Here is a 288358-nt window from a genome sequence, read left to right as displayed (position 1 = left end):
TTCCACCCTGGGGTTAAAACTTTTTTTTTCTAAACAATGGACAGCACTATAAAACTGGCACTCCAACTGACTTTTTTTTTTTTTTTTTTTAAAGAAAGATATGGCTGTGGCTGAATTCTAGCCCTAATGTTTCCTAATCACTTTCTTTCCCCAAAGTTTCAGAGAAAGCAAGTGGAGTTATTTAGAAAGGATTTGTGCAACTGTGACAAGGTGCTTTTATTGTTTGTCATTGTTTTGGACTAAAATTTCAAGCTAAAAACATCACTTGTAACTAAACTTGTATCACTGATACAAGACAGCCAAAGTAATTTGTGCTATATGAACTCTAGGAAATAATCTCACATTTAGGAGAAACTTAGATTTTTTTTCAAAGCCAGATCTGGAAATGTATTGTTTTGGTTGGTTGGGGAAGGCACCAGAGACCCTGGGGGAGCTAATTGAATCTGTCTATGAAATCCACTCAGTCTGTGGTTTATTCACCTGTTTGTGGGTTTTGTCATTTTGTAATGCCTCTTCCCACATTAACCCATTTAGTTAATGATCTAAAAACTACTCTGCAAAAACTAATAAGTGTCTGAATGTTTGCAATTGTGTCAATATGTCTAGATAGGAGTAACCAGTAAGAATTTATTAAATTCAGTAAGTTATTATTGAGTGCCTACTGTATGCCAGCCACCCTTCCAGGCACTTTGGATATAGAAGTGATATAGTCTTTGCTATTGTGGCATAAGAAACAGAAACTAAACAGACTAAATAACAGGCAGTGGGAATGCCAGTTAGTGGGGATTGTTAAGAAGAAAACAACACAAGAGGGAGGAGATATGGGGATGTATATATATGTATAGCTTACTCACTTTGTTATACAGCAGAAACTAACACACCATTGTAAAGCAATTATACTCCGATAAAGATGTTAAAAAAAAAAAAGAAAACTTAAGGGAAGAAGGTGGGCAAAGAGCTACTTTGGTTACAAAGGACAGAGAAGATATCACTGATGAGATGACGTTTGAACAGAAACTCGAGGGAAGTAACACATCTTGAGAATGTCAGTGGTCCTGGCAGAGGGAACAGTGGGAGCCAAAGTCCCCTAGGTGTGGGAACGGCTTTGCATGTTCATGACCAGTGCAGCTGGAGAGCAGGGAACTAGGGTGCAAGAAGGCAGGAGATGAAGTCCCCAAGAGATGAGGATAAAGAGAAATGGCAAATGCTGTAGCATCATGGATATCTCCACTATTCAGTGTCACAGTGAGTCTAGATATCAGCAGACTGATCCCTGGTCTCTCAAGCTCTACTTGCAGACAACTGTAGAAAAAGGTGGGCTGGCTGATAGGATCTGGAGCTGATTATAGCTATTTCAATTTGAAAAAAATTAGATTTGAGCTGCTCACAATCATTAGTAATTGTTATGAACTGAATGTGTCCCCCATAAAATTCACATGTTGAAATCTTAATTTCCAGTGTGATGACATTAAGAGGTGAGGCCTTTTGAGAGGTAATTAGGTCATGAGGGTAGAACCCTCATGAATGGGATTAGTGCCCTTATAAAATCGACCTCAGAGAGCTTTCTGCTGTCTCCACCATAGGAGGACCCAATGAGAAAACAGTCATCTGCAACACAGAAGAGGGCCCTCACCAGAATCCCACCATGCTGGCATCCTGATCTCAGACTTCCAGCCCAGAACTGTGAGAAATAAATTTCTGTTGTTTACCAACCTATGGTATCCTGGTATAGCAACCCAAATAGGCTAAGACAATAGTTAAAAATTTCTTAAAGTTAGAGCAACGATGAGATATAACTTTTCTACCAGTGATCTGGCAAAAATTAGAAAGCTGAATAATGCCAAGTTTCAGTGGAGACAAGGGGACAGTGGAACTCTCCTGTACATCTCATGTGATGGTAGACAAGTACAGCCATTCTAAAGAACAATCTGGAATTACTTAGGCAAATTAAATATCTGAGATATCCTATGATGTAGCAGTGCTGTTCCTAGTATTCATACATTCCATAGAAATTCTACTGTGGAAAAAAGACGAGCCTAGGAATTTAAAAACAGGACTTTGTAAGAATTGCATTGCAGGGAGAAGGGAAGGAAGTGCTCACCAACCAGGACCTGGGGGGCACCACATCCTGGTTTCATATCACATCAACACTGTATACTTTCTTTTAACCATAAATACAGCTTGTGATCCCTCCAGGAATTGCCAGTGCAGATCTCATACATACTGGAGGGCTGGGCCACTCACCTTCCAGCAGCAAGGTTGACTACTACCCCTCCTCCCTGACTCCATCAGGGGTCAACCCACCTCCACAGCATGCGCAGGGCCAAGGCCAGGGTACAAATGGAGGCCTACATACTATGAATAAATCTTTAAAATTTATGAAGAAAACAGTCAAATATGTTCTATCCTCCTTCCTTGACAAATATTCCTTCATGACAACATAGAAGGTAACATTTGAATTTAGAATTCTTGGATTCCCTGGAACATAGAGGAGCCAGCTCCCAGCCTGCAGCCTGCTCCTCTGCTCTTTCCACTCTGGACTAGCCTGCACCAGGAGGAGAGTTGAGTGCATATGTGAGGACATCCAACCTGCACGTCCAAACTCCAACCATACTCCCACTTCCCACTGAACAGCTGCTGCAGGGCTGCCCCTCAGGCCTAGCAGCACTATTGTTTTTTTTTTTCAGAAAGACATTAAGGAAGAGGATTTCACAGGCCCCATAGGTGAACTTGGGATAGTCTGAGGTCCAGAGGGAGCATGTCTCCTTAACCCTGTGGACTCTTTGTCCCATGAGGTGTGATACAGCTAGAAAAGGGTCAGAGTGGAGCCCTGTAAAATGAGGGGACCAGGGCATAGGCCCCACTTTCCTGGGTATGAAGGTAATACTTTTAGAAAAGTAGGTGGGGCCAGGTTGTGATGATAGGGCCTTGAATGCCATGTTATGGAATGTAGACTTTATTTCTTGAGCAGTAGGGAACCATGATGGTTTTTTTTTTTTATTAATTTATTTTTGGCTGTGTTGGGTCTTCATTGCTGTGCGCGGGCTTTGTTTAGTTGCGACGAGCGGGGTCTACTCTTTGTTGCGGTGCACGGGCTTCTCATTGCGGTGGCTTCTCTTGTTGCAGAGCACGGGCTCTAGGCATTGTGGCTCGCAGGCTGTAGAGTGCAGGCCTAGAGTTGTGGTGCACAGGCTTAGTTGCTCCGTGGCATGTGAGATCTTCCTGAACCAGGGGTCAAACCTGTGTCCCCTCCCTTGGCAGGCGGATTCTTAACCACTGAGCCACCAGGGAGGCCCAACCATGATAGTAAAACTAGACATAATAGTAGAACCATTCTGAGACAATTAAAAGTCAAACTGCCCAAAATACTAAGATACCACTTACTAGCTATGGAGCCTTAGGTGATTCTCCTTAACTTCTCTGGGCTTCAGTTCCCCATCTGTAAAACAGGTGAATTGGACAAGATTAACAATGTCAAAAGTCCCTTCTGTCAGGACTTCAGTTTTTCTTATCTGTAAAACAAGTGGGTTGAAGCAGATCAGGGATTCTCAACATGGGCTCCACTGAGGGGTCATGCCCTTCCCCCACACCAGACTATGTAAATCAGGACCTCATTTTTTTTAATATGTATTTATTTGGTTGCACTGGGTCTTAGTTGCGGCAGGTGGGTTCCTTAGTTGCGGCTCGCTGGCTCCTTAGCTGCGGCACACAGGCTCCTTAGCTGTGGCATGTGAGCTCCTAGTTGTGGCATGTGGAATCTAGTTCCCTGACCAGGGATCGAACCCGGGCCCCCTGCATTGGGAGCGTGGAGTCTTAATCACTGCGCCACCAGGGAAGTCCCAGGATCTCATTTTTTAAAGTTCCTCCAGGTGACTGAGAACCCCTAGACCTGAAGATACTCTCCAAGGTCTCTCTTCCCTCTCCACCTGAATTTCTCCATGTGAAAAAGAGCACTTTGGGTAATATCATCAGTCTTCTCTTATATATAAAGCTTCTCTTATTTTAGGGACTCAAGACCTTCCTGAGGCTCAGTGATTCAAACAAGCCAGGGCTTTGTCAGAGGAGGAACCACGGCTCTGAGGGAGGCCCTTCTGATCATGGGGTCACCTGCATTAGTGTGAAGCAGCAAGTGGGAGCTGGGGTTTGAAGCCTAGGCAACAGGTGCTGCTCATGAGAACCCATGGATGGAGCTGCCAAGGTTGGGACTTGGCACAGGGGAGGCCACTTCTCAACCAGAGTGAATGGCCTGATGCTTCCTGGCAGCTCCTCGGTTCGGCCAGGCACCTGCAGGCCACCCCTTCTTGGCAGGTGAGGAGGAGCAAGGAGAATAGGGCTTTTCTCGGGCTGTTCCCCAGAACAATGTCTCTTGACATCTGGGGAGACAAGGGGTGGAAAAGATAAGCCTCTGCGTGTTCCTCTCAGCCTGCAAAATCCTTGCGGGTGGGGTTGGCAGGAAAGGGAGTTTGTGTTGAAGTGCCACTTTCCAGCTCTACATCCGGAGCTTAGCATGTTCCGGGCACCGTGAATGAGTCTGGCGGATGCTTTGTATCAAATGTAAAGTGGCCTCTTTTCACACAGTTGGCACTGGGGGCCAGTGACTACTCGGTAGAATCCAGAGCTCGCCGGGAACTTGACAGGGCCGAGCATGGGGCCTGAATTGTGTCTCTGTGGGGCCGCAGGGACAATGCCGTCACCATAGAACAGGATTCTCAAGCCTGGAAAGGATGAAGTCCTTCCGTTAGAGACCAGTGAGTTCCCTCTGTCACTGTCCACCCCTCCTGGAGCCCAGGCCTCAAGTACAAGGACCACAGATTCCACACAAGACTCTGGGACATGACATCTCAGTTCTGGAGATTGGATACCAAAATATCAGAATGTCCGGGATAATCTCACAGCTTACGTGAACAACAGGAAAGAATACTATTTTAATAAAGATTGTCCCTGGAAATCTGAGGTTCACATTAAAGTAATATTTACCACTTATTTTTCATGAATTAAGGAGAAATTTTATTTCCAAGATCTTCAAACATTATTACAAACATAAACTATCCTTTTAAAAGTGTGTCGAGTTAAATCAAAATGACATCATCAAAGTTAAACACTTGTGACATTAAGAATTCTTTTAGGTTGTAATATTTTCACATTACTTTGTTTTAACCATTTGCAGTGTTCTGCAGGTCACATTTTAAACATTTTTTAAAGACATGAAATAATGTAGTATTTTCTAAAAGTACAACCACAACCATAAAGTAGAGGAACTTGAGAAGACCAAGATCAAATCTATTTCATATACCACATGGGATAATCTAATACACAACACAGCATTAATTTTTCCAAACATGTTTTCTAAGAAATAGTTCCCATGTTTAGTGTTAAAAATAAAATAATCTTCTCATTTACAAAAACAAAAACATCATTTGATTAGTAAAGCCTATTCTTCCCCCAGTTTTGTTTTTGCTTGTCTTCGTTTAGAAATTGTAAATTCATGAGAAAAGAACAAATTTTTGTTATAGTATAAAAAGCTTAGGAATAATTACAGATATTTAATTTTTAAAAAAATAAAAATGTTTTCCTTAAAATGTAACCATTCAGTAAATAAAACATATATAATATTCCAGGTATAGAAACACTAGTAATTCACTTGTGAAAGAGATGTACTTTAATATATTTCATTATAATGGTTTGGTTTGCCTTAAGTATAAAGCACTTCACCAAAAGAGCCAGGTCATTATTATTTAAAAGTTTACTCCTTCACCCAGTTTCCTTATTTGAATTGATTCATCAATTTCTATAGAATTTTGGCCACAGATAAGGTCTGAAACATCTAAAAGTCATTTGGCTAGAGAAGAGTGTTAATTTTGATTTGTGGAGGCAGTTATTCACTACTTTGTGCTTGAAAGTATTCCTCAGCGAACTTCTTCCCCACAGTCTTCAGAGCAAAGCCCAAGATCTGGGCTCCCAGAAGGGGTTGACTCCACCTGGAATTTGGACCAGCAGGGCAACCTTGCAGGCCTTCTGCAAGCAGTACTGCCTGAGGCCTTGATCTTCTCCACCCTGGCCTCCCATGTGAGCTGCTCCACCAGGGGAGTGCCAGGCTTCCAGGGTGGATAAGTGGGGCTGGGCTGAGCCTTGAGGTCTTCACCCTTATTTATACCTTCTCTGTGCTGGTTCATCTTCTAAGATCCTTAAAAAACAACCTACAATGGTGTTATGGTCTGAATTATGTTCCCCCCACCCGGCCAAAGTTTTATGTTCAAGTCCTAACCTTCAATATCACAGGATGGGACTGTATTTGGAGATAAGGGTCTTCAAGAAGTAATTGAGTTAAAATGAGGTCATTAGAATAGGCCCTAGTCCAATATGACTTGTCTCCTTATAAGAAGAGGAGATTAGGACATAGACAACACAGACAGAGGGACAACCATGTGAAGACACAGCCATCTACAAGCCAAAGAGAGAGTCTCAGGAGAAACCAACCCTGCTAACACCTCGATCTTGGACTTCTATCCCCCAGAACTGTGAGAAAATAAATTTCTGTGGCTTAAGCCACCCACTCTGTGGTGTTTGTTATGACAGCCCTAACAAATTATTACGGATGGAGATACTATTATTCTCATTTTACAGCTGGGGAAACACTGAGGTTCAAGGACGTGAAGCTGCTTGCTCACGTCTGTGCATCCCTGATTCAAACACCGCTCTCATACTGAAACCTAAGCCTCTCCCACTAGGCTGTGCTTCCTGTAAATCCAGGAAGCAGGTGGGAGAGAGTGTGTATACAGCAGAGCTTGTTACTAAAAGAAGACAAGGGTGGAAGAACTTGTTTGTGCTCCTCAGTTTGACCAGCTATAGAGACATTTTTGGTGTCTGAGACTTCATAAATATCATCATTAAGGCTTCCAGGGAGGGTTTAGAAAAGTAAGAGATTAAAGAACTGGATCAGTTTGTTTCTATCTTAATCAGGTTCATGTGATTGCTAGAAAAAAAAAACCTATTCTCCCTGCTTAATCAAAAAAGGGGTGGGGGCTTGCCTGATGGCGCAGTGGTTGAGAGTCCGCCTGCCGATGCAGGGGACACGGGTTCGTGCTCCGGTCTGGGCAGATCCCACATGCTGCGGAGCGGCTGGGCCCGTGAGCCATGGCCGCTGAGCCTGCGCGTCCGGAGCCTGTGCTCTGCAACGGGAGAGGCCACAGCAGTGAGAGGCCCGCATACCGCAAAAAAAAAAAAAAAAAAAAAAAAGGGGTGGGAAGGATATGGGGGCATCTCATGGCCTCCAATGACAGGAGATGCAGTCAAGCCTCAGAAAGTACCAGAACTAGAAACTGTGTTAGCCCCTCTCCCACCTTGCATTTAATAGATGCTCAGAGCTTTTATGGGGAGATTCTCCAATTCACTATTGACTGAGGGACTTTGTGAAATTTCCCATTTGTAGAGACTCCTGGTCTGGCAGTATGGAATCAAGAAAGTGTAGTTCTAAAACAGAACTAGAGTGAAAGGCCTCTGGCTTCTGGAGCCAAGACAGACTGAGGTGTGCAAGCAGACCCTGCAGCGTACTTACTAGCTAAGTTATCTTGGGAAAGCTTTGTTGCTCAGAGACTCAGTTTCCCCCATTGGAAAGTAAGGATAATAAAGCCTGTTTCAAGAGGCACACTGCCTGCCACATAGTGTCAAATGTACGTACCTTCCTGGCCCCATCACTTCCTGAGATAGAGGTGGCATCTGCTAGAAAACCCCTGTGGGGTTACGATCAGCCAGGAGTTCTCAATGTCTGACACTAAAGGGGCACCCCACAGCTGGAACTAGGGGATTGCAACTTTCACTTAGGAATGGTGATGTGGACTTCTTCTCTTTACATATTAACACTTGCCTAGGGTAGGAATCTATACCACCTTCTCTTCACCAGAAAGGCTTTCTTCCCTTGCTTGAAGCCCCAGAGGCTCTCGCTGGGCTTCAGGGAGAACTAAGAAGTAAAATATCCATTATACAGTTTTTATAGATAGGAGGAAAAAAAGGGAAGAAGTGGTTTTGTATATTACTCTAATTGGCAAAATCAGGAAGTAATGCAAACCACAATGTGACCTGCATTTTAAAATTCTTTTCTGGTACCCTATTTTATTTTATTTTATTTCATTTCATTTCATTTTATATTTTAACATCTTCATTGGAGTATAATTGCTTTACAATGGTGTGTTAGTTTCTGCTTTATAACAGTGAATCAGCTATACATATTCATATATCCCCATATCTCTTCCCTCTTGCGTCTCCCTCCCTCCCACCCTCCCTATCCCACCCCTCTAGGTGGTCACAAAGCACTGAGCTGATCTCCCTGTGCTATATGGCTGCTTCCCACTATCTATTTTACATTTGGTAGTATATATAAGTCCATGCCACTCTCTCACTTTGTCCCAGCTTACCTTTCCCACTCCCCGTGTCCTCAAGTCCATTCTCTATGTCTGCGTCTTTATTCCTGTCCTGCCCCTAGGTTCTTCATAAGCTTTTTTTTTTTTTTAGATTCCATATATATGTGTTAGCATACGGTATTTGTTTTTCTCTTTCTGACTTACTTCACTCTGTATGACAGACTCTAGGTCCATCCACCTCACTACAGATAACTCAATTTCGTTTCTTTTTATGGCTGAGTAATATTCCATTGTATACATGTGCCACGTCTTCTTTATCCATTCATCAGTCGATGGACACTTAGGTTGTTTCCATGTCCTGGCTATTGTAAATAGAGCTGCAATGAACATTGTGATACATGACTCTTTTTTTTTTTTAATCTTTATTTGAGTATAATTGCTTTACAGTGTTGTGTTAGTTTCTGCTGTATAACAAAGTGAATCAGCTATATGTAAACATATATCCCCATATTCCCTCCCTATCCCACCCCTCTAGGTGGTCACAAAGCACCCAGCTGATCTCCCTGTGCTATGCACCTGCTTCTTACTAGCTATCTATATTACATTTGGTAGTGTATATATGTCCATGACACTCTCTCAATTCATCCCAGCTTCCCCTTCCCCATGTCCTCAAGTCCATTCTCTACGTCTTTATTCCTGTCCTGCCCCTAGGTTCATGAGAACCATTTTTTTTAGATTCCATACATATGTGTTAGCATACGGTAGTTGTTTTTCTGACTTACTTCACTCTGTATGACAGACTCCAGGTCCATCCACCTCACTACAAATAATTCAATTACCTTTCTTTTTATGGCCAAGTAATATTCCATTGTATATATGTGCCACATCTTCTTTATCCATTCATCAGTTGATGGACACATAGGTTGCTTCCATGTCCTGGTTATTGTAAATAGAGCTGCAGTGAACATTTTGGTACATGACTCTTTTTGAATTATGGTCTTCTCAGGGTATATGCCCAGTAGTGGGATTGCTGGGTCGTATGGTAGTTCTATTTTTAGTTTTTTAAGGAACCTCCATACTCTTCTCCATAGTGGCCGTATCAGTTTACATTCCCACCAACAGTGCAAGAGGGTTGCCTTTTCTCCACACCCTCTCCAGCATTTGTTTTTTGTAGATTTTCTGATGATGCCCATTCTAACTGGTGTGAGGTGATACCTCATTGTAGTTTTGATTTCCATTTCTCTAATGATTAGTGATGTTGAGCATTCTTTCATGTGTTTGTTGGCAATCTGTATATCTTCTTTGGAGAAGTGTCTATTTAGGTCTTCTGCCCATTTTTGGATTGGGTTGTTAGTTTTTTTGATATTAAACTGCATGAGCTGCTTGTAAATTTTGGAGATTAATCCTTTGTCTGTTGATTCATTTGCAAATATTTTCTCCCATTCTGAGGGTTGTCTTTTCATCTTGTTTATGGTTTCCTTTGCTGTGCAAAAGCTTTTAAGATTCATTAGGTCCCATTTGTTTATTTTTGTTTTTATTTCCATTACTCTAGGAGGTGAATCAAGAAGATCTTGCTGTGATTTATGTCAGAGAGTGTTCTTCCTATGTTTTCCTCAAGAGTTTTATAGTGTCCAGTCTTACATTTAGGTCCCTAATCTGTTTTGAGTTTATTTTTGTGTATGGTGTTAGGGAGGGTTCTAATTTCATTCTTTTACATGTAGCTGTCCAGTTTTCCCAGCATCACTTATTGAAGAGACTGTCTTTTCTCCATTGTATATCCTTGCCTCCTTTTTCATACATTAGTTGACCACAGGTGCGTGGGTTTATCTCTGGGCTTTCTATCCTGTTCCATTGATCTATATTTCTGGTTTTGTGCCAGTACCATATTGTCTTGATGGCGGTACCTTTGTAGTATAGTCTGAAGTCAGGGAGTTTGATTCCTCCAGCTCTGCTTTTTCCCCTCAAGACTGCTTTGTCTATTCAGGGTCTTTTGTGTCTCCATACAAATTTTAAAAATTTTTGTTCTAGTTCTGTAAAAAATGCCATTGGTAGTGTGATAGGGATTGCATTGAATCTGTAGGTTGCTTTGGGTAGTATAGTCATTTTCACAGTATTGACTCTTCCAATCCAAGAACTTGGTATATCTCTCCATCTGTTGGTATCATCTTTAATTTCTTTCATCAGTGTCTTATAGTTTTCTGCATACAGGTCTTTTGTCTCCCTAGGTAGGTTTATTCCTAGGTATTTTATTCTTTTTGCTGCAATGGTAAATGGGCGTGTTTCCTTAATTTCTCATTCAGATTTTTAATCATTAGTATGTAGGAATGCAAGAGATTTCTGTGCATTACTTTTGTATTCTGCTACTTTACCAAATTCATTGATTAGCTCTAGTAGTTTTCTGGTAGCATATTTAGGATTCTCTATGAATAGTATCATGTCATCTGCAAACAGTGACGGTTTTACTTCTTCTTTTCCAATTTGTATTCCTTTTATTTCTTTTTTTCCTCTGATTGCCATGGCTAGGACTTCCAAGACTACGTTTGAATAATAGTGGCAAGAGTGGACATCCTTGTCTTGTTCCTGATCTTAGAGGAAATGCTTTCAGTTTTTCACCATTGAGAATGATGTTTGCTGTGGGGTTTTTGTATATGGCCTTTATTATGTTGTGGTAGGTTCCCTCTATGCCCACTTTCTGGAGAGTTTTTATCATAAATTGGTGTTGAATTTTGTCAAAAGCTTTTTCTGCATCTATTGAGATGATCATATGGTTTTTATTCTTCAATTTGTTAATATGGTGTATCACATTGATTGATTTGTGTATATTGTAGAATCCTTGCACCCCTGGGATAAATCCTACTTGATCATGGTGTATGATCCTTTTAATATGTTGTTGAATTCTGTTTGCTAGTATTTTCTTGAGGATTTTTGCATCTACGTTCATCAGTGATACTGGTCTGTAATTTTCTTTTCTTGCAGTATCTTTTTCTGGTTTTGGATCAGGGTGGTGGTGGCCTCATAGAATGAGTTTTGGAGTGTTCCTTCCTCTGCAAGCTTTTGGAAGAGTTTGAGAAGGATGGGTGTTAGCTCTTCTCTAAATGTTTGATAGAATTGACCTGTGAAGCCATCTGGTCCTGGACTTTTGTTTGTTGGAAGATTTTTAATCACAGTTTCAATTTCATTACATGTGATTGGTCTGTTCATATTTTCTATTTCTGCCTGGTTCAGTCTTGGAAGGTTATACCTTTCTAAGAATTTGTCCATTTCTTCCAGGTTGTCCATTTTATTGGCATAGAGTTGCTTATAGTAGTCTTTTAGGATGTTTTGTATTTCTGTGGTGTCCTTTGTAACTTCTCCTTTTTCATTTCTAATTATATTGATTTGAGTCCTCTTCCTCTTTTTCTTGATGAGTCTGGCTAATGGTTTATCAATATTGTTTATCTTATGAAAGAACTAGCTTTTACTTCTATTGATCTTTGCTATTGTTTTCTTTGTTTCTGTTTCATTTATTTCTGCTCTGATCTTTATGATTTCTTTCCTTCTGCTAACTTTGGGTTTTGTTTGTTCTTTCTCTAATTCCTTTAGGTGTAACGTTAGATTGTTTATTTGAGGTTTTTCTTGTTTCTTGAGGTAGGCTTGTATAGCTATAAACTTCCTCTGAGAACTGCTTTTGCTGCATCCCATAGGTTTTGGATCATTGTGTTTTCATAGGCATTTGTCTCTAGGTATTTTCTGATTTCCTCTTTGATTTCTTCAGTGATCTCTTGGTTATTTAGTAATGTATTGTTTAGCCTGCATGTGTTTGTGTTCTTTATGTTCTTCTCCCTGTAATTGATTTCTAATCTCATAGTGTTGTGGTCAGAAAAGATGCTTGATATGATTTCAATTTTCTTAAATTTACTGAGGCTTGATTTGTGACTCAAGATGTGATCTATCCTGGAGAATGTCCCGTGCACACTTGAGAAGAAAGTGTAACCTGCTGTTTTTGGATGGAATGTCCTATAAATATCAAATCTATCTCGTCTATTGTGTCATTTAAAGCTTGTGTTTCCTTATTAATATTTTGTTTGGATGATCTGTCCATTGGTGTAAGTGAGGTGTTAAAGTCCCCCACTATTATTGTGTTGCTGTTGATTTCCTCTTTATAGCTGTTAGCAGTTGCCTTATGTATTGAGGTGCTCCTACGTTGGGTGCATATATATTTATAATTGTTATATCTTCTTCTTGGATTGATCCCTTGACCATTATGTAGCGTCCTTCCTTGTCTCTTGTAACATTCTTTATTTTAAAGTCTATTTTATCTGATGTGAGTATTGCTACTCCAGCTTTCTTTTGATTTCCATATGCATGGAATGTCTTTTTCCATCCCCTCACTTTCAGTCTGTATGTGTCCCTAGGTCTGAAGTGGGTCTCTTGTAGACAGCATATATATGGGTCTCGGTTTTGTATCCATTCAGCAAGCCTATATCTTTTGGTTGAAGCATTTAATTCATTCACGTTTAAGGTAATTATCATTATGTATGTTCCTATTACCATTTTCTTAATTGTTTTGGGGTTGTTTTTGTAGGTCCTTTTCTTCTCTCGTGTTTCCCACTTAGAGAAGTTCCTTTAGCATTTGTTGTAGAGCTGGTTTGATGGTGCTGAATTCTCTTAGCTTTTTTTGTGTGTGGTACGTGGGCCTCTCACTGTTGTGGCCTCTCTCATTGCAGAGCACAGGCTCCGGACGTGCAGGCTCGGCAGCCATGGCTCACGGGCCCAGCCACTCCGTGGCATAGTGGGATCTTCCCAGACTGGGGCACGAACCCGCGTCCCCTGCATCGGCTGGTGGACTCTCAACCACTGCGCCACCAGGGAAGCCTGTCTGTAAAGCTTTTGATTTCTCCATCGAATCTGAATGGGATCCTTGCCGGGTAGAGTAATCTTGGCATGCACTCCCTTCTGGCTTGTAGAATTTCTGCTGAGAAATCAGCTCTTAAACTTATGGGAGTTCCCTTGTATGTTGTTGTTTTTCCCTTGCTGCTTTCAGTATTTTTTCTTTGTCTTTAATTTTTGCCAATTCGATTACTATGTGTCTCGGCGTGTTTCTCCTTGGGTTTATCCTGTATGGTACTTTCTGCACTTCCTGGACTTGGGTGGCTATTTCCTTTCCCATGTTAGGGAAGTTTTCTACTATAATCTGTTCAAATATTTTCTCTGGTCCTTTCTCTCTCTGTTCTCCTTCTGGGACCCTTATAATGCGAATGTTGTTGTGTTTAATGTTGTCCCAGAGGTCTCTTAGGCTGTCTTCATTTCTTTTTATTCTTTTTTCTTTATTCTGTTCCATGGCTGTGAATTCCACCATTCTGTCTTCCAGGTCACTTATCCGTTCTTCTGCCTCAGTTATTCTGCTATTGATTCCTTCTAGTGTATTTTTCATTTCAGTTATTGTATTGTTCATCTCTGTTTGTTTGTTCTTTAATTCTAAACATTTCTTCCATCTTCTTGATCTTTGCCTCCATTTTTTTTCCGAGGTCCTGGATCATCTTCACTCTCATTATTCTGAATTCTTTTTCTGGAAGGTTGCCTATCTCCACTTCATTTAGTTGTTTTTCTCGGGTTTTCTCTTGTTCTTTCATCTGGTACATAGCCCTCTGCCTTTTCACCTTGTCTATCTTTCTGTGAATGTGGTTTTTGTTCCACAGGCTGCAGGATTGTAGTTCTTCTTGCTTCTTGTATTTAATTTTTGATAGTTTGATTAATATGTGTCTTGGCATGTTTCTTCTTGGATTTATCCTGTATGGGACTCTCTGTGCTTCCTGTACTTGATTAACTATTTCCTTTCCCATATTAGGGAAGTTTTCAACTGTAATCTCTTCAAATATTTTCTCAGTTCCTTTCCTTTTCTCTTCTTCTTCTGGGACCCATATAATTCGAATGTTGGTAAATTTAGTGTTGTCTCAGAGGTCTCTGAGATTGTCCTCAATTCTTTTCATTCTTTTTTCTTTATTCTGCTCTGCAATAGTTATTTCCAGTATTTTATCTTCCAGGTCACTTATCCGTTCTTCTGCCTCAGTTATTCTGCTATTGATTCCTTCTGGAGAATTTTAAATTTCATTTATTGTGGGGTTCATCATTGTTTGTTTGCTCTTTGGTTCTTCTAGGTCCTTGTTAAACGTTTCTTTTATTTTCTCCATTCTATTTACAAGATTTTGGATCATCTTTACTATCATTATTCTGAATTCTTTTTCAGGTAGACTGCCTATTTCCTCTTCATTTCTTTGGTCTGATGGGTATTTACAATGTTCCTTCATATGCTGAGTTTCTCTGTCTTCTCATTTTACCTAACTTACTGTGTTTCGGGTCTCCTATTCACAGGCTGCAGGTTTGTAGTTCCCGTTGTTTTTGGTGTCTGCCTCAGTTGGTAAGGTTGGTTCAGTGGGTTATGTAGGCTTCCTGGTGGAGAGGACTGGTGCCTGTGTTCTGGTGGATGAGGCTGGATCTTGTCTTTCTGGTGGGCAGGACCACGTCCGGTGGTGTGTTTTGAGGTGTCTGTGACCTTATTATGATTTTAGGCAGCCTCTCTGCTAATGGGTGGGGTTGTGTTCCTGTCTTGCTAGTTGTTTGGCATGGGGTGTCCAGCACTGTAACTTGGTCATTGAGTGGAGCTGGGTCTTAGCGTTGAGATGGAGATCTCTGGGAGAGCTCTCTCTGTTTGATATTACGTGGAGCCAGGAGGTCTCTGGTGGACCAATGCCCTGAACTCGGCTCTCCCACCTCAGAGGCACAGGCCTGACACCCAGTCGGAGCACCAAGACCCTGTCAGCCACATGGCTCAGAAGAAAAGGGAGAAAAAAATAAAAATAAATAAATAAATAAAATTAAGTTATTAAAATAAAAAGAATTATTAAAAATTAAAAAGTAATAATAAAAAAGAAAGAAGAGAGCAACCAAACCAAAAAACAAATCCACCAATGATAACAAGCGCTAAAAACTGTACTAAAAACAAAAAAAACCCCAAAAAACCAAAAAATGGAGAGACCAAACCCTAGGACAAAATGGTAAAAGCAAAGCTATACAGACAAGATCACACACAGAAGCATACACATACACACTGACAAAAAGAAAAGAAGAAAGAAAATATATATTGTTGCTCCCAAAGTCCACCGCCCTAATTTTGGGATGATTCATTGTCTATTCAGGTATTCCACAGATGCAGGGTACATCAAGTGGATTGTGGAGATTTAATCCTGAGGCTGCTGGGAGAGATTTCCCTTTCTCTTCTTTGTTCGCACAGCTCTCGGGGTTCAGCTTTGGATTTGGCCCCGCCTCTGCTTGTAGGTCGCCTGAGGGCGTCTGTTCCCCGCCCAGACAGGACGGGGTTAAAGGAGCAGCTGCTTAGGGGGCTCTGGCTCACTCAGGCCGTGGGGCGGGAGAGGTACGGTTGCGGGGCGAGCCTGTGGCCACAGAGGCCAGCGTGACGTTGCACCAGCCTGAGGCGCGCTGTGTGTTCTCCCAGGCAAGTTGTCCCTGGATCATGGGACCCTGGCAGTGCCGGACTGCACAGGCTCCCGGGATGGGAGGTGTGGATGGTGAGCTGTGCTCGCACACAGGCTTCTTGGTGGCTGCAGCAGCAGCCTTAGCGTCTCATGCCCGTCTCTGGTGTCCGTGCTGAGAGCCCCAGCTCATGCCTGTCTCTGGAGCTCATTTAGGTGGTGCTCTGGATCCCCTGTCCTTGCGCACCCTTAAACAATGGTCTCTTGCCTCTTAGGCAGCGCCAGACTTTTTCCTGGACTCCCTGCCGGCTAGCTGTGGCGCACTATCCCCCTTCAGGCTGTGTTCACGCAAGCAACCCCAGTCCTCTCCCTGGGATCTGACCTCCGAAGCCCGAGCCTCAGCTCCCAGACCCCACCCGCCCCGGCGGGTGAGCAGACAAGCCTCTTGGGCTGGTGAGTGCTGGTCGGCACCGATCCTCTGTGCAGGAATCTCTCCGCTTTACCCTCCATACCCCTGTTGCTGCACTCTCCTCCGCGGCTCCGAAGCTTCCCCACTACCACCCTCTGTCTCCGCCCACAAAGGGCCTTCCTAGTGTGTGGAAACTTTTCCTCCTTCACAGCTCCCTCCCAGAGGTGCAGGTCCTGTCCCTATTCTTTTGTCTCTGTTGTTTCTTTTTTCTTTTGCCCTACCCAGGTACGTGGGGAGTTTCTTGCCTTTTGGGAAGTCTGAGGTCTGCCAGCGTTCAGTAGGTGTTCTGTAGGAGTTGTGCCACATGTAGATGTATTTCTGATGTATTTGTCAGGAGGAAGGTGATCTCCACGTCTTACTCTCCTGCCATCTTGAAGGTCTCGATCTCTGGTCTTATCTATCATTTTGTGATGCCCAGACGTGCCCCCACCTAGGAGGTAGGCAGGTGTTAGTTGTTCTCCCGTCCTGAATCTGCCAATTCTGCCTTCTCCTGCCCTTGCTCCCTCCACAACTGGGTTCGCCTGGACTGTCCAGGCAGCTTTCTTTCACTGTCAGTCCTCAGGAAGGGCCTAATGCTAGTTAGGAAGTGGAGTTCCAGAGCTTGCTGCCCTCTGGGCACTACAAGCAACATCAGGAGCACAAGAGTTTGGCCCAATAGCTGCCACCAAGGACTGCCCTCTGCTTCACCTGGGATGGGGTCCAAGTACCTCAATGAACAAAACTGGAAGCCTTTGGAAAACACGTTAGGGAGAAAGAGAGGTTGAGAACAACAAGAACTTATGAACTGCTGTAGAGAGTGTAGATTGATACATCCACTTTGGAAAACCACTTGCCATTATCTGCTCTTTTGGAAATATCCATATCCTATGGTTTAGCGTTTACACTCACACGTGTATAGCCTATAAAGTGAGCCTCAAACCAACAGGAGACATGTACAAGAATGTTCTTGGAGCATTATTTGTAATAGCCCTAATCCAGAAACAGTTCAAATGTCTATGAACTATGGAAGGGCTAATTGAATTGTGGTAGTCATGGAATGGAACACTACACAGTAATGGAAATGAACACATCACAGATACATGCAATGACATGGATCAATCTCACAAACACAATTGAAAGAAGGAAAGAAGCCAGACCCCAAAGAATTCCTACTGTAGGCTTCCATTTATACAAAGTTCAAAAATAAGCAAAAGTATAAATCACTGTTTAGGAATGCACACCGTGATGGCAAAATTATAAAGAAAAGCATGGAAGTGATTACAGTAAAAGTCAGTGGTAATCTTCCATAGGGGATGGAAAGGGGATGGTTTACAACTGGAAAGAAGTATGAGGGAGGTCTCTGGAGTGCTGGCAATGTTCTAATCTTTTGCTTTAGAGTTTCACAGGCATGCACTTGATGATAATTCGTTAAGCTATACGTTTGTGTTTTATGACTCTCCGTATGTGTGTTATCCCTGTCCCTCCCAGCACATAGATTCTCATAGGTGGCAATTACCCAAACTAGAATTTGAATCTGGGTCTCCCTGATCCTTCCACAACACAGACTCTCAGCCATGGTCTTGGGACCCTCTGTCCAGCCTTCTTCACCTAAATTTTCTTATCTTCTAAGCTAGGGGTTCTTAACCTGGGGTCCCAAATCCATTTCAGGAGTCTGTAACTACCCTGTTGATCTTTGTCAACTTGTGTGCACGTGTGCCTTTTTCTGGGGCATGGTTCCTATGTCCTCTTAGGATTCCTAGAGTGGTCTGTGGCCCAGGAATTGTTAAGAACCATTGCTAGAACCCATACAGCTGGCTTAAACAAACAAATGGATAGAAGTACACCAGGCCTTAAGATCCTGCAAAGTCCTGGCTGTGGTGACTCTCTGGCACTCCAGAGCCACGCAGTCTTTGTTTTCCTTCCCATTCTGTGTCTGCACTTCATCCTTGTCTGTGCCACCTCAGCTGGGCCAGGGCTGGCGGGCACAGGTGTTATCAAGAAAGCTCTGCATGTGGGTGGAGTGGGAGCAGCTCATAGGGAAGCAAGAGGAGGCCAAGTGGGCACGGAAAAAGTGTCTGCTACAGCTACAAGTGGGAGGACTGTTAAATGAAGAGTCCAGAAAGCCTGAGATTTGAGGAGATTGTCCTTTGAGCTGGGGTTTTCCCAGTTGATTCCCAGGCCTCTTTCTCAGCCCATTCCAGTTTTGTTCAGATTCAAATGAGGGTTCCAGGGCTCACACCCACAAACTTACATGCTTGCTCCCATGTGCCCCTCCCACCCCAGAGCTCATTTGCCTATGTCAGCTTCTTTCCCACTTTGTTCCACCTCTCCAGGGCTGCAGGGCTGGCTTCTAACACAGAGCCCACATTTTTACCACACTTGTCCACTCTCCTTTTTTCAACTTAAAATGGCTTTCTGGTTTTGTTCACATTCTCTCTCCTGAGACCCTCATAATAGGAGACCTTGAACTAGGACTTCAGAAAAGGAGTCTTTATTAGCTAACTTCTCAGCATGAGCTTCTCAGGCAGAGTCAGAGTTGTGGCGTGGGCCCCTGGAAGTCAGGATATCTGGGTGCCTCTCATTTGGGTTCTTTTAGTAATTTTCTAAAGTTGCTCTGGGCAGATCACTGCTCTCTGAGGATGGGATCTTTAAGGTTTATCCCAGTTCTGATTCTCTGTGCTTTTAGGGCTCTTCTGGCACTCAGTATATGGTGGTTTGTGTAAGTTTTATAGCATTCCCTGAGAAGCAGCCCAGGATTTTATAGGTTCATGCAACTGTGGGAAACAGGGGAACAGTTGAGCCTCAGGGACACCCAGAACCTAGATTATCACCACCCTCTCTCCATCCCTGCCTCTCTCTATTGGTCTCATTTTCTTAGATCAGCTTTCTCCACTGGGCTGGAAGCATGGCTATTAGCAGTCTATATGTTTCATATCTTTTCTGCTGGAGAAAGATTAGGTCTCTCTCCTCACTTCCACTCAAGAAATGTTAGGGGTGTATTATTCAGGATAAGCTAGAATATACTGCAGAAACAAACATCCTCCACGATCCCAGTGCCTTAAAACAATGGGGTTTACTTCTCAACACCTGTTCCATGTCTCTCATGACACTTAGGGTCAAGGGGCAGAGATGGACCAGTGAGCCTGCTCTCAAAACCAGCCTGACTGGGGCTACTCAGATGGAGATGAAGTTGAGATGCTATGGGAGAAAACAGCACCTATCTTAGCCTTGGAAAGTGAGAAGAGAGTGACATGGATGCTTCCTTAAAGGAGCTGATGCTTGAATTGAGCTTTAGGATATAGCAGAAATGAGCAAGGTGGAGGTGGGGAGGGAGGGTTCTGGTTCAGGTAAAGGAAAAAGCATCTGTAAAGGTTTGCATGCAGGACAGACATGGAACATCCTAGGGATTGTAAACAATTCACTGAAGCTTCCCCAGGTCCTCTGCTGATGAGATGTGTGATCTTGGACAAGCCTCAGCTTCCTCTTCTGTAAATTTGGGACACTTAATAGTATCTATCTCCCCAGGTGGTTATGAGGATTCAGTGATAATGCCTATATATCTCTAGCGCTGTTAGTTGTAAGCTCCTGATAAATGTTATAGATATGACCAGCGTTGAGAGGCAAGCAAGTGTCGTGGTTAAGAGCGTGGATGCTGGAACCTGATTCCCTGGGTTCAAATCCCTGCTCTGCCATTAATCCCTCGGTGTAGGAATAAAGTTAGTAGGTAGCTCACTGGGTTTGTGTGAAGATTAGGTGCAGTAACACACGTGCAGTGCTGGTGCTTGGAACACTCTGGGTGTGTCTGTGTGGCTGTGGATCGGTGGGTGGCAGATGAAAGAGGTCAGCAGGGGCTAAGGCCTGTCTTTCAGTTACAGAGATTGAGACAGATCCACGTTTGTGCATCCTGATGCTTAGACAATTCTTGTTGCTCTCTAAGAAAAGCATGCAAAATGATGAATACAAAGTTAAGCATGAAAGTGAATGTTTGGTCAGAAGGATGAAAGGAATCATAACAAATACAAAAATTTTCAAGGTGTCCAGTACTGCAAACAGCATAAAATTCAGAAAAATACACAATATTTTTTATTAGTTATCTGATATCCTCTATTATTATTATTTTCCTACCTTGTTTGGCTGCGTACTCTTCAATCACCTCTTCATCTTGACAGGAATTTTATATTTTCTGTAGAGAGAATAGAAAGATAATTCAGTGTGGTTGATCAAAATTTGTTATATAGATAGTTTGGAAATATTTATTTTAACCCCACAGCAAGTGTCATAAACCAGTGATGTCATAAAAATTTTTTTAGGACTGTTTTCATGAATGAACTGTAAGATTTCAGAGCATTTAAAGTTTTCTTGCACAGTGACTGCTATTAAATGCTCATTGAATTGATGGTTCCCATTCGCCGGCATGTCCTTACTGTTCTCATGATAGTGTCTATCAGACGTTTTATATTATCTTCATAGTTGTCAGTATTTGACAAATCAGTAAATAATTCTATTCTCAATATGTTCCTGTGATTCACTCTTCTTCCTTAATTAGATTATTAATCCAAAGCCCTAATTATTATTTCTATTTGAAATGTGTCTCTCCTTCTCACGTCATTTTATCTTTATTTCTTTTTGAAGAAATATCTATTATCTATTTCTTTATTTTTTTATTTCTTTTTGTTTCACGTCATTTTTTTATGATATGAATTTCCTCTAGAGGATTTCATAAATATATTTAAAGATGCAAAAGAAGGTGTTCTTCTTATATATCCATATCAGGAGTCTGGCAATTTCTCACTTCTTTTATTTAAAAGTTCTCAAAGCATCTTTCCAAGTTGTGATTAAAACAGAATATTCCCAAACTCAGCATTCTCTTAGCAAGACCCCAAAATGCCCTCAGCCAGGACAATGCCACCTAATGGAAGGAAAATGTGATAAAGGAAAGATGGAGTGAAAAGAAATAGTGATTTTAATAGATAGCCATTACAATATCTTAAATTTTCAAATTTTACAAAAACATATAATCACGTGACCCTTTGCTAGAGTCTGTCCCAGGGCCTTAAAGGGGCCCAGAAGCTTAATCTTCATTGCCTTCAAGGTAAGCCTGCCTCTGTCAGTCTACATCTTTGCCTCCTCCAGGAAGCCCCCTCTGATTGCTCTCAGTGAACCCATCCTTTCCCTCGCTCATTGCACTGATCACATGGACTGTATTTGTGGGTTTACTCCTCTGTGTGCTCTTGCCAGCTCCTTGAAGGCAAGGTCCTTGCCTTCCCAGAGCCTAACACTGGTAAGTGTATTTATTAATTTAGGTGCTGTACTGTGGCCTGGGAATTAATTGAAATTCATTTGTACTATGTACAAAGCCCTGGCTTAATCACTACCTACTATTACAAAAATTAATCAGACTCGATTTTTGCCCTCAAGCACCTTCAGTGGGCACAAGGTATACATAAAAATAAATTTTTTAAATAGCTTATTAGAAACGATTTTCTGTTACATATCCAACCTGAGTTGCTTTTCAAAAAAATTTTTTTGAGGTAATCGTAGATTCATATGTGTAAGAAATAAAACATCTTGCATAACTATAGTATAATATTACAATCAGGAAATTGATATTAATACAGTCTTTTGAATTGATAGATTTCACTAGTTTTACATACATTAATATGTGTATTTAGTTCTATGCAATTTCCTCACATATATAGGAGTTGCTTTTTTTTAATTAATTAATTTTGTTTACTTATTTTTGTCTGTGTTGGTTCTTCATTGCTGCGCATGGGCTTTCTCTAGTTGCAACGAGCGGGGACCACTCTTAGTTGCAGTGCGCGGGCTTCTCATTGTGGTGGCTTCTCTTGTTGTGGAGCACAGGCTCTAGACACGCGGGCTTCAGTAGTTGTGGCACTCAGGCTCAGTAGTTGTGGCTTGTGGGCTCTAGAGCACAGGCTCAGTAGTTGTGGCGCATGGGCTTAGCTGCTCTGCAGCATGTGGGATATTCCAGAACGAGGGATAGAACCCATGTCCCCTGCATTGGCAGGTGGATTCTCAACCGCTGCGCCACCAGGGAAGCCCCTAGGTGTTGCTTTTTAAGGTATCTTAATGCTTAAATATTTTTAGAAAATACTACAAGGTAATAATAAGAGTTGATTTGAAATAGTAATGAATAAAGGTACTTATAATCTTGAATTTAAGATTCAGATTTTACTCTGAAGGAGAGGAAGCCACTCCAGCAGTTAGAATGTTTTTTTTTTTTTTTTGGCCTTGTGGCATGTGGGATCTTAGTTCCCAGACCAGGGTTGGAACCCACGTCTCCTGCATTGTAAGCATGGAGTCTTAACCACTGGACCACCAGGGAAGTCCCAGAATGTACATTTTTGAAAGCTCAGTGTCTATATAGTGGAGGTGGACTGGTTGGAGGGGGCTACCGGTTAGACATGGGCTGTTGACCCTGCAATGTCTTAGACCCTCTTAGAATCTCTGCGTGGAGTACTAGGAGGAGATGCCTGCTGAAGCTGGTACCTCTCTAGGTGCTGCCCCCTTGACCAGGACCCCACCCACCTATCATCAGGCCCCTTTCCCTTCTTATCCAGAGCCTATCCTCTCGCCCAGGGCCCCGCCCTCCCACTCTGGCCCCGCCCATGGTCCCTCCCACCCCCAGCCAGGCCTAGGCCTCCCCAGTAGGCCCTGGGCCCAACAAACTTGGCAGATTTGCGGAAAGCACTGAGACCCCACTAGTTAAGAGAGCCCATAAGCTCAGTCATTGGCGCTCCCCTTCCCTCACTTAGCAACTCCTGAGGCTTCCCTCCTGCTCCTGCTGGCCTGATGGGCCCTTTTATGTGTGAGCCGCTTGGGCGGCTGTTGCCTTTCATTGCTCAGGATTGGGTTTCTCCTTCAGCCCTACAGGTTGAACCCAGGGGAGCTGCCTGGGGTTAGAGGTTTCAAGGCATGATGAAAATCCCCGGGGTCCTGGACCTCCAGCTGTTCCCAGACTGCAGGCACCAGACCTGGGCCTTCCGTGGTGGGCATGTGGCAGAGGGGGTGGGGACAACAGGAGAGGCTACCCTCAGAGGAGGGCCTGGGGTAGCTAGGCTGAGTCACGCTGTGGTGGCATCGCACTGTGTGCTGCAGGCACGTCGGGAGGGGCTGGGCCCAGCTAGGGAGGGCAGGGTCGTGTGTAGGGACGGGACTTGGGTATGGGGCGTGCAGGCCCCAGGAAACCCAACGGCAACATTTGCTGAACCATTCCTGAGAGCCTGACCCTGAGAATACAGTGGTGAGCAAAATGCTGACAGCCCAGTTGGGGAGACAGATGGTAAACACATACTCACAAGAGTATAAATATGTAATTACAAATTGTGAGAAGAGCTGTGAAAGGAAAATACAGGGGACTACGTGAGTCTCCTGGGAGCTGGCATAGACTTCCCCCTGGAACCTTCCTGGTCAAATCTAAACCTGAATCTTGGCACTGCCACTTATGAACTGGTTGTCCTGGATAAGGTGGGTGGTCAAGCTGAGCCATGGACTGTTGGGTCAGAAAGGAAGTGTGACCCTAAAGCCTTGTGTAAGGTGGCTTTAGAAAGTCAGGGAAGTTTAGAAAGGTGGGAGCTTGGCAGTTACTTGGAATATGTATTTATATTTATTTATACAGCTCCAGTCTGTGTCCCCTCTGCTATGCTCTGAATATTTGTTTCCCCTCAGAATTCATATATTGAAATCCTAATGCCCAATTTGATAGCATTAGGAGGTGGGACCTTTGGAAGGGGATAGGGTCATAAGGGTGGAGCTCTCACAAATGAGATTAGTGCTCTTATAGAAAAGGCCTGAGAGAGCTCCCTTGCCCCTTCATAAGGAGAAGTCTGCAACCCAAAAGAGGGTCCTCACCCGCCCATGCTGGCACCCTGATCTTGACTTCCAGTCTCCAGAACTGTGAGAGGTAAATTTCTGTTGTTTATAAGCCACCCGGTTGGTGGTATTTTGTTATAGCAGCCCAAACAGACTAAGACACCCTCCTTGGAGGTATTTTCTGACCTCTTCCAGGACCTAAACTGGATTAGAATACTGCCTCAGTGATCCCACAGTGCCCTATGCTTTATTACAAAGTACTGCTGCACTGTCCTGCGATTTCTTGTGGGCCTTCCTCAGCAGCTCCAGACTTCTTTTTTTTTTTTACTTATTTATTTTTGGCTGCCTTGGGTCTTTGTTGCTGCACGTGGGCTTTCTCTACTTGCAGCGAGCAGGGGCTACTCTTTGTTGCGGTGTGTGGGCTTCCCATTGTGGTGGCTTCTCTTGTTGTGGAGCACAGCCTGTAGGCATGCGGGCTTCAGTAGTTGTGGCACGCGGGCTCAGTAGTTGTGGCTTGCGGGCTCTAGAGTGCAGGCTCCGTAGTTGTGGCGCACAGGCTTAGTTGCTCCACAGCATGTGAGATCTTCCCAGACGAGGGATCAAACCCATGTCCCCTGCATGGGCAGGCGGATTCTTAACCACTGCACCACCAGGGAAGTCCTAGCTCCAGACTTCTTGAATCATGCATGGTGATTATTCATCTCTCTTTCTGACATCCAGCAGCAGCATCTTTATCCCCATTGGCATCATCATCGTAGCTAACACTTAGGCAGTGCTTTCAGTGTGCTCTGCACTGTTCTAACCTCTTTACATATATTCTTTCACTCCAACCTTCATCATGGCTCACTGTAGCCACTTTAATAAAAAAGTATTGAGTAAATAAATAAACACAATGGAAGGAGAAAATCACTGATTTTTTTTTTTCTCAGAGCTCTTGGAAATCTTCACAGTGGAGGTGACTTAAAGGTGGGTTTTGAAAGCCAAGTTCACCAAGCAGAAAAGTGGGGAATTCATCATTCCAGAGTAGTTCAGGCAGGTGTGAAGGAGCACATCAGGTGTTCAGGGAATTCAGGCAGTTAGGTAAGTGTGGCTTGATGTTGGGTATAGGGGGTGAGAATGGGGGTGTAAGGATTGGAACAACATTTACTTGAATATGTAACTTTAAGAATACTTCTTAAGAAGGCAGTTTTGTTTTTCTGGGTTTTTAAAATTTATTTATTTTTGGCTGTGTTGGGTCTTCGTTGCTGCGTGCAGGCTTTCTCTAGTTGTGACGAGCGGGGGCTCCTCTTCGTCGTGGTGGGTGGGCTTCTCATTGTGGTGGCTTCTCTTGTTGTGGAGCACGGGCTATAAGCGCACAGGCTTCAGTAGTTGTGGCATGCGGGCTCAGTAGTTGTGGCTCGCGGACTCTAGAGCTCAGGCTCAGTAGTTATGGTGCACGGGCTTAGTTGCGCCGCGGCATGTGGGATCTTCCTGGACCAGGGTTCGAACCTGTATCTCCTGCGTTGACAGGCAGATTCTTAATCACTGCACCACCAGGGAAGCCCAAGAAGGCAGTTCTTTTTGTTTTTGTTTTTTAATTCACTATATGTATCAGATATCTAAAGCAATGATCTCTAAAAAAGGGGGTGGGTTGCATGCCTCCTGGGGATGTGCTAAATGATCTTTACGAGATGTAGGAAGAAAACATTGGGAATTTCTATGTTAATTTTTTCTTACTCTTTAAACATTTCTATTTTGGTATAAAGTTTAGAACAGTACTGTCCAACAGAATTTTTTGTGATGATGGAAATATTTTATATCAGCACTTGAAATGTAGCCATTATAGCTGAGGAACTGAACTAAAAAAATTTTTTGTATGTAAATTAATTTAAATTTGAATAGCCACATGTGACTAGTGACTACTATATTGGATAGCACAGGTTTAGACTGTCCATTGATACCGTAGTTTATGTGTATAAATTAATAAATAAGTGAAAAACCATATGTGCAGCTCAGGTTGCTTATGACATATGCAATCAAAAATGTTTACAGACCACTGGTCCAGAGACCAAGACTAAAATAAAGAGCTGGAACAAAAGTAGTAAAAAATTACAGAGATAGGGTAGCCCTGGGGGATTAATCAGAGATGGGATCTTATAGGTCCTTGGTTTTCTTGAAGAAAGTAAGCCTTGGACCAAGAGGGGAGGGCCTGAAACTCACAGCTTCAGTCTTACTTCTGCATGTGACAGGCTGTCTATCGCATACCAGCCTTTCCCTGTCCATCTCCTACCCCCTGACCCTATTGTTCTCTCTCAAGCTCTTTTGCAGTTTGTGATGACACAGTTGTTTACTTGCTTATTGTCTGCCTTTCCCAACAACTGGACTGTAAGCTCTGTGGAGACAGCACCATGCCTTTTTGTTTACTACTGTATGCCCAGGGCCTGGCATACAGAAAGTGCTCAGAATGTATTTGCCCAATAATGGCTATTGAGGAGGAGAGTAGGGCTCACACTGGGAATAATGAGAGATCAGACTAAACGGATATTGGGAGATGAGGAGAGAGACTGATAATGGGCCTTGAAGGCCTCTCTGAGCAGTTAGTGTCACAGGCACAGCCCAGCAGCCCACACTTGTGGTCAGTAACTGTCAGCTAATGGTTGAAAATCCGTGTGCTTTGAGTCAGATGGACCTGGCTTTGAATTCCAGTTCTACCACTTACTGTGGTATGACCTTAGAGAATTTACTCAAGTTCTCTAAGTATTTAGTTTCCTCAGCTGTAAAATGACGAAAATAACAATACCATTTCTTAGAGTTGTTAGTTGGATCAAAGGATATAATGTATGCAAATATATGTGTATTAAGCATTAGTACATAGCATATATGTACATAGACTATATACTATACAGTAAAGATACTATATAGAGATATAGAGAGCTTTTATTCAATGTTCTTTGAATTAATGAATAAGCTGAATGATACACCCTCTATAGACAAAGGATGGGAAAATGACCATGGACTAAAAGGACTGGTATTCTTTGATGAAACAAATTGTTAGAGCCTCAAATGTAACTAGTCACAAAGAATTTGATGCACTAAATTGTCCCTTAGAAAATATAGGTTTACTTGCCTCAAAGCAGTTTGGCTGGTTGTAACAAAAGCCTTAAGAACGTTTATTCCTTGTTATCCAATAATTCCACTTCTAGGAATCTCCACTAAGCAAGTAATAAGAGATTAAAAGGCTTACTTACAGAACTATTCGCTGATGCCTTTATAGTACGGCCCAAAATAATAAAAACCTTAAATAGTAAGCAACGTAATCATCCAGTAGTAGGGAGATTGCTTAAGCTAAGGACAGTATGGCCATGTGAAGCAATACTATTCAAGTTACTAAAAAACCAAGTGTTTCCGTGGTGGTCCAGTGGTTAGGACTCCGCGCTTTCACTGCTGAGGTCGAAGAACTAAGATCCTGTAAGCCACATGGCCAAAAAAACCCAAAAAAACCCCAAAAACAAAGACCAAGTGTTTCAGTGTATAATTTCATAGGGAAAAATGTTTGTGTTACAACAATAAATGAAAAGAGTTTATAAAATTCTATACGATATGATCACAATTGCAAATATGTTTTTTTTTTAAAAAGACTATAAAGACAACACTAAACTGTTTGCTGTGATTATCTTTGGTCGGTGGGTGAGTGGCGCACGGGTCTGCCCACTGATGTTCCATTCCCATCACTGGTCTTAGCTCCTGGGTGAAGTTCAGCCACCACAGCCATTCTGCTCCCTGTGCTCCACGAGGACACCCAGAGTGTTAGCACTTAGATGCACTCTTGAGACGGGAAGGGTCTTCTGCCAACCCTCAGTGTGACTCTTCCACCCATGAGTGGACTCAAAGCAGGCTCTTTCTGAGGATGGCAGCATGGAGGAGACGGCACAGGACTTGAGAGCTAGAGAATCTAGTTTTAAATCCTGCCTTGGCCGCAAAAGAGTGGTGAGACTTCGGGCAAGTTCCTGTGCCTCTCTGCACCTCGAGTTCCTCATCTGTAAATTAAGGAGAGTGGACTGAGATGACCTCTAAGGTGCCTTTGGGCTTCAACATTCTCTAGTCTCCTTTCATTTGACCAGTACTGTTGAACACCTTCTCTGTTCCAGACACTATTCCAGACATTGGGAATAAATAGGAAACAAGGCAAAGGTCTGCCCTCTTTCTATAAACTGTAAGAGAGTTTTAGCAGTATTTTTTTGACTCATCATTTCCTAAAATGAGTTTTTAAGTGCCCTTGCTTTCCCTTCAGCTCTTTTCTCCTTACTTCCACTTTTCAAACTTTTATTTTTGTGTTGTCAAGATTGATACTTTTAAATTCTGTTAGGTAATGACACTTAACCCTTCCATACTTTCTCTATTCATTGATTCTAAAAATTTTAAATCAGTAACTATTCATCACAGAGTCAAGTTATTGCCTTTTATTACATTTCCTTTTGGGCAGAGCTTTTTGTTTCCTGGAGTTTCTAATTGCCTTTCTTTTTCTTTCTTTCTTTTTCTTATACAATTTGCCTGTCTCACATTTTCAATTTAAAAAGAGAACTCTTCCTCATGGCAGGTATAGCAGTCAAGGTTGAATCAGGGAACAGAACCACTGTGCATGTTATGGGAGACGGAATTCATTATAGGAGCTACACACATTATATCCCTAGATCTGTCCCCACCATGAGTGGGAAAATTACCCTCCCTCACTCCAAATTTCTCTCAAACTCCTCTGACTCATGCGTTCTCCAAGGCCTAGAGCCCTGCTATTCAAAGTGTAGTGCCTGCTATTCAAAGCATCATCGGCTCCACCTAGGTCTTTGTTAGAAAGGCAGAATCTGAATCTGGCCAGGGTCCCAGGACGTTTGTATGTCCAGTAAATTTTGAGAAGCACTGGTCTGGGTTACCTTGTGGAGCCTGCCATTTTCCTCCTGGCCTTCTTTAGCTCATTGCAGTGAGGCCTCCTGTCACCAATGACCCTAAATTTGCTAACTTTATTCCTGAGGTCCTTCAGAACCAGTACGCTCAATGCCTGAGAAGGCACTGTCATTGTTGTTATAAGTAGTAATAATAAAAATAATAGATACTATTTATTGATTACTTACTATGTGCTTGATATTGTGCTAACCACTTTATATTCATTGTCTCATTTCTTGTTCACAATCCTCTATTGCATGAGCATTATAATTATCCTCATGTAATAGATGAAAAAATGAGGTTCAGAGAGGTGAAGTCACTTGCCCAAAGTCATACTGCAAGTAACTGGTGCATCAAGGATTCACATCCAAGCTCGTATGACTCCAGAGTCTGTGTTTTAACATATTGAGATAGGAACTTGACTGGCAGTCCAGTGGTTAAGACTTCGCCTTCTAATGCAGGGAGTGCGGGTTTGATCCCTGGTCAGGGAGCTAAGATCCTACATGCCTCACGGCCAAAAAGCCAAAACATAAAACAGAAGCAATATTGTAACAAATTCAATAAAGACTTTAAAAATGGTCCACATAAAAAAAAATTTTTAATAATAATAATAAGAAAATATCGAGATATACATACAGGCACATCTCAATGTATGAATGCCCATCAAGCCCTCTTCCTGCTCCCTTCCAGGCACTAACATTCCAAGGGTAATTTCTACCCTGACTTCTACCTGTATAGATTGGTTGCCTGTTTTGAACTTTGTATAAGTGGCCTAACATAGGATATTCTCTTTTGTTATCATAGAGCTACCTATCAACCACCTTGGGCTTCCAGTTTTTGTGAGGTAACATATTCCTTGGCTTCTTTTGTTCAACAGTATGTTTGTGACATTCATACACATTGTCGCATGTGGTATAGATTGTTTATTCTCATTGCTGTGTGAATCTGCCTCAATGTATTTACCTTATCAACTGTTGATGGGCATTTGGGTGGCTTCCCAATTTTAGGCTCTTATGAATATATGAACATTCTATACATGTCTTATGGTGAACATAAGGGATGGATTTCTCTGGGTTCAATCCTAGGAGTAGAATTGCTGGGTCATGGAGTACACATATATTCAGCTCTTCAGTGCTGAAGCTCTTCATACTACCATCAGCTATGTCTGCGAGATCTGGTTGCCAACTTTAATCTTTTGGGACATTTCATCTTTTTCATTTTAGCCATTCGGGTGGGTATGTAGTCAAAGCCTGTGTATTTCTTACACCTCTTTAGAGGATACTATTTGTTTAGTGGCCACTAATGGTTGCCTACCCATTCAGTGTCAGCCTTTCTTTTCTTTTGTCTCCATCCCTTGCCATGGGCTTTGGGGAAGCTGACCTTGGCCTTGTTTCCATGTATGGGCTTTATTTAACTGCAGGTAATCCTACTCTTCTTAATAGTAATTGGTTCAGGAATGGGCGGGTGACTCAACCCTGTCCAGAGATTCTTCAGGAGGTCTATTGGGAGGACTTGGGAAAAGTTTCCTTAGTCTTAAGAGGCAACCACAGGGAAAGGTGATCTTAGATATTGTTATATCTGGATGTGATGTCATGTTTGGGATTTCTGTCATCTTGCTACTAGCTTTGGGGTGAAGCAGTGTTCTCTTTAACATTATGAGCTGTCGAATAAACTACCTTGGACTTCTGGTCTTGTGAGATAATTTATGCCCTCTATTTAAGTCAGATTGAGTAGAGGTTTCTGTTTCTTGCATCCTAATGGATACAACTTACTTTAAAGCTGGTGCCCATCAACATCTGTAGGAAGAAAACTCAGCTGCTTCTTCCTGGAGGTCTTCCCTATGGGCTTCCTGTGAAGGAAAGCCTCTCTCTGCATTCACTGAGGCCAGTGGGATAGAAAAGGAAGAGCATGAGCTCCAGAGGCAGGTGCTCCTGGAGACAAGTCCTGCCTCTTGCACTTGTTACAGTGCATAGAGTGTGACCCTAGGCAAGTGCTTCACCTCCTCAAACCTTAGTTTTCTCATCTGTAGACTGGGGGTCAAGGATCCCAACTGGCCTTACAGGGTATTATGAGATTTAAATGAGATGATGGAAGGGAAAGTTTTCATAAACTATCAAGGGCTGCAGAGATGCCAGGGCCAGCACCCCCTCATAGACACACTGCCCTTTCAAAGCCAGTTGGTGCAGAGCTGGGGCTTGATCTGGTCTGACCCCCGATGCAATGCGTTCACTATCATAACACGACCCAGCCTCTCCCCTGAGGGGTCATCTTATGCTTTTCTGCCTTTTCCCCAAATGCAAGGCCTGACTGAGCCCTGAAGCAGGACTGTGTCAGTGTCCTGGGGCATTTCTGTGAACCAGACCATCCCCACCCCCAGCCTGGAGGTGCTCCCTTGAGCTCAGCTTTGCCAGGCCTGGTGTCATAATGTGTCAGCTGGACGGGTTTTTATTGTCTCTCTGGGCTGCACGCCACCCTTGCCTATGGCTACTCTTGCTCATTTTTCTTGGGAGCTGCCTAGCTGCAGAGAAAGGCCTTTGGCCTTCTCTTTTCAGGCAGCCTTTATTGAATTTCACCTCCATTTTTTTTTCCTTTCCAAATAGGAACATCATTTATCTTGGACTTTAAGTTGCAGAGCTCTTTAAGAGCTTTCTACTTTCCCAGCTGCATTTGTTGACACACAATCTGTTTCTTGCCTCCACTCCCCTCCTCCCTGCTCCACCGGGCAAGCAGGCTATAAAGTGTCTACAGCTGTGCCTTTATTACCCATCCCTTTCTATGCCCACAAGGGGCACTAGCTGAAATATAGCACAGCCATTACCACTGACAAAAGGGGACAATTTAAAAACATTTTTGCTTTTCTTTGGGAAGCTGATGGCACAAAAGAAAGTGCATCATTTTATTGTAAATGATTTTTAAATATGGGTCACCTGGCCATAATCAGCCCCAAAAGATGGAAAAGTTCAAAGCGTGAAAGCAGGCACACAGATATCCAGTTTTTCCCCCTTGTCTTTTAAATTATGTTAATTGACACCAAGAAAAACAAGGATGGGTACCTCCAACCTACCCAGGCACTGCTTCGTCTCCAATTCCCTCCTTTCCTTATGGTGAAGAGTGCATATAATAAGTTTGCCAGACCAGGAATGGCGGCCTCCAGACCAGCAACTTTTTACTTTTTGCTTCTGTTTCAGCAAGTGTTAAGACCAGGAGGCTTGCGGCCTGGTCTTTTAAGATGAGGTAGTTTTCTCAACTCTGGTGCACAGGAAGCTCTTACTGTGTTTGCTGAGGAGTTTCAAAGGTGGAGGGCTGCCCAAAGGCTACCTGTGTATGTGTGTGACCAGGTGAAGGGAGAGAGTGCAGAGGGCAGGAGGGCAGTGTGCAGGGCAGGGTAGTAGTTGCTCTTCTGAGAGCTGCACCCCTCCACAATCGTAAAGGTGTTATATTAACAGAGGCTTGTTAGGATTATGATGAGAGAGTAGAGGTAGAGAATGAAACAGACAGGCTTCAGGGAAGATGGCCAAGTGGTGTCCCCTTGACGTCCACCCCTAGGCAGCTCCCTCCTCTTATGATCTGAGTTTGGGATTGACTATTGGGCCTTAGGAAATAGGACCAAGTTTTGTAATGCAACTGGAATGAGGGCTGTTAGAAAACAAAATTCAACTGAGTGAAGTTTAAAGATCAAATTGGCTCATCCAACAAATCGGGCATCCCATCTAGCAAGTAGAAAGGAGTTCTGAGAAGCTGTACAAAATGGAAGGCTCTTACAGGCAGAGCGGGGAAAGAGTGAATTGTTTCAGGCTTAGGTAACCTACCTGTGGGGATGTAAGAGGGCTATGTGGCTGATCACCTCATTGGTGCTGACCAGAAAAGTCCAGACTGACCGGTTAAAACTACCTTCCCCGGTACAGGTCTTTTACCTCCTTAGGTAAGTTTATTCCTAGGTATTTTATTCTTTTTGATGTGATGGTAAATGGGATTGTTTCCTTTATTTCTCTTCCTGCTAGTTTGTTGTTAGTGTATAGAAATGAAACAGATTTCTGTATATTAATTTGGTCTCCTGTAACTTTACCGAATTCATTGATGAGCTCTAGTAGTTTTCTGGTGGTATCTTTAGGATTTTCTGTGTATAGCATCATGTCATCTGCAAACAGTGACGATTTTACTTCTTTTCCAATTTGAACTCCTTTGGTTTCGTCTTCTTCTCTGATCGCTGTAGCTTGGACTTCCAATACTATGTTGAATGAAAGTGGTGAGAGTGGGCATCCTTGTCTTTTTCCTGATCTTAGAGGAAATGCTTTCAGCTTTTCACCATTGAATATGTTACCTGTGGGTTTGTCATATATGGCCTTTATTATGTTGAGATATGTTCCCCCGTGCCCACTTTCTGCAGAGTTTTTATCATAAATGGATGTTGAATTTTGTCAAAAGCTTTTTCTGCATCTATTGAGATGATCATACAGTTTTTATTCTTCAGTTTGTTAGGATGATGTATCACAGTGATTGATTTGCAGATGTTGAGAAATCCTTGCATCCCGGATAAATCCCACTTGCTCATGGTGTATGATTCTTTTAATGTATTGTTGGATTCAATTTGCTAATATTTTTTTGAGGATTTTTGCATCTGTGTTCATCAGTGATACTGGCCTGTAATTTTCTTTTTTTGTGTGATATCTTTGTCTCGTTTCAGTATCAGAGTGACGTTGGCCTCATAGAATGAGTTCAAAAGTATTCCTTCCTCTGCAATTTTTGGGAATAGTTTTAGAAGTATAGGAGTTAACTCTTCTTTAAATGTTTGGTAGAATTCACCTGTGAAGTCATCTGGTCCTGGACTTTTGTTTGTGGGGAGTTTGAAAATTACTGATTCAATTTTGTTACTGGTAATTGGTCTGTTTATATTTTACATTTCCTCTTGGTTCAGTCTTGGGAGATTGTACCTTTCTAAGAATTTGTCCATTTTTTCTGTGTTGTCCATTTTATTGGTATATAGTTGTTCATAGTAGTCTCTTATGATCCTTTGTATTTCTGTAGTGTCAGTTGTTTTTCATTTCTGATTTTTTTGATTTCTGATTTTACTGATTTGGGCCCTTTCCTTTTTTTCTTGATGAGTCTGGCTAAAGATTTATCAATGTCATTTATCTTTTCAAAAACCATCTTTGGTTTCATTGATCTTTTCTTTCATTTTTTTAAGTCTCCATTTCATTATTTCTGCTCTGATTTTTATGATTTCTTTCCTTCTACTAACTTTTAGTTTTGTTTGTTCTTCTTTCTCTAGTTCCTTTAGGTGTAAGGTTACATTGTTTATTTCATATTTTTCTTGTATTGCTACAAACATCCCTCTTAGAACTGCTGTTGCTGTGTCCACAGTTTGGTGTTTTTTTTAATAGATCTTCATTGGAGTAAAATTGCTTCACAACACCATGCTAGTTTCTGTTGCACAACAAAGTGAATCAGCCATATGCATACACATGTCCCCAGATCCCCTCACTCTTGAGCCTCCCTCCCATCCTCCCTATCCCACCCCTCTAGGTCATCATCGAAAAGCACCGAGCCGATCTCCCTGTGCTATGCTGCTGCTTCCCACCAGCCAACTATTTTACATTCAGTAGTGTATATATGTCAATGCTACTCTCACTTCACCTCAGCTTCGCCCTCCCACCCATGTCCTCAGTTCCATTCTCTATGTCTACCTCTTTATTCCTGCCCTGCAAGTAGGTACATGAGTACCTTTTTTTTTCAGATTCCATATATATGTATTAGCATACGGTATTTGTTTTTATCTTTCTGACTTGCTTCACTCTGTATGACAGATTCTAGGTCCATCCACCTCACTACAAATAACTAACTTAAGTTTCTTTTTATGGCTGAGTAATATTCCATTGTATATATGTGCCACATCTTCTTTATCCATTCATCAGTTGATGGACACATAGGTTGCTTCCATGTCCTGGCTATTGTAAATAGAGCTGCAGTGAACATTGTGGTACATGACTCTTTTTGAATTATGGTCTTCTCAGGGTATATGCCCAATAGTGGGATTGCTGGGTCATATGGTAGTTCTATTATTAGTTTTTTAAGGAAACTCCATACTGTTCTCCATAGTGGCTGTATCAATTTACATTCCCACCAACAGTGCAAGAGGGTTCCCTTTTTTCCACACCCTCTCCAGCATTTATTGTTTGTAGATTTTTTGATGATGGCTATTCTGACTAGTGTGAGGTGATACCTCATTGTAGTTTTGATTTCCATTTCTCTACTTATTAGTGATCTTAAGCATCCTTTCATGTGTTTGTTGGCAATCTGTATATCTTCTTTGGAGAAATGTCTATTTAGGTCTTCCCATTTTTGGATTGGGGTGTTTGTTTTTTTGATATTAAGTTGCATGAGCTGCTTGTAAATTTTGGAGATTAATCCTTTGTCAGTAGCTTCATTTGCAAATATTTTCTCCCATTCAGAGGGTTGTCTTTTTCTCTTGTTTAAGGTTTCCTTTGCTGTGCAAAAGCTTTTAAGTTTCATTAGGTCCCATTTGTTTATTTTTGTTTTTATTTCCGTTTCTCTAGGAGGTGGGTCAAAAAGGATCTTGCTGTGATTTATGTCACAGAGTGTTCTACCTGTGTTTTCCTCTAAGGGTTTTATAGTGTCTGGCCTTAATTTAGGTCCCTAATCCGTTTTGAGTTTATTTTTGTGTATGGTGTTAGGGAGTGTTCTAATTTCATTCTTTTACATGTAGCTCTCCAGTTTTCCCAGTAGCACTTATTGAAGAGGCTGTCTCTTCTCCATTGTATATTGCCTCCTTTATCAAAAATAAGGTGACCATATGTGTGTGGGTTTATCTCTGGGCATTCTATCTTGTACCATCGATCTATATTTCTGTTTTTTTTTTCAGTACCATACTGTTTTGATTACTGTAGCTTTGTAGTATAGTCTGAAGTCAGGAAGCCTGATTCCTTCAGTTCCATTTTTCTTTCTCAAGATTGCTTTGGCTATTCGGGGTCTTTTGTGTTTCCATACAAATTGTGAAGGTGTTTTTCTAGTTCTGTGAAAAATGCCATTGATAGTTTGGCAGGGATTGCATTGAATCTGTAGATTGCTTTGGGTAGTATAGTCACTTTCACAATGTTGATTCTTCCAATCCAAGAACATGGTATATCTCTCCATCGGTTTGTATCATCTTTAATTTCTTTCATCAGTGTCTTATAGTTTTCTGCATATAGGTGTTTTGTCTCCTTTGGTAGGTTTATTCCTAGGTGTTTTATTCTTTTTGTTGCAATGGTAAATGAGAGTGTTTCCTTAATTTCTCTTTCAGATTTTTCGTCATTAGTGTATAGGAATGCAAGAGATTTCTGTGCATTAATTTTGTATCCTGCAACTTTACCAAATTCATTGATTAGCTCTAGTAGTTTTCTGGTGGCATCTTTAGGATTCTCTATGTATAGTGTCATGTCATCTGAAAACAGTGACAGCTTTACTTCTTCATTACGATTTGGATTCCTTTTATTTCTTTTTCTTCTCTAATTGCTGTGGCTAAAACTTCCAAAACTATGTTGAATAATAGTGGTGAGAGTGGAAAACCTTGTCTTTTTCCTGATCTTAGTGGAAATGGTTTCAGTTTTTCACCATTGAAAACAATGTTGGCTGTGGGTTTGTTATATATGGCCTTTATTATGTAGAGGTAAGTTCCCTCTATGCCTACTTTCCGGAGGGTTTTTATCATAAATGGGTGTTGAATTTTGTTGAAAGCTTTTTCTGCATCTATTGAGATGATCATATGGTTTTTCTTCTTCAATTTGTTAATATGGTGTATCACGTTGATTGGTTTGCGTATATTGAAGAATCCTTACGTTCCTGGGATAAACCTCACTTGATCACGGTGTGTGATCCTTTTAATGTGCTGTTGGATCCTGTTTGCTAGTATTTTGTTGAGGATTTTTACATCTATGTTCACCATTGATATTCGCTTGTAGTTTTCTTTCTTTGTGATATCTTTGTCTGGTTTTCGTATCAGGGTGATGGTGGCCTCGTAGAATGAGTTTGGGAGTGTTCCTCCCTCTGCTATATTTTGGAAGAGTTTGAGAAGGATAGGTGTTAGCTCTTCTCTAAATGTTTGATAGAATTCGCCTGTGAAGCCATCTAGTCCTCGGCTTTTGTTTGTTGGAAGACTTTTTTTTTAATTAATTAATTTATTTTTGGCTGTGTTGGGTCCTTGTTGCTGCGCGCAGGCTTTCTCCAGTTGCAGCGAGTGGGGGCTACTCTTCGTTGTGAGGGCTTCTCATTGTGGTGGCTTCTCCTGCTGCAGAGCATGGGCTCTAGGCATGTGGGCCTCAGTAGTTGTGGCACGTGGGCTCAGCAGTCGTGGCTCACGGGCTCTAGAGTGCAGGCTCAGTAGTTGTGGCACCAGGGCTTAGCTGTTCTGCGGCATGTGGGATCTTCCTGGACCAGGGATTGAATGCATGTCACCTGCATTGGCAGGCGGATTCTTAACCACTGCGCCACCAGGGAAGCCCCTGTTGGAATATTTTTAATCACAGTCTCAATTTCAGTGCTTGTGATTGGTCTGTTTATATTTTCTACTTCTTCCTGGTTCAGTCTTGGAAGGTTGTGGTTTTCTAAGAATGTGTCCATTTCTTTCAGGTTGTCCATTTTATTGGCATATAGTTGCTTGTAGTAATCTCTCATGATCCTTTGTATTCCTTCAGTGCCAGTTGTTACTTCTGCTTTTTCATTTCTAATTATATTGATTTGAGTCTTCTCCCTTTTTTTCTTGATGAGTCTGGCTCATGGCTTATCAATTTTGTTTTTCTCAGAGAACCACCTTTTGGTTTTATTGATCTTTGGTATGGTTTCCTTCATTTCTTTTTCATTTATTTCTGCTCTGATCTTTGATTTCTTTCCTTCTGCTAACATTGGGGCTTTTTTGTTCTTCTTTCTCTAACTGCTTTAGGTTTAAGGTTAGATTGTTTATTTGAGACGTTTTTTGTTGGATGATTTGTCCATTGGTGAAAATGGGGTTTTAAAGTCCCCTACTACGATTGTGTTACTGTGGATTTCCCCTTTTATGGCTGTTAGCATTTGCCTTATGTATTGAGGTGCTCCTATGTTGGGTGCATAAATATTTACAATTGTTATATCTTCTTCTTGGATTGATCCCTTGATCCTTATGTAGTGTCCTTCTTTGTCTCTTGTAATAGTCTTTATTTTAAAGTCTATTTTGTCTGATATGAGAATTGCTACTCCAGCTTTCTTCTGATTTCCATTTGCATGGAGTACCTTTTTCCATCCCCTCACTTTCAGTCTGTATGAGTCCCTAGGTCTGAAGTCGGTCTCTTTTAGACAGCATGTATATGGATATTGTTTTTGTATCCATTCAGCCAGTCTGTGTCTTTTGGTTGGAGCATTTAATCCATTTACATTTAAGGTAATTATCGATATGTATGTTCCTATTACCATTTTCTTAATTGTTTTGGGTTTGTTATTGTAGGTCTTTCCTTCTCTTGTGTTTTCTGCCTAGGGAAGTTCCTTTAGTATTTGTTGTAGAGCTGGTTTGGTGGTGCTGAATGCTCTTAGCTTTTGCTCATCTGTAAAGGTTTTAATTTCTCCATCGAATCTGAATGAGATCCTTGCTGGGCAGAGTAATCTTAGTTGTAGGTTCTTGCCTTTCATCACTTTAAATATGTCATGCTACTCCCATCTGGCTTGCAGAGTTTCTGCTGAAAGATCAGCTGTTAACCTTATGGGGATTCCCTTGTATGTTATTTGTTGTTTTTCTCTAGCTGCTTTTAATATTTTTTCTTTGTATTTAATTTTTGATAGTTTGATTAATATGTGTCTTGGCATGTTTCTCCTTGGATTTATCCTGTGTGGGACTCTCTGTGCTTCCTGGACTTGATTAACTATTTCCTTTCCCTTATTAGGGAAATTTTCAACTATAATCTCTTCAGATATTTTCTCAGTCCTGTTTTTTTTCTCTTCTTCTTCTGACACCCCTATAATTCAAATGTTGGTGAGTTTAATGTTGTTCCAGAGGTCTCTGAGACTGTTCGCAGTTCTTCTCATTCTTTTTTCTTTATTCACTCTGCAGTAGTTATTTCCACTGTTTTATCTTCCAGGTCATTTATCTGTTCTTCTGCCTCAGTTATTCTGCTATTGATTTCCTCTAGAGAATTTTTAATTTCATTTATTGTGTTGTTCATCATTGTTTGTTTGCTGTTTAGTTCTTCTAGGTCCTTGTTAAACGTTTCATGTATTTTCTGCATTTTATTTCCAAGATTTTGGATCATCTTTACTATCATTGCTCTGAATTCTTTTTCAGAGGTAAACTGCCTATTTCCTCATCATTTGTTTGGTCTGGTGGGTTTTTACCTTGCTCCATCTGCTGTGTGTTTGTCTTCTCGTTGTGCTTAACTTACTATGTTTGGGGTCTCCTTTTTGCAGGCTGCAGGTTCGTAGTTCCCGTTGTGTTTGGTGTCTGCCCCAGTGGCTAAGGTTGGTTCAGTGGGTTGTGTAGGTTTCCTGGTGGCGGGGACTGGTGCCTGTGTTCTGGTGGATGAGTCCGGATCTTGTCTTTCTGGTGGGCAAGACCGTGTCCGGTGGTGTGTTTTGGGGTGTGTGTGACCTTATTATGTTTTTAGGCATCCACTCTGATAATGGGTGGGGTTGTGTTCCTGTCTTGCTAGTTGTTTGGCATAGGGTGTCCAGCATTGTAGCTTGCTGGTCATTGAGTGGAGCTGGGACATAGCATTGAGATGGAGATCTCTGGGAGCGCTTTCGCCGTTAGATATTACGTGGAGCCAGGAGGTCTCTGGTGGACCAATGTCCTGAACTCGGCTCTCCCACCTCAGAGGCACAGGCCTGACAGCCGGCCAGAGCACCAGGAGCCTGTCAGCCACATGGCTCAGAAGAAAAGGGAGATAAAAATAGATACATAAATAAATTAATTAATTAAATTAAGTTATTAAAATAAAAAATAATTATTAAAAATTAAAACAAAGTGTAATAAAAAGAAATAAAGAAGAGAGCAACCAAACCAAGAAAGAAATTCTCCAATGATAACAAGCGCTAAAGACATACTAAAAAAAAAGGGGGGGAACAGACAGAACCCTAGGGCAAATGGTAAAAGCAAAGCTATACAGACAAAATCACACAAAGAAGCATCCACATACACACTCACAAAAAGAGAAAAAGGAAAAATATATCTATATATAAAAAAAGAAAGAGGAAGAGAGCAACCATATCAATAAACAAATCTACCAATGATAAACTCTAAATACTAAACTAAGATAAACATAAAACCAGGAACAAATTAGATGCAGAAAGCAAACCCCAAGTCTACAGTTGCTCCCAAAGTCCACCGCCTCAGTTTTGGGATGATTCGTTGTCTATTCAGGTATTCCACAGATGCAGGTACATCAAGTGGATTGTGGAGATTTAATCCGATGCTCCTGAGGCAGCTGGGAGAAATTTCCCTTTCTCTTCTTTTTTCGCACAGCTCCTGGGGTTCAGCTTTGGATTTGGCTCGGGCTCTGCGTGTAGGTCACCTGAGGGCGTCTGTTCCCACCCAGACAGGACGGGGTTAAAGGAGCAGCTGCTTAGGGGGCTCTGGCTCACTCAGGCCGGGGGGAGGGAGGAGTGCGGATGTGGGGTGAGCCTGCGGCGGCAGAGGCCAGCATGATGTGGCAACAGCCTGAGGCGTGCCATGTGTTCTCCCAGGGACGTTGTCCCTGGATCACGGGATCCTGGCAGTGGCGGGCTGCATAGGCTCCCAGGAGGGGAGGTGTGGATAGTGACCTGTGCTTGCACACAGGCTTCTTGGTGACTGCAGCAGCAGCCTCAGCATTTCATGCCCGTCTCTGGTGTCCACGCTTATAGCCATGGCTCACACCTGTCTCTAGAGCTCGTTTAGGCGGTGCTCTGCATCCCCTCTCCTTGCGCACCCCGAAACAATGGTCTCTTGCCTCTTAGGCAGGTGCAGACTTTTTCCCGGACTCCCTGCCGGCTAGCTGTGGCACACTACCCCCCTTCAGGCTGTGTTCACGCAGCTGACCCCAGTCCTCTCCCTGGGATCTGACCTCCGAAGCCCGAGCCTCAGCTCCCAGCCCCAACCCGTCCTGGCGGGTGAGTGGAGAAGCTTCTCAGGCAGGTGCGGGCTGGTCAGCACTGATCCTCTGTGCGGGAATCTCTCTGCTTTTCCCTCTGCACCCCTGTTGCTGCACTCTCCTCCATGGCTCTGAAGCTTCCCCCCTGCCACCCCCCGTCTCCACCAGTGAAGGGGCTTCCTAGTGTGTGGAAACTTTTCCTCCTTCACAGCTTCCTCCCAGAGGTGCAGGTCCGTACCTATTCTTTTGTCTCTGTTTTTCCTTTTTTCTTTTGCCCTATCTAGGTACGTGGGGAATTTCTTGCCTTTTGGGAAGTCTGAGGTCTTCTGCCAGCGTTCAGTAGGTGTTCTGTAGGAGCTGTTCCACATGTAGATGTATTTCTGATGTATTTGTGGGTAGGAAGTTGATCTCCATGTCTTACTCCTCCGCCATCTTGAAGGTCTCTCTCCCAAACCGCCATCTTGACTCCTCCCCTCATTCCACAGTTTTTTGATCATTGTATTTTTTTCATTTGTCTGTAGGTATTTTTTGATTTCCTTTTTTATTTCTTCAGTGATCCATTGGCTGTTTAGTAGCATACTGTTTTGCTTCCATATGTTGGTGTTTTTTACAGCTTTTTTCTTGTAGTTGATTTCTAGTTTCCTAGTGTTGTGGTCAGAAAAGATGCCTGATATGATTTCAATTTTCTTAAATTTACCGAGGCTTGTTTTGTTGCCTAGCATGTGATCTGTCCTGGAGAATATTCCCTGTGCACTTGGAAAGAATGTGTATTCTGCTGCTTTCAGATGGAATGCTCTCTATATATCAATTAAGTTCTTCTGGTCTAATTTCTCATTTAAGGCAAGTGTTTTCTTATTGATTTTCTGTCTGGATGATCTATCCATTGATGTACTTGGGGTGTTAAAGTCCCCTACTATTATTGTGTTACTGTCGATTTCTCCCTTAATGTCCGTTAATATTTGCCTTATGTATTTAGGTGCTTCTATGTTGGGTACATATATATTTACAGTTGCTATATCTTTTTCTTGAATTGATCGCTTGATCATTATGTAGTGTCTTCGTCTCTTGTAACAGCCTTTATTTTAAAGTCTATTTTGTCTGATATAAGTATTGCTACTCTGGTTTTCCATTGATTTCCATTTACATGGAATACCTTCTTCCATCCCCTCACTTTCCGTCTGTGTATGTCTTTAGATCTGAAGCGGGTCTCTTGTAGGCAGCATATATATGGGTCTGATGAAAGAAATTGAAGATGACACCAATAGATGGAAAGATATACCGTGTTCTTGGATTGGAAGGATTAATATTGTTAAAATGACCACACTAACCAAGGCAATCTACAGATTCAATGCAGTCCCTATCAAAATACCAATGGCATTTTTCAGAGAACTAGAACAAATAATTTTTAAATTTGTATGGAAACACAAAAGACCCCTAATAGCCAAAACAATCTTGAGAAAGAAGAACAGAGCTGGAGGAATCATGCTCCCTCACCTCAGACTATACTACAAAGGTACAGTAATCAAAACAGTATGGTACTGGCACAAAAAGAGACACATAGATCAATGGAATAGAACAGAGAGCCCAGAAATAAACCCAAACATTTATGGTCAATTAATCTGTGACAAAGGAGGCATATTCAATGGAGAAAAGACAGTCTCTCCAATATGTGGTGCTGGGAAACCTGGACAAGTGAAAAAATGAGATTAGAACATTCTCTAACACCATATAAAAAATAAACTCAGAGTGGATTCAAGACCAAAATGTAAGACCAGAAACCATAAAACTCTTAGAGGAAAACATAGACAGAACACTCTTTGACATACATCACAGCAAGATTTTTTTGGATCTGTCTCCTAAAGCAAAATAAATAAAGGCAAAAATAAACCAATGGGACCTAATTAAAGTTAGAACTTTTGCACAGCAAAGGAAACCATCAACACAAGGAAAAGGCAACCTATTGAATGAGAGAAAATATTTGCAATGATGACTGATAAGGGGTTAATATCCAGCATATATGAACAGCTCATACAACTCAACATCAAAAAACAGCCCAATTGGAAAATGGGCAGGAAACCTGAATAGACATTTTTTCATAGAGGACATGCAGGTGGTCAATAGACATATAAGAAGATGCTCGATGTCACTAATCATCAGAGAACTGTAAATCAAAATCACAATTAGATATCACCTCACATCTGTCAGAATGGCTATCATCAAAAAGAAACTAAATAACAAATGTTGGCAAGAATGTGGAGAAAAGGGAACCCTCGTATATTCTTGGTGGGAATGTAAATTTGTGCAGCCACTGTGGAAAACAGTATGGACGTTTCTCAAAAAGCTGAAAATAGAACTACCATATGACCCAGCAATTCCACTCATGGGTATATATCTGAAAGAAAAAAACACAAATTTGAAAAGATACATGTACCCCCATGTTCATAGCAGCATTATTAACAATTTCCAAGTTATGTAAGCAACCTATGTGTCCATCAACAGATGAATGGGTAAAGGAAATGTTCTGTATATACACAATGGAATACTACTTAGCCATAAAAAAGAATGAAAGTTTTCCATTTACATCAATATGAATGGACTTGGAGGGCATTATGTTAGTGAAATAAGTCAGACAGAGAAAGGCAAACACAAATATTTGATATCACTTATATGTGGAATCTACAAAATAGAACAAACTAGTGAGTGTATCAAAAAAGAAGCAGACTCACAGATACAGAAAACAAACCAGTGGTTACCAGTGGGGAGAGGGAAGTGAGGAGGGGCAAGATAAGGGTAGAGAATTAAAATAAGTTAAAAGGTTAAATTGTACAGCAAGTACTATGTATAAAATAAGCTACAATGTATCAAATAATCTACAAGGATATATTGTACAGCACAGGAAATATTTTATAGTAACTATAAATGGAGTATAGCCTTTAAAAATTGTGAATCACTATATTGTACACCTGTAACTTATATAATATTGTACATCAACTATACTTCAATTAAAAAAAAAAGACTACATTCCTTGGGGAGGTTGTAACTGCAGTTAGGTTCAGTATTAGGTCTTGGTTTGCTGACATGGGGCTTAGCACAAGTGACTCCATTTTGGGCCTCTTGTCTCCTTTTTAAGAAGGCTGGATTATCCACTTCTGAGACCCAGCTGTCTATGTGGTACAAATAACTAGACATGGAATCCAAAGACCTGAGCTCATGTCCTGGTTTTACCCCATACCATCTCTGTTAACATACCTCTCTGAGCCACAGAGCCCCTGTCTGTGAACCAAGGGTGGTAGTGGAAACACCACACAGTGTTGCTGAGAGCAGCAAATGAGATCATGTGTAGGATGTGACTCTGGCAGACAATAGATGGCCCATGACAATGTTTGATGAAACCAATTCTGAACCAGGAAGTGGAGTCCCAGGATATAATATCTGGGCTGCAAGGATAGCTAGACAGTTTTCTAAGACATTCAGACTCAAAGCTAGAAATGAATTGGTATCAAGGGATGCTGAGAAAGCCTCCCTAGATGAGATACACAAAGAAGAGGCATATGGGTTCATGGAGCTGAGTACACTGCGCTCCCCTTGATGGGTAGATGGTATCACTTAGGGTCTGCCTATCTTGAGCCCAGCTTGACTGCTAACTAGTTAAGTGACCTAATCTTTTGGCCTCCATTTCCCATCTGTAAGTTAGGAATAATAACACTGGCTATGCCTTCAGGTTGTTGTGAGGACTTGAATGAGGTTAACTGTATTGATACAAAGCCCTTAGTGTCATAGAGTAAGTACTTATTTCATCTAGTTCTTATTATTCCTGAAACCTCAGAGGTGAGAAAAAGAGGCTGGTTGATGAGGCCTCCCTTCCCTCCCTTTCTTTCATCCTGTCTGGCTGGCAAATACATGGAAGAGAGCAATTATTTAGCACTGGTTTCTTCAGAATTGACTGTAAATCATTTTTTTAGCGTGGTATAGTAACATAAAACATAATTTGGGGGTCATAGAGGCATGAAATTCTTGCTCTGCTAATTCCAGCTTTGTGATTTTGGACAAGTTACTTGTCTTTCTGAGCCTCAATTTTTAAAAGGCATAGGAATCCTTGTTGATGTGAGTATTGAATGAGATAATGTATGTAATGTTTACATCTGTTCTCTCCTGAGAATCCGTCTACCTTGTGTTTTGCACTGGAGAAAGCAAGAGTGTACAATATAATAGGATATCAGTATAGGAGGATGACGAAAAAGAAGTTTGGACTCCTTTCAGAAAATATAAAAGAGGATCTCTAGGATTTAACTCTGGAAAATTTTCCAGGGGAGAGAAGCTACTGCTAAGTACTTACAACACTGTCCTGAGTTTTACCTTCACCGTTCTCACAATTTGGGTCCTACTGTTACCACTTTGCTTGATCATGATGATGACGATGAAAGCAAGCTGAGATATCCCAATTTATAACAAGAAATACGTATTTGGTCTTCATCCAGTTCCTGGCCCAGGGCTCCTAAAACCCTTGGAATTGCCTAAGTGATGAGAGCCAAAATGGTGTCTTTTTTTACGTTAATGAGGTGACTTTTGGAAAACACCTAAGGATGGGGGCTGGTTGCTGGAGGAGTCAACCAGGTGATTAGAGGGTTGGAATTTAGTCTCACTCCCTGACCTCTGGGTAGGGAGTCAGGTTGAATCAATCACGGATAGCCAATGATGTAATCAATCACGCCTGTGTCATGAGGCCTCCATAAAAACCCGAAACGACAGGGTTTAGAGAGCTTCTAGGTTGGTGAACATATGGAGGTTCGGGGAGAGTGCTGTGTTCCGAGAGCATAAGTTCAGGGCCCTTTCTCCATATCCGGCCCTGTGCATCTCTTCCATCTGGCTGTTTCTGAGTTATATATCCTTTTCTAAGAAACTGGTGATCTGGTAAGTAAAATATTTCTCTGAGCTGTATGAGCCTCTCTAGCAAATTAATCTAAACCCAAGGAGGGGGTCGTGGGAACCTCCAATCTATAGCCGGTTGGTCAGAAGCACAGGTGACAACCTGGACTTGCAATTGGTCTCTGAAGGTGGAGGAAGACAGTCTTGTAGGACTGAGCCCTTAACCTATAGGGTCTCCTGGTAGATGGTGTCAGACTTGAGTTGAATTGTAGGGCACTTAGCTGGTGTCAGAGAATTGCTTATTTTGGGGGAACCCCCCCCACAATCTGGTGTCAAAAGTTGTTGAGTGTAGTGGTGGTATGAGAGGAAACGGGGAACCCAGGAGGAGGGCTGGGGTTTTCCTACTCACTAGCATTTTTGGTGCAAGCTGGGAAAAAACTCCCTTCCCTTGGTTCCCCCCAAATACAGCCAAGACTGGCGAGAATGTAAGGTTTTAGGTTTTTTTTAATTAAAAATAAGGGTAAACAAAGTGGAAACACACACAGGAAGTGCAAGAAGCCTGATGCTCTATGATTTCAGTTTTCTGACCCTTCCATTGTTGGCTTGCTCCCTGATATATTTCACACAATATTTGTAATATTTATACTCTGGGTTCCATACCAATATGTCATCAATTTTTCTAAGTAACCTAAGTATACTTTAAAACAAAGTGTCCAGCTACCAAGCCTACTGCTATCAGTTAATTTCTATTTTACTTAGCTGTATTGTTCAGCTCTAGACTTACTTATTTGGGGTTATTGTTTACTTAATCTGCTTTATCCTAATAATGGAGTTGATGTCTACAATTATAATTAATTATAGTTTTGTAGAAGTTTTCCTTGGCTCTCTGCTTTTCTGTTTGCTTTGGTCTCTGTTTTTCTTTTTAAATTGAAGTATAATTGATGTAAAATACTGTGTTAGTTTCAGGTGTACAGCAGAGTGATTCAGTACTTTTGCAGATTATATTGTTATAGGTTGTTATAAAATAATGTGTATAATTTCCTATGCTATACAGTATGTCCTTACTGCTTATCTATTTTATATGTAGTAGTTTGTATGTGTTAATCCCATACCCCTAATTTGTCCCTCCCCACTTTTCTGTTTCCTTTGGTAACCACAAGCTTGTTTTCTCTGAGTCTGATTCTGTTTTGCATATACATTCATTTGTATTATTTTTTTTGATTCCATGTGTAAGTGATATCATGTAGTGTTTGTCTTTCTCTGTCTGACTTATTCACTAAGCATAATATTCTTTAGGTCTATCCATGTTGCTGCAAATGGCAGTATTACATCCTTTCTTATGGCTGAGTAATATTCCATTGTGTGTGTGTGTATGTATACCACATTTTGATTAATCCAGTTGTCTGTTGATGGGCAGTTTCCATGTCTTGGTTATTGTAATTAGTGCTGCTAGGAACATTGGGGTATATGTATCTTTTCAAATTAATGTTTTCTTTTTTTCCAATAAATATCCAGGAGTGGAGTTGCTGGCTTATGTAGTAGTTCTATTTTTATTTTTTTAAGGAACCTGCCTACTGTTTTCCATAGTGACTGAACCAATTTACATTTCTACCAACAGTGTAGGAGGGTTCCCTTTTCTCCACATCCTCACCAACATTTGTTATTTGTAGACTTTTTGATGATAGCCATTCTGACAGGTGTGAGGTGATAACTCATTGTGGTTTTGATTTACATTTCTCTAATAATTAGTGATGTTTGATCATTTTTTCATGTACCTGTTGGCCATTTGTATGTCTTCTTTGGAAAAATGTATATGCAAGTCTTCTGTGCATTTTTAATTGGATTGTTCCTTTGTTTTTGATATTGAGTTGTATGAGCTGTTTGTATATTTTAGATATTAACCTCTTGTTGGTTGCATCATTTGCAAATATTTTCTCCCATTCTCTAGATTGTCTTTTCATTTTGTTGAAGATTTCCTTTGCTATGCAAAAGCTTTTAAATTTAATTAGGCCCCATTTGTTTATTTTTGCTTTTATTTCTTTTGCCTTAGGGGACTGATCCAAGAAAACATTGCTATGGTTTATTTCAAAGAGTTTTCCACCTATATTCTCTTCCAGGAGTTTTATGATTTCAGGTCTTACATTTAGGTCTTTAAACCATTTTGATTTTATTTCTGTATATGTGTGAGGGAATATTCTAATCTCATTGTTCTATATGTCCAGTTTTCCCAGCACCACTTGTTGGAGAGACTGTCTTTTCTCCATTGTAATTCTTGCCTCCTTTGTCGTAGATTAATTGACTGTATGTATGTGGGTTTATTTCTGATAAAAACTCTCATCAAAATGAGTATAGAGGAAACATATCTCAACACAATAAAAGCCATTTTATTAAACAGCCACGTAATACAAACCCACAGCCAACATAATACTCAACAGTGAAAAGCTGAAAGCCTTCCCACTAAATTCAGGAACAAGACAGTGATGTCCACTCTCATCACTTCTATTCAACCTAGTATTGGAAGGTTACAGCAATCAGACAAGAAAAAGAAATAAAAGTATCCAAATTGGAAGCAAAGAGGGAAAACTGTCACTATTTGCAAATGACGATGATACTCTATATAATGAGCCCTAAAGTCACCTCCCCAAAACTGTTGAACTAATAACAAATTCAGCAAGGTTTCAGGATTCAAGATTAATATACAGAAATGTGTTGGCTTTATATATGCTAATAATGAATGATCAAAAAGAGAAAGTAAAAAAAAATCCCATTTAAAATTGCATCAAAAAAATAACTAGGAATAAACTGAACCAAGGAGATTAAAGACATAGATGCTGAAAACTATAAAACATTGATGAAGGAAATTGAAGATGATTCAAAGAAATGGAAAGATATCCATGCTCTTGGATTGGAAGAATTAATATTACTAAAATGGTCATATTACCCCAAACAATCTACAGATTTAATGCAATCCCTGTCTGTCAAAATAACCACATCATTTTTCACAGAACTAGAACAAATAATCCTAAAATTTATATGGAATCACAGAAGACCTCAAACTGCCAAAGCAATCCTGAGGAAAAAAGAACAAAACTGGAGGTATACCCTTCCCAGACTTCAGGCTATACTACAAAGCTGCCATAATCAAAACTGTGATATTGGTACAAAAACAGACACATAGATTAATGGAACAGAATAGAGAACCCAGGTCTCTTTTTTTCATATGAGAGGGTTTCCTCAAACATCTATTGACCACTGACTGTGCCTTCATATTTAAGAATGAGACACTGAAAACCTCATTGCAGACTCTGTGTGGGCTTACTGTGTTTACCCTCCAAGGCCTTTGTGATCTGGCCTCACCGTATCTCTCTGACCTCATCTCCTACTGCTCTCCACATTTCTTCCTCCAGCTAAACTACACATTGTAGTTCCCAAGGTGAACTAATATCAAGATTGTTATCACTTTGGGTCCTTTGTACTTACTTGCTATTCCCTCTCTCTAGAAAGAATAACTCCTAGATGTTCACTCAGCTTATTTCTTCACTTCTTTCAGGTCTCTGCTCAAATAACACTTTGTCAGAGAGGCCTTCCCCAATGACCTTCTATAAAACTTCTACCTGGGCCTAACTCTGCTTTAGTTTCCATTGGTATTATTGCTACCTGACATGGCATCGGGGTCATATGCTTTGTTAGGTTCACCAGTATACTGTATTTATTTATTGTCTATCTTTATCCAGAAGAATTAAAGCTCCATAAGGTCAGGATCTTTATTTTGTTCACTAATTTGTCTGTTGTACCTGAAGCAGGGCTGGGACACTAGCATGTATTCAGTGCATATCTCTTGAATGAATGAATGAATGGACGGTGGCCTCATTGAGCATGAAAAAGCTGGTATCTGGCCATTGTGTTGGAAGATACCTAACTTTCATTCTCTTCAGATCCTTCTTCTGGGCCATTTTCCCTGCCAGAAGGGTCCTAGCTGCTAGTGTTCTTGGGATTGACTGGGGGAAGCAGATCTTTCACCTCATCCTTCTGTTTTCAGCAAGATATCCCAGTCATCTTCAGTGCTTGAGTCCTTATGTGCAGAGACCTTTGAAATAACTTCTTCGGAGGGAAATTCCTGGTTTATTCTGGTGAGGTAGAATAGGAATCACCTGGTTGTGTAGGGGCAGGTGACGGAGGGGAACCTGGTTGCCTGTTTTAAACCCCACCCACACCCTTATTCTTAGATGTACTAGGTATCTGATTCCTAAGCCATTATGGGGTTCTGTAGGGTATTTCACTGTGATGTGCTGGTAAATGTTTAATTGGCTCTCTGGTGGAAAAAGTCCTGATTGGTAGTGTTTGTTCATTCCCATGATGTAAATATTCCCACCATAGCTGAATTCAAGCTACCATCACAGCCTCACTGAATACAGAGTTGGGAAGGGTTGAGCAGCAGCACATCATTCTTCTTACCTTACAGACACAAGATGTTAATAACTTCAAGAGCATAGATAGTAATAAAATGTAGTAAAATAATTAGGAATGAGGAGTTTTTTTTGTTTTTGTTTTGTTTTTTGGCTGTATCAGGCCTTAGTTGCAGCACACAGGATCTTCTTGAGGCATTTGGGATCTTTCATTGCAGCTCGCGGGCTTCTCTCTAGTTGTGGCCTGCAGCTTTTCCCTCTCTAGTTGTGGCGCGCAGGCTCCAGGGCGCGTGGGCTCTGTAGTTTGTGGCACACGGGCTCTCTCATTGCGTGCAGGCTTAGTTGCCCTGCGGCATGTGGGATCTTAGTTCCCTGACCAGGGATTGAACCTGCGTCCCCTGCATTGGAAGGTGGATTCTTTACCACTGGACCACCAGGGAAGTCCCAGGAAGTGAGGAATTTTGAGCATTTATTACTTTTGTTTTAAATATAACTTATTAATTGAAATTTATATAATTTAATGTTTAATAATGATTAATTTTAACCAGCTTGTAAAATTCTTAAAAATTTAACAGTATGCTCTTGTGAGCTGGTATAAGCCGGTTCCAGCACATGTCATCTTGCTTTTGGCTTCCCTTGCCTCTTGTAGGCTTAATTTTTCGATACCTTGTGTCTTCTTCCTCCATTAATTATCTCTTGCTCATCTAATTTCCAGTTTCCAAATTTTGTTGATAGCTCTTTTCTGCTGTCATCTTCTTTCTCATTTGCATTGTCTTATTGCGCTTAAGCTTTACTCCAAAACACCCATTTAATGCCATTTTAATAGGTTTTCAGGAGGTGGTCAAGGTAAATGCATGTGATCAGACTGCTTTGTTTAACCAGAAGTGTCTCCAATTAGAATTACTTTTAATTTCTTCTTGCATGTATGTGCTTGAAAATGTACATTGTGACTACATTCTTTGGCCTATATAGATTCTCTCCTTTTTTTTCATTTTTACTATTGAATAGTTGGTGACTTTGTATGGCTCACATAAAATTTTAGTATAAAATTAACTTCATTTATTTCTATTGCTTAATGTACTTTTGGTATGAAAATTGATTCATTTAATACCACAATAATAACTTATAACCACAAATAAGTCACAGACATTAAAACATAGTAAAAGTTTTAGTTTCAAGAGTGTTTGTTTTGGGTAAAATAAGGTAGTAGTGTTTTACATCTATCAACATGTATTTTTCTTTACTGAGTTAGTTCATGACTTTATTCCTGGTGAGCTTATCATCTGTCTTGAGGTAGAGGGGTGGAGGAGGAGGGAATTATTACAGCAGGAAAGAAAAATAGCAAGAAAAATTGTTTAGTTTGTTTAACTTTGAAGACAAAATATAGGCTTGAAAGTCATAATTCATTGTGGGGAAAAAAAGGATTTTATAAATTCCTTTATCTTACCCCTGTAATACAACAAGACTCAGGTTTTGGTTGTAACTGAGACCCCATGATGTCTCCATCTTTGCACAACTTGGTGGTTCATCTCCTTCCCTTATGAGAGAGATCCCAGTATTCTTTCATGACCAAGATAGTTCAATTTGACTTTCTGAAACTAGTTGCCGATAGTTCTAAGTCTTTTCAATTTTGAGGGTTTTTTTTTAAACCTGAACTTTGTGGATCTCGTTTCCACACGATAGCTGTTTATCATTAATATATTTTGACTGAGAAAATACAGATGGTCAAAGGGATATTATGAATTGAGGGATGCTTATGAATGAACTTTTATCACATCAACATGTGATACAGTATTTGTAAAATAGATGTACTTGATATCCAAGACATTTTTTCATTCATTATGTAAATGATGCTTGGTGGCCCTACAAATTTGCAGATTCCTTGAAATAATTCTTAGCTTCACCCTCCTGCTCCCAAACCCAAAGTTGCTTAGTTCACAGTTTGGCCGAGCCAGTATTTTAGATTATCTTTTTCCCAAAGTCATTCCCATCTGAGTTTTTAAATGAGCTCTTTCTTGCTTTTCCACAATGCCAAATTGTGTTTATTCCAGCTTCTAAGCATTTCTTGACTCCCTCCCCTCTTTTTTGACACCTCCTGCCACTACTGCAGTCCAGGCCCTGCTTACCCCTCACATGTACTGATGCAGCAGCCTTCTATCTGGTCTCTTTTCTTACTGTCTGTCCCTTCTCCACTCCATTCTCCATACTGCAGCCAGAGTGATCTTTCTGGTTGTGTCCTTTCCTCGCCTGAAATTCTGCTACTCATGTGTCCCATCATGAGACATGTTTGTGTTCTGTAAACACATCAAATGCACAAGCTTTTGTTGGAGCCAGTTCTTTTGGTGGGAACAGTCTTTCTCCTGTACATGGTGAACTCAAGCTCAGCTCAGATGTCCCTTACGAAGCTTTGTTACTCAACCCCCATATTCCTCCTGGCATCCTGTAGCACTTTGTACAGGCTTTGGTTATGGACTTCTCACACTGTGGGCACTTTGGGGATAGGGACTTTCAAGTTGTGTTTGTTTGTATCCCCAATCACCTTGAACAGTGCCTGGTACATGGTAAATGCCCAGTGAATGTTTACTGAACACACTGATGTGGATTGGTATGCTTGTGAGCATGGGCCTTTCTTTGAGACTAGCAGGAGTACAGGATTCTATGTAGTGGGGAGATATGGAAATGGAGTGAGAAAAAGTGTGTTAGTTATTTCCCAATTCTGTTTTTCCCATTTCAATCTCTTCTGAAATTTTTTCTCTCAAATAAGACTTTATTGAATTTTTCTGATCGCAAAAGCAACACATAGCATAGTATTTACAAAGACATCATACAGGTTTGAATTCAAATTTTGCTACTTATTGGCTGTGTGCCTTGCACATAGTACCTAACATCTTTATGCCTTAGTTTTCTCATCTGAAAGGTGGGAGTTATTCTAATAGTACTTACCTCATAAGATTGTCATGAAGATGCAATTGGAAAGTGCACGCAAAGTGCTTAGCACAGTGTCTGGCACAGTAATTGCTCAGTAAGTATACACAGCTGTAATTGTTATGGTCAATGCAGAAAAGGTACAGGTCTGTGAGACCTGGATACAGCTGGAGCCCTAGGGCCCAGGATCTTCCTGTGTTACAGTAAAAGAAAACACAAATCTGACTGTAGAAGCCTTGCAGAATAATTTTGACCTTTTAAGATAGCCTTTCTCAACCAGGGCTCACCTGAACCACAAAACTCTGCACTAGAGTGACTATTTTTTCTCTCCATCGAGGATGCTATGTAGCTAACACTATTCTAGATGCACAGGAAAGTTAATTCATTATGTACAATGCATGATGTAGGAACTGAGGCTCAATCTCCCCACCCTTCTTTAAGAAAGGCTGCTCTGATGCTTCTTGAAGACTTGGTGCAGGGACTCGGCAGAGTGCATCAGAGTCACATCCTCCTAAGTCCTCTCTAGAAACCTCTCCCTTTCCTTGAATCTTCTCACTTATGGCAGTTGTTAGAAATCCCTCCCTCCTTCCTCCCTCACCCATATGATTTGTTCCTAGAACACCATTCATTTGTTCCTTCTCCATATTGTGCTCGCCACATACCCAGTAGTTTCTGACAGGTGTCCCCTTAACTTTTTTTGAAAGACTAACATGTCTCTCCCCATCCCTGTGTACCCTCTTTCACCTCTGGAATTGCAGTGAAGAATATCTCCAAGAAAATTAATGCCAGTAACTGGATTACAGAGTAGTAAACATGACTGACCTCTCTTTTCTTCACATGCACTTTTTAAAGTCATCTAGATCCCTTGCTATTGTCAAACGCCTCTCCTTAACAAAAATTATAGAATTATCTAGTCACTTAATCTAGCTGTGTCATATTTGTGCTGCCGAAGCTCCTGCTAGACTGTGTATGGCAGAGCAAGTCTGCTCTTCCTGGTGCCATTCCATTTTCTGCTGCTCTTCAGTGCTGACAAGGCTCATGCTGCCTCCCAGGAAGGCAGTGGGCACCTTTTTTGTGGGGAGGAGGGATAGGTCATGATGTCTCCTCTGTTAGCAAGGAAGAAGAATACTGGGTAAGCAATTACTAGTGTTTACCACAATTCATATAATGGAATATCATATAGCCATTAATTTTTGAATAATATTTATTGACATGGGAAAATGCTTACAATATGTTAAAGAAGAAAGCAGGGTACAAATCTGTAAATACAGCATGATCCCAATCTTGTAGTAAAATAAATTATATATGCATAGAAAAAACACAGGACGGAAATACACCAAAACATTAACAGAGATTATCTCAGGTGGTGGGTTTTGGGGTGAATTATTAACTTTATTTCCTGTATTCTCCAAGCTTTCCACAATGAACATATATTACTTTTATAATGGCGGGGAGGGGAAGGGAGGTCAATATAAGAGACACCTAGTACTGGGAGGCGGCAAGACTGATGGTAGTAAGGGGATGTTGAGTACTTGTACTGCCTCTGCCTATGTCTTCATTTATAAAGGAGGGACAATAACACCCGTCCTGTGCACTTGCCAGGACCACCCGGTGTGTGAAGGGGCCTCAAGTGTCTGTTGACTGTTACTCTAAAGCAGCAGCTCAAGCGCCTTATTTTAGAACCCGCTCCTCCATACCCTGTTTTAAAGGTTGGGAGGGATGTGGACACAGGGGCCTGCAGAGTGCAGTTGGCCAGTATATTCTCACCATCCCCATTGCAGGCCACCGAGCCAGGCAGATGTCGAGGGTCAGGGTGGTTGGGGCGCAGGGGCTGCGGGGGAGCCTGCAGCCCTCATCTCTGACCTAAAGGATTCCAGGTCCTTCCTTATTTGAAATCCAGTACTAACTGAGCAAGTTTCCTACTCACACTTCAACTTCATTCAGGTCACCTCCCTGCTTAATAAGTTCTTTAAACCAGTTCTGCTGAAATAGTTATTGCTTAAAATGGCCTGAGAATTACCACTCTCCCAGCATTCCAGAGTCATAAGGGGGCACAACATGGACCCAGGTGGGCAGCGTGAAGGGTAAGGAGAGGTGCTGGGGGTCAGGCCGGCCAGAGTTGGATTTTTACTTGCTCTGTGATGTTAGGTAACTTACTTTGCTTTCCAGAGATGATCTCTTAATATGAGATGTGATGACGTTACACAAGATAAGATACATAAAAAGCCCAGCACAGAGCAAGCAATCAACAGATGTTAGTTCTCTTTTCCGTGTGCAAGATGAGGTCACTTTCATCTTCTCCCTCTGCAAATTCTCTCTTCAAAACAAAGCTTAGTGCCCAGTATGGGGAAACTCGAAATGAAACAGAACTCATTGAAAGCAGAAGAGCACAGCTACTTAAACAGGACTGTTCAAACACTCTGCATAAGGCTGGCAAGATGGTATTTCATTAAACAGGTCTTCATTTAGGTAAGCCGACACTCGTGCCAAAGCTATTTAATTGCAGAAATTATAAAAATACTTTAAAAATGCATTTGTAGAATGAAGTAACAAAAATACTTAAATTCTTTTTTCTAAATTTTTCATTTAATCTAAAATTATGAAGTACCAAGTTTCATTTTATTTACTGTTAAAACATGGGTCACACATAACTTATACTCCCAACTATTTTGGATAAAAAATCCTAAAATGTATTCTTCCTAGTCTTTTTATAGAGTATTCTTATTTTTTAAAAGAAACACAAGGTCATCGTTATGAGAATTAGTTTATAGGCCATACTGTTGTACAGATACTTTCTGGGTCAACTAGAATGTCCTTTAGGAAACAGATGGTCCCAGACTTATGACGCCTTGAGTAGTTTTCATTCTCCCCACGTTCCTATCCGGTTTTCAGTTGGCTTTTTGCTGCTTTCAGTAGGTCTGCTTTCCATCTAACAGCCTCCTCCTTTGCCATTTTTTTCGTGGGCTTGGAAGTCAGATAACTAAACATGTTAGAAGTATATGTAAATTTTAGTAAAGAGGCACAAGGTGAGATTCTTGAGGATCTCTCCTATAAATAAATTGTAAGAAACTTTGCCATCTCTTTTGGCAGCTCTAAGGCTTTTTAAAACTGAATTCCTGATTTGTACTTTTGCCAGAGAAGTGACTTCTGGATAAATGACATTTTCACTAATACTTCATGTACTTTATCCTTAGAAAGGCTATTTATTATAAGTGAGATAACAGATGTAAAAGCACTTTAAAAAAGCATAAACTGTGAAATAGGATTGTTTACCCCATGTATCTATAAAGAAACACACACAGATAGCTAAATTGAATCAACCCCAATGTTTTATTTAATTTAAAGTTTTAAAAGGCAGTGGTTAAGCACATTATGTGTGTATATATATATATATATGTATATACATACATATATATATATAAAAGGAAACCAACCCCTTTTCAACTTTAGCCATTGATTAACTAGGCCCACTGTCTATTGCATGATTCATTTTCTACTTCGTCATATGACCAATTCTAAAAGTAAAAATAAACAGCCTTAATCAGTTTAACAGTAACTATTTGTGTTTCTTTTTTAAATAAATAAAGTTACCATTAAACTGATCACATATGGTAGAAAGGTAGGACACACACACAAGCACACACACTCCCCAATTTAAAACATGTGACATATGAGTGACCTATATGTACAAATGGGTGCTGCTGACTCCCCCACCCTCAGCAGAGGGCTCAAAAGGAAACCCCGTACCCAGGGGGTCCCCATTCCCTCTACCAGGTTGGAGGCACCCCTATGTTAGACCTCAGAATGCATGTTCCCCACGCAGTGATACAGATGGGGGTTCAGTTCTATGGTACTAGTGTTCAGGTTATTAGGGAATAAATAGGCATTTGTAGCTGCCTCAGAACTAAACCATCATTTATAACTTTATAGGGAGAAATGTATTCTGAAGTTCTAGATAACTGACATACAAACTTTTTGAATGTAACCAGTTTGCAAGTCTGGGGCTGTTGTGTGTGTGTGCGTGTGTGTGCATTTCTATAGATTTTATACAAAATTGAAATGAAGAGTTGGGGCTACGTTTATGGAGCAGCTGCTTGGCTTCCATTCACTCAGTCCTGATCTAACAAGTCACTTGCCTCAGCCCCTTTTTAGCAGCTGTTCTGCTTCTCACATGCCTCTGTCTCTGGAGAGATTCAGAAAGGGCAGCTCACACAAGTGAGAGGAAGGACACGGCTAAATCTTCTTTAGAATCTTGGCAAACATAACTGCCAGATTCAACCAGGGCTTGCTTTATAGAGTGAAGTCCTTCAGTTCCATCTTGACAAAATGGAATTATTTTTTTTTCTGTTCCTAGTCTCTGCAACTCCGTCTAACTGCAGCTCTGTATGAATGCCTCAATATCGCAAAACACAGGATCACTTCTTAAATATGCTGGATTCTCAATGAGTAAACCAGTTAATGTGTTTCTAGCCAAAGCAAGGGCATAAATGTTTTAGAGAAAAGATTCCCCTGGAGCTACAGAGAAAAGATGCTGATAAAAGCAATACTGAGAGTTGAGCAGGTGATGCTTTTAGTCTGTGTCAGAGCTGGTCTCCTCGATGACAGAGTACTGGTTGAGTGCTTCCTCCAAAGGCGTTATTGTCCCATCAGGTTTTAGTCCCATTGGTTTAAGCAACTCCTCTCTGGAAAAAAGAGAGAAAAGAAAGAAAAAAAAGTATTCACCAGCATCACACACACCCCCTCCCCCCACCCAAATCCACATCCTTTAAAAAAAAGAAGTCTTTAAAAATCAAAGTATTTTTCCTCAAGCTCTCTCTGTGTGTTTGTAACAGGAAAGATGAAAGAGGTATGGAAAGAAAAAGAGGGAGATAAAAGACTTCATTCACACAGGCCAAACCTACTAAGCCAATTAAAAGTATGAAAAGTCAAGGTCTAAATGGGCTCAGGACAAGGAGCAGGTCTCTTCTGTTTTTAATAATTTTTTTCCTTTTGTGGATTTGTTTTAGTGAAGTTGAAGCTGCCAAAATTTCACCTGTCCCAGTGGACCAGGCATATAATTAATGGCTAATTTGATATGTATGGATTTCGTTTAATGGAATAAATCGTCATTTGATTTTTGCCTCTCCAATCTCTAGTGATACATAAGTACTTATTGATTTCAAATCATTTGGCCTTCCCCAACTTTCTCCCTCCCTTTTCTTTCCTCTCTCTCTCCTTATTCTTCTTCTTTTTTAAAAAACACCATTGCTTTTGTTTGTGGCAGTTTAATTATGGGATTGACAGCCATTTTAATCTCTTCAAAGCTCCCCAACTGCCTCTTTTCAGCTAATCCAATTATATCTACTCCACAAGTTACAGCCTCATCTAAGATGATTATTGATTAAGCCAATCAAAAAGCATTAAGAAAGATCTTTTCATAGGCTCTTATTTATTGTATAGAGATTATGTCAAATGTACATGTTGAGATGCTAACTCTAGTCTTCCTCCCACCCCAATAAGTCAGCAGTGTACTTTAAAAGGAGCCTTGAAGAGGCACATGAACTGCTTAAAACTTACTTCTCACAGAAATGGGCATCACCCCCTAAAAACATGTCTACAGGAACCAACATGGCAGCAGTTGTAATGCTGGTGGGAGTTGGAGTGAAGGAAAATGATAAAAACTCCTCTCCCTCTGCTTCCTTGCTGTTGTCCCTTAGGCCAGAAGGGCTCCCCTCGGAAGGGCCGGCCACATAGCAGTGTGACGGTGTTATAGCTGCAGAGAAACTTCCTGGGGAAGGGGAAGAACAGCTCAGTGGTCACTGGATAAGTCAACAGGAACCTAATCAAGCAGCTCTGGCTGGTACCAGAAGACTATTGCTGGGAGTCTGAAAACTCTCTTTGAGTAATGTGGATGGTTGACTGGTTGAGGCTACTAAATATTATAAAGTAGGAAATGTGTTTCCTGATCCAAGAAATGGGGTCAGAATCATAGAACTTAAAGTTGAAGGGGCCTTAGAGATCATTTAGTCCAACCCCCTTGTTTAATAAAGGAGACTGAGTGACTTACCCAAGGTCACATATCTAGTGGCAAAGTTGGACCTGGGACATAGGCCTCTGAATCCCAGTCCAGTGCTCTTTGCAGCACACACATCTGGATTAACTGCTATAACTGTACTGAAGGAACACACTGAGTTCAGCTGTTCAGGGACTATGTGCCAGGAACTGTGTCATATACTGGGAAGAAAAGGAAGACTAGGCACAGCTGCTGCCCTTGAGGAGTGAGTGAAACATATACATGAAAAATAACTTAGAACATAATGGGGTAAATGCTGTAACAGAATCATGAACAAAAGAAATAACAGCTCCTGAGATGAAGCATCAACCAAATTGCCTGGGGAAGGTGGGAACGGCACCTCCAATGAGGTGTCCTATGCCACGCGAAGATAGTACAGAACTTTTCAGGCAAAGGAGTCTGTGTGGAGGGCTCTGTATAGTCCCAACTACTTGTGATTTTTTTCTGTAGACCTCTTTGGATTGTGTCAATTTCTTTCTCGGCTCCCATGAAACTGGGGCAGGGCCCAGTGTTTGGGGAGTGGCGAGGTTCAATGAAGGAGAGGGAGGAGGCAAGGCTGCAAAAAGGGTAGTTGGGGGTCTAGTGGTCAGGTGTCTTGAATGCCAAAGCAAGGAGCTCGGGTCTTAGCCTGTAAGGAATGCCCTATCAGGTTTGCTTTATAGGGAAATACTCTGGCAGCAGTGCAAAAGACACACTGGAATAGGGGAAACTGCGGTGGGGAGACGAGCCGTGAGGATGTCACTGTAACAGTAACGGCATGAGAGGAGACACAGAGCTGGATCATGGCTGTGGCTGTAGGAAGGAAAGGCCTTCCTTCCAGGGCAGAGCTGTGGTCCGCTGGAAGGGTGGAGGTAGGGGGTGAGGAGCAGAGCGTGGCTGTGGCCTCGCTCCGATGGCCACGTGGGTGGCGACCCGCTCGCTGCGGCAAGAGCACAGCAGGTGCAGCAGCTGGGGGGCAGGGGGCAGACACTGACATCTTTCAGGACAGCGAACAGCTCTGCATGACAACCAGGGAGAAATGCTTAGAGGAACCAGAAAACAATCTGCTTCCACTGAAACTTCTCTTCAGCACACATACATACTATACATATCTATACTTTAGTAACAGTTTCCTAGTTCTGATGGTGCTGAAGGACTTTGTGATACTGGACACTGTTTACTAATAATCGATACCAAAGGAGAAGGGGATCACCTTCTGGGGTGAAACATTAAGGGATCAGAAACTTCAAAGGTCTGAAGGGGCTGGTGGACTGAGGGTACAGTAAGGTGGGGGTGGGGCTGAAGGGTATGGGTAGGTAGAAGTCTGATCAGCAGATGAGACTATAGGAATTCTACCAAGATAGTGAATTGCTGGGTGGATATGCCATCACTCCTAACACTCCAGCATTTCTTTGGTAACAGGATGATATTGGAGCTAGCTGCCAGCTTGCACAAAGTAGCTAGCACTTTCTCATCCAAACCCAGGAGGAATATTTTCAAATCAAGTCCATCGATTTCACCCCTACTCCCTAATCCAATTTTATAACAGAAATAATTAAGAACATTACAAAAATTTTATGGCCAAATTATGGGAATTCATCTATAGAATAAAGGGGCTCATATTTTAATACTCATTTGTGAACTATTCTTCTCAAGGCTTTATTTTTTAGGTCTTCTGTATCACCCCTCTACTAACAAACATAGAAGCTCCTCTGAGGGTATGAATTATTGTCTTTTCCACATGGCTCCATGCGATGCTTGGTCTTACTGACATTCCTGTAGGAGAGGTGTCAGTGGTAACTGGCCACATAATCATGCATTCGTGCAAATAAATTAAGGCAGCAATGTGATATAGTGGAAAGAACAAAAAGATCTAGAGTCAGGAAGTCTGTCTGAAGTCCTGGCTCTTCCACTTACCAGTTGTGTGATCTTGGGCAAGTCTCTGAGTCTCTGTATTCCCATCTGTGAAATGGGGATAATGATACTAGCACTACCTACTTCCTAGTGATGACTTAAGGGGTAATAGTACTAGCAGTGGTAGTAGTAATTGCAATAATTAATAATAGTGCAGATGAAAGAGCTCTATGAACTGTAAAGGAGTCCTAAATATTAGTTATCATTATTGTGGTATAGTGAAAGGCATATATAGGTTTTGGAATCAGACAGACCTCTAAGTTCTAATCCTGGATCTACCACTCACTAGCAGTAAGACCTTGAACTCTCTGAACTTCAATTTCCTTATCTGTAGAATTGGGATAGGAATACCCAGTTCACTGAGTTGTCATGAGGGTGAAAGGTCATTCTACATAAAAAGTGCATAGTGCAATGGCCGAAATGTAGTTGGAACCCACAAGATGCATTTCCTGTCCCTTATGTGTTTATGGAAGGAAGGTCTCCACAAGATTGTTAGGGTACTCTTTGGCAATAAGTGGGAGAAGAATATGCAGAAGCAAATAAAAGACATGGTCCCTGTCCTCAAGAAGCTTTTAGTCAGTTCAGAAGGTAAAACACACACACATTAAACAATATTAAAGGAATTACAGAACAGCAGATCAACAAGCTTGAGATGATTAACAGGCAGAGCCCTGCTTTCCCTAGCTTGACAGTTCTGTACACCCTTACTGTATCTGAAATGTGTTTAAAGGTGATTTCTCATACTGTTTGGGAGTGGAAGGAGAGAGGATGACTTACAGATATGTTAGTGTTTTTTGCTTATGGACCCCGGGCTTACTTTTCAAACCCCCATCTTAACGATTCTGATCTTCCTCTCTATCATATAACAGCCCACAAATACCAAAATGAAGTCTTTGATATAGAGACTTACTCCTAAAAGGTCTGATAAATGACCTGGTTATACTAAACTGTTTCATTTAATAAGACCTGTTGTATCTAGATCAGCAAGATGTGGACAGAGAATGGGAAGCGTTCATGAATACCACAGAACCGTTATTCCACCAGTCATATGGGCTATGTACACGTGGGAGGGACGCGGAGGAGATGGGGATGCTGACCACAGGCTCCCGGCAGGAGATGGACTCAGGGCCAGACTGTAATGGCAGTGATGGACATGGATTCATGGGGAGAAAGGCATCCCAGAAGCAGATTAGTCAAGCAAAGGCACAGAAGCAAGAGTTAGTTGTGTGCAGGGATTGGCAAGCAGGCTGGCTTGGCAGAGGTAAAGGAAAAAGAAAGCTCAAAACAGATATGGGGTACAAAAGAGGATTTGGATGGAGACTTTGAAATCCTGGGCTGACAAGTCTGGATTATAGTACAGAGGTATTTTTGTCTTCTAATTCAAGGGTCCCATATTTAAGAATATTTATTAAAAAGTAATTCTCATTACAAACACTGAAGGCTATAAAACAATATTCCTTTGACATAGTAAAAAGAAAACGTTCTATGCTTTATTCATTTTCATATCCCTATGTGTCTAGCACAGTGCCTTGCAGATAGTAGATCCTTAATAAGTGTTTATGAACTCAATTTTGCTGCAGTTGGTATTATCTTGCATTTTCACAGAAAGAAAAGGTATGGTGTTTTATGGGACTCCTAATAAACAAACCCTGACCAAGAGAAAAGCTGGATCTTTGGGTAGAAGGTTCACGTTCATCACCAAGATTTACAGTTAGGAAAAGTATTAGCATTCTACAGGAAATTCTGCATAATGCTTTCCAGGGATTTCTCGTTCTCTACTGGACTGTGAGCAACTTGAGGGCAGAGTCCATGTCTTACCTGGCTGTGATTTGCAGTATCTAGTATAGGATGGGCGCATAGTAGGTGCTCAGTAAACGTTTATTGAAAGAATATAATACATGGGTCATAGCATAAATGGACGATGGTAGAGAACCATTTGCCAGGAAACATCCTCATATTATTTTAACGGCAATTATTTCCCTGATGAGTCAGTGTCATCAGACATTCTGACAGTCCCGAAGTCAAGGCCTTCTTTGTACCATACAACCTGGAATTTCCAACCACTAATTAGTATAGACTCAGCTGCTTATATATGGGGCATCAGTGGGTCTAGATTCTAGTCTCAGATTTTCCACTGACTTGCTGGGTGTCCTTGGGCAAGTCATTTCCTTCTCTGGGCTTGAGTCTCCCCATCTATATAAAATGAAGGGGTTGGACAAGATGATCCCCAAGATTCTAATTCTAGGAGTCTAAATATTAGGCCGCTAAATAGTTTTGATTTACTTAAAAAGCTGCTAGGTTTTTAAGACACTAAAACTCAATACTGCTAAGCTTTTGTTTCTAATCAAGATCTTCTAAACCTAAGAGTCAAACACAGCATCCTACCTAATTGTCACTGACATACACCAAGACCACAAATCCTTCCTGCAAAACTACCAGCAAATGATTAGAATGATTCCGAAAGTAAATCAAAGCAATGGCAAATGTTACAAGGAAGGATCTAAATTCAATCATGGCCCTCAATAAACAGGCCGTTTCATGAAGAGTTACTGGTCCTAAATTATGAAGGTCCCATCTAAAAAGGATGGCTAGGTGTCAGATATATGTAGATCATGGTTAAACGAAGATACTGTATATTGAAATGTGCATCAGGATTAAGATATTCACATAGCAATAACTCCTTCATACTTACCTTCAATGCTATACACAGGCCTTAACACAAGTTAAGACTGCCCTCGTTATCATCAAAAAGTACAGTGATGTCTACTGGATAAAGAGCCCATTCTAGGCACTGTGACAGTATCATGGCGGGCTTCTCATCTGATCAGGCATCTGGCCAGGGAAGAGATAAGCCTCCAAGAATGTTCAACTGGAACGAAACATCATTTAGAAATTTGATCTTACTAAACGATAAGGAACCATAATCTATAAGGGCTTGGCCAGGCACGAGGACACAGATAAAGCACGTCCAAGAAAGGAAACCTTATTTTGCCCCAGCCTAACCCTTAGGACTGCTAATGGAAACCAAAAAGTACTTTCTTAAAGATTTAGGGGTGGGAGATTATGGGATTTATACCATATTTAAAATTTTATAGTCTGTCTTTTTTTTCCCCAGATATAGTTCAACATTTTCCTGAGACACCATTTCTCTGTAAGTATGGTCCTCTGGGATGCCTGGGCTTATGTAACCTCTCAGGACCTTAGAGAAGGTTCCACTTTTTAGGCTTCTGGTTCCTACATAACTCTTTCTCCCAGAAATGACAGTGCAATATTGGGGCTCAGATACTAACATACCCAATAGCACATTATAGAATAGGCCAGATGTGTATGTGTATAAAACACCTTACTTGACCTGGAAACAAGAGAATACTCTTGCCCACAGCACATGTTTTTGTGCAATACAAACAAAGCATTCAATTCAAGTGTACTTGTTGAAAAACAGGACATAATTAAGCAGTTGGTAAAATGCATTCTTGTTTCCCACTTGCAGATCTCCCAAGAGTCCCTTCGAATTTACCTATACGAGTTTCAGCTTCCCGCTTGCCACTTAGCTTGATAACGACTCAAAAATCATTCCCTTGTTTTCAAGGGCTCTTCTTTCTTGTCTGCTCTGTGTACTACAGGGCAGTATTGACACATGGAATTAATGACAGGGTCTGTAATGAAACAACAGTCATGCAAACACCAGTCTGCTCTTTTGATAAAACAGCATGTTAGAGACCTATTCACCTCCCTCTAATTGAGTACTGCATAATAGTTCCGATCCTTTTATGTAACATATTTTGTTCTATGATTAGAAAAGAAGAAAAAGGGGGAGCCTATGAAGCATTGCTTCCTTCAATCACCCCGATTAATTCTCTGATTTTAATGAGGGTGGCTGCTATTTAGGCAGGTCCTGTTACCTACTTGTTTTGTTGACTTCTGTACAATGTATAACAAAACCCATGATGGGATAATTGGGAACCATTTCTTTGGCACAGGGATTCCTGTTCTTAATGTAAGGTTGGCTTGGAAAAAAAAGAACCCTGGCATTTAAAATTAGCCATTTCATATTTAATTCCCTTTCACATTTGAAAGATAGGATGAAAATTAGTATATAAATAAAGCATTTTAATTAACAGAGCTTTTCCAAAAGTGCCTGCAGTAATGGAGCCTGTGAGAGCCCGGAGAAAGAAGCTCTGTAATCTTTGCTATAATTCCAAGTCTGAGAGTGCATCTTATTTCAAGATTTCAGCATCAATGGAACAGTCCATATCCACTGAAGTACAATGGATTTCCCAATAACTTGTGATATTCTTAAGTGTTTTTAACGCTTTTTTCCTCACAGAAATTAAAACAACCTTTGGCACTGGTTAACATGTTCAGTTAAATACTATGAAAGAGTGTCCTTTGCTGGTCCTTCATCTTTCAGTTAATCTTTCATCTAATGGCTTCCTAGTGCTGACTGGTTGGTTTTACTGTTCTTTCACTAAGCCACTAACCCAGTAGGCAGGAGAGGTGTGGTGACTTTTCTATACCAAATTTGAGGTCTTCAAGCTGCATTTTTCAAAAACATTTCTGAGATCCTTCCCTCAGCCTCACCATTATGCTTTGGGATTGGGTACAGTTGGGAAGGTAAAATACGTAACATAAAAATATCATTCCCAAGACAAATGGATATGGCATGTTATCTACACCATGTCCTTCCACTTTGGGAGCTGCCTAAACAGGCAACAGTCCTGTAAATAAGGAAGTCTTTCTAAAGTTAATTTTCTTAATATGATCACACTGAATGTAAGAATTTGTTAGAATACCTATAATCATTCTATTTTCAAAATAGTTAAAAGAAAGACTTTATTAACATAGAATCATAGCAGTTTTACTGGTTTCCTTCATATGAAGTTGTTTCTGTTTGTCTTCTGTTTTTGATATAAGCTACATAGGACCTGACTTGATATTTGAGAAAAGCTCAACTATGGAATGAAAAAGCAGGAATGAATGGCCTCCAAATCTTAATTTTTTTGTCAGGTAAATATGCTTACTCTTTGTCTTCGTAAATATGCTTACTCTTTGTCTTCGTGCTTTGCATCTATTTAAAATTTAAAGTGTATTATTAAAAATAATCAGACTGACAAATCTGAGAGCTGTTTGTTGGTAATTTTTCAAAATAACATAAGATCTGGAATATGAAGACTAAGAACCAAATCCTGACTATGTCATTAACCAGATGCCTGATTTTGGTTCTGTCACTTCATCATTGGTCCCATTTACTCCTCAATAAAATATCTCTTGCCCTATCTAATTCACAGGGCTGTTTTAACAGTCAGTGGAAGTACTTTTTAAACTTTAAAGCACTATATAAATATTAGTCTTTCATTATTCTCATTTCTGTTAGAAGATCACATGCAAAGCTTCTAAAAATTTGCTATCCACCTCACATTGAAGAGCATGGTTAAGAAAATATAGAGAAAGAGGTTAGGGATAGTGCTAGAAAAATAAAACTCAGTTTTGTCCTTAACTGAAGGTGATCTTTATTTCTTGGTAATTTCTCTACAGAACCTTTCTTTCCTGTTGTCCAGAATTAGCAAAATAAATATTAATAAGAGGTCAGCATGCCAGCTGACACTGTTGAATAAAGCAGTAGAAATGGAAGTTCGTACATGCTCTTCTCAATGAGAAAGTCTTAAAAGTTAAAGGAGGAGGGTTACTCAGAGCAAACAGTCAATGGAGATTATTCTTATTTGATGTTTCTCTAATAAACAGAAGTCATTTCACCTAGTGCTTAAACCAAGAGCTCCAAGTAGGCATTCCTACTACAGAGTTAAAGGACAATGACTACTGATAGGCAATACAAAGTTTGCATGACGTCCTACTAAGAGATGTCTAGCCAGTTTCTCCAATTAATTCTCCCCTACCACTTTAAGGGTATATTAGTTTAACTGGATCCAAGTTCCCTTAATTAAGCTTCTAAGCAACACTGCAGTGTATTTTAATGATGTAGAACAGTGCTATCTAATACAATGTAAGCCATATATGTAATCTTAAATGTTCTAGTAGCCACATAGAAAAAATAGGTAAAATTAATTTTAAAATAATGTTTAATCCAATATATCAAAAATTATTTCAATATAAAATCCATATTAAACAACTGAGATATTTATTTTACATTCTCTTTTTGTACTGAGTCTTTGAAAGTCTGAGTATTTAACACTTACAGGACATCCCAATTCAGACTAGCCATAGTTATATATGGGTAGTGGTTACCATATTGGACAGTGCAGATCTAAAGGATTTTCTGATGTAAACAATTAAGATCTTGACACTTTCGTACCTAAATAGATCTCACAATGCTATAAAGACTGGATCATATTTCTGAAATGTACCTAAAAAGCATTTCCTTGATTAACTCATCATAAAGGTGGGAGTAATCACAGTTATTTTTGTAAGTAGAGTAAAGTAATTTAGTTACAAGAAAAAAATTATGTAGTTATTACTTTTCACTCATAAATTACCTGTCCCAGCTTCCATAAGTTTAAAAATAACCTTTGGTTTAAAGGGGAACTATTACTATATTTGATACTTGCATTTATTAAGAAAGCCATGTCCACCATGTCCCAAATACTACACAAAGGCTGGCAAAATATATATATTGGATAAAGAGGAGATAAGAAAAGGAAGAAATGGAAAACAATTATTTATATAAATGTAAATTTTAGAAGATTTTGATAGAATATATAAGCAATAAAGGCAATGCACCTTGTTAAACAGTGATGGGGTTAGGGTAGAGTAGAAGGTTAATCAGTCCTGGTTCCAATTAAGAAACTAAAGGGGATTAGAAAAGTCAAAACAAAACTGAAACTTGAGATATCACTCCCCTTGGTTAGCTTAGGCTTAAGCCAGTCAATCCTCTCTCCCCTTTTGTGGAGGAGGCCACGTCACTACATGAGGCTCGTGTGCTGTAGCTGAGGTGAATGCAGTTGTCTTAGCCACACTGGACTTGCTTAACCACATACAATCCCCGTTCTAATCTCCCGCTTAAATTGCAGGGGCTTATTTTTTTTCCAATTCAGAAAAGGAAAGAGGAGGTGGAGAGGCAGGCAACTTTCATCCCCTTTTCCACCTCTGTTCTCACATTAAAAAAAAATGTCAAAGGAAGCTTTCTATAATCTTATGCCTCAGGCCTTAATGCTTATGTCTGATAAATATTACAATTATCATTCTATATTAAAGAAGTTAGGTACCCCAATATTTAAATTAGCCAGTCGTGGGCCAAAGTACCTTATAGAATTCCTTTCCAGACCTGAATTTTATGACATCTGGCCAAGAAATGGAACTGACAAAAGTATACTTTCAAGTCTTTAAACCATGTAGGCTATTTTATTGAGCAAAAAATTAACCTTCGATTTGGGGATCTGCTTTATACATTATTTCATCATCACACACTGGGGAAACCACAGGGTACAAGGCACTGTACTAGCTAGACATGATGGGATTTATGGGGTTCAAATTATTCTCAAACTCTTAAGACCTCTAGGTCCATTGCCAATCCCCTTACCTACATCTGTCACAAATACAATCCTTACTAAAAAAAAAAAATCACTTGGAATATACTGTCAGTTGGTGGTCAATGGGAAGAAAATGTTTGAGCGCTGATCTCTCCAGTATCCTTAAAAATCTAGCTGAGATAAAGCTGCTAAGGTGGTGAGCAACTTGAGGCAGTGGCTATGTCCAGCATGGAGGCAAAATGGAAATGTAATTTTAATTTTTGCATTGGTGGTTTTACAGTTTTGGTGGTAAATAACATCTGTACCCTACACCAGGCTCAGTAACAGTACTTGGCATGACCAACCTTAGTCATCACTTTGGTAAGTGCTTTGGCACGGGCCACTGTTGCTAACCACCATCCTGGTGCAGGTCGTTCACATCTGCTCTCCTATGGATGGAAAAAAGGAAGTGTCTAGCGTCCATTCATTGGCCACATCACCTCCAATCCTATCCTTTACTCTCACGCCTTTCAAATCAGGCCCAGGAGAAAATGATTTCACTTTTGGAAAGAAAGTTAATCAGACAAAGCTACAGTACACTCTTGGCACAGCAAGACGTGGTGGGATGCGGAACACCCTCGGAGTGACAGTTGAAGGAACTAACCAATAGCACACTGCTGAAGAGGGTGATTAGGAAATGTTCTGGCAAACACTGACTCTGACAGACAGACACAGTAGCACAGTGGACAGAGCAAAGGTCTTGAGTTCTGGAAAATGAAGTTCTTAGCCTTACTTTAGCTAGAAAGACAATGTATGTGAAAGTGTTTTGTAAACTGTGAAAGGAAATGGATTTTCACCAGTCATTAGCTTGGAAGTGTTTGGGGCAATTCTTTGGGCCTTGCTTTTCCCCAATGATAAATCTGATAACATATTACTCAAATAATGATAAAATAACCTGAGCTCTTTGGAAGAAAGATGCAGTAGGTGAATAAAAAAGATTTATCTTATTAACAAGAGTAAGTTTCCCTCTACCTAGAATGAATGGTCATTTCTCCATTTGTCAATTCAATACCTCTTAAACTTCAAGGATCAGCACAAATGCTACCTTCCCTGTGAAAGTCCCTGATTTATCCCAACAGAATGAACTGCTCCTTTTCCTGGGTGCTCACAGTTCAACACAGACCTTATTTTGTCATTACTTCCTTCTAGAATACTCTGTATTCTAGAACAGATTACAGCCATATCCCACAGTAATAAGAAGTAATCATTTCCAAAGATACAGACTCCCACATTCACCTCTGAATCTCCCTCATCTTCCTAGCACAGTGCCTTGCACAGAGCAGCTGCTTAATAAATGTTCCCTGCATTTACTGAATTTAGTCTACTTTGGCTTTACGGCATCTTTTTAACCTCAAAAAACCAAACCAAAAACAACAGTGAAAAGAGAGAAGAAACTTAAGACAAACACATAAGACACATAAAGAATGGCTTCATTCTTTGCATTCCTGCTTTGGAATGCCCACTGCTAATCTCCATACAGTTTTGTCACTGATTGTTATTAGTGAGAGCAAATGTTAGAAAGCACATAAAGGCAGACAATGTAAAAATCCCACCACAAGTCATGAAAAAAGTCTGTGATTTAGGACTATTCTCAAAGTTGCCTTAGCTTCAACTTTAATGGCAAAATTCATACCATCAAAGCCAACACAAGACATATTTGCTCTGCTTTATACATGTGAAAATCAGTATCACCTTCAGATTGAGCTGGGCATCTGCTGGGTGTTTACTCATCTAGGGCAAATGGGCCAGTTGGATAGCATCTGTGTTATCTTTTAAGAACTCATATTATTGAAATGAAATTTATGAAAAATGAAATTTATTCAACCTAACTAGTTCACTGTCTTCACACTAATATGCTCTACTCAGGTCCTTGTTAACATTTCCCCTCCAGCTTCTACCAGATGGGCTCTGTTTGTTCTCATCCCAACTGCTGTACTTACAGCACTGTTTCATTAGCTACCTCAGATCCTTTTGGAAGTACAAACCTTTTATATATTCATTCAGAACCTTTTACTCTGCCTCCTATAGGTTTGTCCTATCAGCATCTTCTCTTTTATTGTAAATTCATTCAGGGAAGGAACATGTATATTCTATCCAAAGGTAGGGAGAATGTCATATGCAAACAGATAACAATGTCTTTTGAAGACTGTGAGCATAGTGAGCTGTAAATTCTAACCTTCTTGGGAAAATGATGGAAATTTAAAAGGACTAACTGGAAGTCAACTAAATTCTAGTCATATTAGCTTTGTAGATGATGAAGCTACTTACTTCTATGTAACTTCCACCACATCACCAGCATCATGTGAAAACTCAGACTCTGCAAAGGGTCTAAATACCCTAACTTGTCACACTCCCCATGTCAGCCTCCTCTTATTTTTGAACACTTCTACTCTAAGCCTCCTGCTGTGCTCTTAGCCTCTGCTTGTTTCTTTATTACACCTTCCCTTTAATGGTTGGCTTTCTGGCTTTCCCATTCTAGTTGCTACTCCTCTTGATTGAGGGATACTAGCCTTTGCATAGCTGTTGTGAAAGAGGAGATGACCAGAAGAAATTCACCTTCCGGTGGCAGCTGCCACCAACACACAGAAGCACTCACTCAAGATGGCTTAAAGGAGACAGTGACTCAATGTACGACTAGAAAATTGAGCAATTCAGGCAAGTATGAAAGGAATTAATACTTTCTAATAACTCCTCCAAGATGACTAGTTGCTTATTAGTATATATTTAATTATTTTCAAAACTGGCTATCTGGGGAGGGGAAGGAGGTGTGAAGCAAGAAGGGAAGGGGAGATTGTTTTTAGAATCCCTAATTAATACAAGTGCCTGCTTTCAGAAAAATCCTTCATTTGAGCTATTCCTTTTCACTTTTTTCTATTGGGTGCGTGACATTTTAGAATTCTTGGTTTTATCAGCAATCCAAAAAGAAAGAACTGCAAACTTGCACATCAAAAATGGGAAAAAAAAAAAAAAAGCATTATGATTTGGAACAAAAACCAAAACAGACTAAAACAAAAAATACAAGCAGCAGCAAAATCATTGAACCTAATTCACAGCATCTTTTTGAAGACAGGGAGGTTAGTTGGTTAAATATCACAATGACCTAGTAGTTACTATCCTAACTTTGAGAGTTTAAATGTTTAAGAATGCACATCCATAAGCGGCACATGTAGAAGAACCATGGTAGCCAAGAGAGATCTGAACTACTGCTGCCTGGGCCATCCTGTTCCAATCAACATGGATTTCCAGAGTTGCTGTTCTATGGTAACTCTCAGTGAGAGAGACAAAGAAATAGAACATTTTTAGAAACCAAGCAAAAAATGGATGGGAATACAATACCTGGAAAGTTTATCAAGCATGTTGACAAGTTTCATGGCTTCATATTCTTTTTGTTCTTCTGTCATTTCATCTATGGGGTTTGGCATTGGTTCCTCTAAATGACCAGTGATAAGATTAATGCTACAAAAAGAAAAAAAAGTTATGCTGTATGTTTTCAAATTATGCTCTTTCTATACTTTTCTGGTCCAAGTTGTAAGTTATAATAAGAAAGAGTATAATAGCCAAAAAATTGGCAATAGCAATTTTATGATATAGAACTGCTATAGGAATTTTTTTTGACTTTTCCTGCTAATTTGCTTTGGGAAATGGGTGATAGCGAACTTGCCAACTTTTTTTTAAAGGCACGGCTGCTTTTTAAAAATATGAAATTTGATTGGTGCCGTTAGGATAAATATCCTTGGATGCACAGCTTCTTCATTAATTATATAAGGGACAAATGATTTCAGAGAAGGAGAAATCTATTTTGTGATACAGCATAAAACAAATATGTCAAAAAATTGGAAAAATGATGACAGAGAGGCTGGAATCTGAAAATGAAAGCATGCCCATTTATAATCTCAGGAAATTAGTCCATTAGTGAGACCACAGAAGGCAATGAGTGTTTAAATAATAAAAGATAAAGCAAAAGAACAATCTTAATTAGATTTGATCTGACCTAGATTAAAAAAAGGAATGAAATCTAGCCTACCAAAAGACAGGTATACCATCTAGCTTTCTGGAAATAGATTTAATAAAGTACTTAAGATGAATACGTTCCATAAACTTTGTATGAAGTTCTAATACCAAACAAAACTATCCTCTTAATTAAAAGCCACATTATTATTATTTTTTTTGACGAGGTGAAATAAAAGATAATTCTTTCAACGGCTGCCAAATATTTATAGCTTAAACATCTTTCTGGAGAAGCAGACAAGAGGTTACAGCATTTTGTACCAGCCAAGTACACACAGTATGTTTTTAATGATCAAATGAAATATCCCTGCAAATGGCAAATCGCTGATAAGTTACTTTCTAGGGTCTACAAACACAAATGGTTTCAGGCGCCAGGCCTTAAGGATATGCAAATGAGTGAATTGGTCAAGTATAAATAACATGGAGTATTGAGGACTAGGGTAAAATGGAGAACAGTGCTAGTCTAAACAGGGAAAAAAAAATCATGCGGGCCAAAACCAAGACACCACGATTAATTACATCATCTGGTGGCTAGTTTGCCAGCCCTGCTTTAGACTTTTACTTGGGCAAGTTAACTTTCTTTACAGAGCAGGGCTTTTCTCACTTGGAGCAAGGGCTAGGTACATCTGTTACAAAAAAAATATTTATTTTCTACATTCCTCAGAGGCTGCCTGACATACAGATTCTTACAGAAGGACTCAATGCTCACCATCCTTAAACACCAGATCTAAAACATCTGTTTTGCCATTCTTTCATAAGACCTATGTCTAGAGCCATGGTTAAAAAACTTTTTCCTTCAAGCAGTGGAACCCCTCACCCTTTTTATTTTAACAAATGAAATCTACATAGAAAGCTGATTTATGAAATAGATGAAACTGGAACTGCTCAGGCAGAAGAGGGGATAGGGACAGCCAAGGAGAGTGCAGGCCTAGAATCCCTTCTATTTGTCCGCACTCACTTGCTTCCTCTTAAGGCAGCCCCTAAGGCACTTTCAGGAACTCTGGGGAAACAGTCTGAAAACCCATAGGCTTCTCAGTGATTCTTAGCCTTGGCTATACATTGGAATCACTTGAGAAACTTGAAAGACAGGCCTCACCTGAAACCAACTAAATCTGTTTTGGTTTTTTCTCCAGGTGATTGTGATGCACATTGAGGTTAAGAACCACTGGGATAGAGTGCCTACTTGAGACATGCATTGTGTGCGACTAGTCTCTCTCCCTTTTTTCAGGTGCTCATAAAAGAAAAGAAAAAGGCGTCTAGTTGGTGGCCATTAACAAAAATGCCAAACGGGGTCATCACCAAAAGTCAAGAACAAAGAGGACCCAGACGAGGCTTCTGAGAACTATGGAGTTTTTAAGAAGTATCCAAATGCCACAGTGAAAATGTAATTCCACCACCCATACTATTATTTGCTTAGGTGTATAACGACGGGACATATTTTCACTGGTTTCTCTTCTGCTGCCTGCTAAATTAGAAAAAAACATATAGTCTTATAAATAAGTAAGTAAAGGTACTTATTATAGGCACATACCACTTACCAAGCAGACAAAGGCAGTAAGGCCTTAGAAGAAAGTATAAGGGAAGGTAGATGTATTAACTATTTAGACCATGCTCATCTGTCTCTTGAGAGAAGGCTTCTCTCCTCAAGCTCAATGGAAGGGTGACTTAAATCAGATCCACACACTGTTTTAGAAATATAATGAAATTAGCACAACCCATCATGTGCCTCAGGGAAAAAATCTGTCAGGAGGACACACTGGTCATATTGTGGATACCACAGCAAACAAAGTCAGGACATGCATTCCTGGATCAGGGCACATTTGATTCTTTTCTTGGTTCTTTTAAGGGCTTAGTGGAAATGATGTCTGTTTTCCATAAGCTGACCTCAAGTCCGCTGCTGCTAAAATGATTTAATGTCTTGCTGTGAAATTAGCTACTAAAGTCACAAAATCCTTTGCTCACTGAGCATGAAAGCAGCAGCCAGAAATTCACTCTTACAGAGTAAGAACTTACCATCCTTTACCCTTGTAGTAAAACATTCCAACCCCCCAAAATCACTCCAGGGATTGAGGTTTCATCTTTTTTCCTTGAAAAAACACCCCCTACCCCTACCCCCATCCCAGTACTCAGAAGAACATAAACAAAGCCACAGCAAACACAAGTTGCTGAACCATGCTACTCTCCTATGGGAAAAATGCCAGTGTTCTGGGGGCAGGAGGCAGACTTGGACACTGTCTCCCCTCCAGCTCCCCACTTCAAACCAATCTCATGTAGCTTCTACTCAGAGGAAGAGAAAACAAATAGTCACCACCGCAGCAACAGAGTGAGGTTTCATAAAAAACTACTTTTGAAAAAAAAAAAAGACTATTTTTGGTTGAACAAACACTTGCCACCTTTATAACCTTGAACAGTATAGTCTGAGATTTAACTTTCCAGGTTTCAGGATCTTAACACTGAAATTCTGGGATTGGTTTTTTGTTCCAAGACTCTGAGTCCTAAGATACTTTAAGTATACTAACTGTTAACTGTGGTGGATATTTTATTGGATAATTTTATATTTATCATAATTTTTCCCACCCTGTCTCTGCTCCCCTCCCCCATCTTCTCAGCACTCCAATCCTGTTTTATGTCTTCCAATTAGGTGACAAGAAGTATCCAAACTCTTATGTGTGATATGTCACCAAGACTTTTGTATTATATAAGGCCATTATATGACAGCAGCTGGAGACAAAAGGATTAAGACCTGCTCTTCAAAATGTTGCTACATTTGGCCAACATCAACAGTACTACGCTGGTTCACTGAAGAGAAAAAGCTATTAAATGTTCCCTGAGCTACATGAAAGTTAACATCTATCTCTAAAAAATGTGGATTAAATTTTGCTCAAAGCACCCTGGTTAATGAAGAGGCTATAAAGTCAAGTCCCTACAGAGGCTAAGGCAGATAAGATGAACGAAAAAGATACATTATCAGGGGATTGGTTCAAGATGGTCGAGTAGAAGGATGTGCGCTCACTCCCTCTTGTGAGAGCATGGGAATCACAACTAACTGCTGAACAATCATCAACAGGAAGCCACTGGAACTCACCAGAAAAGATACCCCACATGCAAAGACAAAGGAGAAGCCACAATGAGACAGTAGGAGGGATGCAATCACAATAAAATCAAATCCCATAACGGCTGGGTGGGTGACTCACAAACTGAAGAACACTTAATACCAGAGAAGTCCACCCACTGGAGTGAAGGTTCTGAGCCCCATGTCAGGCTTCCCAGCCTGGGGGTCTGGCAACAGGAGGAGGAATTCCTAGAGAATCAGACTCTGAAGGCTAGTGGGATTTGATTGCAGGACTTCAACATGACTGGGGGAAACAGAGACTCCACTCTTGGAGGACACACACAAAGTAGTGTGCGCATTGGGACCCAGGAGAAGGAGCAGTGACCCCATAGAAGACTGAACCAGACCTACCTGCTAGTGTTGGAGGGTCTCCTGCAGAGGCGGGGGTGGCTGTGTCTCATTGTGAGGACAAGGACACTGGCAGCAGAAGTTCAGGGAAGTACTCCTTGGCGTGAGCCCTCCCACAGTCCGCCATTAGCCCCACCAGAGAGCCCAGCTAGACTCCAGTGTTGGGTCATGTCAGGCCAAACAACCAACAGGGAGGGAACCCAGCCCCACCCATCAGCAGTCAAGTGGATTAAAGTTTTGCTGAGCTCTGCCCACCAGATCAACATCCAGCTCTACCCACTACCAGTCCCTCCCATCAGGAAACCTGCACAAGCTTCTTAGAATAGCCTCATCCACCAGAGGGCAGACAGCAGAAGCAAGAAGAACTACAGTCCTGCAGCCTGTGGAACAAAAACCACATTCACAGAAAGACCAGATAAAAACGCAGAGGGCTAAGTACCAGATGAAGGAACAAGATAAAACCCCAGAAAAACAACTAAATGAAGTGGAGATAGGCAACCTTCCAGAAAAATAATTCAGAATAATGAGAGTGAAGATGATCCAGGACATCGAAAAAACAATGGAGGCAAAGATCGAGAAGATACAAGAAATGTTTAACAAAGATCTAGAAGAATTAAAGAACAAACAAACAGAGATGAACAATACAGTAACTGAAATGAAAACTACACTAGAAGGAATCAATGGCACAATAACTAAGGCGGAAGAACGGATAAGTGACCTGGAAGAAAGAATGGTGGAATCCACTGTTGCAGAACAGAATAAAGAAAAAAGAATGAAAAGAAATGAAGACAGCCTAAGAGACCTCTGGGACAACATTAAACGTAACAACATTTGCATTATAAGGGTCCCAGAAGGAGAAAAGACAGAGAAAGGACCCGAGAAAATATTTGAACAGATTATAGTCGAAAACTTCCCTAACATGGGAAAGGAAATAGCCACCCAAGTCCAGGAAGCCCAGAGAGTCCCAGGCAGAATAAACCCAAGGAGAAACACACCAAGACACATAGTAATCAAATTGGCAAAAATTAAAGACAAAGAAAAATTCCTGAAAGCAGCAAGGGAAAAACGACAAATAACGTACAAGGGAACTCCCATAAGGTTAACAGCTGATTTCTCAGCAGAAACTCTACAAGCCAGAAGGGAGTGGCATGACACATTTAAAGTGATGAAAGGGAAGAAATTACACCAAAGATTACTCTACCCAGCAAGGATCTCATTCAGATTTGATGGTGAAGTCAAAAGATTTTCACACAAGCAAAAGCTAAGAGAATTCAGCACCACCAAACCAGCTCTACAACAAACGCTAAAGGAACTTCTCTAAGTGGGAAACACAAGAGAAGAAAAGGACCTACAAAAACAAACCCAAAACAATTAAGAAAATGGTAAAGGAACATACGTATTGATAATTACCTTAAACGTGAATGAATTAAATGCTCCAACCAAAAGACACAGGCTTGCTGAATGGATACAAAAACAAGACCCATATATATGCTGTCTATAAGAGACCCACTTCAGACCTAGGGACACATACAGACTGAAAGTGAGGGGATGGAAAAAGATATTCCATGCAAATGGAAATCAAAAAGAAAGCTGGAGTAGCGATACTCATGTCAGATAAAATAGACTTTAAAATAAAGAATGTTACAAGAGACAAGAAAAAGGACACTACATAATGATCAAAGGATCAATCCAAGAACAAGATATAACAATTATAAATATATATGCACCCAACATAGGAGCACCTCAATACATAAGGCAACTGCTAACAGCTATAAAAGAGGAAATCGACAGTAACACAATAATAGTGGGGTACTTTGACACCTCACTAACACCAATGGACAGATCATCCAAACAGAAAATTAATAAGGAAACACAAGCTTTAAATGACACAACAGACCAGATAGATTTAATTGATATTTATAGGACATTCCATTCAAAAACAGCAGATTACACTTTCTTCTCAAGTGTGCACGGAACATTCTCCAGGATAGATCACATCTTGCTGCACAAATCAAGCCTCAGTAAACTTAAGAAAATTGAAATCATATCAAGCATCTTCTCTGACCACAACACTATGAGATTAGACATCAATTACAGGGGAAAAAACGTAAAAAACACAAACACATGGAGGCTAAACGATACGTTACTAAATAACCAAGAGATCACTGAAGAAATCAAAGAGGAAATCAGAAAATACCTAGAGACAAATGACAATGAAAACACAACGATCCAAAACCTATGGGATGCCGCAAAAGCAGTTCTAAGAGGGAAGTTTATACCAATACAATCCTACCTCAAGAAACAACAAACATCTCAAATAAACAATCTAACCTTACACATAAAAGAACTAGAGAAAAAAGAAAAAACAAAACCCAAAGTTAGTAGAAGGAAAGCAATCATAAAGATCAGAGCAGAAATAAATGAAACAAAGAAAACAATAGCAAAGATCCATACAACTAAAAGCTGGTTCTTTGAGAAGATAAACAAAATTGATAAACCATTAGCCAGACTCATCAAGAAAAAGAGGGAGAGGACTCAAATCAATATAATTAGAGTGCTTCCCTGGTGGCGCAGTGGTTGAGAGTCTGCCTGCCGATGCAGGGGACACGGGTTCGTGCCCTGGTCTGGGAAGATCCCACATGCCGTGGAGCGGCTGGGCCCGTGAGCCATGGCCGCTGAGCCTGCGCATCCAGAGCCTGTGCTCTGCAACGGGAGAGGCCACAACAGTGAGAGGCCCGCGTACCGCAAAAAACAAAAGCAAAACAAACAAATATATATATGTATAATTAGAAGTGAAAAAGAAGAAGTTACAACAGACACCGCGGAAATACAAATCATCCTAAGAGACTATTACAAACAACTCTATGCCAGTAAAGTAGACAACCTGGAAGAAATGGACAAATTCTTAGAAAGGTATAACCTTCTAAGACTGAACCAGAAAGAAATAGGAAATATGAACAGACCAAGCACAAGTAATGAAATTGAAACTGTGATTAAAAATCTTCCAGCAAACAAAAGTCCAGGAACAGATGGCTTCACAGGTGAATTCTATCAAACAGAGAACAGCTAACACCTATCCTTCTCAAACTCTTCCAAACAACTGCAGAGGAAGGAATACTCCCAAACTCATTCTATGAGGCCACCATCATCACCCTAATACCGAAACCAGACAAAGATACTACAAAAAAAGAAAATTACAGACCAATATCACTGATGAATATAGATGCAGAAATCCTCAACAAAATACTAGCAAACAGAATGCAACAGCACATTAAAAGGACCATACACCATGATCAAGTGGGATTTATCCTAGGGATGCAAGGATTCTTCAATATACGCAAAACAATCAATGTGATATACCACATTAACAAACTGAAGAATAAAAACCATATGATCATCTCAATAGATGCAGACAAAGCTTCTGACAAAATTCAACACCCATTTATGATAAAAACTCTCCAGAAACTGGGCACAGATGGAACCTACTTCAACATAATAAAGGCCATATATGACAAACCCACAGCAAACATCATTCTCAATGGTGAAAACCTGAAAGCACTTCCTCTAAGATCAGGAACAAGACAAGGATGTCCACTCTCACCACTATTATTCAACATAGTTTTGGAAGTCCTAGCCATGGCAATCAGAGTAGAAAAAGAAATAAAAGGAATACAAATTGGAAAAGAAGAAGTAAAAAACTGTCACTGTTTGCAGATGACATGATACTATACATGGAGAATCCTAAAGATGCCAGCAGAAAACTACTAGAGTTAATCAATGAATTTGGTAAAGTAGCACGATACAAATTAATAACACAGAAATCTCTTGCATTCCTATGCACTAGTGATGAAAAATCTGAAAGGGAAATTAAGAAAACACTCCCATTTACCACTGCAACAAAAAGAATAAAATACCTAGGAATAAACCCACCTAGGGAGACAAAAGCCCTTTATGCAGAAAAGTATAAGACACTGATGAAAGAAATTAAAGATGACAGAAACAGATGAAGAGATATACCATGTTCTTGGTTTGGAAGAATCAATATTGTGAAAATGACTATACTACCCAAAGCAATCTACAGATTCAGTGCAATCCCTATCAAATTACCAATAGCATTTTTTATAGAACTAGAACAAAAAATCTTAAAATTTGTATGGAGACACAAAAGACACCGAGTAGCCAAAGCAGTCTTGAGGGAAAAAAACAGAGCTGGAGGAATCAGTCTCCCTGACTTCAGACAATACTACAAAGCTACAGTAATCAGATGATATGGTACTGGCACAAAAACAGAGATATAGATCAATGGAACCTTTCTCCATTGTGTATCCTTGCCTCCTTTGTCATAGATTAGTTGACCACAGGTGCATGGGTTTATCTCTGGGCTTTCTATCCTATTCCATTGATCTATCTTTCTGTTTTTGTGCCAGTACCATACTGTCTTGATTACTGTAGCTTTGTAGTATAGTCTGAAGTCAGGAAGCCTGATTCCTCCAGCTCCGTGTTTTGTTCTCAAGATTGCTTTGGCTATTCGGGGTCTTTTGTGTTTCCATACAAATTGTGAAATTTTTTGTTCTAGTTCTGTGAAAAATGCCAGTGGTAGTTTGATAGGGATTGCATTGAATCTGTAGATTGCTTTGAGTAGTAGAATCATTTTCACAATGTTGATTCTTCCAATCCAAGAACACGGTATATCTCTCCATCTATTTGTATCATCTTTAATTTCTTTCATCAGTGGTGTATCTAATTTCTTTCATGATGGTGTATCACATTGATTGATTTGCGTATATTGAAGAAATCTTGCATTCCTGTGGTCAACTAATGTATGAAAAAGGAGGCAAGGATATACAATGGAGAAAAGACAGTCTCTTCAATAAGTGGTGCTGGGAAAACTGGACAGCTACGTGTAAAAGAATGAAATTAGAACATTCCTTAACACCATACACAAAAATAAACTCAAAATGGATTAGGGACCTAAATGTAAGACTGGACACTGTAAAACTCTTAGAGGAAAACAGAGGAAGAACACTCTTTGACATAAATCACAGCAAGATCTTCTTTGATCCACCTCCTAGAGTAATGGAAATAAAAACAAACAAATGGGACCTAATGAAACTTAAAAGCTTTTGCAAAGCAAAGGAAACCATAAGACAAAAAGACAACCCTCAGAATGGGAGGAAATATTTGCAGACAAATCAATGGACAAAGGATTAATCTCCAAAATATATAAACAGCTCATGCAGCTCAATATCAAAAAAACAACCCAATCCAAAAATAGGCGGAAGACCTAAATAGACATTTCTCCAGAGAAGACATACAGATGGCCAAGAAGCACATGAAAAGCTGCTCAACGTCACTAATTATTAGAGAAATGCAAATGAAAACTACAATGAGGTATCACCTCACACCAGTCAGAATGGGAATCATCAGACAATCTACAAATGACAAATGCTGGACAGGGTGTGGAGAAAAGGGAACCCTCTTGCACTGTTGGGGGGAATGTAAATTGACACAGCCACTATGGAGAACAGTATGGAGGTTCCTTAAGAAAATAAAAATAGAACTACTATACAGCCCAGCAATCCCACTACTGGGCCTATATCTGAGAAAACCGTAAATCAAAAAGACACCTGCACCCCAATGTTCACTATTTACAATAGCCAGGTCAGGGAAGCAATCTAAATGCCCATTGACAGATAAATGGATAAAGAAGATGTGGATAAAGAATATTTATACAATGGAATATGACTCAGCCATAAAAGGGAATGAAATTGGGTCATTTGTAGAGATGTGGATGAATCTAGAGACTGTCATACAGAGTGAAGTAAGTCAGAAAGAGAAAAACAAATATCGTATATTAACGCATATATGTGGAACCTAGAAAAATGGTACAGATGAACTGGTTTGCAGGGAAGAAACTGAGACACAGATGTAGAGAACAAACGTATGGACACCAAGGCGGGAAAGTGGCGGGTGGTGGTGGTGGTGTGATGAATTGGGAGATTGGGATTGACATATATACACTAATAATGTATAAGATGGATAACTAATAAGAACCTGCTGTATAAAAAAATAAAATTCAAAAAGGAAAAAAGATACATTATCAAATCAAAGGAGCTTATGCCTGGTATGATAGGGGTCACAGTCACTCAACTCCATCAGTCAGTTACCATGTGAGAATGCAGGCTTAATGTTATCAGAACTTCCACTTTTTCAAAAGAAGTTAGAAATTCAGATTTTCATCTGAAATATCTGAATTCTAAATTATTTTAAGAAGCCCTATGTAAAACAAAAATTAAAAACATAAAACCAAATAACCAACACAACATCAGGCAAGTGAAGCAAAACCTACTTGTGGGCTAAATGTAGCCTATGGACTGACAATTTGTAACCTCTAGGAAAGGGATCAGGGTTTTTAGGAAAAGGCATTTGTGTGCCAGATCATGGAAGAAGGGGGCAGGTGGGGTGGGAAAGGAGACGTTATATGCACATGAAATTAGAAATGTCTTTCCAGGAAAAACTCTCCATAATATCTGCCACTCCACAAAAACAAAAGAGCAGAGTGGAAATTTACCATATCCTGTTTTCTTGAATTCCATTCCCTGGCCCCACTCCCCAACTAGACGTTAAGTTTGATGAGGGTGGGGACCTCAACTGTCTTGGTATCCTAATGTTGAGAAGGGGCTGACCAACTTAAATTTATTCAACAACTCAAAAAAATTTATTCAACAAAAATTTACTGAGCGCCTACAGTATGTGAGGCACTATTTTGGGGCCCTCTCAATGAATAAAAAAATTTCTCTCATGGAGTTTATCTTCTAGTGGGGAAAAAAGACTAAATGAATAAGTAAATTATATGGTATGTTAGAAGGTAATAAGTGCTATGAAGGAAAAAGAGGAAGTGCAAGGTGGAGGGGTAAAGGTAGGAGTGTGGCAATTTTTAATATGGGAACAGGACAGACTTTACTAGGAAGATGATAATTGAGTAAAGACATGAAGGAGGTGAGGGAATAAGACATGCAGCTATCTGGAGAATAGGCATTCCAGGCAGAAGGAGCAGTCAGTGATGCAGAGCCTCAGGCAAGAGTGTGTCTGGAGCGTGACAAACAGTGAAGAGCCCAGTGTGGTGACAGTACAGTGAGAAAGGGTGCGTGTACATCACTACAGGGACTTTTGGTGTTTAGCCATTGTAGAGTTTTTGAGCAGTGATGTCTGACTTACATTCTATAAGGATCGCGTTGGCTACCGAGTTGAGAACAGACTGAAGAGTGACAAGGATAGAAGCAACAAGACCAGTTAGGAAGCTATTTAAAATGATCCTGGAGGGAGAGGAAAGTTTAGCTTGGACTGGAGTAGGTAGCAGTGATGGCAGTAAGGGGTGATTAGATTCTGAATGTATTATGAAGGCAGAGCCAGAATTACCTAACAGATTTTTGTGAACTAGAATGAACTGAATAGAACTTTTAGCTTTCAGGGATATCAGGGTTTATAAAAAACATATTTTCTCATTTTCTATTTTGGTTATATCAAAGAAAGATAATAGATGCTCTAAGAACAGGGAAATTATGGGAGAGGCAAATCATCTCTCCCTTTGATTGGCTTTGAAGAATATGGTAGCAGTTAAAACACAAGCTTTGACTTCACACCTGTTAGGATGGCTATTAGATTAAAAAAAAAAAGCCAGAAAAATAATAAGTATTGGAGAGGATGCAGAAAAACTGGAACCTTTGTGCATTGCTGGTGGGAATGTAAAATGGTATGGCAGTTCCTCAAAAAATTAAACATAGAACTACCACATGATCCAGCAATTCCACTTCTGGCTATATACCCAAAAGAAGTTAAAGCAGGGACTCTTGAAGCAGGGACAGATATTTGTACACTCGTGTTCATAGCAGCATTATTCACAACAGCCAAAAGGTGGAAACAACCCAGGTGTCCACTGATGGAAGAATGGATAAACAAAATGCGGTAAATACATTAAATAGAATGTTATTCAGCCTAAAAAAGGAAGGAAATTTTGACACATGCTACAATATGGATGAGTCTTAAAGACATTCCAAGTGAACTCAGTCATAGAAGGACAAGTATATGATTTCTCTTATATGAGGATCTTAGATTCCACTTATATGAGGTTCCTAGTCACATTCATAGAGAAAGAAAGTAGAATGGTAGTTACCAGGGGTTGTGGGGAGAGGGAATGGATACAGAGTTTCAGTTGGGGAGGATGAAAAGTTCTGGAGATGGATGGTGGTGATGGTTGCACATTAATGTATATAATGCCACAGATATGTATGCTTAAAATGGTACATTTTATGTATATTTTACCCCCAAAATAAGAAGGCAAAGTGAAAAGCACAGTAAAACCTGCTTTGTCTACCTCAAAAACAACAACAAAAATCTCAAAAAACACCAGCTCTGGAGTTAGGCCACCTGACCACTCATGAACTGTGTCCCCTAGACAAGTTCTGGAAACCACTGAGCTTTAGTTTCCTCATCTGTAAGATGGGGATAACCCTAGCCCAAAGGTTTGCTGTAAAGATTAAATGAGATAACCCTAGCCCAAAGGGTTGATGTAAAGATTAAACGAGATAATATCAGGAAAGTTCTTAGAACAGTACCTGACACATATTAGATAATAAACACCAGCTACTATTAGCATAAGTGAGCTACTTGGTAAGTAAGCCAGCCAGAAGGCCTTGGATCCAGTGAGTTAGTCTATTAAGTTAAATCGTCACTATGGAGCTGCATGTGCTAAAGAAGCCACGCAACACTAGGTGTTTCGTGGAGTTTGCTATGGTTAAATTCAGATACAAGGTATTCTGAAGAGACATCAGTTAATAATGGTGACTGAGGTGAAAATGTCTCAAGTAATTTGAGAATTACCATATAAATATAAAACTGATTCCACATTAAAAGAGTAGGGTAAATTATGAAACAACATCTTAATCCAAGTTTTTGCATTCTATTAGCAATGTAAAGAAATAGGGTAATGTGTAATTCTTTCACTTATTTATCAACTATTAAGTATCATGTATCATCCATATAAATAGACATACTGAATACATATAGATACACCAAGTTGCACCTAGGCAGTTAAAAAAGCTCCAAAATACCTTTTTAAATTATAGTGCTTTATAATGTTTCCTACCTTGGGCTGTTGGATTAAGAGTGATATCCTTGACATAAAGGATATAGGAAACTATGGTTGTGAATCTGTAGGAAATGAAACCTGAAGCAAAGCTCAGTATTGTAGGTTCAGGTAACACACCTTTTGCTGGCCATTTACCCAAATTAAAATACAAAAGAAAAATTAGAGAACTCAATTTTGAAAGTGCAAAACTGGTGTGATTGCAAACATCACAAAGGTTGGTTAACCAGTATACATGGCAGAAGTGGCAAAATTTTATTTTTGATTCCGGTCTTTAGAGATCTGAATTTAGATTTTGTTTCATGACTGCCTACAGTAAATAAATTTCAGTTCCTAGAAAGGCTAGTTACATCCTATTATACATAAGTATACCATCACAGTCTAAACTAGGCAAAAAGAAAAACCTTCAAGTCCTGTTTCTGGTTCATCTACTTCAAGAAATATTAAAAACAAAGCTATCTCTTCATTTGTATAGCCCCAACATATGGACACAATTATAATGGGACTTGACTTAAAGCAGCATAACAAAATTTTGACAAAAGAAAATAAAGTCTTTTGTGCTGAAGAAACTGTACAGCTGCTGCCACAGCTACTGCTGAGAGATACATGGTCAAGAAGGAAACACCCCTGAGTTGCTTAGTAGATAATTTTAATCTGCTGGGTGTGATTACGAACTAGTGTGGGGTATTAAGAATACAATGGGACATCCTAGAGTTCTGCCCACCTTGGCCATTCCGTCCTTCCACCCCGCCATACAGTGGCCCTTTAAATAAACCTTTTTGGACCCATAGGCTCCTATATACCACACCTAGCCTGAAAGCAACTGGTCTAAAATGAGCCAAATGTCATTACGTACACATTTTTCAACTGATGTTTGGAATGATGTACAAACCACGGTAATCAGTTATGTTATACCACCTATTCAGTCAAGGGGCCTCCATGCTCAGAGGCATAAAAGAAATGGGTATAAAGCCAGAATTTAGAAATTTGGTTTCTTTTTGATACAGGACCAAAGCTTATCTGAAAACTTTCTACAAACATGGCTAGACATACACCAAAAACCTGTGTGGCACATGTACTTGATTCTATGAGTATTTTGTCTAAGTGTGTTAATTGCAGAAAGCCATTTCCAGTCCGTTAAATACATTTATTTTGACACAAAAAGGACTGTTGTGATATTAACTGTCTCTCATAGCCTGAATGTAAGCTCCATACAATTCTTAGTTTCAGATTCCACTAAAGGATTACAGGTTACCTTGGTGCATTAATCGGAATCCACTTACATTTTTGACAATGGGACAAGGGTCAACTGGATGACGGGTAATTTCTCTGCTTTTGCCAATGCTAGCACTGTTTGTGAATAAGTGCATCATAAGAGAAGCAGACTGTGATCCTGAGAACACTGACTGGTGAAGAGTAATCAGGGGGTAGGGGACTAAGTCATCATTTCAAATGCTGACTTTATAAACTTGACTAGATTGGTAAGAAGTTTCCTTTCCTTGAGCTTGTGCATCACTGCCCAGAACACAAAGGATTGTCTTGCTTGCAAAGTACTTTTTCACCACCCCTTCCATGGGGACCATTTTAATAAGTATTTTAAATTAACAAATGAAACATCCCACTACACTGTTGCACCTGAAAGAGGGAAGATGTAAGAAAAAAGCAGATGCAAATGTATCTGTAGAGGGAAGATGTGATGCTATGTGAGAAAAACATATTTATACTTACAATGAGCAATGTTTAAGAAACACAACAAGATCTCACAATGGTGACTATTCCGGCCACACTAACGCACCATTCCTATTAATGATATAGGCCAGGTCCAAAGGCTGAAGAAGATTCCAACCAGGGATGTAATAAGCCTAAGTACAGAATCTTTCTGACAGAAAGCCAAAACAGTAATAATATCAAACATCATGGTCCTTGATTTAAACAAACAGTGCTTTCCTGAAATCTAGTATCACTTCCATAATGTAATGTATTTCTATTTCCCGTACTATTGGGAGAGACCCAGTGTGTTCTTGTATTTTTTCTGAGGTTTTTCTTATTATAGTAGCATTCTTGTGTTTGCCAGATATATGACCAATACCATTTTAGAAGTCATTTACCAAATAAAATCAACAACACACATTGAGATGCAATGATATCAACCACTCATGAGTACTCAAGAGTTTTCTATGTTAGTTGACTGTATCCACATACCCTGGGACACAATGAATGCCTAATGTAATTTCTACCTTCATTTAAAAATATGAGACTCCTTAAATGCTATATTTTAATGTCTCAAATGGAGAGGCAGAAAATATTAAACTGATATGGAAATATAGTTTATGGGATGGAAAAATCAAGAGCTAGCAATAATAATTTAGAATGATGACTTCTATAATTATGGAAAGATTAATGTATTATTTTTCTATCTTAGCTTCAAATACCTGATAGAGGTGCCCAACTTATAACATCTACATGGTGGCAGTCTGGAGAACTTACTGCTTAGAGCCACTGCTAGCTTTTTTCCCCCCAAAGTCTTTTTCTTCTAGGACACACTCCTAGATCCTGTTGAGGCTGATAGCCCTGGGGATGCCACAAGTAACACCACCTACTCAGACCTGATTTGCCAAGAATACAGGCCATATAAGTCCTGTCTGATTAGGGAATGATCTTTTCTTTTACCTTCTGACAACCTATTATTTTCATTTCAACAAAGCACAAGCTATACTTTTAAAAAAAGGGTCTAATGTTGCAGATAATGATTTTTCTATCCCTGATCAACTACTACATTATCCACATCACACTCTAGAAGACTGTGGCTAGAAAACAGCATATGTCAATACCATCATCAATAGGGAAGGGCACACCCTTTTAACATTCAGTAATGAAAACCAGAAAACTGAGCTCAAATAACTCCTAATAAGTGGAAACTAAGAAATTTACCTGGGATTGGAGTTGAGAGGGGGATGAAAAGGAAGGGGAGTAGAAAAGTAGAGGTGGTTTGTTTCGGGATAAGAGATGATTAGTGTCTTTGACTTGCAAGCACTGACTCAGGGAAAACTTGATAGAGTCTCTGGTTTGCCTATCCAAGTGTACTAATGCCTCTGTTAAAAGATGATTCCATAAGTGTTTGATTAAAATTTACCATAGAGCCAGTTTTCTTTCCTTTTGCTAGTAATGTGCCCTGTTGCTTTACTTTATTGACTCATAAGGGCTTTTACACAAGAGGAAATATCAGAATGTATGGAACCTACATTTAGATTTCTGAGAAAGACTGAAGTATCAAATAACCAACTTAAATACTTGGTCTTGGTTATACCTTATAAAATCTCAACTTATGGAAAGGAGAGCACAAAATAAGCAACAATATCCTTTAAATATATGTTGGTAGACATCTAAAAACACTACCTCTCTTAATACTTAGGAGAGGGTAATGAGCACATGCAGCAGAACATTTCTTGCAATATTATCCTTCCTCAATCACTTGAAGTCACCCTCTAAGGCACTAGCTACGAAACTGCCTCTAAAACTATTAAACAGAAAGCTTCCAAATCCACAAAAGAGAAATACTTGGAAAATGAAAGCCAAAGGAAGTGAAAGGCAAATAATCAATTCAAAGGCAGACATAGGTGAAAAGAAACATGATACTATACTTTGGTTTTGCATTTTTGTATTCTTCAGTGTCTGTGTCCTCGTCCTCTGAGTACCAATTATCTCCTCTTCCTCCAGCCAAGAGGCCCCTGGCCGCCAACAGTCCTGCAGCATTCCCATAGCCAGTGTATTTCAGCAGGCTATCCACTGCAAAAACAGAACAGGTTTTTAGACAGGAATCCTTGATCCTCACTATCATCACCAACTACTCACCAACACAGGGAGGCTAGAGATATATGCCATGGTAGTAAATCTTAAAATTGAGGGGTTTCCGAAGTGTGGTAGTAGTGATCCTACATGCTCTGAGGACCAAAAACCTTTTTTCAGAGGTATCAGAAATTCAAATGAAGCTGTTTTGAATATAGTTTGTGGCAGGAGTGGGGCTTCTGTGACCGCCAGGCCATTGGTAAGGGTGGTGTTTTAAGTTTTTGATCACAAATTTGATTTCTTTATTCAGTTTCAGAAAAATGATGATTAGAAAGTTAATGAAAGCCAGACTGACATTTTACCAATATAGCACATAATGTAAATCTTTCTTATTCCTTTTATAGGAATTAGAGGGAAAGAGAATAAGAAATAAGAAAACCTAAGGATATTAGCAAATAGGATAGGCTAAGTTACTCCTTTTTCAAAGAAGTCAGCAACAATATGTAAGCACATTATACCCACTGAAAGGCAGGCCAGGAATTGCTGGACCTTAATAATGGCTCTATCACTTACTAGCAGGCTCTTTACTCCAGTTTTCAGATACAGACAATTAGAATAATATCTGCCTCACTGGTTAATACACGCAAGGTGCTTAGGAAAGTAGCTGGTACAAACTAAATGTGTTTTTTCCCCTAGTAATATGTAAAACGATTATTTTATTTTTTAAAGATTTATTTATTTATTTATGTTTGGCTGCGTGGGTCTTAGTTGCGGCACGCGGGATCTTCGTTGAGGCCTGTGGGATCTTTTGTTGCGGCGCGCGGGCTTCTCTCTAGTTGTGGCATGTGGGTTTTCTCTTCTCTAGTTGTGGCGCACAGGCTCCATGGTGCGTCAGCTCTGTAGTTGTGGCACACGGGTTCCAGAGCGTGTGGGCTCTGTAGTTTTGCGGCACGCAGGCTCTAGTTGAGGCACGTGAGCTCAGTAGTTGTGACACATGGGCTTAGTTGCCCTGCAGCATGTGGGATCTTGGTTCCTTGACCAGGGATCGAACCAGCGTCCCCTGCATTGTAAGACAGATTCTTTACCACTGGACCACCAGGGAAGTCCTTTAGGGATCATTTTAGATGATCATTTTAGACTTATCTTAACAACAAGAAAAAAAAAGCCCAGTGAAGCACTTGGTGCAGGTCCTGTGTAAGTATTAACTTGTCATCAGTTCATCAATGTAAGGGGAACCCTGAATTGTAGGAATTTTTTTGATTTCTAAGTACCTTTAAGGAAAATACTAAGGAATATTTAGCAGCTTTATTTAGAAACTCTTTTCTTCAGGTACAGTTTCAAGGTGAACACTATTCAATCAAAACATAAAAAATGGCAAAATTTACTTAAGGCTTTCAATAAAATGTCATTCTAAAGACAACTGTAGGAAACAAAACATAACACTATATATTTTATTCACATATAAAGCGTTAGTAAAATCTACATCTGAAATACTACTGTAATTCATATAACTTACCTCAAAAAAGAAAAAATAAAGCTGGAGAAGATTCAGAAGAGGGCAATTAAAATGACTTTGGGGACCTGAAAGGGGCAGTGGATAAGGAACTAAGTGGTTAAGGAAAGGGGATATATATAATGAGTATGAAACCATGAAGGGCATGGATAGGATGTAGGATGAACAGTCCAGGATAGAGTTGTTCATTAAATTTTCAAATACTTGAACAAAAGGGTACCTCCTCCCTTGACACTGAAAATAGGTAATTTGGGGGCAAATAAAAGGAAGTCCTGCTTTCAAAGGACACAGCAAACTAGTGAAATTTGTGCAAAAGGAAATACAGATTAATAATACAAGTAGACTAAATAAAGTTTTACACTAGTCACTTTTAACTGTTTTCTACACTAAAATCTACTGGTAACCATGGTCTCTTTGGTAATAATTCTCAATGGGTGCTGGGTAGAGTCATATTAGAATTTAATGAGGGATCATGGTGGTGTAATCTGAAAACTCTGTATAAATCTGATATGCTCCCTCTTGCCTCCACAAGATGGAGTGATTTTACATAAATTAATGGATTCTTGATGGGTTATTAGGGGAAGTGAATATCCAGTATATACAGATATTCTTAATATTCATGACCTTAACCACATGGTCAGATACAAAGTCACTGAGGCTGAAGGATCATATATCTGAACCCACATGACAATAATACTCTCACTAAGTTTTTGGATAAGGTTTATTTTTTTAACAAATATGATGTTTAGCACTTCCAGAAAAGAAATATTCACTGAAAATGTGAAAGTCTAAACTGAGATGATATAAATAAATGGTTTAAATAAATATACTTTAAAAATAACAGTAAGAAGACACAAAATGTAAATAACCACGTACAGTGGCCAGACATTAAAACAGCTTAAGAAGACAGTTTATGAAAGGCCAAAATAGGTTAAAAAGAAGTCAACAGAACACTAAATAACCTGCTTTCTTATGCAGAAAATCCTCCTGGAAGCTAGTCAATAGTAAAAATCTCTAGCACTTTTATGAAAATAGTGCTTACTGCTCATTCACTGGAACAAACATTCTGTGTCAACTCTGTGACAGCTTGGGTTACAAAGACTGTTTCAGACATACCTTGCTTTCAGTATAGTAGACAAGGCTATAGCCAATAGTTTAAAAATCAAATGAACATTTGCTAATGAGATAAAATACTTAAAAATGGGGGTTGGGGAAGAGGAGACGAATGGACTACAAAATCCACACAGTGAGAGGCATTTTCTTTGTGAAGTTCTGATTTATATTATTTGGTGGAGTGTTTTTAGTTACTTTTTAGTCTATTTTCATATATACTGTATAACATCCTGTTTGATATTGTGAAGGTAGTAAGAGGAAAATGGACTGAATTTGTATGTTAAGATGAGTTGCTAAGGCAAACAAAAGATCTTCTGAGTGGTCCTTAAAAAAAAAGAAACACAAATATATTTGTTCTTTGTCACAGTACTCATCCATGCAATTAGATGAAACTGCCGCAGAAATGAACAAAACAGCATTCAGTCAGAAAGTTGCAAGAAATATTTCACCATTATTTTATCAAGATGCTAGAAGGCACTATGAACAGAGGAAAGCAACCACAGCAGCACACTGCAAAGTCAGAACTGCGCCGGTAGTAATGGCATTATTGCTTATGTAGACGTGGGTTTTATCATACTCTACCATGAAAACCAAAAAAAGGGGTTTTGCTCTTTTACTATGGAGAAAGAATGGCAGAGCCAGATTCTACCCAGAAACCATTCCCCCTTCTCTGTTACACAGAGAAGGATTCACAATCATTTTCCATTCAGTTAAATGCTGTGACTCTTTGAAATCCTATACTAGAAGCTTCCTCTAACTAGTCTTCCTGCTTCCAGTCTCACACCCCTCCATTCCTGGTTCCACACAACTGCCTGTTACATCTTTGATATTCTTTTTTTTTTTTTAATTTTATTTTATTTGGCCACGCTGCAAAGCATGTGGGATCTTAGTTCCCCAACCAGGGATTGAACCCGTGTCCCCTGCATTGGGAGCACGGAGTTTTAACTACTGGACCGCCAGGAAAGTCCTGCTGTTATACCTTTGCAAAGCAAAAAATATGATGTTACCACCTTCCTGGATAAAACCTCTAAAATCTCCCCCAAAGGCTAAAGCTCAAGTTCTAAAACAGGGCCTAAAGGAATCTTCATTTTGTCGCACCTGCCTTCTTTCCCAAATTCATCTCCTATTACTCCTGTGCATTGTGGGTTCCTCACACTTTGAACTAGTCTCTTTTCTGTACATACCAACGCTGCTTCCCACTCCTCTGTTCTCTTAGGTAAAGACTTTCTCTGACTTTCTCCACACCAACCAATCACACTTCAGGTTGCTGCAGTACCTGGCACATTCCTCTCATATGGTGCTTACCACAGTATCCTACAATTATTCCTTTGTATGGAGAAGTCCACAAGACAGTGTATTCACCATACTGAATTCATAGACAACACAAATATTTGGCCTTCCATTAAACATTTATGGGGTACCTACTATCTGTAAGGTACTTTGTTGAAACACTGGGGACCCAAAAATGAAGACAAGATTTCTGACCTAAAGAAACTCAATGTTTAGAATAAAAGTTTGATAAACAAAAAGTTACAACATAGCAAATGTCAAAAGTATTAACAGAGATAAGTAACAATGGTACAAAGCAGAGAATGATGAACTCTACCTCAGATGATCTTCACACAGATGTTGCTTAAGGCGATCTTCAAGAATACATAAAGCTCACTATGCTAACAAAGATGGGAGAGGCATTCCATGCAAAAGGAACAGCATCTGCAAAGCTATGGAGATATGCCAAGGAACAGTGCAGTATAATCATGCAAGAGTAAAGAATTTAGTGTGATTAAGCAGAAAGTGCAGGGTAGGGAGTGGATTTCGGATACACTATAGAGGTAGGCCATGGAGGTAAAATTTAGATTTTACCATGTAGGTGACAAGGAGTCACTGAAAGTTTTATAAGCGGGAATGACAATATTATATATGTATTTTAGAACAGTCCTTTTCTTAGCCCTGTGTAAGACAGAATGAACAAAACCTGACCAGAAACAGAGGGATAGGATTATTTTAGTAGTTTATTAAGAGAGACACAGATTTGGAAATCCCCCCAAAGCAGGGTGAAGCAGAAGCCAAGTGAGGGGAAGAGATGGCTCAGGAAGCAATGCAAAGTGAAGATGGGGCCAGAGAGAGCTTTATGGAATGCTGGCAAGTCGATGTGGACAAAGATACGAGTTAGCAACTCAGACTGAAAAGAATGAACAGAGAGGTAAGGTCAAAGGAAATCTAAGAGTGTGTTGTAGCACCGAAAAAACGACAGTGGTCAATAGTGTCAACTGTTATGAGAGATGTTATACGATAAAGACTAAAAAATACACATTCCTTTTGAAAATTAGTTAATTTGTGACCTTCCTGAAAGCATTTTCAGTGGCATCTGGGGAGTGGGGAATGGTGGAAAAGCCTTACTTGCAGCAATTTGAAGCCTGAGTGGGTAACGAAGATACTGAAAAGAAGAACAAATCAGTCTTTGAAGATGCTAACATGTGAAGGCAGTGACATGAAGATGTATATAGATTGAGGAAAACATAGGGAGTTAACAAACAAAAGAACAGAGGGTAACAACTGATGAAGCAAGTCTTCTGAGAAGACAGGAAGGGAAAAGATCAGGAGAAGGAGATTGCTTAGCTCCAAGCTAAAGAGACGCCTGTTCCTCTGAGACTGAAATAAATGAGACAAAAGTAAGTGTGTAACGGTGTGGGGCTATGTGCTGAGACAGTTCAAGCCTTATTTATCTCTGCAACTCAGCTCCTTCCCTACCACAACGCCTAGCACACACTGGGAGTTAACAAATGTGTTAAAAGGCGGGGGCTGGGGAGGAGGGGAATACCCCACAGAGGCAGGGGGTTGTTTTACAAATTATTTTCTTTTATTAAACTATGTAAGGCTTGTCTTTAGGACCCCTTATAAAGTACACAATTTGCAGGGCAGGTAATAAGAATTTAGTTTTGTCAGCGCTCAACAAAACAAGTCAGTAGCATGAGCACAAGTTAACCTGTGGGTTGCTATCAGTTGGAGATGTAGTTTAGCCTGGCACAGATGGCACTTGGATGGCTTTTTCTGTGCCAAGTCTTCCATAAAATTTTGGTCTTTGTATCTTGCCCCATTTCAATTTTCCTTTTTAATCTTGTCTCTGTGTTCCTAACCCAATTTGATTGCTGTTTGCTGTCTCTACTTAGTGGTCTGAACTTTGTGCCTTGGTCATGGTACCTTAAATTTCAAACTCAGCTTTGAACATCTTTAAGAGGAAAGTTCAGTCACTCTGATAAATTATCTTAAATTTATTTCATTTTGATATAATCTGCCTCCAAACCCAACCCAAACTCTAAAATCTGATGACTATAAAATTTTTTGGTGCGTGGGGGGGCAGAAGGTTTTAAATTAGAATTAGTTGACAGTATTTAAAAACTCTCCTGAAAAATCTGGGTGATTTGGTAACATTGGCCACATGCTCCTTCATGGTTACAATCAGCTGGAGCTAAAGAGCAGCAAGGTCCCTTTTCCAGTCTCCCACATTCCCCTTGTTCCTCCACTCCCAACCCACGATCTCCCCAACAATTAGCTAAGTGTCAGTTTTCATTTATCATCTTATGTTCCGTTCATTTGACTTACTTTATTACCAGCCTGGCACTTTGTAGGCATCTGAGTTTGTAATCCTTGATAAAGAAAGTAAATAATAGGAGGGCAGAGACCTTGCTTATCTTGTATACCTTTGTATTCCCAGGGTCTAGCTCAAAAAGTATTTGTTGAATAAGCAAGCTTTTATTTCAGAAGAATACTTTTACTATTAAAATCAAACTAGAAGGAAAAGAAGTTGAATATATATAGAATTGTTAAAGATCAAATGAAAAAGATACAATTTTGCTAATATGGGTTTGGGGCTCAAAGTTAGGACTATGACACCTCAAATACTGGGTCCCGGGGGAACAAAGCTAACCATATCAAATTAAAAACAATTAACAGATTCATTTATCAATGTATATACCATATTTGTTATAACACCAACTCATTAGTAAGGTGACTGATTATATTTATATATATAATTTATGTATTTAGATATGTAAAATTATTTAGATATGTAATTTATGTATTTAGGTATGTAATATATATTTAGATATGTAATTATGGAAGAAATAAACTTCATTTTTCCCCTCTTAAAAATTTTACATGTACACAAGAAATGCATGCTCATTGTAGAAAAATTACACAATACAGAGAACTAAAAAAAGTCACCAGTCATTCTACCACTTAGAGGTAACAATGGATAAGATTTTGATGTATTTATATTTTGATAAATACTTTTTGATGAACAGATACATATGTGTGGTTTAGATTTACATGTATGTGTGTGTATATGTGATCATACTTTAAATACAGCTAATTTCTGAGCTCAGAAAAATCGATTTAATTCAGCCAGTATTTGCAGACTACTATATGCAAGGCACTATTCCAGTCAATGTCAAGATGTAATATCTTTCTTCATAGTCATGAAATAACTGAATTGTTTAAAAGAGCAGATGTTAAATAAACTAGTCTATGAGAACAGTTGAAGATAATTACAGTTGACCCTTGAACAACACAGGGGTTAGGGGTGATGGCCCTCCATGCAGTTGAATATCCTCCTATAACTTTACCGGTGGCCCTCCATATTTGCAGTTCCACATCCGTGGACTCAACTGACTATGGATTGTGTAGTACTGTAGTACATATTTATCAAAAAAGAATCTGCAGGGCTTCCCTGGTGGCACAGTGGTTAAGAATCCGCCTGCCAATGCAGGGGACATGGGTTCCAGCCCTGGTCTGGGAAGATCCCACATGCCACGGAGCAACTAAGCCCGTGCGCCACAACTACTGAGCCTGTGCTCTAGAGCCCGTGACCCACAACTACTGAGCCTGCGTGCTGCAACTAATGAAGCCCACACGTCTAGAGCCCATGTTCCACAACAAGAAAAGCCACCACAATGAGAAGCCTGAGCACCGCAACAAAGAGTAGCCCCTGCTTGCTGCAACTAGAGAAAGCCCGCGTGCAACAAAGACCCAACGGCAGCCAAAATAATGATAATAAATAAATAAATAAAATTAAAAAAAAAAAAGAATCTGCATATAAGTGGACCTGGGCAGTTCAAACCCATGTTGTTCAAGGGTCAATTGTATTATGAGAGGAAATATGGCAGAATGGAAAGACAGCTCTACTGCATAAGCTTGGAAAAGACCTTTCCCTCACTTATGACATTGAAATAATAATAATGTTTACCTTAGAGAGTCCTTATGAGAATTAAATGAGATTATGGCATAGAATGTTTGGCACATGAATACATAATAGTTGTGTTTATTATCATTGTAATGATATTGATCAAATTATGTTGCTAATATACCATCTTAACAGTAACTGAAGTGGTTGTACCAGTTAATCAGAAATGAAGTTTAAGAATTCAATGAATGTGGACTTCTCTGGTGGCGCAGTGGTTGACAGTCCATCTGCCGATGAAGGGGACACAGGTTCGTGCCCCAGTCTGGGAAGATCCCACATGCCACGGAGCGGCATGAGCCATGAGCCATGAGCCATGGCCGCTGAGCCTGTGCGTCAGGAGCCTGTGCTCCGCAACGGGAGAGGCCACAACAGTGAGAGGCCCGCATACCACAAAAAAAAAGAATTCAATGAATGCAACTCAATAACAAAAAACCCCAAATAATTCGATTAGACAAAGGACCTGAATAGACACTTTTCCAAAGGCATACAGATGGCCAACAGGTACATGAAAAGGTGCTCGGCATCACTAATCATCAGGGAAATGCAAGTCAAAACCACAATGAGAGATCACCTCACACCTATTAGGATGGCTTTTATCAAAAAACAAGAGATAACAAGTGCTGGCGAGGATGTGGCAAAGATGGAACCCTTGTGCACTGTTAGTGGAAAGGTAAATTGGTGCAGCTACTATGGAAAACACTATGGAGGTTACTAAAAAAATTAAATATAGAACTACAATATAATCCAGCATCCCACTTCTGGGTATATATCCAAAGGAAATGAAATCAGAATCCCTATGAGATATCTCAACTCTCATGTTCATTGCAGCATTATTCACAATAGCCAAGATATGGAAACAAGCTAAGTGCCTATCAACAGATGAACAGATAAAGGAGGTGTGTGTGTGTGTGTGTGTGTGTGTATGCATGCACGTGTATGCACGCGCGCACACACACACACAGTTGACCCTTAAGGAACGCTAGGGTTAGGGACACCTACCCTTCATGCAGTCAAAAATCTGTGTATAATTTGATAGTCTGATCTCTGATTTTGTGGTTCCACATCCACAGATCAAACTAACTGTGGGTCCAACCTACTATGGATCATGTAGTACTGTAGTGTGTATTTACAGAAAAATATCCACATCTAAGTGAACCCGAGCAGTTCAAACTTGTGTTGGTCAAGGGACAACTGTATATAAAATGAATATTATTCAGCCATGACAAAGGAAATCCTACTATTTGCAACAACATGGATGAACCTAGAGAACATTATGCTAAGTGAATAAGCCAGACAGAGAAAGGCAAATACTGTAGATCTCACTTACATGTAGAATCTGAAAAAAAAAAAATCAAACTCATAGAAACAGAGAGTAGAACAGTGGTTACCAGGGAATAGAGGGTAGGGAAACAGGGAGATCTGGTCAAAGGGTACAAGTTATAAGATGAATAAGTTCAGTTATAAGATTAATAAGTTCTGGGGATCTAATATACAGAATGATGACTATAGTTAACAATACTTTATTATACACTTGAAATTTGCTAAGAGAGTAAATATTAAGTGTTCTCACACCACACACACACACACACACACACACACACACGTAACTATGTGAGGTGGTGAATGTGTTAATTAACCTAACTGTAGTAATCATTTTACAATGTATATGTGTATCAAATCATCATGTTGTATACTTTAAATATATATAATTTTGTCAATCATACCTCAATAAAACTGGCAGGGGAGAAAAGAATTCAACTGACTGAAGATTTTGAGAGAAGTGAGTGAAGTTTTTCACTTCTAAGTTATCTCTCTCACAAAACTAAGGTACTTAAAAAAGTATAATATAAAATCTGCTTATTTGGGACTTTTACAAACTAGGAGATGAAGAAAGAAATAGTAAGAATATCTGAATAACTTGGTTAAAGTTCCTTGTTTAGAGAACTTTTGTAGAGCAAAATAATCCATATATATATATATATTTTTTTTTTTTTTTTTGCGTTACGCGGGCCTCTCACTGCTGTGGCCTCTCCCGCCGCGGAGCACAGGCTCCGGACGTGCAGGCTCAGCGGCCATGGCTCACGGGCCCAGCCGCTCTGCGGCATGTGGAATCCTCCCGGACCGGGGCACGAACCCATGTCCCCTGCATCGGCAGGCGGGCCCTCAACCACTACCAGGGAAGCCCTAATCCATATAATTTAAGGAAATATTTTAAATTGTTAGATTTATCTCAGAAGACAATCACTTTATACATACTTGTAAAATAGTATTTATTATAGTATAGTTACTTTTTAGTTTCTCTCTATTTCTGTCTTACCCTCATCTCAAGGGTAAGAGGTATATCTTATGCATTTATTGATTAAAGAACTTAATGAAGAAACCAAAACTCCATAGCTTTAATTCCAAGAGGAATTAAAAAGTGGAACTAACCCAGGCCTTTGCCTGGTTATCAGAATATTAGCACCTGAATTATTTAAGCAGATTTTTCAGAATGGCTCCAGGTCCTGACTCATCAAGATTAAGAAGCCTGAGTTAAGGAGACAGAAGGCAAAGTTTAAATGTGAGTGTGTTTGGTAGTGTATCTGCCTGCATGTCTCAATGAATTCAGAAGCATATAGAAAATGTTTTTAAATTATTACTTTTTATTATCTGCTCAAGCCCTCTAATGGAACAGATAAGAGAATAAGCTCTGAAAAGAGTGGAATGAGATGGCCACTAATAACAGAAACATTTCTCAAATTCCCTCAGAAAGATGAAAAAGTAGAGGGCAAATAGAGTTTAACCTACCTCTCTCTTTGCAAAGGACAAAAAGGAATTCAGCAGCAATTTGCTTGACTCCCAGGTCAACATGTGTCATGAGGCGCACCAGCTTATTTCTCACAGTTGAGCCAACTTCAGGTCGATTTGTCACATCCCTCAATGGTGGTAAAACCTAATGGCACAAATGCAAAACCATCATCAATCGTTTAAGTATTAGAGTAAGTGAGAATGGTACCAACCGAGCTTAGTTTTTTAAGAGTAGAAAAAACATTAAAAACTAAATAGGTTTGCTTCCAAATAGAATAAAGCTAAACAAAAAACAAACCTCAAATAATTTCATGCCTGTAATGAAATTTCACTTGAAGTGAAACATCTCTTCACTGTACCACCATGATATATTCAAACCCCTTCCTGAGTTTTTACTCATCTCAGCACCTGGAATGCCCCTGCTGCCTCTATCAAAATCCATGTTAAAGTCTGGGTCAAATTTCTCTTTCTTCCTTAATACCCTGACTCATATTGATTTTTCCCTTCTTTTAATTCCTGCAGCATTTTCATTGTTTACTAAAAAATACCAAAAACCCTGTACATATGTTTTCTAGTTGTTTTATTTTATAATAAAATGGTTATTAATTATTGAGTACTTCTTATGTGCTAGTTGCTATAATAGATGATATGCATACATTCTCTACAATCAACCCTCACAGGAACCTTGCAAAGGAGGTAGTAACATCACTATCATCCCTATTTTATAGACTGATCCTCAGAGGAATTACATAACTTGCTTGGTTTATCTGTTTGTTTGCTCACTCACTCACCCATCCATGCATCCACCCAGATCCCTCCTCTTTTGGTTCTCCACACTGGTTGCTTCATCTTAGCCTCTGTGCCAGTTCTCTTTTATCCTTTTAAGTGCTGGAATATTCAAGGGTTAAGTTCTTGGGCAACATTTCTTTACTATTTTCACTCTCTATTGGTGATCTCATCCAGTTTTACGGCTTTGTATGGTCTCTATTTACTGATAACTCCCTAAAGTATATGTCTATCTTGATTTCTTCCATGACCTCCAGACTTTTATAGGCTTCTCAAATTTAGCATGTCCTAAGCAGAATATTGAAGCTCCCAACAAAGCTGTTCCTTCTACAGTTTTCCATCTCATTAAATAGCAAGTCTGTTCTTCCAACTGTTTACTGCAAACACCTTGGAAACAGCCTTGATTCCTCTCTTTCACATCCCACATCCAATCCATCAGCAAATTATTCTGGCTCTACCTTTGAATTATATCCATAACCCAACAACTTCTCACTATCTCCTCTAGTATTACCAAATTCAAGCTACCAATATTTCTCATCTGAACTATTACCACAGTCTCCTAAGTCATCCCTGCTTCCATCCTGGTCCTTCCATGATCTATTACATAGCAGCTAGGATGATCCTTTGAAAGTCAGATCACGTCATTCCTCTTCACAAAGTCCTCCAGTTCCCATGGCTTCTCATCTCACTCATAGTAAAAGGTGAGGTCCTTCCAAATTCCTTAAGCTTCACATAATGTGGCTTCCTGCTACTTTTCTGACTTAATTTCTATTATATTCCTTGCTTACACTGCTATAGTCTCACAAACCTCCATGGAACTCTTTATACTCACCGAGCACTTTCCTACCTCATGGTCTCTGCCTTTGCTGTTCCCTCTGCCCAGAAACTCTTTTTCTGGAAACTGGCTTGGCTCATTCCCTTACTTTCTTCAGGTCTCTATTCAAATGTTATTTATAGGAAGACATTCCCTGACCACCCTATATAATTAACCGTCAGCATTCTCTTTTTTTAATCCCCCTCCCTCTGCTTTAATCTTCCTCACAGCACTTATCACCACCTAACACAGTATATATTTCTTTCTTTTTTGTCTGCCTTCTTCCACAAGTCAGTTCCATGGGGGCAGGGATTTCTTTCTGTTTTGTGTACTGCTCTCAGTGCCCGGCATATTACAGGTTTCGATAAGTATTTGATGATTGAAGGAAGAATGAATTAATTCAAGTAACTTTTTAAAAGTGCCTTCTATAAGCTAGGCACTATGCTAGGAAATGAAGATAGACACAAAGTCAAATTATAATTTACTATACCAGACTCTTTATGTGTATATTATTTTTTATTTAATCCATTCAGCTGACTTCCTTCCTTCCTTATCTCTTTCTATACTGAGTACCTACCATGTATCAGGAGGTACTGGAGGCCCTGGAGATACAGCTGTGAAAAAAACCCAGAAACTAAATCTCAGAAAACTGAGTAATCTACCCAAAGTGTTTATAGAATCCGTGTTTCAATATCTCTGGTAGGATAGAGCAAAATGCTCTTTGTGCTTATCTCCCATTTCTAGAGGAATGAGACATGTAACAAATGATTTCATGTGGTACGTACCTACAGTTCCAGAGTATAGTATCTCTTAATAAAGGTTATCACACAAAAATTTTCTTAGCTATGTTTTGGGTTCCTTAACAAGTTTTTGAAGTGAAATTTTATAGTTTTCATTGTTACATATCACGCCCAAACTGCATATGTATGGAGCATTTCTATTTCCCCCCAAATACTACCCTCCATTAAATTTTTTCTTTTCTTTGAGAAACCTTGTCCAGTTCCTCTTTCAAATCCATAGCATCTTCATCTCTTCTATTAGCCTCTCCAGATGAATCCAACCTGAATCAGTAATTTCTACCATCTGTTCTCTTTCTACCTGCCCAAATACTGAATACTCAAGACCAATTTACTTTGGGTATGCACGAGTTGGATTTAATCAGGAATTAACTATGGGGCACAATAATTAATTAGCCATGGTTCCATTTACACTATTATCAAAGTTAATCATCTGTTACTTTAAGTTCTGCCCTTCTTGATCCTCATAGTCTATAGTGCAGCTTCCTCAGAAAGAAAGTGGATTTCTGTATCGTGCCTTGTATCTTTCTTTAGTTATCTTTTACTTGTCATGTCTCCTTCTTTATCTGTACTGTAGTATTTCTTTGAGGATAAGGAGTGGGTCTCACAATCTTTTGTATCTACATAATGTAGAGTCCAAGACCTTCATATAAATAATCTGTTTAACAGATTTTAGGGGGGCTATCCTGGTTAGAGATGGCAAAATCTAAACAGTTTAGTTGAACGTGGATCTCCTCTGTGAAAAAGCTAAAATATAGAACACAAAGTATTTTCATTTATTATTCTCCACCAAGTCCTCCTAGTCATGATAGAATGTCTTAAAATAATCAAACTTGGAAATGACCTTAATTCATCAATTAACTAATTTATTTTGCTTAAATGATTATTCATGCTTTGATGGTAGCTAGTCTTCCAATAGGCTATAAATTCTTCAAAGATAAGAGTCCCTACTTTCTAATTTCTCCTTATCAGCAATATCTATTAATGTGCTCTACACACAGTAAAGTGCTTATTAAATCTTGACCATAAACATATGGGGGAAAATGAACCTAGTTAATTTATTAAGAGAAATTCTATATGGCAATAAATAAACAATGGGGTAAATGGTGGTATCATGTAGTGAATGAGGAAAGAAGGGGAAGACAGGGTGGGGAGGGATGGGAAATCGAGAGATTAGTTTGGGATACGTTAACTTAAGATACCTACTACACATCCAAGGGGAGGAGATGAGTAGGCAGTATGTTATATAAGTCTGGAGCTTAGGGGACAGGTCAAGGGTAGAGACAGAAATTTGCGAGTCATCAGTGAATAGATGACTTTCAAAACCATGGCTGCTGAATGAGACCAACAAGAGAGTAGAAATGGAGACAAAGATAATATTGCCTTGGGGAGCTCAAACACTGCAAAGAAGTAGTTCCCTGTTGTGTCCTAGACACCAAGTGAAGAAGGTACTTCAAGTAGGAGAGAATACTTAATTACATCAAAATGTTACCGGGGAATAAAAAAAAGGTTTGAGAACTATTAGATTTGGCAATATCGGGTTGATGATATTTGACAAACACCTTTGTAGTAGAGTGAAAAGCATGAAAACCTAATTACAGTGGGTTCGGAAGAGAATCAAAATGAGTAAAAGGAAGAGAGCGGGTGAGCACAGAAAACTCTCCTGAGGAACACTGCATAAAGAAGAGAAGAGAAATGGAGAGGCAGCTTGAGAAGTGGGATTAAGGGAAGGTTTTTCTGCTTTTAAGATGGAAGATGTGTTGGGTGCAGACAAAAATGATCCAGTACATTAAAAAAAAAAAGATTAATATAAGAAGAAAGAGAGGGAGTAAATGCAGGAGCAAAGTTCTTGAGGTGAGAGGGAAAGGTATCCAGGATATGAGTGCAGAGGCTGGCCACAGAAGGAAGCAGGGACAATTCATCCCTTGTGATAGAGCGGGGAGACATAGGACATGGGGGTACAGATAGATGCAGACAGACAGTAGATGCAGAGGTAGAAAGATGACTTCTTACCATGAACTCCAACTACTACCATCTCACTCTGAACCTTCATCATCAGCTCTCTTTTGGGCTGGTCTCCTCACATCTACTCACACTCCTTTAGTCTATCTTATATATAGTAGCCAGAATATCTTTAAATATAAATGAGGTCACATCACGTCCCTTCTCAGAATAGTCCAATGCTTTCCCTTCTCACTTAGAAGAAAATCAAAATTCCTGTACAACCTTACATTATTTGGTTCTTGCTTACCTCTTTTACTTCATCTACCACTCTCCCCCTCGCACAATGTTCTCTAGCCTTCTTGCTTTTCCTTAAGCATACCAAAGCATCCTCTCATCCAGGGACTTTGAATTCGTTCTGTCTGGTACATTCCTCTTCCAGAATATTCTCAGAACTATTCTCAGAGAATATCCTCTTCCAGATATTCTCAAAGATCCTTTCCTTACTTATCCAAGTTTCTGCTCAAATGTCATTTCCTCAGAGAGGTTCTTCCTTATTCCCTTAAGTTTTCCCTTCCCCTGTATCTTTCTTCCGAACACTTATCACTACTTGCCATTGTATCATACATTTATTTACTTTTTGTCCTCCTACAATAAGGGAAACTCCACAAAGCAAAGACTTCATTTGTATTTCAATGCTTAGAATACAGCACACAGATCTCAATAAACATTTGTTGAGTAAATGAATGAATGACTCAAAAAAATAGACAGGGTCACTTATTTCTGGATTAGGAAGGTTTCAAAGATTTAACACTAACTTTTTTGAGTTTCTGACATTCTGAAAGAAAATGACTGTGATAGAATTTGACTCATTAATTTTATGTTAAAAAAACACATATAAGATTAACTTTGAGATGTTAATATGCATTAAACAGTTACCTGATCTTTGAGAAATTTTCTGATGTTTCGATGGGCTCGGGAACATTCTGTTAATAAGCTGAGAACTGGAGTTAGACCCTCTCTATAGCTGCTTCCCTACAAAGAAAACCATACATGCTGCATTAGTTTAGTTTCTAACAGTTTACTTTTCTTCATATAACTGAGTATATTAATACTCTTTTTTTGAGAGGGAGACACTTTATGTTACCAAAGCTGCACAAACTATTTTAAAAATTATTTTCCTAAAAATATTTCCATTTCATTAGTTATCTTCATGTTTACTAATGCCCATTTTTATCCTTCCTGGATTTTTCTACATTTTTTAGGGCCCTCACTGGCTCAGCAAATGGGCTTAAACAAGGCGAAGGTTTTGATGACCAACCCATCCTAACTTGCTGCCTTTTAACACAGATACTCGACAAAGCAAGTGACAGAAAAGAGAAAATAAGCAGCTTACAACAAATGCAAAGTTGACAAATTTCTTTTAAAGATGTCTTTTAGGTGTTATGGAAAGTAGTTATCATCAAGTTTTGGGGGGGAGATATTTTTACTTCTAGAACTTACAAAATACCTACATAGAAAAGTAATTACTTTTTCCTTTGTTTTCAGGCACTAGTCACAATTTTGGTGTCGCATCAACACAATTTTCAGCTTTAAACAAATTCACTTGGTTTCAGCAATTTATCATTTACTACAGTAAAATGCTTTCTGGAGTATAAATAATTGTTCAAGATGTCAGCTATAAAAAAAAAGCTTAGATTCAAAAATCACATCCTGTGATGCCTGTATGTGTGTACAATTACATTCTTTAGAAGCATCTTCTCAATTTTATCAGTCTTACCTTGTCTATTCTCTTCTCCATAAAACTAAGTAAAACATGAATGGCCTCCATATTCATACCATTGTATACCATGGTATTATTTTTCAAAACTGTTTCTTTCTCAGCTGTTTTATCACTGGGCAGTTCATCTAGCGTCGTTGCTTCTGGGGCTGTTTCTTCATGGGTTAATGGACAAATGAGAACATCCAAACAAGAGACTGGAACATTGCTTAAAAGGTTGACTGCATTGCTGAAAAGCAATTTAAAAAGACAATATTTTAATTTGACTGACTAGTCCTTTAAAACACAAACGTAATAAGTTCAGAAGTGACTTTTAGGAGTCAATTAAAATTCTTCTTTTTCAAAATGAGCCTTTAATATTATTTGGCATTTACTAACAGAAAATAAAGAGAACTGTTTCAAATACACACATGACAAATTAGAAAGAACAGATGTTAAATGGACACACACAATCATATGATGTCATGTCACTCTCTGAAATGCTAAAATAGGAATTAGTGAGCTTTAACACTAGCTCTTTAATTTTATTATGATACAATACTAGATTTGCAGTTTTTCCTTGGGATTTTAAATCCTTTTGTGGATTCACTGATGTCTTATTATTCCTTAGATTACAACATAAAGCATTTGAGGAACACTGTATATAAGCAGCTTATCACAGAGGCAACAACATTAAAAACCAAATATTGTAGGATTAAATTTTGTCCTTTCTAGATACAGAAATACAATTTTTAGATCATCCCTTATTTCATAAGACATTTGCAGAAAATGGTAAATGGTGCTTTTTCTCCTTCTCTTGTCCCCAGATTTCTTTAAAAGAGGCCAACATAGCTACTTCGAATATCTATCCCCCAGGCCTTTCTTTCTATGTATTAATGAAATAATGTGCCTGGGATGCACACCAGTAGGGGGAACCCAAACCTTGTATTTTTTGGTATTCCCTAAAAATCTTGTTCCATTGCTCAGTGTATAAGAGATTAAAATTAAAATTGTTAGTGTTTGACACTAACAATTTAAAAATTAGACATGCTCTCAATTCATGTATTTTCCTTCATGCATTATTTCATATTTTTCCTTTTAAAAGGAGAGGTGGTCTTCTGTGCTAGCTGGATCTTAAAAGCCTGCGCCTCAGAACTTCCTGATAAACAACAGTGGAGAGACAGGCATTACATTTCCTAGTGACAGAGAAGCAGATCTAAAAATAACTGCATCCTGACTAAAAATAAACTCTTGCAAATACAATTTAAAAGTCTAACCACTTGGAAACCAAATTCAGAGCTTAATCTAACTGATGCTGTCTTAATTTAGCCCATAGTAGTTCCTTTTAATTTAGATTATAGTGACACCCTCAAATATAAAACAAAATAAACAACAACAAAACAGAAATAAAATACAAAATATTTTCTCTCCTTTACCCTGAAGTGTGGCTGCATTTCCCCAAGAATGAATATTTCTTTTCTTTCTTTTTATATTACGGGAAAAAAAATTCATAAGAACTCAAAGTTGAAAAAGTAGACAATGGAGAACAATAACTGGTAATGTAAAGGGCACCAAAAAATCAGAACCAAGAACAAAAATAATTTAACAAGTCCTATAAATGAAAGGTTCCTGGTAAAATACAAGTTATTTGGTTGTCCCCACTAAGAATCTACTACTGCTGCTGCTACTGCTATTACTACTACTACTATTCAACGTTTCTAACTTTGATTATTTGTAAATAATCGCAATTGGCTGAAATACGATGCTTTTCCCTCAAACTTTCCTTTTAAAATTTTTGCAAACATCTGTAGTTCCTTATCTATAGATAAATATATTGCACTTCTGACTTAAGCATTTGGAAACTGTTATTAAATATCATAGATTCACTGGGGTTAAAAGAAAAAAAAATAGAACTCTACCTTAGAATTACTTTCTAAAACTGTAAAAGCCACTTTGAAATGTTAGGTGTTTTTCAACACATAGAGCAATAGGCTGGAGTCCACCAGTAGTATAATTCTCTGAATCTACCATAGAGACCACACTGAAAAGTTTAAGGCAATGCATTTCATTACAAAGGAATGCTTCCCTTTAGATTCATTTAAAATAAGCAGTTTCCAGGAATTTCGTAAATTTAAGAAACCAAATGTAGAGTTTGATTCAACAAATATTTGGAGGTTTTAGGCTTTTCAAGAAAAGTTCGCATTTTCTCGTTTCTTATTAAACAACTGGGTTCCCAAACAACTACAAAATTAATTTTCTGGCTCACTGTGTTTGAGCTATTCTTTTTAAGTAAGGAAAGCCAGCTTTTTGAGCTGTCACTTCTCTGACAGTTTTATTTGTGGTAGAAGAGTGTATGAAATTCTCCAGCTACCAGGAAGTCAGTGACTATGCACAGATCTGCACAATGGTGTTTGCATTCCTACTCCAGGGGGTAGAAGTACTGTGTATATTACTCTCCCCTTTTCAGCTTCCTAGAGATCATTAATCACTGGGACATGACATCCTCCCACTCAAACTCCCAGCCCCCTCCTGATATGCAGATTCAAAAGCAGGGCATATTTAGAGCTCCTTAATGCTCTGATTAAAGCCTTGATAGTTGTGGGAGAAGGAAGGCAACCTAAAATCCAGGCCTGTATCAATCGAGGGGCTAAACAATTTAATACCAGATGACACTAAGGAGCATGATAACAGTACAAGCAGACCTACAGCTGTTGGCAAACTTTCCTGGTCAAATGTATTGGGGCTCACATATCGTTTTTCATGGCTGGAAAATCTACTTAAATGAACCTCAAGATCTCCAAAAGATTTTCACATGTAAATACCTAAGTTTACTTTAGTCTAACTCAGTTCAGTAATTATTTATTGATTACTTATGCCAGGAATTTTTAAGGCAGGTATTACGAAGAAAATAGAAATAAATCCCTGCCCTTCTGGAGCTTATTTTCTAGCATGTAGAGAACCAGTCAATTAAAAGTAAACAAACAGGGCTTCCCTGACAGCTCAGTGGTTGAGAGTCCGCCTGCCGATGCAGGGGACACGGGTTTGTGCCCTGGTCCGGGAAGATCCCACATGCCGCAGAGCAGCTGGGCCCGTGAGCCATGGCCACTGAGCCTGCGCGTCCAGAGCCTGTGCTCCGCAACGGGAGAGGCCACAACAGTGAGAGGCCCGCGTACCACAAAAAAACCCCAAACAAACAAAAGAAGTTAATTGAATAGAAGGTGATAAATGGTCTGAGGGTAAAATTCAGGAGGTAAACAGGACATGTGAGTTGTAATTCTGAATAGGGTAGTCTGAACAACCTCACTGAGATGGTGTCATTTAAGCAAAGACTTAAAGGAAGTTAGGAAGTGAGCCCTGTGACTACATGCGGAAAGGGCCTTCCAGGAAGGAGGGCAGGAGCAAAGGCCCCAGGGCAGGAGTAGTGGCATGTATGAAGAACTGCAATGAAGTTGGTGTGGCTGAACCACCACACACAGGGTGAGGAGTGGGACAGGAGCTCAGCTGGGTAACAGGGGGCCAGATTGGTTTTACAGGCTATTATTACTTTAGTTTTTATCCTGAATGAAATGGGGAACCACCACAGGGCTTGGCATAGTAATATACTCTATCCTTATGTTAAAAGGATCACTCTGGCTACTATGTTGAGAACAACTAGTAGGACGTCAAAGGTGAGGAAGGCCAACCAGTTAGGGTGTTATTATAATAACTCAGGTGAATGAACACGGTGGTAACAGTGCAGTGGTCAGATCTGGATACATTTTGAAGATTTCCTGATAGGCTAGTTGTGGGGTGTGAGAATCCAAGCTTCTAGCCTTAGCAAGTGGAAAGCTAGAGTTGCCATAAATTGAAATGGGAAACACTGCAGGAGAAGCAACATTTTAGGGGAAGAGTAAGAGTGTAATCTTGGATATGTTAAGTTTGGAATGTCTGTTATACTTCCAAATGGAGATGTTAACAGGAAGTTAACTGTAAGAGTCAGGGAGATCAGGGAGGGAGATCTGGACTAGAGATATAAACTGAGGAGTCATTAGCATGTAGATGGTATTTAAAGACCAAGATTGGATTAGATCAGTAAAGGAGTGAGTGTGGATTGAGAGACTATGAGAGATAGGCCTGGGGCACTCTACCATCCAGAGGCTGAGTGGGAGAGGAAGAAATTACAACTAGTGAGGTAGGAGGGAAACCAAGATAGGATGGTATCCTGGAAGAAAGTATATCAGTAAGAATGGAGTGATCACATGTGGTCAAATGATGTGGACAGATCAAGTGACTGGATTTAGAAACACAGAAGTGACCTTAATAATAGCCATTCTGGTGTAGTGGGACTAAAACCTGAGTAGACTAGATTCAAGAGAGAATAGTAGAAGAATCAGATAGTCGATACCTAGAGGAGGTTTACTGCAAAGGGCAAAAGAAGACTGGAACAGCAAATCTAGGTGGCAAAGTGTTAACCCATAGGGACCTGGTCATTGTTCTCTAGGTATGCTGTAGACATAGTCTCATTTCTGTATTTGTCCATGTTTTCTCCTGTTTAGAATGATCTCATTCTTTAAGATTAGCTCAAGTCTCACTTTATTCTCAACAAATATTTACTATGCCTTGTACTAGATGCTAAGTATACAAAAATAAATAAAATATGCTCCTTTTCCTAAGAGAAGACAGCATAACATAATTTGTAGAGCAATGGGTTGAATTCTAAGTTGCCTCCTAGAAATGTGTGCCTTGGGCAAATTACATGACCTATTCTAGGCCTTGGTGTCCTTAATTCTAAAGTAAAGGGAAATAAATTTATCCCATCAGGTTGATGTGAGGATTAAATGAAAAAAGGCATGCAAAGCACTCTGCCTGGTACATAGTAAATGGCAGCTATTAAGGAGCTTTTGAACAGGAGACATACTATACTATAGGAGGGAACAGCAAATATCTGGAAGAATGAGAGAATATGGTGTCTGTGGGGAAATGAAAACAGGTTCCTAAGTCTAAAGCAAAGGACAAGGCCTCTAAAGGACAGGGCCTTAGTAGGCATAAGACAAAAAAAGTGTGTGTACGAGTGTGTAGAGTGGGGAAGGGGGATTGTCATGATGAGATACATGTTATGGCCAAATGGGTTACTGATGACCTTAAACCAGAGTTGTGCTGGCAAAGGAGTAGGTGCAGAAGCCAGAAAAACAAATTTCCCAGATGCATTTGCGGATCATTAATAAATGCATAGTGACAAAATAAGTTTGCTCTTAATCATAAAGACAGAGGGGAGCCACAAGAGGATTCTAAGCAGAGTTACTTTTTGAAAAACAACTCTGCGTGCAGTGGAAAGGATGGACCGATCTGTCAGGTTAGGTAAAACTTTCCTACAGGACAGAGCAGCTTGAGTTTAGAACTGGAGAAAGAAGGTGGTCTGACAGATCTGGGGTTAGGTGCTTGAACACTGGCAGGACAGGACAATTAGGGAGTAGAGAGAGATGAACCAAATGATGAACCAATGCTTTAGAATAGAGAGGGAAGAAAGGAAACCTTAAGGAGGCTTACAGGTAGGAGAAAAAGGAATCACCAGGGGACCAGAGGTCTGGATGAGGATGGAGAACAGGTACAGTATGAGTGAGGAAGACTTTCCTCATCATGCTAGACCATAGTGAGCATGTTATCTGAATTCTATTAGCAATTATTATTTGGATAATTAATTTACTGGGAAACTACTCAAAAACTATCTTGTGACATCTCTTCTATTCTTTTCTTGATTGTTATTTAACTTTTCATAATATTCATGTCTTGTTTCCCCATTTATACTCTATGTTCCTCCAGACTATGCACTATGGTGTGGAATCCTTCAGGAACCTAGCATGGTACTCAGCTATAGTTCAGATAATATCTGTTCACCTAGATAACTGTTATTCACAGTGAGAATTAGGTTAAAGAGCTAAGAGCTTTAAAAACAAAAAGAAAAAAACCCTCTCCCCAATCTCTCCGAACTCTCCTTTTTCTGTATACCTATATAAACTTGTTTATGTCTAACACAACACTCATCAAAACAAGTGCACTTATTCACTTAGCAGCCTCTTTTGCCCCCTAGTTGGTGAGCCCTGGAGAACAAAGATTATACTGTATTCACCTTCGTTGCCTCTAGAGCTCAACATAGTGCCTAATACATAGTAAGTGCTCAGTTAATAAATATAAACCAAAATGAAATGGTTCAATTTTCAAACATTTATTAGAAGTCTGCCATGTGTAAGACATGCTTACTTTTTTTACATTTTACATTTTGCAATATGTGTATCAAATCAACACACTGTACACCTTAAATGTATACAATGTTATATGTCAATTATGTCTCAATAAAGCTAGAAAAAACAGACATTATGCTTTGCACTGTAATGAGGTGTCATTAGGTACTAAACTGTCCCCTTAAATATGTGAGATAAAATGAATTGGTTTAAACAAAGAACAACAAAAAAAAGCAGGGAGGTAAGTACTTTTTTTTTTCAATTTTTCAATTTTATTTATTTTTTTATACAGCAGGTTCTTATTAGTTATCCATTTTATACATTATTAGTGTATATATGTTAATCCCAATCTCCCATTTCATCACACCACCACCACCCCCACTTTCCCCCCTTGGTATCCATACATTTGTTCTCTACGTCTGTGTCTCTATTTCTGCCCTACAAACCTGTTCATCAGTACCATTTTTCTAGGTTCCACATATATGCGTTAATATACGATACTTGTTTTTCTCCTTCTGACTTACTTCACTCTGTATGACAGTCTCTAGGTCCATCCACATCTCTACAAATGACCCAATTTCGTTCCTTTTTATGGCAGAGTAATATTCCACTGTATATATGTACCACATCTTCTTTCTCCATTTGTCTGTCGATGGGCATTTAGGCTGCTTCCATGACCTGGCTATTGTAAACAGTGCTGCAAAGAACATTGGGGTGAATGTGTCTTTTTGAATTATGGTTTTCTCTGGGTATATGCCCAGTAGTGGGATTGCTGGGTCATATGGTAATTCTATTATCAGTTTTTTAAGAAACCTCCATACTGTGCTCCATAGTGGCTGTATCAATTTACATTCCCCCCCAACAGTGCATGAGGATTCCCTTTCCTCCACACCCTCTCCAGCATTTGTTGTTTGTAAATTGTCTGATGATGCCCATTCTAACCGGTGTGAGGTGATACCTCATTGTAGTTTTCATTTGCATTTCTCTAATAATTAGTGACGTTGAGCTGCTTTTCATGTGCTTCTTGGCCATCTGTATGTCTTCTCTGGAGAAATGTCTATTTAGGTCTTCTGCCTATTTTTGGATTGGGTTGTTTTTTTGATATTGAGCTGCATGAGCTGTTTATATATTTTGGAGATTAATCCTTTGTCCATTGATTTGTCTGCAAATATTTCCTCCCATTCTGAGGGTTGTCTTTTTGTCTTATGGTTTCCTTTGCTTTGCAAAAGCTTTTAAGTTTCATTAGGTCCCATTTGTTTTTATTTCCATTACTCTAGGAGGTGGATCAAAGAAGATCTTGCTGTGATTTATGTCAAAGAGTGTTCTTCCTCTGTTTTCCTCTAAGAGTTTTACAGTGTCCAGTCTTACATTTAGGTCCCTAATCCATTTTGAGTTTATTTTTGTGTATGGTGTTAAGGAATGTTCTAATTTCATTCTTTTACATGTAGCTGTCCAGTTTTCCCAGCACCACTTATTGAAGAGACTGTCTTTTCTCCATTGTATATCCTTGCCTCCTTTGTCATAGATTAATTGACTACAGGTGTGTGGGTTTATCGCTGGGTGTGTGGGTTTATCTCTGGGCTTTCTATCCTGTTCCATTGATCTATATTGCTGGTTTTGTGCCAGTACCATATTGTCTTGATTACTGCAGCTTTGTAGTATAGTCTAAAGTCAGGGAGTCTCATTCCTCCAGCTCTGTTTTTTTCCCCTCAGGACTGCTTTGGCTATTTGGGGTCTATTGTGTCTCCATACAAATTTTAGGATTTTTTTTTTCTAGTCCTGTAAAAAATGCCTTTTGTAATTTGATAGGGATTGCACTGAATCTCTGGATTGCTCTGGGTAGTATAGGCATTTTCACAATATTGATTCTTCCAATCCAAGAACATGGCATATCTCTCCATCTGTTTGTATCAGCTTTACTTTCTTTCATCAGTGTCTTATAGTTTTCCGCATACAGGTCTTTTGTCTCCTTAGGTAGGTTTATTCCCAGGTATTTTATTCTTTTTGTTGCAATGATAAATGGGAGTGTTTCCTTAACTTCTCTCTCAGATTTTTCATCATTAGTGTATAGGAATGCAAGAGGTTTCTGTGCATTAATTTTGTATCCTGCAACTTTACCAAATTCATTGATTAGCTCTAGTAGTTTTCTGCTGGCATCTTTAGGATTCTCTATGTATAGTATCATCTCATCTGCAAACAGTTACAGTTTTACTTCTTCTTTTCCAATTCGTACTCTTTTTACTTCTTTTTCTTCTCTGATTACCATGGCTGGGACTTCCAAAACTATGTTGAATAACAGTGGTGAGAGTGGTCATCCTTGTCTTGTTCCTGATCTTAGAGGAAATGCTTTCAGGTTTTCACCATTGAGAATGATGTTTGCTGTGGGTTTGTCATATATGGCCTTTATTATGTTGAAGTTGGTTCCCTCTATGCCCACTTTCAGGAGACTTTTTATCATAAATGGGTGTTGAATTTTGTCAAGAGCTTTTTCTGCATCTATTGAGATGATCATATGGTTTTTATTCTTCAATTTGTTAATATGGTGTATCACATTGATTGATTTGTGTATATTGAAGAATCCTTGCATCCCTGGGATAAATCCCACTTGATCATGGTGTATGATCCTTTTAATGTGCTGTTACACTCTGTTTGCTAGTATTTTGTTGAGGATTTCTGCATCAATATTCATCAGTGATATTGGTCTGTAATTTTCTTTCTTTGTAGTATCTTTCTCTGGTTTTGGTATCAGAGTGATGGTCGCCTCATAGAATGAGTTTGGGAGTGTTCCTTCCTCTGCAATTGTTTGGAAGAGTTTGAGAAGAATAGGTGTTAGCTCTCCTCTAAATATTTGATAGAATTCACCTGTGAAGCCATCTGTTCCTGGACTTTTGTTTGCTGGAAGATTTTTAATCACAGTTTCAATTTCATTACTTGTGATTGGTCTGTTCATATTTCCTATTTCTTTCTGGTTCAGTCTTGGAAGGTTACACCTTTCTAAGAATTTGTCGATTTCTTCCACGTTGTCCATTTTACTGGCATAGAGTTACTTGTCGTAGTCCCCTAAGATGCTTGGTATTTCTGCGGTGTCTGTTTTAACTTCTCCTTTTTCACTTCTAATTTTATTGATTTGAGTCCTCTCCCTCTTTTTCTTGATGAGTCTGGCTAATGGTTTATCAATTTTGTTTATCTTCTCAAAGAACCGGCTTTTACTTCTATAGATCTTTGCTACTGTTTTGTTTCTATTTCATTTATTGCTGCTCTGATCTTTATGATTTCCTTCCTTCTACTAACTTTGGGTTTTGTTTGTTCTTCTTCCTCTAGTTCCTTTACGTGTAAGGTTAGATTGTTTATTGGAGATTTTTCTTGTTGCTTGAGGTAAGCTTCTATTGCTATATACTTCCCTCTTAGAACTGCTTTTGCTGCATACCATAGGTTTTGGATTGTCATGTTTTCGTTGTCCTTTGTCTCTAGGTATTTTTTGATTTCCTCTTTGATTTTTTCAGTGATCTCCTGGTTGTTTTGTAGCATATTGTTTAGCCTCCATGTGTTTGTGTTTTTTACGTCTTTTTCGCTGTAATTCATTTCTAATCTCATAGCATTGTGATCAGAAAAGATGCTTGATATGATTCCAATTTTCTTAAATTTACTGAGGCTTGATTTGTGACCCAAGATATGATCTATCATGGAGAATGTTCTGTGTGCACTTGAGAAGAAAGTGTAATCTGCTGTTTTTGGATGGAATGTCCTACAAATATCAATTAAGTCTAACTGGTCTACTGTGTCACTTAAAGCTGTGTTTCCTTATTAATTTTCTGTTTGGATAATCGGTCCATTGGTGTAAGTGAGGTGTTAAAGTCCCCCACTATTACTGTCTTACTGTCGGTTTTCTATTTTATAGCTGTTAGCAGTTGCCTTATGTATTGAGGTGCTCCTATGTTGGGAGCATATATATTTATAATTGTTATATCTTCTTCTTGGATTGATCCCTTGATCATTATGTAGTGTCCTTCCTTGTCTCTTGTAACATTCTTTATTTTAAAGTCTATTTTATCTGATGAGTATTGCAACTCCAGCTTTCTTTTGATTTCCATTTGCACAGAATATCTTTTTCCATCCCCTCACTTTCAGTCTGCATGTGTCCCTAGGTCTGAAGTGGGTCTCTTGTAGACAGCATATATATGGGTCTTGTTTTTGTATCCATTCAGCAAGCCTGTGTCTTTTGGTTGAAGCATTTAATTCATTCATGTTTAAGGTAATTATCGATATGTATGTTCCTGTTACCATTTTCTTAATTGTTTTGGGTTTGTTTTTGTAGGTCCTTTTCTTCTCTTGTGTTTCCCGCCTAGAGAAGTTTCTTTAGCATTTGTTGTAAAGCTGGTTTGGTGGTACTGAATTCTCTTAGCTTTTGCTTGTCTGTAAAGCTTTTGATTTCTCCATCAAATCTGATAGAGATCCTTGCTGGGTAGAGTAATCTTGGGTGTAATTTCTTCCCTTTCATCACTTTAAATATGTCATGCCACTCCCTTCTGGCTTGTAGAGTTTCTGCTGAGAAATCAGCTGTTAACGTTATAGGAGTTCCCTTGTATGTTATTTGTCATTTTTCCCTTGCTGCTTTCAATAATTTTTCTTTGTCTTTAGTTTTTGTCAATTTGATTACTGTGTGTCTTGGCGTGTTTCTCCTTGGGTTTATCCTGCCTGGGACTCTCTGGGCTTCCTGGACTTGGGTGGCTATTTCCTTTCCCATGTTAGGGAAGTTTTCAACTATAATCTCTCTCTTCAAATATTTTCTCAGGTCCTCTCTCTCTTCTCCTTCTGGGACCCCTTTAATGTGAATGTTGGTGCATTTAATGGTGTCCCAGAGGTCCCTTAGGCTGTCTTCATTTCTTTTCATTCTTTTTTCTTCATTCTGTTCCACAACAGTGAACTCCACCATTCTGTCTTCCAGGTCTTTTATCTGTTCTTCTGCCTCAGCTATTCTACTATTGATTCCTTCTAGTGTATTTTTCATTTCAGTTATTGTATTGTTCATCTCTGTTTGTTTGTTCTTTAATTCTTCTAGGTCTTTGTTAAACATTTCTTGCATCTTCTCCATCTTGGCCTCCATTCTTTTTCCAAGGTTCTGGATCATCTTCACTATCATTATTCTGAATTCTTTTTCTGGAAGGTTGCCTATCTCCACTTCATTTAGTTGTTTTTCTGGGGTTTTATCTTGTTTCTTCATCTGGTACATAGCCCTCTGCCTTTTCATCTTGTCTATGTTTCTGTGAATGTGGTTTTTGTTCCACAGGCTGTAGGACTGTAGTTCTTCCTGCTTCTGCCCTCTGATGGATGAGGCTATCTAAGAGGCTTGCGCAGGTTTCCTGACAGGAGGGACTGGTGGTGGTAGAGCTGGGTGTTGCTCTGGTGGGCAGAGCTCAGTAAAACTTTAATCTGCTTGTCTGCTGATGGGTGGGTCTAGGTTCCCTCCCTGTTGGTTGTTTGGCCTGATGTGACCCAACACTGGAGCCTACCCGGCTCTTTGGTGGGGTAATGGTGGACTGTGGGAGGGTTCACGCCAAGGAGTACTTCCCAGAACTTCTGCTGCCAGTGTCCTTGTCCTCATGGTGAGCCACAGCCACCCCCCACCTCTGCAGGAGACCCTCCAACACTAGCAGGTAGGTCTGGTTCAGTCTCCTATGGGGTTACTGCTCCTTCTCCAGGTCCCAATGTGCACACTATGTTGTGTGTGCCCTCCAAGAATGGAGTCTCTGTTTCCCCTGTCCTGTTGAAGTCCTGCAATCAAATCCCGCTAGCCTTCAAAATCTGATTCTCTAGGAATTCCTCCTCCCGTTGCCGGACCCCCAGGCTGGGAAGCCTGACGTGGGGCTCAGAACCTTCACTCCAGTGAGTGGACTTCTATGGTATAAGTGTTCTCCAGTTTGTGAGTCACCCACCCAGCAGTTATGGGATTTGATTTTATTGTGATTGCGCCGCTCCTACCGTCTCATTGTGGCTTCTCCTTTGTCTTTGGATGTGTGGTATCTTTTCTGGTGAGTTCCAGTGTCTTCCTATCGATGACTGTTCAGCAGTTAGTTGTGATTCCCATGCTCTCACAAGAGGGAGTGAGCGCACGTCCTTCTACTCCACCATCTTGAACCAATCTCCAGGGAGGTAAGTACTTTTTAAATAACACTGGCTCTTTTGGGTAAAAGAAAACAAAACAAAAAAAAGCTTTGTAGATGCCAATGTGTTGCGTGAAAGAAATTATGCTGAAAAGCTGCAAGAAATTAAATCAGATCTGGTCCTCCCCTCTCCTTTCTTCTCTAGTGTATAGGCCATCCCCATCTTTCCCCTTCTCTCCAAATAAAACAAAATCACAACCACATCCACATGCAACTTTTTTTTGGCTAAGTGTTTATGCATAAGCTTACTGATTATGGACAAGAGGGCTCAAAATACTCTCAGGCAGATATTAGAATTGGACAGAATTAGGATGTCCTTTAATGGAGCCAAAAAGGTGGATCATACCAACAATTTACTTATTACCATAAGTATAGACAGAAGGAAATGAAATAGAACAAACAGATTGTAGAAACTACATAAGATGCTGATTAGTGGAAAGGAAGTCGACATCAAGGTCAGCTATCTTTGTGAACTAACTCATTTTATCTCTATGTCCATGTTCTCCTGATTTCTCTAGGGAAAAAAGAAAAAGGCACTGTCTTACACAGACAACATATCAGAAAAACTGCTGCTAAGCCATTTTTTGACCCACTCATCTCCTAGAGTACCTTAACAGGCTCCTGACATGCCTACCAAGCATCTGGCTTGAGAAAATCTTAGATTAACAGAAAACAGATTTCACTACACAATCGCAATATATACAAAGAAATAGCTTCCTAAACAAAATATGAAAATTCAATAAACTCCCACAATGTTCACTGCAGCTCTATTTACAATAGCCAGGACATAGAAGCAACCTAAGTGTCCATCAACAGATGAATGGATAAAGATGTGGCACACATATACAATGGAATATTACTCAGCCATAAAAAGAAATGAAATTGAGTTATTTGTAGGGAGGTGGATGGACCTAGAGTCTGTCATACAGAGTGAAGTAAGTCAGAAAGTGAAAAACAAGTACTGTATGCTAACACATATACATGGAATCTAAAACAACATAAAAATGGTTCTGAAGAACCTAGGGGCAGGACAGGAATAAATATGCAGATGTACAGAATAGACTTGAGGACATGGGGAGGGGGAAGGGTAAGCTGGGACGAAGTGAGAGAGTGGCATGGACTTATATATACTACCAAATGTAAAATAGATAGCAAATGGGAAGCAGGTGCATAGCACAGGGAGATCAGCTCGGTGCTTTGTGACCACCTAGAGGGGTGGGATAGGGAGGGTGGGAGGGAGACGCAAGAGGGGAGAGATATGGGCATATATGTATATATATAGCTGATTCACTTTGTTATAAAGCAGAAACTAACATACCACTGTAAAGCAATTATACTGTAATAAAGATGTTAAAAAAATTCAATAAACCTTAAAAAGGAGCTTTAGAACTAAACAATGGATCTAAAAGCTAATATGCTCATTATAATAATAGTAACAGAAGTAGCAGTGGCTGCAGTGTTGTGGCAGTGGCAGTAGCAGCTCCTCCCCCATTTACTGAGAGCTTACTCAGTGCCAGGGATGGATGGCTTTACTAATTTCTCATTTAATCATTATTACAACCCTTTGAGTTTGATGACAATGCATAATCATACACCACACTATCTAGGTTTACCTCTTTCATTACATTTTTCCTTAAAAAAGAAAAGCAAAAAACAAACTTAGATATTAACTTTAAAAAATGGAATGGGGCTTCCCTGGTGGTGCAGTGGTTGAGAGTCCGCCTGCCAATGCAGGGGACACGGGTTCATGCCCCGGTCTGGGAAGATCCCACAGGCTGTGGAACGGCTAGGCCCATGAGCCATGGCCGCTGAGCCTGCGCGTCTGGAGCCTGTGCTCCGCAACGGGAGAGGCCACAACAGTGAGAGGCCCGCGTACCGCAAAAAAAAAAAAAAAAAAAAAAAAAATAGAATGAGATGTTACCTTGAAACATTCTGATTATTTTTAAAATGATGCCTTAAACACACACACACACACACACACACAAACTCTTTTCAGGGTCACTACAAATGGGCAGAATTTAGTAGATATTACAATTCTAGTAAGGTTCTTAAAATAGCCCTTTGAGGTTGGCATAGTATTTTTTCTGCATTTAAATGGATTAGCTTAGAGTCATTACTGCTCAAATGATACTAAACACTTTAATTCTGATTAAAGGGACATGCAGGGCCAGTCCAGATAAACTGTCATGTCAGCAGCAACCTCAATCTCCCAGGAAAGCCTTTTAGCAATACATATAAATCTTGTCTATGGCTCTAGGGGTATTCCTTCTTATTTACAATGTAGCTAACAGATATTTTATCAGAGCAACTTATAGAAGTAAATTTAAAGAAAAATATCTTTTAAATTTATTTAAGAAAAATAAATATTTAAAGCAAACATCATCAGAAAGTAAAATAAAGAAATCTATACTTTAAAAAAATCTGAGTGTTAAAACCTCTTTACAGTTTTGCTCTCTTTTTACGAATACTGGGTACTGTTTTAAAATATTAAATTCACTCTTCAGAGAAAGCCTTAGCAATGTTTTTGTGACTACTGTAACAATTCCCATCAAAACACTTTCTTCTCACATCCTTGTATGAATGCCATTTAACTTGTGATATGTAATTTCCAAAATAAATAAATAAATACATACATACATACATACATACATACATTTATACCTGGGCTTATAAACCCATTTTCTTGTAGTTTTAAGTTTGAATAGCTAAATTTATAGTGTCTCTTGATTATAAAAAATTAGTCAGACAAAAATGCTTAATAAAATCTTTTTAGAGGATATGATTTATTGCAGTTAATCTGATTATTTTTAAAGACACAGCTTCAAGAAAATTAAAGGAAATTTTGATCTGTAGCTGCAGAAAGAAGTATGCTTTTTAATTTTGAAGAAAACAATCTTTTGAAGATTTGCAGGGCAGAGTACATAAAGATAACCTACCAACAAACTCAGTACAATATCAAATAATAAACTGCCAATCATAACTAAAATAATATGGGTATGACTGAAAAAGAACAAGGGTATGTTTCACTTTACACTCTAGTTGTATTTCTATAGTTTTATTTAAGCCATACTGTGGAAAACAGAATACTATAAATGCTCAAAAGGTAATTTCTACTAAGAACTCAGTTTTAAATTATTTGTAAAGCAGACTTAATGCCAAAGTTATTTGTTTGCAGATTTGAAATTTATTTGAATTGTTTAAAATGCCATTTGTGTTCTTATAAAGTGCCACAAGCAATCTCATGTTAAAGTCAGAGGACTTGTTACTAGAAACCTGATACAAAATAGTAAGAGAACTAGAAAGATGCATTAATACTGCTTCACCTGTTCTCAGAGAACGATAATTTAAAAAAAAAAATTTATTTATTTATTTGTTTATTTTTGGCTGCATTGGGTCTTCATTGCTGCGCGTGGGCTTTCTCTAGTTGCGGCGAGCGTGTGCTACTCTTCGTTGCTGTACACAGTCTTCTCGTTGCAGTGGCTTCTCTTGTTGCGGAGCACGGGCTCTGTGTGCAGGGGCTTCAGTAGTTGTGGCTCTCGGCTCTAGAGCACAGGCTCAGTAGTTGTGACACATGGGCTCTAGAGCCCAGGCTCAGTAGTTGTGGCTCGTGGGGTCTAGAGTGCAGGCTCAGTAGTTGTGGTGCATGGGCTTAGTTGCTCTGTGGCATGTGGGATCTTCCCAGACCAGGGCTCGAACCCATGTGCCCTGCATTGGCAGGTGGATTCTTAACCACTGTGCCACCAGGGAAGCCCCGAGAATGATAACTTTAAACAGTAGTCCATAATAGCTCTAATAGGCAAGTCACAAAAATTGAACTATTTTTTATATATTAATACTTGAGACTGTGGCCCAAATCTTATAATAAGTTTTAAAAATTTAATTAATGTTGCTTAAGATATACTTTTTGGTAAATACTCTTACAATGAAAATAGTGAGAGTATTAGTTTAAGTGTAGTAATTAAAATCAGGGTTCAACCCCAAGCTCTTTCACTTATTAGGGTTGAACAATCTTGGAGAAACTGCTTGATTTTTCTATGACTCAGTTTCATCATGTATTGAAAGGGAAAAATAGTACCTACCTCATACGGTTGGTGTGATGATTAAAAGAAGTTAATCTTTATAAAGCACTTAGCATAATGCCACACACAGTATTCAATAACTGTGTGCTATTATTATCGTTCTGGGTTTTATTGTTGAATGCAACAAATGCCAAATTCTCTTCTCTTGTTGGGGCTTAATATAACAAAGTCAAAGAATGAAAATTTCTCATCAGGGCATAGTAATGATTTCTGACCTACCAGCTACCCAGTTTACTGTAATATTTTCACTTTCTTGTGTTTATAACAATTAAAATTAGATGCATAAAAACAATAAGAACTTATTATGTCTTTCACTGAAATATCAGTAGAGGTTACCTACCTGTGTAGCTCTTCTGTTTTGTCTTCAGTTGGACCTACGATTAGTAAACAATGGCGAAGAACAGCTGCCATGACACGAAACTGATGAGAATCACCCTATGGCAAATAAAAGAGAGGTGAGGAAACATTGGGGATTGAATGAATGCCTTAATGAAGAAGTCCGGTACATTACTACAACCCTGAGAGTCATCCTACGGCCCATCGAACACCCAAAACAGTTATTCTTATGCCATACATAATAGAAGTCAGGATATTCTAGGAAGAATTCCCAAGTATTAACAAAGTATTAACTAAGTGAACTGTCATCATCTCATATGAACAGCTACAGCCACTGCCAGAAATGGCTGAAACCATAAGTTGTTGATCTATCCTTCCCCTTATGACATGTCAGGCAAAGAGAAATATGATCAGCATCCATATATTATTACCTACTCTGTTTTACCTGTCCATAAGATTTAATTCAACTAGGGATCTTTTCCATTTCCAGAAAGTCTAGATTGTTTTGTTGGATAGTATACTGTTCCAGTTTACGAGTCATTATAAAAATTCAAACAGATATAATACTATCAGTATTTTAGAAGCGGGTTGTACATCCTTAATAAAAATGTCTTATCTCTTAACTTTCAAAAACAATGGATTAAAATCTATAATCTATCAACTTCATTTTAATGAATCTTCTTAATCTCCTAGTTCCTCCAAATCTTATTCCTAGTTTCTCCAAAGCGACCAGCAAGTGATGAAAAATAAGCACTCTTGAGTTTAATCTCCTATTTTCCCAATGTTTACTCATAGGTAGTGGTATCAGATACACATAGAGTCAGAGGGAAGGCAAATAATAGGAAATAAGCTGAGCTCTGAATAATCACTTGGTTTACCTCCTAATTTATCATGAGATCTTGGGCCACTACAATTTTTTTAATCATCTGAATCAAGGTTGTACCTTTCTTCTTCCAAATTTTTAGTAATTAAGAAGACATGAAATTAGTGATAATTATCTATTATAATCAGATCCTGGATATGTTATATTTCAGGAAGGTTCCAATTACTTCAAAAGCTATTAAAATTTTTAAAGCTCTGTATATACATAATTGATTTCAAGTCTGTGTAAAGTGAAATATATTCACATATTATACATATATAGCCTATATTCATATATATAACTCAGCCCTTCTAGGAAGGTATCTTTTATAAAATCTAACAAACAACAGCACAGTTTCATTACTCATAATGTGGATAACAATATTTTAAAATAACACCATCATGTGTAGATTTGTAAGAGATGAAGGTCTCAGTGGCATAACAGAAAAAGCGCTTTACTTAGAGTCAAGAGTCTAGGTTGTGACCTTAGGCAAGTCATATGGCTTCTCTAAGCCAAAGTTTCCCCATATGCATCTCCACAAACATGAGATTGTTAGGGTTGTAAAAGGATTAAATTAAAGAAGATGATACACATGAAAATGCTTAGTACTTTCAGTGAAATATTTGAGGGTGAGGGGAAGGATGAGGCAGAAAGGAAACAAAAGGTAAGACTGATAGAGCTGAAATGAGTGATAACGAAATTATTGCGTGTTGGGGAGGGGGACCGGTGGAATGCTAGAGACACTAAGGGTTTGGAATGAACACTGTTCCACTTGCCATCTATCTTCAAATGCCTGAATCAAAATTCTCTAATATGCAAATATACTTTTACATATCCTACATTATATGAAGCACACTGAAATGCATGTGAAACTCATCCATTACTTAACTCTTAAAAAGTTCATATTTTCCTTGGTTTTGATAATTAACTAGGAATGCACTTCCTTTTAAACTAGATTTTCCTTTATTTTAAATATCACAATCATTTTCCTCTCATGCTGATGTTGACAAGCCCCCTGCAAAACTCCATTTTGGTCCTTCCACTATTTGCAACTGTAAGTGAAAATCCTACTTCCTTCCATCCCCTTTCCTCCTGTCCCAATTTTCATGACACCAATTCCCCAGTTGTACCCTGTAGGTCTGCCTGTCCTCTTTTACTGTCCACTAAATTCTATTTCTTTACTCAAAACAACTACTGAAGTCCCGGGATTGTGTACCTCTACTTTTAGTATCAATGACTCCTTTGCATCCTCCAGGTCTCAGAGAAGCCCCTTCTTTGACCACCTTATTTAGGTAGATTCCTTTTTTCATTATCTCTATCACTGTATCTTGCTATGATTTCTTTCAGGAAATCATAATCTGTAATTCCACATTTGTTTACATACTTACATACGCATTGTTTTCTCCATTCATCTAGTACCTTCACAAGTTTTAGAGGGCATGTGTTTAACAAAGTGTTCAATAATTTTTAATGTAAATGAAAAGTAAAACAAACAAAAAAGTGCTCAAATCATAAGTGTACAGCTAGATAAATTTTCACAAAATGAGCACGTCCATACAACCAGCATGAAAACAAAGCAACACCAAGATTGAGAACCCCAGAATTGCCCTCATGACCCCTTCAAATGACAGATCTGCTCTTCAATTGTAATTCTAACATTTAACATCATGGGTTAGTGATTTTTGTTGTCACAAATTTTAAGTGAATGGAATCATAAAATATAGACCCTTCTGTATCTGGTTGTGAGATTCATCCATGTTGTTGTGTACAGGTGCAGTTTGTTCATTTTCACTGCTTGAGAGTGGTGCTATTCAAAGTTCAGTTTGTGGACCACTACTGGTCCACACCCTTGTTTGCCACTAATCTGCAAGGTCATGAGTACAGAAGGTACACCTGAACATTTAGAAACTTTTCAAGCAGTCTGACATTGTGTGTAATATTGTATTATACAAGAGTTCCATTCTGACAGCTAGGGAAAGAAATCTGGTCCCTCACAGTTAGGTTAAGAAAGCACTGCTGGCCACATAGCACAGGGAGATCAGCTCGGTGCTTTGTGTCCACCTAGAGGGGTGGGATAGAGAGGGTGGGAGGGAGACGCAAGAGGGAGGAGATATGGGGATATATGTATATGTATAGCTGATTCACTTTGTTATAAAGCAGAAACTAACACACTATTGTAAAGCAATTATACTCCAATAAAGATGTTAAAAAAAAAAGAAAGCACTGCTGAATACAGTGAGTATATTACAATTCACTTATCCATCCTACTCTTGATGGACACTTGGACTATACTGAAGAGTGCTGCTATGAACATACTTTCTTATATGTCATTTGGTATGCTGGGTCATAGGGCATATACATATGACAGACTTTAGAAGGTACTGCCAAACAGTGTTTCAAAGTGTTTATACCAGCTTACACTCCCACCAGTTGCTCTACAGCTGTGTCAACACTTGGTATTGTCAGCCTTTTAAATTTGTCATTCTCATGGATGTGCAGAGATTTTATTATGCATTTTCCTGATAACTGATAAAGTTGAACACCTTTTCTTATGTCTACTGGTCATTTGGATAGCTCTTTTATGAAGTGCCTGTTCAAGCCTTTTGCATATTTTTCTGTAGGGTTAATCGACATTATTTGTAGGACTTGAATATGTTCTAGGTAGAGTCCTTTATTGCATATATGTGTTGAAAATATCATCTCCCATTTGGTGGCCTGTTTTTTACTTTCTTCTCTTGATGAACTAATTTTAATGAAGACCAATTTGTCAATTTTTCCTTTATGGTTTGATCTTTATTTTGTCCTGTTTTTAAAATCTTTGCCTATTTAAGAAATGTTTGACTTGTTTAAAATAAAGTCATGGGGCTTCCCTGGTGGCGCAGTCGTTGAGAGTCCGCCTGCCAATGCAGGGGACACGGGTTCGTGCCCCGGTCCGGGAAGATACCACATTGCGGTGAAGCAGCTGGGCCTGTGAGCCATGGCCGCTGGGTCTGCGTGTGTGGAACCTGTGCTCCTCAACGGGAGAGGCCACAACAGTGAGAGGCCCGTGTACCGAAAAAAAAAAAAGTCATGAAGATAATCTTCTGTTTCTTTCCAAAAGCTTTATCATTTTACCTTTTACATTTAAGTCTCTTATCCATCTCAAATTAATTTTTCTGTATGGTAATAAGGTAGGGATTTAAATTCATTTTTAACTGATTAAAAAGCCCACCTTTTCCCCACTGCAATTCAGTGTTACCTGTATCATAAATCAGTTGACTGTATATGTGTAGGTTTATTTCTAGATTCTTTATTCTATTAGTCTGTCTCAATAAATATTTGTTGAAAGAGAGCTATCATTTAAAATGTCTTACTTAACAAAGGTCAGAGTGTACACTATTTCCTACTATTGGTTGTTCTGCTGGGTGACTTTAAACAATTTGAACTCTTTGATCTTTAGTGTCCTCATTTGTCAAATGAGATTAATACCCCTCCTATCTTATACAGATGCTTGAAAGAGTAAATATAATTGCTCTTTTTAAAACAATATACACAGTTTATACAACTGTCATTTACTTCTTCATGAGCTAAGTTGTTTTTTTTTTTTTTGCGGTACGCGGGCCTCTCACTGTTGTGGCCTCTCCCGTTGCGGAGCACAGGCTCTGGACGTGCAGGCTCAGCGGCCATGGCTCACGGGCCTAGCCGCTCTGCGGCATGTGGGATCTTCCCGGACCGGGACACGAACCAGTGTCCCCTGCATCAGCAGGCGGAGTCAACCACTGCACCACCAGGGAAGCCCATGAGCTTAGTTTTGATATCTTTAGGGCATCAACAGTCTCTCCTCTGTAATCCTACTATCTCCAAAGGTTGAGAAGGCAAAAAAATCCCTAAGACAGAGGAGGAAGAAAGAGAAAGAAAGCAGGCTTGTTGTTGACAGTAGAAATCAAAATGAGATAACACTAAAAGAGAGGTAAAAACTCATGAAACTCTTTGGGATCTCTGTTGGCGGGGGGGGGGGGGGGGGATCTTTTTATACAGGCTTTGTTTCTTATTCATAGATTCCACTGCTGTACTATTGCTTTCTTCTCCTGTGCAACCTGTGGAAGATTTTCACGTTTGTTTGGTAAAGGTATCAATATCCTCATACCTTTTTCATTCAACACTTCAACCAATCTAATCAATGCCTGAGAAAAAAGTCTGAAAGGAGAATACCTCACACCAATGAGTCCTAAAGTGGTTTTGTTATCCCAGGGTAGTTCTCATTACTTCAAGAAGGTTTAGGAAACTTGTCCTATGAAAATTCAATTTCAATTCTACACAAAGTGAAACACAAATACACACTCAACCACAAACGTACACATGCACTCTTACTTGGAAATACAGCTATACATCAGGTAGTATTTCACTCTATGTCTTACCCTAGCCATTTTGCAGTTATTTGTCCTACTAAATTGTGTATGTTCCTTACAGGCAAAGATTAAGTATTCCACCTCCACATCTTTTACATTTAACATGGTGCCGGGCATAAAGTAATAAATGCTTTTTTGAATTAACTTACAAAAGGAAATATAAATGTTATAAAATAGTGTGCTGTATCTCCAAAAAGGCTAGAATCTGCTCTCTAAACAACGTTATTAAATGTTTTAGGTTTCTAGAAAAATTAGTAGTTTTGAAAATTTAAAAGGTATCATAAACTTTCCCTCCTCCCTGTCACTTTGGCTATTTCTCTTATATACTTCCACTATACAGACAGCAAACTGTATCACATTTTATTTCTCATAAAACAAATATTCATTGAACACCTACTCTGTGCTAGGTATGTTGCTTAGCAGAAAGACTATGCCAGTGAGGTCAGACATACCCCCAAAGATCAAGAATATATGGCATTTGTAGCATCTGTGCACTTCTGAGTTGATTCTTTTTTATTTTCAAACATATAGAAAATATAGAGAAGAATAGTAAATAATGTGACAAACAGTTATATATCCTGTTTACATGTCTGTTTTTCCTATGAGACTGTTAGTTCTCTGAGGGCAGAGATGCTTTATATTGCATCTTGTGTGCCTAATACAGAACTCTGCACATATTGGGCACTCAATAATAAATGTTTGTTGAAAAAATGACTCAGTTAAAAAACATGGTACAGCGTGAAGCTTTATTTTTAATTAAATAATGTCAAGTCCTTTTTTCACACTTCCTTCAAAGTCTCTAAAATCATTATGGGGCTAATGTCTTCTGTTATGATGTGACTTTCCCAATTAACTCCTATAGACACTCACTGTCTTATCTCACTCAGATAGCATCCTTTGACTACTCAGATACTTGTACTACTTCTCTGTTTGCACTTGGCTGTCTGGCTCTAACATGTGTGTTGGTCCTTGTATTTTCTCATTACATTGCATTGATACCTAGGAAGCACTGCAGAAGGGAATGTGTGCTAAGTAAGGGATCTCTAGAATAACATGCTTTCCTCCATGAACAGGGAGATTTAGCAAAGTGCTGAAGCAAGAAGAAGACAAGACCATTCCCATTAACTTTTCTAGAACTGATTTTGGGTCCTATAAAAGGAATAATTTGACTTTTTTAAACATACTACCTTCAGGAAAGGGAGAGAAAGAGGGAGGAAGGCAGGGAGACAGACTGACAGAACACCACATGTGGAAATAAGGCCAGCTACATTTCCTAATGAATGGAAAGGAATCTCCGAATTAATCTGCTTGATGGCATTGGCTTCCAGGCAGGAATTTAACATTGAGGCATGAACCTAAAATGAACAAATCACACTAATTTGCTAAACCTCAAAAAAACCCTAATTTTCTGTTTTTTTGTAAATTGTAAATGAACAGTCATAAAAATACCTACTGAAACAGTTAAAACCAAAACCAAACAGCTGCATTTTCTGTGACAACTGAGTTGTAAAGTAGGTAAAGATTTTAAAAAGTGAAATGCCAGGGGTTTGAGAGGTGTAAACTAGCACTATTCTTCTGAAGGTCAGTTTGGTAATACATATAAATTTAAATACATATGATATACACAAAAAACCCTAAAGTTCTGAAAAACCCTTTGGCCCATGAATTTCAGGAATTTATCTACAAAGATTTTACAACAAGAAAATTTACCGTGTATTACTATGTAAAACAGCAAACAACTGCAAACAATACAAATCTTTACACATAGGGGATTTGTTAAAGGTTGATAGATCCTTATGAAGGAATACTCAAGTATTTTTATACATATACTTATGAGTATTCTTTCATAAAGATTTATTATCTTTACGAGAAGAAAGTGGTTGTTAAAAAATTTTTTTGGTTGCAGAACTCTTTTTATACCCCAAATGAAATCCAGTTACGACCTAAATTTAAAGAAAAACAACAGCAACAATCAAAGGTGCTGGGTTTTTTTGGCCACGCTGTGCAGCCTGTGGGGCATGTGCCATCTTAGTTCTCCTACCAGTGATCGAACCCCTACCCCCCTGGAGTGGGAGCGCAGAGTCTTAACCACTGGACAGCCAGGGAAGTCCCCAAAGGCGCTCTTTTTAAAGAAAGGGTGGGGAACTTGAAACACTGTCCCCTCATCCCCAGAGGTTACTCCTAGGAACATTAAGGCTTCAAGGAACACACTGTGCAATCCACTACTCTTCAAGAACATTTATTGTGGGAAAAAAAGCAAGATGATAAAATGACTGCATTTTTTGTAAAAAAAATAATATATATATTATCTTTGAATGGTAGGTTTATAGGTAATTTGTATTTTCTTATTGCTCGTTTGCTTTTTTCCCTTAGATCTGCAGTATTATTTAGCGTGTATTATTTTCATAAGGAAAATATTATTTTTAAATCTATATTTTAAAGTTGGATTCTTCTGTACAGTAAGCTTTCCATATCCCTTTATTTCAGCTGGTATTTTAAGGTATTAACAATTCTTTAGATGCTTGCTCAACTAGAGAAAGATGTCTTTTATCTGACAATCAAGGAGATATTAAAATTCAGGTAAATGGACCCTTACTGGCAAGTTTCTCTACATCCTTACTACAGATTTCCTTTATGCTAAGTTATGTATACCTCAGTAAAAAGTACTCTATGTTCTGATTTCTGTGTCTTTTCACATGCTGTTCAATTTCTGTGAAATGTTTTATACTCCCATTCAAATGGCCAAATCATTCTCAGTCTTCAGATCTCAGGAGAGACTTTCAGCGGTCTTCTCTAACTATACTAAGTATTCTCCATCATTGTACTGTTTCTCTCCTAGTACTTAACACAATTTAAATTATATATTTGTTTACTTATTACCTATATCACCAATAAAACTGAAGTCTGCAGAGACTATGTGTATTATTTGCCAATATATTACACAACGCCTAGCATAATACCTGGCAATTGTTCATAAATATTTGTTGACTGATTTACTAAATGCTTGCTAAAATTTGAATTTAGAGACTTATGGAGACTCAAGTGGTTTAAAATAAGCTTTCCCACACTCTTGCCTAAGTGGGTTGGCAAGGTCCTGTTTTCAATACTGTTCACAATTTCTGATAACTTCAATAATAGCCCAGAGTCATATTAACTAGGCACATTTTATAATGCTTGTATAAAGTGATCCATGACTCACGAGAGTTCTGTTGAGATGCCTGCTTCACGACTACTGATCCTTTATCGTGTATCTTTTGGAAAATAAACATTCTATAATACAGAATAAGTATTTGCCACTTCAACATTTTCTAAAGCTTCTTCCGGCCCTGCTATAAATTATAATTGAAGCACACTAATTAGGGCTAATCTCAATATACTGATATTTATTACATATCATTCCATACATATGCTGATGTGTGGCCACTGAACTATAAACCCTTTCTGTCAGGAATCTGAAGAGCAGAAGCTACTATTTGGGGCACAATTTAAATAACAGGGGCTCCAACAATGGCAAACCAACAGTCTCAGAAGAGCTCTTGCAACTAAATGGAGAACTTAAAAACACCAAAACAAACAGTGTAAGAAAAATAACCATAGAAGGTACCAAATAAGCATAGAGACATAACATTTTAAATACTTCCAAATATTTGGTTTCAAAGCATAAATGGAGCATGTGGGCTTTCCACATCTTTTTCTGCCAAGTCCCAGGAAAAACTGACCATACTACAGTCATCTAAAACAGCTGTTAGGACTAATCTTCAAATATTTGGTTTCAAAATATAGACCTATTTGCACTTTAAAACTCAGATGCCTGCATACTCCTACTATAGCACTGCACTGAGATAATCCTTTCAAAGTAGGCTGCTGGCAAAAACAGATCTTTATTCATGGTAAGAACTGCTTCAAATGGACACAGCAAAATGTTAGCCTAAGTCCTAAAGTCAATTGTCAGAAAAGATAATTTGCTCTGGCACCAAAATACTTTTCTTTTCTTTCTTTTTTAAGGCAGAGACTAAATTTTATGAGTTATTTAAGGTTAAAGAGAGAGGGTAAATGTGAAATGTTAAGATTCTAGAAGCAAGGGAAAAAGTTTATGTCCAGTTTACTTAAAATTATTGACTTCCTTAAACTAAGCTTCTTGTTTAGCATATTGTTCTTGTGGGTACTCAAATTTAAACTATCAAATCTGCCTCACTTTGGGTTGCTAGAAGGTCCAAGCCACAGAGAAGGATCTTAGTCTAGCAATAAGTCAAGTGGTTTAAAATAAACTTTCCCATATTCTGGTATAATTATACTTGTTTTCTAGGACTCTGTTATAAGCATGGCTATCTAGTTGTCCTACACTTCTGATAGTTATCTAACACTACAGAGTAACGGGTTAGGAGACTAGGATGATAGGTGATAAACACAGTGTCTTTTACTCTACTGAGCAGACATCAATTCTGATTGATCAATTTCAACTTGCCTGAATATCTGTATGTTTCTTTAAGACTGCAGGCAATGAAAATGCCTATACCTTTATGAATCACATTGTTTTGTTTCCCTTTAAATCCATCATTTAAACCTTGTTCCTGAAAGAGGCACTTAAAAAAAAAAGATACATGATAGTACAACTCAGAAAAGGAACTGTATTTGGCATCTTACAAAACAGTGGTCAATCTTCACCCTATTCTTCTGATAAGTGTTACACAAATGGGAAGAATAAGAGTTATAATGGTTAAGAAATGTATCTTGAGTCATTTAACTGATTAATGAGGGAATTGGAAACTTTTTCCATTTCCCTACTTAGCATTCGTCTCTGGCAGGCAGCTCTAAGGACACCACAAACCAATGAAATTCCAAGTAGATAAGAATATTCTTCTCAACCTTACCTCTTTATGCACCTTCCAACTGTCTACCGTCACATTGAAGAGAGCTTTGAGGGCCTCAATGGCACAGTCTGTCTCCTGAGGTGAGAGAGGAGGTCCATTACGGTCTATGGCCGATTCATATTCATCGGTCCACTTGATGCTAAAGGCACTTTCCAAGATCTGGGTTAGCAGCGGTAGTCCTTGGAGCTCATAGCGCAATTGTGACCTGATGTCGGTGTGCAAAAGTGACAGGACGAAGAGCAAGCGCAAGTCAAAGCACTTAATGTCATTGATAAACTTTCGGTCCTTGCACTTTCTCAGGAGGTTACAGAGCTTTGCAGCAAGGTTAAGTTCCAGGCTGAGCTGCTGTGCCATCTGACTGTTGAACACTATGTTACAAAGACATTTTAATGACTCCACAATAACTGGGAACTCTGACACCTTCTCCAAAGAATCATCCGACTCATTTAGCTTGGCTAGTCGCAGCAGTATCTGCATATTTTCCTTAGTTGTTACAGGAACTAAAACCTTTTTGTCTCTGGAGAGAATGCGGAGAACTTCAAGGCAGGACACTTGACATGTTGTTGGGATGTCCTTTAAAAGGACTTTAAATATGCCTTCACAGAGTTTCTGGAAAACAAGAATGAGTATGAAAAAATCATTATTTGGCTTAAGTGATTTAAAACAGAATGTTTCTCTATCAATGTATTTGACTGCAGTTCAAGATCTGGCTAGAAAAGGTTTTTACTTTTTTAAAGTCACAGAATGTTAGAACTGAAAGAGACCTTATATTTGGTGTACTTCTTTTACTTTACAGATATGGAAATTGAGGGCCAGAAAGGTTAAGTTACTTGTATGGGGCCAGAGTGAATTAGTGGGGTTGCAAAAGATAGAGTATAGGTTTCCTAATTTCCAGCCCAATATTCTTTCTATAAAATCACTTATTCTCTTTTAAACTGACTAGTTTCAAATGTCTTATATGGCTTTGTTCTCAATGAATTTTTAACATCAGACTACACATACTATCAGGATAGAAGGTAATCATCCGAATCATAGCTGTTTCCTTCCTGGAAATAAAGATTAGTGCCTTGAGAATTGGTTCACAATTGGCTACAAGTATAGGCTCTCATAAAAAGACTTAAAGAAGTCTGCATTTCTGCCCAGTTTCAGCTGTGATATTTCTTCTGAGTAGTACTACTGCAGTAGTCCCATGTTTTATAAACCTTAGAACTCTCTTTAGCTAACGTGTAATAACATTTAATCATCAAATGACCCCAGAGATCTTTTGCTGACAACACTGATTAAAATTATTCCAAGTGTTGGGTTCCAAAGAGGGCTCAGCTAGCACATATGATGCCTTTGAGTCAACTGCAAAAAGGTGCCCCTCTCCAGGCTAACTGCAAAAAATGTTCCTACTGGGTGGACAAATTACAAAACAGCCCTCTTCCTCTGGGCAGCCCTGTGCCAGGACACATGGCTTGGGAAGCTCAGAGTGTGGGCAGGATCTTTCTTCTCTTGGTGTAGGGCACAGATTACACAAATATATGCAGTAGTCCTGGTTCCAAATTTTGCTACCACTATCTCAGAAACAACTCTTTATTTGGACCCAAAGTGTACTCTATCTTGAATTTTTTGAAAAATAGTTATTTCTGTCATTGCCAAATTTAAGAACCATTGATAATTCTCTCAAAATTCAATGTCCAGCTTTCTTCTCCATAAACTGCAGATCTGGGTCTCTGAAGCTCAAACCTTATATGTGCAGCAAGCAGATATAACCATTCCACTGCTGACCATTTCTATACCCGTTACATTTTATAAAAATAACAGCAACAACCATGACCAATACAAGGTTTTACAAAGTTTCTATTAACCTATCATCAGACTTTAACTTTTTTAAAAAGAGGCTATCTGTGGGTCAAGCATTATGATCTTGGCAGGAATCCTAGGCCATGTGCATCTTCTCAGTGCATCTGAGTCAAACAGCTATGGAAATGTCAATTTTATTTTTTTATAAATTTATTTATTTTATTTATTTAGTTTTGGCTGCATTGGGTCTTCATTGCTGTGCACGGGCTTTCTCTAGGTGCGGCGAGCAGGGGCTATTCTTCGTTGTGGTACACGGGCTTCTCATTGCGGTGACTTCTCTTGTTGCACAGCACAGGCTCTAGGCATGCAGGCTTCAGTAGTTGTGGCATGCAGGCTCAGTAGTTGTGGCACGTGGGCTCTAGAGTACAGGCTCAGTAGTTGTGGTGCACGGACTTAGTTGCTCCACGGCATGTGGGATCTTCCTGAACCAGGGCTCGAACCCATGTCCCCTGCATTGGCAGGCGGATTCTTAACCACTGCGCCACCAGGGAAACCCGGAAATGTCCATTTTAAATGTACTATGCTCTCTAGATGGAGGTGGGAAGGAAATTAACCTAACAAGCTAAAAAAAACTCCATTCCTGGGACTTCCCTGGTGGTCCAGTGGTTAAGACTCTGTGCTTCCAATGCAGGGGGCCTGGGTTCGATCCCTGGTCAGGGAACTAGATCTTGCAGGGCACAACTAAGGCTCGGGGCAGCCCCCCCCCCCCAAAAAAAAGGCACTCTATCCTTTAACATACCTGATAACTGGAAGGGACTTCCATTTAATGTTTTAATATCATTGTTAAAGCATTTTTTTCATGAATGCAGTTTTGTGGTGGAGGAAGGTATAATGTGCCTATTATTAAAAATATAAAAAATGGGAAATTTTCTCCAATTTCAGATCTTTCACACCCAAGACAAAAAAAAAGTACCTTCTACATACTATTTCCTATGTGGTATATTCCTGGGTGGTGGAGTTAAATAACCTCTGCTCCCATACAATTTTACCCAAGAGGGAAATTATCTACATTCCTAGTTAAGAAATACATAATAAATATGATATTATAAAATACTATATATGTGAATTTGGAGTTCTACATATCTAATAAAACACAGAAATCTTTTTTTTTTTTTTTTTTGCGGTACGCGGGCCTCTCACTGTTGTGGCCTCTCCGGTTGCGGAGCACAGGCTCCGGACGCACAGGCTCAGCGGCCATGGCTCATGGGCCCAGCCGCTCCACGGCACCTGGGATCTTCCCGGACCGGGGCACGAACCCGTGTCCCCTGCATCGGCAGGCGGACCCTCAACCACTGCACCACCAGGGAAGCCCCTAAAACACAGAAATCTTTAGCTCTTTTCTTTCTAAACCAAAAACAAGAGCAACAATAAAATCCAAAAACAAAAAAAATCTGTGGGTAATATGGCTTCTTTCTTCCTCCACCTTCAGACTCAAGAAAGAAAAAAAGCAAAATATGAATACAAACTGGCATAGCCAAGGCTATTAGCCAAGTGGACTGTTAAACTCTGGGACATAAGAAGCTACATAAAAGAAATTAGAGAGGCCTATAAAATTTATAGTTAAAAATTGCCTCATCTAAAGGCTTGTAGGAGATCAGCAACCGAGACTGTTTTAAGCACAGTTTTCAATCATAGTTGTTTTAAACTCATCATAGTTGATGTCATTTCTCATCACAGACTTGCCCCACATGACAACAGTTAGGTAGCTTTTTGCTGTAATGTCCCTTGAAAAGTAATGCCACTTCTTGGACAATGACCCCTCCCTTTTTTGTATTACAACTTTAAAAAAATCAGACATAAAAATATAACAAAGGAATAGTTAACAGACACACTCATCGCTATACTCCATACGATCATTTCTATTCAGAGAATATTACAAGGAACAAATAAACCACGTACCACATCTGGATGAATCAGAAAGTTTTGCTTTGCATATGAACACCAAGCAAGACGAGGTAGCATTCTTTATGATTGCTCCATCTGTTGAGTGCGTGTGCGACTTCTATGTTTCAAAGGTGCTCCTGTTTCACCTTTATTTTGCCCTAATGTTATTTTCCTGTGCTATAACCTTTTTTCAGTTGATTTTACTCTTCCTAAAACATGCTCTGTTCTCTTCAAACACTTTCCATAGCTCCCTGTTGCCCACAGAATGCAGCTGAAATAAGCTCAGTGCCCCCTTTCCTACTGCTGTCTCCGTCACACACATACCCTCCTTCTCCTTTCTTTTCCAAGTGCTCCAAAGGGACTCCCAATCCCCTGACCATATGTCCTGAACCTTTCTCCTTCCATTCTCTCAGCATGGTCTACCCTGTCCCCATTTCCACCAGTCAGGACCCCACTCTTTTTCTAAGGTTTAATTTGAGGACTAAGGGGTCTAGAAGACTCCGCAGCCACTCTCTCCTTTGCTTTCTTTCTATATAGCACTTAGTTCCAACAAGCAGTTAGTTCCTTTTTACAGAGTGAGCTGTTGGGGCATCTCACTCCTTTTCCAGGCTCCTTGAGAACAGAGGCTATGTTTCATCTGTATCCCAGTGGCTGGCCCAGGTGTGCTACAGCTGTTTTTAAGTGCAAGATAACCACAAACTCCCAAAGATTACCAGCTTTAAAGTCTACCACCTGACTCTCCAGCCCCTTCCAAAGAATAACTCCTTTGTATTCCACCACCAGCCACCTCTCACTATCAAGTCTTCTCTTCCTCATTTTGCAAGTACAATAACTCATCATTACATAACATTTTAAGTGCAAACTGTTTTCATTTACTTTCAAAGTATTTATTTATACAAACTTGTTATCATTGTTCAACTGATATATTTTTAAATCTGAAACTATTTTGGTATCTTAGATAACCATGAAACACATAATTTTTTTTTTCATTAGAATGGATGGAAATACCTTCTGAGTTAAAAACTTTTCCCTTAGAGGTAGGTTTTCAGGAATGAACTAAAGTCATAAAGCAAAGCTTAGGTGTGCTTACGAAGTATAATTACTTCAGAGAGGCTGAGGAAAAGCCCTTTTAAAATGCTCGTTAGCTTAGGAGCCATGGCTATTTCCAAAAAGTTAGACTGCAAGACCCAGCAGCAGAGACTCAAGATTGAGATTCTCAATGTTAATACCAGGTATTGTCAAAAATTTTTGGTAGTTTCGGGCTTCCCTGGTGGCGCAGTGGTTGAGAGTCCGCCTGCCAATGCAGGGGACACGGGTTCGTGCCCGGTTCCGGGAAGACCCCACGTGCCATGGAGCGGCTGGGCCCGTGAGCCATGGCTGCTGGGCCTGCGCGTCCAGAGCCTGTGCTCCGCAGCGGGAGAGGCCACAGCAGTGAAAGGCCCGCGTACCGCAAAAAAAAAAAAAATTTTGGTAGTTTGCTCCGGAATGGAAACCCTAGAGTATACTACAGTAATGGTTCTCAAACTTCAGCATGCATGATAAAGGATTACTTGTTGTTGTTGTTAATTTTATTGAAGTACAGTTGATTTACAGTGTTAATTTCTGCTGTACAGCAAAGTGATTCAGTTATATATATATACATATATACATATATATATGTATATATATATTCTTTTTCATATTCTCTTCCATTACGGTTATCACAGGATACTGAACATAGGTCTCTGCGTCATACAACAGACCTTGTTGTTTATCCATCCTGTATATAATAGTTTGTCTGCTAATCTCAAGTTCTCAATCCTTCCCTCCCCACCACCCTCCCCCTTGGCAACCACAGTCTGTCCTCTGTGTCTGTGAGTCTGTTTCTGTTTCGTAGATATGTTCTTTTGTGTCGTACTTTAGATTCCACATGTAAGTGATGTCATATGGTATTTGTCATTTTCTTTCTGATTTACTTCACTTAGTATGATAATCTTTAGGTGAGGATTTTTGAAACACAGATTGTTGTACTCACCCCTCCAGAGTTTCTGATTCAGTGGGTCTGGAGTGAGGCCAGAATTGGGACTTTTAACAAGTTCCCAGTTGATGCTGTCACTGCTGGTTCAGGAGCCACACTCTGAAAACCACTAAACTACAACCAACAATGGACTGACATAACTTGGATGTTCGGGGCCAGGGGTTAACTGACAGTAGCTGACCAGATAAGCACATAAAAGTAGGCAGAGCTGAAAGCCATTAACACAAATACCTTAACTTCTCCTCAACTGTCCTAAAGATGTATAAGAGTGGCAGGAATAGGAATGGGATGTCATTATCTGGTCACATTACCTCTCTTAAATGTTAAAAATCACTAGAGGTGTGAAGTGTATTACTTAAGATCAGTGGTCCTGGGCCTAAAACTTGTTCAACTTACCATGGATTCTAGAACCAGAACAGTGTTGTGATTAAGACCAGGTGTTCTGGATTTAAATTTCTTGTGTTCAAAGGCTGGCTCTTCTACTGTCTTCTAATGGTGTGACCTTGGCAAGTTACTGACTTCTCTGGGTCTCACCTACTTTAAGACTTAAATGACATCACACATGTATAGTACTTACAACAGTGCCCGGAATGTGTTAAGTGCTCAGTACTGGTTATCATTTATATATTATTATAAGGTAAAAATCTCAAAGTCCTCAGTTTAGCTTTTAAGATCCTCCACCCTGCTTTTTGAGTTTTCTTTTTCATATTATTCTCCGATCAAACCCTCCTCTCTAGTTGTATTCCTTTCGAATTATCTCATATAGAGCTTTTTTGCTTTCTTACCATCTCCCCTCTACCTGCATGAGTCTTTCTCCCTCTTTGACTATTTAAGTTTTAACCATTCTCCAAAGCTAAGCTTAAAATTAACTTTTGATATAAAGCTCTTCCTAACCACTTCAGCCCCCAACATTCTTCCCCTCCAAGGAACACCCAAACCAAAATTTGTAGCAATCGTTGGTGCTTAGTACATTCTTCCTGTTTTCTTTTTATGAGTTTGCCTCAACTACTAAAAGCTCTCTGAAGGTGGAAAGCACATCTTTCTTTTATGAGAGAAGAAAATGTACTATAGTGGCTTCTGAATCAGAAAAACCTGGTTTGAATTCCCAGCTTCACCACTGTGTGATTCAGACGTTATTTTACTTCTCTGAGTCTCACTTTCTCACTTGTAAAATGGGAATAATATCACTTACTTCTCAGAGGGCTGTTGTGAAATAGACTCTGGGATGTAATAAGCACTCTTTGAATTGTGACTATTATTGTTTTATTTCTTCATAATCCTTGTAGCCCTCAGCAGAGAAATTAGAACACAGTAAGCACCCAAAATATAAACTGACTGTACTAAGAAGTTCCCTGAATTTAAAGCATTAGTAGAAGTCTATTAATGTTGTCTTGACACTTCTCCTTTCTAAGAAGGAAAGAGAGAAGTAGTAAAGGCTATTCTTGTGATTGTACTGGTAGGATGGTTTGCCCCATGGCATAAAATAGTCTTTTCATACAAGCAGCAGAAATTATTTGTCTTCATATAAAGTTCTTTTTTCTGAAGAGTTTAAATTACTTAAATATATATGTTCTTTAAAATGTAAAATGCATCAAACTACTGAAGAAAATAGAAAAAGCATTCATAATTATACTACCTAGTATATTTTATATGCAGCTGACAGAAGGATTTATCCTTAGTCAATCTATTTGAGTATCAGTAACATGCATATTACTTCAGCCTACACAGTCACAATCATCATGTGTATATAATCTTGTTTTCAGTCTTAAATTTAATTTTTAATGTAATTATAAGCATTTTCCACATTGCTATAGAGCCCTTATAAACATAATTTTAACTTGATGCAATATTAAATACGACTCCTGCTCTCAATAAGTCTTTAGCATGAAATACAGCAGAGTTCAGAAAAAGCAGTGGACTTAGCAACAGAAGGGATGACCTCCTAATTTTAATAACCATAGTAATATTATTTGCTTATGTGCTTTATAGTTTACAAAAAAACTTTCATATATGTTCCTCAATCTAAGGAATGCTTACTGAACATTTACTATATGATTCTTTAAATGGCTGCCTAAGGACACAACTAAGAAGTAGAAGGCCAGGACTCAACTGAGATCATGACTCCAGTATGATTTCCACTGTAAGTCCATGATCATAATATAGCTGTCTCTCATTTGTTAACTGTGACCTTCAGCATGTCACTTTATTAGGTTTTCTTCTTCCTCTATAACACGCATTAAAACTCTTTAAGGCAATCTTCTTCCAGCTCCAGAATGGTAGGCTTTTCACGATGAATCTGTAAAACTAGGATTAGCTTTCGCTTTAACTATGAAACAAGCAAAAACATGCTATGATGTGTATGTGAGGATTCAAATGATCTATCATGATTTATATATTGTCCTAAAAGTATATAATTGATGTATAGAAATAGTATTGATTTCTAAAAATATTTATAAAAAGAGAAAAGTCATTTTTGTTTTGTTTTGTTTTTTTCCCATATTTTATTGATTTGAGTCCTCTCCCTCTTTTTCTTGATGAGTCTGGCTAATGGTTTATCAATTTTGTTTATCTTCTCAAAGAACCAGCTTTTAGTTTTATTGATCTTTTCTATTGTTTTCTTTGTTTCTATTTCATTTATTTCTGCTCTGATCTTTATGATTTCTTTCCTTCTGCTAACTTTGGGTTTCGTTTGTTCTTCTTTCTATAGTTCCTTTAGGTGTAAGGTTAGATTATTTATTTGAGATTTTTCTTGTTTCTTGAGGTAGGCTTGTATAGCTATAAACTTCCCTCTTAGAACTGCTTTTGCTGCATCCCATAGGTTTTGGATTGTCGTGTTTTCATTGTCATTTGTCTAGATATTTTGTGATTTCCTCTTTGATTTCTTCAGTGATCTCTTGGTTATTTAGTAACGTATTGTTTAGCCTCCATGAGTTCGTGTTTTTTACGTTTTTTCCCCTGTAATTCATTTCTAAATTCATAGCTTTGTGGTCAGAAAAGATGCTTGATCTGATTTCAATTTTCTTAACTTTACCAAGGCTTGATTTGTGACCCAAGATGTGATCTATCCTGGAGAATGTTCCGTGTGCACTTGAGAAGGAAGTGTAATCTGCCGTTTTTGGATGGAATATCCTATAAATATCAATTAAATCTATCTGGTCTATTGTGTCATTTAAATCTTCTGTTTCCTTATTTATTTTCATTTTGGATGATCTGTCCATTGGTGTAAGTGAGGTGTTAAAGTCCCGCACTATTACTGCGTTACTGTCGATTTCCTCTTTTACAGCTGTTAGCAGTTGCCTTTTGTATTGAGGTGCTCCTATGTTGGGTGCATATATATTTATAATTGTTACATCTTTTTCTTGGATTGATCCCTTGATCATTATGTAGTGTCCTTCCTTGTCTCTTGTAACATTCTTTATTTTAAAGTCTATTTTATCTGATATGAGTATTGTGACTCCAGCTTTCTTTTGATTTCCATTTGCATGGAATATCTTTTTCCATCCCCTCACTTTCAGTCTGTATGTGTCCCTAGGTCTGAAGTGGGTCTCTTGTAGACAGCATATATATATGGGTCTTGTTTCTGTACCCATTCAGCAAGCCTGTGTCTTTTGGTTGGAGCATTTAATCCATTCACATTTAAGGTAATTATTGATATGTATGTTCCTATTACCATTTTCTTTTTTTTTGCAGTACACAGGCCTCTCACTGTTGTGGCCTCTCCCGTTGCAGAGCACAGGCTCTGGACGCGCAGGCTTAGCGGCCATGGCTCACGGGCCTAGCTGCTCTGCGGCATGTGGGATCTTCCCGGACCGGGGCACAAACACGTGTCCCCTGCATCGGCAGGTGGACTCTCAACTACTGTGCCACCAGGGAAGCCCCCTATTACCATTTTCTTAATTGTTTGGGGCTTGTTTTTGTAGGTCCTTTTCTTCTCTTCTGTTTCCCACTTAGAAAAGTTCCTTTAGCATATGTTGTAGAGCTGGTTTGGTGGTGCTGAATTCTCTTAGCTTTTGCTTGTCTGTAAAGCTTTTGATTTCTCCATCAAATCTGAATGAGATCCTTGCTGGGTAGAGTAATCTTGGGTGTAATTTCTTCCCTTTTATCACTTTAAGTATATCATGCCACTCCCTTCTGGCTTGTAGAGTTTCTGCTGAGAAATCAGCTGTTAACTTTATGGGAGTTCCCTTGTATGTTATTTGTCATTTTTCCCTTGCTGCTCTCAAGAATTTTTCTTTGTCTTTAATTTTTGTCAGTTTGATTACTATGTGTCACGGTGTGTTTCTCCTTGGGTTTATCCTGTATGGGACTTGCTGTGCTTCCTGGACTTGGGTGGCTATTTCCTTTCCCATATTAGGGAAGTTTTCAACTATAATCTCTTCAAATATTTTCTCGGGTCCTTTCTCTGTCTCTTCTCCTTCTGGGACCCCTATAATGCGAATGTTGTTGCGTTTAATGTTGTCCCAGAGGTCTCTTAGGCTGTCTTCATTTCTTTTCATTCTTTTTTCTTTATTCTGTTCTGCAGCAGTGAATTCCACCATTCTGTCTTCCAGGTCACTTATCCGTTCTTCTGCCTCAGTTTTTCTGATATTGATTCCTTCTAGTGTATTTTTCATTTCAGTTACTGTATTGTTCATCTCTGTTTGTTTGTTCTTTAATTCTTCTAGGTCTTTGTTAAACTTTTATTGCATCTTCTCAATCTCTGCCTCCATTGTTTTTCCGAGGTTGTGGATCATCTTCGTTCTCATTATTCTGAATTCTTTTTCTGGAAGGTTGCCTACCTCCACTTCATTTAGTTGTTTTTCTGGGGTTTTCTCTTGTTCCTTCATCTGGTACATAGCCCTCTGCCTTTTCATCTTGTCTACCTTTCCGTGAATGTGGTTTTTGTTCCACAGGCTGCAGGACTGTAGTTCTCCTTGCTTCTGCTGTCTGCCCTCTGGTGGATGAGGCTATCTAACAGGCTTGTGCAGGTTTCCTCGAAAGCCAAGTTTTACAAAGAAAATGTCTTTGCTTATAATACAGACATAGTTAGTCTACTGTACTCTGGCAACCAAAAGTTAGAAAACACCTTTAAAAAATAATTAATTAATTTTTGGCTGCGTTGGGTCTTCGTTGCTGTGTGTGGGCTTTCTCTAGTTGTGGCCAGCAGGGGCTACTCTTTGTTGTGGTGTGTGGGCTTCTCATTGCGGTGGCTCCTCTTGTTGCGGAGCACAGGCTCTAGGTGCACGGGCTTCAGTAGCTGTGGCGTATGGGCTTAGTTGCTCCGCGGCCTGTGGGATCTTCCAGGACCAGGGCTTAAACCTGTGTCCCGTGCATTGGCAGGCAGATTCTTAACCACTGTGCCACCAGGGAAGTTCCCAGAAAACACTTTTGAGATGAGTACTACTGAAAAGTATCTGCAGATTGGTGCCAGTTCACATACTGTTTGTTCCCGGACCATGCTGAGATAGGTTCGTAAGTTGAGATAGGTGTAAAAAGTTGAAAGTATGTATTCAGAAACCTTTATAGTGATTTGACTTTGCTATGACATCCAAGGATGTGATTATTTCTTTAATGATTCATTTTCATTGTATTTTTAAAAGTACTGGTCTAACACAAATTAGGGAAAAATTAACAAACAAACAAAAAACTTGGTCCTTCATCACAAATAATGTGAGAAGCACTGTTCTAGCGAATGCATTTTATCCTGTATAAGTTTTCTTCTAGTATATAATCAAGGCAGAAAAACTAACTAAGATCCCAGACTAATGAGGAAATAATATAAAGCCTCATAAATATACTTCCTAAGAGTTTGTTTAATTGTTAGGCATTGTGGTGAAAAGTGATAGATGTTCATCAAAATCCATTCTCCCTTTCTTAAACAGTAACAGAACTGTGGCAAGTCTCACAGCTGCCTAGCTACAGCACGCTCCTCAGCTCTTCTTCATGACCATATGACTGAGCTCTTGCCAGAATGTGTGTGGACACATTGTATGCCCTTTTCAGGTTTGTGTCATTAAGACAGCGGGCATGCCTTCTCCCTTTTCTTGTCCCCTTCTGCAGCCCAGAACCTGGAACTGGCAGCCCCAATACAGGCTAGAACAACGCTGAAGGGCAAAGAATGACTTGACAAACTTGTAAAGAAACTGGGTCACTGAATAAACTCATGGAGCAGAGCTACTCATCTACATGGTTGATCACCTCAGGACTGTTACTTGGAAAGGTAATAAACACCTACAGTCCTTAAATCACTTCTTTCTTGGGGTCCCTTTGTTGCAACAACTTAGCTTTAAATTTAAATAAGAATGCACTTTTGAAATATGCCCCATCGATGCCCCATCCAGAACCTCTTATACCATCATTCCATAAGTAACAGAAATTATATTTTGCCTCAATGATTAAGCAACTACTCTCTATATCTAATACCAAGAGTTAGACCAACTTGGCCTGGTCATGCCAAGTTGTTCATTTGCTCATTGTTCAGTTGTTCATCTATTCGCTCATTAAGAACTCACCAAGTGTCTATTTAATAAAGCCAAGATAAAATGGGTATGATAGTATCTACTTCATAGGATTGTTGGGGGAATTAAATGAGATAATGTGTATGTGCTACCTTAGAATAAAATAAATACTAAATAAATTTACGTGCACATACATTGTAACTACAATGTAGGTGCTATATATATAGTATTACCATACACTTTAGTAAGAGGCTACGTGGTATAATAGAGAATATGAGTTGCCAAGTGAGACAGACTTCACTTTGCTATTTATTACCTGTGAGATCTGGGCAAGTTATTTGTTTTTTCTGAGCATAAGGTTTGTTACGTGTGAAATGGGATAATACCCTATGTGTTACAGTGTTGTTTATTAAATGAGAGGATGGTACACAGTAACAGGCAAAACTGTACATTTCTAAGAACAAGACCTCTAATTAAACATCTCAGCCAATAGCAGTGTCTTGAAAGAGGCTTGTTTTCTAATTGAAATAATAAGCCTACATGTACATTTGACATCTAGTTCTCTCTCCAACAACAGTGCTTACCAAAAGGATTTAATGTACAGAGGTTTTCAAAAATCTTTATTATTAGTTGGTGAAATTCAGGTAAAGATTCATAAATTAACTTAGAATAAAAATGGGCCAATGACTAGGGACTTCCCTGGTGGACCAATGGTAAAGAATCCACCTTCCAGTGTAAGGGACGCAGGTTCGATCCCTGGTCAGGGAACTAAGATCCCACATGCCACGGGACAACTAAGCCCGCGTGCCACAACTACTGAGCTCGTGTGCCTCAATGAAGAGAGCCCATGTGCCGCAAACTACAGAGCCCATGCGCCCTGGAGCCCACGCACCACAACTAGAGAGAAGCTCTCATGCTTCAATGAAGACCCTGCGTGCCGCAAGTAAGACCTGAGCCGCAACTAAGACCTGATGCAGCCAAAAACAAAAACAACAAAAAAAAGGGCCAATGACTGAACAACCAAATAAAAAATGAAACAACAGTGAACAGAGAAAGTGAACACTGCAAAAGACAAGGGCTAAACTAGTGTCTGTTTTATTCGTAAGAAACAGGAAAATGCAATAGCTTTCTAGTTCAAATTGGAAAGAGGGGCAGAGTACACACATAGCACAGGCAGTGAGTTCAACTTGGCAGTAACCCTACCATAACTACAGGCCAGAAAAGAGTCAAAGAGCCAAGAAAAAAAATGAGTGTAATTTCCAGAATCAGAATATTAAGAGTTATAAAGGGATGTAATGACTACTTAATATCAACAAACACTAGCAGTGCAAAAGGTTCTACTAAAAAAATGGGTTTTGTGAGAGAATAAGTCTGGGAAACTTATAAGACTTATTAAAATATTAAAGATTCTCAGATGAACTATGAAAAAGAAACCTGTTTAACTTTTAAAAGCTGATATTCCCTTTATTTATTTGAATCCTTTCAGAAAACAATACCTAATAACATACACAGCATTAGGGGATATTTATTTTATAGATATGAAAACTAACTACCATGGAGGCTAAATGATTTGCTTAAGGTAGCATGGAAAGCTACAATTGGAAAGGGGACTAAGATTATTATTTGACTCCCAGTCCTACTCTCTTTTCATTGTACTGATATCTGGTGATGAAATAAATAAAAAACGAGTATTCCAACATTCAAAGCAATTCTGGGATAAGCTAGGTCTGTGAAAGGAATTACTGAGGACTGATTTTTTTCTCCTTAAATAAACAGACTTAAGTCCTTAAACATGGTCCTACTTCTTCTTATTATTATTTAATGTTTCTGTTCTTCTATTGTAGAGGGAGTGAAATACCTATCCTTAGAGTCTACCACTTTCTCTTTAGTAAGAATGGATTCCCCATCCCACCCCTACTTTGTTGTCCATTATGTCTACAAGGTTAGCCACATGCTTGATTCAGGCTCTCACTGCAATCAACCAGTGCTCCTATAGTGATGGGATAAGGACCCTGCTCTTAAAATAGGAACATCCGGGAGATATGGCACAGTGCCAGGTATACTTAAAGTCACAGGACAATCCTGTGCATCCTCTTTAACCACTGTTTTATGGAAAGATTTATCAAAGGTGGGGGTGGGGAAGTTTCTACATAAAAATAAACAAATGTGTTAAAACTCACAATACAAAAAGTCACATGAATTTTTAAGATAAAAATTCAAATGTGAAAGCAATTTTACAGTTAAGGCAGGATCCCTTGAATGATGCCTCCCTGGCTTCTCAAGGTTATGCCTACATTCTTCTCTGATAGATGTCACTGGATATATAGTCCACATGGATCTAATTTTAGTTCTTAACTGGAGCTGAAGGTCAACCACCTAAATCTGATAGTTCTAAACTTTTGCCCTCTGCGTACAGCAATATTGAGTGTGCGCGCGTGCACACTCGCACAAGACAGAAAAAGACAGAGGTATTAAATTCTAAAATAAACTTACTATAATCAACAGTTAGAACAATGCTATGAGTTCCAGAAGACAGACCTATCAAAAAAATTGTATTTTACAAAAATGTTAAACAATTAATGACTTACTGCCAGGATCTACAATGCGCTTTTAAGAAAGGTTAGAGAGGATTCTGGAGGTCAAATTTAGAATTTCTTTATAAAAATCTAATGATGAGATTTTCTAAATGAATATTCATGCAGCTGGTTTCATTTATATTTAGTTTAATATTATATCTATACACTTTGGGGTTTTTATTCCTACTTGTAGTATGGGAGGCAACAGTAATTGTCCCTTTTTATTTAATGAATACTGTCCTTGTGAATGGGGTTTTTATCTCACTTCCTAAATTTCACCTTTAGCTCCCCTTCTTGCACATGTACATTTTTTTCAGTAATACAATCCTTCTGGCTATGTTCTATATCATGGTGATCCTGCCAAAAGACTGAAAAGAGAGTTCAGAGTAACAACAATTATGTAAGTTTGGCTCAAGTTTCTTTGCTAATTAGCAATCCTGAGAAAGACATGATGCATCATCAAGAGTTCATTAACAGATGGAGAAGACAGCTTAGGTGTAAATGAAAACTTAAAAACCAATCAGCTACCCTTCCTTTCTTGACTGAGGGCAAAAATGGGCATGTCAAAACTTTTAATTTCTCTTCAAACACAGTACCAGCCAAATCTGCTTCTCTTACTACTTAAGCAGGAGCCTCTATTTTCAGAAAACCCTCTTCTCCACTACCTATGCAAAACATATATTAAGTTAATACTGACAAATACATAAGTATTACCATTTCTTGCATTTTAATTAGCCAAATGAGGGAAATTAATCATTTAATTTTAATTTTACTGAGTTCTTAGTCAAGTTATAGTTTTTTCTTAGTTCTATTAATTTTACTTTATATATATATATTTTTTTAACATCTTTATTGGAGTATAATTACTTTACAATGATGTGTTAGTTTCTGATCAATCACAAAGTGAATCAGCTATACGTATACATATATCCTCATATCCCCTCCCTCTGGCATCTCCCACCCACCCTCCCTAACCCACCACTCTAAGGGATCACAAAGCACTGAGCTGATCTCCCTGTGCTATGCAGCTGCTTCCCACTAGCTATCTACTTTACATTTGGTAGTGTATATGTGTCCACGCCACTCTCTCACTTCATCCCAGCTTACCCTTCCCCCTCGCCGTGTCCTCAGGTCCATTCTCTACGTCTGTATCATTATTCCTGTCCTGCCCCTAGGTTCTTCAGAAACTTTTTTTTTTTTAGATTCTATATATATGTGTTAGCATACAGTATTTGTTTTTCCTCATTCTGACTTACTTCACTCTGTATGACAGTCTCTAGGTCCACCCACCTCACTACAAGTAACTCAATTTCATTTCTTTTTATGGCTGAGTAACATTCCATTGTATATATGTGCCACACCTTCTTTATCCATTCATCTGTCAATGGACACTTAGGTTGCTTCCATGTCCTGGCTATTGTAAATAGAGCTGCAATGAACACTGTGATACATGACACTTTTTGAATTATGGTTTTCTCAGGGTATATGCCCAGCAGTGGGATTGCTGGGTCATATGGTAGTTCTATTTTCAGTTTTTTAGGGAACCTCCATACTGTTCTCTATAGTGGCTGTATCAATTTACATTCCCACCAACAGTGCAAGAGGGTTCCCTTTTCTCCACACCCTCTCCAGTATTTGTTTGTAGACTTTTTGATGATGGCCATTCTGACTGGTTTGAGATGATAGCTCATTATAGTTTTGCATTTCTCTAATGATTAGTGATGCTGAGCATCCTTTCATGTGTTTGTTGGCAATCTGTATATCTTCTTTGGAGAAATGTCTATTTAGGTCTTCTGCCCATTTTTGGATTGGGTTGTTTTTTTTTTTTTATATTGAGCTGCATGAGCTGCTTGTATATTTTGGAGATTAATCCTTTGTCAGTTGCTTCGTTTGCAAATATTTTCTCCCATTCTGAGGGTTGTCTTTTCATCTTGTCTATGGTTTCCTTTGCTGTGCAAAAGCTTTTACATTTCATTAGGTCCCATTTGTTTATTTTTGTTTTTATTTCCATTTCTCTAGGAGGTGGGCCAAAAAAGATCTTGCTGTGATTTATGACATAGAGTGTTCTGCCTATGTTTTCCTCTAAGAGTTTTATAGTGTCTGGCCTTACATTTAGGTCTTCAATCCATTTGGAGTTTATTTTTGTGTATGGTGTTAGGGAGTGTTCTAATTTCATTCTTTTACATGTAGCTGTCCAGTTTTCCCAGCACCACTTACTGAAGAGGCTGTCTTTTCTCCACTGTATATTCTTGCCTCCTTTATCAAAGATAAAGTGACCATATGTGCGTGGGTTTATCTCTGGGCTTTCTATCCTGTTCCATTGATCTATATTTGTTTTTCTGCCAGTACCACAACTGTCTTGATAACTGTAGCTTTGCCATATAGTCTGAAGTCAGGGAGCCTGATTCCTCCAGCTCCATTTTTCCTTTTCAAGATTGCTATTTGGGGTCTTTCGTGTTTCCATACAAATTGTGAAATTTTTTGTTCTAGTTCTCTGAAAAGTGCCATTGGTATTTTGATAGGGATTGCACTGAATCTGTAGATTGTTGGGTAGTATAGTCATTTTCACAATGTTGATTATTCCAATCTAAGAACATTGTATATGGCTCCATCTGTTTGTATCATCATCTTTAATTTCTTTCATCAGTGTCTTACAGTTTCCTGCATACAGGTCTTTTGTCTCCTTAGGTAGGTTTATTCCTAGGTATTTTATTCTTTTTGTTGCAATGGTAAATGGGAGTGTTTCCTTAATTTCTCTTTCAGATTTTTCACCATTAGTGTATAGGAATGCAAGAGATTTCTGTGCTTTAATTTTGTATCCTGCTACTTTACCAGATTCATTGATTAGCTCTAGTAGTTTTCTGCTGGCATCTTTAGGATTCTCTATGTATAGTATCATGTCCTCTGCAAACAGTGACAGCTTTACTTCTTCTTTTCCGATTTGGATACCTTTTATTCCTTTTTCTTCTCTGATTGCTGTGGCTAAAACTTCCAAAACTATGTTGAATAACAGTGGTGAGAGTGGGCAACCTTGTCTTTTTCCTGATCTTAGTGGAAATGGTTTCAGTTTTTCACCACTGAAAACGATGTGGGCTGTGGTTTGTCATATATGGCCTTTATTATGTAGAGGTAATTTCCCTCTATGCCTACTTTCTGGAGGGTTTTTATCATAAATGGGTGTTGAATTTTGTCAAAAGCTTTTTTTGCACCTATTAAGATGATCATATGTTTTTTCTCCTTCAATTTGTTAATATGGTTTATCACACTGACTGATTTGTGTATAACGAAGAATACTTGCATTCCTGGGATAAACCCCACTTGATCATGGTGTATGATCCTTTTAATGTGCTGTTGGATTCTGTTTGCTAGTATTTTGTTGAGGATTTTTGCATCTATGTTCATCAATGATATTGGCCTGTAGTTTTCTTTCTTTGTGACATCTTTGTCTGGTATTGGTATACCAATACCAATACCAAATGGTGGTATTGGTATGGTGATGGTGGCCTCGTAGAATGAGTTTGGGAGTGTTCCTCCCTCTGCAATATTTTGGAAGAGTTTGAGAAGGATAGCTGTTAGCCCTTCTCTAAATGTTTGATAGAATTCACCTGTGAAGCCATCTGGTCCCGAGCTTTTGTTTGTTTGGGAGATTTTTAATCAGTTTCAATTTCAGTGCTTGTGATTATTGGTCTGTTTATATTTTCTATTTCTTCCTGGTTCAGTCTTGGAAGGTTGTGCTTTTCTAAGAATGTGTCCATTTCTTCCAGGTTGTCCATTTTATTGGCATATAGTTGCTTGTAGTAATCTCTCATGATCCTTTGTATTTCTGCATTGTCAGTTGTTACTTCTTTTTCATTTCTAATTCTGTTGATTTGAGTCTTCTCCCTTTTTTTCTTGATGAATCTGGCTAATGGTTTATCAATTTTGGTTATCTTCTCAAAGAACCAGCTTTTAGTTTTATTGATCTTTGCTATCATTTCCTTCATTTCTTTTTCATTTATTTTTGATCTGATCTGTATGATTTCTTTCCTTTTGCTAACTTTGGGGTTTTTTTGTTCTTCTTTCTCTAATTGCTTTAGGTGTAAGGTTAGGTTGCTTATTTGAGATGTTTCTTGTTTATTTATTTATTTTTGGCTGTGTTGGGTCTTCATTGCTCTATGCGGGCTTTTTCTAGTTGTGGAGAGCGGGAGCTACTCTTTGTTGTGGTGCACGAGCTTCTAATTGCGGTGGCTTCTCTTGTTGTGAAGTACAGACTCTAGGTGCATGGGCTTCAGTACTTGTGGCTTTCGGGCTCTAGACAGCAGGCTCAGTAGTTGTGGCGCACAGGCTTATTAGTTGCTCTGCAGCTTGTGGGGTCTTCCCGGACCAGGGCTCGAACCCACGTCCCCTGAATTGGCAGGCGGATTCTTAACCACTGCGCCACCAGGGAAGTCCTGTTTCTTGTTTCTTGAGGTAGGAGTGTATTGCTATAAACTTCCCTCTTAGAACTGCTTTTGCTGCATCCCATAGGATTTGGGTCGTCATGTATTCACTGTCATTTGTTTCTAGGTATTCTGTGATTTCCTCTGATTTCTTCAGTGATCTCTTGGTTATTTAGCAGTGTATTGTTTACTGTCCATGTGTTTGTATTTTTTACAGATCTTTTTTTCCTGTAATTGATATCTAGTCTCATAGCGTTGTGGTCGGAAAAGATATGATCTATCCGGAAAATGTTCCATGGGCACTTGAGAAGAAAGTGTATTCTGTTGTTTTTGGATGGAATGTCCTATAAATATAATAAAGTCCATTTTGTTTAATGTATCATTTTAAGCTTGTGTTTCCTTATTTATTTTCATTTTGGATGATCTGTCCATTGGTGAAAGTGGGGTGCTAAAGTCCCCTACTATTATTGAGTTACTGTCGATTTCCCCTTTTATGGCTGTTAGCATTTGCCTTATGTATTGAGGTGCTCCTATGTTGGGTGCATAAGTATTTACAATTGTTATATCTTCTTCTTGGATTGATCCCTTGATCCTTATGTAGTGTCCTTCTTTGTCTCTTGTAATAGTCTTTATTTTGAAGTCTATTTTTTCTGATGTGAGAATTGCTTCTCCAGCTTTCTTTTGATTTCCATTTGCATGCAATATCTTTTTCCATCCCCTCACTTTCAGTCTGTATGTGTCCCTAAGTCTGAAGTGGGTCTCTTGTAGACAGCATATAGATGGGTCTTGTTTTTGTATCCATTCTACCAGTCTATGTCTTTTGGTTGGAACATTTAATCCATTTACATTTAAGGTAGTTATCAATATGTATGTTCCTATTACCATTTTCTTAATTGTTTTGGGTTTGTTATTGTAGGTCTTTTTCTTCTCTTGTGTTTCCTGCCTAGAGAAGTTCCTTAAGCATTTGTTGTAGAGCTGGTTGGTGGTGCTGAATTCTCTTAGCTTTTGCTTGTCTGTAAAGGTTTTAATTTCTCTGTCAAATCTGAATAAGATCCTTGCTGGGTAGAGTCATCTTGGTTGTAGGTTTTCCCCTTTCATCACTTAAAATATATCCTGCCATTCCCTTCTGGCTTGCAGAGTTTCTGCTGAAAGATCAGCTGTTAACCTTACGGGGATTCCCTGATATGTTATTTGTTGCTTTTCCCTCGCTGCTCTTAATATTTTTTCTTTGTATTTAATTTTTGATAGCTTGATTAACATGTGTCTTGGCATGTTTCTCCTTGGATTTATCCTGTATGGAACTCTCTGCGCTTCCTGGGCTTGATTGACTATTTCCTTTCCCATATTAGAGAAGGTTTCAACTATAATCTCTTCAAATATTTTCTCAGACCCTTTCTTTTCTCTTCTTCTTCTGGGACACCTATAATTCGAATGTTGGTGCATTTAATGTTGTCCCACAGGTCTCTGAGACTTTCCTCAATTCTTTTCAGTCTTTTTTCTTTATTCTGCTCTGTGGTAGTTATTTCCACTATTTTATCTTCCAGGTCACTTATCCGTTCTGCTGCCTCAGTTATTCTGCTATTGATTCCTTCTAGAGAATTTTAAATTTTATTTATTATGCTGTTCATCATTGTTTGTTTGCTCCTCAGTTCTTCTAGGTCCTTGTTAAGCATTCCTTGTATTTTCTCCATTCTACTTCCAAGATTTTGTATCATCTTTGCTATCATTACTCTGAATTCTTTTTCAGGTAGACTGCCTCTTTCCTCTTCATTTGTTTGGTCTGGTGGGTTTTTACCTTGCTTCTTCATCTGCTGTGTGTTACTCTGTCTTCTAATTTTGCTTAACTTACTGTGTTTGGGGTCTCCTTTTTGTAGGCTGCAGGTTCGTAGTTCCCGTTGTTTTTGGTGTCTGCCCCCAGTGGGTAAGGTTGGTTCAGTGGGTTGTGCAGGCTTCCTGGTGGAGGGGACTGGTGCCTGCGTTCTGGTGGATGAAGCTGGATCTTGTCTTTCTGGTGGGTAGGACCGCATCCAGTGGTGTGTTTTCGGGTGTCTGTGATCTTATTATGATTTTAGGCAGCCTCTCTGCTAATGCGTGGGGTTGTGTTCATGTCTTGCTAGTTGTTTGGCATAGGGTATCCAGCACTGTAGCTTGCTGGTCATTGAGTGGAGCTGGGTCTTAGCGTTGAGCATAGGGTATCCAGCACTGTAGCTTGCTGGTCACTGAGTGGAGCTGGGTCTTAGCGTTGAGATGCAGACCTCTGGTAGAGCTTTTGCAGTTTGATATTACATGGGACCCAGAGGTCTCTGGTGGACCAATGTCTTGAACTCGGCTTTCCCACCTCAGAGGCTCAGGCCTAACACCTGGCCGGAGCACCAAGACTCAGTCAGCCACACTGCTCTAGCTTCTTCCTAATGCAGACGCAGTCTTGTAAATATTTCAAGCTATCCAGAAGAAAGTGCTAGTCTTGTATTGACTAAGCCCTTTTTTTCTTTCCTGATTAAGTCCAGAACTTTCACCTTTTCACTCAAAGGAAGCACTTTACGTCCTCTCTCTGGTGTGTCCGAATTGCCAGCTTCACTCCTCTTGCTTTGGGGTAGTTATTAAGTAAAATAAGGGTCATTTGAGCTCAAGTCCTGCGACACCCGAGTCAGTCTGATAACCCAGACAGCCACCAAGTGACTCACGAGCCGGCAGGATGCGCTGGACCAAGGGTGATTCACGTCCCTCCGGGCGGGATGACATGCCAAATTATAGTTTGACTACACAGTACACTAACAAGGCTGGATGATGTATATTCTGTCACAATGTATATGCCATATTTTGGTGGTTGATATAGATCCTGGTCCCATGGATTTCCACAGCTTTTTGCCTTTTTCAGTGTATCAAAGTCTTTGCGATATACAGTCTCTTTGGAATTTCCTTACTTTGTCTCCAGTGCCGTCTACTCCACAACACTCAACTCTTCATTCTGAACTAGTTACTCTATCTCTAAATCCCTAGTTCTCAGCTCTAGTAGCCCAGGCATGTATAGCAGATAGTCAAGGGCTCTGATGGTAAGCTGAAGTTATGGGCTAACTGTTTGTATCCCCATTAAATTCATGTGTTGAAGCTCTAAGCCCAATGTGATGGTATTTGGAGATGGGGCCATGATGGAGAGGCCCTGGTCCTATGGGATTAGTACCCTTTTAACAAGAGACACCAGAGAGCTAGCTCACTCATTCTCCACCCCCTTCCCTTCTCTGCACAAAGAGGTCAAATGAGTACACAGTGAGATGGTAGTTGACAACAAGCCAAGAGAAGAGGTCTCAGAAGGAAATCTACCTTGCCAATACCTTGATTTTGGACTTCCCAGCCTCCAAAACTGTCAGACGTAAGTTTCTTTTGTTTATGCAACCTAGTTTTTGGTATTTTGTCACGGTAGCATGAGCAGACTAAGGCAGCCGAGAATACGGACAAGAGTGAAGTTGTCTCAATGAGACAGTTGTGATGTTAGAGGTCTTCAAAGGCACAAGAACACTAGTGGTGTAGCAGAAAAAACAAAAAAGCACAGAAACAGTTTGGGTTCTTTCTAATTCCCAGTTCTATTATTTTCTGAACTTGGATCTGGAGCAATTTACTTATTCTAGCTGAAGCTAAATTTCCTCATGTGTAAGATAGAAAAATATCTATTTCACATGGTTATTGTGGAAGATCTATCTATATTATTAATATTATTATATTATTTAATATGGATAGCATCTGAGACAACATACTGTAAGGTGTAAGGCATCTACAAGTTATTTATTGGGAAACACTACAACTGAAGTAAAGAAAGCACCTGGATTCAAACACTAGTTTGTAGCTATGTGATCCTGGCAAATTTTTGGAAATCACTGTCCCTCATTTCCTCACCTCTAAAAATAGGGATAACATCTAAGGCTTATAAATATTAAATGAGATGATATAGTTAAAAATCTTTAGCATAGTGCTTGGGGTAGAATGGAGGCCCATGCACATTACATCACAAAGATGGCCAGGTGGACAAACAGATCAAGTAACATTAACAAGCACACTCTGCACAAGCACAATAGGGCTAGGAAATTTTTATCTATATTTTCCATTTAATGACAAAGCCCCTTGAAAAGGAAAGTGCTGATGTTATAACATTGCAATTTTGTATTAATTTTATAGACTCTATAGTGTTCATTTAGAATCTATAGAGTTCATTACTGAGCACTAATGTGCATAGCCCTGTTACAGGCACATAACTTAAAATGCTCCCAATTTAAAATTCAAGTACATGCAAACTATTCAAGAGAAATAAATTCTAAACAAGTGACAAAAAGTTTATTTTGGGTTGGGGAGCTATAAAAACATGACTCAAGTTATTTATAATATTAGAGAGATTAAACATATGTAAAATGAATGAATAAGGAATGTAAATGTATTTCAATGCATAGCAGTTTAAGCTGTGCATTCAAAGATTAAAGGAATAAACTACATATAGAGAATTTAGCCAGAGAAAGCTTCTTGATAAATGCAAGTGCTAGGCAATACTTTAGTAGGGAGAAAAAAATGAAAGAAATGGAGCAGGAAAAAGAAGATAGAAGACAAGCTAAATGGTGGACAAAGGCAGAAGCAGAGAAGTATAAAGTAGGAGGATCAACTAAAGCAGATTTAGAGTTCATACAAGTAAAAGCTTTCTAACAAGTAAAGTTATCTAACAGCAGAGTGGCTGCTGTGCGGTTCCCATTACTGAAAGTATTCAGTCAGAGTGTGATTACCCTCAGTGCAAAATACCTTAGAAGGAATCACTGCACTGGAAGATATTCTGGGTCCCTTACTATACTGTAAGTTCCCTGAGGAGCCGCCCTACAACAATGATCACTGAAGGTAGAAAAGGAGGGAGAGGACCTAGTTTGAGTCCTAGATTTTCCACTCATTAACTGTAACCTTAGGTAAGTCAACCTCTCAATTTTTCATTTAAAAATGGGGAAGTTAGGAACACTGGAAATGTCTGTTCAGCCAAGAACTCTTTCAGGTCCTAAGAGTTTTTAATTAGCCAAAGATGTACACGCTCTCCACTTTCCTTAGTACATGGTCAAACTTTGTAAGGAAGAGCTAATTGCTGAGGAAAAAAACCCTACATTTTAGGCAGGAAAAATAATAATAATAGTAAAAAAAAAAAATCTGCAGCATGCCTAACTCCTATAGGTCAATTTCTGTACTACTAATGGGGAGGGCTGACACTAGATATCCTTACTAGTTATCATATCCAGTCATACTGCAAATCATGTGCTTCTGTTTCCTGTCAATGGTCTTAATTAGTTCAATGTCAAAGCTTTGTTTATGCTCTGCATCGTGTCTCAAATTTTGGATGCCTACAATCAGAAAATAGAATCAATTCATAAACTAAAAACAGGTCAATTCAATTATTAATGAGTGGCAGTATGGTGCAGCACAAGGGCTGTGGAGCCAGACTGCATAGGCTTAAATAATGTCCTCCTACTTCACTAGTTTAGGCATGTAATTTACTTCACTAGATAGGCAAGTAATTTCTTTATGTGCCTTAGTTTCCTCATCTGTAAAACAAGTAAGATAACAGTACCTACTTTATAGCTTTGTTGTTAAGTATTAAATGTGTTAATATTCATACAGTGCTTGGAATGATGGGCATGTAGTATTTAATAACAGCTTTATCAATATATAATTTACATTTCATAAAGTTTACCCTGTTAAAGTACATAGTTCATTGGTTTTCAGTATATTCACACTTGTGCAACCATCATCACTGTTTAATTTTAGAATATTTTCATTACCCTAAAAGGAAACCCAATACCCATTACCAGTAAATCCCCATTCCCCTGTCCCTAGATCCTGGGAAACCAATGATCTACTTTCTGTCACTACAGATCTGCCTATTATAGACATTTCATATGAATGGAATCATACATTATGTGGCCTTTTGTGTCTTGCTTCTTTCACTTAGCATAATGTGTTCAAGGTTCATCCATGTTGTAAGTACTTATCAGTTACTTTGTTCTTTTTATGGCTAAATAATATTCCATTGTATAGATATAACACATTTCATTTATCTATTCACAACTGATGGACATTTGGGCTATTTCCATCTTTTGGCTGTTATGAATAATACTGCTATGAACATTCAAGGACATGGTTTTGTGTGGACATATATCTTCATTTCTTTGGGGTAGATACCTAGGAATACAATTGTTGAGTCATACAGTAACTCTCTTTAATCCTTTGAGGACTTCCCAGACTGTTTTCCAAAGTGGCTGCACCACTGTACATGCAGTAACCTATCAATAATGTATGAGGGTTCTATTTTCTCCACATCCCTGTCAATACTTGTTATTATCTGACTTTTTGATTTTAGCCATACTAGTGAATGTAAACTGGTATCTCATTGTGGTTTTGATTTGTATTTCCCTGATGATTAATGATGTTATCTTTTCATCTGTTTATTGGCTATTTGTATATCTTCTTTGGAAAAATGTCTATTCAGATCCTTTGCCCATTTTTAAATTTGGTTGTCTTTTTATCATTGAGTTCTTTATATATTCTAGATACAAGTCTCTTATCAGATATATGATTTGCAAATAGTGTCTTCCATTCTGTGGGCTGTCTTTTCACTTTCTTGATAGTGTCCTTTGAAACACAAAAGTTAACTTTGATGAAGTCCAATTTATTTATTTTCCTTTGGTTGCTTGTGCTTTTGGTGTCCTATCTAAGAATCCACTGCCAAATCCAGGTCATGAAGACTTATCCTATGCTCCTGCTAAGAGTTTTACGGTTCTAGATCTTACATTTGGGTCTGATCCATTTTGAGTTAATTTATGCAAATTTCTGCATACAGTGTAAGGTAAAGGTTCAATACATTCTGTTATACGTGGCTAAGTGTTTCAGTGCCATTTGTTAAAAGCCTATTCTTTCCCCACTGAATGGTCTTGGCACCCCTGTCAAAAATTAGTTGACCACAGACACGTTGGTTTATTTCTGGACTCTCAGTACTATTCCACTGATCTACATCTTTATCTATATGCAGGTTTTTTCCAGTAAATACGTATTACAAGATCCACAGTTAGTTGAGTCTGCGGATGCAGAACCATGGATATGGAGGGCCAACTATAAAGTTATACCTGGGTTTTTGACCACTCAGGGAATCAGCGCCCCTAACCCCTGAGTTGCTCAAGAATCAGCCGTATTTATGTTTACCTATCCTCATGTCAACACCACACTGTCTTGATTATTGTTGCTTTGTAATAAGTTTTGATGTTGGGAAATATGAGTCTTCCAAGTTTGTTCTTTTCAAGATTGTTTTGGCTCTTCTGCATCCCTTGCAATTCCATATGAATCTTAGAACTGGCTTGTCAATTTCTACAAAGAAGCTACCCAGGATTCTAAAAGGTATCTCATTAAATCTGTAGATCAAATGGGAAGTGGTGCCATCTGAGCAATAATGTCTTCCAATCTATGAACATGGGATGTTTTCCCATTTCTTTAGATCTTCTTTAATTTCTTTCAACAAAATTTTGTAGTTTTCCACAAAACAGATTTACTTTCTGAGTTATTTCCTTAGTTGTTGCTCTAGAGCTTGATTAGTGTATGTATGTGTACACACACACACACACACACACACACCCCTTAACTTACCAGAATTAGCTCCAGATTTAGATTAATTTAATTCCAGTGAGATATAGAAACATTACTTCTATATGATGCTATTCCTTTCCCCTCTTTTTGTGGCATTATTGTTATTCATAGTATAACAACAATTATTACTTGATATATAATTTGAAGACACGAAGGAGAAAGGACAGCAAGTATATATGTATAACTTTTGGTATATTAGCCTTCTTATTTATAATTTCTGGTTCTCTTGATTTGTTCTTGAGGATTAGATTTACTATCTAGAGTCACGTCTTTAGTCCAGTACAGCTTTGCTCTCATCAACCTTTGTGCTATTTTTGGCAAATATATCACATTTCTATATGTTATTGGCTGAACAATATATCATACACATGTTGTTTTACACAGATGCTTTTAAAATCAATTAAGAGAATAAAAGAGAAGAAACATGCATTTATATTATATTTTATAATTACATAATTACCTTTACTAGTTCTCTTTTGGGTTTTTTTGTGCATTCAAATTGCTGTTTGGGGTGATGTGCTTTCTGTCTGAAGAACTTTTAGTATTTCTTGTAAGGTGGATCTAGAACAAATTCATTTTTTCATTTACCTAAAAATGTCTTTATCTCCCCTGTAATGTTGAAAGATAGCTCTGCTGGATATAAGATTCTTGGCTGAATTTTTTCTTTGAGCTCTTTGAATATATTATTCCACTGCCTCTGGCCTACATTTCTGATGAGAAGTAAGCTGTGTATATCACTGAGGTTCCCTTGTAAGTGGTGAGTCATTTTTCTTTCCCTGCTTTTAAGATTTTCTCATTGTCTTTGAGTTTCAGCATTTTTACTCTAGTGTGGCTGTGGATCTCTTTGAGGTTATTCTACTCAGGCATTATTGAGTTCTCTGGATATGTAGGTGTTTTCCAATAAATTTGGAAAGACTTTAGACTTGTTTTTTTTAAAAGAATGGATGCACTTATAACTTTATTTATTTATTTTTGGCTGTGTTGGGTCTTTGTTGCTACGCATGGACTTTCTCTAGTTGCAGTGAGCAGGGGCTACTCTTCATTGTGGTGCACAGGCTTCTTATTGCAGTGGCTTCTTTTGCTGCAGAGCATGGGCTCTAGGCTCGCAGGCTTTAGTAGTTGCAGCATGCATGCTCAGTAGCTGTGGCTCACGGGCTCTAGAGCACAGGCTCAGTAGTTGTGGCGCACTGACTTAAGTTGCTCCACAGCATGTGGGATCTTCCCGGACCAGGGCTCAAACCTGTGTCCCCTGCATTGGCAGGTAAATTCTTAACCAATGCACCACCAGGGAAGTCCCTAGACATCATTTCTTCAAATATTTTTTCTTCTCTTTTCTCTCTCCTCTCCTTCTGGTACTCCAGTTATGTGTATGTTGGTATATTAATGTTGTCTCATATTTCTCTGAGGTGTTCATTTTCTTTATTCTTTTTCCTCAGTTCTTTACCTTGTTTACACTATTGATTTATCTTCAAGTTTGCTTATTCCTTCTTCTGCCAGTGTGAACCCAGTGTTGGGCCTCTTTAGTGATTTTTTTTTTTCAGTTACTGTACTTTTCATTTCCAAAATTTCCATTTGGTTCTTTTTCTTTTTAATAATTTCTATCTTTGTATTGATATTCTTCATTTGATGTGACATTGTCATCAAACCTTGCATTACTTCTTTAAATATGGTTTCCTTCAGTTTTCTGAATATATTTATAATGACTACTTTGAAGTCTGTCTGTTAAATCCAACATCTAGTCATTCTCACAGGCAGTTTCCATTGCCTGCTTTTTCCCCAGTGCACAGCTCATTCTTTCCTGTTTCTCTGCATGGCTTTTTTTTTTTTTTTTTGAAACTGGACATTTTAGATAATATATTATATCAACATTGGGTAATGCTTATACCCTCCAAGATTTGCTATTGTTATTTTTTTATTTGCTCAGTGACTGGCTGAATTATTTTAGTTAAGTATATTTTCCTCCTCCTCCCTGCAGATGTATAGGGCTCCTCCTCATAGGGCTCACCCTTCTGTATGCCACAGTCATCCTGGGATCACAGTGGCTTTGGCAGGCCTCTCTTTGACTTTCTTTCCCTGACCACACCCAGCTGTTAAGCTCCACTAACTGCAGGCTGATTGATCTATTGTCTTCAACAATGTCTTGGGGCATAAACTGCTCTACAAACTGAGCCAATTTATTAGGGCTCCTTTGAAGAGATAGTTCCTGAGGTAAGTATTTAAGATTTGTTCTAACTACAGGAGGGTTCCTCCCAGCTGTCTTTCCTACTTTCTTTCTAGCAAACTACCTAGCCGTCTGGTTAGCCTTATATTTCCAATGAATCTGTCACTCTCCTCCCAATTTCCTTTCACCACAACCTGTACTTTCAGGCAGGAACTTCACACTGTTGCAAATTAAGTTGGTTCCTTTGGGGAGAGATTCAGAGCTCACTGTTATAAGCTCTGCATGTTCCTCTGGGCAAAATTCCTGAGCCTGGTTCTGATGCTGAGGGCGGAGACAACAGCATGCTTCTTTCTGAGTGACACCTCCTTGAGAGCTCAACTGGAGAGGACAGGGGAACAACAGACCCAGAACTCCTCAGCTGGCCTCTTCCAGGGTGGAACCTGTGTCCCACCAGCCAGGGCGAGTGCAACTGGGGCCCTAATATTCTCAATGGTGCCCTACCCAAGGTAGAGCCTCTGTCCCATGAGTGGGGATTGGGTGAAAGGAGGGAGACCCCACCTCTCGGCTGTATTCACCCAGAATTTTGTCCCAGCGACATGTAGCTCAGGCAGGATGAGAAATGCTGACCTTACCCCTGTCTCTACTGGGTAGACAGCCTTCCAACTGAGAGCTGAGGGAAGTGGGAGCTCCGTGTTCTTGGCTCCATCAGTTTGGAGGAGAGTTTCCATCTCTCTCCACTGAGAGTGGGAAGACAGGGAGCAGGTCTCGGTTCAAATCCCACAGACTTTCACTCTTCTGACTGAGTTTTAGTAGATTGTCCTGAATAAGTGTTCCTTTATTGACTGCATGCTCTTAGGACTATTTCCAGAGACTTTAAATGGCTGTTTTTTTAAAAATAACCAGTTTCATTGGGGAGCAGGTCCATAAAGCTCTCACACTGTCATGGCTGGAAGCAGAACTTCTTGATGAGTTTTCTATATGAGAAAAAGGATCCGAAACTCTAAAGTGTAAATCAGAGATACTACTCTTAACATTCCCAGGCAGAAATCCTAAAAAGTGATCCATACAGAGATCATGTATGGACTGCCACATCTATGGCTTACTAAATCAGAAGGGCTGTTCTGTTTTCTTCCCACATTTAGTCCTTCAATACCTTGGCAAAACATCTAAAATAAAAAATGGAGTCTGAAATGAAGTTTAAATTGTTTCATTTCTGAACTACTGTGAGGCATTCATCCTGGCCTATGATATAATTCAGCCTTCTAGTCAAGTTTTATGCCAGATCCAGCTGGACAGAAACTTTAAAAAGTAAAAGTTTTAGAACGCTTTTGGTAGTGTGTGTGTTTGTGTGTTTTAAAGAAATCAAGATGTTAAAAAGGATTATCTTTTAAAGTTATTGGTTTCTAAATGAGAATTGTACTTGCATCATATATCAAAGTATTCCCTAAGGTGAAGATATCAAATAAAATTTGAGTCAAATTTGCAAGACACACAAAGCTCATTTTGTTGTAGTGAAAACTGGAGTTTAACAATTTCAAATAACTAAACTAAGTGTAAAAGGCTTTCAGAACAAGCATCCGTGCCTCAAGCTATTCCTAAGCATGGATTCACAGTATAGGATTGATGGTTCTATCTTGGCATATTTTCCTTGGGGGACTCTAATATGGAAAATTACCCGTTCATTTTCTATAGTCCACAATGGCAACCCTCAGTATGCATCCATAGCTGAGAAAGCACCAAACCAAACACCATAGGAAAATAGCCAACTTAGGAACTAAGGCCTAACGCAGGACCTGGCACACAGGAATTACTGAAAAAATATTTGTGGACTACAGAGATCTCTACTAATATGCCAAGTACATCCAACTTTGGGGAAAAAGAGTAAAAAGAAGAAATATTTCAAATGGTAGAATGGACTTTTGTGTTCAAATAAATTTATTTCACTCCATAAACTGGCTCCACAAGTGATACTACCTCCAAACCTAGTAACATTTTTATGTTCCCCCAAAAGGAATGTGTAAGATAATCACAAAGGCCCAATTTTAAAGAAAATAAATGATTAAAAAGTATATTGGTCTTTGCTTATGCCCCCAATCACACTACTATAAAAGAATATATTATCACATATAATATGTAATTATCATATTCTTATATCATTATCATTTACTATAACAGAAAAGTTCAAAATACAGAAAAGAGAAATTAAAATATCATCCACAGTAATAATGCTAAGCCACTGTTTTAGTGAATTTCCTTGTAGACATTCTTCTTTGCATAGTTTTTATTAGTTTTACATGGTTGTGATCATTCTGTATGAATACTTTTGTATTCTGCTTTTTCAGTAAATAACATTATGAAATGTGCTTGAGATTCTGCTCTCTAGTTAAGAGAATATCAAACTCAAAACCAAACCATATGTACAAGTTATAGGAATTCTGGCCTCCACTCAAGCTCCAAGTCCCCTTTATTCATTTAACAGGTGTTTATTGTAGGTGCCTATTTTGTGCCACATGCAGTGCTGGGGACTGAAAATACAAAGAAAAGTAAGCCAGAATTTTCGTCCTCAAAGAGTTCTCAACTCAGTAATTACTCTCTGCCTTCACAGAAGTATGAGCTTACCTATGTGAGTTTGAAGTTAATGAAATAAAAGCTTGAAATTTATTTTTAACTTCACTCTTTTGAGGAAAATTACTAAATACATAAAGGTTTATCTCAGACAACAAGTGAAGTTTTCTGCATTTAATATGGTTGTATTCTTATCTTACAGGTGAAAGAGCTGCAATTCTTTTAATCATTTTATGACAGTATTTTTCAACATTTATTGCAATTAGTTCTCTTTATTGGCCTTGAGATCAGTTGTATTTTAGAAACCAATATAAGAGCTTTCATTTCCTCAAGCTGTAAATTTTCAGATTATTCATCATACCTCCCTCCATCCTACATATTTGCATGGTATATGTGTTTATGTGCTGGTAGATAATCACAGCCACCAACTGAGGTAGAGAAGATGTAAAGCAAACGCTTCAATAAGCACAGGTGCTTATACCCAAATATATCATGAGCCACATGCACCTGGAACTATTTGCATTCTATGCACAAACATTAGCAATTGTATCTGACTTTACTTCTCTGGAAAAATTTAAGCATTCCTAGTTGGTAATTTCCTTTGATATTTTCCAGTTTAAGTCTAGTTGCCTAAATGGTGTCTCAAGGTATGAAATAAGAGATAAAACAAGGTACTGAGTCATAATTTCAAACCATCTGAGATATACCTCAAGTGGTAATGAGTGGGAGCCATGGAGCACTGAGCAGTGAAGGAGCTGCACACAATAGCCAGAAAACCTGTTCTCTATTCGAGGCTCCACCACTTACGAGTGATATGAGTGTTAACAAGTTGTCATTAACATAAGCCTCAGTTTTCTTATCCATAAAACTGGGATGGTGATATTCTCACCATGCTTACAACATTACTGTATTACTAATGAAAAGCAAATCTTTCTAAAAATGCAAAATGCTGCGCGTTAGGACTTAGGTCTAAGGATCATTACCTTATAACCAATTCCTACAAAGTTCGTATAATCAAGTTTTATTTTTTGAAAGGCTCTATTTCCTTACATTTACTTATAGGTTGCCACAAGGTTTTACATAAGAGAGGTGTGTTTTTCAGAGCAACAGCACCTGTAGTTTATTGAAAGGGGCGCTGCTGTTACCAAGGAGCTGCTGGTAGAAGGCTCCAGAGACATGTTTAGGAAAGAAAAAGAGAACTAGGGCAGCAAAACAAACTGGATGGTAATTTGAGTTCCTCTTATTTTAAGATTGGGTTTAATGTTGGAGACATGCCTACTATTCCATGCCTCTCTACACTGGGAACTTAAAAGGCGGTTAGGATGTAGAGCCTTTAGAGAAGTCCAATAATTTTGATTTCAAAGTCTTTTAGGGACTTAGGCATGAAGAGTCTCTAATGGTTTTAACCCTTGGAGACTGAAATAGTTTCGTTTGCCAATGTTTTTCCATTAATGAAGATTACCTAGCTAGGTCCCTAATGACATTTGTTTATATCAGACCTCCCAGGAAGCAGCAATCTACACGTAATACTGAAAGTAACACTAGTACAGTAGTTACTGTCACCAAAGATTTAAAAGGCAGTAAAATACTTGGAAAATGTTAGGTTTTGCGATTATCCTACAGGAAACAAACATTCTTTATTAATAACTGTGTGGGAAATTTTTTTCCCCTTAACTGAAAGTCATATGGCGTGGGGGGGATCTCTGTCTTCATGCACTTATTTTGACCAGTAAAAGCACTACCAAAGATTCTAGTGTCAGATTTACAAGGCACCACAGAATCTATATAGTACGGATCCTCCCAACTAAACCAAATAGCAGCTGCCTTCCTAGCCTGAATACCTATCATGAGTATATTAAAAACATGTTCTTTTTAACACCTTGTTTCTTTTTTCTTTTCATGTAACTATCTCTCCCATTAGCACATAACAGTCTTTCTCCTTCTCCCTCTTCCTCCCTCTTTACCACAGCACAATATTCCATTATGCAAATGTATGCAAGTTTCTGCAAATATTCCCTAATTGCTGGAGGCTTTATTGTTTCCAATCGTCTGCTACTATGTACAATGCTTCAGTGAATAACTTTGTTTACTTTATTTCAATCTGTCCACAGAATAGATCTAAAAGTGACACTGCCTGGTCAAAGGGCAAAACACATCTGTAATTTTGGTACATACCGCCAGTATATGCAAAGGTAGGAAGTAGGAAACAGAAGGGATGTGTATGTGTATGTAACTGGAAATATTTCATATTGCTAGAGCATAAATTACAAGGGAGAGAAGCAACCAATAGGCTGCAAAAAGTAGGCAAACTTCAGATCACTGAGCATCTAGGTCATGTTAAGAAGCTTGAACTTTATTCTATAGACAAAGAAAGTTACTCAAGGGGGCATCACACAGTCAGATTGTTGTTACAGAATTATGGACAATGGACTGAAAGGACATATAACTGGAAAAAGCAGGGATAGTTAGGAAACTGGTACAGTAATCCAGATGAAGGACTGAACTAGGGCCGGGGTTAAGGAGAGAATGTACTGAGAAATCTTAAGAGGCAAAGTGAGCAGGATGTAGACAGTAAATATGGGGGTGGAGGTGAATAGAGGGATGATTTCAAGGTATGATCAAATCACTACCAGCAAAGCACCAGATTCAAGCTATTTCTCTAGCAGCAACAATACGTTTACACAGATTCAGTCATGCTCTTACCTGGTCTTAGCATTTGTGAGGCCGGGGATAGCAGTATAGGGCCCAGCAAACAGACAGGCAGAACTGGTGAGCTTCTCCTTGAGCATCATGCTCTAATCAACTAAGTAAAGCAACCACGGGCGACCCCAACAGGCCAACATGACACTTCATAGCTCTATCTCTGATGCACCCTCTCATAATAACTCCTCTATTCCTAAGCCTCTTGACCCCATTTTCCTCTTTGCCCATGAAGTCAGTGACCAAGACAACTGCTGACAACATAAATAACTGCCAGTGCAGGGAACAGTATGTGGTTGAGGGGCAGCTGCATGAATAGCTGTTTTTCCACAACTTAACCCAAAGCCAAGCTTTACTATAAACCCAATATTACAATATTAGCAATGCATTTTTGGCAGCCTGCAGTCCTGCCACCAAACAAAGTTAATCGCTGGAGATGAGAAGATATGGATGGGAGTCCCCTCTGAACCCTTCCCATTCCCCTGATTTATGCAAATGTAATGGTCCTATGGGGATGGAGCAGGAGGGTGTTATGTGTAATCCATACTAAACCTGGCACTTGTCTTTATTCTCAGAGTTTCTAAAAACCAAACTGAAGGGAAACTGAAAAGTAAACTATCAGATGAAATCAAGTCCACTGTTTATCAAGTCCATGAATGAAATACATACACATACAGACACACACACACACACACACATACAGAGTAACACCAAGGCTTACCTTTCTTTTATCTTCATCTGTTGATTCAAATTTGAAAGTAGCCCTATGCTGAAGAGAGAAAAAAGGGAAACAGCGTCATTTTAAATACACAGATTTTTGATTTTGCTATGTTTAAAAATACCTAATGTCTATAAAAAAGTTGTCTTCCCATATCATGTCTCAAAGTTCTTATTAAAGTAAGAGAGGCATGTAAGCAAATAATTGTAAAGCAGTACAAAAGACTAAAGCAAAAAGATATACAGAAGAGACATAGTACTGAGCCACTAACTACCGAGGGAAATCTGGAATTCTTTGCATATAGTACAGAACATTTGAGCTGGACCTTGAGGGATGAATAGGAGTTTGCCAGGCAAATGGAAAGCATTCTAGGGATGGAAACAAAGGCTCATCTGTGAAGTGGTATGATGTATTTGTAAAATAAGCAGCTCTGTCAGAGAGAAACACAGGACACATGTTAGGGGATGAGAGGAGTGGAGAAAGATGAGAATGGGAAAGTAGACCGGACAGAGATTTGGAAGGATCTTCCAATGTTGCTGAGGAGTTTGTACTTTCTTTATCATATGCAATAAGAAATCACCAGAGAATTGTAGATAGGGAAGAAATTGATAGACTGGCATTTCATAAAAGTAATTCTGTAAGAACGAGGGTTTAAATCGTGACTCCACCACTTATTAGTTAAGCAAGTAACAAATTATAACTGTATTTCCCATGTGAAAAGAGGGGGTACCTAGTTCACAAAGCTGCCATGAGGGTTAAAACAGCTACGACATATAATGTACCATCTCAGTGCCTGGAAGATAGTAAACACTCAGTAACTATTAGGATGATAATAATGATGATGCCAATGATATTGAGGAAAAATATTTGAAAGAAAAGAATGTCATGACTCTCCTGAAATGACTGGCAACACTATATTTTCCACTCTGTAGCTGAAACAGAGAATGGAGTAAGTTGAGCTGTCCACTGCCAGAGAGTGATGGTACCCAAAAAATAGAGCATAAAGTTCCTCAATCTCTTCTCAAGTTTTATTCAAGAGAACCAAGTGCTCTTATGGATCCTAAGTTTTCATTTAAAAAAATCTTTACTGAACATCTCTCTCTGCCTTTCCTTTGTATTTCTCATTGGCAACATGGCAACCCACCAGGAGTTAAACACAGTAAGTACTAAAGATATCATCATTACAGGTGGCTCTGCATTGACAGCTTCGCAGAAGAAGCAATTTTTGAAATTAAATGAGATGGAGAAATGTTGACAGAGAACCAGTTCTGAAAGTAAGAAATGGTCACAGGGAAGACTTAGAGGTAATAGAGAAGGGCCATTTGAGGAAACCTAAGAGAAGCTGCCTCACATACCGTTTGCAAAACAATTAAAATGGATGTCAGGTGGTAAGGCCTTGGATTTAAAAATGTATACCTGAATTGGCATATAGGTGACAGGCAACCAGGGGAAGACTCTGAAGGAGGTGTGAACTCATTCTGGAAGAATATTTTGGGTGGTAGTTTACAGGCCAGATCAAAGAAGAGCAAGACTGAGGATATAAAGCCCTCTGAGAAATGGGCATCAATAATCCAGGAGTGATATTGCTGGAGGCAGTACAAATTGACACCAACTTCAAAAATGAAAGTGATTTGGCAGCACCTAATAGAAACCATAAAAATATTCACAGCCTTTAACCCAGAACTTTTACTGCTAGAAATTTATCCTAATGAGATCATCCAGGGGAGAGAAAAATTATATATGTAATCATATTCACTGCAGTGTTATCGAGTATTATGGAAGAAAAAAAAGAGACAACCTGAATATCCAACAATAGGAGACTGATGAAATAAATCACTGTCCATTCATCTGAGAGAGTATTATACTGCCAGTTTTTAAAAAATATGGCTAGGGCTTCCCTGGTGGCGCAGTGGTTGAGAGTCCGCCTGCCGATGCAGGGGACACGGGTTCGTGCCCCGGTCCGGGAAGATCCCACATGCCGCGGAGCGGCTGGGCCCGTGAGCCATGGCCGCTGAGCCTGCGCGTCCGGAGCCTGTGCTCCGCAACGGGAGAAGCCACAACAGTGAGAGGCCCACGTACCGCAAAAAAAAAAAAAAAAAAATGGTTAAAAAGTTCTATAACAACATGAAAAATTATTTCTGATGGCAGTAAGTGGAAAAATAGTAAAACATCAAACTGTATGTCTATGATGACAGTACCTACATAAATGTATGGATGATTTCAAACAAAGGCTTGAGTGTTAAAATGCAAAAATAAAAACAACTATATAGGGTTGGTGGAATTGCTGGTGATTCCTTTGACAAAACTCATTGTTGGTATATTATTTTTACAATTAAAAGAAAAATTTTATATAAAAGGTAAATAGACTAATGAATGAGCAAGGAAAGAAAGAAAAGAAGAAAAGGAAGAAACAACAAAGACTATAACTTAGGAATCTACAGACCCAAGGTTTAGTAAAAACTAACATTGAATAAAAGATCAAGAATTATTAGATTGTATGGTTATAAACTGAAGCTTAGTAAAGGTTCACTACAAATGAAAACACATAATTGCACTTAGAAACAAGAAACTTAATTTTTGCCATTATATGTGAAATATTAATTCCACACATTATCTGGAATAAATGTACCTAGTTGCCAATGTAATAGTTCTCCTAAACTTTTTTTTTTTTTTGCATTTATGGTAAGGGAACAGAAAAAGAAATCGTCTTTTGGAAAGCCCCTTGTTAAGTTATAAAAATATCTTTTAAAAGGTTTCTACATAGAATTAAATCTCTCAAGGTGATAATTTAGAATAGTATCAAGGACTAATTTTTATTTTTCTTTTTAAATGCAAGGCTGATCCTGTTACAAAATCGCAACATTTAAAAAAAAAAAAAGAAATAAAGGAAGGAAGGAAAGCAAGCTTTCAAAAGCCCTAACTAACATGAGGGCTTAATTTAATTAGCAAATATACTGGTATTGTGAGGCAGTACAAATTGAATTTAGAATATGCCAATCCATTCAGAAGCAACCTCAAAGTGTAAAACAGAAAGTCCTCTTACATAGTCCAGGATATTTATATATCCTATTCAAATGTGGAGGCTGTACTTCTAGAACTGTCCCAATATTAGGTCCCTATCAATCAGGTTCTTCTAGCACATAAATAAAGACCTCACTGCTATCAGTGTTGTTTTCCTCTCTTATGAGGACTACTCTCAGAGACCTACATGCCTGTCTGTATCTTAAATAACTTTTACCTTTCATTTGGCCATAAACTCACCACACTTCCATAATGGAATCCTACTGGAGCTTGCTAAGGGGTAATCATATGTCTAGGTGGCCTCTATGGCCACCAAGCCACCTCTCTGGTTATCAACATAGTTGATGATGATGCTAGGCCTCAGTTTCTTCTCCTATTAATTGAGTGTTGGACCCAATTATCTTTGAGGTTCCTTCTTGTCTAAATACCCTGGATTCAAGGAACTAAGATACTACTATGCACCCTCAAGGCTCCTGATCACTGTTTGTTGTTGATAATCATAATGATGCCAACCAATCTCTCTACTAAATCTGTTAGCAGAACAAGCCCTAGGGGAGGAGAAGAAGCTTGGACAGCCTAGACTAGAGCAATATATACTTCCCACATTAATAGCTCATTCTATTACTGGAGTGGGGTGACTGCGACCCAACAGTAGCCAAAGGAAATCGTCCTGAAAACCCTTTCTCTTCTGTGCTCAATAACACAGAATAGACAGTGGAAAGCCAACAGGGCCTTGCAAAAAGAGCCCTGGATATTGAATCGAAGGCTAGGTCTGCCACTTCTAGCTATGTGCCCTAAGGCCTGTAGACAGTTACTTTGTCTTTCTGAACCTCAATTTCCTAGTCCCGAAAAAAAGGGAGAATACTTCAGTCACCCTCATAAGTTTTAATATGTGATGACATGTGAAAGCACGTAGGATAATACATAGTACATAGCAGGCACTCAATAAATGCTATTAGATGAACTGAAAGTGAAAAAGAACAACCACTCTTCCTATCTTTAAAAAATACTTTCCTATGCTGAGTCAACTTGCATTATGCCCTTGAGAAACAGACAAGTTTCATTTTTTTCTAGGATAGATAGATCTTCCTTCTCCCCAAGACAAGAAGGGTCAGTAAATGAAGGAAGAAATCTTGAAAATTAGAATCTCCTTAACACAGTAGACATTAGATGTTACCTGGAGCCAGACGGGTAAATGTTACTTTAAACATGGTACAAGGTATTTTGCTAACCATTAAAAAGTGCATGGGTCAAGGAAAAAAGAGAAAGAATGGAGTATATTCTCTAATTTTTTTTTTATCAGGCTATGTCAACTCCATGCCACATGCTTAATTCCTGACTTTTTTTTGTTCAAAACTAACAGTTATGGGTTTTTCTTCAGTGCCAGGCACTGTTCTAAATGATTTACACATATAAGTGATTTAATCCTGACAACAAACCTATGATGTGGGTACTATTATTATCTCTGTTTGGCAGATGAGGAAACTGAGACACAGCAAAGTTAAGTACCTTGCTCTATGCCACGCGGATGGTAAGCCGGGGATCAGAGTTCAGGCAGTCTGGCTCCAGAACCCGTGCTCTTGCCGCAGGACCTCTTGAGCACCTTGACCATTAGTGAATGCCTCCTACATGCATTATGCACAGCGTTCAGCATTATACTTCACTTAATTCAGGTCTCATAATAACTTAGGTGATAGAACCCTATGTTACAGATAAGGAAACTGGGACTCAGCCTTAAAATAACTTGTCCATAGTCATGACACTAATAAATGGCAGATCTGAACCAAGATTTATCTGACTCCAAATTCCACCTTCTTTCCATTATACTTGCTGCCTTCTTTTGAGAACGATGAACCAATCATTCTCTCTCTACATCATTCATTTCCCTTCTTGGTTAGACTCCTCAATGCCCCATAATCACTTCACTCTTAAACATTTCCCAAATCCATGCTTCCAGATAAGGAAAATGAGGCACATGGTAATAACCAGGTGCTTTTTCAGGGTTTCAGACTCCATTTCCCATAGAGCAGGGCAATTTAATTCCACCTCCCCATTCTTACTGCCAGACCACTGCACTCATGCTTCCCCTTCTTCTTCATCTGCCTCTAGTGTCTCCTGCCTTGAGGGGCAATGCCCCACTGCCAACATAAAACTCAGCTATTTTCTTTGTACTCTGGACCTACTATAATCAGCATTAAACATGAGAGCTCTTCTCTGAAGGAGCTGGTCGCGCCGGTCCACGTCAAGACACAGCATTCTCAAGCGTGGTCCCCAAAATACCACCCCAGATGATACACACTGGGCATTACAACTTTAAAGCCATTCCCAATGTGAAAGGAGAGGTGGGGATGTCCAGAACTTAAGCTCTGACAGCACTTAGCCAGGAGTGGTAAATGGAAACCAACCTGGAGGGAGATCAAGGAGAGGAAGAGATAAACTGGAGGAAGCAAATCTGGAGTTCTAATTAGTTTAGCCATGAAGGGAAGGAGAAAATATTGAAGGAGGAGATAAGATCCAGTTCGAGGTTTTTTCCTCCTCCCTTCTGCACAGAAGAAAGTTCCTATTTATCGCTGGATACCTGGGATATAATAAGTGCTAAATAAACACTACTTGATTCAACACAATGGCCAAGTTTTCTGTTGTATTTCTTTCTTTTGAAAATCAGTTTGTAGCTGCCTCAAATCTTTTTTGGAAGGCAATTATAAATCAAGTTGAATGAATATACAGTCGGGCCTCCATATCTGCAGGTTCCACAACCGTGAATTCAAACCAACCATGGATCAAAAATATTTGGAAAAAAAATTGGAGAAAGTTCCAAAAAGCAAAACTTGAATTAACTGGCAACTAGCTACAAAGTATTTGCATTGTATTTACAACTATTTACATAGCATTTACATTGTATTATTAGTAATCTAGAGATGATTTAAACTATAAGGGAGGATGTGTGTAGGTTATATGCAAGTATTATGCCATTTTATATAAGAGACTTAAGCATCCATGGATTTTGGTATCCATGGGGGAGGTATAGGGTCCTGGAACCAATCCCCTGCAGATACCAAGGGATGACTGTAATCTCCACAATATGTACGTCTGTGCATTAAATTAATTTCTCCTAAATTACGCAGATACGCAACAGTAAAGCGTATCAGAAAGTGAGGAAGCTAAGATATGAATAGAACTGAATCCATGCATCCTCCCAAAGAAAGCAGCATGGTACTCTAAAAGAGCAGTCAGAAAACCCAGATTCAAATCTCAGCCCCATCTCTCAATGACTCTGTGGACTTGAGGTGACATCATCCTAAATTTTATCGTTTGTGAAATGGGAATACCACCACTTTCCTCATAGGATTGTTGGGAAGACTAAATGGGAGTGAAGGTGCCTTATTTTTTTTATCTTCTCCACACGGAACAGAAATGGCATACTGGCAGCTCAACAATACAAAGTGTATGGAAGTGCAGTGGTGGGCACACAGCAAACACAGAAACACAGAAAGGGAAATTATGAATGGAGGCAAATGAAAGGAAGAAAGATGTTATATCTAGGGTGTGACATGGTGTTGGGTGTGTTTTCACAGAAGTCAGTTATTTCTATAAAGTGGTCTTCTAAATGGAAGAATAAAGGTGTGGTATGTTACCTTGAAGAGTGAGCATATAAAACTCCTGGAAGGTAAAGTAATGGAGAGCTAACGGGTCTTGCTTGAAGAGACATTCAGAGAAGTGACTGGGATATATAAGATACCTTTTTCCTGCAGAGTTGTAAAGTGGAAAGAATAATACCTAGGTTGGAATCCCAGCTCAGAAGTATGACCTTGGGCAAGTTACTTAACCGATCTAGAATCTCAATTGCAAAATGCAGATAAAACCTCACAGGATTGCTCTCAAGATTGAAGGAGATAATGGATGGGAAAGCTGTTAATGTGATACAAACAACAGGTATTATTAGGAGTTAGTCTGCCCCCAGTTACAACATAGTATGTCCATGACCTTGGCGTGATTTCAGTTCCTAGTGCCTCGGTTTTCTCATCTATAAAATGGGGAGGATGATGCTATCTACCCTGTAAACTCTCTGAGAATCAAGTTGGACCATATATATAAGACATCACGCATTGAAAACTGTACAGGCCTGTACGTATATAAGGAACTGCCATCGTGGCCGATACGTTTTATGCATGTCAAGGCCCGTGTTTATACACAGAAACACGTTATTTTTAAGCTATGCAGGTGAGGAGGACTCGCGTGCATTTATGCATCCATGAGAGGGGCACAGACGCACGCTCACGGATTCCGGGGGTGTGACTTGCACGCTTGGGAAGAGGACCGTGGGACACACTGCTGGGCCGGAATCAGAGGGGTGGGCGCTAGGGTGGGGGCAGGGGGTGGGGATACAGGATGCACGGATGGAAAAGGCTGGGGGCACAAACACGCATGCCCAAGCCGGAAACGCTTTCAGGGGAGAGCAATGCGCATCCCCGGAATGAGGGGGGTTGGGAGGGATGCGATGTGCAAGCCCGGGGGGCGGCCCGAGGGTGCTATACCGCACGCCCGAGGCCAGGGCTCTTTACCTTATCGCTGTAATCCCTCAGGACCCGCTCGATAGCCCCCGCCTCGCCGGCCCGGACGATGTAGAGGGCGCGCTCCTCATCCATGGCCGCAGGTGCGGGGGAGCCGCGGCCGCTCTGCGCGCCCAAGCCGCTGCCTCCAGGTAAACGCCTCGCGCCCCCACTCGCTCGCTCGCTTCTTCCCAGCTTCCTTCCTTCCCTCCTTCCCTCCCTCCCTCTGCCTCCAACCCGCCAGCCTCCGCCCGGACAGGCCCGACGTCACCGCCCCTCAACTTTCACCCCGCGACGTCACCGGCCCCCCAGCAACCGGCGCCTCGCGGCCACCCCCGACAAGGCCCAGGACTCGGTAGAGGCCTGGCGAACGGCCTGAGGGGGGGAGTCAGGCCCGAGGCCCTGCTAGCTCTCCTGCCTCTCCCTCCCTCGGAGAAGAGTCCAGCCTCTTAAGTGTGCTTTCACAGACAGAACTGTTCTCTCCTGACCCTCCTCTATGAATCATTCTCCTCAGCTGACGAGAGCGACCCGGCTCTTCCCCGCCCCTCTAAGAGCCAGCAGCTAAATGGACTACAATTCCCTGCGTGCAATGGGGTCATTCCACTCTTCCATCTAACTTACCGGAGTGCCGAATGGCATGTCGGGATTAGTAGTCATCCAGCGGGAAAGACTTCCCTCCAAAGGCATGCTGGGAAGTGTGGTCCTGCGAAGGCCGGAAACCGGAGTCCGGCGGCCGCCTGAGGCCAGCGGCCCAGAGACCGTTAGGGGGAGGGCGTAAGCGTCGGCTCTGCCTCCTTTTTGTTCCTTACGGAGCTGACCGTCCTGCTCGAGCCTTTGCCGGTTGGACTGGTTGACAGCCGCGGAGACTGGAACCCTTTGGTGGGAACTGTCATGCACCGGTTTAATTCCCTCTTTTCTCGTTTAGCGGTTTCGTTCTCTTTGAAATTCTTTCCTTCCTTCCTTGTTTGCGGTCATGCTATGTATTCAGATACAATAATGTGGGAAATTGCAGGCAGTTCTCGGATAAATACGGGACTCGGCGGTTTTTTGCCTTAATAATAATAGCCGCCTTGTATCGCGTGCCGCCGGGACTGCAGACTCAGAGTTAGGTGATTTCTCACGACACTTGAGATTTTTGTGGAACCGTAGGAACCCGAATAGATTAAGTAATTTGTCCTAAGTCACATAGCCAGTAAATGGGGAATTCGAGATTTGTATCAGCGTCTTTCCCCAAAGGCAGCTGCTCTACAACCGCCGGTAAATGTGATAATACGGATATACTAGTAATGGTAGTGATGGTGGTGATGATGGAGGCTCACATTTGGTCAGTGTTCGCTACATGCAGACATTCTGTTACATACTTTACCTGTGTTATCTCAGTCAATTTCTCACAAATTAAGTCAACAAATATTTGAGCATCTATGCTGTGCCAGGCACTGTTCAATACCGTTCAGTACTGTTCAGTATGTTTACAGTGGACTCAAAATGAAGCCCCTGCTGTTGTGGAGCTTCCATTTTAGTGCTTAACCCTATGAGGGAGGTACTATTCTCATTTTAATATGAGGAAACTGAGTATTGGAGAGGTTAATAGATTACCGAGGTTGCAGAATTTGGAAACTGAATTTGAACTTGCAACCTATCTATGCTCTTTCTGCTCTCCCAAGCTATTTGCTAGAGAGTGGATGAATTCAAGTAACTTTCAGTTTTCCATTCCAAGCAGCCTTTACCAGAATCATCTTTCATGCCAGCCCTGTTCGCCTCTCCCTCTTGAGCTGTGCTAAAGAGGAATTAGAGGGGTTCTTTTTCTATGTGTCAGACATTGTGCTAGGCTCTGAGAACTTAGAAATAAAAACAAGTATGCAATCTGAGCTCATGGAGCTTTTGGTCTTTCTGTGGATTAGACTTTTCACACAGCAAACCTTTATTGAGCATATTTGTTGAGCCAGGTATTGGGGTAAGTGCTGTGTCCATAATAAAGTCAGAAAGATTTTAATCTATCTCTTTACAAAGCACGTTCATGGAAAGGTCACGGTGTTAGTAAGCTGTATTCCTTAGGTAATAGTAATATCTTCCAGTTATTTTTTTAATCATTTACAAAACATTTTAATATACACCATCTCAGTGGATCATTGAGGAAGGTATTGTTCCCATTTACATATAGGAAATCAGGCTCAGATTAGTTAAATTACACCAACTGGGACTCACACTGAGAGCTGTAACGTAAAATATTCGGGTGCTTACTCTCTGTCCAGTACTGTACTACGTGCTTTTTGGGTAACCATGTATTTATTTTTGGAGGAAGGGCTCCTGCGCAGGATACTAACAAGCATAAAGTATCTGAGTAGAGGTTTCTTTTAAAGAGGGTCTTATACACATATGTTTGAAATGCCTGTTTACCAGAAATAGGCTATGTTTTTAGGCTCCAACCCCGTACTTCCAAAAAGAGATTTTAAAAATGTGAAACCACATGAATTAATGGCTTGGGAAATTGTACTTTAGTAAATCTTAATTAAGCACCAATATTCTGATTTTATAAATCAAAAGGATCTTTGACTCTAATTCAAGTCATCCTTTGACCACTGACGAGACTCTGGTCCCAGAAAAATTAAATGACTTGTCCAAAATCAATAGTTAAAAGCAGACTCCGGGACTAGAGCCTAGACTAGCTAAATCCTGGGTCACTACATCACTTTACCTCCCTGAATATTTAGTTATGTGATACTTTCAGTGACTAGAGTCTCTGGTCCAGCGGTAACTCCAGTTCCTGTTGATTCTTGTGTGGCTTGGTGCCAAGGAATTAGGATGTAGAGCCTGGGTAATCAAAGCAACAAATATTTATTCACAAGTCACTGCTCTGAGATGTAGTAATATAATTCTGTACATATATATGAATAGTGCTTTACTGTTCTCAAAATATCTCCACGTAGATCATCTGATTTAATCCTTGTAATAGCTGAAAAATGCAAGGTCAGTAGGACAGGCACTATCTTCCTTTTTAGAAAGAAAAGGGAAGTTCAGTGTGTTGATTAGCTTGCTCATAAGCAATAAGTGTGCTAGTAAGTGGTATAGTTAAGGGCTAGAAACACTCTGGGCTCTGATAGCATAAAATGTTATGAACTTATAGGTCAGGGCCAATGAAAAAACCCTGCAAATAGTTACTAGTCATTTATTTTCGACTTTGATATATCCTGCGGTGGCATTTCCTCTGCCGTGACAATGGACTAGTTGGAATGTGCCAAACTGAGGGTCTTAAAGGAGCACCTGGTGCTAACAGCTTTTAGAATCCAAATATTTCACATGTAATACTTTTTATACATTTTCTTTAGAATAAAGCAGAAATTAAAAAACTAAACAGCTTGGTCTAGTCGCTACAGCTCCAGAACTGGAGTTCAGAGAATTTCGCTAATTCAAGATACAAACTGTCACTCAACAACCACTGTGCCACTATGTGAGGCTACTCTCTCAATCTCTCTTAAGCCATGGTGTCCTCAGCTGTAAAATAAAGGGACTGATCCAGATAGAATCTTGGTTCTCTCTCAGTTCTAAAATTTTGTGATTCTAAGGACAACAACAAAACCACATTTGAACACGCTCATTCTTGAGACAAATCTGTTAATGAGAGTCAGGTTGTACATATCAATGTGTGCAAATCAAAATATCAATATGATACATGCAAATCATTGCTTGGGCATACCTGCAAGGATTCTGATTCAGTTGATCTGTGGTGAGGCCTGGGTATTGGTAGTTTTAAAAGCTTCCTGGCTGATTCAAATGAACAGCCAGGGTTGAGAACCACTGGACTAATATTCTGGTAGAATATCCACCACTAAACTAATTTTTTGCTAGACTACCAAACTTAGGTGCACGTGACTCACTAATTAGTCTTTGAGAAATCAGAAAAATATAGCAAGGTAAAAGTTATCTTAATTTCATTTTCTATCAAGAATGAAGTCTCCCTTTTGTAGCAAAGTTAATTAACATGATTTGTACCTTTAACAAATATTTGGTGCTCATTGGAGCACAGCATTGTCTTAGGTACCATAAAAAAGAAAAACAGTAAAATCAATTGATCCTGTTCTTTGGGGATATAAAAAACATCCAGGCAATCAGCAAATCGTTTCTACTGATAGGTAGGAACAAATTAAATGTAAATATTATGCAAATCAAAGATAAACATTGATGGAAGAAGAGTAATCAGAGAAGCCTTCTTGGAGGAGGAGAACTATATAGAGAATAGTACAGAGAGCTTCGAGGGCTAGCAGATAGGGAGAAATGCCAGGAGAGAAGTTCAGGAGGCCAAAACTAATGAAACACTTGTTGAGGAATAATAACCAACTTGGTTGAATTTGAAAGCCAGCAAGGGAGATTTCCTTAGAGGTCAATTGGTCAGCGGGATAAGGAAAAATTAAATCTGAGAGCCATTTTATTATCACTTTTGACTCTATAACCAGCCAATCCAACTTGAGCTTACAACATGTTACAGTCCTAAAAACTATCTCACAATACCATACGACACAAATAGAACTGGGAGACAGAAAAGGGTCTGTTGCCGACTGGTGTCAAACCCTTGTGCACGTTATTTTAATTTCTCAGGATCTTATTTATAAAATTAGAGTTTAATTAGATGACTTCAGAGCTTTTTTTTTTTAACTCTTAGAAATTTATGACTACTTGATCCAGGCTTTCAGCACCTTTATGAGGTTCCTCCACAGTATTCCAATTGCTAAAATTGAGAACATGCTGTTAGTCCTTGGCAAATGTACCTATAGTTGTTCAATACTGATTGACTATCCACAGTGGGGCTCTCAAATTAAGCACACAAAATGGGCGCTGCCCTTTAGGAGTTTTTATTTATCCAAGAGCTGGAATGTGGGTCAGACCTATTTGCATCTCGCTGGCTTGGAATCCCATCCAAACACCTCTTGGGAAAACCCAACGCTTTGGGTGGCAATGCTGTAATGTGGCGAAAGAAGTTGGACTGGGAATTGGAAAACCTGGTTTTTAGTCCAAACTCACTGTGTGAGTCTCAGAAGCCCATCATTTGTCAAATTCCTTAAAACCCTTCTGGCAACCAGTTTTTTGCATCTCAGAGGAAGACTTGAAAGCCAAAGGACTCTACTTGCTCTCTTTGAGCATTGATTTTCTCAACTGTGATGAACATAATATCTACTTTGCAGGATGTCTTTAGGGTTAAAGAAGATGGCTGTCAGAGTGGCCAGCACAGCAGACCTGGCATGGAATAGCCACTCAAATGTTAGCTGAACTGGAATACAAAATGCAACCTCCCTCACAATGATGTTGGAAGATGTGGGGATAAAGGTCATGTTATTCCTATCGATGCACAAATGCTTGAGTTTTGTTGTTGCTGATGTTGTTTTTAAGAACAGGAAAGTAATTCCAACACACCGCTTTGATCTTTAAACCTTGAAGTTAATGTCTTTAACACTGACACGCTTTGACATAAGACAATTTGGGGATAGCGACTGTCATATATGTGTGTATGTAAGTAAGGAGCCTAAAACACTACACACACACACACACACCATATCAATGTCTTTGCAATTAAGCTTTTGAGATTCACATGTCAGAGGAAATACATTCTCACAGCCCTTCTTCCCGTCACTTCCTTTTTAGCTCTGTATGCAGTAAAGCATTAATTTACTTACCAACATTTGACTAAACTCTTAAGGTTCAACCCTAGGAGGAGGTGGCAGTGGACAAAGGATTATTGTCATTCATCATCAACACACTTTAGTCTTCCCCTCCAGTTGCCTATGAAGGATTAGCATTTCCCTGAAAGGAGGAGGACAGAATAAATTGCATCTCCCGCCAAAGAACTGCCGGCTCCTTTCAGCTGGGGGCACGTACCGGGAGCTTTTCCCATATTAGTCAGCTCTATTGCAACTTTTGGGCAGTGCCTGCATCTGACTGTCATGGGTTTCAGGGTCAGTCAAAACAGAATTGTAGGGTTGTCGAGGTCAGAGGCCACTGCTGTCAAAGGGTAGTGACCTGAACAGCAAGAGGGAGCCAGCGCCCCCCCTCCACCCCCTCCAGTGACTTCATTCTAGTGAATACTTGGCTCATTGCACCTCCCCTGCAGAGCTTTTTTTTGACCTAGTAATAAAAATCCTCCTGTGACCTGGTATTTTTTTTTACATTATTATTTTCTTTTGTTCCTGTTTCTCTATAGAATGACCAAGTCTTGGTCCTTGATAACATATTGGTTTGTATGTACCCTGGGAAGTGATGGAGGGAAAACTGGTCTGCTGTTAACTTACAGTGAGTGGATGCCACCTCAGGTGCAGCTTACAATCTGCCTTCATTTAGCACACAAAACTTTCCCAAAACTTCTGAAACTCTCGTCAACCCCAGCAGATTCTCTTACCACGGTCAAGGTTGATTTAAAAACTGCAAAGCCGCTTAGGAGAGAGGAATGGGGGTGGGGTGGGGCGGAAACAAAAGTAGGAAGGAGGAAGAAGGCAGGGCGCTATAGCAGAAAGAGCACAGGCTCTGGGAGTGGGGCAACGTAGTTTCCACATCCCAGCTCTGCCATTACTGTGTATGACTCTGGCAGGGCACTAAACTGCTCAGAGCCTCTGTCTCTCCACCTGTAAAGAGAAATGATTATACCACTGACACTTCTCAAGGAGGTTTTGAGAAGTGGAGATGATGCCTCTGACGGGCCTGGCACGCAGCAGACCCCCAGAAACGGAAACCTCTATGGAGTGAGGCAGAGCTATTTCAGGAATGGACCATATGTCACTCAGTGTGAGATGAGGAAAGCGTGTCTCATTTAAAGCTTGTCCTTCTGTCTTGATTACATTTCAGTTCTTAAGAAGACATCTTGCAGTTTGTTTCCGAGAGGTGTAGCCCGGGCCAAGACATTTCGGATTCCATCTCTGGTGGGGGCATCGTTTGGCAGTTCTTTGAGAATTCACTCTTCTGAACTTCTTTCAGTGGCTTTCCCTTCTATCAGGAGACTATTTTAAATATCAAGGATCAGCACTGCAGCTGCTTCTGAGGCTGATGCTCTCACCCCTGCTGTCTCGGTCAGACCTCGTTATTTTTCGTAATAGCTCTTAAAACAACTGGTTTTAGCTCTGGAGGCATTTATGATGACAAACGGAGGAATAAAACTGGGGAGCCCTATTTCTCCCGCCCACCCTCTCTCTTCACCCACACTCTTTTCCTAGCAACAGCTCTTTTCTCAACTCTTGGGCCTACGTCTTCCGTCCCACCTACACCAGTAGCAGCAAAATATGGGGGTGAGAAGGCTGGAGTGGGGGGTGGTCGAGGTGCAGGAGGAGGAATGGGGGAAGAGCTTCAGGGAGGAGGCTGATGAAGCACAAAAGGTTCTGACCTCCTTGGAAGAAGAGGAAACCACAAGGGCTGGCTTAGCTTGGGAGGCTGCCAAGGAACTGAAGCAGAGAAGGGCCAGGTTAGGAGGGCAGGCGGCAGAGTGGTAGGGAGGTGGGCTGGGCTGAAGGACAAACAAAACAGTACAGTCAGGGAAAGGTTTGTCAGCTGTGGGGACACTGAACAGTGTGGATGACTGGCATCTGCCAGTCTGTAAAAAAGAAACTTGGGGTGCCTATTCGGGGAAGAGCAGTCCCTGGATCTTAGAACTTCAAGGTGGAAGCGGTGGTGTTTCTCAACCCTGGCTGCATATTAGAATCATCTGGGGAGCTTAAAAGGCTACCGATTCCTCATCACATTCCAGGTCAAGTATTGACTGTGGGTGGGTCCTACCTATCAGTATTTTTATAAAGTTGACAGAATAACTCTGACGGGCAGCCAGGGTTGAGAACTGCTGAAGTCCAGTCCTACTTAGAGCAGGAATGTCCCTTCTGTAACATCTCTGGTGGAACCAAGATTTAATCTCAGTTCTACCTCACTTTGAAGCCAGTAAGTACATCCACCTTTTTTCTTTTAAGCTTCCTATGATGATTATGTGCATACTTCAGACTCTTGACTAAATCTGAACTCTGAGCTTCAAGAGATCTACAGCTGCCCCTCCCTACACTCTTTCCCCTGTAATAAAGGGAGACTAGCCCCTTCCCATGATTTTTTAAAAAATCTTTCGATTCTGCCTTTAAGGGGTATGAGAAGCTGCGACAAATAGCCTGTTTGTTTTTGCTCTTTCCTTCTCCAGATTCACTTCAGACATTTTGATTGATGTCACTTTAAAGCAAATATTCAGGACAAGTCTGGAGGGAGGGGGAAATAGCAGGAGACTGCCATCCCCAGTGGAGTCATGTAAGAGAGGCTGGGGTTGGATACGAGGAAGAGGTGTTGCTTGGTGATGGTGGTGCAGGTATATGGGACTCAGCTCCTGGGCATGAACCGCAGCCCATTTCTTTAGCACCAGCTGGTGGAGCCGTCGCCTTCTCTCTCATTGCTGCCTTCCTGAATCACTGCCCAGCTGCCAGTCTGTTCTTTGTTTTCCCTAAGCTGTCCACCCTCCTCACCCAGATCTGCCCGCCCTGGTCCATCAGCACACAAACTATAATTCAGGATGTCACAGTCATAGAGGAGGTCCGCTCGAGGTCCAGTGGGGAGGTGACCCCTCCAAGGTCACATGGTGGCAAAGCCACGGCTCCCTTTCAGTTCTCTTTCCATGATTTCGGCCCCTCTCCTCAGTGAGGTTGGGTTCACTGGATGGCAGACAGTTTTGATTGGTCTGTAACTGGGTTGCTGTCTCCGAGGGGCCACAGATCCCCTTTCTTTCCAGACCTGGGCTATACTAGAGGCCTGACAAGGACACAGCAGGATGGGTGCCTGGGACGCCACAGGCCTGTGACGTGGGCGAGCCATCCTGGCTGCTGTTCATGACTTCAGCCAGCTTCAAGCTGGCCAAGTCCTTTTCAGAGAGAGTCCTGAAGAGGGCAGGGTCCCTTTATTGCCAAGACTCCTCTGTGCACCCTCTGACAAGCGGCTGGCCCCGCTCCCAGCTGCCGGCCTTGCCCATTCCCTTCCTGGTGGCTGGCTAGGGGCCACCAGAGGGAGAGAAGATGCAGCTGAGTCATGAGCTCACAGCAGCTGTTGTCTTCTTCTAATCAGATCCCTCTGTGTTCTGAAGTGGAAGCTTTAGAACAATTGGGAACATAAGCAGTATGCTAAACTCCCAAGACATGGGGACCTTGTGCTCTGGAGAGAGCGTCCAGTGGCCACTTGCCTCATCTGAAGCTGCCTCCTTCCTCCTACGGCACCGATGACTCCCGGTTCTCCGCTGTGCTGTGACGAGGAGGCCCTTATTCTCTCCTCTGCAGAGTTCCTCGAGCAACCGCTCTATTTTCTGGGATTCAGGCTCTTGTTGATTGTGACTATTTTTGCCTAAACATCTGTGCATTTAAAGAGCTTGTGGTTGTTACTTGTACATGGGTGGTGTTTATTCTGCGCTGCTGCTACCTGGCTAGAGAATTTGGCAATTGCTTAGTTTTTTGTGCTTAGTAGGTCGAAAGTCAGACTTACTACACCCATTCGTTTGTGGAGCACGAGCTTTGGATTGCAGGAGAGCAATAGGTCTGGTTATTCTCAGGCTTATTTTCAGTGACTAAATATGAAATTTTATTCGTCCTCTCCCTTATTTGCCTCATATAAAGCCAACTAATGGACCTTGGCTGAAAGAGCAAACTAATTTACCATCAGAGAGTGAAATCCAACATCTGCCTCCTTTTGGTAGAACAACAAAGCTAATTTTTTTAAAGGGGATGCTATGTAAAATGTATGATTTTAATCCTAAAATTAAAATTTCAGGTATAAGTAAGTTATGTAATAGCAAGTAAGAGCTTGGCTTTAAAAATAAATCTTTCAAAATGCAAATTGAGTTGTCAAATTCTCATGCCTTTTAGTTAAAATAGTCACTACTGCCATTTCTGGAAATCTGTGGCTCTGAATTTCTCATAGATCCTAGACTCTTAACATTTGGGCAAAACATTTAATCATTTTCCCTCTCGTGTCCTCACTTCCCAACCCTAGAATCAAAATGCAGTTTTGGAGAAGAATTTGTTGGTACTTACTAAGTATTTAGTACTGTTACTGTTCTTTTCCACAAGTTTATTGGCATTTAAAGCACTGTGCTTGAAATATCTTTACAACCAGTGATCATTAAAGCATAATGAACTAAGTACCAGGGGACCTCTTAATGATGCTGGTATTGAAGAATAATATTCCCTGCAAGAGCTGAAAGGCTCCTGCCCTTTGCTGCCGCTAGCCATCATGAAAACTTCAGGTAAATCCTTGTATGTAGAACTGGTTCCCTACATCAGGCTGTGGGTGCTGAATCGTCGTTTAAGGACTGCATGTGTGGCCTATCCACATTTTAATGATGACAAGATCACAGGGAGCTGGATAAGCACAACCACAGAAGACCACTTAGTTTTGTTTCGCCTACTTATACCCTAAGTATTCAGAATGTCATTTATATTACACACACACACAGGTCATTATCAAATACAAAATGAAGAAAGCAGGTCATTCCAATACTTTTTATTTGAGTGTGAAACCATTCATATCTTGCACAACTGTACAGATACAACTATTTCCATTTTAGCTGTAGACATGATTATCACACTGAGTGGTGTGATCAAATGTTTTATTTACAGAACAACTGCTAAAACATCCGATGTCATGTTTCCATTTATTTCTTACCCATAGGGTAATAGGTCCACCATAATTTCTTGGTGTCTTTTATAATACAGAAAGAAAACCTATGTTAATCTCTAACAAACCTCACAACTTGCTACAAATCTAACAGAAAAATGCCTACGAAAAGATTTTCCAAAAGTACAATACATTTTTGTTTCCCACATACACAGTATAGTATAGGTTCAAAGGCACAGCTTTGATTTTTTTCTATCAAAGTGTCGGAAATTATTATAGTCTTATGAAGGAACCATGAAAGTCATTTTCACACTTGGTGCTTGGTAAGTTAAAAGTTTGGTCCATTCAGATTCACAGAGTTAATATAGCAGAGCTGAGTATGATACTCAATGCCATAAATCCACATTCTCTCAGAACTTTAAAAACCCCTTTCCTGCCTTTTGCTGACACTAGCCATTGTGCAAACTTAGGACAAATACTTGCATGTAGAAGAACCGGTCCCCTACAAACCTCACTCGACTTAAGGCATACAGAACAGGCCTCTTCCTTCCCCCTAAACAGTGCTTACATTCCAAGGCAATGCAGGTACTGTGACAGACATAAGTGTAACGGGGAATCTAGAGTTTCCAGATACCTCCACTTAGCCCTGGTGCTCCAGGAAGCAGTGACGACACCACCAGGAAGAAGGGATGCTTAGGACATATCTGAGGGGGCTGTCTGTTGTACAGTAAGATGACAGCCAGATGGAGAGGTGAATGCTCTTGGTTAAATTATGTGCCCATCCAAAAGCACAAACCAGATTCCGTCTCTAGTATCCACCCTTCAAGACTAAAGAGCTTCTGTCAACAGGAAAATAGGTAATTTACTGGCAATGCTTGCCAACATAAAGTGAAGGCATGGAACAGAGGGAAAAGGGACAGGTAGGCCTGCCCGAGATAGTGCTCTATACAAACAGTCAAGTCTGGCTTGGCTACAGGAACCCAACCTCACTGACTTTTAGTGAGTCCCATTTCTGAACTAAAGTTTATCATCCCACACTGAATCCCAGCCTCATATTCATTAGGAAAATGGGCGCCTAGGAATAGTCCAGGAGTTATGATGTACTGAGATAAAATTCTTCTGGGGGGTGGGTGTTGAGTTTATTATTATTATTAATAATTATTATTAATATTAAATATGGATTTCTATGAAAGCAGTCACTTAGCCCATCCTGTGGAGGCCTCTCCGTTGATGTAAGCAAAGCCAGGAAAGTGTTGCATGTGCTCATACTCAGAATTCCTGCGCGTGGTCAGGGGTGTGTACATGTCACTAGAGTTTCCATACCTCGTGGAATGCACAGACGGGCTTGTGTAGCACGTGTTGGCTGTGGGCACCTCTGGCCATCGGGGGGTGACTGGGGTAGGATGCAGTCTGGGAGTACTGCTCATCAAACAAGGTTCCATCCGGGAAGTGGGGCTATTAAACGGGTACTTGTTGAGGGGAAAGAAATTCCACAAAGTTAAAATTAGCTTGAAGTTGCACATACACAATATCAGTCATGTTCACAGTTTAAGTTAAATTTCTTAAGACGCTGTTAATGAAAGTTGATGGGAAGTAATCAGTGAAATTCTGAAAGACTGACTCTTGGTCTAGGAAGTATATAACAGGAGAAATGCAAAGGATTTCACAGCCAGAGCTAGGCTGATAGTCACTCAACCAAAAATACTGACTTTTTGTGCTCTTAATCTGCAATATTTGGGGAAGTCAAACCCAAAAGAAGGAATAACCCCACTGGGAATACAGGAGAGAGGGGGAGAGAGAGAGAGAGATAGAGAGAGAGATAGAGAGAGAGAGAGAGAGAGAGAGAGAGAGAGAGGGAGAGAGGGAGTGTGTGTGTGTGTGTGTGTGTACAGGAGGAACAGCATGTCCAAATAGACACGGATATATGGATGGATGGTTTTGAGCTTTATCATTTTAGGAGATGTGATAGGTCCCACTCCATCAACCCAAGAGAACAATACTGCCAAGAAAAACACAATGACATCATTAAAAATAGCATTTTACAGTTGAATTCAATTATGAACTGCAACCTAAAAGCAGGCTTTTGAAGAGGAAGCAAGTCAACAGCTTCAAAGGTTATTATTAGTGCCTATCATTCAGAGAACATCTCTCTTTTTGGTTCACATTCACTGGAGTCCTAGAAGATATACAAGCAGGAAATGGTAAATTATTGGGCTTGGTGTGAACGTGGAAGAAGGAGTCAAGATAAGCCAAATGGGAGGGGAGGTGCTTTTGTGCAGGCCAGGAAAACAGGTGTTAATAGCTACAAGAAGAAGGGAAGCTGTTCTGGAAAGAATCGGGAATAAGAGGAGTGCCCCTGAAGTGCTGCTTCTTTTACATTCTTTTCAGTTACCGAGACAGCTATGCAAATAAGCCGCTTTTAGTACAATCAGAGGGGAGGAAGGGGAGGAGCTCTGGGCTCCCTTTGCGAGCTCGGGGTCTGCAGGCCAGGCAGCACAAAGATTTCCTTGCTGTGCTATGGGCCACCCCAGCAAGAGCAGGAGCCAGTCAACAAGGGTGGCAAGGGCAACGAGTAGGGAGAGCGCCTATATGTGCTAATGTCGGAATTCTTCTGCTCCCCATCTGTCTTCCCTGACAGTTGGAGAGTGGAGCCCTGAGGGATTCGGTGGGAAGCTGCCCCCTGTGAAGGAGACAGACAGGCTGAAGCCTAGACAGCCAGGAGAAGGGGTTATGACAACAGTGGTGCCCCCTGTAGTCGAGCGGGCCAGAGGGGAACTGTTCTGCGTCTTTGAGTGGGAGCCCGAGGGGCAGCAGGGGAAGGCTGTTAGGCCCAAAGCATGCGAAGAGAACCAGCTATTCACAGGTCAAGGAGGAGGGCGCCAAGTTCTAGTAGTGAGGGTTTTGTCCTACCTAGGACAGACAACACGCCTTGCGCAGTCAGAAGAACAGGTAGGCAAGAGGGAGAAGCGCGTAGCTGGTATCTGGGAGCTGGGGGGACAAGGCACCAAGGGGTGTTGCCAAGGAGACCAGGGAGAGCGCACGGAGCCTTTCATAATCCCCAAATCAGTTGCGTGGACGGCAGCCACGGTGGACCCTCAGGCCTGGGCGGTGGGATTCTAGCCTAGACCCATTCTAAACCCCAAAGAGACCGTACTGAGATTGGGCCCTGCCCAAGATATCAAGATCCCGGGTGTTAAATCGGTAATATTAAGAAGTATTATTACAAAATGGTCTCTAATTTTTTCCAAAAGGCGGCTTCCCCCTCCTGACAGTCTCTCAGGTAAGCTCCCCGGATGCGTGTCCCTTCCCTGGCACAGAGGCCTCCTCTCTGGTCCTCTGGCCTGCCCAGCTGGTTCCCACCTCAGAGAATTTTGTCCCACATGTTGCCTCTGCCTAGAACACTTCTTCCCCACCCCTACCCCCAAGCTCCTTCCATGCTTGCCTTTTCATCATTCTTCAGACCTCAGCTCAAACGTCACCTCTTCAGAGAGACGTTTCTGGACATCCTCTCTCTCCAAGCTAAGTGCCTCACCCCCCATCTCTCAGGTCGGGATCTTAGCATCCTGCTTGTCAGCTGTCTCCTTCCACTGGCTTATATTCCTAAGCTCCTGGTGGGGCTTTGTCATGTTCTCTACCATATGCACAACATCTGAAATGATGCCTGGCACCTAGCAGGTGCTACATAAGTTATCTGGTGAATGAACACCAGAACGTTACCGCTAGAAAGAACGTTAGGGATCATATAATCCAAGCCCACGTTGTACAGATGTACAGAAAACTAGGATCCATAAAGTGAGGCGCCACATGGCAAGCTAGTGGGAGAGCTGGCAGAAAAGCCCGGTCCTGAGCTCGTAACTTTCCTCCACATCAATCTGACTGGCCCAAACGAGGCATGACCCACCACAACTGAACTGCAGAGAATTCAGAGAGGAAGACACTCCTTTCCTGGAACACAGGCCATTAAACTTGAATCTGTCACTCTTCCTTTAAGCTCCCCCCTCTCCTACAGACCACAGGGTCTTACAACCCTGACCAAGCCTCAGTTTGATGCTTCTGACAGAGTCCTACTTGCCTGGCTTGTGTAGGTACCATGTCACCGTGTGGACTTGGAGGCTCCTCCCCACAGAACCCAAGAGAGCGTGTCTTTTGTGCCGAATCAAGGACCCTAGATGCAGCTGTGCCCAGGGGTTGTGTCACAGGCTCAAAAGAGTAATTGCCTGGAAATGAGACTGGCTCAAAATATCTCCAATGTGACAATAAAATTCTGTTACCACAGAATCCGGCCTGGAAAATTCTGTCCCGTTAGGTCAGCTAATTGCAAATGAGTCAGTGACTCGTCTTCCCCGTGGTGAAGAGACCATTGAGAGCTGAGAGGCTGGAGTGCCGCTGCCCGGCCTGGCCATTAAAGCCGCCAGTGAGGCCTCTCTTTAGTCTGGCGGGAGCACCCGCCTCACCTTTCACACTTCACATCCGGGTTCACGCAGGCTCCTCGGGCCCGCTGGGCACAAACCCTGGGGTCCTGAGAGCTCTGCTCCAGATAAAGGCACTTTTTGTTGAGGGCCCCTAACCAGAAGTTAGCCTTTTCTAGGTCAAATCCCACACTGTTGCTACTGATGTGAAAATGGAGATGAGTCACCAGTCCCCACCCCGTGAGAGGTGTGCAAGGGGTGTCTGTGGGCACGTGTAGGTGCACGTGTGTGTGCACAAGTGGGCAAAGGTTCCCTCAAGGGGCCGTGACGTGAGTCCATCTCAGCTGAGACTGACCCCGGGCCTCTCTGGAACCATTTTAGAAAGTGCTATTTTGAGAAGTGACTACTCACACCGAGGGCTGACTTTCCTGCACTTGGAGAGGGAAGAATGAGCCCTTTATCCCTGACCCTCGCCAAATGGACTGCTACTTGAGCACGGGTGAAAGGTGGCCCCCGTCGGGCGCACAAACTGTTTTCCTATGAAAGGCGGCTCTCACTGACCAAAGTTCTGCCAACAGGCACCCCCCACCCAGGACATAGCTCCCCCAAGACTGTGCCAGACGGTCCACATCTGCTGAGCTCTTCAGGTCAGGATTAATTGAGTTAATACATGTGAAACACTTCGAGCTTCCACACAGTAAGTTTTCAAAACGTGGTAACTATTATGGATATTCGTCTTCTTCAAGTCATAGCATCATGGTCCACTAATGAAAGGAAGAGCCTTAGTGACTGACCACCTGGTCCTACCTCTCACTTTACAGATGAGGGAACTGAGGGCAAGAGAGGGGAAGTGATCTACGTGAGGTCACACAGCAACTTACTACCAGAGTAAGGATCCATTCATCCCTTCATTCATTGATGAGTATGTCCTGAGGACCCACCAAGGGCCAGGTCTGTTCTGGGTCCTGGGAATAAGATGGTCAGAAAAAAAGGACCTGGTCCCTGCCTTCACAGAGCTAGTAGAGTTGAGGAAGACAGAAATTAATTCTATAATTAAGAAAATATAATAACAGTGGTGTTACAAAGGAGAATGATGAAAATATCCACACAGAGTGTTAACTATGAGCTAGGCCCTGTTCTAACCTTTATTAACTCACTCAAACCTCACAACAACCCTATGAAATAGGTACTAGAATTATCTCCATTTTTCAGATGAGGAGACTGAGGCACAGAGCTTATCAGAGGCAGAGCTGAGATTTGAACTCAGGAAGCCTGGCTCTACAGTCAGAGATTTTATACCACTATGGTGGGCTGCTTTTATTCCCTTCGGCCCAGGATGCTATCCCAAAGTGGAGCACGCTAAGCAAACTTTGTAGCAGTCACTGGGCCACTGAGATCGAGGACCCACTGGCCCTGGGCTGGTCCACTGGAGTTGCCGTGAGAGCTGCGTGACCGGCTGGCAAGGCTGGGCCTTGGCCATACAGACGAGAAATGCGCAACAACTTTCTGGTCCACCCTAAGTGTCTTTCTGGCCAGTTTGCTTCTGGTTGATCAAATGGCTTTTAAGCTCAAGGGCCCACTTCACATTCATGGCTGCTGACAGGGTAGAGGTTCCATGAATGTGTGTTGAATGAGGCTCAGAAATACTTTGTGGCCATGTGTTTGGTTTGTTTTCTCTTTCTGGTTGGGCATGAGAATGGGGAACCTGGGAAAGGGCAGCTGATACCATCCCTTGTTCACTTATTTTGGTGTGGACAAGTGCAGCATAGCTGCAAGAAGGGTGTTTTTCTGAAATAATTCAAACCTTACCCTGTGCAACCTGATTCATCTGGACTCACTAATTGAGAAATTACGAGGATTCAAACAGGACTGGAGGTTTACCTTTGTAGTACCCATGAAGAAAGCATGTCTTGTATAAATGAGTAGTATAAACAAGGGCACACAATGCCCTATTTCAAAAAACAAATGACTTCACGTTATTTTGTGTATATAAATGCTGGGATGTCTGCGATTACTGAACTTCACAGAAGTGTTGTATCCATTCTTTAAGGCAAACCTGGTAGGCATTTACTTGCAGAAGTTAGTTTCTTGTGCTAATGACCAACTGCATTCTTTAACCATATTCTATGGTTGTGATTCTTCTTCCATTCAGACTAATCTTTTCCCCACTGAGTCTGATGTAATGAAGTGTGATATTCAGTATTCAGGAGTAGAACGGCTTGACCTCTGCTCTGGAAAGCTAAAACTAATTAACCCTGCAGTGGATTTTCCCCTATGTGCTCAACCTTAAACCAAAGTGCCAGGAAAGGAAAGAAACACAGTATCTTGGGTGTGTGATTCTTCTCTTTGGGAACTTGAAACTTATTAAGAACAGCTGCAGTAACCTCTCCAATTTACCTCCCACCCTCCAAAACACACACCATGTAGTGTTCAGTGCCACCGGCCTGGGGTTGAGATTTGGAGAATTTGCCTTTGAGTCCGCTTTGTCACTTACTGGATGCATGACCTGGGGCAAATTACATTCTGAGGTTTTCCTCGTCTTTAACACCTGGAGAAAATGCCTTCTTCCTGAGGTTGCTCTGAGAATTAAGTGAGCCTCTGTATTTGAAAGTGCCTAAAACAGTGCTTGACCCATAAATGTTAATGAAAAACAAAACGAAGGATTGTCTTTAGACAGTACCCTCCCCAGGAGCAGTGCTGATCTCAGCCTTCTAACCCTAACCCTAACCCATCGACCTGGGCAGAGATGTTATATAACTAATGGCTCCCCACCCCACTTTACAAATGGAGACGAAGGCATTAAGCACCAAGTGGAGGGCATGAGCGGGTGGTGGGGGTCAGAGGTCGTGAAATGACCTTGCCTGAGAGCCACAGGACACAGTGGTGACGAGGCTGCAGGACCTTTTCACCTCCCACACCTAGTCTGGGTTCAGCGGGCTCCTCCACAGGCGTTCGTTTAGTCCTCAGCCCTTCGATTAGGACCAGCGATTAAATGATAATGCTCCAGCTGGGGACCGTTGTGGTTTCCAGGGTGGATGCTTCGACCTCTTTGATCACCAGGGACCGCGCGGTCCTTTAGGAGCCTTTGGCTTCTTTTTGTAGCAAAAGGCTTTAAAAATAACACCCCAGAAAAACCAGCCCCAGAAATTTCATGAGGAGGAATGAGGGAGTGAAGAAAGAGGGAAGGTAATGCCAGGAGCTGTGGCTGGGATTTTCGCTTGATCTTGCCAGTGTCTCCTTACTGGAGCCGAAGCTCTCCCAAAGCAGGCACGCTTCCGTCTCATTCTCCCCGTATTCTCAGAGGCTAAGCAGTGCTTGCCGCATAGTGGGCACTTGACAGTCGTGGGAGAGCGACTGAATGAATGAATGAGTGGGCTGCTTAGACTGTGTGTGACCCAGTCTATGGCAGCAGCTCTAAGTCATTTAGGGGGTCACCGTGGGGGAGCACAGACTCTGCTCCCAAGAGAAGCAGTACCTAGGGAACAGGCCTCTCTGTGTGACGCAGTTGGGACCTATAATGAATGCCCCAGGTGATGATTTAGAGGAATCCACTTCTTGGCTTGTCTGGGGATTATACCAGGGCTCCCCCTGGTACTGCCGATGGAAATCAAAACAGACGCCTGTTTGCCCTGAGTGCCCGTGGACCGTGGGTACACTCTGGTCGGTGCCCCCCACCCCCACCCCAAGAGGCAGGTCTGTGCTGACAGCTGATGTAACCGCAGCCTGCATCCCAGCTCACGTCCTGCCACCTCTGTTCTGGACTCCTGCAAGTGCTTCCTGGCAGCGCTCCCTGTTCTGCCAGGCCCCTTCCTCTCTGCTTCATTGTCCTTTGGCCCTTGCTGCAGGAGCTCTTTCCTAAGCATAGCTCTCATCTTGCCTCCCAAACCTGCCGCCCTGCCTGCCACACACCACAGTTGTTTATGCTGCCCCACCTCCTGTTCACTCCTCTGTTCAATAAACAGTGGATGCCCTCTATGAGAGGTGACAGAGGCTGGTGCTTAAGAGCCTGGGCAGCCAGGGTCACACTGCCTGGGTTCAAGTCCTCGGGCAAGTTATTCTTGCTTCCTTTCTGCAAGGGTTACCGTGGAGGTGTGGAAAGTGCTCGGCACTATGCTTGGCACGGGACAGCATTCAGTAAAAGCTAGCTGTTCTTTTTGATGGGTGCTGTGACCCGGAGATCCTAGACTTAATTTCTGCCTTCAGGGAGCTCTGGGGTCTCCTGTGGGTGTCAGGAAGGTCAGTGATGAGAAGTATGCCAACAGAAGAAAGCCCAATGCACCATGTGAGTACAGAGGAGTGGCACCGAATACGGTCCTGGAGGAAGGACAAGGGCAGTGTCAGCAAGTGCCGCACGGACAGTAGGATGCTCGTCCTGAACAGCAAGCAGAAGAGGTTGAAGAAGAGAATCCCAGCCCGAGGCAACAGTATCTGAGAAGACCTGGGGGAACTGCACGTGGGCTGGCATGGTTGGGGCAAAGGTGGGGTATGGCTGGTAGGCCAGAAAGGCAGGCAGAGCCCAGATGATCATGAGTCTTGAGAGAGTTGAACTTGACTTTGAAAGCGATGACATGCAAAAGAGGGACAGTGCAAAAGAGGGACAGTGTTATCGCCAGTTGGCTTTTTTTCCCCAAAAGATTCCTCCAGCTACAGTATTGGGGATGGACCAGAGATGGGGCAAGTTCAGTGGCATGGCAACAGATGGGAAGGCTTTTGTCATCATCCAGGTTGGATAAAGACCTGGTCTGAGGCAAGGACAGGGAGCGTGCAGAGACAACGAGGATGCAGAATTGGATGGAACTGGTGACCAGTTGTGTTTGGGGCCCAGTGCACAGGAACACGTCTGAGACAAGTGGAGCACCCAACACTGGTGCGACAGGTGCAGCCACTATCCCCACTCACCAAGGCCACAGAGGAGCAATGTGGTTTGTTAGACAGTGAAGAGCCAAAGGCCTGAGAATGATCTGATAAGGGTCCATTTCAGGAGGACTCTTCTGGTAAGGTTGTGTGTTTGGGCTGGACTGAAAAGGAACAGATGTGAAACTAAGAGACCAGTCAGGATGATGCTGGCATGACAGTCCTGACAGGACTCCATGAGGGTCTGACTGCACCAGGAGTGGGTGGTGGGAGAGGACACAAAAGATTCAGTCTGAGAGTGGCTGCCCGAAAAAAAGGACAACAGACATTGCAGCTGCTTGGCTCCTGGGAGAGAGGTCAAAGGGAGGACAGAACTAAAGACATGTGGTTGGCACCCATGTATGTGAAAGCAAGTAGGGGTGAACTCTGGCTGAGCACCCACTGTGGGCAGCCACTGGAGGGAAGAGATGGCACTGAGGAAAAGACCGTCCTTTCCTTGGAGACACACAGTATGCAGAAAGTGCTTATTAATTGTGTTGAATTGACTAGACCTGGCACCGTGCACACCAAGGCCTGGACAAGTGGGGCCACCGACTCACCTGTGCAGAGCTCCTGTGGTATGGGGAGTAGTGGAGCGGTCCCGAGATGGCTGTGTCGTGCGGGAGGGCCGGGTACTGGCTCTGCATTGGGGCAGGATGCTGGTTGCCATAGCTCCCGTAGTTATAGCTTCCTGTGTATCTAAAACGCATTAGGCACATTGAATATTGTGAGTAACAGCAGGGAGAACAAATCAGTTTGACACCTTTAAAAATCAACCTCATCTACTTTTGTTCCTTTTTGTTCTTTTCTTCCTTTTTGTTTTCCATTTTTCTTCTTTCTGTTTCCTACCATCTCCACTCTGCGGCTTTGTTGTGATAGTTTTAAACTCCCAGGTGGGTTTTGCTCCTCCCCTCAGCATACCTCCCTCACCACCGGGCGGCGGATGCGCAGGGAATGAAAACTAGCCCTGAGCAAAACATCATTAGTGATGGAAACCTCTTCTCCTGTTGTGGTAAAAAGCCCCATATTATAGCCTGAAGTCAAATAGGAAAAAAAGAAGAAATTACTTTGGGACTTCTGTTTTTGTACTGTTCAGGCCTTTGCTTTCCCATGTTTCTGGTGCAGGGGGGAAACACCACGGCCAACCAGGTGTCAGCCTCCGGTTCTAAGCCTGGCTCCACCACTTCCCAGCTGTGGGACCTTGGGCTACTCGCACCCTTGTTTCTCACATCTGTACTAAAAATGCCGCACATGACCCCGAGGGTCACTTTCTATTATAAAATAGTCTTGTGGAAACATAGGATACTATTACCACTATTCTTAATAACATCTTTACAGCAAAGACGCTGACATATGACCATGCAGGTGTCTGTTGTGCCATTTCTGCAGAGTCGGAAGCTCTCTGAAACAATTTCGAAGTCTATTTTAAATGTGTGGGGAAATACTCTAGGAGGCCCCGTGAGGAAATGGTGGCTGCCCCACTGATGGGTCAGGGGCACCTGAGCCTATGGAATTAACTTCAAGTATGCCCACAGCCAGGCCTCAGGCTACCACGTGGAAGGGACCTGAGCGGTCCTCCTCCGTCCCCTCCTGTATCCCCCAGAGCTGGTCTGTTGGAACCTGGCTTGTGAGGCTTACTGTACCTACATGGCAGAGTCTCGTGAGAAGAAGGGCCCTTTTTAACATCATAAGTGTTTTTCAGATAACCGCACATTAGACACTGTGTGAGGAATGTCTTTTAATAAAGACAATGCAAAGTGGCAAAAAGCTGTTACCCTTTTAAATGGATCTGTAGCTTATTCATCACAGTAACATCACTACAGATTAGGGGAAAAAATATGGGCAAAATCAATGATTTATTTATTCAGGGTCCAAAGCGCCACTGGAACCCAGGGGGATGCTCTGAACCCCATGAATGACTGCTGCCCTCCAGGGACCTCCAGCCTCGGGTGAGGAAGCCCTCCTCCTATCGAGTCATAAAAGACTTGGACTCACCATGAAGCTGTGTTATAAGGCTACAAAGTGCACGAGGACCATCCAGGGGAGCTGCGGAGAGGGAGTATTCAGTTTTCCTTCCTAAAGGAGGCAGACGCAGGCTCAGTCAGCCTGACCCTTACCAGCTGTGTGGCCTTGGGGAACTGGACTCGGTGCAGCCTCAATTTCCTCATCTGTCAAGCGGGGGTGACCCGCCTACCTCACCTGGTCATTGTGGGGACTGCATGAGACAGTTGTACAGGGGCAAGAGCACGCTGCGAACTCAACAGAGGGCGCAACCTTCCTGTCCTCAGAAAACCACTACCGAGTAAACCCTCCCCTTTCAAATCAGACGTAAAAGCAAGGCAACATCCCAGGAAAGTCACCTACCCGTGCTCGTCTCTGTGGGGATAAACTGGGATCCTGTGCGTGACCGAGGAGGAAGGTACGTGTGTACTCCTCATACAGGGCAGCTGTTGCGAGTTTTCAGCTGGAGACCCTGCCGCCGTTGTCACTGTGTATGTTAGAGACCACGTGTATGACTGCATCGCTCCTGCAGAGACAAACGAAGGTGCATCAGTCAGTAACAGTTCTCACACCCCCCAGTTCTTCCTTAGAATGCTAGTGGCTTCCCATTGCTCTTCAGCTGAAAGCCAAAATCTTTATAAAGCATGTGTCTTGGTCCTTGCTGATCTCACAAGAAGCATCCCCTACCCTCTGCCTTTGTGCTATCTGATCCAGCCACAATAGCTTTCTTTCACGTTTTCCAGAGTACCATGATTCCTGGCAACACAGGGCCTTGGCACATGCTGTTTCTGCTGCCTGGAATCCTCAGTTTTCCCTTAGTACCCACTCTTTCTTCATATCTCAATGCAAAGAAGCTGTCTCCTAACCCCAGACTAAGTCAGATCCCTTACTGCATGGTGGTGCCCACCACAATTTGTAATCTTACACCCATTAATGAATGTGATGGAATTAATGCCTAATTCCCCACACCAGACTGTAAGTTCCATGAGGGTAGGAGTCTTGTCTATTTTGCCCACCGTTAGGTCCCTGGTGCTTAGCGCAGAGACTGGTGGCCAAAAGATTTTCAATCAAAATTTTAAAAGGAAGAAAAGGGAAAGGGAAGACAGGAAGAAAGAAAAAGAGGGAGGGAAGGAGAGAGGACAAAAGAAAGCTCAGGGCGATGTAGCTCAGACGGGCTCCCCAAATAACTTCTCAGCACTCAACTAAACAGGTGTTAAGGATCCAACAAATTGCTTTAAGCAAAGATAAGTAGATTATTGGACTCTGCCTGCCCAGGTCTTTTTGAAGATTATTAGACAGTGACCTTAACGGTGACCTATTCCATACATATTATTAATTCCATTAATTTGCTTTATAATTGGATACCTTGAAAGTGCTAGGGACTGGGAAAAGAAACTGACAAAATTTAAAACCTTCAAGAGGCTTAGGAGCTTTATGAGATAGAATAAAAAATGGTAATTTAAGAAACCACTAATAGTGATAATAAAGTCATCAACTTAATTTCTGATAAATTTAGAATGCTGATATAATGGAAAGGATTAAACCTATTTTAAAAGGTAGCAGGAATAGGATTCAGCACCTCCTTGTAGGCACATGGAAGACTGAAGAACTGGTTAAGGGAGGTCATTTTTAAGGTGAACTAAAAGAGAAAACTTTGGTCCTCCAATCCTATACCTTCTACGCAGACCATGTTTAATCTTGAAATTCTTGTGGGAAGATAAAGGAAAGGTTTTCATTTAAAAGTGGAACTCTACCATAGTGTCTCTTTGCTCTGGGTCCTAATTCTGCCATGCACTCGCTGTAAGATCTTGAGCCAGCCTCTTAAATTTTATCTGCCTTTCTTTCATAATCTGTAAAATAGGGATAATTATGCCTATTATATCATGTAAGTCATATAAGTCATGTAAGTCATACCTTGTATGACTGTTGTGAGGATTAACTGAGATAATATATGTCAAAAAGCCTGGCACGTGGTAGGCTTTTAATGATATTCAAGCACTCTTCATTATGAATTCAGGTATTCTTACGTCAGACTTTCTTAAAATAGAAATTTCTTTATTTCCCATTTCAGATTCCAAGGAAGAAAAGACAAGTTTCTTGGGTCAGATTCTGTCACCAGGGGTGAAACGTTTGAATAGCAACAGTGATTTAACTAATTACAGCAAACTTCTAAACCCATGTTCTTCTGCAAAATCACAAATATCCTTATCCAGCAGTATGGCTAAAAGCACCCCTTCTTGGTTTGGATATCCACACCATTATTTTCCCCCCAAAGATAATGACTTTAGCAGGCTGTGTGCTAGGTGTCATTTATAATAAATGCAAGAAGACTAGAAGGAAAAAAAAAAACCCCAAAATGATCGTGTCTCAGAGGACTGGATTATGCCTGACTGCTCTCCTCTATATTTTGAACTTCATATGAAATTATATAACTGTTGTAATTTTTTAAAATACCCTTTTTTATTAAAACAGGTTATTGCTGAGGATGGTCTTAACATTTTTTCCATTTTGCTTATCTGTATTTTTATGTAAAGAATGTGTATTGCCTCTGTGAAAAGAAAAACATTATTAAAATGTATTAAACAAATTTCACAATTAGAAATGGAATTGGAGGGGGTGGGAAGTTTGGGAAAACAATGAACCAGCCACAGCAAGCAAGTAATTAACCCTTCAAGGCCCTGGGACCTCAGGAGAGCGCAGCGAGGTCAGTGGGTATTTTAAAAGGGGCAGTCGGGGAAGCCAAAGGATTTTCTTCCCCCAGCTCCGCAAGCAGTAGGAAGACACAGTGAGAATAGCCATCACCTGAGAGAATGCAGCACAAGTTACTTTTGTGTGAGTTCCTGGAGCACAGCAACGGTTCCTTATTCATCTCTGTATCCCCAACAGAGGGTTTGCCAAATAGTAGGTGTTCAGTAAATTTTTGTTCCATTGAATTTGTTGTTGAAGGAGTAAATGCTGCTAGAAATAGACGTTATCAAACAAAAAGCTAGTGGAACTCTCGGAAAAATGGGCTCCTGTGGTCTGGGAAACAAAACCCCTAAATGGCCATGTGCCAGCAACCTAACAGATCCACTCAGGCAGGCTTAAGCAGATTAACACCTACTGGCTTGGGTGAGAAACGCTCTCTGCCTGGGGAGCAGAAAAGAACACCCCTTGCATTCCCTTTCCTACCGGTGGGACCTCCAGTGAGGACTGCTGCTTCTTCGTTTTTAAGGAAACTAATAAAAGAAAATCTGTGCAGTTAATAGTTTGTGCTTAATTTTTAAGACAGCTCTAATGCTTTTTATTTGTTGGTAAAACAATAACAAACCTTCCATGTTTGTCTAATTCCCATCTTTCTCTTATTCTCCCCTCCCCATTCCCCCACGTCTAATTAAAAGTCTGAGAATAGTGGTGAAAGTCCCTGATCTCTGAGAATCCTCTAAAGATCCTATAGGATTTGAGAATCCTATAAAGTTGTTGTCCATGTTATAGTATTGAAACTGCTAGAGAGGAATATTTTCTTTCCTTCCCATCCCCAGTAAAACATTCTTCTTCCCTGAGTTTTTGTTGTTGGTGGTGTTTATTTTTCTTCTTTTCTTGAAAGGGGTGCCTCAGGACAGGGAGGATGCTTAGAATATAAGAGGCAATCAATAATGATTTGTTAAACAAGTGAATGAACGAATGATCATCCAATATAAACCAGTTCTCATACTAGTTTCTTTTTATATATTGACGCATTGGATCTTCACAATAATCCTTTTGAGGTAAGTAGTATTACCTCCTTTTTCAGGTGAGAAAGTTGAGGCCCAAAACTTGGTCAGGTAAGTGGCAGAGTTGGGATTTGAACCCAGATCTGCCCAACTCCATAACCTTTCCACAATAACAGTTGCTTCTCACACTTGCATGTGCGTTTGCATCGCTGGGGATTTTGTTAAAATGCAGATCTGATTCAGTGGGAGATTGGGAGTTGAGCCAGCGATTCGGCATGTATAACAAGCTTCTAAATGATGACGATGCTGTTGGTCCATGGAGTACGCTTTGAGTAGCAAGCCTCTGGGAAACACTGCCTCCTATCGTGCATCGTGTACGTTCAGGGCCATTACAGATCACAAGCTGTGAGACTCTGGTACAGACTTGTGAACATTTAAACTGCTTCCTAGCCTACCTGGCCATACCCTTCTGTCAGATTTTGGACTAAATCATTTGAACCTTTTCCCCACTAGGATTCTATGGACCATCACAGATGTTGCTCCGGTTTTGGGCCAGCCTAAGCCTTTCTTAGTACCTTCCTGAGAAATAAGCTCCTTTAAGTACGTCTAGATTCTAGAGCTGTCTTTCCCTATACATTAGCCAGTATAAATTTAAATTAACTAAAGTTAAATACAATTAAAAATTCAGCTCCTTAGTCACACTAACCACATTTCAAGTACTCAGTAGCCTCAAGTGGCTGGTATCTACTGTTTTGGACAGCTCAGATTCACAAAAAACAAAAAAACGTTTCCATCGTCACAGAAAGTTCCATTTGAACAGCTTTGTTTCGGAGTATTTGTTACTAAACAAACATTTCCTGTAACCTTCAAAACTGAGAAGAGAAAGAAGATTTTATATCTATCTCCACTCCCACTGGCTATCATCTATCCTAAAGGTGGCTGTGCTTAAGGAGAATATTTGCTGAAGCTGAAAACCTCATCTGTTTGAGTTACACTTTACCAACAGTTCCATGGCCAAACTCTGACTGACAAAACTGACCAGGGGCAGCAAATGCATCAGTTCCCAGAGAGATAAGCTGATATGGCATGACCTGGCCCCTGTCCACCTCTGCAGCTTCCTCTCCTGCACCCTCTCCCTCGTTTATATACATCAGTCAGTCCTCACTATGCCAGGCTCTTTTCTGCCTCAAGCCTGTACACATGCTGATCCCCACTACCTAAAATGATCTTTTCTTCTCCCCAGCCTTTATGTGGCTGGCCCCTTGTCATACTCCAGGTCTCAGATAAATGTCACGTCCTCAGAGAGGCCTCCTCTGACCACCATCTATGATGGGTCCCTATAGCACTTATGACCATTCAAAATTATATATTTACCTGGTGCTTTACTTCTGTACTGACTCTCTTACCCACTAGAATGTAAGGATCATGAGGACAGCAACTGCGCCTGTTTTTCTCGCTTGTGTACCCCAGGGCATGGCACAGATTAGACGTGGAATTACTTTTTGCGGAATGAATGAACAGATGAATGAATGAGCAAATCCAAAGGTTCCAACATGAAGCCAAGCCCCTGGTGGTGTGAAGTCAGGGGCAGATTAAACAATCTATTTTCAACCCCAGCTTTTATTTCCTAATTTCATTCCTTTGGAGAAAAGGAGGCAGCAGGGATGGACGAGGAGGAATTCGCTGGCAGGGACAACTCTGGGGCTCTGTGAGTGAGTCACTGCGGCTCTGTGGCGGGGCCGCAGTGTCCACCAACTCCCACTCACTTCAGCTGCCCTCAGAATAACTGAGCTTTTGTTACTTGGAAAGACTAGCCGCCAGTTATCTTTGTTACATCCTCAACTGATGCAGAGAAGACGCAGCTGGGCAGGCCAGATGTTCTACAGTTAGGGCTATTTATGAGAAATTTGCCTTTATATTTCTTTAGGCATCCTAGCATCTCAATGATTTAATTTGCTGGTTTTGTGTTGCAGGGAACCCATGGTGGGAAGTTGAAAACATAAGTTTAATAGTTAACTTTTATTGTCATTGCTGAAGGAGGGAATACTTAAAATGACATCATAAACGAGGTCTTAGAACCCTTCGGGGGCCTGACTTGCACAGAGTGGGATCTTAACGTTTTGCTTTAAAAGACATTAAAGAATTGCAGCCCAGTGTCCTGTGAAGTGGGTTGCTCTGTTTGGAACCACCTGCCATGCTCCTGAAGAGGAGGAGCACCAGTTTTCCTTAAGGAAAGCTAAGGGGCTTCTCTGGTGGCGCAGTGATTGAGAGTCCGCCTGCCGATGCAGGGGACACGGGTTCGTGCCCCGGTCTGGGGAGATCCCACAAGCCGCGGAGCGGCAGGGCCCGTGAGCCGTGGCCGCTGAGCCTGCGTGTCCGGAGCCTGTGCTCCGCAACGGGAGAGGCCACGGCAGTGAGAGGCCCGCATACCGCAAAAAAATAAAAATAAAAACAATTTAAAAAAAGAAAGCTAAGGTTTCTGAACTTGCTGGGCCAGGAGGAAGGTGGCAAGCCCACAACATTAGAAAAAAAAAGGATAAATGGGCCAGATTCTACCTTGTGGAAATCTGTTGAAATGGAACCTTTTACCCAGTCTCTTCTCATGGCATTGCCACAGACTCTGACATACCCAACCAAAACTGGCCATGCATCAGGTGGTTTGGGGTGCTCGATATGCCTTCCCTTTTCCCTCTGACTTTTCAAAACAATTAATAAATACCATCCTAAAACATATTTAGAAATACATACAGGTATGGACAGAGAACTAGATACAGATATAGATGGGTGGCTGTTTTCCTAGTGAGTCATAACTCATTCTCACACTACTTTGTATTCACTAGTCCTTGTGTCAAAGGTTCCCAAAAGGTTATGTGCAATGAATTAATTTTCTCTTTGTGCTCACCAGACAGACATAATACTGTTCTCTTTTTCACAGCTGAAAAATGGGGAAGTGTCCATCAACAGTGAGACACTGCTACATGGAAGAGCTGCAGATACCTGATTGGCCCTGACTCTCAATGAGCTAAACTTGATGACACGTATATCATCTGAGCAATGATATTCAGAGTCCTAGAAGCCCAACAAAGTCACTAGATCACATAAAATTTCATTTAAGGCGTTAATAAGCTGTTTCAGCCAAGAGTTGTTTTGTTTTGTTTAATTTTCTCTACTACTTCTTCATTTCTTGCTTCCTGACTTGGGTCCTTTTAAAAAAATTGGTTTTGCTTTTTTTTTTTTTTTTTTTTTTAATTGTTAACCACTTTAGATACTTCTTGGAAAGTAATGGTATACAAATCAAGCAGTAATTTAAAGATGGAAATAAAAATTAGCTGGTCACGAAAACCATATGCTGAGTTAACCTAAAAAAAAAAAACATGGCAAATGCATTTTATAAAATTTATAATAATTGTTCTCCAATTTACAACATTATTCAATAAAAAACTGCACAAATTCCCAAACTTAAGAAGCCTACTATAATAGATTTCCTAAGATTTAGGTGTATATCATGGATAATTTGTGCTTTATATTGTAATAGCTATAAAACCATACATGTTGTTAGGAAATTATGTTTATGTTCCCTCCAAGACCATGACCCACAATGCATGCCAAGGTCCAGTCCAATTTAGCAATGGAGTATTTCAAAAGTGGTACTTGAGAAAAATATTACAGATAGTTTTATACAGGATAACATTTTTAATGCCCCCTGGAGATATCTGAGAACAAAGCTGGAATGTGCCAAAATCTTCAAAGGCTACACTCATCTGAAGAGAACCTGTTTCACATTCGTATTTCTAAGAAGCTACTTTTACGACTCCTGAACACATTGCACAGAAATCTCTGTACACATTTATGATATTCCTGTGCCTCTGACTATCACACCTGCCATAGCGTGAGGCCTCCAAATTGCTACAAAGAAAGCCAGCAGCAGGCTCACTAGCTGGCTGAGAATGATCATGAGATCCTAGAAATCTTTCCTTCACACTCCTCCTTCCCCTTATTTCCTTAGTGTCCTCTTGTTTGATCTGTTGCTACACTGGAAGAAAGGTTCCACTCAAATTGTTTCTGCTTCATAATGCAGAACTGTTTCATTTGCATTATTTCCCTGTTTATTTTAGAAGTAAGGATGTTATCACTGACTGACTGACATGTGTGTCTCCTGGGCGGTGGTGGGAGTACGTGGGCAGGATTATTCAGGTTAGTGGCTCCTAGCTGCTCTCACTGCCCTTCCTTCCTTAGTGAGGCAGGAGACCCCCAACTCCAGTCTCCGATGGACCCCTGAGCAGCTGCAGAGCTGTGAACAGTGCTTAAGTTCTTTTCCCTTTTTATTTTCAGCGAAAAACGTCGTTCTGTACTTTTCTTCTGGAGCCTTCTAAACAGGAACTACAACAACCCACTAGGGAGAGAACATGGGAGGGAGGTGGGAGGCGGTCAAGTTCTTTCTGCTCCAAGTAGAAAACTAAATGCGATTTGAAGTGCATCTATGTAAACAAATGCAGGGATGCTCACATCTGAATTTCCACAGAAGAGGAAGACTCTCCAGCTGTGGACCCAAAGTGAAATCATCACTCCATCTAATGCCAGTTGTTGACAACCCTGCTTTTTTTCATCACCGCTCTGAAGAACCCAGTCTCCTGAGCTGTCTCTGACAAAGGGCCACTGGGTTTGTTGGCACGTTTCTGCCCCTGGCAACGTGCAAAAGAGGGCAGGCACCTTATAGGCTCTTAAACATCTGTTCATTCCCTCTCTGAGTAGCTCTGGTTCTGGAAACTTTAGTGAAAGAATTAATCAAAAGACTCCTGGAAAATGACATGCTCTCTTGCCTCCAGGCCTCTGTACTACTTACTTCCTCTGCTTGGAATACCTTTTCTCTATTATTTGGCCCCCAACCAGACCATCCAAATAGAGGCTGGAAGCCCTGCTTTGTGCTCCCTAACACTCTGACCTTTCTCCCAACTCAGCACTCGTGACATTATATTGTAACTGCTGTCTTGCTCATCAGAACCCTAACCTCTCACAATAAACTCCCAGGGTAAGGGACCACGACTCACTTGTTTGTATCACCAGCTTTTGAAGTGTTTAGCTCACAGAAACCACTTGAGAAATATTTATTAGATAAATGAATAAATGGATGGACGTGTGCGTGAATGAGCAGATAAAAGCACCTAAATATGACAATCTCATCCTATTTGATCTTCAAAAATACATAATTTAGTTCCCAGTGTATTCTAATTAGAACTGGGATATAACTAGGCCCACGCTATGAGGGGCTGGAGGAAGATTCTAACCGGGAGGATACCCAGCTTGAGAGTCACTGTGGATGTCCATGAGAGGTGGGGAAGGCCTGAACCAGATGGCAGCAGTGGGCTGGGAAGGAAAGGGTGGGTCAAGATTTGTGTTAGAACAACTGGCCTTGGGAGGTGTGGAGGAGAATGCCAGCCGTCTCTCCCATATCTGTTTCCCCTTCCCTGCCTGGGAACCCTATCCTACATTTCCCCACCTCTCTTTACAGTTACATGAGGCCATGTGACTAAGTCCTTGCTGATGGAATCTAAGTGGAAGCGACATCCGCCAGCTTCAGGCCAGGGCTTTTTCGAGTGGGTCTTCCTCCTCCAGACCCACTCTCCATTTCCATTAGCTGGTTGCAGACCTGACAAAGCCCTAAGGCAGTGGTCCTCAAACTAGTCAGCCTCAGAATCACCTGGAGGCTTCTTGAGCAAATGGTTGGGCCCCACCCTACAGTTTATGATTCAGTAGGCCTGCAATGGGCTCTGGTAACGAGCATTTCCAACAAGTTCTCAGGTGATGCTGGTACTTCTGGTCCATGGACCACACTTTGAGAACCACTGCCCTGGGGTATGGTGGAGCCTCATATTGAAGGAACTCGTGTCTCTAAATGGTTGCATTAAAGAGAGCCTTCTCTCTGACGGAAACACCCTGCATGAAATAGATTTCCACTGTGTTAACGCCATCCATGTTTGGGTCTATCTGTTACAGTAACTTAGCCTATCCTAGCTAATACAGGAAGAGCTGAGGGAGAGGAGAGCTGATTTCCAGATTTGGTACTTGGGTAAATGAGGGAGTAGAAGATAATGAATTTAATTAGCACAGTCTTAACCAAGCTCTCCACTCCAGTCTGGTCTGTTCACCTGCCCCACCCTCACCCAGGGCCATCTAGCAGAAGGTTGTTTCTGCCTTTGGTTCCTCACTCCTCTGTTAGCTGAGTCCTTCTCGTCTTTTAAGGCTGCCTTTGAGTCTCACCTCTCTCCTGAAGACTCTCCTCTGCCTGCCCGGGTTCCGGTGGGATGGACAGGGTCTGCTCCTCCCTGAACTCCTATACCCCTCTTGGCTGCAGCCCTCATCTTGTAGGCACTCCTAACAGTAACCCCTTCTATCTGGATAGCAGTGCACTGTTAACAAAGCACTTTGGCTTTTCTTACCTCATCTAATCCCCACAGCAACCATGTGAAAAAACGTGGAGGTGCACACAAACACACACGTGCATGCACACACACACACGTGTGCACACACGCACTCTATTTATTATATTAGCTAACACTTACTGCAGATTCCACATCCAGTGTATCATTTCCACAAGTCTTGAGAGCAAGGACATTTGCAGAATGACTGAATGAATCAATTTGTTTATGACTGACTGTGGTGCCTGGGACCAGGAGTTTAACCCTTCTCCACCCTTTGCTTTTCCTCCTCCATAAAATGGAACAATAATTACCTTGCAGTGTTACTGTGAATATCAAGTGAGACAATTATGCAAGGGTCCTTTGTGCATGGTAAAGCAACATTTAGACACTAGTAACTAGCTATTATTATCCTTGTAACATTTCTTCCATTTTCAAACCTTGTCTTGGCATGCAAGATCCTGCAGGATGTGACTCCAACTTACCTTTCCAGGCTTGTAACCCTTCTTCATGACCACCTACATTTTAACCACTTTACCATTCCCCGAAAAGGCCCCATACTTCCTGCCCTGTGCATTTGCATACACTGTCCTCTCCCCAGAGGCCCTTCTGTAATACCTTTGTCAGTTAAAATCAAGTTTCAGCTCAAATCCCCTCCTTTGTGAGGTCTCCAACCAGATGGACTCTCCCCTTCCTTGGGGACCCTGTAGCATTAGCTTGAACCTCCATTATTGCCCCTGCCTTGATTCTGGCTACCATGGCTTAGCATATGACTTCCTGTCTCCCCACTTTCCAGAGATGCCTCTCAGTTTCTGGCTCATGGAGGGCTCCCTTTCTTGTTTTCAAGAATGGCTGTGTTCTGTGTTTTATATCATTTTAGTGACTTATTTTTTGTGGGGGGGCAGTGGGTGGAGATTTTATCATGGGCTTGATCTGCCAACTTGAAAACAGAAGCATAAGGAATACATACAAACTAATAAATGGATAACTGCAAGTCATCCATAAATCCAGGAGGATACTCAGATTTTGGCATTGTTTTGGGAGGGGGCTGGAGGGAGAATGTTTTTCCAGATAGCTCTGGCTTTAAACATCAACTCCCCACTCAAAGCCTTTGAGGGGCTGTTCATTACCTGTAGTGCTGAGGCCAGTGTACTCAGGGGATGGGTTGCTGACAGGGGAGGAGGGAGGTGGCACTTCCACGGACGTGGCAGATTTTGCTGGAGAAAACGATGGCACTGGTGAAGGGGTTGGTGGGGCAGCCTCCGTCAAGATAATCTCCTCTCGGACTTCTGCTATGGGTAGAGAAAGGGTGGGTTCTTAGAGCCAAAGGTCAAGGCAAGTTGTCTTTCAGGGACTTTTAAAAAGCAAATATTCTTTCTAATCTGTGTCATGTCACTCCTCTGCTTAAAACCTCTGATGGTTTCCCATCACCATGGTGGCATGCAAGGGAATTCCCAGGTACACACATGCCCACTCTCAAGAAGAAAAAGACATTATTGGTTTCCCACCATTTGACTTGTTCACCATAACTAAATTCTTTGGGATGCGGAGCTAAAGAAACACAGAGCACAGAAGTAAAGATACAAATCAAATTGACAAGGAGGACGATTCCCAGTGAAATGCCGGCTTACCGGTGCTTCCTTCTCCCTTCATGGCTCGCATGAGCTCACTGGCGCGCTCCTGGCAGTGCAGGGATTCTAACAGGTAGAGCACATAGTCATCAAACATCAAGTGAATTAGGTGAAAAGACCCTGGTGAGAGAAGATCCAAACAGAAAGGTAAGTCATGTCGGCTCGGGTGTGCCCCTCAGCCTGGTCGATAACACGTCAGACGGTGCTCTGACCCTCTGTCCTGGACCCTCATTCCCTCTCAGTTACGGATCACCTTGCGGTCAGAGGTTGCTCTCCTTTGTCGTCTCCTCACCTAGCCTGGTGTTTAGCATAAGGTAAGTGTCATTAACACTGTGGCAAGTGAGTCTTTTCCTTGCTCGATTTATTAATAGGACATCATCAAAAATGGTACCTATTGAGCCATCTGTCAAAATGCGCCTGAGCTCTCACATTCGCACAGGCGTCATCCTCGTCTGGGCACCCCTCACTTTGTTCAGCATTGCTTGACATAGTGTCTTGCATTTTTCTCTCTTCCACAAGTTTATCTTATTTCCCCAACTGGACCTAAGGATATTCACGGCAGGGACTTTGCCTTCTAACTCACTGGTGTCTACCAATGTACACAACATAATTCCAGGAGCATAACTGACACTTTAAATTAGCAACAACAGAATTATTTCCTTAAATGTTTCTGAGACTTCCGTTTAGCACATGGTTGTTACAAAAGGTATTATAATGGAAAAGATTTGGTATCCTCAAGCAGTATTCTTCATTTTAAATTTAGAGTAGATTACTTCATAAAAAGGGATGTGAACAATCATTTTAAAAGATTTTTCCCATGTGCCAGCCTTTGTGCTCAAAGTATTATATTCTCTAATTTAATATCTACCACTACCTTGTAAGGCAGGTGCTCTTACTCCTGTTTTGCAAAGTCAAGTACTTGTGCAAGATGACACAGTACATTACTTCAAAACTATCTTTTTTTTAAAAAAAAAATTTATTTGGCTGTTCCGGGTCTTAGTTGCAGCCTGCGGGATCTTCGTTGTGGCATGCGGGATCTTTAGTTGTGGCAGGCAAACTCTTAAGGCATGTGGGATCTAATTGCCTGACCAGGGATTGAACCCGGGCCCCCTGCATTGGGAGCGCAGTCTTAGCCACTGGACCACCAGGGAAGTCCCCCAAACCATCTTTTCTTGCACGTCATGCTGCCACCATGGACAGTGGAAGATCCACATACGGAAGGGGCCTTCATGTCTGCTGTCATGAAGACCTCACGGATGCCAGCGTCAGAGAGGCCAAGCCTTCATCTCTAGTCCCATGTTTCCACCTCTCAAAGGGACATCTCCACATGGGCATCCTGCTGTCCCATGAAGTGTCCAAAACGTCTCACCAACTATTTACAAGCTGCCCTCCTCTTCCTATTTCCCTTGAGTTTGCTTTTTTTAGAAGCCTTATGAGACTCTGGCATTATTTATTATCTTGTGATCCTAGCATCATTATCAACACCACTATTATTGTCATCATCATCATTGTCATCGCACCTCCCATTTATTGAATGTTTACTATGTGCCAAGAACTCTGCTAAGCACTTAACACAGCTCTCATCCTTTCACCAAACTGTGAGATAGGTGGTATTATCCTCTTACACACAAGGAAATGAGTCTCTCCATTGGAATTAAGTAGGGATTGGCCTCAGTTTGCTCTGGCTCCGAAAATCCGTTCCCATTTCCCCTACAGATCATCTGGTCCAGTCTCCTCATAGCACAGACGGGGAAAATAAAGAACATGGTCCCCAGAAGGGCCATTTGAGTTGGGCTCTATGCCTTTTCAGGTCTCAGAAATAAGGTGATGAGGGCCAGTTGGGGGCTTTTGGATGACTCCTCTTTGGTGGACTTTATTAATTTTCTCCTTTTTAGCTGCACCTGGCTTCTTTGTGCATGCACACACACACACACACACACACACATTCATTTCAGATAGATTGATTCTTTTGCTCCAGAAATGTTACAGAAGAAAATCCCTGGCTTAACTCTGAGGCCACTGGATGCCCTGCAGGTCATGCACATCTACACCAATACCCCGTCTCTCCGGAGCCTGCCACCACCTATGATCCTTGTGCCCACAGAGCTCCACGTCCACGTCCCCTGTCCTGCACTTTCTTCACCTTTTCCCTCCATCTCCAGGGTGCTGTGTCTGTTTTTTGACCCCACTTGGAATTCAGCAAGGTTCAGGGTTTTTTTGAGTCATGGTGAAATGCAGACTTCCAAGACTAAACTTTCCATCTACTTCCCCAAAATGAGTCCTGTGAACCGCTGAGGAGGTACAGCATTGTGGGTAACTGCATGGGTCTGGATCAAACTGCCCAGGTTGAGTTCCAGCTCTGCCACTTAGTAACTGGGACCTTGAATGAGCTGCTCCTCGAAAATGTTAAAAATAAAACCAGCCGTTTACTGAGCCCTTGCGCTGTGGCAGCCACTGGGTTAACTGCTGCAGATTTACTATTGCATTTAATTCTCATCACAACCATTTGAAATGAGCAATACCCTCCTTCTGCAAAGGAGGAAACTGAGACTTAGAGGAGTAAAGTAACTGTCCAATGTCACACAATTATTAAGTGGCAGACATGGAATTTGAATCCAAGACTGTCTGATTCTGAAGTTGTTCTTCAATCGTGCAATATGGCTCTCTAAAAGGGAAACAGTCAAACCTATTTTACAGAAGTACCATAAGGAGGAAAAGTATATACTAGATGCTTAATAAATAGTAACTAAGGTCCCTTTTGCTATTAATGTTCTAACACCCTGTGATGTGACTGTTTTGTTCATAGAGTCAAAGAAGTCAAAAGATAGCATCAAATACCTAAAAGGAAAAGGTCTCCAAAATGAAGAAGTATTTGCTGAGATTGTGGCTCTAAGTCAATAAGGATAGTAAGAGAGAAAGACACTATGAAACCGAATTAGAATGGAAAACCCTAGATAATAAAAATGGATTTAGTAGTTTTAGCACAGGCAGGCACCTTGGGTCATCTATACAGCACCCCTGTCTAATAGATAAAGAAACAAGATCTGAGGTGAAGACACTTGCCTAAGACCACACTGTTAGAAAACATCAGAGCTGGGTTTGGAGGCCAGTACTCCAGGGGAAGTGTTGATTTGGGGTTTCAAGCTCTCTTCCTAATGACTCTGATCAGTTACCCAATTGGTCTGATAATTTTCAATCATCTTTCAAACAAGGAGAGTTTGTAGAGCTACTGCTTCTTGCTTATTACTATTGTGCAAAGTGCTCTGAGTACAAAGGAAACTTAAAGCTCAGTCACTGACTCCACAAAAGCTACAGTGTCCTTAGCAAAAATCAATCCTTAAGATTATTAGGTAACAAACAGTTCAGTGCCAGGGTACACAAAGACTGATGAGAGGGAGAGGGGAAGGAGGCAGGGGAGGGAGAGAGGGAGAGGAAAAGAGAAACATCAAAGACAGACAGGATAGAGGCAATTATAGCTAACATTCCTGCTTTATTTCTTCCCTTAGCACTTAACACCATCTGCTATACTATATACTGAACTTATCTTTATCACGTGCCTCCCTACACTAGATTGTAAGCTCCATGAATGCAGGGATTTTTATCTTTTTTTTCTTTTCCCCACTGTTCTATACCCGGTGTCTAGAACAGTGCCACCAGGCACAGTAGAGGCTCAATGGTTATTTGTTGGATGAATGAATCAAATGAGCAAGCACTGACCACTTACCATATGCTCTGTGCTAAGCCCTTTTAATTTTCCAACAACACTATGAAGGGTTTTTTTAAATTTATTTATTTTTATTTATTTATATTTTGGCTGCATTGGGTCTTTGTTGCTGTGCGCGGGCTTTCTCTAGTTGGGGCGACCGGGGGACACTCTTCGTTGCAGTGCGCGGGCTTCTCATTGCGGTGACTTCTCTTGTTGTGGAGCACGGGGTCTAGGTGCGTGGGCTTCAGGAGTGGTGGCACGCAGGCTCAGTAGTTGTGGCTTGTGGGCTTAGTTGCTCTGCAGCATGTGGGATCTCCCTGAACCAGGGCTCAAACCCATGTCCCCTGCACTGGCAGGCAGATTCTTAACCATTGCGCCACCAGGGAAGTCCCAAGGAGGTATTATTATCTTCAGTTAACACACGGGGGAAATGAAGTCTCAGAGGATTTTAAACCACTTGCCTAAAGTTACAGAGCTATTGAGCATCAGAGCCCGTTATGGAAAAAGGTACTAGGATAGAGACAAAAGGAGACTGTTGTTGTTATATGGTAACATAGTTAATGGCATCTTATAGAATCAAAGCATTTCTTTTTTCTTATGAAAAGTTTCAAACATATGGAAAAGTATAAAGAATTTTAAGGGAATTCCCTGGCGGTCAGGAGTTAGGACTCTGTACTTCCAATGCAGGGGGCAGGGGTTTGATCCCTGGTTGGGGAACTAAGATCCTGCGTGCTGCACAGCACGGCCAAAAAAAAAAAGAATTTTAAAATGAACACCAGTGTACTCAACACCAAGCTTTATAATATTTTAACATTTTACCATATTTGAATCATATTTTTAAATTGAAGATAAAAATGAACCCCCTGTGTTCCCTTCCTTAATCCTGCTTCTCTGCTTCCTGTGTTCATGCCCTGATGTAATCACTGCCTCGAATCTGGTATTTACTGTTTACATGCATTTCTATACTCTTACTACCTATATTTATATATCCATAAAAACACATGATATTGTTTTTTATTTTCAAACTTGATAGAAATGGTACCATACTTTACAGAGTATTCTACAATCTGCACGTGATACTTTGGGTGTTTTTAGATCTATCCACAGTGACACATGTAGGTCCTGTTTAATGGCTATTGTGTGACTATGCCACGATTTATTTGTCCATTCTCCTGTCGATGAAATTTAGGTTATTTACATTTTTCACTATTGGAAACTGGCTCTAATGAATATTTTTTGTACCTGTTGCCTAGGTACAAAAAATACCTGGCTCTAGGACCAGAGGTGGAATCAGTGGGTCCAAGAGCACCTGCAATCTTAAGTCTTAACGAGATAGTGCCACGCTGCTCACCAAAATCTTCTACATCCTTACTGGTAGCGTAGGAAATACAGTATTTGCCATCTGAAGGGTATGAAATGTTATTGTCTTTATAAGTTGCAGTACCCTAATTACTAGAAAGGTCCACCTCTTTTCATATGATATTGCCCATTTGAATTTCCTCTTCTGTGAACTATTCATATTCTTTGCCCATTTTTCTAATGGGGTATTTGTCTTTTAGAAATGTATTTAGAGGGATTTATCATATATTCTGGATATTAATACTTTGTTCATTATATGCATTGCAAAATATCTTCCCCCTTTCTGTGGCTTTTTTTTTTTTTGGCCACGCCATGCGACTTGTGGGATCTTAGTTCCCTGATCAGGGATTGAACCCAGGCCCTCGGCAGTGGAAGTGTGGAGTCCTAACCACTGGACCACCAGGGAATTCCCTCTGTGGCTTTTATCTTTTAATTTCGTCTATGTTGTGCTTATTAAACAGAAGTTTAAAATCCGAGTGCAGTCAACTTTGCCAATATTTTCCTTATGATTTATCCTTTTTGGTTCTTTTTTAAAGAAATAATTTCCTATTCCAAAGTCATAAACTTACCATCCATATTTTCTTCTAAAAGGTTTTAAGTTTTGGGTTTTTTTTTTTTCATTTAGATGTTTCTTTTCAGAAGGGGAAAATTGTTTCTAGGGAAGGGGTCTAATTTTATTTTATTTATCCTAAAATGCATGTCCCAGAACCTTTGTCCACTGATTTTTAATGCCATATCTCTGTCACACAGATCATCTGTACAATCCTCTTGTTGAGACAGAAAGGCAAGAATTTGATGAGGCAAAGACAAGTTTCATGTCAGTCTGTCTTGGGCATCTCTGCTGTTTCACTACTCTTTGTCTAGCACTGTTAGATGACCACATTTTCTTACTCCTTAATAAACCTGAACATCAGGTAAGCAAGTCCCTATACCTGTTCTTTATTACTCAGCCTTTTGCTTTTCTATATGAATTTTAACATCAGATTTTCAAAATCAAAGGAAGAAAAAGTTAAGAACCAGATGGAAATTCCAATTGATTTATATATTTGAAGGGCATATCCTTTTCCAGATATGAACAGGGTATATTTCAGTAATATTTAAAAAGTTTTCTCCTTGAAGGTCTTAAAATAATTTTTGTTAGAATTTTCTTCTGGGCACATTTCTATTGCTGTTGTGAATGGGATATATAGATATAGATATATAGATACATAGAGATAGATATTTTCTAGTTAATGGTAAGAATGTAAATGATTTTTAAAAAACTGAATTCAGTAACCTGCCTGAATTCTTATTTGTTCTATTAGTTTGTAGATTCTCTTTTTCTTGTCAGCCATCATGACATGTCTAGAAATAAAGACAATTTTGTGTTTTCCTTTCCAATTCTTATATTTCATTTCCTTTTCTTATTGCATTGGCTAGGACCTCCAGTACGTATCTATCAGAAACAGCATTAGAAGGCATTTGTGTCTTATTCATGATGGGAATGGGAAAACTTCTAAAGTTTCACCATTTGGTATATTGTTTTCTGCAGATTGTTGAATGCTCTTTAACATATTAAATAAATACCCTTCTATTCCTAGTTTGCCAAGAGTTTTTAAAAATTATACTTGAAAGCTGAACTGTATCAAATATATTTTTCCTTTGTATCGATAGAGATGAACATATGACTTTTCTCTTTTAATTTGTTAATGCAGTATGTTAAATAGTAATTTTCTGACTTTGAATCATACTTGAATTCTTGGCATAGGCCTCATTAACCATGATTTAAAAAAAAATTTGCCCTGGATTTGATCTGCTAGTATTTTATTTAGAATGTTTTCATCTATATTTATGTGTGGTTGAGTCATAATATTCTTTTCTTCTACAGCTCTTCCAAGATTTTGAAACTGAGATTATATTAGCTTCATAAAATTAACTGTACAGCTTTCCTTCTTTTGTTTTCATGTTCATTTTCATAAAATAAGGATTTTATGCTTCTTAAAAGTTTAGTAAACGTTGCAATTTATGCCTGATGTTTATTGAGGGAAGAGACCTTTTCATTTACTGTGGTTATTATTTGATCTTATTTCTAGCATCCTGTTTCATATTTTGAGTTTACGATCCTTTTTCTAAGCTTCTTTTATCTTCTCAATTCTTGCCATTTAAGTTTTCACATTTTTCCATTTTTCTTTGGTAACTTATGATTCTATTCTTTTAGTGATGATCATATATCCAAACATCTATTAAATCCAAACTATAAATTTTTTTCAACAAAGTCTACAGTTATTTAGTATTTCAAGACGAAGACCTTAGCATGCGTTAACTATTCCTTAAAGATTCTCTCCCAACTACCCTGTGTTTTATTGTTTCCTGGAATTTGGTTTTACCTTCTTGAAACACACACAAATTAGTTTTTAAATTACAACCAAAAGTTAATTAAATTTGCTTATATATTTTAAAATTTCTCTCATCTTAAAACAGGGCTCCCAAATTCTTTGACACTCCTTCCTGGGAACATTGTGGTGGGGGTGTCTATGCACTTCCTTCAATCTTGGTAGGTTTGTGACTGCTTTGATCAACAGAGTAAGGGGGAGTGAAACTTTCACTTCTGAGATTGGGTCATAAAGGCAATGCGGCTCCCCCCTCGGCACACTCACTCATGGGGCCTAAGCTTCCATGTGAGAGGTTCAACTGGTCAGAGGCCACTGTGTGGTGAGGAAATTGAGCCACATGGAGAGGCCACCTGAACACACTCCAATCGGCAGTCCTAGTGTTCAAGTCATCCCAGCTCAGGCACCAGACACGTGAGGGAAAAAGCTTCCAGAGGATGCCAACCTCCAGCCGTCGATGAACTCCAGCTTTTGAGTCTTCCCCTCTGAGGTCCCAGACATCATAGAACAGAGACAAGCCATCCCCGCTGGACCCTGTCCAAATTCCTGACCCATAGAATCTGTAAGCATAATGCTGTTTTAAACCACTACACTTTTGTTAAACAACAACAATAACTAGAATATTGTTGTTTCTTGTATCCCAGACCTTAGCTATGGTTTTATTTTTCTTCTTATTGAAATCCATTCTTTAATTTTTCTTTTTTTTGCGGTTCGCGGGCCTCTCACTGTTGTGGCCTCTCCCGTTGCGGAGCACAGGCTCCGGACGCGCAGGCTCAGCGGCCATGGCTCATTGGCCCAGCCGCTCCGCGGCATGTGGGATCTTCCCGGACCGGGGCATGAACCCGTGTCCCCTGCATTGGCAGGCGGACTCTCAACCACTGCGCCACCAGGGAAGCCCCCATCCTTTAATTTTATTTAAGTGAAGTTCTATGGGTGCCATATAGTTCTCTTAGTTTTTGTATAACTGAATATGTCTTTGCTTTGCCCTCACTCTTGAATAATGGTTCACAGTTCTTTGTTCTCAGTACTTAAAAGATATTATTCCATTGTCTTCTGGCATCTCTTATTACTCATGATAGTCTAATTATTGTTCTTTTCTCTCATAGCTTAAAAAATTTTTTACTCTATCAATATGGTTTTAGAAAAACCATCAATGAGGGGTAAACAAATTTGTCTAGCCTTTTTGTGCCATGCATCTGAGCCCAGGATATTTGTCTCAATTGTGGGAATTGAAAAAGCATGGGTTTTGTGGGCATGCACATCTGATTTTGAAACAGAGCTCTGCCACTTGCCATATTGATTTTGGGCAAGAAACTTCTCCAACTCAGTAAAAAGGTACCTATTATTATCTGCCTTGCAGAGTTGATGTGAGAATTAAATGGTTCTATGTGCTTCCTACACATTTGTTATAAAGAGTAGCATTATCCTGCCTTTGCTTCATGTTCTTTCACGACTTCCTTGTCTGTTATATTGAGGGCAGTAATAGTGGACCTCATAAGTTGTTGTGAGAATTAAATGGGAAAGTGCCTAATGTTATGTCTAGTGTACACTAGGCCCTGAATAAACGTTACTTTGCTTTTCTTATTACTATTCAGCTGAAGGAAGTTACAAGAGGCCTTGGCAGTGTGGCTCTAGCATGGGATAGATACCCAGGGGAGCTCAGCTTAGTTTGCTGTGCATCCTGGGCAAGCCCCCTCTCCTCGCTGGGTCTCTTGCTTCTTCTCCCGAATACAGGGAAAGCAATTCCTGCCTCCTGGTGCTTGGAGGGGGCCTGAGAGACATTTTGAATGTCAAGATTCTGCAATTTAGCAGGTTCTGGGTAAGAGAGCCAGGCCAGGACATCTAAACACTGAGAAGCAGTCTGGAGGCTCCGTCTGTCATGGCCACTTGGCCTGGGAGTTGATCCCATGTGGCCTCCCCGGCCCTGCCCGAGTGGGTGAGCTTTGATGCTAGGCCAGAAAACAAGCGTGTAAAAAGGTGAAAACCTGGGAAATGATATGTAGCCCTGCCCCCTTAGCCATCAAACCCGAGGCAGCCTTTCACAGCATTTCATGCTGAAGCACTTCCAGGAACTATTGTTGCCTTCCGGATGTTCCTAACAGTGAAACAGGGGCATCTGGTAAAAACCCATAGTGAAAGGTAAAGGCACCTGCACTGACTTGGGATCCAGGTATCCTACGAACTAAAATCAGAGCAGTCAACTGAAAATATGTTGTTGTTGCTTTTTTTAAATAGAACCTCTAGTTTCCCCAGCCCCATTAGGATGAAAAGTTCATTGCCTGCTACCCTACCTTTGCTGACTAATTTTGCTAGAAAAGTGCTGCTTGCAGCAGAGAAAGAAAGTCTGGCTACTTTAGTTCACCGCATAGGCTCTTTCAGTGAAAAGGAATTAGGGAGAAAAGAGTGAAAAGGAATTACGGAGAAGAAAGGAGTCAACTACCTTTGAAAGAGGCTGTTCTGCGAAGAGGTGATAGAGTCCCCCCGCGGGATCATTGTGATATTCCACACGATCATTGTGACGGTCAGCCTGCTACTCGGACATACAAACCCTGCACCATTCACAGCTACCAGGATCATGTGGGAGTTATAAGATATATAGAGCTGGCCCCTGTGGTTGGGGGAGGGGCCAGGGAACAGAGGGCTCTTTTTCCTAATTAGCTGTTTTTATACAGGGAACACATGACCCAAACACAACCACCAACTGTGTCTTTGACATATACAGGCAGAAAGGGGGAGCTGGGCTTTTGTCTGCCGCAAATTCTTTCAACTTGCCTGTCACCCCAAGCTGTAAAACTCAACAATGAGTCGGATGAGCAGGACCATTTCAGATAGTTTGCTAAATGGACTTGGAGACAGGTATTATTTCCATCTGTTCAGGGTTGAAAAATACTGTAAAAGTGAAATTGGGTTAATATCTTTTTTCTTTCCTTTTCTAAAAGATTTGTGACCATTTTTGCCATGTGCCTGAGTTTCCAGTGTATCCTAGAATGTGTGTGGTTCAAAAAGAAATAAACACATTTTAAGGAATAATATTTCTTAGTAATAAATTCAACCTATTCTAATTGTTCTACTGTCCATAACATTGACTGTTAACTTAGTACATACAAATGGATTTCAAAGGCTATTACAACATAGACTACTTTCCCTGTCTAATGAAGGGTGTTTGATAATATACAGTCAGTATAAGAATCAGCAACTTGAAGAATAAGATATAAAACAAGGAAAGGGTGCTTGCTTTGTGGATGTATATATACTTATTTGTGAGGTATCGTTCTTCTTTGATTTCTGAAGCAATGAAAAAAATCTCGAATATTTTTCACCCATCAGCTTAACTGAAAGCAGTTATGCACAAATGATCTTCCCAGAGCCAGAGGTAACATGTGCTAACACTAACTATGCTGAACTGGAAGTCATCAAAATGCCATGCCTGGTGGCACTGCCCAGGTAGCAGTCACCAGAGCATTTCCATATACAGCTCAAAGAGGATTTCCATCTGTAGCCATGGTGTAGGCAGGTTCAGAGAACTTCCCAATGCTGAGATTAAAGAAATCCACAACAAAACGCTTCTCCAATTGGGTAAACACAGTCTTTCATGGACAGAGCTGTTTAGAAAAAATAGTGCCTTCTTTGTTTCACCACATATTCACTGCATTGTATAGCACAACTGGGAAATAGTGACAAGACCATAAAAAGCTAGATGGAAAAGTGTCAAATTAAACCCAGAGCAAAACCCAGAGCTGATTGGCTTAATTGGAGATAATGAGAAGCAAAGCCACATCTCTACTTGCAAAGTAAGACAGAGAACTGAAGCAATTACCCAGAAAATTCACCAACAGCCCTTTGCCGAAATGCCTAGAAAACTGAGGCCAAAGGGTTTTGAGATTTCAAATGTCTGGATAATGCGTTAAAGTTCCACCTCACTTTGCTAATGATGACCTGGACTCAATGTGTACGCCATTCTTTCCAGTGAAAAATGGCATTCACCCCAAGTCGGTGATTAGGTTCCTGCCCGCAGAGACTGCTGTAAGCACCTCCGGTCAGAGATTTCAAGTCCCGTTAAACTGGAAAACAGGAGACAAGGGCTTGGGGTAGGGATGTGTCCTGGAGGTGATGAAAACCCAAGGGGTCAGTGAAACAAAAGGGAAAATGAATGCAAAAGTCGTTTACTGGGGATCACACTGGGGCACGTTATCAAAGAAAACTTTACCCACCACTGGCCTGTCAATCAAGCCGTTTGCAAATTTTGGCCTCGGAGGCTTCTTCATGTGCCCAGTCTTGGCAAATCCACACTATGACATTTGGCAAAATAGACCAGTGGAAGCAGCCACGACTGGGGACTTCCAGAAAAAGGGGAGCACAGCCACTGCTACTTACTCCTCTTTAAACTCAAATAATGTTATCTGTGTGCAAGCCTCCCATTTTCAGATATGTATACTTCTCCTTTAGCGTGCAATGCCATCTTTCTCCCCGAAAGTCCTAACAATATCGTGTCCCCCCAGAACAGAGAATGTTTCCGGGTGATGTCCTTGTGGTCTCAGAGACAGCAAGACCATGCCTGACTCCGGAGAGATGGACTTGGTACACAGAGCCCAGAGAAGACGTGTTTGGATGTGGGGAGGGCTGGGGTGGCCTTACCGAAGCTGGGGGCACTGTGCAAGGTCATGTCCCGGATCACCCTTGTGCCAAAACAGGACCACATCAAGAGGAACTGCTGGGCCACCTTCTTCAAGGACCCTTGCCTCTTGGCAGCCACCTACAAGAGAGTGAACGGCTGTATGCGTGGTTGATTTGACCTTCATTTATTACTGTCTCTTATTGAAATGACAGGAAGGCTTCGGGTCTCTAAGTTCAATGTTATAGACTTTTTATTTTTAACAGCAAAAATACACTTTAAGAAATGAAATCTTATGTCGAGACTCAACACGTACAACCGCTGAGAGAGATGCTGACCTGGTTGAACCAGGGGAGGGAGACTCAGAGTCCTGCCTCGTGACGCACCCCTCCCCCACTCCTGAGGGGGGCCCAGGCCTCTCCTTGTATCCCTACGGCTCCAAGGCTGCCGAGGAAACACTCAGCTAGCTCACTGCGGGGCTCTGTATTACCCAAGCGCCATCAAGGCGAGTGATGGGCTGCCATACCCGGGCCTGCACCTTCCGCTTCAGCTTACCAACCTTCACAACACACCGGTCCACCATGGTGTCCAGCCACTCGATGTAGGACTCGATGGGAGACTGCTCCTCCAGGAGATGGTCGAACTCCTGATACACTGTCAAACAGAGGAGACCCCACACACCATGCAGTTGTGTTTAAACACACACAGGTGTTAAAAGAACAAAGGAATACAACGGAATAAAATAAAAAGCTCCAAAGTCTTAGCAGGGCATTCAAGGATTTAGAGAATACACCCCAACTTACCTTCCCAGGCTCATCTTCCGTGCCTGTGAACACTTTAAGCCCTGGCCACCCCGGGTTACTTGCCATCCCCGCTTTTCTCAGGCAGTTCCCTCTGCTTAGACTGTTTAGTCTGTCATGAAACAGCTGAAATGATCCTCCGATGAAATCCTATTTACCCTCCCATGCCCCTTGCCGGCAGAACTGATCACTCTCCCTCTGTACTTTCACAGCACTTTACTATTTGCATTCTACCTTCACTGTATCACTAAGAACACTGCTATAGTTAGGGGTGTGCATGGGTGTGTCCCCCTGCTACTTCTTTGCCTGATAGCTTTATTAGCTGGCACATTACCTGTGCTATAGCTCTTATCCAGTACGCACCTGCTTGCATGACAGGGGAGATGCACTGCTGCTCTCTTGCTCTCTGCCCCGTGGTAAGGCACATTTGACCATTCAAATGTTTCTGAACCACAACCATACTGGACAAGCAGCCTAACCAGCCTCTCAGTGCTTGACACGTAGCAGACGCTTAATAAACATTTGTGTAAAGGAAACCATCACTGTGCCCTCCAGTTTCCATTCTGGTCAAAGGAGGATCATCATATCATTTTACAACCTGCCTTCAGGTACAAGTCAAATCATTGAATATAGAAGGACTCTGTAATCAGTGAAGCACTGCAGAAAGTAGAAACATTGCTGTGGTGATCTCCAATCTGGAACATCTCCTCTTATTACATTTCTTTGTGGTTTTGTATGTGAAGCTCAATAAATCAAACCACAATTCAGGATTCACATGTTCCTACAGTTTTCATTTCTCTGAGCAGCTTCTGTTGTCCCATTTTCCAGGACTGGCCAATCTGCTCTATTTTACTTAACTGATAACTGCTGCAAGAGGTCAGCTTCCAGGACCTGAAAACATATACTTTAGAATGAGAAAGGACTTTACAAAACCCATTTAGTTGATCTGTCTCATTTTATAGGTGAGGAAGCTATGTCTTAGAGATCAGATGACCCCCCGAGAGCCAGAGGGTGAGTTGGTGGGAGAGCAGGAACTGGAACCCAGTCTCTGACTTTCCCTCTGGTGTTCCTTCACTCTTCACGGCACTGCCTGTGCGTCTGAGCCACTGTGCTTCAATCCGTGATGATAATGATCGAGATGGCAATGAAAGTGCTAACTGCCAACATTTACTGAGTGCTTGCCGCATGCCAGGCACTCTCCTAAAATGTTTTCTACGGGCACACTCTGACCTTAGACTACCCCTAGAATGTGAATGTCATGAGGCCAGGACCTAGAACAGTGCCTGGTACACAGTAGTTGCTCAAATGTTTGTTGAAAGGATGAACGGCCCATGGAGGTAGGTACTATTATTACCCCCTCACACACACCCAGCCTTTTGACAAATGAGGCAAAAGAGGCACACAGAGATGAGTGACTTTCACAGCTGGTTAATGGCAGAGGCAAGTTTCAAACACAGCCTGACTCAAGTGCTTGCCTCTCAACCTCTTCTCTACACTAGCTCTACGCTGTGTACCATGTATGTGGCGCACATTGTCCCATTTAATCCTTTTGCATTATCCCCATTTTACAGATTTGGAAGCCGAGGTCACAGCGCACCAGAGCCAGGGTTTGAATCAAGGTCTGTCAGGCATCCCAACCGCATGCTCTTACCACAGCACCACTTAAGACTCATTCTAATCATCATGCTCAAGTTCCAATGTGTACTTTTTAATTTAAGGTAAGCCAGGCATCCCCAGCCAGCATCTACATCATGGATGTGATGGTAACCCCCTAAAGCAAGAATCCGCAGACTTGTCAACTGGTTGTAAGGAAAGGAGGGTGCAGCACACAGGTGCCCCTAGTCCTATTCAAACCGACCTTTGGTCCAGCTCATTGTGTTCAGGAACTTACTTCCCAGCTGTCTGGAAGGAGCAAGGATGACACCCGCGTGCCAGGCCACCTGCCTTCAGGCTTCCTCAATCCCCCTCATCCCGGCACTGCATCACATAGTATGTCCTCTTTGGTAAAATGCAACCATTTGGTAATTACTTGTTCAACTTCTGATTTGCCATTAGCTCTAAGCTCCACGTGGCAAGGGCAGTGTCCATCTTATTCACTGCTCTTTGCTCAGCGTCTTAACACAGTGCTAGACCCAGGACAGGCATTCACTAAGTACCAGGTGGGTTGCACTGAGCCTCATTATGACTCCCTTCCTCTAGAAGAATACAATCACAGATTTAAAGGACAACATTCTGGGCTTCCCTGGTGGTGCAGTGGTTGAGAGTACGCCTGCCGATGCAGGGGACACGGGTTCGTGCCCCCGTCTGGGAAGATTCCACATGCCGCGGAGCGGCTGGGCCCGTGAGCCATGGCCGCTGAGCCTGCGCGTCTGGAGCCTGTGCTCCGCAACGGGAGAGGCCACAACAGTGAGAGGCCCGCGTACCGCAAAAAATAAAAATAAAAAATAAAAAAAAATAAAGGACAACATTCTGCCCCCAGCCTAAGAAAGCCAGAAGAGAAAGCCCCAAAAGGTTCTTTCTTGGAGAAGCAGCAGTGACCTTCGTGCTGCTCCAGCAAAGGCTCAGAGCCCGGTCCCTAAAACAAGCAATGGTGATTGTATTTTTCCTTATGAGTCTGGGTCACATTTTCTTCCCCCCCATGAAAGGTGCTGAGGGGAGAAGAGAGCTGAGTCTAATGCTGCTAGGAGTGGTTAGCAGAACCAGGAAGTTGGATCATTCTGGGCTTCCACCCATCTATTTGGTCCTCCACAAACATTGCTGGCCCCCGCCTCTACCCCTGGCCCTGTGTGAGGCCCTGGGGACATGGCCATCAGGAGTATAGCTAGCACTGTTAGGGGGCTCTTAGCCATGCTTTCCATTGCCTTCCAGAAGGAAAAACAGAATAGGAAGCATGATTGTAAGCACTTGGAAAGATCCTGGAACCTCTAAAGCTTGCCCACATCTCGTTATTTTTTTCTCCTCTGGCATGCACTGGTGCGTGACAGTGACACCAAAACTAGACCTGGGTTCCAGGTCTAGCTCTGCTACCTTAGGAAAGGTTTACCACCTCTCTGGGGCTCAGTTTTCTCATCTGTAATATGGGGCTGATAAGTGAATCTTCCCCAAAGGGTTGATGTGGAGATTGAGGTCATGACACAGGACCTGGCATAAACTAGGCACTCTATCAGCTGAATTATTATTTGTGACAATCTCTAAAATTCTTAACAGGGGGAAGCAGGCTGGAGGCTGTTGCACAGGGAGAAATAAGAGCCTGAGAGGAGCTCTGGGGTCACTAGGAAAGAAGAAGCCCCAGGGAAGGTCCACGTGATCCAGTGCTTCAGCTGCTCCATTTGTTTTTGAAAAGAGGTCTCTAATAGGAACATCTTAGAGAACTCTGTTTATAAACATGACATGCTTAGGCTGGATGAAGAAAGTTTTCCTTCAGGGCAACAGTGTTGAGGGGGTGTAGTGGAAACCTAAGGGGCTTGGGGCTCTCAGAAGAGTAGGCCCCTCTTCTCGGGGTGGGGGACAGCCACTCTGCAGCTTTCTGAATGTCACTATTAGGGCCTTGGGCCTCACCCCATCCAGAAGGCACAGCTGCTGCCATATCCCCCACATCCAGCACAGCCTCAGCACCAAGCTTTCCAAGAGCTAATGGGGCCGGACGGACTCACCCTCTGTCCTCACGCTCCCTTCCCCCGAGGCACAAGAAGCGACGGCTGAGCAAAATAAGGAAGGAGCCAACAGACCCTGGTCCAGGGGATTCCCTGGGCAGAGGCTGTGATGGGCCGTTGAGGAACAGCACAGATGTGCTAAGAATGGGGGTGTTCTCTGGCCTTCTGTGTCCTCTGCTGCTAAGAAGAGCAACCCGACCACATCAGGATAATACCTGGAGCGGTACTCTCACCATCTTTATCCACAGGGGCATGAACATGTATTCACAGAAGTGAATCACCTTCCATCCCCTTCTCAAACATCTACTACGATTGAGAGGTTCACCTGCCAGTAAATAGGTGGGCTGACGCCCGTGACCCTCCACAGAAAAGTAGGTGGGATTTCCAGCTGCCTCCAGGCTGACATAATGGCATACACTGAGAGAGGCAGCAAGCTTTTGTCCTCATTTGTTGATGCCACCTAGAGAACAGCACCTGGCATCGAGGGTCACGGGTGGGGCCTTTTGCCTGACACTGTGTGCTGCCCAATGCCCCAGCACCCAATTTCTCCAGCAAGGTTGACCCATGTCCTTGTAAATCAGCTAGCCCCTCCATCTAGGCTGACCCATCTAACAGGAAGAAGAGAGGGGATGGGATCCCAGGGACAAGGACAGGGTGGGAATGCCACCTAATTATGTACCAAGATACTCTTTCTTTCTTTTTAAACAAATAAAAAGACACACGCCCTGGTAGAGCATCTTACACTGGATTATGAGCTTGCGGTGCTCATCTCGAGTGTCTTCCATGGTGTAGAGGGTTTGCTTGGTGATGCTGTTGAGGTCCACGTTCCTCCAGTCTTCCAGCATTTGGAATGTGATGTCTGCACTGTGGATCACTGTTCGAGATGCCTGGAATCCAATCCAATCAACTCATTAGCTCATGGGTTGTTAGGTTAAAACCCCTTCCTTTATTTCCTTTTAGTTCTTTTTAATGAATCTGTTTATGGTACTTTGCAAAGTACTCTGAAATTCAAGAAAACTCAGACGATGAGTCTATAACTCAGAAGATCCGTATACCATTTTCTCTGTGGCTCTCTCCTCAGATCTCTCTTTATAAGAAACTACCCCATGGTGGCCTAGGCCAGACCAAACCTGCTGTTCCCAGCCCCTTTGGTCTTGACCCCGTGGAACAATGGGATGAAGCCCAGAGATCTGTCAGCCTCCTGATGTGAGCTTGTGGGCGAGAGCCCTGTGTTTAATAACCCGTGTCTCTAGCGTGTGAGAAGCAACAGGCTCAGATCTAGGAAGGGTCCTGCTACCCTTGGGCCTATGATAGATTCAACCCCAGAAATTTTACAAGGTGTATTTTTAGTCTAAGTGCATTCTGAAGCAGTTTATGGTCTAGCTTTCTGCTTTTGCTTTTTATATAACTATAATAATTAAAACAAATATGAATAATTGAGATGGAAGAAAAGGAAACTATACCTTACGACTCAGTGGTCTTTATTGTGGTCTGTGTGAATGTGAGAGTGTGTGAGTGTGTGAGTGTGTGTGTGTGTGTGTGTGTGTGTGTTTAATCTGTGGCTTCCTCAGCAACCCTCATAGTAGAACTTAAATTTGTAAGCTGGAACAATACTCGGAACAACAATACTTGGAACTACCAAGTTGTAACAATACTGATAAAAGCAAAGAAAAACACTTCCAGAATCATTTCCTTTACTTGCATGTTTTCAAAAATGTCTTTAATAAAACAAAACAAGATTTCAAAGACACATGGACATTATAAGTCGCCTAATGCTTATGAATTTCCAATCAAATGTAAATACTGACAACCCTTTTACATGTAGACTGTCCGAGCACAGGTAAAATAAAACCTTACTTAAATCATTGTAGAAGTCTTTGCACAACACAGAGGCCTAGAATATATGAATATATGAAAAGTGAGTTGGGTTGGTTTCTAATGATAACTGAATGTGAAGGTCTAGGATTCTGGATTCAAATATACTTAGTGCAAATCCTGACCTTGCTACTGACCAGCTGATTGATTGGGGGCAGGCAAGCAGATTAACCTCAGTTTCCTGATCTATAAAATGGAGATGTACTAGTACCTATCTCTTCAGGAGGGCCACTGTTGAAGACTCCTTGGGGTAATGCTTGCAAGGTGCACAGTTCAGGGAGTAAGAGCTCAATAAATGAGGCTGCTCTCATGCAGGTCGATTCTCTTTGTTGTGGTCGCTCTGACATCCTAGGACCTTTGCACAGGGTGCTCCTGCTGCTGAAATGTTCTTCTCTCACCCTGCCCCGGCCACCCTGCCATCATGTGTGCTCCAAATTAAATGCAGTACCCATGGAGAGGGCTTCTCTAACCACATTATCTAAATAGGATCTAAAATGCCCCGTTATTCTCTATTTCCATTCTCTTTCCTTCATAATGCTTATCACTTTTCATTATTTTTTGTTGGGCAAGTACCACTAAGCGTAAATGTCTGGCACACAGTAGGCACTCAAAAGATTTTGTGGGATGAATGTCTGAGATATGAATGCCAAGTTGCTTGCTCAGTGTATATCCAAAAGGGCCTGGATAGTTGGCTCTTGGGTTTAAGTATCTGGGGGTGAGTTTTTGGCTGGATGTTGTTTAGTCTGACTTGCCTTGTGTGTGTTTAGGAAGGCTTGCTGGGATATTAGCTAAGATGCTCCATGGTGTTTCATTCCCAGCACTAACCCTAGTCGTTTGGCTGATCCAGAAATGTGTCTGATAGCTGTCCGGTGAAGATGGAAAGGTAGCAATTGCTGAGTAAAGTACGAACTGCCTATGTGAGAAGTGGTGAGTGTGTGTGTGTGCGCATGCCCGTGAGCATGCAGGTGGTTGTAGGCGTGGGTGTGGATGCTTTTACCTACATGGTACATTAAAGGGTCAAAGGCCTTTCTAAACTTCCTAAATGTCTACTTTTAACTATGTCCTAAAACCGTATCTAGTTCCCTGATATGACCCAAAACCAGCTCTTCCAAGCTGGGAAGAAGAACCAGACGGCATGCACCCTCAGAAACAATGCAGTCTTTCCTTTTTTTTTTTTTTTATAAAGAATATCTCAAATCAATTTATTTTATATACACATTAAAATCTTTTATATTTAATAAATATGTAAGATACAAAGACAAAAATGACAATTCCCAAGACCCAATACCCATGATGAATATGAGTTTCCCTGACCCAGAATTTACCATCATTAAGGTCTGGAAATATTTGCTTCCATCTAATCACTGTTTTTGTTATTGTAAAATTATTATTGTTTTTGTTTTAAAAAGATACACATATTTATGCAATTGAAATTTAATAGAAAAAAATTAAACAAGAAATTTTTGATCTTTATGTGTAGATACTGTATGTTTAGTGATATTAATAGACCCCTCAGGCTTGTGTTGAGTCCCTCCTAAAACCTTTTGATGGACAGAGGTAGGATTTGAAAACTAACCCTGGCAGTGTTTATTTTGTTACTATGCATTTTATTTCCTGAATCCCATTAACCTGTGAGGCTCTGCTCTACCCCAGAACAGTGCCCAGGTGTGGCCTCTGAAACAGTACAAACGTGGAAGGTTTCCCTCTGTGCCATTTATGCCAGGGGCAGGGCTGAAACAGTGAGGGGTGTGTGTGTGGGGGGGCGGTGGGTGGGGGGCGGTAGTTTTACACTTTCTGGTTCCTGGCCTGGAGCCTTCCTTCAGGCCACTCTAACTAGAGACCCCTCCCCCTCCCACCTTGACCTTGAGTAACCCACACCAACCCAGAACCAACAATATAAGGGAGAGGTTACAAACCCGAACACATAAACAAGGTAGGCAGGTGAAGTGTATGAGTGTGGTGGGCCAAGTGTAAGAGAAAGCGGAGGTGATGAGAGGACCCTGCCTGCTAGAGAAAAGCTCGGCCCATCCAGCTGGTTATTGCCCCGGGGAAATTAGCTCTGGGGTTGCCAGCTCTTACAATTTTTCTACAGAAAATGTGGGTGTTTAGTTGTCATCTCCTAGTTTCAACTGTTAGTGACTAAGTAAAAAAAAATTTTTGAACATATGCCAATCAAACAAAAATAACCCCACACATCTGCGGGCCAGATTTGACCTGCAGACACCAGTTTGTCCCCTGGGCTTTAAGGTCATTAACAGTTTAATGAATGTTAATGGCCTGCCTTAACAGACTTAGATTCCCTTCCTTGAGGTTCAAAATTAACAGAAATGCAAAACTTTATGCCATCAGTTAGAACTACAGGGCTACAGCGGGATCTTCCACTTTTTACTGCACGTATATACTTTCATTAATTAAAAAAATTTTTTTAATAGTAAGCAAATGTCACTTTTGTGCTAAAAAGAACAGAAACCTGGGGAAAAAACAAAATTGGGGTGATTTTGCACCCCCCAGGCTACACATGGCCATGGCTGGAGACATTCTTGACTGTCGCAACCAAAGTGGTACTTGGGGGTGGGTGGTCTTACTGGCATCTAGTGGGTAGAGCAAAGCAACTCCCCACAACAAAGAATTACCCAGCCCCCAAAGGCAACAGTGGCTGAGAAACCCCGATGTACTTAAGCAAAACACAAAACTTGTGGACCTAGAATATATGAAAGGTTAATGGGGAAATGATGCCAGAAATTATTCTGTGTGTTACTTGAAACTATTTAGTGATTGGCTAGTGTTTCAATTCCTCATCTGTAGAAATTTAAGATAATGGTGAGAGTGTGCTATTAAACAACCATGCCCTGGCAGATCCTCTCCAGAGTTGCTGTGGATCTGCCTTTCATTTTCAATGACTTAGCAACAGAACACATAACACAGGACAGCTACCTGGCAAAGGTGATTTAGGGATGTTTGTCGTCTCAGAATTTGGGAAAATCTTCTCGACACTGCAGGAAGAAAAGAGTGAGTATGACATATTTTATGCTTTATGGTCCGACCTTGGATTTTCCGCAGGCCGATTTCAAAAAGTAGCTTCCTTGTTTGCCTAACTTTGTCACTGTCCAACCCTGTTTTCTGCACCCACTGGCAAAACCCTGCATTTGCTTCTTTGTCCTCCCATAGGGACAACTATTTCCTAAGATGACGATATTTGGGGTACATATTTCAAAGTGGCCCACACTCCACACTGGCAGGTGTGAGAAACTGTGGCGTCAATCAACCGTGAGTAAAAGCAATTATTTACTTGTCTTTCATTTCGCTAATTGCAAGCTCAATCACTTCTCCCCATAAATAATTGCAGGAATCAAGTGGAAGCTTTGAAGAAGGCCCTTTAAAAAGTAGTATATCTACTAGGAAACCTTGATTGAGCAGGGTTGCTTCTAGGATAGAACCCTGGGCGGCACCTTGAATGTGGCTTTGCATTCATAATCTGTCGTTTTCATCCAACAGTCTCCACGACCTATTTGTATGGATGATCCTGGGTCCTATGCTGACATAATAGGCTGATGCTTTGAAGTGGGGTGATCTTATATCTGTAGGTTTCGAAGCAGACAAGCCATGTGCCAGCCCAAGGTCTTCATCCTTACAGAGTCCTTTGGAGAGATGTGTGTCTCCACTCCTTGCACGTTCTCGAAGTGCACCCCCAAGGCTCCCTGGGGAGAGTGGGCGCCTCCAGGCTCCCATAGGTGGCAGGTCCGACAAACCTCCTGGCTTCGGACTTTCAACAGATTTGCTTTGCCAGCGTAATTAAAATGGGCACGGGGCTTCTTCTCATTAATTTCTGAACTGGTCAAGAAACAATCAGAAATTTCCCTGGGATTATTCTAATTTGTACTCAGAACCAGCTTGGTTGGAAAAATAGGGCATGGGGTGGAGGAAGGGGGGGGCAGGTGGAGTCGGGGGACAGATGAACTTCTAATTTTCCAGGCCGATCAATCGTTAATCCTTCTCCTTAATTACTTTTTCTTTAACTTTGTGATGTGGAATTTAGTGCTCATGGAAAGAAAAGAACTGAGAGCCGTGAAATAAAGCAGGCTTTATCAATAGGTGATGGGCACGGCAGGCGGCCTCAAAGCACGTCTGAAAGGGCCCCCTTTGCCTGTGGAGAGAGGGTAATTTGATCTCCTTCATTTTCCTTGCTGGTACTTATTTCAGGCAAGCATGGCCAGCTGTATTCAAATGGGGTTTTAAGAAACATATATCTTAAAACTTTATTTGGCTTAACATCATCTCACCTTGGCTTAATAGCACGTGAGACTTCCCACAAGTAAAGACACATCGAGACAGAGAAATAGGACCAGTTTTCTCAGGCAAAATAAATGCTGGGGAATGAGTGGTGATGCTCAGCAGAGAAAAGATTCACAGTCCGAATCCCCCATGAGAAATATTAATTTTGCTTTCTCATTAGGCAGAGAATTAAATAGATGAAGCCCTGAAGCTCTTGTCTGTCTTCTATTACCCCCACTTTGTGGACAGGAGCTTCGGGGAAATCTCCATTTTAGGGTCAGATAGGCGTGAGTTTGACTCCTGGCCCCTAATTACCATCTGTGTGTCTGTGTGGCTTTGGCGAAGTTTCTTTGCCTCTCGGCGCTTCACCTGTAGAAGAGGGATACTGTTTCCTACATTGCAGAGATGGGTGAGGATTAAATGGGATAAGGAGTGTGGTGGTGACAGCAGAAACTCTGGCATCAAACAGACCTAGGAGCTAATCCTGCCTCTGCTGCTTACTTCCTCTCTAAACCTGTTTCATTTTCTGTAAAGGAGAGGTGTGCCACCCATAATAAACATTTTGTGAGGATTAACGAAGTTAACGTATGGAAGTGCTAAGCATGATAGTTGGTGCTTTGTAGGCATCAGTACATTCTTAGCTATTATTATTATTTTATTAACAACCTATGTAAAATATCTGGCACTAAAATGTTACCCTCCCTTCCCCCCTGCTCCCAAACTTCATACTTACATTCAAACTTGATGTTTCGTAAATTTTCTGGGAGGTCATGGAGAGCCACTTTTAGCCACTCATCCAGCTGTTTGGCAAACTTTCGGATCACCTGAGTTAAGCTAGAAAGAGAAATGACACATGCTAGGTGCCTTGTGTGTTGCCCAGTCCTCCCCACAGGCCCCTATAGAGTCTTATTTCCTCTGATGGTGTTTTGACTGCAACCATTAGGCGCCACTGAAAGCAGCAACCTCAGGGACAGGGTCAGCAGTCCATGCCCTGTGGAGAGCTGGTGGGTCTGAGAAGGGCGTGGACAGAATGTGCTCTGGTGCCCACGCTGGTCGACAAGGGAGACACAGCATACACAGGTGTGGGGAAAAGCCCACTGCAATGCTTGGCATCATCCAGAACCCTGTCTGCGAGTAAGACACCATCCTTCGTGTTTTTGAAGAGGCTTGTGGGAGGGGTGATGACAGTGGACAGTGGGCCTGAGAGCACCATTTGCAACTGGCCTCTCCTCCTCACGCTGCTCAGTCTTGTTGGAGCTCCCCAGGCGGGCAGGAACCCCATCTGCAGCGTACCGCCATGCCTGCCCACACAGCAGGGACTCAGGCTTACTAAAATGTTTGCCTCTTGGTAGGAACTGGGAAGCAAGAGTAGATTTTTAAACTGACAAACAACCCTGACACAGACCTGGAAGCCATGTCAGATTTGGAAAGTCAAGGACTGTTTGGGGGCAGGAGGTGGGGTGGGGGGGGGCTAGAGGGGTGAAGGGTTGAGGGGGCAGTCGGTTGCGATATGAGATGGGAATCTGGAGTCGAGGAAACATTAAGCACCATTTTCAGGCTCTCACCATCAAAAGCATCTGCTCATCACCATAGGTCCGGTGTCCTCCATGAGGTCCTCCTTAGTCATGCCTGCCACAAGGACCTCTCCCCACCCTCACCATCCACACCATCCTTGCCTTCCACCAACACTGCCTACCCTGCTCTCATTCAGTCCCCGTCGGATTCTCCCCCTAGCTAAGCAGTCCTAACTGTGTTCCTCTGCTCACTCACTCTTTCCTTTTCCATGACTTACTACAACCTTCTCCGTGTCCCTCACACTTCCAAACCCCCACCTCCCCCCTCTCCACCAGCAGGTGGCATCACCTCCTACTTCTCAGGGAAAACACCCCAAAGAAGTCAGCCTACCTGACAGAATCAAGGAGCCAGCCCCATCTCTTCCCCTCCTGCCTTCTCAGGAACCTTCCACTGCTGACTGCTCCTTCTACTGCATATTCACCTTTTCCTCTCTCTTGATCATTCCTCTTGTCATTTTAACATGTTCAAAAATGTCTCACCTTAAAAACAAAAGACCGTCTTCTTTCCTCACTCTATCTCCTCAAGCTACTATCCTCTTTCTTCCACTTCACAGACATACTTCTTCAGAGTTGTCTAGACTCTCCGTCTCCTCTTCTTCACCTCCCATTCACTCCTCACCTCACTCCTGTACCTCCGCCTACAAAGCTCCCACCCAGGCAGCAACTTCCATCCATGACACAAACCCATAGACTCATTTCGGTCCTCACATTGCTTGACATCTGGCAGCATTCGGCTCCGTTAGCCCTTCCTCCTTTTGGAAACGTTTACTTCACTTGGCATTTGTGACCCCTCCACCTTCTGGCTACTTCTCCCCAGTCACAAAGCTCAGCCCCCTCTACCTGGCCATTACATCATCCAGTTCTTCCTAGTCTAGTCCTGGGCCCTCGCTTATCACACTGTATTCCTTCCTTGGATAGTTTCTCCATGCCCACAGCTTCAGTCACCATCTCTAGAACTCTGGACCAACTGCATGCAGGACACGTCCATTTCAAAGCCCCAAAAGGTCCATCGAACTAAATATGTCCAAACAGAATTCATCATTTCTCCATCAGACCTGGTTCTTTTCTGTGGTCTCTATTTCAGTGTGCACTCTACTTTGTTGAGTTTTGTTTTTAACATTTTTATTATGAAAAACTTCAAACCTTCAAATACCCATGACCCAGCATCAATAATTAGCAACATTTTGCCAGTTTAATTTACCACATGCTTCTTTTTCTTTTCTAGAGTGTTTTAAGTGAATTCAAGATGTTATGCATTTCTAACTGACAAGTTTTAAATATGTATTTATATATGTACATACATGCACAAACACTTAAAACCACCATGCCATTGTTATACCCAACAGAATGAATAGTAGTTCCTTCATATTATCTAATGCTTGGTGTGTACTTAAATTTCTCTATTCCTCTCAAAGACATCTTCTAGTTTGTCTGAATCAGTATCCAAACAAGTTCCACACATTGCATAAAAGATATAATTGCCTTGTTCTATTTCTTAAGCCTTTAAAAAAAATTCTATTTCATGCCACTGATTTATTGGCAACATCATGTTATTTGTTCCATGGAACGCCCCACACTCTGATTTGGTTGATTTCTTCCTTGTAGTGACACTTAACTGTTCATTTATCCTGTGTGCTTCCTATAAACCGGGCACAAAAGGAGGAAAAAAAGAAACAAAAGCTGAAGGAACTAACAGAAAACAACTAGCAAGACAGAATATTTTAATCCAACCATGTAAATTAATTACATTAAATATAAAGGTCTAGACATAGCAACTAAAAATTAGAAACTGTCATATTGGATAAAAAAGCAAGACCTCATTATATGTTGAGAATATGAAATCTACTTTAGGTATAAAGACATAGAGTAACGGAGTGGAAAAAATATATATCATGCAAACACTAATAAAAAAAAAAGCTGGAGGGGCTTCCCTGGTGGCGCAGTGGTTGAGAGTCCGATGCAGGGGACACGGGTTCGTGCCCCAGTCCGGGAGGATCCCACATGCCGCACAGCGGCTGGGCCTGTGAGCCATGGCCGCTGAGCCTGCGCATCCAGAGCCTATGCTCCATGGCAGGAGGAGCCACAACAGTGAGAGGCCCGTGTACCGCAAAAAAAAAAAAAAAAAAAAAAAAGAGCTGGAGTAGCTATCTTACTAATCAAAGTAAACTTCTGAACAAGAAATATTACCAGTGATAAAGAAAGGTTTTACATTATGAAAAGCAGGCAATTCATCAAGAGGTCACAACAATCCTAATGTGTATGTACTTAATAGAGCTTCAAAATACATGAAGCAAAAGCTGAAAGAAGTAAAGAAAGAAATAGACAAATCCACAATTATTGTTAGAGACATCCATATTCCTCTCTTGGTAAACAATAGAACAAATGGGCAGAAAATCAACAAGGGCATAGGAAACATAAAAAATGCTAAAAATAAACTTGACCTAATTGACATTTATAGAACATTTATGGAACATTCCACCATATGAGAGCAAGTACACATGGAATATTCACCAACATATTCTGGGCCACCAGACAAGTCTCAAAAAAATGTGAAAGAACTGATACAATACAACATATGTAACCTGACTATAAGAAAATTAAGCTAGAAATAACAGAAAGATATGTCAAAAATCCTGAAATATTTGGAAATTAAACAACTCACTTCTAAATAACATATGAGTCAGAAAGAAAGTCACAAGGGAAAATATTTTAATTGAATTAAAATGAAAACATAACATCAAAATTTGTGGGATGCAGCTAAGCAGTGATTAGAGGAAATTTTATAGCATTAAATGCTTTATTAGGAAAGTAGAAAGATTTATAATCAATGACCTAAGCTTCCACTTAAAGAAAATTAAAAAAGAAGAGTATATTAAACTCAAAGCAAGAACAAAAGATAAAAGCTTATATCGATAGTATTGAAAACAGAAAAACAGTAAGAAACCAAAGAAATCAGAGAAACTAAATGATGGCTTTTGGAGAAGATTAATAACATTGATAAACCTCTTGGGACACTGACCAACAAAAGAAAACATGATATAAACTACCCACATCAGGAATGAAAAAAGGGACATCACTACAGATCCTACAGATATTCAAAGGATAATAAGGAAATACTATGAACACGTTTAAGCTCACGGATTTAAAATTTTAGATAAAATTCTATACAAACTCTTACAGAAAAAGGAAGAGAGGGACTCATTTTATGAGGCCAGGATTACCCTGATACCTAAACCAGAAGACACTAAAAGAAAATAAAACTAAAGATCAATAACTCTCATGAATGTAAATCCTCAACAAAATATTAGCAATTCAGATGTAGCAATTATACATATGTATGAAACTATCATGACCAAGTGAGTTTATCCTGAGGATGAAAGCCTGTTTCAATATTTGAAAGTCAAACAATGTAACCCACCTTATTAACAAACTAAAGAAGAAAAACCATATGATGATCTTGGTACAAAAAAGCTTTTAACAAAATTCAAAATCTTTTCATGATAAAAATTCTCAACAAACTAGAAATGGAAAGGAATTTCTCCAACCTGATAAAGTGCATCCATAAAAAAAACCTATGGCTAGCATCGTTTTTATAACGAATACTGAATGCTTTTCCTTAAGATCAGGGAAAATGCAAAAATGCCACCCCTACTTAAATGGGGACATCATTTGAGAGGTGCAATAAGACAGGGGGAGAAAAGAGTATACACATTGCAAATCAAGACATAAAAGTGTCTTTATTCCTAGAGTACATGATTATGCTCATAGAAAATCCCAAAGAATGTACAAAAAAGCTATTAGTCAGTGAGTTTAATAGGATCTCATACAAGATCAACAAACAAAAATCAATCATTCTTCTTCAACTATCAATGAACAACTGGAAACTGAACGTAAAAAATAGTAGCATTTACAATAGCACCAAAACCCACAAAATAATTAGATATAAACCTAGCAAGACATGTACAAAATCTATTTGCTAAAAACTCCAGAACTATGAAACACCAATGAAGAATATTAAAGAGGACCTAAATAGATGGAGAGATACACCACATTCATGGATTGGAAGACACAATATAGTTAGGATGTCAATTCTTTCAAAATTTATCTATAGATTCAATATAATCCTAAACAAAATTTCACAGAACTTTTTGCAGATTCTATGAACTTAATATGCAGAAGCAAAGGAACAGTTTTGAAAAAGAAGAGCAAAGTTGGAGCACCCATTCTAACTGACTTTAAGACTTACTACAAAGCCACAGTCATCAGAACAGTGTGATATTGGTGAAAGGAGGACATATAAAGGAAAGGAACAGAATTGAGAGTCCAGAAATACACACACACACACACACACACACACACACACACACACGGCCAAGTAAGTTCCCACAAAACTTCAATGTAATTCAATAAATAAAAGTTAAGTCTTTTTAACAATTGGTGCTAGAATATTTGGACTTTCATCTGCAAAAAATGAAATGAACCTTTATCCCTACACCTTACACCATATGGAAAACTCAAAATGAACCAATGTAAAGTCTAAAAAATTATAAAATGTAAAAATTGTAAAACCTAAAACATCTAGAACATAATCTAGGGAAAAACTGTGACCTTTCTTGGCAAATGATTATTAGATACAACACCAAAAGCAAAATCCACATCATAAAATATTGATAAATTGGACTTCACCAAAAGTTGAAAATTCTGCTCCTCAAGTGATAATTGTGTATAACGTGAAAAGCCAAGCAAAGATTGAAAGAAAATAGTTTCAAAACACAACTCTGGAAAAGAACTGCACCCAGAATACATAAAGAATTCTGCAACATCCATTTATGATAAAAACTCTCTGGAAGGTGGGCATAGAGGGTACATACCTCAACATAATAAAGGTCATATATGACAAACCCATAGCTAATATCATACTCAATGGTGAAAAGCTGAAAGCATTTCCTCTAAGATCAGGAACAAGACAAGGATGCCCACTCTTGCCACTTCTATTCAACACAGTTTTGGAAGTCCTAGCCACAGCAATCATACAAGGAAAAGAAATAAAAGGAATCCAAATTGAAAAGGAAGAGTAAAACTGTCATTTTGCAGATGACATGACACTATACATAGAAAATCCTAAAGACAACACCAGAAAACTCCTAGAGGTCATCAATGAATTTGGTAAAGTTGCAGGATACAAAATTAATGCACAGAAGTCTCTTGCATTCCTATACACTAACAACAAAATAGCATGAAGAGAAATAAAGAAAATAATCCCATTTACCATCACAACAAAAAGAATAAAATACCTAGGAATAAACCTACCTAAGGAGGCAAAAAACCTGTACTCTGAAAACTATAAGATGCTGATGAAAGAAATTGAAGATGACACAAAGAGATGGAAAGATTTACTGTGTTCTTGGACTGGAAGAATCAATAATGTTAACATGGCCATACTTCCCAAGGTAATCTACAGATTCAATGCAATTCCTATCAAAATACCCATGACATTTTTCACAGAACTAGAACAAATAATCCTAAAGTTTATATGGAACTGAAAAAGATCCAGAATTGTCAAAGTAAACCTGAGAAAAAAGAAAAAAGCTAGAGGTGTAACCCTTCCAGATTTCAGACTATACTACAAAGCTACAGTAATCAAAACAGTATGGTACTGGCACAAAAACAGACACATAGTTCAACAGAACAGAATAGAAAGCCCAGAAATAAACCTATGCACTTATGATCAATTAATCTACAACAAAGGAGGCAAGAATATACATTGGAGAAAAGATGGTCTCTTCAATAAGTGGTGCTGGGAAAACTGGATAGCTACATGTAATGAAATTAGAACATTCTCTAACACCATATACAAAAATAAACTCAAAATGGATTAAAGACCTAAATGTAAGACAGATACTATAAAACTACTACAAAAACATAGGCAGAACATTCTGTGACATAAATGGCAAAAAAATTTTTTTGATCTCTCTCCTAGAGTAATGGAAACAAAAGCAAAAATAAATAAATGGGACCCAATTAAACTTAAAAGCTTTTGCACAGCAAAGGAAACCATAAAGAAAATGAAAAGACAACCTATGGAATGGGAGAAAATATTTGCAAACGATGCAACCAACAGGGCTTGATTTCCAAAACATACAAACAGCTCATATAGCTCAACAACAAAAAAAAACAAACAACCCAATCAAAAAATGGGCAGAAGACCTAAACAGACATTTCTCCAAAGAAGACATACAGATGGCCAAATAGGCACATGAAAAGATGCTCAACATCGCTAATTATTAGAGAAATTCAAATCAAAACTACAGTGAGGTACCACCTCACACCAGTCAGAATGGCCATCATTAAAAAGCCTACAGATAACAAATGCTGGATAAGGTGTGGAGAAAAGGGAACCCTCATACACTGTTGATGAGAATGTAAATTGGTGCAGCCACTACGGAAAACAGTATGGAGGTTCCTCAGAAAACTAAAAATAGAATTACCGTATGATCCAGCAATCCCACTCCTGGGCATATATTCAGACAAAACTATAATTCGCAAAGATATATGCACCCCTATGTTCACAGCAGCACTATTTACAATAGCCAAGACATGGCAACAACCTACATGTCCACTGACAGATGAATGGATAAAGAAGATGTGGTACATATACACAATGGAATACCACTCAGCCATAAAAAAGGTTGAAATAATACCATTTGCAGCAACATGGATGCAACTAGAGATTATCATACTAAGTGAATTAAGCCAGACAAAGACAAATGCCATATGATATCATGTATATGTGGAATCTGAAATATGGTACAAATGAACCTACCTACAAAACAGAAACAGATTCACAGACATAGAAGTTGCCAAGGGAGAGGAGGAGTAGGAGACGGATGGACTGGAGTTTGGACTTAGTAGATGCAAACTATTACATATAGAATGGATAAACAACAAGGTCCTACTGTATAGCACAGGGAACTATACTCGATATCCTGGGATAAACCATAATGGAAAAGAATATTAAAAAAGAATGTATATATGTGTATAACTGAGTCACTTTGCTGTACAGCAGAAATTAACACAACATTGTAAATCAACTATACTTCAATTTAAAAAAAAACAAATTACTGTTACACACAACAACATGGATTATGCTAAGTGAAGTGAGGCATACTCAAAAGGCTACTTACCATGTGATTCCATTTATATAAGATTCTGGAAAAGGTGAAAGTATAAGCACAGAAAATAAATGAGTGATTGCCAGGGGCTGCCAGTGGGGAGAGGCACTGACAAAATAGGCGAAGTTTTTGAAGTGATGAAACTATTTTATATTTTGTTGTATACACTAAAAATGATGAATGTTAATGAATATAAGGTATACTTCAATAAACTTGAATTTAAAAAATAAAATTAAATTAAAAGCTATAAAATATAAATAATAATATAAAATAAACTGATAGAACTAAGAACAAAAGTATCTCTTGTATCAATAAATGTATATGGGCTGGACTTACCTTATAAGAGAAAAATATCAGATTGGATAATAAAACAAATTCTAATGGTTCTGTATACAAGTGAGTTATAAAGGTTAAAAATAAAAGAGTGGGCAAATGTATTCCCTCAGATGAAAACAAAAAGAAAATAGAGGTCATGATTTCAATATCGGACAAATTAAATTCTGGGCCAAGAAAAATTAAATGAGACTTTTTAATGCTAAGAGTGCAATTTACAATGAAGATGTTGTAATTCATAAGGAAGGCATTACAACTCACACTGAACACGAAGCAATTAGAAATATCAAAGCACTAACATTCAAAAACAAAATAATAGGAAATACAAGGTGAAATATGTTGGCACACATTAGAAATCAGTCTTTAACTTGCTAACCTTTCTCAGTCCATAACAGTCTAAGTGGACAAACACTAAGACAACACAAGAACTAAATAACAATAAATTTGGTCCAAATACATATATGTCAAAAAGTCTGTATGAAGACACAGAGTGCTTCTTCAAGTGTAACAAAACTGACCATATATTAGACAACAAAATCTAAGCACAGTCTCAAAAGAAGAAATAGTTCAGAAAACAGTCTAATCACAAAGCAGTACAGTTAAAATGAATAACATAACCAGGAAATAATAGCTCCAAACAACTGGATATTTTTAAATGCTCTATTTAAATTCTTAGGACAAGAAGGAACTCCAAATCAATTGTTGCAAAATATCTAGAAAATAACAGTATTAAAATATTACATATCAAAACCTATGAGATAGGGCTTCCCTGGTGGCACAGTGGTTGAGAGTCTGCCTGCCGATGCAGGGGACACAGGTTCGTGCCCCAGTCCGGGAAGGTCCCACATGCCGCGGAGCGGCTGGGCCTGTGAGCCATGGCCGCTGAGCCTGTGCGTCCAGAGCCTGTGCTCTGCAACGGGAGAGGCCACAACAGTGAGAGGCCCGCATACCGCAAAACAAACAAAAACAAACAAACAAACAAAAAAACCCAAAAAACCTATGAGATAAAGCTAAAATAGTGCTCAAAGGAAAAAGCCGAGCCTGAAATACTTATGTTACTAACCAAAAGTAAAAGAAAGTACAAGGGACTTCCCTGGGGATGCTGTGGTTAAGAATCCACCTGCCAGACTTCCTTAGTGGCGCAGCGGTTAGGAATCCGCCTGCCAATGCAGGGGACATGGGTTCAAGCCCTGGTCTAGGAAGATCCCACAGCTGCAGAGCAATTAAGCCAGTGAGCCACAACTACTGAGCCCACGTGCTGCAACTACTGAGCCTGTGTGCTGCAACTACTGAAGCCCATGCGCCTAGAGCCTGTGCTCCTCAAGAGAAGCCACCATGATGAGAAGCCTGCGCACCACAATGAAGAGTAGCCTCCGCTCGCCGCAACTAGAGAAAGCCCGTGCACAGCAACGAAGACCCAACGTAGCCAAAAAAAAAAAAAAAAGAAAGAAAAAAAATTCAGAAAGAAAAAGAAAGTAAATACATCAAACATCTATTTTTTGGTCAATTTTTTTGGTCACTGATATAACCCAACTTCCTAGATCTGAGTCAGACACGTAGGAGGCACTCAATAAATGTGTGTTGAATAAATGAGCAACAGAGTAAACTTAAGAAAGGAAAAGGAGTTAAAAAAATAAAGGCAGGGCTTCCCTGGTGGCACAGTGGTTGAGAATCCGCCTGCCAATGCAGGGGACACGGGTTTGATCCCTGGTCCAGGAAGACCCCATATGCCGCGGAGCAACTAAGCCCATGCACCACAACTACTGAGCCTGCACTCTAGAGCCCGTGAGCCACAACTACTGAGCCTGCATGCTGCAACTACTGAGGCCCCATGCCTGAAGCCCATGCTCCGCAACAAGAGAAGCCACCACAATGAGAAGCCTGCGCACTGCAACGAATAGTAGTCTACGCTCACTGCAACTAGAGAAAGGCTGCACGCAGCAACAAAGACCCCATGCAGCCAAAGATAAATAAATAAATTTATTAAAAAATAAATAAATTAAAGGTAGAAATTAATATGTTAGAGAAAAAGAAATAATAATAATATCAATAAATATATCCAAGAGCATTTTCCTTGAAAAAAATTAAACAAATTAGGTAACCTATTCACAAAGAAATGGCAGAAAACACAACTATGCAAACAAAAATGCAGTAAAACAGAAATAATCACAGACACAAAGGAAACTCAATGAATCTACAAACCCACTTTGTTCAACACTAAGCAAGTAAATTTAAAGATCTGGAAGAAATTGATAATTTTCTAGGAAAATATAATTTACCAAAACTTACTTCAGAGAAGATAGAAAACCTAAACTGACCAATTACCATAGGAAAAAAAGAAGAAAAATTTCAAAGATTTACTCCTGCAAAACACTCGGCCCAGATGCCTTCAAAGAGAAATTAATTGTCTAATCTTCAAGAGCAAATAATTTCAATGCTATTTAAACTGTTTCAGACCTTAGGAAAAAAAGTAGGGGCAGAGGGAACCTTCCAGATTCCTTTTATGAAGCAAAAATAACGCTGATACCAACAATTGACAAAGATTCAACAAAAAAGAAAAGTGCAAACCAATCCCACTTCTGACTCCTGATGCAGAAATCCTAAATAAAATAGAAAATAAAATCCTGCAACACATTAAAGAAAATAATAGACTATGAGTAAGTGGGTGTATTCTAGGAATTCAAGAATGGTTCAATATTAGGATATGGATAATATGATCACTTCTATAGATGATGGAAAGCATTGGATAATATGCAACAACCATTCTTCATCAAAAGTTTAATGAAATAAGAAAATACAGATATTCCTTAGCATGATAGAATATCTCATTCTTAATCCAAAGCCAGCATCATGTTTAACCGAGAAACAATAGATGCATTCTCATTAAAGTCAAGAGCTTTTAACATGTTCTTGAGGAATAAGCCAACATAATTAGATAAGAGAAATAAATTAGAAAGACATTTTTAGATAATATAATTCTAAGCCTGGAAAATTTAAGAGAAGCTCCCAAAAGGAATACAACATTAAGATAGTTAAATTTAAAACAGTCAGGTCCAAATATAACACACAGAAACCAATAGCTTTCATATATATAAACAACCACCAGTCAAGAGATATGGAGGAAAAGACTGCATTTACAATACCAACAAAAAAAAGTAAGAATGAATTTAATTTTAAAAATATATATGATTTATATGAAAAAATATTTACAACATTCCTGAAGGCCACAAAATTTAAGAGCAGAATAAATGGCAAGGCAAACAGTGTTCTTTTCTAGAAATTCTCAATACCATAAAGATATAATTCTCCCTAAATTAATCTATAAGTGTAATGTAATCCCAATGAACATACATATATTTATATATAAATTTTTATATGTATATAAATACTTAAATAGACAAACTGACGCTAAAGTACTTAACATGGAAAAATAAGAGACAATAATAGGAAAATTCTACAAACAGATATAAGTATGAGGAGCTAGCCTATCAAATATTAAAATACGTTTAAAAGTGCAAAACTTAAAGACAGCGTGACCCTGGAACATGAATATATACAAATATCTATGGTATAGCCTAGCAAGTCTAGAAATAGCACCAATACATATAACATTTACTACATTCAATAAGAGGCACCTCAAATCTGTGACGAAAAAATGGAATAGTTAACATATGTATGGGGATAGGGAGAGCTGTTGGGGAAAAAATGAAGCCATACTTTACATCTTACACAAGGTGTATTCCAAATTGGATAAAAGTTCAAAAGTACAGAATCAAAGCATAAAGTTTGTAGCATAAACCACGGGAAAATTATTTTGTAACCAGAGTGGGAAAGACTTCTAAAACAATGAAACAAAATCCAGAAGCCATAAAAACAAGGACTGATAAATTCAACTACACAAATATATTTTCTGTATGGCAGAAACAAAGGAACAAAATGAGAAAAGATTTGCAACTCTTATTACAGATAAATGGTTAATATTCCTAAAAAATAAAGAGCTCTTAAAAATCAATGAGATAGCCTCATATACCAGAGGGCAGACAGCAGAAGCAAGAAGAACTACAATCCTGCAGCCTGTGGAACAAAAACCACATTCACAGAAAGACAAGATGAAAAGGCAAGGGCTATGTACCAGATGAAGGAAAAAGATAAAACCCCAGAAAAACAACTAAATGAAGTGTAAATAGGCAACCTTCCAGAAAAAGAATTCAGAATAATGAGAGTGAAGATGATCCAGGACCTCAGAAAAAGAATGGAGGCAAAGATCGAGAAGATACAAGAAATGTTTAACAAAGACCTAGGAGAATTAAAGAATAAACAAACAGAGATGAACAATCCAATAAGTGAAATGAAAACTACACTAGAAGGAATCAATAGCAGAATAACTGAGGCAGAAGAACGGATAAGTGACTTGGAAGACAGAATGGTGGAATTCACTGCTGCAGAACAGAATAAAGAAAAAAAAAAAGAAAAGAAATGAAGGCAGCCTAAGAGACCTCTGGGACAACATTAAACGCAACAACATTTGCATTACAGAGGTCCCAGAAGGAGAAGAGAGAGAGAAAGAACCCAATAAAATATTTGAAGAGATTATAGTCGAAAACTTCCTTAATATGGGAAAGGAAATAGCCACCCAAGTCCAGGAAGCCCAGAGAGTCCCATACAGGATAAACCCAAGGAGAAACACGCCAAGACACATAGTAATCAAATTGACAAAAATTAAGGACAAAGAAAAATTCTTGAAAGCAGCAAGGGAAAAATGACAAATAACATACAAGGGAACTCCCATAAGGTTAACAGCTGATTTCTCAGCAGAAACTCTACAAGCCAGAAGGGAGTGGCATGATATACTTAAAGTGATGAAAGAGAAGAAACTACAACCAAGATTACTCTACCTGGCAGGCATCTCATTCAGATTCGACGGAGAAATCAAAAGCTTTACAGACAAGCAAAAGCTAAGAGAATTCAGCACCACCAAACCAGCTCTACAACAAATGCTAAAGGAACTTCTCTAAGTGGGAAACACAAGAGAAGAAAAGGACCTACAAAAACAAAACCAGAACAATTAAGAAAATGGTCAGAGGAACATACATATCGATAATTACCTTAAATGTGAATGGATTAAATGCTCCAACCAAGAGACACAGGCTTGCTGAATGGATACAAAAACAAGACCCATATATATGCTGTCTACAAGAGACCCACTTCAGGCATAGGAACACATACAGACTGAAAGTGAGGGGATGGAAAAAGATATTCCGTGCAAATGGAAATCAAAAGAAAGCTGGAGTAGCAATACTCATATCAGATAAAATAGATTTTAAAATAAAGAATGTTACAAGAGACAAGGAAGGACACTACATAATGATCAAGGGATCAATCAAGAAGAAGATATAACAATTATAAATATATATACACCTAACACAGGAGCACCTCAATACATAAGGCAACTGCTAACAGCTGTAAAAGAGGAAATCGACAGTAACACAATAATAGTGGGGGACTTTAACACCTCACTTACACCAATGGACAGATCATCCAAACAGAAAATTAATAACGAAACACAAACTTTAAATGACACAACAGACCAGACAGATTTAATTGATATTTATAGGACATTCCATTCAAAAACAGCAGATTACACTTTCTTCTCAAGTGCGCACTGAACATTCTCCAGGATAGATCACATCTTGGGTCACAACTCAAGCCTCAGTAAATTTAAGAAAACTGAAATCATAGCAAGCATCTTTTCTGACCACAATGCTATGAGATTAGAAATCGATTACAGGGAAAAAAATGTAAAAAACATAAACACCTGGAGGCTACACAATACGTTACTAAATAACCAAGAGATCACTGAAGAGATCAAAGAGGAAATCAAAAAATACCTAGAGACAAATGACAATGAAAACACGACGATCCAAAACCTACGGGATGCAGCAAAAGCAATTCTAAGAGGGAAGTTTACAGCAATACAGTCCTACCTAAGAAACAACAAACATCTCAAATAAACAATCTAACCTTACACGTAAAAGAACTAGAGAAAGAAAAAAAAACAAAACCCAAAGTTAGTAGAAGGAAAGAAATCATAAAGATCAGAGAAGAAATAAATGAAATAGAAACAAAGAAAACAATAGCAAAGATCAATAAAACTAAAAGCTGGTTCTTTGAGAAGATAAAATTGATAAACCATTCACAAGACTCATCAAGAAAAAGAGGGAGAGGACTCAAATCATTAAAACTAGAAATGAAATAGGAGACGTTACAACAGACATCGCAGAAATACAAAGCATCCTAAGAGACTACTATAAGCAACTCTGTGGCAATAAAATGGACAACCTGGAAGAAATGGACAAATTCTTAGAAAGGTATAATCTTCCAAGACTGAACCAGGAAGAAATAGGAAATACGAACAGACCAATCACAAGGCATGAAATTGAAACTGTGATTAAAAATCTTCCAACAAACAAAAGCCCAGGACCAGATAGCTTCACAGGTGAATTCTATCCAACATTTAGGGAAGAGCTAACACCCATCCTTCTCAAAATCTTCCAAACAATTGCAGAGGAAGGAACACTCCCAAACTCATTCTATGAGGCCACCATCACCCTGATACCAAAACCAGACAAAGATACTACAAAAAAGGAAAATTACAGACCAATATCACTCATGAACATAAATGCAAAAATCCTTAACAAAATACTAGTAAATCAAATCCAACAACACCTTAAAAGGATCATGCACCATGATCAAGTGGGATTTATCCCAGGGATGCAAGGATTCTTCAATATACGCAAATCAATCAATGTGATACACCATAATAACAAACTGAAGAATAAAAACTGTATGATCATCTCAATAGGTGCAGAAAAAGCTTTTGACAAAATTCAATACCCATTTATGATAAAAACTCTCCAGAAAGTGTGCATAGAGGGAACCTACCTCAACATAATAAAGGCCATATATGACAAACCCACAGCAAATGTCATTCTCAATGGTGAAAACCTGAAAGCATTTCCTGTTACTGAACAGGACAAGGATGTCCACTCTCACCACTATTATTCAACATAGTTTTTTAAGTCCTAGCCATGGCAATCAGAGAAGAAAAAGAAATAAAAGGAATACAAATTGGAAAAGAAGAAGTAAAACTGTCACTGTTTGCAGATGACATGATACTATACATAGAGAATCCTAAAGATGCCAGCAGAAAACTACTAGAGCTAATCAATGAATTCGGTAAAGTTGCAGGATACAAAATTAATGCACGGAAACCTCTTGCATTCCTATACACTAATGACAAAAAATCTGAAAGAGATATTAAGGAAACACTCCCATTTACCATTGCAACAAAAAGAATAAAATACCTAGGAATAAACCTACCTAGGGAGACAGATGGCCTGTATGCAGAAAACTATAAGACAGTGATGAAATAAATTAAAGATGATACAAACAGATGGAGAAATATACCATGTTCTCAGATTGGAAGAAGCAATACTGTGAAAATGACTATACTACCGAAGCAATCTACAGATTCAATGTAATCCCTATCAAATTACCAATGGCATTTTTTACAGAACTAGAACAAAAACTCTTAAAATTTGTATGGAGACACAAAAGACCCCAAATAGCCAAAGCAGTCTTGAAGGAAGAAAACGGAGCTGGAGGAATCGGGCTCCCAGACTTCAGACTATACTACAAAGCTACCGTAATCAAGACAGTATGGTACTGACACAAAACCAGAAATATAGATCAATGGAATAGGATAGAAAGCCCAGAGATAAACCCATGCAACTATGGTCAACTAATCTATGACAAAGGTGGCAAGGATATACAATGGAGAAAAGACAGTCTCTTCAGTAAGTGGTGCTGGGAGAACTGGACAGCTACATGTAAAAGAATGAAATTAGAACACTCCCTAACACCATACACAAAAATAAACTCAAAATGGATTAGAGACCTAAATGTAAGACCGGATACTATAAAACTCTGAGAGGAAAACATAGGAAGAACAAACACTCTTTGACATAAATCACAGAAAGATCTTTTTTTGATCCACCTCCTAGAGTAATGGAAATAAAAACAAAAATAAACAAATGGGACCTAATGAAACTTAAAAGTTTTTGCACAGCTAAGGAAACTACAAACAAGACAAAAAAACAACCCTCGGGCTTCCCTGGTGGCGCAGTGGTTGAGAGTCCACCTGCCGATGCAGGGGACACGGGTTCGTGCCCCAGTCCGGGAAGATCCCACGTGCCGCGGAGTGGCTGGGCCCGTGATCCATGGCCACTGAGCCTGCGTGTCCGGAGCCTGTGCTCCGCAATGGGAGAGGCCACAACAGTGAGAGGCCCGCATACCGCAAAAAAAAACACAAAAAACAAAAAAACAACCCTCATAATGGGAGAAAATATTTGCACACGAATCAACGGACAAAGGATTAATCTCCAATATATATAAACAGCTCATGCAGCTCAATATGAAAAAAACAAACAACCCAATCCAAAAGTGGGGAGAAGACCTAAATAGACATTCTCCAAAGAAGACATACAAATGTCCAAGAAGCACATGAAAAGCTGCTCAACATCACTAATTATTAGAGAAATGCAAATCAAAACCACAATGAAGTATCACCTCACACCAGTTAGAATGGGCATCATCAGGAAATCTACAAACAACAAATGCTGGAGAGGGTGGGGAGAAAAGGGAAACTTCTTGCACTGTTGGTGGGAATGTAAATTGATACGGCCACTATGGAGAACAGTATGGAGGTTCCTTAAAAAACTAAAAATAGAATTACCATATGACCCAGCAATTCCACTACTGGGCCTATACCCAGAGAAAACCACAATTCAAAATGACATATGTACCCCAATGTTCATTGCAGCGCTGTTTACAATAGCCAGGTCATGGAAGCAACCTAAATGCCCATCCACAGACAAATGGATAAAGAAGGTGTGGTACATATATACAATGGAATGTTACTCAGCCATAAAAAAGAACGAAATTGGGTCATTTGTAGAGACGTGGATGGATCTAGAGACTGTCATACAGAGTGAAGTAAGTCAGAAAGAGAAAAACAAATATCGTATATTAACGCATATATGTGGAACCTAGAAAGATGGTACAGATGAACTGGTCTGCAGGGCAGAAATTAAGACACAGGTGCAGAGAAGAAACGTACGGACACCAAGTGGGGAAAGTGGTGGTGGTGGTGGTGTGATGAATTGGGAGAATGGGATTGACATATATACACTAATATATATAAAGTGGATAACTAATAAGAACCTGGTGTATAAAAAAATAAATAAAATTTAAAAAAAGAAATCAATGAGAAAAACATCAACTACCAAATAGAAAAATAGTCAAAGGATAAGAACAGAGAGTTCATGGGAAAGAAATAGAAATCACTCTTAAAGACATGAAGAGATATTCAACTCCATTCGTAATAAGATAAATGCAAATTAAAACCTCACCGAGACAAGTTTAAGTCACAGACCCTTTGAACCAGGAATTCAGCCCTTTAGGAATTTATCCTGCACATATACTCTATGTAGTAGGATGAAGGGTTGTTCCCCCCAATAATACGTCCAGTGGAGGTACGTGGCCAGCCGGGGGTGACCTCATAGGGAGGGAGGTAGTGAGGCAATCTCCTGACTTCACTCTCCTCCCTCCCTTTGATGTCCCTTCTGACCCCCTCCCCACCACCAGCTGATCAGGGCTGGAAGCCAGAGGGAAAGGGAGCCCCGTAAGGAGTTCCATGCAGCCCACCCTCCCCACCTACCCCTCACCGGGCAGAAGGCAGCATGGAACACAGCGGAGCCTGCATCTGAAGGGGCACAGAAGCTGCCCAACACAATCTCCAAGACTTGTTTTTTTGAAACAGGGTACAGAACAGCATACGTAGTATGTCATCATTTGAGTAAGAAGAAGTATATGTCATGCACTGGTTACATGTGCATAGCAGATCCGGACGGGGCCCTAAGAAAATGACTGTATTTGATGCTCTGGGGAGAGGACCTGGGTATGTGGGGAAGAAGATTAGGAGACTTTTCACTGTGTAACATATCATCCTTTTTAAATTTTGAATGATACAAGAGGTTCAAAATGTTAAATTTTATTTATACTGGAAATACTAAATTTTATTTATATTCAAAAATATAAATAAAATTTAATATTTTAAAGTCCAATATTAATGGTCTTTACAAGGGAGGCCCCCAGACAGTGCATGGTTCTATTCAATAAATGAGAAGCAGGAACAATACCTGCTGAGGACAAACCAGCCATGAGGGGATATGAGAAGAAGCGTGCCCACCTGTCAGGTAATGCCTGCAGCACAGTGGGCATCAGCACTCCGGAGATAGCTTTGTAGAGGATGGAGTCACACACGCCGACGATGTTCACCACCGTGGAGGAGCCCAGCACGGGCAGCATGTGGGGCGGCATTCCTTGCCAAAAGTGCAGAAGGAAACTTTGAACCTGTATCAACCCACAGAGAGAAGAACCGTTGAGGTTATACAAGGCCCTCCCAGCAGAGCCTTGGGACTCAGCCAAGGCCAGCCCAGTCCACAGCGCTATTCTCTTCTCCCCTTGCAGCAGCAGAGGCCGTCCCAGCCTGGGTGGCTTACGAGGCCCTGGAAGGTCCTCCTGTCCCAAGTGTTCACCCTGCCCGTCTGGGTGCATGCCCCCTGCTGGAGAAGCACTTGGCCTGGCAGCCCAGGGTCTATCCTGCCCTGGGAGAGAGCAGTAGCAAGTTAACCCATCTGCCCCTTCATGCTGACCGTGGTCTGGGTAAAAAGTTTAAGAAAGGGAAGGTGGGATGTTGCTTCTAAAAAGCTCAGAGCACTACAACTATTCTTTGGGCCTGTTGGTGCCTCGGGGACCCCAGGGTGTTCTGGAAAGGAAGGGAACATTGTGCGAGTTGCTGGTAAGAGGACTGTGTCTAGGAGGAAGAAGAGTAGGTGTCACAGACAGAAGTCTCCTGATACAATCTTGTGCGCCCCCAAAATGGATAAAGTGCAAAGGCCTCTTCGTGGCCAAATTCGACTATTTTCTCAAAGAGCCCTTGGTGCAGCCTTGGCTGGCTAGCGTCACTATGGGACGCTAGACGGTGCCATCTGGACAGTAAGGTACGAGGACACCCAAGCCCAACCACTAGCACAGGACAGACATCTAGCGGGCACTCAAAATGTAGTTATTGTTATTAATATGAGGATAGCAGGCCCCCTACCCCTGTATCTTCCAGGGTCTGAGTTGGAGGTCAGGGAGAGAGCAGGTGGGGGGTGGGACAAGATAAGGGAAGTGAAGTGACACGGTAGAAGATGGTTATCTGGTACGTATAATAACACTAAAGATACCTAGACTTCAGCTAACATTGAGGAGTGACTCATCTTAAAGTTAGGGAACAAATAATTGAAGTTTTGTGAATTCTTACAAGCTCAACTTGGTTCCTGTACTATGTATCTTTCTTTCCTCCAAGATGGGCACTCCTGAACCCCTGTGTACAGCACTTCCCACATCCCTGGTTCCCCAAATCAATCCTGACCCAAGGCAGGAGGTCATTTAGTACCCAAGTCTAACACTTTGGAGGTGGTATTGTTAATGGTGTCAGCGTTATGTATTTATTGAGTGCTACTATACGTCAGGAACTTAGCACAGGTTCTCCCAGTTAATACTACAGCTTAGGATCACTGCTCCCATTGTGTAGAGACATTAACTTATTTGTCCAAAGCCAGACAGCAAGTCAGGGAATGGATGAATTTGTCTTTTCACAAATCAGTCTAGTGGCTAGTTTGCTCTTCACGTGGGCTTCTACCCCATTCCTGAGACCTATGCCTCTTCTTGGACTGCTGCCCACATCCCAGCTTTCTGCCCCAGCCTTCAAGCCCCTCTTAGAAGTAGGGTCTTACTTTCCTTTGACCAGGCTTCTTCTGACCCCAGCTTGGTGACCTGAGCTCAGCCTCGGATGGACAGAATTCCCTGATCCCCACGGCCAGGCTGGAATTCCCAGCGTAAACACTGGATGGGAGCCTTTGGGGGTGAGGAATGAGGAGAAAAGCATGCCCCCTGACTTCCTAGAGGGAAAATGGTAATTTCCAAAAACAGGATCAAAGTGGTAAAGGAGGTCAGGTTTGTAACTTATGAAACTCAAAGTCACAGTTCTGTTAATTCCACGAGAGTGAAAATATTGCAAAGTTTACAATGAGATTGAAAATTAAAACCAACAAAAAAAATCCAAATGAGTGAAGACTGCCTTCCAGGGTTCTAATCCTGTCACCACTACCAACTAGGGGTATAATATCTCTATGCCTCAGTTTCTTTACCTGTGAAATGGGAATAAAAGTAGTATTTACTAGATTTTGGTAAAGATTCCTAAAAAGTACTTATTACAGTGGTTGGCACATAGTAAATGCTCAATAAAGGTTAGCTGCTATTATTATTACTATTATTATTATTTGTATCATGGAGGCACTACAACTTTGAAGCCCAAGAAATCAGTGCACTGCCCTAAGACATTTGAGACACCCTTGCCTACGTTTCTGAGCGTCACCCAGCCAGGATCCCCATGGTGGCTCTGCTCACCTTTCAAGGTTCCTGTTCTTATTGGGACACCTGGTAGCTGACTGCTGGCCGCCTTGGGCCTGGAGGTGGCCACATCTCTTAGACAAGGTGCTTACCCTCCAGACAACCCTCTGCTGTCTCCGGATCCCATCTCATCCCTGGGCACTGGCCTCTGGCCAGGTCCTGGACCTCCCTGCCTGTCCTTCCAACTCTGAATAAGCATTGCCCAGTTGATTCCTAGTATTTGGTAGATTCTGAATTCATCTGCCTTTCTAAGCTCTCCTTGCATGTAGCCCTACTCTTTTTTTTTTTTTTAATGAGTAGTCAATTTCCAGCAGAAATTCTGGCAAGCATTAGCTGCTGTGTACATTAAAACAAGTCTGTAGAAAGTCACTCTCATTAGCAGCCATCCGTCTTTTTCAAATCTGTTCAAGTGGCACAGGGAGCCCTGATCAGTCCTGGTACCAGGGCAGCCTTTGTTGAGGGCATATTATCCAGTCTTGACCTCCCTTCCTGCTCTGCATTTAAGAGCATTTAATGTCCAGTGGACTAGTTCCTCAGAGTGAGAAGGAAAAAAAAGGAGGAGAACAGTGTAAAGCTCAAGGGCTGATACTTGGAAGTCAGGGGTGAAATGGACAGACACAGTGTTCATATCAGGAGGCTGAGCCAACAGGACCTCCTGATAGACTAGATATGAAGCGTGAGGGGAAAAGAAGAACCGAGGTTTGTGGTTTGAGCAATTGTGTGTGGTAGTGGCAATCTAAGACTTGGGAAGCACAAATCTGGGAGTGAAAATCAGAGCTTTGATTAGACCACCGTAAGTTAGGCGGCAAGTCATTTGAATCTAGAGCTCGGACTAAACGAATACACAAATATGAGAGTTACCAGCCTTTACAAAATGGAGATGGTACCTGCCTATCAGTAGGATGAAATAAGATAGCTTGTAAGATGCCTGGCATGATGAAGGCATTTAACAAATGGAAACGTAATTAATAGAAGGGAAGAGTTCTCCTCACTCCTTGCAAGCATTAATGGTGAGCGAGTCAGGGGTAAATGACTGAAAATGATTATTTAAACCAAGTTTCCTGGATTATCTACTTTAGTCCCTTGAACTCCCAGCCCTTTTTCTCTCTGTTCAATGAAGTATCAGGAGATGATTTCCTTAAGAATACCTAAGTAAGTTTTCTATTTCTTTTCCATGCCTATGTTTAGTTCATTCCTAATATATTGGCACCTTGTGGAAACATATCTGATGACTTCCAGTCATGGGTACTTAATTGCTACAGTGTTAAAAGGAACTTGACAAAACAATAACTACCAAAATACCTACCACTTATTATGCTCTGAGTTTGAAATCAGACACTTTATCTATACAATTTCCATGTAATCATCACAATTTTACTATGAGGTAGATATAGTTATTATCTCCATTTTACAGAAAAAAGAAACTGAGGCTCAGAGAGGTTAAGTACCTTGCTCAAGGTCACAGGCTAGAAAGTGGTGAATTTGGGACTCAAACACAGGACTATCTGATTTTACAGCTCTCTGTGCAATGTAGTTTGGAGAAGGCTTTGCAGCAAGTCCCCTACATGCAGACTTGGACTCTTTGTGCTTGCCTGACAATGCTATAAGTCTGTGGCGGTTTTCCATCCATCCACCCATCCACCCATCCATCCATCCATCCACTCACCCACCCAAGAAACATTTACTGAGAGCCTGAGAGTATAATTGACCTGGATACAGTAGTAAGCAAGACAAACAAGGTCCCTGCCCTCAAGGGCTTCCATGGTGGTGGTAGGAGACAAACAATGAACAAGCAAACAATAAGATAATTTAAGATTGTAATACTAGTCTACATTGTGACCTCAATGGATATTAAAGATCTTGAAGACCTGAAACAAACTACATCATCAAAGTGTACCAGATGCATCCACCATTTATTTACCAATGACTTTTCTCAGCTGTAGGAGAAAGCCATGCCCATCAGGGGTAAAATACCCCCCTTCATTCTTTTGTGTTTGGGTAGAATGAACAACATCTCGATCAGCCATCTCAAAAATGGCCACCAAATACCCCTGCCCAGGGGTAGAAAGAATACTGGACCAGCAGTGTTAGGTGACAAAGATCTAACCAACTGTGTGACCTCTCTTAACTCTCTGGTTGACGTATCTGACGAGAGCAAGCTTTTGTATGACCTTTTACCAGGCATTGTCTCATCTCCTCCTTCCAGTAATCCTGTGAACTGGATAGGCAGGGATGATATTTTTATCTTCATTTCTAGGATGAGGAATTGAGCCACATCTTGAATCCAAGCCTAAGCTCCAAGTCTAGCACTTTTCCCGCAGGAGCACTCAAGCCCTCACAAGGTTTCTGGACCATATATTCTGCATCCTAATTGCTGGTGTGCGTGCCTTTTTTTTCCCTCAAGACTGTGTCCTGTCACCCCATTTCTGGGGGCTAGAGCAGCATATGGCACCATTAGATGCCCAACAAGTGTTGGAATTGATGAATGGAATTCAGTGAAGTGAGATGATGATCAAGTTTTGAGATGTATAAAGCTAGATATGAACATAAGGGAGGACTGTCACCAGTTTTGTTGTTAGTACTTTTGTGGCAGAGAGGGACAGCTATCCACCAGAGCTCCTCTTCTCTAGTAGTATAAGCTGCCGCCCAGTGAGGGGCCACACTTCCCAGCTCCCCTTACCTCAAGGTGGGGCTGTGAGACCAGCTCTTGCCAATAGACTATGGGCAAAAGTGATGCATTTTATTTCTGGGCTGACAAGGTTAAGAAAGGGGATGTCTTCCCTGTAATCCTTTTCCCCATCCATCAGCTGAACATGGGACTCCAAGGCTCTAGGGCAGGGTGTGGCCACAAGGTAGAAGAAGCCTGGGTCCCTGAACCACCCCCAGAAACCAGCCTTCCAACCAAGGGCGTCCACGTTGGATTGTGACATGTATTGTCTCACTGTGTTAAGACTTGGGGCTTATCTGTTACAGAAGCCAGGGTTGTCTTAACCAGTCACGAGTCATGGTTTGCCCAGATCTCAGTGCACTGTCTTTGATACGTGAGACATAGCCAAACTACAATACGAGAGAAAGCAGTGAGTTTGCTTGCTTTAAAAAGAAAATAATTCCACGTAAATGGTCACTCAAGGAATTTGGGAAATTTAAGAATCTGGTGGATGGAAGTCAAGAACAGGAAGAATAGTCCTTCTCTGCCAACACGCTGCCACCTCTTCTGGAGCCATGTCTAAGAACCAAGCGATAGCTCACATATGGTGGTACCACTGCTACACTGGGCTCCTGAGGGAACTGTAAACAAGCTGCACAAGTACCAGCAAGTGCTCAACAAGCATTCACTGCCTTACCTCATCCTCTTCCCCTCCATCTCCAACAGCACATGCCCCCCCCAAAACACACAAAAAGGGAATCTCCAGCATCTTTTTCACCAATAATTACTGATTTTTATAGCCCCTGTAGAGCCTGGGTTATCTTCCCTGAAATTGAATGCCCACACCTGATCTCAGGGTGGTGTCTTTGGTTTACTTTAGTTTTTTTTTTTTTTTTTCCTGCCTGAAAGGCATTTTCTTTCAACAGAAAGGCCTCAGGTTTATGGGGTGAAATGTGCGGTTTCCTGCCATCCTGTTGGAAGATTCTTTTGGATGGCATTTTAGGCAAGAAGATTTTATTGTCTCTTTGGTTATATAACCAGTGCTTCAATCCTCCCTTATTTCTCCTCACCATTCCTTAACTGTAATTTTTAAATGAAATGAAATTCTTAGATTGTTTGGATTCAAAGATGGTCCTACCGGCAGTGTTAGATGGACATGGGGACCAGACCTTGAGAATGGAGGGTAACCAGCTCCAAATGCACTCAAGTGGATGAGCCTCAGGAAAAGGTTAAATCAAAAATAAAGAAAAGCTTTCCTTTAGTTTTTCTGAATGTATAATTCTGGGTGTAATGATACCTTGGCAAAACTGTGTTCCCAGGAGGCCAACTGGGCAGGATGCAGTTCACTAGACAGAGCAAGTAAAAAGCCATGCCAACTGCTGTTCACACAGAGAATCTGTAAAATGGGGATAGTAACAATGCCTGCTTCCTAGGATCACTGTGAGGATTAAATAAGCTAATGTACATCAAGGGCTTCCAGAGGCCTGGCAACTAGCAGGGAGCTCATGAAATAGAAGTTAGTGTTATCATAATATTTTAACGCAGAGTATTCATAGCTCAACACTTGTTGACCTACCTCATCAAAGTTGGCTCTTATTACAGTGTCCAGTATTCTCTGACAGTGTGTTCTGTACATCATAATAAAGGTAGAAACCTGTGAGGGGGGAGGAGGGATCAACAATAAAGGCATACATTAATACGTGTTACTTCTGCCCTTGGGATTTCAATTTCAAGTCATTTATTCTATGTGGAGGGGATGAAATTCGCCTAATTCCTACTCATCCTGCAAGACCCAGACAAAACTCATTTTCACTAGGTGGGGCCCGCTGACTCTCAGCTCCCTCCTCTGTGCTCCCATAACACCTGAGTGTGTTTCTCCCTCAGAGCACTCACCCTGTGGTATGGAAAGCATGGGTTTCTCTCTCTGCCCCATCTCCACCCCCTGAAACTGTGGACTCTGGGAAAATAAAAATAGCATATTATTCATGCTTGTGTATCCAGCATTTAGTACAGTACCTGGCACATAGTAGAGGCCTACCGAATTAAATTCTCATCAGCTGAGATACTGAAAAGTTAAAACCCAGCATGTGCTCATAAGAAGAGGTGCTTTTGCCCAAATCACAAAAAGACATTTGGAAATTCTCTAGAATCTGCTTAGCAAAAGAATTGCACCTCCAGCTCCATTTAACTAAGAATTTTAAAGCAATGGTATAGGAAGTTTGTTGAGCAAGAAAGCAAATTTGAGAAAAAATAAGGATTTATCTAGTTCTTAGATTTAAAGCATTCTTTTCAGGTATTCTTTGTGTTTTAGAACCTAGATATACGTTTTATATAAACTTAGTTTGCTTGTGCAAGCATCTGTCTCCCTGCTCGACTGTAAGCTTCCTGAGAGCAGGACTCAAGTCTCATTCACCACTGCAACCCAGTGTGATATGTAGAAGCTCATCACCTGCTGGCGCACTGGGCAGCACAAGACAGGTGCATTAGGATGTGACCACCCGGGGGAAAGTCTCCAAATCTGTGTTTCCAATTATTTCTTCCCAATACCCTATGGCCCAAACTATCCGATTCACTATACCTATAAAATCTTCTTTGTCTATGGGACTATAGTTTCACCACATCCTCTGCAGCACATGGGAAAATAAACTTTATCCAATATAAAAGCAATCCAGAGGAGGGGGCCCTTGTGAAATGAGACAGTACAACATCATAGATGGGTAGGAAGGTAGGTAAGATAGATAGGTAGAGAGATAGAAACTTTTAATTTTAGAATAGTACTGGGTTGTAGTACAGTTTTGAAGATAGTTCAGGCAGTTCCCTTATAGCTCAAACCCAGTTACCTCTACCGTTAACATCTTGCATTAGGATGGAACATTTGTCACAACTAATGGACCAACACGGATACATTGTTATTGTCAACTAAAGTCCATACTTGAATCTGATTTCTATCTTTATATTTTTAAACTCACCATTCTGTAATAAAAGTGTGTGTGTGTGTGTGTGTGTGTGGTGTGTGTGTGTGTGTGTGTGTGCGCTGTGGCGTGTGAGAGAAAGAGAGAGAGAGAGAGAGAGAGAAACCACCCACTCCCAGCAACACTTCAGACGTGGTCACCTTCTCCTCTGGCAGACTGGCCGGCAGATTTAGATCTTTGACATTTGGAAACTCTGGCAGCAATGTTCCAAGTTTGGACCGGGGTGAATATGCCACCGTCTGTTTGCTCACTTCTTTCTTGCCCGTCTCGCTCACCCAGGCGGCTCCTTTCTTGGAATACATCACATCATAATATTGGGAGCTTTCCTTCACCGCGATGCCGTAGTAATGATACCTGGGCCACAAAGGAAGAGAGAGAGACCTACATGCACCCTCATCAGGCGGAGGTTCCTGAGCCGCGGGAGCCCAAGGCCAAAGACTGGAGCTGGACCCATCCTCCCTGAGCTAGAAGAGTTAACTCCTCTGCAAGGCTCAACATGTTGGAAGTCTAGAATTAAACCAAAGTTCCATGTTGCCAGCCATCAATCAGACAGGTAAAAATAACCAAAATTGCCTCCTACAGAAAATGTTAAGTCAAATACTTTGCAAAGCAGAAAGTGGGATAAAAAAATTTCCATTTGTACTTAATCTCTTATATACACGGACCCAAGAAGAAGAGTGTGTTTATGACTGCTAACTGTACCACCAACAAAAATTCATTTGGTCTATGTTTTTCTTAATCAATAAATGGCAGTCTTAAAGAACTGTATCTTAAAAAGGATAAACTCAGTGTCTCAGTTGACACTGAATGTAAGACAAAGACCAGGACCTTTTATTAACTCAGAATGGGCTTAATAACAGCAATGTTTTCAATTAAGACTAATGAGGGATGGAGGCTGCATTTTGTTTGGGTTTTAGCTACAATCTATTGAACACTTGCTATGTGCTGGGCACTTTGGAAAGTGCTTTACATACATTAATTTGTAAAATAATTCTATGAAATGGGGATTATTATAATCTTTCTACAGATGAGAAAATGGAGGCAAGAAAGCTTAAGTAATTTGTTCAAGGTCATACAGCTGTTTAGGGGAGGAAGCAGGTTTGACTACAGAGCCACTGTGCTACACTAAGAAAACACACCGCATGGTGGTGTGACAAACTTTAATGTTTGTCAGAGCCACTTATGGACTGTAATAAAAATACAGATTCCAAGGCCCCTTCCCAGACCTAAGGATTCAGGACAGGGAATAAGGGGCCAAGAATCAGCACTGAAATGAGCACCACAGATAATTCTGATGCACATCCATTTGAGATCAGCAAGCCTGCTGGGTTAGGCCCCTGCATTACATTCCTGGCTCTATGAGACCGCCATTACCTACTATTCTAACACAGCAGCTAACAAGGTACTAAGTGCTTTACACACATTGCCCGATTTCATCTCACAAAACCCCTGGGAGGCTAGAACTAATTATTATCCCCATATTACAGACTAGGAAACTAAGACCCAGAGAATTTAAGTAACACACCCAAGATCATATAGTGAGTAAGCAGTAGAGGCAGGATTTGAACCTCTAAAAGTGCTTTTAAGCGCTGAGCCAGTGACTGTCAAATTTTACTACTAATAAGAATCACCTACAAAACATATTAAAATACAGACTCCCAGGCCCTGCTTCCAAAGATTCTGATTTAGCAGATCCAGAGTGGATTTTTACGATCACATGGCAATACTAATGTAAGTAATTCATGGACCTCACTTTCAGAAATGCTGTACAACGTATTAACTACTCTTTTCTACTCACGGAGATATGGTGGTGACAGTCACGAAATAATACAAAAGAGAAAGCAGTCTGAGTTCTGGGAGAGGCTTCCCAGGGAGAGGAGAGCTGAGCACAGGTAACCTTCCCTTTCCCCGCTCCCCCTTCACTCCTGATACCATTCTGTGATACTTCTGTTTAGTGGACATCTTGCCTCTATCTGAATGCCTCCTGGGATGAAGCACTCAGACCCTCCGAAGGTAGCCCAGTTCATTTTAGGTTGGTGCAGTGATCAGAAAGTTCCTCTTTGTGTTGAGCTGATCTCTGTCTTCTACGCCTTCTACTTCCCAACTGTCATAACTGCCTTTCCACCTGGAGGGCACTCCTTTGGTAGTGGGGGTGGGGGCGGGTTCCATTTGCTCTGGAAGCCCCTCCAGGCGGGAGGGCAGTTATGACACGCCTCCCTAACTTTACAAAGTCCCCCCTTATGCTTTCTTAAGATCAAGCTAGTAATAACATGTTCAGATCAGACCGCTTCTTGATTTTTCAGACTGTATGTTGCTAGAATTGGCAACTGCAGCGAAGCTAGTGCTCTGACCACTTCTCAGGTTTCTATTTCAGGTCTGTAAGGCACGTCAACACACTCTCCATCAGCCTCCTGCCCCCCCCCCAATTTATTCTGTCTAAGTAAATTTGCTGAGGGATTTTCTCTAAAAGGCCAAATGGCATGTTGGAGACTACAGCTTCTTATTACCTTTCAATTGGTTGAAGGTGAGACCAACCTTGGAGGATCCTTATGGAGAGGATACAATGAAACTGAATTTTTAAAGAAGATATTGCCCAATTTGCCAACCTCTAGGTTAAAGAAAAAGAAAACAAAAAAACAAAAGCAGGCTCTTACATGTAGACAGAAGGAAACTTTCTCCAAACTTATGCAGGATGGGAAACCATGCTGTTCTATCTTTACTACTTTTACTGCCTGTCTTTACTATCTATCTATCTTTACTATCTATTTGTACACTTTTATCTCAGAAATGGCAACAAGGTATTGGAGCCAGTGACTCTAAAAAGACCATAAGCTGGAGAAAAATAATTCCTTGCCATTCATTCAAGAGTCTTCCAACCATCCACTTCTCTGTGGATTGATTTGCCTTGTGTGCCATCACTGTGCTCACCAGCAAACAAATAAGGAAGAATCTGGGTTTTCTACTCTATACTCTTACCAGGGCTGAAAGCTCATTTTTAAACAAATACTGGAATTTTTCATTATGAATGAGATTTGTTCATGAGAGGAGTCACCCTGAAAAATTATTAGAAATTTATTCCAAAATGTCCCTTGCTCAAAAATTTTCTGTAAGTCTCTTTGGAAATTGCCCCCAGAGTTTCTGAGCCACATGAAAAAAATGAGCCTCGTTTATTTTCAGAACTTTACTACAAAGGGTTTTCCCCAGTTTGATCATCCACTTTCCACTTTCTTTACCTAATTTGGCTCCAAAGTTAAACCCACCCTTGGAGGATGGGAATGTACTGCCTGGGGATGGCCAGGGGTAGGGTCAGGGGGCAGTATTGGACATGCTGCTTTTGAAACATTTTTAGTGACAAGTCTTACAAGTCCTATGTGGTGGTTGTTTTTTAATAAAAAGTTTCATTATTTTATAAGTCAGTATGTGTTGATCTGCTACTCAGCATGGTAAAAACGTTTAGAAATGCTGCATAATAAGGCACCCTCTAGTGGAATCACGGTGTACAGTAGTATAATAAAGGTTCTGACAAGTCCTGCATAAAGGACCCTGTTTAGCTCAGTGCTTACCAAACTTACATGGCCAACAGACCTTCTTCATGGAACACCTAGTCACTTCCAACAGTTTTTTGAAACACCCTTCGAGGCAAGTCTCTATAAATCCAGATTTTAGTGAAGCCTGGGCTAAATAGGCAGAGTCCCTTCCCATTGACTCTCACCTGGCAGACAGGCATCCACACAGCCTCTCACTCCTCGGGTCACCTCCTCAGTAAGCCCTTCCAGGGATACCCTCTCTAAACCAGACCAACCTTTTGTTATTCTCTAGGACAACCCTCTTCACAATCTGATGATCTTTTTTTGTCTGTCTTCCCCTGGAGAATACATGTTCCATCCAGGAGGGCGGAAACCTGTTTGCTCGTGTGTCCGTAGCACTTAGCACCATTTATCTGACATGCAGAAAATGTGAAGCAAACATTGGTTGGTTGGTTGGTTGACCGAATGGATGAATGGGAAGCAGTATATCCTGGGTACCACAGCATGGCTGGAGCTTTCCACCCCATCTCCCTTGCAGGGATTGGTACAGGGTTGCTTCTCTGGCAGACTGGATACTGTCAGAGTAGAGAGTTTGTTGACCAAAACAATCCAAGTAACCTGGAGATTGGTCAAGGAACCACAAGGCGCTCCTTTTAAAGAATGCCCAAGACTCTTTCACAAAAACAACTAAAGGCAGGGTGGCACCATGTCGGATTCCTTAAAGCAGCTGGCCTTTTGGACGGCCTTTCTCTCAGGGCTCCTGGGAGAGGGAGCCACTCCCGCCAGCCACAGACTTCCCCCCCAGGCCTGTGGACTGAGCTCAGGATGAAAGGCCTGGGGTCCCGATCTGACTGGAGGCCCGTGGACATGCACTCTGCAGGTGGAAGGGCTGTCGGTGCTTACTTTGACTGTCCTCGGGTTCCGAGTCTTCTGGTGGTTAACTGGGGAAACTGCTGCCTTATGATCTGTAAGTCAACACAAGAATCAGTTACGCACTGGGAAAAGCTGGGGGCACAGTGCCGGAGTTTACAAACAGCCATCTAAAGAATGAAACCCCGAGAAGACCACTGGTGCTGGGGACGCCGGAGGGGGGAGCACCTGAGTGATGGTGGGGCTCTGGATCCTCAGGGGGGTCTCACTTGGCCACTCTGGGCTTCACCCCCCCTCCTCACAACGTAGGCAGTGTACGCTTTCATCCAGAACCTGTTACCCCCGTTTACAGCCCTCCAAAGTCTTCCGCTGCACCTGGTACTCACCCCCACCTCAGCCTCTGTAACCCAGTCCCTGCTTGCCTCCTGGCCTTCCTCTCCTCCGACTCTCGCCCTTCCTCACTGCATCCCAGCCACACTGGCTTGCTTTTTATTTTATTTTTTCCCTGTTCCTGAAACATGCCAGGCTTCCCCCCCTCACTGGGGGCCTTTGTACTGCAGCTCTCTCCATCAGGAATGCAATTTCACGCAGATCGTCACAAGATTAGCTCCTTTTCCTACAACATTCGGGCCTCTGGGCAAGGTCCCTCTGCCCAGAGGCCTTCTCTGACCAGCGGGTGCAGAGTAACCCAAGCAGCACCCCAGCATGCGACCCTGTTTTCTGTCGTCCTCTTGGCACTCTCCACAGTTGTCTCGTTCGCTTACTCTCTGAGTGCTTATTTCACATCTCCCCCCACTTGAACATAAGCTCCATGAGAGCAGGGACATGGCCCAGGGCACATGCGAAGAGCTCAGTCCATGTTTGTCGAATGAAGGCATGAAGCCCGACCCCTGGCCTGGAGAGTACCCTTTACTCATTTGCCAAGTGGATGACGCTAAGTGCTGCTTCCCAGGACAACCACGTAGATCTGCCAGAAACCTAGGAGGAGGGGCCTTCTGCCAAGGTGAAAACACAACCAATGGGCCTCTTTCTTGGTGTGTACAGTGATGGTGTTTGTGAAGAGGCAGTACGGTAGAGGGGTTCTGTGCAAGGGCTTTGGAGCTAGATTACCTGGATTAGATCCAAGCTCAGCCATTTGTTATTCTGGGGCCCTTGGGCAAGTTATTTAACATTCAAATGACTCAGCTTCCTCATTTGTAAAATGGGAATGATACCAACCCCTACCTCAGAGAATTTTTGTGAAAATTTAAACAGTAAACATATGTAAATAATTAGCAACAGTGCCTGGCACTTAGTAAGGGTTCAATAAACATTGCCCATTATGACCAGTGATTATCCTGATGACTCATTCATTCCCTTTTATTACCAGGGATGTTTAAGTCTAGCCACATTTCTTCTAACTCCCTTCTCTTCTAATACAGCCTCGAGCAGGCAGGTGTGGTCAGACAGAGGGAGCCTGCACACTGTCCTTCGTAAGAGATGCTACTGCACAGGCTTCCCTGGTGGCGCAGTGGTTGAGAGTCCGCCTGCCGATGCAGGGGACGCGGTTCGTGCCCCGGTCTGGGAAGATCCCACATGCCGCGGAGCGGTTGGGCCCGTGAGCCATGGCCGCTGAGCCTGCGCGTCCGGAGCCTGTTGCTCCGCAGCGGGAGAGGCCACAGCGGTGAGAGGCCCGCGTACCGCAAAAAAAAAAAAAAAAAAAGAGATGCTGCTGCTGATTTCCCAGTGGCAGGGCACGAACTATGAGCACCTTCTCAGAGGTGGGGATGAATCTCTACTGATCCACTTACACCCTCTTCCAAGCCTTTCCTGATCCCCTGACCAGGTAAGAGCTCTTCCTTCTCCAAACCGGTGCACCTGCTACTTCCAGTCTGTGACCAAGTTCCATCCTCCCTCTATTGTGAATATACCCTGATTCTCCCCGCATCTCCATCTCCATCGGCCCCAGGGCCATAATCTCACACCTGGATTGCTGCAATGGCCTCACTGCCCCTGCTGCCAGGCATGCCTCACCTCAACCACTCCTTCATGAAGACTCCAGACAAAGTCCAAACCCACCAGGTTCTGCCTTCATTCCAGCTCACCTCTCGTCGTCCTCTTCCTCTCCCAATCCCATCAAGTATTGAAGGGTATTACCACTTTTTAAAAATGTGCTAAATTGGAGAGCCAAAAAATGACCTGTGCCTCTTTCTTCCATTTGAGCATCAGGCTTTTTCATCTATCAAATGGGGATAATGACACTGTTTCAACCCATCTTCCAGGCTCTGCCCCCCGCTTGAAGTCTTCCAGGAGCATCACCCTTTTCTAGCACATTCTCTTCATCGACAGAGGTATCCTTCAAATCCTTTGATGGCTCTTCAGAGGATTCTCAGAAAACCCAGTTTCCAGGCTTTTGTGGTTATCTTATGGTCTCCCAAGCAATATATTTGCATGGTTAGAATCTTTAATTCCATTTGTGAAAATACTTTTTCTCCAAAAATATTTGATGGCCAAATCCTCTCCTCCTCCTCCAAAAAGAGAGAAAGGTCATTTCAAATAAAGCACGAAGAGGAAAGGAAGCCTGTTAGGAGTTGGGGGTGGGGGATGGGTGGAGGCCCTGCTGCACCACATCGCTCTCTGCCCAACTGGAGGTCAAGACTTTTCCCACTCTGAGCAAAGAAAGCTGTTGCAAGACAGCACCTCCTCCTTCCAGCCGCAACAAAAACCTGTGGGAAGGGAGTTTGCTTTTTTTTTAAGTGTTTCTTATGGGCTGCAAATTACAAATTATTCTCCTTTCCTTTCACCAAATAATCAGCTGGTCCCTGAATCTGAAAGCCCAGCACAATTTAGTTTGAGTCTCAAAATGCAGGGTCGGTTCAGCCCTGCTAAGGCTGTTCAGCTTTTAATTTCTGGAGCAAGACTCAGCAAACAGTCAAACACTTTTGTGGAGCTGTGAGAGTTGAGCTTCACTGTTTGATAAATGGGCAGACGGCAGGCAGCCCCTCTTTCTTTTTTTGTATGGATTCAATGAAGCCTGCCTAAAGAACACCACATGCTGTTCTAGCTACTGATCTAACATTCCGCGACATCCCAGCCTTCCAAATTCCCTTTAATTACTCAGGAATCCCACCCTCTGCTCTTTCAGCCTGGGCAGACGGGGCTGGGGTCTCCATGGGCCAGGGGTGGGATGCGCAGAAGCTCTGGCGAACCAGTCTCTCCGGGGCTGCTGGCATCCTTTTTTAGGTGGTGGTCAGGTTATTCATCTCTTCCATCCGTTCTTCTCTCCATTAAACACATGGCTCCAGGTGGAAGGAAACTCAGCACGCAGAGTACCCTGACATAATTTTGTGGTTGTAGTTTTTTAAGAAACATGAGTGAGTTTGGGGCAAACGTTCCTGAAATGGCATCTTCAAACCACAGGCCTCATTTAAGATAAGGAAGGGGAAGAGTGAGAAGAGGAACTGACACCCATTGGGCATCAGTAGGCACCATGCACTAGACGAAGTATTTTACTCTCGGTATTAAATTTATCCTAAAAACCACACTGGAGGAGAATATGATGGTCCTTGTTTCACAAATGAGGAACCGGGGTCTAGGGTGATACAGGCTGCTCAGATTCACAGATGCCAGCGAGTAGAAGCAGCAGGGATCCAGTTCCACTGTCTCCTGTTCATCACTTTCACCGACACCCAAGGGAGCCAGCAAGGGTCCACTGACTGTGCACGAAACCCTCAGCATTCTCTGTGGGTGTCACCTCAAGAGACACCTTCAGAGCCACATAGCAAAGCCACTCGGCCTCATTACTCTACAGAGAGGCCTTGTTTGACTTTGACCCCACGTCATATGGTCTTGCTTGATCCAGCTTGATCTCCAAACTTAGTCATCAGGGATGCTCTGAAAAAAGGCTTTTGGTTGTTCCCAAAAATTCAATCCACCCTCAGTAGGCAAAGATTTGCCACCAACAGGAACTGATCCAAAAGAAGTTCCAGTGTAATGGAATAAGTGGATATTCTCCCCCACTCCGAGGGAGACAAACTCGTGTATACAAAGAATCAAGTATGCTTAAGACGGTTTTAAAACAAGAGCTCCCGGTCTTATTTCAGAGGTCATCTGGGTGTGGGAAAAAGAAAAGGGGCTTTTCAAGCAGCAAGAAATTATAAATTCAGTACAATGGCAAGTACTTGTGCCTTCTCTTTAAAAACACACACAACAATTTTTTGAACAAGAGAGAGAAATGGTTAGGGAAAGAGGTTAAAGGGATTCTAATTGTCACAACTTTAAGTCTGAAAGTGGGGTACTCTCTTTGCTGGCAATAGACCTTGAGCCTTTTTCAGAGAAGAAAAAATAATTAAGCCTGGTAGTATGAATAAGTTTTCCTAAACACTTTCCATCAATGCTACCATCTTGAAATGGGTGTTTGCCAGAGTAATTTTACTGTGCTGGTATAACTCTATCCATTTAACAATTTTGGGAGGAGTAACACCTACTGGGTGCCAGGCACTGGAGGTTGAGGTGGGTTCTACCCGGCTGCAGGTTCCACAGGAAATTCCACAAAAGAAATTTTTTAAAATTACAAGAAATTTACATCTAGAGCAATGAGACAGAAATGGAATTTCAAATTATGCATACGGATTGATGAAGGATTCCGAGCAAACACCCATGGCTAGAGAGGTAACAATCTGTTGCCCCCGATAAGTACCGTGGGTAACAATTCCAAGAAGTCCAAAAATCTATATGTGAGCCCAGTATTGTCCTTGGGATGTTGGGATGATGTGTCATGTCTGTGAGTGTGAGAAGAGACAGTCATCATACACCCATTTAGCTAGAATGTGGTGAGTTACATAAGATAGAGGTTAAGTCAAAAAGGGAATAATTCTGAAGATGATAATACGAGAGGGTGAGGGTGGTGATGGTAGCATGTGTGTGATGTGGGAAATTTTTAGAACAATTGTTCTCAAAATTGTTCAGAAGGAAGAGCAGCTAGAAAGGTTGAAACATTCATATGTTAGTGATGATATATTAAAAACATGATGTATTAAAGTCATGAAATGTTGCGATGGTAAACTGAAATCATAATTATAGCTAAAGTGCACTGAGTGTTTATACTTACCAGGCACTGTGCTAAGGCAGCCCTTTTAACAGTCATTATCTCAACAGTCCTCAGGTGGTTGGTGCCATGTCCCCATTTTACAGAGGAGAAAATTGAGGCTCATAGCTATTAAGAAAGCTCCTGAGTTCACACAGCTGGTAAACGGTGGAGCTGGGATTCAAACCCACACAATTTGATTTCTGAGCTTTTACACTGCACATCAGTAAAGACGTGTGAAATAACAAAATATGGAATCTGGTGTGAAATCAGACATTCTGACATCATAGCAGATACTAAGGGTTAAGAAAAACATATGCAAGAATTTAAAGTAGAAGGAAACTGTCCATGTGCTTAATTTTTTTCCTTTGCAAATTGAAAAAAGACCATCCCTGAAGAATCCTAAAGATGCCTCAAGAGTACCTTTATCTCCCTCTGTGTCCCTCCACAGGTGCGCAAGCAACCTGGGGTCAGGGCAGATTGTGAGCGCTCTTGAGGAAGAGGGCAGTCATGTAAAACGAGAGGAACCTTTAGCCTTATCTCTGTTCCAGGCATATGTGGCTGACAGAAGCATAGGTCCCCAGAACACTGTTGTCTGTCTGTCTGTCCGTTTGTTTCTTGCATTGCTCAAGCATGGGCGGCGGGGAGGAAGGAGCCATATATTCAAGGAAGCAACACCCACAGCCCAAATGGCTAAGTACCTCAAGCCCTCACGGGGAAAAGGCAGGATATAAATAAATTCAATTCATACAAGTACATCTGCCGCCCCAGATTCCCTTCCTCCTGTCTCCCTACCTCTTACTGGAGGGGGGGGGGTCCCTGCCCAGCAGGTGGCATCCACTGGTCTCCCCCCTTCCCCTCAGATCCAGCCCTGCCACTACACATCGGACCTTGGGAAGCCCACTCAATCTCTTTGACTTTTAATGTCCTTGTCTGGAAAATGAGAAGGTCTCACCAATAGATCTTTAAGTTCCCTTAATAGATTAAACTTCTTTACATTGAGGTGTTAGTAACTGGTAAGTATTAATGAATTATCCTGCTCTTTTGTAGTTGCATTTCCACAGACTTAAACGAAAGGAACTGAGGATCTTGAGATATCAGCAAGCCTTCGGGGGAGGTGTATTTGCGAGGTTAAAGGGCCTCCCGACATATTCAAGTCGCACTGTGTCACAGCTGTCTAGTTGCCTATCCATGAATCAGCCTCTTCCTGACAAGCTCAACAAATCTTTGACCATAAATCATGCTACCCCACACAGTCTAAGCTACTCACTTGGTGCACTTATGTTTCCTCCCATGGGCTCCACATTTGAGAGTACACCCTGCACTCTCTTAGGATCCTGGGTTCCATTTTATAGTCGTGACACATAAAAGGACACATGGAGAGAAATGGGTGAAGGTGATCAAAAGGTACAAACTTCCAGTTATAAGATAAATAAGTCCTGGGTTGTCATGTACAGCATGCTGACTATAGTTAACAATATTGTACCGTATGATTGAAAGTTGTCAGGAGAATAGATCTCAAAAGTTCTCATCACAAGAAAAAAAAATGTGTAACTCTGTGTAGTGATGGATGTTAACTAAATTTATTGTGTTGATCATTTTGCAGTACATACATACATCAAATCACTACACTGTACACATAAAACTAATACGATGTTAGATGTCAATTACATCTCATTTTTTTAAAAGAAAAAGGATACGTGGATTTCTGAAATGCCCTTATGTGGATAAAATGGCTAGTTGTCTGCCCCTTTCCCTTTCTAACCAAACTCTAATTTTTTAGTCCAGGAGGCGATGGACTACATTTTCCCACCTCCCTGACAGCCAAGGGCAGACAGTGAGACAAAAGGGGAAATCACTGGGCAGGGCTCTGGGAAAGCTTCTAAAGACAGCTGACTCAGCTGGAGTTTTGACCTTTCTCTCCCTACACCCTGTTTTCTACTTCTTGCCTGGAATTTAGGCTTTGTTGTCCAGCAGTCACTTTGGACCATGAGGTGACCTAGAAATTAGAAGCTATCTGCTAAGAATGGCAGAGCACAGAGAGAGAAGGAGCCCAGGTCCCTGATGCTCTTATAGAGCTGTTATACTAGGATAGGTTACCTTCTTTTAAACTTATTCTATGTGAAGAAAAGTAAAACCACAAATTTATTTAAGCCATTGTTTGGGAATGAGGAGAGGCATCTTTTACACACAGCCCCAATACAATTCCTAACTGATACACCTTCTGATTTCCACCCAGGATTTACCTCATAGGAAAGGTTCCAGGGACCCTGGAATCAGCTATCTCATCTTTAAACAGGAACAAAAAACGGCATCTAGTTCACAGGGCTGTGTGAGGATTAAATAAGGTAATATGTGCAGAAGGCTTGGCCCAGTGCCTGGCAAAGAGTGTCAGTGTTACTGTCATTATGATTTCTCATTGAAAAGTGTTTCCAGTTCATATGGTAAAGACCCTCACACCTTTGTAGACTAACTTCCCCACGTGATAGATGGAGGGACTGAGGTTCAGACAGGGAAATGGGACCTGTCCAGGGTAATACAGAGAGTAAGAGTGATAGATCCTCAAATTCAGGGCCCAAAACTTGGCGTTATTGGAAACTCCTCACCTACTGCACATGGTGGACCCTCAGTAAAAGTCTGTGGAAGAAGACATTCTTTTGCCTTTAATCCTCCACCAGAATGCCTGTTACAAATGCATGGAAAGCAATCCAATTATTAAGAGATATTCTCTTAGCTCAGAAATCTGAGGTCCAGTTTTTCTTTCCAAAAAAGCTTAGCTCTTGCTAAGCACAGTAATGCTCCATCTCTGGGCAGGTGGAGCTTTTAGTTTCCAAAAGACCAGTGGAAAAGCAGGAGAAAGAAGCATTTGGTGAAACTGAAACTCTCGCTTCAGCTTCCATGGATCCCGCAAGTCTGCAGGTTAGGAGAAGGCAATACTAGGTACCTAGAGGTACTCCGGGATTGACCTGGTTCTCAGGCTGCCCTCACTCCCCACCCCGAGGACGCAGCAGTTTCCTCCTCTGCGTCCCTCTGATCCTGGGTGTTCATAGCTCAGGGGGCACATCTGCCATCTTGCTTTGCAGTTTCTCACATGCATATGTCCGTTTGCAGCCTCCTCCCCTAGAGGACTCCATTTCCCATCTCCTGAGATAAATGCATACCTAATAAATACATACCTAAGGTTCACTTGGGTGAACCCAAGTGTTGAGGGGGAAGCAGAATGGGAAATACTGACAGGGGGGTTCCCAGTGCCTGGAACACCCTGGGGGGAAGATCTGAGGGGAAATTTCTCAATTGCAGTGACCAGCGCACTTGACCCTGAGAGACAGGCTGAGACTTCACTCCCAAATTTGATCGTATGGAGGTGTCCAAGTGACTGCTAATGACAACACCAAAGTCAAAAGGACAACTGTTTACACAAAACCTGCCTCTACACATACGGACCGTACCCCCAAAATAAGTTGCTCTGTGTAAATGAGACAGTTAAGTACAGGGACTCTAGAGCCAGACTTCTCAGGGTCACATTCTGAATCACACATCTACTTACTGGCTGTTTGACCTTGGGCAAATTACCTAACTTCTCTGGGACTCAGTTTACCCATGTATGAAATGGGGATAATAGTTTCTACCTCATAGAGTTGTTTGGGGGATTAGACAAGGTTGACATATGTCAAGCGCTTAGAACAGTGCCAGGTAATAGAAAGCACTATGTAAGTGTTCGCTATTTTTATTAATTTTATTAAACATCTGTGAATGCTGCATTCATAATTAGATATAGCTAGACACTTCTAATATCTGTTAAAAAGAATTGTCTTTAATAAGCTTGGGTAATTTATGTGAGTATGATGTCATGTGTAGGCCAATTCTGATATTACCTTGTGTTTGTTTCAATTTACAGTTGTGTTGCTCTCTAAACATTTATTTCACTGCTTTTGCTGGAGAACTAGGGGTATCATTTTGGAAGTGTTTTTTCTCACCCTGACAAGCCTGGAGGCACCAGTAGCAGGAAGGAAAGGTTAGGGAAGAGCAGAAGGTCAGACCACTCTCCCCTCCCCCACTGCAGGTCCCCAGGCCACACGTGGTCAGTCCTGAGGTGGGGTGGAGGGGAGGAGTTTTCAAATGGATGAGAGACTGTAGGTTTCAACTAGAGCACTGGACTGGACTTTAGTGTCTACAAGAGCACCTAAATTATTGAAAAGAGGCTTGTTTTTTGTTTTAACATCTTTATTGGAGTATAACTGCTTTACAATGGTGTGTTAATTTCTGCTGTATAACAAAGTGAATCAGCTGTACATATACATATATCCCCATATCTCCTCCCTCTTGTGTCTCCCTCCCACCCTCCCTATCCCACCCCTCTAGGTGGTCACAAAGCACCGAGCTTATCTCCCTGTGCTACGTGGCTGCTTCCCACTAGCTATCTATTTTACGTTTGGTAGTGTATATATGTCCATGCCACTCTCTCACTTCGTCCCAGCTTACCCTTCCCCCTCCCCGTGTCCTCAAGTCCATTCTCTACATCTGCTGAGGCTTGTTTTTATAATCAATAACCGAAAAGCTATTAAACCTGCCACAAAACCATCAGGGGTCAGGGAAGGGAGTCTGGCCGTAACATGGTTCAGAAACAAAGCAAAGCCATTTTCTGTCTGCACATCACCAAGGTGTGCCTGTTCCATACCCGTCACACTCGTGGGGGCTCCTCTGGGCTTCTCTAAGAATAAAAGCGTAACATGAGGCATTCAGAGAGCTGGTCAGAACCCTCCAGCATAAGGCCAGAGCCACAGGGTGAATCCTCAGCGGAGAAGCAAGAGCGGTGGGCAGTGGGAGGTCAGCTGGAGAGCACAGCCCTTCAGCCAGTGTGGACAGAGATCCAGAGGGTCTCCCCCCAAACCCACCACCGGACCCCTTTCCCCCAGCGTATGGATGACGATCATAGCACAGGACACTGATAGCTGGGAGGAGCCTTCAGAGAGCACCAGCTGGTCAAAAAGATTCCTGTTGCCTTTCCTCTAGATACCCTCCCCCTCTGTCCCCCTCCCCCGACCCTGGAGGAGTCAGAAGAGGAGAGAAAGAGTCCCCCCCTTCCCTTTCACAGAGCAAATTCGGAGGCATCGTGGGGGGAGGTCTGCCTTCCATGTGAGATGGAAGTTTTAAATTGGACAGAACTGTGCTTTTTCATAGCTGAGAATGAGTTTTAATTATCCAGCCAAGACTGATATGATGGCTGATGCTGTGGGATTGCCCTGCAATGTTGTCAGAGGGCAGAGCAGGAACGACGGACAGAGGACTCTGAAGGCAGCTCTTTAAAGTAAGTGAAAATACAACCAGTTTCCATTGGTACCTCAACAAGTTCATCCCTACTCAGCAAATGGACTAATGGAAAGTGGATACAATGCCAATTTCATATGGTGACCATAAGGCTTAAGCAAACTGCCACATGTCAAACGATTCATGGTGTTCTTAGCAAACAGCAATGATATAAATCATTCAATCTTCAAATATCTGAAGATCTATTATGTGCCAGGCACTATTCTGGGGGCTAGGGATGCATAGTGAACAAAAAGGTCCTCATGGAGCTTCCATTCTAGAGAAAGAGATGGACAAAACACAAGCAACTAAAAAATATATATGTTACATATTTATTAGTTATATGTATTAATAATTGTATATTATATGTAATAAAATATATAGATAACTATATATATATTAGTAACATCATATATATATATAGTAGTTCAGACAGTGATAAGTGCTATAAAGAAAAATAAAGTATGGTAAGAAGATAGAGGAGTTAGAACAGAATGCAGCCAATTTTAGAAAATAGTGATTTCTTCCATTGATAGAGAACTCTACAGTTTTAAAAAACATTCTCATAAGCACTGTCTCATTTTATCCCTGGAGTAATCTGGGACACTTCCCATCTAAAGGTAAGGAAACGGGAGCTCAGAAAAGTTAAGTGACTCCAAGTTGGATGACCTTTCATCACCCCAGCCAACAGCAAAAGCAGGCACAAGAAGTCAGCTCAGCTAGCAGCCTCAGGACGCTCTGCAATTCCGAAATTAATTCCAGGACCCAAAGTCAATACAACATTACTGGAAGCTAGTGCTTTTGGAGCTTGCCCACGAGGTTGGAGAGGGGATTTTTATTTCAGATCTTACTTGCAGCAGAGCAATCGTTGCCATCCACTTTACCAAGAACAGGGTCCCAGCCAGGCGACATGGGGACAGCTTTACCACTGATGTCTGTTTCACCTCAGCCCACTTGCAAGCCAGGTGGGAGGACGACCATCAATCTAATTTTTCTCTAAAACCTAAGCTGAAATAGTGAACTTTGCCTGCTCTAAGTTAAAAGTTCAGAGATGAATCATAAGTTTGGACGGCTCGGCTCAAAGGAAGACTGTCCACGATTACACTCCAAGGTTTTACAGAACTAGTCCCTTTCTCTCAAGGAGGTGGCAGCTGCAGTGTGCCGGGAGCCCTCAGGAAGGGAAAATGTGTCTGGGATTTCAATTCAACAAGCTCAATGCGAAAACCCTCAGCAGGTACCTTCTGTCCTCCGTGGCTGGAAGGACAGCCCCAATTTCCAGTGTACTTGAAATTGATGGCAAGGCAGCTGCAGAGAGCTTTTGCATTTGTGCTTTAATTTCAGTTAGAGTATTTCCTTGTTTTGGGACTGGAGATAAGACAGAGTTCGGATGCTTTTTTTTTTTAACATCTTTATTGGAGTATAATTGCTTTACAATGGTGTGTTCGTTTCTGCTGTATAACAAAGTGAATCAGCTATACATATACATATATCCCCATAGCCCCTCCCTCTTGCGTCTCCCTCCCACCCTCCCTAACCCATCCCTCTAGGTGGTCACAAAGCACCAAGCTGATCTCCCTGTGCTATGCGGCTGCTTCCCACTAGCTATCTGTTTTATGTTTGGTAGTGTATATATGTCCATGCCACTCTCTCACTTCGTCCCAGCTTACCCTTGGATGCCTTTTATTTATTTATTTGTTTTTTGCGGTATGCAGGCCTCTCACTGTTGTGGCCTCTCCCATTGCGGAGCACAGGCTCCAGACGTGCAGGCTCAGCGGCCATGGCTCACGGGCCCAGCCGCTCCGTGGCATGTGGGATCCTCCCGGACCGGGGCACGAACCCGTGTCCCCTGCATCGGCAGGCAGACTCTCAACCGCTGCGCCACCAGGGAAGCCCTTGGATGCCTTTTTAAATGACTATTTTGGAAGCACCTGGCACTGTAATTCTTCTTAGAGAGGAAATTTATTATTTGGGAAAATATTCTGAAAAGCCATTTGGATTAAATGAGACTTGTGGGCATAGATGCCAGCAGGAAGCGAGGACTAGAAAATAGAGGAAATTTGGTGGAGGTTGTCCCAAGAAGGAAGGAGAGGGAGAGTGCAGGGGGCAGCAGGAGGCGGTAGAGGAGGACAGGAGAGGCAGCAGAGCAGAGAGGGCGGGACCAGCTGTGGGGAACTGGCAGGAGGGCCAGGGAGCGTTTTGGGATGGGACCCCTTTCCATGGGACCACGTTCCATGGGACCACGTTTGGGATGTAAACTACCGCTGCACACTTCAGTCTCCTAGGATGCTTTAGCCTACATGGATGCTTTCTGTGGACTGCCTTGTGCAAAGCAAAGAGGACCCTGAGTTTCATCCCTAGCTCATGATGGTACAGAACAGGGCTGTCCACTAGAACTGTCTGTGGAGATGGAAATGTTTTATTTGCACTGTCCAATATGGTAGCCTCTAGTTCCATGTGGCTACTGAGCATCTGAAATATGGCTAGTGTGACTGAGGAACTGAATTTTAATTTTGTTTAGGTTAAACAACTGGGTGTGGCCAGAGGCTACTGTACTGATAGCACAGGTGTGCAGAGAGGGGGTATATGCAGAAAGAGGAGTCTCAAGTCAAGGTGACCCTGAGGATGCAAACACCCTGGGACTTGCTGAAATCTTGGGGGCAGATTTGAGACTTGAAATAGGAATGGAACTGGGATGCTGGGAGGAGAGGAAGAGTTAAATCGATTTTACCTAGATCACAAGGTCAAGGAAACCCTGAGCTGACAACAGGGTTACAAAAGAATTTGAGAGAAAAAGGAATAGAAGGTCCTTACACAGGCAAATTGGAGTTTCTAGAAATGCTGAATTTTTTTGTTTTTTGGTTTTGTTTTTGTTTCAGAATCTAAGTTAACAAATGGCTATCTGTATCTGTGCACAAGCATCTCATGGAAAATTCATAATAACAGTTGTAATGGCACATGGTAGGTGTTACTAAATATCTGAGCGACCAGATGACTGAGTGCCCAGTACCCTACATCAGCCCGCCACCCTCTCAGATGAATCTTGCAACATCCCAGGAAGAAGGCAGGGGTTAATTCCCATTTCACAGCTGAGAGGACTGAGTCTCAGAGAGGTTAAGTGATAAGTCCAGGAGAGCTAGGATTCTTGGTCTTTTGGTTCACCCAAACTGACTCTCCATTTCGGCCTCTGGGAGGGAGTGTGTAGATGCAAGAGAATGTTCCAGGATCCCAGACACAGGACAGGGATACACTCCTGCTGTGCTCTTCCTTCTCCCACTGCTGAGAGGCTCTCAGTGCCCCTCTCTAGACTGGGAGCCCCTCCACAGCAGGACCCATACCGGGATCCCTCTGAGTCTCCACTGCCTGACACAGTGCATGCCACACAGCCAGTCTCAGCCAACACTGCCCAGCTGAAGAAATGAACGAAAGAAACAGCAAAGGTGGTTTCGCCACTGATTTTTTTAAAAATTCTTTTCACTTTGGAGAAGGAACATTATTAACCCATCACACAAGCATTTTTCCCTTCCTAAGTCACCACAGAGCATCTTCCCATTTACTGAGTGGAGCCAATTCTCAGCCACTCAGTTTCAGACTCTCCGGGGTGGTTGGCTCAGGCCTAATATTGCCCTTTGTTTTTTCTTGCTGATGATTTATCTGTTGAGGATCTGAAAAGAGAATTTCTGAAACACTGACCCCTTCCTGCCATTTCAGTCCTTGTTACGCTTGCACTCAGAAAACTGGTAAGGAATAGTGGTGCAGGACAAGCTTGCCTATTTTTCATTAGTCGATGTGGAAAAATAGTTACACACAGGAAAAAGAAGCTAATAAAAGGAGAAAGAGTTTAGATGTATTGACTCAAATTAAACTGAATATTTTTGGGGTGTAAAAAAATCTAGATCTTTATCAAATAAACACATGAGTTCCAATAGCCTTCCTTGGCCAGCTGAATATGAATGATCAATGGTGATGATTTTTTGTAGAGAGAGCCCTGAGTGTGGAATGTATTTTTAGCATAAGTGGATAGAGAACAGTCAGGCCTGCAGTGATATTACAAACAGTACCACCCCCAGCTGAGGACTCCCAGACCTCCAAGCTATGATACAAGGCCACTTCCCAGTTTCTCTAAGGCTCTCACATTACTAAGCCAAGCAGTTTGCCTGTCCCAGGCTCACTGACATATACATAACACACTTGCAAGTTCAATATTTGCCGCTCAGAGAAAAGAAGTTACTGTCTGCAAATTAAGTACCAAGGAAATTCAAGGTAGACATTCACTTTTACTTTACAACGTGTCTGAATTGTTTGAAATATTTAATTAATTAATAATTACTTTGGTATTACTCTGTTTTGGTATTTGGTTTGGTATTACTCTGTTAACAACTGTTTGAAATTTTTACAGCAAAGTAACCAATGTATTTACTTTGGTAACCTAAAAAAAAAATTAAATGATTTAAAACATGATTAGGAACTGTGCATAAATTACTTAGAAGTAGGGAAGAAAAGGAAAAAGTCTGGTGAAGTTGGACTCACCTTTCCGAAGCTGGCAGCGTTGACGGGCTGGGTGTCATTCTTCTCGCAGAAGTCCAGGTAATGCATGTAGAGGGCACTGCGAGGGATGCAGACCCCTTCTGCAATCTCATAGTTCTCCTCCAGCCTGGGGAAATAAAAGCCCAGTGAACAAACCCAAGAAAGAAGGATCTGTTCTTTCTAGTCCTCCTGCAGAGATGGGCAGACCTGAGAAATAACTCTTTTCTTACAGATGGGGAAACCAAGGTCCACGAAGACAAAAGTCTGCCTAAGGTCAGGAATGGTGTTAGCAGGTTAGCAGGATCAGACCCCGGTCCCTTTGGGTATGACCTCAGGTCACTTTTCCAGTCCAAATTCCCAGTCCCTTTCCTCTGCGTTGCCATTGGCCTGACCACATTCTGGGTGAATCAGATTCCCCCAAACTCCAAAAAATGATAGAGGATATTGCAGGTGCTCCCCTCAGCCAAGCTACCCACTGTGTAGCCATTCCTGATAGGTGTTAAAATCTTGGGGCTTCTTGGCTAACAAGAGCAGCAGAGTGAGACAGCCTGGGAAAACAAATGCCCCGGCACAGGCTGGACAGCTAGACAGCCACTAACCCACTGCTGAAGGAGGTTACATGACCACAGCAGGGAGTTGAATTGCTTGTTTCCTTTAGGCTCACCTTCCCTGCTGTACTGGGATTATATGATTCTACACCCATTACCTTCTTAATGACTATAGGTTAGGGTTTCAGGGTAGGAACTTTTCCATCTGGGTTCAAATCCCAGCCTTATTACTTGCTGGCTTGGTGACCTCGGGTAAGTTACTTAACCTCAGCCCTCAGTTTCCTTTTGGAGGTACTGACTGTAACCGCCTCTCAAGGTTGTCATGACAATCAGATGTAATGTGTGACATGCATCAGCATGGGGCCTGGCACATGGTGAGAGCTTAGTAGGTGTTAGACCTCATTATCATCCACTTTTCTGCTCCATAAAACATTTTGGGGCACTCAAGATGTCCAGAATTTGCGCTAGATACTGGGAACATAAAAGTAAACTAGATACAGTTGTTGGTTTTTTTTCCCTCTTTAACCCAAACACCAGAATGTAGGCATCCAATCATCAAGTTCCCCCTCACCACCATGTCAGCTGTGAAGAAAACAGAAGACAACAACCAACACACTGGTGTTCATTGTGGATGTCAAGGCCAACAAGCACCAAATTAAACAGACTGTGAAGAAGCTCTATGACGCTGACGTGGCTAAGGTCAACACCGTGATCAGGCCTGATGGAGAGAAGAAGGCATATGTTTGACTGACTCCTGAATATGAGGCTTTGGATGTTGCCAACAAAGTTGGGATCATCTACACTGAGTCCAGCTGCCTAATTCTAAACATAAAAGTTTTCACTGTTAAAAAGAAAAGAGGGCTCCCCTGGTGGCGCAGTGGTTGAGAGTCCGCCTGCCGATGCAGGGGACGCGGGTTTGTGCCCCGGTCTGGGAGGATCCCACATGCCGTGGAGCGGCTGGGCCCGTGAGCCATGGCCACTGAGCCTGCGCGTCCGGAGCCTGTGCTCCGCAATGGGAGAGGCCACAACAGTGAGAGGCCCGCGTACCACAAAAAAAAAAAAAAGAAAGAAAGGAAAGAATGTAGGCGTCCAAAAGAATCAGGCTCCTTTGTCATGGACACTTTGGAAGGTTAAACATCTCTTCCAACAAAACTGCTGGGGCACGTGACAGTTTGGGGACTTCTCTTTGGTCCCCGCTGCCTTCAGAGTGTGGGGCACACACTGTTCAATAGAAAATACTTCTCCTCTGACTGTGAACTGGATATTAGGAAACAACCCCAAGTCATTTGGAACCAAGTTTGAGGGCTAAAGTGACTGGAATAACCTTTTTCTCCCAACTGTTTTTCTAGGGGTTCAAAAATAAGGCATGATGTTAAAACAATGAATTGAATGTCCTCAAGTGGCTTCTAACTTTCTCTGAGGGCACTTGCCAAAGAAGTGGTCCAGTGCTGTTGTAACTGAAGTGGAATGAGGACACGGCCTCCCGAGGTGCCCACTTGAAAGGGCAGTGCTCATTCGGCTCATTGCAACATGTGGTTGAAAGAAAATCCGTTCAATCATTTCATATCCAAACCCCACGGATGATGCAGAGGACCAAACAACCCGAGGAACGCTCAGACAAATGAAGATGCCTGTGCTGAGCCATCCCAGGTAGTCGCACCCACTCTCCCCTCTTCTGGGAAGGGGAACACTGAGTAACGCCTGACAATTTTTATAAGTGTTCCAGGAAATAGTTTATGCAATCCCTTCTAGGCAACCTAATTCCTTGAGGCTGGGGTGGTATCTGATTCACTTCTGCATTTTTAAAGTCCAACAGACTCCATGGCACACAGCAGGTATTCAGTAAATGTTTGATGGATAGATTGTGTCAGTCATATATTCATTCAACAAATATTTACTGATCTCTTATCACCCAACAGGTGCTGGGGATACCATGGTGTGCAAGATAGCCCTTGTTTGTGCATGGAGAACAGATTAATGGTGGACAGGTGGATAAAGACACAGGTAATCTTCAATTCAACAAATATTTATTGAGTGCCAGGCAGTGTTCTAGACTTTAAGGAAACAGTGGTGAACAAAACAAAGGCCCTGTCCTGAAAGGGCTTACATTCTATGTGTCCCCAACATCATACATTGGAACTCTAAATGTATTTCCCTGTGGGAAAATGGTTTCACATAGAGATTAGGTTTCTTAGGAGTATCCTAAGCCTCGGGGCTGGTGTGAATGGGGATCAGCCGTCTAGTTTAGCCTGGACCCCTAAATGCCATTCACAGTATTGTTTCCCTATAAAAGTGAGTTCAAAGGTCCAAATAACCAGCTTATGCACAAACTCGTGGGGGTCATCTGAAAAATGCAGCTGTCACAAAATGGGGTCTCACAAACATTCTTTGTTTGGCCTGAACAGTGTTGGCCCAACTTTTAAAATTCAGGGCATTTCACATAAGAATCTGGATTTCTGGCTTCTTTTGAAAAGGCTGAGATCTGGCAACACTGGGCCCATGTTCCCGCGTGACAATTGGGCAGAGTTACATGTGCCCTCGAGTTGGCCAGAGTCCTCACTCCTCCCTATTTTTCTTACACCCAATCTATTTTCTCTTCCTTGTCTGCCTCCTGTAGTAGTACTACTACATAGTTTGTAGTAGTACTACTACTATGTAGTAGTAGTACTACTACATAGATTGTGTTGACATAAGACACAATCTATGCCCTAGTTCACTTTGCAGTTTATTGTGGGGAGAATAATGCACAGAAATAAGAATATCTAACTACTACAAACTCCCAACCACAGGTGCAGAGGAATGTAGGAAGACAGAGAGATTATGGTGTAGATGGGAACAGATGACTAAGGTTTCATGATGAACTGGAATTAGAACTTTGTAACAACAACAACAGCTAGCATCTGTTGAGCTCTTACTAGGTGCCAGGCACGGGGTATACCTTATCTCACAATAACCATTTGATGCCCCTATTTTAGATGAGGAAACTGAGGCACAGAGAGCGAAACTCATTTGCCCATGGTCATGCGGCTGGTAAATGGGAGAGTTTGTCTCACTGTGAACCACTGTGGTATTCTGCCTGGGAGACGGAGGGGGTTCCAGGCAAGGAGAACAGCAAGGCTAAGAGACAAACGTGGCTCAAGTTTTGGATGATGGAGACACTGGTCTGAGTGGAGAAGAGGGCTTGTAAAGGAGTATCTAAAAGGAAAGAACCATGGGGGAGGGGCATGCCGCATAAGAGAATACGGCTTGGCCTAAGAGTCTAGCAACCTCCAGAGTTGAAGAGTTACTATGAAAGTCTTATTTTCAGAAGGTAATGGAGTGTTACTCAGACAGGATTGAAAAAAATATTCAGAGACAGGAAGACCTGAGTGTTTCCAGGATGCTGTAGGAATAATACTAATGTAATCAAATACAATAGAATACTGCTCAGCCATAAGAAGGAATGAAATAATGCCATTTTCAGCAACATAGATGGACCTAGAGATTATCATACTAAGTAAGTCAGAAAGAGAAAGACAAATACCATATGATACCACTTATATGTGGAATCTAAAATATTATACAAATTAACTTATTTACAAAACAGACTCACAGACATAGAAAACTTATGGTTAACCAAAGGGGTAAGGGGGTGAGGGACGGATAAATTAGGAGTTTGGGATTAGCAGATGCCAACTACTATACATAAAGTAGATAAAGAAGAAGGTCCTACTGTATAGGACAGGGAACTATATTCAATATCCTGTAACAAATCATAATGAAAAAGTGTGAAAACTAATATATATGTAACTGAATCACTTTGCTGTACACCAGAAACGAACACAACATTGCCAATCAACTATACTTCAATTTTAGAATGTAATCAACAACAGTAACTAGCATTAATTTAAAGTTTAATATGTTGTATTTGCCAGCAATGGATTGAGACTAAAAGAACGTTTAAAGAAAACAAAAAACAAAAAAAACCCCAAGTCTCATAGGTTTCCCCTTAGACGACTGAGCATGCCACTAAGCAATTTCCTTAGAAAGCTTAACTTCAACTCTTTAGGCTACTGTGTTGTGGGATATTTTCCAGTTTAATGCATAGACAAGAACAATCTGGGAAGCTGGAACTTTTTGCATAACCAGCTGTGTGCTTTTTGCTTATATTTACTAATGATTTTCTAAAATTGATTTTGGCCAGAAAAATCCATGGACACATTCAACAAACATGCATTTCAAACCATTCAGAATTCATCTTATAAAAAGCATATGGGGCTTCCCTGGTGGCGCAGTGGTTGAGAGTCCGCCTGCCGATGCAGGGGACACGGGTTCGTGCCCCGGTCCGGGAAGATCCCACATGTCGCGGAGCGGCTGGGCCTGTGAGCCATGGCCGCTGAGCCTGCGTGTCCGGAGCCTGTGCTCCGCAACAGGAGAGGCCCGAGTACCGCAAAAAAAAAAAAAAAAAAAAAATGCATATGATCCTTCAAATTATAGGGAGCCAGTTAAGTTTTTAAAGCATAGGAGTGCCAGGATCAAATTTATTCTCTGGAAAGGTCACCTTGGCACCTCTATGGTGAGTGGACAAGGAGTACTAGTGAAGACTGGCACATAGTGGCTGACTAGGTAGTACTTGTAGAATGAATGAGTGAATGAACGAACAAATGAGATCGGTTTGGAGCCACGTTAATAGTCAGGGCAGGAAATGATGGAGCATGGATTGAAGGAGTGGCTGTCAGGGCAGAGATAACACCTAGGCTGTGGGTCTCATGCTGCCAGATGTGAGGAGGATGGGAGCAACCAAGGAAGCCCTCAAGTTCATAACTGGGTTGAATGGGTGCAAAGGGGCTCCATCCCCACGATTAAGAAAAGCTGAGGAGGTGAGTTACAGGGGCGGGAATAATGCTTCCAAATGTTGTGCTAAAGGGCATGGGTTCCCAGATAAATTCCTGGCTCCCCCCTCATTGGTTACTTTACTTAAGCCCCCTGTGCCTCAGTTTCTATTTGTTGTTTGTATGGTTCGTTTGCTCACTAAATCTGGTCAAGAAATCAGGATTAAATACAAGGTCAAGTTTAAAATACATCCCATTAAATGAATCCATAGCTGCAACAAACTATCACTATTTGAATCGTATGGGTGTAAGTCACAGTTCACACAGGCTGAGCTAATTAAGCAGGTACCTGCCAAAGGCCAGAGCCTTCTAAATAACTATATTCTTATCCACGTTTTGTTTCTCTTACTGGAGCTTCTTTGCCTCAAGGTATCTAGGTGGCTTATGACTATGAAGCATTTTAATAAGCTCTATGAGTGAAGACACGTAATTGGAGTTAAGGGCAACTTTGATGCTTGATGAGTTTCTACAGGAATAGCATCATGACACCTTTCCCCAAACCTTCTTACAAACCCCAGAGGGTCCGTGCATGTACCGAAGTTGCTAATTGAAATGCCAGCTTCCTGACCAAGGCATGGCAGAAAGGCAGTTAATTATTGCTCTTCATATCTGATGAAATTTCCCCTTTTCCTCCTCACTTTTACAGGACATCATTAGTCTGACATGGTGAACAATACTCCATTATACCTGGATATATTTTTTTTAATGATCACCAAAACATTCTCCACGTCTTCCATTTTCTGATCTTCTATTTAACAACCTGATCATATTTGAATTGAGCCTATCCTATTATGGAGTGATAATGACCTCGGCCCACTAGCCAACATGAGTCATTATCTGCAGTATACATTTTTAAAAGACCTCCTCACAAGGTTTCAGCATGTGGCATCCGGGGGCACATGGTGGAAGCTTCGTATTAGCGCTTTACAGTGAAGAGCAGATGTCTCAGCGCGTAGCATAATTTCTCCCTCTGCTCTCATTTTAAACGTATGTTTTCTTCTATGTTCACGTGGGCTTTCAGTCCAGCCTCCACTCCTCGAGTCCTTGTAGACATGTCTGGGACAGAAACTTTTTTCTTCTATTTTACCCAAAGAAAAGAAAACAGGATTTTTTTTTTTTTTACTTGCTAAACATCATAATTTATTACTGAGGTTATCAGAGAGATCTGAGACTGCAAAATATGTGAGAAAAAAAAATCTGGCCAAACAATCAGAGCCAAACAATAGTCTAAACCCTTCAGTGGCTCCCCTCTGCCTCTCACAGAAGTTCAGATTCCTTACCTTGGCACCCAAGGCCCCCTATCTCTCTGACCCTGACTACTTCTCCTTCTCCAGGCTTCTCTGGCCTCACTCCCCTACACATACACTTCTCTCCAGCCGGCAGGACTGTCTGCCATTCCTCAAACATATCTTGCCACGCTCCCCACTACGGTACACGTTCCCTGGCCTTCCCACCATGGGAGGGGACCCCCTCTGCTGGGCCTCACCCTTCAAGGCTCAGCTCAAATTTCTCTTCCACCAAACTGTGCTTAATTTCCACCCAGCCCCAACTGCTGATCACTCCTTAATCATTTCTTCCTTGACAAATTCACGTATTCATTCATTTGATAACATGTAGAGTGCTGAGTTATGTCTGTAGAGGAAAACACCTTGACTGAGCAGACACATCTTCTCCTCCTAGAGCTCTCACCGCCTCCTGGGGATTTCCACAGCTCTTCCGAACAGCTTCACTGAGAGACAGCGGTTTTACAGTCAGGGATCACTGAGTCTGAATCTTCCTCCACCACTTGCAAGCACTACAGTCTCAGGTGTGTTACCTGAGCTCTCAGACTCTTGCTTCCTTCATCTGTAAAATGAGGGAAACGATACCCAACACCCATCTCCCAAGGTTGCTGTGAGGGTTAAACAAGAATCCAAGCAGAGACCTCAGCCCTCCAGCTGGCATATGTACATCACTCAACGGAGGGTAACTATTGGTGTCATTCTGTATTAGCGCAGAATATTCAGGTAACACTTCACATCTTAGACTGAAAGTCCTGTGAAGGCAGGGACCAAACCACACTTCTATTTATGCCAGCATAGTTCCTAGCACTGTGACCTGAACACGGTCAGTAACAGTGTGGAAGGAAGGAGGCGGGGCGGGGGTGTGTGTGTGTGGCAAGGGCTGGGGGCAAGGAAGGGAAGCAGGCTTTTGCACAGATCAAAAAAAAGTTTAAAAAAATCTTAACACCTGGGGGGTTAAAGGAAAAGCCTGTTTATATTAACAGATCTGATTTATATTTTCAAGCGCCTGCTCTTGTGCCAGAGATGTTCATATTTGCTATCGCTACTCCCACAAATGGGTAACTTTATCTCCATGACATGGAGGAAGAAATGGAGAGTTGGGGAGGCTAAGTGACTTACCCCAAACTACTCGGCTGGGAAAAGCCTGCCTTGGAGTATGAACTCCGGGACGATGCTTCTAAAGCTCTCACTCTGTGCTAGGGACTGACATCCATGTGCTCAGTGAGTCAGCATTACCTACTGAGCACCTACTATGCGCCAGGCACCGCAGAATACAGCAGTGAACGAGAAGACGCGATCCCCACCATCGCCTTGAGGAAGCCGACAGTTTCTCAGAAGGAAGATGGGAACCAAGGAGAGAACACCGCCAGATGATAAATAAGTACAAAATGGTGGCATTTGGCTCATGTGGGCTCGGATTCTACAGAAGGCCAAAACAAATAAACAAAACCCACCCAATCTATTTTATTAAACTGCAACAATTAAGCCCACAGTTTGCTGCTGGGTGACAAACACGAGTTCAGGTGGGTCCCTGGTGTTTCTCCTAGGACCTCGCTGGCCCCGCCTCCCCTTGCTTGAGGGTCTTATAAGGAGTCAGGCATTTCCCCCATGTGGGTGGAGTGAGACTGGGGCCATCTGCTGTGTTGAGTTGCCCTCTTCCAATAGGGGTAATAATCCTGCCTCCTCTACCCGATTTTCGTGAGATCCAGTGAGCTCAGCCAGCAACATCAGCTGGGGTAAGCCTGGCACACCAGGGGTATTGGCTCAACCTGTAAGTTTGGTCCTTGCTCAGCCATGGACTGAGTCAGGGATTTATTTCTGCCATTGCAATGACTCAACTGGACCAGAATCTACAGTAATCTAATCCAAATCTTGTGCTTTGCCTATGAGCTACCAAACTGGTGCTCCAGAAAGGCCTGGGATTAGCCAGCTTCTGGCACCCCTCTGTTCACTTTTTGATTAATCAAGTCCTTTTCTTTCTTTCTTTTTTTTTTTTTTTTGGACAAAAACTAGGCAGTACAGTAGCAGAGTGTCACAAGTTCTGTGCTGCTGCTAACCCACCTGTCGGGGCCTAGGCTACAGGTTGGCAGCCAGAGCGCTGGTGGCCCCGAATGGCAGTGGAGGGGATTTTGGCACCATCCTCTACCATAAACCACCCCCTTCAATCTTCCCTTTCCATCTCTCCCCTGCCTCTACTCATCTCCACTTCACCGTTACAAATAGGGCTGCAAAGAACATCTTCATATGTGTCCCCCTGCACGCCTGGGGGAGTGTTTCTCCATGTCAGTACCCAGGAGTGGATGCACATATTAAAATGTTAATGGGACGCAAAATTGCCCATTCAAATGGCTTTACCATTTTATACCTTCATTCACAGCACAAACTATTTTCTGAAAATAAGAATCTAGCTCTACAACATAGCATCTCATTCTCTGAGACATTTACACCCTTCACATTGTCCTGCTTAAGCTACCTTTCTCCATCTCTGGCTGAGGACTTCTAGCGGGACATAGTCACACCTATTGGCACTATATGTCACTTCTGGTTACATTCAGAGCTAAAAATGTTTAGCCTCCCTTTCTGGAGTGAGGTGGACTAACTCATACTATGAAAGCAAATAAGGTTTTGCCACCGTTGAATAAAGAATTAAATCAGAAATGGGTACACAACGTCAGGTATTGGTGACATCCCGTGGGTCTGGTCTAGCAGCTGTGGCCGGGTCTAAAACGTCACCGTACTTCTTTGGCACACTACCCAGCCCAATTTTCTACCTCTGGCCTCCGAGAACATTTTAAAGAGAAATTTATTTTGTTTCATATTGATTTGAAATATTGAAAGCCTAGCAATCACCCAAGCCTCATTTTTATTTTTTCAAAAGAAAGGAAAATGTCTCCCACGAAAGTGGCAATTTGGTCTTCAATCCTCTTCCTTTAGGAAGGGCCTCCCTTTCCCTGGAAACTGCAGACAGGGAAGTGTCTCCCCCCTGATGGCACACAGGAGCTAAGAGTGACACTGGCAACAAGAGAGGTGTGTGAGAGGGCGGGGCAGTGGAGGTGGACACGTGCTGGCAGCGAGTAGGCCAGGACAGCAGACAGGCTGCTTTCCCTGCCGAAATCCTCTTTGTGAATAGAGGTTATTGTGTGGCCAGGATTCCAGCAGGGCTCACCATCCCCAGTGGGTTGGGCTTTACTAACCTCATGACCAAGGATGCTGGAAAGTGTTTGGCGGAAGGCATTTGACAATATTTGCAGGCAAATATTCTGCTGGGAACTGCCTCCAGATTACGTGGCCCTGCTTATTTTCAGCTGCTTGGCTGTTGTATTATTTGTTCTTAGAGTGGGGATGGTCTCTAGGGTGATGGGGAGGGGCTCTCGGCAAGGTGGGAGAAGGCAGAGAGGCAAATAGCTCCT

At 40.9% G+C, this 288358-nt stretch overlaps 2 protein-coding genes and 1 long non-coding RNA gene across 8 annotated transcripts; 1 reads left to right on the top strand and 2 right to left on the bottom strand.

Annotated features, from left to right (window-relative positions):
• Window positions 1–54406: 54406 nt before the first annotated feature.
• Window positions 54407–175967, bottom strand: RIC8B (RIC8 guanine nucleotide exchange factor B). Of its 5 annotated transcripts, XR_002648314.3 has the most exons (13): window positions 175399–175967; window positions 167819–167866; window positions 132842–133450; window positions 122725–122819; window positions 105948–106176; window positions 105107–105202; window positions 99830–99974; window positions 89030–89174; window positions 72112–72231; window positions 69081–69164; window positions 64770–64908; window positions 63945–64121; window positions 57881–57989 (listed from the first exon to the last, which is right to left on the bottom strand). XR_002648314.3 is itself a non-coding variant. In XM_022600033.3 (10 exons), the coding sequence occupies exons 1-10, from the start codon at window positions 175480–175482 to the stop codon at window positions 57878–57880; spliced, it is 1683 nt and encodes a 560-aa protein (XP_022455741.1). In that variant the 5' UTR covers window positions 175483–175966; the 3' UTR covers window positions 54407–57877. The 5 variants fall into 5 exon arrangements, 2 of the variants coding, with proteins under 2 accessions (XP_022455741.1, XP_022455744.1); XR_004024464.2 differs by having other exon boundaries at window positions 64770–69164; XR_002648315.3 differs by lacking the exon at window positions 69081–69164.
• Window positions 65392–90642, top strand: LOC111187925 (uncharacterized). Its single transcript, XR_002648317.3, has 3 exons — window positions 65392–66259; window positions 71255–74167; window positions 75425–90642. It is a non-coding gene; the product is annotated as an uncharacterized LOC111187925 (long non-coding RNA).
• Window positions 175968–187083: 11116 nt separating the features above from the next.
• RFX4 (regulatory factor X4) lies at window positions 187084–278373 on the bottom strand. Of its 2 annotated transcripts, XM_022599815.3 has the most exons (15): window positions 278250–278373; window positions 263384–263445; window positions 259094–259307; window positions 257558–257635; window positions 251065–251228; window positions 232410–232510; window positions 230339–230397; window positions 226272–226416; window positions 221636–221730; window positions 221100–221217; window positions 209031–209150; window positions 208530–208691; window positions 197655–197817; window positions 195851–195989; window positions 187084–187457 (listed from the first exon to the last, which is right to left on the bottom strand). In XM_022599815.3, exons 1-15 carry the CDS (start codon window positions 278313–278315, stop codon window positions 187185–187187), a joined length of 1959 nt encoding a protein of 652 aa, XP_022455523.1. In that variant the 5' UTR covers window positions 278316–278373; the 3' UTR covers window positions 187084–187184. The 2 variants fall into 2 exon arrangements, with proteins under 2 accessions (XP_022455523.1, XP_022455526.1); XM_022599818.3 differs by lacking the exons at window positions 263384–263445; window positions 278250–278373 and adding an exon at window positions 260886–261356.
• Window positions 278374–288358: the final 9985 nt, after the last annotated feature.

The sequence above is a fragment of the Delphinapterus leucas genome, chromosome 11 (assembly GCF_059928025.1).
Source record: "Delphinapterus leucas isolate spDelLeu-1000000601 "Yukka" chromosome 11, BTC_Dleu_Yukka2, whole genome shotgun sequence".
Taxonomy (NCBI): Eukaryota; Metazoa; Chordata; class Mammalia; order Artiodactyla; family Monodontidae; genus Delphinapterus; species Delphinapterus leucas.
Note: the sequence above shows the minus strand (reverse complement) of the source record. Positions and strands in the feature narration are given on the sequence as shown.

What these genes read in the sequence shown, in the direction of transcription:
- RIC8B (XM_022600033.3), bottom strand. Translation starts at nt 175,482, where the DNA reads ATGGATGAGGAGCGCGCCCTCTACATCGTCCGGGCCGGCGAGGCGGGG. An exon ending in TGAGGGATTACAGCGATAAG is followed by an intron (nt 167,867 to 175,398) that starts GTAAAGAGCCCT and finishes TTCTCTCTTCAG; the next exon opens with CATAGGGCTACTTTCAAATT. An exon ending in GAAAATTTCTCAAAGATCAG is followed by an intron (nt 99,975 to 105,106) that starts GTAACTGTTTAA and finishes TTGTGCCATTAG; the next exon opens with GTTTTACCACCATTGAGGGA.
- RFX4 (XM_022599815.3), bottom strand. Translation starts at nt 278,315, where the DNA reads ATGCATTACCTGGACTTCTGCGAGAAGAATGACACCCAGCCCGTCAAC. An exon ending in ACGCTGCCAGCTTCGGAAAG is followed by an intron (nt 263,446 to 278,249) that starts GTGAGTCCAACT and finishes GTTGACTTACAG; the next exon opens with ATCATAAGGCAGCAGTTTCC. An exon ending in GAAGGGAGAAGGAAGCACCG is followed by an intron (nt 208,692 to 209,030) that starts GTAAGCCGGCAT and finishes CTCTACCCATAG; the next exon opens with CAGAAGTCCGAGAGGAGATT.